This window comes from Eretmochelys imbricata, chromosome 6, assembly GCF_965152235.1.
Source record: "Eretmochelys imbricata isolate rEreImb1 chromosome 6, rEreImb1.hap1, whole genome shotgun sequence".
Classification (NCBI taxonomy): domain Eukaryota; kingdom Metazoa; phylum Chordata; order Testudines; family Cheloniidae; genus Eretmochelys; species Eretmochelys imbricata.
The window spans coordinates 27,736,553-28,007,059 of NC_135577.1; the positions used below are offsets into that span (position 1 = coordinate 27,736,553).

The following is a 270,507-nucleotide window of genomic DNA, read 5'->3' on the forward strand; positions in this document are numbered from 1 at the left end:
TACGCCAGCGCAAATGATTGACTTCAGATTTATTCAAGATTTCCAGTGTATGGAGATGAGGATTTGGTCTCCAGTCTCTCGACTCCAAGTTGTGCTCTAATCAGTTGACTTGATTTTGATCCCATTACACCACTGTAATAAGACTTCAATGGAAATACTCCTGATTTATCAGAGAGATCCGAATTAGGCCTTTCAGACCAGATAGACTCCTTTAAATCTACTTACACCCATTTTCCAATGTGAGTGCAACATCCGCTAGTGTAACTTGAGTTCTGCTGAGCCAGAAAGTGTTGGTTGCCTGCTCGAACTTACACATTTTTCCACCATCATTTTAGTTACCTTCCTTTTCTCTGGGCCCTTGGACAGTGCGGCACACCAACTGAAAGAGCTGCTGAATCACACACAAAGCAGCTAAAAGATCAGACCTATGGAAAGTAGCTCATGTTGCAGAATCAGACTTGCAGAGGAGAATCACACCCAAGACAGGCTGTTCGAATGCTGTAGAATTGTACCAGCAGAATCAGAGCTGCAAAGCAGCAGCTCCAGCCCAAATGCTATATCATTTGAAATATGATCATTTGATCATTTGAAAGCTGCCCTAATACTTCACAATCTCACCCTCAATGTATCCTCTCTCACGCCTTAGTTTTGCTTTAACACACAGTAAATGTACAATTAGAAAGTCTTTCTCATTATAATCTTGCACAACTGAGAGGACTTTTTCAAATCCAAAAAGTCTAGATAAAAAGAAATAATCCTCCCCCCTCCCCTCTCACACAGCTGAACTAAGAGCAATTATTTATTATGGAACCAATATGTAGACATAGGGGGTCAGATCCTCAGCTGATGTAAGTAGCTCTGGCTTTTCAGCAGCAGATATATCTTATTTAAGAAACAACATAAGGTATCATGTAGCATTTTGTAGCATAATTTTTATTAAAAATTGAACCATTCTTTAATAGTTTTCCCAATGAATTCAGCCAAAGCCGGACTTCCGACAGCATCAGGCATGCATTTTCTTGGACAAATGTCGTGAAAACCCAACTTTTAGTGATGTCTGAGTTCTTTAGCTGCACCTTTCTTGCAGGAACATGTTCCATGGTTCAGGACTCCAGTGTCATAGAGCTGCCATAATGCTCAGTAACCTTTTGCAGTGTACTTTGCATCCTCACTTGATGAGGGACATCATTCTCTATTGCCAGGGAGCAGCATGTTTGTTAGCATACCTCACTGCCGGGACTATACGATGGCCTCAACAGAGAGGACGGATGGTCTTGTGTTTAAGAATTCGACTGAGATTCAGGAGATTTAGGTTCAATTCCTGCATTTGCCAGAGTCTCACTGTGTGACCAGGGGCAAGTTACTCAACTTTCATGCCTCAGTTCCCCATCTCTAAAATAGAGATAATGATACTTCCTTTTTCCCCGCTCTTTGCTTGCCTTGTCTATTTAGAGCAGGGATTGTCTCTTACTATGTGTAGCTAACCTCAGTTGGGCTCTCTAGTTGCTACTGACACTGTAATGCAAATAATGAGCGATTTTAAATCGAGATAGAGATAATATGCCCTGAAACATGTTTCCTGATGTGGGTTAAAATGATTGCAACACAGCTAAGCTGGCCAGACTAGGAGAATGACTCATGTTTGGCAACAGGTGTCAAATGCAGGTCCTATTGCACCCTCTCTGCCAGCTGTCAGGGTTGAAAAGTCTGGCCACTAATGTTTAACAGGTGCTGCAAGCGGTTTTGGTCCTGTCACAAAAAGGCTAGATCCCTTGTGGAATGTGGGATCAAGCAGGGTTATGCAGTGGGTGTTGAAAACAGTTTGGCTCAGAGTTTGTGGATAATAGTAATTCTGTTTCAAGGAAGATTTCAGTATTTTGACATTTGGTTGAGTTCTGATTAGGAAGGAAGACCAAAATTTTTGAAATTCTCAGTGAAAGGGACACCTCTGAGGTCCCCGATTTAGGGGCAATCCTCCTGGAAGCCCTGGGGAGGTGGGCCCTAGAACACCGGACTCTCCAGAAGCCCCTCCAGTGGATTGCCAAGAAACTAGGCAGGTTTCATAGGAAATTCATCAAAATCTAACGGTCTTTGTGGAACATTTGGATTTTGACAAATCAGTAAATTCCAACCAAAAAAAAACACCAAACAAACAACTTTCATCAGAATTTTACTGACCAGCTCTAATTTGGCTTTGTCTATGTTAATGGCCAAACCATTTTCAGCCATACTTGAGAGGTCTACAGTCGAAATCTGGATCAACTTCCTTGTGCAGCAAGGACTCCAGTATAGATGGGGAGGCGGGGAAAATATTCAAACATTTTTCAATTATTTGACATTTATAACATGCTTAAACTGTATTTGAGACTAGGTTTGTGCACCAGTAGTAGTCTCAGACAGTTTGTCCCACTCCACAATGGCTGGCCAAAATGTTAAAACCGTTTAAAGGGGGTTCTAACTACTAGAAATCTAGTCAATTTAGAAAATAGAGCCCTGGGACTACTTGTGTGAGAGAAGGTTTTCAGAATCAGGATGCGTGTTCTATAACTCTGATGGGGGTAGGGACAATCTATAGCACCATTTTGGCTACCAGAGTTACTGGGGGGGAGGGGGGAGGAGAAATCCCTGTCCATGATGTCTGGCTAAGCAATACTAAAAATACGCTAGCCATAGTCCTATTTGAATACTAGCTTGTTTCTGTTTAGTGCTCCAAGTAGAACAGTGCCTATACTGCCTTGTGCTGCATTAAACCAACTAGTTCCTGTGCATTGTGTTCTGGAAAAGGTGGCTGCTTTGTTGAAGAAAAAGCATGTAAAGCATCCAGGTCATGCTAATATGTATAAAGATCCCGGCATGATCCGAAAGGCATTATTCCCACACCCAGTCAGTCAAACCAGGCACTGGCATGTGGTTCTAAATTTTAGGGGGGTGTTTATGTAATATATAATGAAATGAATGGCTTGTAGATGCATCGTCCAGTCACCCATGCAGAGAATGGAGCTACCTGCACACATGCCAAACATGTGAGCAATACTCTATATATAGTTTCTTTAATGTCCCAAATCTGCTTAGCTTCTTCATGCTTGGCCCTGGGCCCAACCCCTTTCCTCTGTCTCTCCTCATAACCCCCACATGTTGGGGGTTGTTTATTATTTGTACTATGGTAGCACTTAGAGGCCCAAACAAAATCAGGGCCCCAATGTGCTAGATCCTGTCCTTACATGTGTTTGGGAGACAGTTCCCTCTCCCAAAGAGCTTACAGTTGAAGTAGAAAAGAGAGTGGGAGAAGAAACAGAGGCATAAAGAGATTAAATGACCTGTCTATGACCCAGTCTCCTCCCTGGCTCCTTATCCAATCTGTTTTTCCTCAACCTATAGGCTCCCACTCCCCCTACCTCATTTCCCTCCCTCTTCTGTAGTCCTGGCCCAGTCTCCTCATCCAGCCAGTTGCAGTCTCCTCCCAGATCCCAATTCCCAGTCCCAGTTTCTGCCTAAATCCCCCGCTCTCTAGTCCTGGTTTCCAGCCTCCCCCACCGGGCTCCTTGTCCCGATCTTTTACTCCTGCCTCTCCACAGTTTCAGCTTTTGTCCCCTATGCATTTGAGTCAGGCAGCTTCTTCCTCTAATGTGGCCTGGGCCTAATTGAAAGCACAGGAGAGGCAATCTCCCTGCTCTCAGTTCTGGTGCCCAGACATGGCACAGTTTATAGCGGCTCAGAGCTGCAATTGCAGGGAAAGTCAGTTCATTCCAGGGCTGGAGCATGCTTGGTGTAGATGAAATCTTTAGGGAATTTAGCTACTAAAATCTAAGTCTGTTGAACATATGAAAAATGTGATCTTTCAAAGGCTTATAACTTGGCCAAATTTGGGTGGATTTTCACCAGCAAAAGGCACATTCCTGACACAAAGGCCATCCACCTACCAAATTTCAAGACCCTTCCTCAAAGCATGAGGCTGGTAGAACTTTTCAAAGAACAGTTAAACAGAATTTAAGATGAGCAAAACAATTTTTTTCCCCCAAGTCTCATTCTTGGAAATGGCTAATCTGTTTTGGTTTAACTTTCCCCAAAATATTCAGACTCGGACAAGGCACACAGCATGGAAAATTTCAGCTCAAACAGTTAGTTTGATGAAGTCAAAAGCAACAGAAAACAGGGTCTTATTATGGGAAGTGTCAGGCAACCTTAAAAATAGGTGATGCTTTTTGCCATGCCCACACTAAACGCCATTGCTTTGTATTAACTCCTTTTCTTTTAGGGCCTGAGCCAATGTCCATTGAAGTAATTAGTACTATTTATTTGTATTATAGTAGTGCCTATGCCCCCTCAAACTGAGATTGGGGCTCCATTTTGCTAGGAACTGCAAGAGAGGGACCCTGCCCCAAAGATAGCTTACAATCTAAATGGACAATAGGAGGGAAAATAGGTAGGGTGACTTGCCTGAGGTGTGTGACAGCGTGTCACTGTCAGGGTGTGGAATAGAACAGAGCTCTCCTAAGTCTAAACAGCAGTTACCTACCTATCCGTTGTTTTCTGTATGGGAGACTCTTCATTGGGAATCTCTCCAATTATCTCAATAGGGGGTGGATCAGGCCTTTACATATTACTATTTGTGTCTGTGAGTGGAGGAGCCACCTTGATATGTGCTCACACAGTGGAAGAGTAGAAAGTAACATAGATATTACCCTATCCTTAGGGATCATCTTTATTGTCATTTTGAATTTATATTTAAATTTTGGGAAAGAAACACAACCTCAGTTTTGTAAGAATGGGGCCAGTGAAGAAACATCTGGTGTTTACCCTATATTCTGTGGAAGTGCAGCAAAAGCTGGCTACTTCATTCAAGCAAATCCAGCTGCGCTCATCTAATTACTTCTTTACATGTAGGCAGCAGAACGGTTTTCTATACCTATTTCTTTTTCTTTACCTGATCATTAAATTTCCCTCTTGCCTCAGTTTTTTTAAATGCAATCGGCATGCCAAGAAATCTGTCACCAAGCAGATGATACATTTGGTGTGAACTGGATGCTTAGGAAGAAATTTTCTATCTTGATTCTTGAATGTAGGAAGTTTATTCTTTAAAAAATTGAAATTTTTTGTGTTATTTATACTGAATGTTTCTTGCTCATTGAAGAGAGATGATTCTTTGCTTAAAGGTGGGGAAATGGCTTTTTTTTTAAAGTGATATAAATACAACAAGGTTTGGGGAAAACAATTAAACCTCTTCAATAATTTTGATGTAAAAGGAAGCTTTCTAGAGCCAACCATTTCCTCTAACTGAAATATTTTAATTACTAATAGATGTTGCAATCACTGCTAAAGATAACGCTAATCCTTTAACCTAGATAGTTGGCTTTATGGGTGAAAGAGCGGTGTCCAGGGCTGGAGAGCCTGCCAATAATTGCATTTCATAAAGAATTTTCTCTAACGAGTTTGTCTTTAATTTCCCTGCAGTGCCGTTTCCCTTTCGCATTGCACTGCAGGATTCTCACTTAAGGGTACTCTCAATGATCGAATCGCTGAGGTCTGAAAATAATAAACCCCTTCTCCCAGTTCGCATAGTAGTAAAAGTGCACCACCGTTTTAGGAAGCACGCAGCCCTCTGCACTGGAAACCTGAGCGATTTCTTTGGGTTGCTTTGCTCTTCGTTCTAGGTTCAATACAGCTCAAATAAGCATCTGACTTCGGCCAGGATTTGCACTGCATAAACAATTTTATGAAGAGCCTGATGTTTGTTTCAAAAAAAAATCTCTCTCCTAGAATCCAAGCTGGAATGGTTTTTAGGGTAATTGTTTGGCAATGGGGATTAGAAATCTCCCCTGAATTTCCCCTACGTATCCTGGTGATAAAGGGCACTTTAAAGTCCCTCTCACAGTGAATGAGCTCCAGTTAAATATTTCAAGAACTTCTTTACATGGTTTCCTCTGATGCATGTACTGTTGGGACATCTGTCTTCTATACCTAATAAAGTAGTCTAGATTTAAAATGAACTTCATTGGATTGCTTTGAAACTATAGGCACATATGGCTCATAATTAGCTGGATATCTCTTATAGTTAAATGATTTTTTTCTCTCTCTCTGCCCATTCGCATCAATAATAGAAGCAAACAAAGTTCCAATTGTTCCCTGTTGCGGGACATTATGTGCCTGAATAAATGGATGTTGGCTGTGTCTACATGGATTTGCCATATGGCTACAAAGGCCAGAAGAATAGGGGCAGTGTGCTTTGTGATGGGAATAAGAAGAAGGCAGTGCCAAGCTGGGTGGAGCAGGAGATTCTAAAGGAGAAGCAGGGCTGCACACCTTCCAAAAGATAAGGACTGGGGGGGGAGCAAAAATAAATACAAAAAATATTTTCTCTTTTACCACAAACGCAAGACCAAGTCATTCAAACAGAGGGCCACTCTCACTGGTTGGGTACAGGCCCTGCCGGGAAATTAAAATTGCATGGTGGGGGGGGGGGGGGGAGGAGAGAGAAAGTCGGGACTGGAAGATTCATAAAAACAAAGACTGACTAGACTCAATTCTGTGTGCGCGGAGAAACGCTGTGTGGTGGATTCTGTACAAGTGAGCGGAGACGCTCATTGTGCCTCTCCCATTCTAGCGCTCCAAGCTTTTCCCAGCGCTTCCTGCTAGCAGTCCTTCGAAACGATTGCGTTGGGGTAAAGAAAATGAGCGTTTAACACAAATAAATAAACTCCCTTGAAACCTCCAACGCTTTCTGCCTTGGGGTGGGTTTTTGCACCTTTGTGCAAACTGTGGCTCCGCCATACGAGGTCTTTGAAGGCTACACAGAGTATGGATCTTTCATTTCAGAAGGTCCTATTATTAGTAAGACGCGGAGACAATGGAAGTCCCAAAGGCACCTGCTTCCATGAAAGCAAGAGAAAAGCCCATAAATCCTGGAGGATCCAGCTGCCTCCCTCCGTGTATTGCTGGCTTTTCATAAGAAAGGGAAAAGCTTTTTTTTTTTTTCTTCTTCTTTTCAAAGGAGAAGATCGTTTTGAATCAGGACCCATTGATGCAGGCACCATAAAATCTAGTTCTGATTAAGTGATCATCTCGTTTTGAGGTAATCAATGTTACGCACGGGGCTCGCGTGATTGACTTTGAAATAAAGGTGATTGCCTTTCGGGCAAAACGTGCTGGCCGCTGGAAGCTTTATTCCTCCTCCCTGGCATCGTGAAATAGTGGCTTTGATCGCTAATAGGAGTCGGGGACTTGTCCGCACAACCGCTGCAGGAGTGCATGGCAGGAGGCTGCAAAGCATGTGAAACCGCAGTCCTCAGCCAGACGGACCGCGGCGCTTGTGCTATTTGGGGATTTTGTAGGGGGAAAGGAGGAGTGTTTGAACGGAAGCCGGGCCTAAACGGGGACTGGGGGAAGGAATGAATCGGGAACGTCTCCTTCTCCTGACTGGGCAACCCGGATCCTTCTGCCCCGGTCCCGGATTCTCTCCGTCCTCGGCCCCTGGATCTCTTGCTCCTTTCCCGGGTCTTTTCTCCAAATCCTCCTGTGCTTCCCCAGCTCCCCACACAGTGGATCAGCTCAGCTAAAGCTTCCTTCACCGCCAGCCACTTTTCTCCCTGCCTAAGGTTAGCCCAGGATTTAAAACTGCGCCCCTCTCAGCTAGCGCTGAGACATTAATTGGGGAACCGCAAGTTTCAGCTCAGCAGTATAAATCAGCAGCTGGATTTAACTTGGGGAGAGGGGCAGGACACAGATTTCAATTCGCCAGATTAAATACAGCGATGTTTAGAGGGGAGGAGTCAAAAGGGTCACTAAACCACTTATGAGTATTTTATAGGTACATAAAGGCTAATATAATCCAACCTCAGAAATTACCGTAAAAACCAAAGGAAATTCAGCTGCTAAAACTCCATGTAAGCGTTACCTTAAGAGCCTGCATTAAACCACATGGGCAAGAGATTTCAGATGGGAAATGTGGGTTGATTCCTCATTCCTACGTGTGAGTGAAACTGTTGGAAACCTGGCTGGCATTTGGCCGTCAACTCTGTCAGGTCCTTGGTAGTCTACAACGTTAAATCCCTGCCTTTGCAGCCTCTTCTATGCTATTGTGTTTGCTTGCACCGATATTGACAGTTTTTAAAAAAAATTATTAAACGTTTACTAGGAAAACGTACTGACCGCACACACCCACTTTCAAACTAATTTTTTGTATAGTTTACCTAATTACACTGAGCTACAACTTGTGTGTGTATATGTTTTCAAGTTACGTAAGTGCAGAAAATCCTGAAAATAATATCCAGCCATTCAAAACTGGTAAATCTAAACAATTTAAAGAAAAATTAGTGACAATTTTATATATATATATATATATAATATAATTTAAGTCACAGAATACTATGCCCGGAAGGCTTTTTAGACCTGCTTTACAACCTTCCTTCCCACCCCATATAGAGAGAGAGAGAGAGAGAGAGAGAATGCTAATGCTGCCTGGATTGTGAGTAATTTCCATGTATAGATTTTAAAGTGGGGTTATTTTGGTAATAGTCCCCCATGTTTTCAACCTCATCAGGGCTGCAGAGGTAGTGTACTTAATTGACAATAGGTTGTGATATTTGTCCATTTTTGTGACAAAATAGGCCTAAAATGTTAATACTAAAATGTTGATTTATGGCTTTTTAATAACTAGACCCTATGTTATAGTTAACAAGCACGATTGTATGTTACCATTTCTATTAGACTATATTTTTCAGGATTTATAGCTGACTCATAAGCACATAGTCTCGATTTAAATTGCTATACCAGGAAGCACTTTCTTGCAATTAAGATGTTGTTGTGTTCCAATACAACAGTGAATCAAATACAAGTTAAGGGTTTTTTGTTTTTGTAGTTTACAAAGCTATTGCTGGGCATGTGGTCTTTTGATGCATACAATACTGTGATGCCAGATAATGCTGTGTAAAATTTTTTAAATATATAAACTTTTCCAAACAAGAGCAGAAAGGCTCCATCTATTGTGTCAAGGATTAAGAACTCCCTAAATGCATTGACACAGCAGAGGAGCCACTATGGTTTATCATGCTACTGATCTGTAAATAATGGGTCACTGGAAGATTTTTGAATCAGACCATTCAAATCCTTGCAAATGGTGTGTGGGTGTGTCAAAGCTTGGCACACGGTAGTGGTACTTGAAGCGCCTGACAGTGTCATCCTACAGTTGCACTTTGGGCAGATTTAACTGCAGCATAAGTGGGTTTAAAAAATAGCCATTAGAGCTAATTTTATATGGATGGCAAGATGCTTTACAAAATAAATATCCCTCCCCACAAAGAGGGAGCATGAAACAACGCTAAAAGGCATTGTATTGAACATAAATTCAGTCTTCTCCTGAACTAAATGGGCCAGAACTTTGTCTAGACCTGTATGTAAATGTTATCTATATGAATTATAAAAGCAAGGCTTGAGGGATTGTAACTTTTTGTTAATGTAGTGTATTTTAGATTCTGGGAATCAGATAATTGGTTCATGCTAACTCCAGCAGTGGCTACAACCCTACTGGTTTAGAGAAAGTTAAACTCCTCTATACCATGGACAGCTAATCAACTGTGTACTTACAGTATATGGGGGAATAGAATTGTGCCTCTAACAATCTTCACCACTAGAAAAAATCTGTTATGCTATGCAATACGTACGGATGAGGCACTGAGACGCAAAGTGTTTTTTAAATATTTATAGTGGCTGGTGGGGTGGTGCACATTTTTATCCTGAGATTCTTTGTACCACAATCCTTGTGTTCTTTGAGCACCTTACAAAGGTATGGAAATTGGCCTTGTTTTGTAGTGTCCCCCTGCGCCAGCAGCTGTGGAGTGTGAGAATGAATGAGTTAATGGAATGGAAAGACAGTTGAGTTCTAAGGAGTAACTTTAAGCTTACACACGTGTTTTCTGATGTTTGCAAACTAGGGCATTTTCTGTCACTTGTGTTCCACTAGATGTTTCCTTAATACGAATTAACAGCAATAGATTTTGGACTCTTTTTTTTTTATTTGAACTTTGTGGCATTATTTGCAATGGCAGTGGTACAGACCGGCTCAGGAACCATTGAAACAGATGTCTTCAAGTAAAAACTAAATTTTTTGATTTATAGCTACATTTTGTGAATGCAAAAAAAAAAAACCCACTATAAAAATAAATTTACATTTTGTAAATAAAAGCAAATATAGTGCCCTTTGGCTTAACCAAAAGAAAAAAAACAAACAGCCTATTGGGTATCAACCAACGTTATCCACATTTGACATAAATAGAAAATATAAGTTAGTATAACTCTTAAAAAAATTTGTACAAATATACATTTTTTTTTTTTGCACTGAGAGATCAGCAAAGGTTAAACATTTCATATAAATGACTTTAAAGCTTTACACTTCTGGCCAGTGTACTCACATTAGGCATAATACATTTATATATAAAACGCAATACATTGCACAGTTGTAAATTAACACTGCTCCGTCCGTGGCTGTAGTCAGAGCTACTCTCACTACATGCAGTTCCTTGTGTGGGAGAGGGTGTAGGGAGCCCAGATCTTAATCCTCCTTGCTCCAGCTCCCTTGAGAGTTGCCCCTTGCCGAAGCGTGGGCAGAACAGCCGCTGGGCTCCGCGCCTCCAGAGACGAAGCAAAATCTCCCTTAGGGTGTCATAGTGCAAAATCTGAGGAGAAAAGGGGAAGGGAAGCGAAGCAGCCCTATGAATTTCAGGAACATCCACTGAAAGTAACCGCGACTGCTGCTTCCAGCAGCCACAGACAGAGCCCCCGGCGGCCACAAAGTAACTCGGCCGACCCCGCCCCATCTGCCCCTCCATCTCGGCGAATGAGTCAGCGAAACCAGCTCCTTCCCAGCTCACCCATCAGCGGGGGAGGGGCTTGCACAAGGGCGGGGCGGCCCCGGCTCCCCCCGGGGAAGTGGCTTCCCGTGTGCGTTGGCAGAGCGGGGCGGCAGCCTGGCCCGCCTTCCAAGGGGACCCGCCCCGCAGCTTTTGGTGAGATTCAGGCCCCGCTCCTGGGTTGGCGGCGCGCACGCCCCGCGGAGAGGCGTTCCGTGGGGCCCCGCTGCGCAGCGCCAGGCCGGACACGGCCCTCGCCCCAGGCCCGGCCCAGCAGCACCCTCCCGAGGCCCGCCCCGCCGCTGGGCAGCAGCCCTCCTCCTCCTCCTCCCGCCGCGGCTGGGTTTTGTGGCTCGGGGGGCCGCCCGCCCGCCGGGGGCTCGCTCTGGTCTCCGGGGAGGGCGCTCACCTGGTTCACCGCAGCCGCTTCCGGGGCGTCTGCTCGGCGGGCACGGCGGGCGCTGAGGCGGGACACCCGCCGGGATGGTCGCAGGCCGCTTTGGAGTCCCCCGGCCTTTTCCGCTTGACAAAGAAATCTAGGGACCCAAGGCAGGAGCGAGGCGTTACACACACCCACGCACCCCGGCCGCCGCCGCCGCCGCCTCCCCCAGGGGCGGCCCCCGCGGCGGGGAGGGACGGACGGACACACGAACGTGCTCCCGCAGCAGCCGGGCCCCGCCCTGCCCGGGCCCCCGCATAACTGTGCGCACGGGAGGCCTGGCGGCTCTTGACTCCCCCTCTCTGCCTCGGGGGAGGGTTGCAGCTGGGTCGGGTTTGTTTACTTCGCCGGCCCGCAGCGCGCAATGTGCTGTGTAAGCGTTTCCCCGGCCGGGCGCCGAGCCCGGCCCCAGCGAGCTGCGCCGCGAGCCTTTTCGCGGAGCGAGCGAAGCCCGGGGCCCTTTAAACCCCAGGGGCAGGCAGGGGGATTGAAGCGCAGAGAGCCCGACACGGGGGAGGGTTGCGCCCGTGCCGTGCGCGGGGCATGCCCCAGCCTTACCTGTGATGTGGGCTGCGCTGGAGGACGAGACCCTTTTGAGCGCCGCTGGCGCGCAGGGTGCGGGTTTGATTGTAATCCCTGAGTAGTTGTTGAGCTGATCGGATCGGTTCTCCTGGTTGAGCCGCTCTTTACCCCCCGCGATAGTGCTTTCCAGGGCTGCCGTCTTACCCTGGGGGCTGGGGGAGGAGGACGCGGACACCACCAGCTCCTGGTGAGGGTCCCTGGGGTTAACCCCCGCGGGAGTGTCCATGCCCCCCAGAGGTGGCTTGGACCTGACCAGCAGCACCGGGAAGCGGCACCTCCCGACCTGCAGTGTCTCCCGGTAGAAAGCGGGCACCGAGCCTCCCTCCACCTCTTCCCACTGCAGCCTGCCCGGGCCGTCCAGCGGGGTGTCGGTCTGGAAGTTGTAGTCCCACCGCCTCTGGTCATCCTCGCTGATCTCCCGTAGTTTGCTCTTCAGCTCCCGGCTCAGCTCTTCGTGATCCACGGGGCCAAAGAGGTTCCGGCAGACCCCCGTGCGGGCGTGCAAGGGGAAAGTCCTGCGGGCGGCCAAGCGCTCCAGAGCCGAGGCGCTGGAGAGGTGCACGTTGGACATGATGGTCCTGCTGCTGCTGCTTCGCCCAGGGAAGGCAGGGACCCAAACGTGGTGCTCCTGGGGAGAAAGGGGCTGTGATTTCCACCCGTCCCCGCTCGATGGGCAGCCAGCACAACCAGCCTGGAACCTCGGCAGTCTGCTGGTGAGCCTGGGGCTGCCTCGCTTTTAAAGCCCTCACCAAGTTAGAGCAAAACATCTATTAGCATAATAGTATTTCTCTTTAATAACACTGCTGCCATTGGTGGAGGCTCCACTGTCCCCTTGGGTGTAATACCTCGATCTCCGCTCCCCATTGGCTGAAGGAGAAACGGTGGCCGGGCGCCAAAAGTGGCAAGATCCTTGCCATTGGTCAGTAGGACCTGTCAGTCTGAGTTATATAGTGGCGATTGTGGGGGGCGGGGGTTGAGATTTAAAGAGAAGGAAGGTTGAGTAACGTGATACCCAGCCTGCAAACAGGTCCCTGCCCCCTTTGTTTGCAGGCAGCGGTGGCTGGTGCTGCTGCTGTGTGATTGCTTTTTTTTTTTTTTTTTTTTACATTTAGGAGCCAGTCACAGAATGGAGTCGCTGGGTTTCCGGAGGGAGACGCTTAGATTTGTTTAATTTGGGCTTTTTAAAAAGGCAAGTGGGTTTAAAAGAAAAGGGTTTGAAGAAATCTATATGGCAGTATGATGGACAAAAAGTTGTCAGGAAAAACTAGTACAAAACAAAGCTTGATGTATGTAGATTTCAAAACAAGGGAAAGGATGTTTTTTAAAAGGCTTTTTTTATAGTCACTTGGAAGTAATAAGTTACTAGATATGTTTTTGCTTTACAGAGTAGAAGCATTGCATATGAAAACCACAGCTTTTTTGCCTGTCTTAACTTTAAAACCCATATAATACACACACGTTTGTGTGCTGTAGATGAGCTAATCTTACTATTGTGTTGCCAGGAATCAGCTGACTTGTCCTTTACATTTTCTGCCGATCGATCGTTGCAATCATTGCTTTTTGTTGTGATGGGGGAGGGGAAGAGAATCTTACAAGGTGCTCCGACCAGAATGGGCTTTCTTTAATGCTCCTCTGCACAGAAGCAAACAAGGGAAAAGATCAACTTTACAGTGGTTTGCAGGTTAGGGAGCACTCTTCTCACTCCTACACATTGCTACTGCCTCTGTGAAGCCTGTGCTTTTGACTGGCTCAGGGGTGGCCAACCTGAGCCTGAGAAGGAGCCAGAATGTACCAGTGTACATTGCCAGAGCCACAGTAATATATCAGCAGCCCCCACCCCTGCTCCCAGCACCTCCCCCTCCCTCCCTGCATGTCCTGATCAGCTGCAGGAGGCTCAGGGGAGGGGGTGGGAAGGGGTGGAGTGGGGGAAGGGCCTGTGGCAGAGCCAGGGGTTGAGCAGTGAGCACCCTCCGGCACATTGGAAAGTTGGTGCCTGTAGCTCCAGCCCGGGAGTCGATGCCTGTGCAGGGAGCTGCATATTAACTTCTGAGGAGCCGCATGTGGCTCCAGAGCCACAGGTTGGCCACCCCTGGACTGGCTCATCTTTTTTTGCTGCTTTCATAAGAAGAGTGAGGAGGATGAATGTTTAATTGCATGTGAATGTGGTGTTTGTGAAAAGTGTCCATTTGAGTGAGCAATGGAGACTTGAAGTCCTGTCTCTATCCAGCAAACAGGTACAGAGTAGGAAGCAGTTAACTGTTGCCTCTGCACCCTGATAAGGGGGAGCATTCTTCTTAATGTGGCAGAAGATGATTCAGTTTCCATGTGCCCTAGACCATTGGAGAGCTGATGATCAGTACTGAGTTGGGCCAGACTGGAAATGGAAAACTAGAGGTGAAAGGCTCTGCATCTCATTATCAGTTCCAAGAGCCAGGCAGTGCCCTTGAGCAGAAGGAAAACCTTTTCTTTTAAACATTTTTCTACCCTTTAATCCCCACTGCTGTGAAGCAGCGGGCCTCAGATCAGCCATTGAGGCCACTGGGTTCCAAAGCCTTAGCAGTGAGGACGTTGGCCACATGGAGGGTGAGCAGACAGTGAGGTCATTGGTGGGTAATGCCTCCAGTGTCACTTTGAATGTGGAGACAGTTCTCAGATTGTCAGATGTCAAGGCAAGGCATAGAGGCCACTCATTGCCATATCTCTAGTGTTACATGATATCTGCATCCATAAGGAGAGGCTGGAAATGTCTGTTGGCCTCACTCAAGTCCCTAGACTCCTATGTAAAGAGAAATATTCAACATCCAAGTCCAGTAAAGTCACAGATGTGATTTGAGCAGCACAGAGCCTGCCAAGGACATATGCAATGCTCCTCCTCAGGCTGAGGAGTAAAAGGAGGCTAAAGGCAATTTTGACCCCTTGAATTCAACATTTTCTGATAACCAAGGGACTGGCAACCCTGCTTAGTGATAAAGGTCAGCAGTTGTTTAACGTAAAGAAGCTAAAACAATTAAAGTCTTCAGACTGAAGACCCCTAATATCCATGTAGCAACTTTCTTTACTATTTGGTTGTGCTAGTAGGTAATGTTGTCAGATGAAGACACAGATGATCTTTCCAGGACAATATAGGAATCGTACAGGAACATGACCAACTCATAGTACATATGGATCAGTCCTGTTAGGATCACAGGAAGGGTAGGATAGTTCCCATAAGGGATACAAAGGTAATTTTTAAAAGATGTCTGAAAAGTTATGGCCTTGTCAGATATGCTTGGATGCTTAAGTAAACGAGTGAAACTAGCCAGCAGTAGTATTGGAGGAAATGTTACTTCATGGGTTTTTCCTCATTGAAGTAGACTCCAAGAAGACCGTATTCCATTTGGAAGATGGTCTGCAGGCCAAAGAGAAGCTGTTCAGTGAACAGTTCATACAAAGGCTATCTTGGTTCATTGGCACGAACAGTTCACCTCATTAGACAACATCGAAGCGTCAGAAAGGTTTTTGATAGGGAAGAAAGAAGCAGAGGTTGCTCACCAGCAAGGCCTTCAATGGCAACAGATGAACCCAATATTATTTCCCTTTCCTTAGCAACCTTTCAGGGGAGCTTCATGAATGGGTTGATTGAAGCCAGTTCAGCCTCAGCCTACAGATGAGCATTATATGGGTATCCTTTTCATCATTAGTCCACTGGCAAAAAGGGGCAGGATTCATTCTCCCCCTCCTTCTCCTGCACCCCCAAGACTTGAAAAAAAACTTATCAGTGATTTATGAGCCCTGCAGACAGTAACCAATCTGCAGATCTTGTTCTCAGAAACCCTGCACCAGAATTTTTCCTTGCACTTAGTTTCACTAAGGCAGAAGCTAGTTTGCTCTACAGCGAGAGAGGTACATTCAGCAGGTGCTGCCTCCATTATAAACCTTTCTCAGCAACCTGTTTCTGCTTGGAAAGAAAACAGGATCATCTGACAGAATTACATATTCTGGTGGCACTTTAGAGACTAACCAATTTATTTGAGCATAAGCTTTCGTGAGCTACAGCTCACTTCATCGGATGTTTTTGCAGATACAGCCTAACACGGCTGCTACTCTGAAACCTGTCATGTGCTGGTGGTGACCTATGTCAAGGGTAAGGATTCTTTCCCAAGGAAATTAGATGGTGTGCTTCATTCTAAAAGACCTATGCCTGGTATTTCTGAGTGAAGTACGCTCTGAAGTTATTACAATCCAGCAGAGACAACAAAGGCAAGTAGTTCACTTGCTATAATTCTTTCTAATATTAGCCTTTTGGTGCTTCACCAAAAAAAAAAAAGAAAGAAAAATCATAAAAGTGATGATGGTGGCCTGGGGTTGCACAGTATATTTGCACAGATAAGGAACATTTTAAGTGGTGTTGTAAGTTACCTAAGTACTAGAGGCTTAGTTATAATTTACAAGCAGTCTCTCCTTATGCATTTCCAGAATGTAGTGTTTCGGAATGGGATAGTATCCCTTTAAATAGTTTGTGAGACCTCTAGAGGTTTCTGTGTTCTATATTTTAAAAACCAGCCACAGCAGCACGATGTATAAGTAACTAGACCTTCTGTATATTTAGTAAACATGATATTTGGAACCCCACTGTGTCTGTATGATTTCTACATATTACTTTGTTGTGCGAAGAGCAAAAGACAACACTGGAGTTAACATTTCTGGGCTTGTTGATTCCTCCCAAGGACTGCTAAGACTTCTTATTTTTCACACCTTGGAAGACAGGAAACAATGAGAAGCGTGTTGCATATGGATTTGGTGTCAGAGAGAGAGATTACCAGATTCCTAGGCCTTCTCTCTGCTTCTGTCCAATCTTCCCAGGCTGCCTGTACCATCTTGAAGTTGGAAAGGGGTGTTTGGGTCAATTGGATAAAGTACAGGGAGAAAAATCCCTCTATTTCAGTGGTTCTCAAACTAGGGCCGCCCCTTGTTCGGGGAAAGCCCCTGGCAGGATGGGCCGGTTTGTTTACCTGCTGCGTCCACGGGTTTGGCCGATCGTGACTCCCACTGGCCGTGGTTCGCCGCTCCAGACCAGTGGGGGCTGCGGGAAGTGGTGCAGACCAAGGGATGTGCTGGCCACCCTTCCTGCAGCCCCCATTGGCCTGGAGCAGCAAACCGTGGCCAGTGGGAGCCGCGATCGGCTGAACCTGTGGACGCGGCAGGTAAACAAACCGGCCCGGCCTGCCAGGGGCTTTCCGTGAACAAGCAGCAGCCCTAGTTTGAGAACCACTGCTCTATTTCTTCAGACCAGAGAAGAACTCGAGCAGTGCTGACAACTACATATTCAGACTTGGAATAAGGAGGTGATATTCCAGTCAGTCCAAGACAGGGGTCTTGGAGGGAACCCAGAGGACCGTGCTAGAACTCTTAGCAGATTCATTCAACAGTGTGATGGGAGAGGGCTGTAACTCCATTGTTGTTTTCTGTGCCCAAGGTTTCATACAGCTGAAGGAATCACCACACACTGTGCAGACAACCATTCATGGCATTTAGAAGATCTGGGAATTTTCTCTCAAAACCCAAATTTCAGCCAACATAGAAAACGTTCCAGGGTTATCTAACACAGTAGTGATTTACATGTTACTTCGGGGATGCTGATATTTACACCCATGAAGGGAAAGTGTATTCATCGATTGCCCAATGTTTGGGCCTGTGGGAGCAGTCTCTTCACCTTCCATTTCACCTGTCGGCTGAAACAATTGTATGGCTGGAGTCCGGATCCAGTGGCTCTGGGGGTGGATGCACACCTGCAATAAGACAGTTACCTTCCCTAACCCCGCTCCTCACATCCCTTTGTCATGTTGTCTTGCATTATGACACTCTCATTACCCACATGTATCCACATTATCCACATTAATGGAGAACATCCTGGCATGGCCTGACACGCCCATGCTTTTCTCATGAAAGTAAATTTAGTTTGCTGAATTCATAGACTGTAAGGCCAGAAAGCATGATGATGAGCATCTAGCCCAGTGATTCTCAAAGAGGGATACACATATCCCTGGGGGTATGCAGAGGTCTTCCTGGGGTACATCACTCATTTAGATAGTTGCCTAGTTTTACAAAAGGCTACATAAAAGGCACTAGCAAAGTCAGTACAAACTAAAATTTCATACAGACAATGACTTGTTTGTACTGCTCTTTCTGTGATACACTGAAATGTCAGTACAGTACAATATTTATATTCCAATTGATTTATAATTATATGGTAAAAATGAGAAAGTCAACAATTTTTCAGTAATCGTGGGCTCTGACACTTTTGTATTTTTATGTCTGATTTTGTAAGCAAGTAGTTTTTAAGTGAGGTGAAACTTGGGGGTACGCAAGACAAATCAGACTCCTGAAAGGTAGTCTGGAAAGGTTGATCTAGTCTAATTGTTTGTATAACATAGGCCATAGAATTTTACCCAGAAATTTCCTGCTATTAAGCCCTTCAATTTTGGTTGAACCACAGCATCTCATTTAGAAATTTCTAGTCTCTCTGTTTCAGGAGAAGAAAGTATTCATAATACTTAGAATAATTAAAGTGCAGTGATGGTCTGAACAACATCTAGGTAGGAATGGCACATTTTTACCACAAAGACCTGCACCCTGCGTGTATTCAGAGTCATAAACTGTGTATTTATGGGGACAAAAATACTTTTTTAAACTGGCTTTTACTTCTGTTAGCTGTGTTGGCTCTGGAGGGCTATGGGAGAGAGCTAGACTCTTTTCTGCCTCATGCATCAAAACAGTTGTGAATACATAACTTTTGTTACTTATGACTATTTCTGAGTGAGAGAGAACCCAGTTTGTCAGAACCCATGTTGAGTTTTCTGGGCTGGCAGTTAGGGGAAAAAACTCTTTACATTGTAAATCAAGGAAAATTGATGAGAAGTCATTAAGACAACAAATATAGAACACAGACCCTGTTATTTTAACAGTCGCTTTTTGTTACTAAACTGCACTTTAACCTCCTCAGTGGCCATTTTGACAGTATATTTGTATAAGTAAGATGAACAGATCCCTATGATATATTGTCACAAAACAACCAACCAGTCTTCCTCCTTGTGAAGATTCCAAAAGTAGTCATCTTAGGCATGAATGGTTTAGTTCTGGAGGCACAGTCAAATAAACAAGCAAGTCTTTAGACTGTCAAGTTTAACAGTATGTCTACGCAGCAAAGAAAAATCCAGGGCTGGCACGTGCCAGCTGAGCTGGGCTTGTGGGGTACAGGCTGCAGGGCTATTTCATTGCTATGTAGACTTCTTGACTCAGGATGCAGCCTGTAAGGTGGGAGGGTCCCAGAGCTTGGGCTCCAGTCCAAGCCCAGAAGCCTACACAGCAATGAAACACTCAGCATGAGCCTGAGTTGGCTGTTTTTCTTTGCCATGTAGACATACCCTAAAATGCTTATGCTTCAAGCTACTTGTGAAGGGTCCCTATTATGTGTAAAGTTACTGTATTTATCCAAAATGCATTGTATACGAAAACTCCAAATATGAAATAACCTGACACACAATACTTTAATTTAAAATAATTATATCAGCTAATGGAATAATAAATATTAGTTGTTTGTCTATCATATACTTTTTTAGCACTATGCATACATGCAGGAATAATTTGCAGTTATACATTTACATCAATAACATTTCATTGTACCCCTCCGTCTTTCTTGTCCTGCTTAAAGAAACCAGGCAAAACCAAAGTTCAAATACAAGTAAACTATTTAGTAGACGTGGTCAAAAACTTTTCATCAAAGGTTTTTTGAACAAAAAGATGCATTTGGAATTATACAAAACCTTTCATACTCAAAACTTTCTGATTTTGTGATGAAACAATTAAAAATTGAATTATTTTGATTTGAGTTATATGGAATCAAAACAAAAACATTTTAGTTTGGTTTTAAAGTGGGGGAGGAGGAAAACCCACCTTTCCTTTTTGATGCCGTTAGATTTGAATTGACCCATTTTGTTTGTTTCAGATTGCTTTGTTGAAAAATTGGAAAATTTCATGGAAAAAATTCAAGCCTGATGAAGTTTTTCATTTTATTAAAAAAAAAAAAAAAAAAGTATGGCAAATGATTTCCTTTTAAGGTCAGCCCTGATATTTAATCCTATTGGAATCCACTGAGAAACCTCTTTGCTCTTTATTGTTAACTGGTTAGTTAAGCTGGTTTACGTCATTAGTGGAGAGCAAAGCAGCTAGTGAATCTAGCCTAGTCTGTTGCACAGTCCACTAATGCAGCTTTGGCCTTAGTAGGCTCCCCCTTCTTAGTAATACCTTTTCTTTTAGATTCATGACATTTAATAGATAGGAGTGATTGTTAAGTCCAGTAATGCTCTTGCAACCTGGCCTGCAGCCATTACCTTAGAATCTTTAATAAGTTCCAGGATTCTCTGTGTAGCTTGTTTTTTTCTGTGTATTCAGCAAACCTTACTGGTATATGTTGTGAATTAGAAAGCATGATAGAAAGTAATAATTTATAAGCAATGCCTCAGACTTGTGGTATGTTTACTATGGAAGATGGCACTTTTTGTTGACTTCCTATGTAGTCATCTTTGACTGGAAATGAAATACTCCATTAATTATTAATTTGGTTCAGTCCTCCATTTGTGTCCTTCCTCGCCAAGATGTCACTTTAAAATATACATATATAATTTTTTGAATTCTGTTCAAAGTGGATTCGTTGCTTTTTTCCTACTATCTTCTGGGGTGAAAATAATTGACTCTAACCATTACTGATCTTTGTCATTCCTCACACTAATCTATTTTCAATTCAAAATCTAAATTCTGATTTTTAATGTTCACTTTGGCCCTCTACTTTTCTTGTACCAAGAAGGTGTTCTTTTTTGGCAGAATTGTAGGATGATCATTTCTTGTTTGGAAGCATATTCTAAAGTTTAAGTAAAACACCATGTTTATGCCAGATGTGCTAGTAACTCAAAGTCTTGTGCCAGTTCTGCTGGAGACTTTTCATGTAATCTATTGTGTCAATTAAGCTTCTTCTTATTTATGATATTTCAGGTGTATTTAGAAGCTCTAACTGAGATCAGGGCCCCATTTTGCTACTCATTATAAATTCTTATAGTGAGAGACAGTGCCTGCTTACAGAGCAAATAGACAACACAAGCAAAGGGTAGGAGTGGAAACATAGGTGAAGTGACATGCCAAAGCACTCACAGCAAGTCAGTGGCAGGGCTAGGAATAGACTCCAGGGCTCCTGGCTGCTAATGCAATGCCCTTCCCATTGGACTATGCTGCCTGCCTTTAAATTATACTCCTGCCAATTCAGCTTAGTGTCCATACAGTTGATTAACATAGACTAATATCTGATAGCTTTTCCTGCCTACCTTTTCAGACATCATGGCTCCCAGTGCCAGTATTTACTAGGAGGTGGGGGATCTTGTTCTGGGAGGTTAGATTCAGCAAATGGCTGCTGCTTCTGGTTTTACATTATTTTTTGACCAGAAGTGTGAGCTCAGAGCAGGGCTTGTAAACTGAGCACGCATGATGTGCTCTGGCTCTGTTCCATCCCAGGCTTATAGTGGGTTCTGACATACTGTCAACTTTTAAAGATATCCTGCACTTGACCTTGTTTAAAAGGGATTTGCTGCTGACAAAAATACTGTCAAATGCAGGAGTAAAATCTCAGCCTGGATTCCAGCACTCTAACTGCCACACTCAAGGAAAACAAAATTTTGGCCTACCTTCCCCACTCCCCGCAACCCCCCTGCCCAAAAAGAAAAAAAAAAGGAGAGAGAGATATGAACCTTTCTGAGAGGAATGTGTGTGAAGAGGAATCCTGATAAATATTCTGGAGGGCAGAGATGTGCAAGAACTTAAATCAGATATCACAAAAGATCCATTTTATTTTAGTGCCTGGAGTCTGAAGTCCTTTGTTTAGTCACAAAACTAATAAAAAAGTGTAAGCTGTGTGCCGTTTACATGCAAGGATAGAATTATAGCCACAAGCTGTTTATTTCCCTTGTCAAACAGCATCTATCGGTGTCACCTTCTATCCCGGTCAGGTGGTTTAGATGGGTTATATTATACAGGTGATGACAAAATTTGGTGCCAGGATAGGAGGGGGAACATTCTGTGTGAAGGATTATGGTTAACTGGGCTGTGATGGTAAGTGTCAGGATGTGCTTCATAGCCTTTGTCTTTAGGTAGTTCTAACACAAATTATGTAGCTTTCCTTTGTTACGATATTAATATTATTTATTCATTATTATTGTTTTGTTTATCATTCCTATCAAAGAATTTGTGCTATGAATTGGTACAAGGAGCCTCCAAGGATTATGTCCCTGTTGTGATTGCTACCAGTGCAGCCAGCAGGAAAGATAGGGAGCAAGTTTCAGAGTAACAGCCGTGTTAGTCTGTATTCGCAAAAAGAAAAGGAGTACTTGTGGCACCTTAGAGACTAACCAATTTATTTGAGCATGAGCTTTCGTGAGCTACAGCAGCAAGTGATCACCTTCCACCCTGCTCTGTTTGTTCTAGCTCAGCGGTTCTCAAACTGTCAGTCGGGACCCCAAAGTGGGTCACAACCCTGTTTTAATGGGGTCACCATGGCTAGTATTAGACTTGCTGGGGCCTGGGGTCACAGCCCAAGCCCCACCACCTAGGGTCAAAGACAAAGCCCAAGGGTTTCAGCCCTGGGTGGCAAGGCTCAGATTACAGCCCCACTCCACCCCCTGCCTGGGGCAGAAGCCCTTGGCCTTCAGTTTTGGCCCCACCAGGCTTTGGAATTGACACCCCCCCACCCCCTGCCCAGGGCAGCAGGTCTCAGGTGGGCTCAGGCGTCAGTCCCTCGTTCTGGTGTCCTGTAGTAATTTTTGTTGTCAGAAGGGGGTTGCCGTGCAATGAAGTTTGAAAACCCCTGTTCTAGCACCTAGGGTTTACAGAAGCTGCATGTCGACTGGGGGATCGGAGAGCTTCTCCTGCTTGAATCGCCCACACTGAGGCTGAGACGTCTCTGATCACAAAGCTACTTTGAGCGCCTGGACTGGTTCCAGTCGGTTTCTGAAGCAGAAAAGAGAAGGGACTGCTCCTCCAGGGCACAGATTTTTTAGAGCCGGTGGATGATGTCATGTATCTGTGGGGCGATGGCGCCCTCTGATGTCCAAAGAACCTTTAAAGGGTATTCTCCTCATATACTGCTCTGAGTAGCTGTGCAGAGTAGAGAGAGGACACTGTAATAACTCACCTCCGAGTCTCTGTTACAATCCTGACTTTCTCTTCAGACCCCACCTGGCCACAATCAGTTTCACTTTCCTCTCTGTGTCGCATGGCACCAGATTTGTCTTTGAACACATTTAAATGCAGCCATTTTTATTTGACCAGCACATCTAGAAAGCAAGAGGTGACTTAGAGGTGGAGTTCTGGATGCAAGTTATATTAGCTGTGCTGCAATAAGTTACCCTTTCCCAATGCAACCGTGGCACCGTATCAGCTGGTTGTCAAGAACAGCAAAGGGATACATTTGCTTCACAGTATTTCTAACGCATGCCAAAAGTTCATCTCCGAGACTTGGCAGGCTTCCCTCCAGTGTATTTCCCATCCCTATTCATTCACAGTCAGTGTTCCTCCTGCATATTAGAATTCTGGAGCATCTCCTTGGCTTATACTCCTCTTCCAATCTCTTGTACAATTCCCACCGGAGTCAGCATGTAACTGCTAGAGAATGTCCTTAGATCTCATCAGAGGAGTACATGGATACACTGTAGGTATTGAAAAGGTAAAATTGTATTTCCATGGTCCTGTTGGAGTTGGAAGGGTCACCTCTTAAGCACGTAACAAGGAGCCCTTTCTAAGCTAGGGGGAGACAAAGAAGCAAGATAATATTTTAATGACTTATGCTTCAAAAGCAGTTTGAATTTTCTTCGGACTCTGCAAGCACATTCCCTTTTGCCTACAAAGCAAGTCTGGCAATTTTCAGGCCAAGCCATTTACCAAACTAAAGTTTGGGCTGTGGGGTGGTAAAATAGGGTTTTATAATGAAATCTGGTTTAAACCCTTAACTAGGTTAAGTTATCGCCTCTTCACAATATATTCTGTAATATATACTGTACATGCATTGGTCTGTTACACACTACAAACTCCGAGTATCTGTCTATTCTGGGAACAGAAACCATGCTCTGTATGTGAGACGTCATGTAAGTTGACCAATTATACCTGCCATCTAAAACAACAACAATTTTTTTAATAAGCCAGCTCAAGTGGTTTCCAACTGGTTCTAAGAAAAGTGAAATTGCCATATTCCTAGTTAAAACAGAGAGGAGAGAGAGGATACTATGAAGCCACAAATAATACTATATTAAACTAATGCGATGAGTCACTGTTTTAAACCCACAAATATTATTTCTGTCTGTCTGTCACACATCTTGGATTAGGCTAAGATGTAAAGGGCTCAGTTTTGAGGTCCTTGGGCCCTATTCAGAAGTGCTGGTGAGTGTAACCCTGATGAGGCATGTATATGTAATGCCTCTCAAGTAGGCAGTGGAATCCAGGAGAAACCTAAGGCTTTGTCTGCACTAGGAGAATGTTAGACAAATATATGTTTTCTTCCACAGTGGCCCATATTACACATTTCCCCAGCTGTTGTGCGATTTTCTGCACAACCTATTGCCAGTGTAAATTTCACGGAAGGCTAACTCCAGGCTTTTAGCCGCTGGACTTCAAATGGGGTTTTTGCCAGAGTAAGAACTACAGGATAAGGCACAAAGATGTAATCATCCCTTCATGCAGACATGAGATGAAAGGCACACGTTCTTGCCACTCTCTTATACAGGACTGCAGGTGCCCTTCTGTTCCACAGAGAGCAGTTTTCCCCACACAAACATACAGAAAGAACCTTTATTCATTGTACCTCTTCTGCAAGTAGTCCCACTGATTCACTTGAGGCAGTTTGAAGAGAAAGGCATGACTCTGTGTGAATAAGGGTGTCAGAATCTGGCCTAGAGTGGACTATAACACCCACAGTAGTCTTTTATAAAGAGAAACACACCTCCCACTGATACACTTTCACTCACACACACACACACACACGCAATAGCAGATTAAGACGTTTTAAGACGATGTAGTAGAAAGACCTTTAACACAAACTGGATCCTTTATTTCATCATTCAGCATTACTGCACTGAATGTTTTTTAAATAAAAATAAAAGCAAAGATGACCCTATTGAGGTCAATGGCAAAAGTCCCGTAACTTCAATGGGGCCAGGACTCCACTCTAGGATCTTTAGAAAATGGTGGATCTGAATCCAGATCTTTCAGATTGGGCTCTTCTTTAAATAAAAGTGAGACAACTGGTCATTCTTGGTATGCTGGAGCCATAATATAAAACAGCTGAGGTAATTTAAACTGATAGTTGCCTACTCAAAGTGAGTTCTAGTTTGAAAATGATTGTGTAAAAAATAACATCCTGAGGTTCTGTGTTTATTGTGATTTCCGGATCAAATGTGCTCAGTTTGAAAATATAACTAAATATTTTTCTAACTGCCAGCCCTACAAACGTAAGCTGGATTCTTTCCTTTTATTGCATCATCAACAGTAAGCAAAGGTTCTGCTGGCCAAATTAAGAGCCTCAGAGATATCTATGCAGTTCTGCTGTCTTCATACTATGTCCCCAATGTCACCTGAGCTGTCAGTGGGTTGGCATGTGTGTTAGTGATTGGAATTTAGCAAGCAATTCTATAGATAATGCACATTTGGGAAAAGAATCCAGCTCATTTTCATGGTTGTGCTGGTTCTCCTGGGCTAACAGGAGTGAGAATGACTAAAACTTTATTTTTGTCTTTAAACTCAGCAGCTGAGAATCTGAACAGATGCAAGGAGCTGATCTGTTGAGTAAGGTGGTGTCATTTTTGCAGTGTAGCTGTTCAGACCAGAGTCGTACTTTAAAAGGTTGGTAGTGTTTGCATTTGAGCTCCCTCTTTGAGGCAGCTTAATGAAGCCAATTCTAAGGCTATCTTGAAGGCTGTCAGGAAAGTGAGCTACGTTAATACGTCTTGCACAGCGCTCTTTGCATGCAGCACTCTTTTTGTAGCTAAGGTATTTGCAAAAGATGTAGGTCCAGACCTGGTGTTTATGGGTTATTTGTAAAAAGCTAGCACAATTTGGACTGGACTTTGCCAGACTTGTTTAATTTCTGGGAAGTATATAGTACACTACGTTTTGATTTTTATGTCTTTGATATAAAGATTTGTGTTACTGCCAGAAGACGAAAGACGGAATTGCAGATTTAAATGACAACTTTGCTGTATTTGTGTTATTTCCACCCGGTCCATGGTGTAAGAAAGTAAATGAATGCCAAGATGTACTGAAACTGGCAAGTTCAGCCCTAGCATGTGTATGCACCACTCCATTATACCAGCCTAGGATGTGGCCCTGAGAGTTTCCTTGAATTAGGCATTAGTAACAGTAAAAACCTTCCGTAAACAAATATCATAGCAAAAAGCAATTGGCACATCTGTAATTCTGAATTACAAGCCCTTCCAGTTGCTGTAGCCAACTTTGTTTGGGGCTAACAAATTCTTTTGCTCAGATCTATTTGAAAGTCCTATTTTGTGTGTGTTTTTGCTACAACACAAATGTTTGAATACTTTTATAACCCACAGTAAGTGAGTGTGGATCTTTTTCACCCTCTAGAGCAGGGGTGAGCAAACTACAGCCTGCGGGCCACATCCATCCCCCCAGCCTATTTAATCCGGCCCTCGAGCTCCTGCTAAGGAGCGGGGTCTAGAGCTTGCCCCACTCCTGCACTCCAGCCGGGGAGTGGGGTGGGAGGGCCGCTCCGTGTGCACATGCTGCTGCTCTGCATGGCTCCAGGAAGCAGTGGCATGTCCCCTCTCTGGCTCCTACACGTAGGGGCAGCCAGGGAGCTCCGCACACTGCCTCCGCCCTAAGCGCTGCCCCCGCAGCTCCCATTGTCCGGGAACTGTGGCCAATGGAAGCTGCAGGGTCAGTGCATGTGGATGGGGCAGCACACAGAGCCACCTGGCCACACCTCCACGTAGGAGCTGGAGGGGGGACATGCTGCTGCTTCCGGGAGCTGCTTAAGCGCCACCCGGAGCCTGCACCCCTGACCCCTCACACGCCCCAACCCGCTGCCCCAGCCCTGATCCCCCTCCTACTCTCTGAACCCCTCGATCCCAGCCTGGAGACCCTCCTGCACCCTAAACTCCCCAACCCCACCCCAGAGCCTGCACCCCCAGCTAAAACCTCGTACCTTCCGGTACCCCAATCCCCTGCCCCAGCCCGGAGCTGCCTCTTGCACCTTGAACTCCTCATTTCTGGCCCCACCCCAGAACCCATATCCTGAACCAGAGCCCTTACCCCCTCCTGTACCCCAACCCCAATTTCGTGAGCATTCATGGCCTGCCATACAATTTCCAAACCCAGATGTGGCCCTCAGACCAAAGGGTTTGCCCACCCCTGCTTTAGAGGCTGGTCCACATAAGCAGTTAATGAGTCTACTAAAGCTTCTAGCTAAGGGAATTCATCCTTTAGCTCAAAAGAGTGGAGAAAGAGGCAAAATTCACCCATCATAAAAGGGTTCATGGAGGGCTCCAGTGGCTGTTCTGCAGATCAGATGGGTTATGTGCTGTGGATCTGACATGCGGGGGAACTCTACAGTGGAACTTGCATAAGTCAGGCCACAAGCATCCCTGTTTCAGGGCATGTAGACTGTGCTGGACTAAGGGTGGTGACCACAGCAGGATTGCATAGCTGACCCCTGGCTGTGGGTTGAAGGACTGGGTTCCATTGTCCCCAGACCCTAACTAGCTCCCGTACACAGGGCCCATTTATTCAGGGTTTATGCTGGAGAGTTAATTTCACCCAAAAGTGACCTTGAATGCACAAGGATTTACAGCAACACATTTTGCAGTTCTTAATGACTTTTTGCAGAAACATATGATCAGAAACATTGAGGATACTTCCATAGTTTGTGCTCTGCATAGAGTATTGGGACCACTCACTAACAGAGAAATTCTTGTTTATATTGTTGGTGGTTTTTTGAATGTTTATATGTTATGAAATCAAGCAATTGTTTGATTCTGACACAGGAAAATTATTTTGCTAAACACGGGAGCCTCAAAACTGGCAGAAAATGTCTCAAACTCCCATTGTTTGCAAAATGAAGTGTGTGCAGAGAAAATCTACAGCATTCCTGCAGCAAACCACAACAAGGGTCTTCATACAGCCCAGATCATTTACAGTTCTCTTATAAATGATCATAATGGCTTAAATGTTATTTAAATGATAAACAGCTTTTGCATTCCAGACATTGCTGCAGTTCCAGAGAGGGGCTCTATAATACTAGTCTGATGAAATATTCGTACGTTGAAGGAAAGTTTTTAGGTTTTATTTTTATTATAGATCAGCTTTAGTCACAGTATACATACATCTTACACTTCTCTAGACTTCAATCATCAAAACTGGGCTTTCAGTATGTTGTGTGTATATTCTGGACCCCATGGCTTCAACCAGTGTCTAGTTGAGATTGGGGTATGGATGAGAGTGAACTGACTGAAGCTCAACCCAGCAAGACTGAGGGGCTGGGGAAAGCAGCCAGAGGAGATAGCCGAGGAAATATCAGTCCCATTGATTGAAAGAGTACATCTGCCATTAGTTACTAGTGTTTGCAGTTTATTGGGGATTTTAGACCCCTCTGCCCAGCTGCTGTCTGACCATATTCAGCCGTAACTCAGTCAGCTTTTTGCCATCAATGACTAGCTAGGAGGCTGCAACCTTCCCTTTCAAATGAGGACTTTGCCACTGTTATCCATGCTTTTGTTAACTCTTGATTAGACTATGACAATGTGGTCTACAAGGGGCTATGTCTTGAAACCATTCAGACACCGAAAGTGGTGCAGACCACAGTGGGTCGTTTATTGAGTGAGGCATTTCATTGAGAGCATGTAAGACCAGTGCTCCAGGAGTTGCACTGACTTCCCATCAGATTTGTGGTGGAGTTTATGATCTATAAAGTCATAAATGGCCTAGGATCAACCTACCTGAGACCGTACATGCAAATGCTTCTGTATGATGCCACACACATGAGTAGACCCATGTAAATTTACACACATACATAAGCATGTACAGGATCGGGACTATAAATAGAAGAGAGAAAAGGGACCAACTCATTTAAATATGGCGTAAGAAAACGAAGTAACCCCATTTCATACCAGAGCAAATTAGAGCAATATCTGGCACAGTATGCAAAACAGAAACACTGAGCTAATTATTTTGTTGGCATCTAATTAAAGCTACTTATTCCTCCTATTAAAAGATACATACATCTTAGATTCAGACCCCTTTCAAAGCTATTTAAGTAGTTTCATCTTATACTACTTGTTTGTGATTTATTTTGTTTGTTTGTTTCTCTTTGCAAAACAATGTTACATGGAATATGTAAGGCTTGGCAGGACACAAACACATCAATGGCTATCCACTGCAGCTAATGAAGTTCCCAGGTGTCACGACCCTTCATGCCACTCCCTCTTTGACTTCAGCAGCTGAGAGAGTGAGATTGCCTCCATGCAATGGTCTTCTCACTTAAAAATCTTGTACACAGGCATTCATGCATCATAGAAAGGAAGTCCAGTGGCAATGGGGAGCATGTGTGGTGAAATGTCTGGTGTAGATGAATACTCACTCAAAGTCACAAACCTACATGCAGATGACCTGGGACTCTGGTCATTCATCTTGACTCCTGGGTAGCAAGGATATTCAGCAACACCCCAAGTGACTGACCAGCCCTTTTTCAGAACAGCACCATTCACCTAGTAAAAGAAATGGGCTAGAAAAGGTGCCCAAAATATTGCCATCCCAACTATAATCTGGCCAGTTTACCTTGGTGTTAAATCATTCACACAAGTTGTCTTTCTAAGAAAATGAGTCTCACTGTGGTGACATGGAACATATGGACTCTAGGGGACACAGATAACAACACATCAAGACCTGAAAGATGCACAGCATTAATTGCAAGGGAATGTGCGAGGTACAGCATCAATATAGCTCCCTCCAGCAAAACCAGACTTGCACATGAAGGCTCCATAAAGGAGCTAGGAGGTGGCTATACCTGCCTTTTGGAAAGGGAAACCAGCATAGGAAGAGAAGATTTATGGCAGTGGTTTTGCAATTGGAAACAGCTTCCTGAAATCACTGAAAGACTTATCTGTGAGCAAAATGAATACCTAATGCCTCTACAACTTCCCATTGGAAAATTACAATTTGTGACTCTATCAGTTCTTATGCTTCAACCACGAACAGTATGGAAGACACAAAGAATGGTTCTGTTCTGATTGGATGAAATAATGAAACCTATACCCAGTGAAGACAAGTTCATACTTCTGGGAGACTTTAACAGCAGAATTGGAAAAGACCATGAGGCATAAATGGTGTAATAATGACCAGTGGAGTCAGAAGAATGACCAACAATGGTCTCCTCCTACTCAGCAAGTGTGCTGAGCCCAAGCTTCGGGCAAGCCAACAAACATCAAATCTCTTGGATGTATCCAAGATCCAGCATAGTCGCAGCAAAGGGTCATGAAGATCACAAAAGCAATGTGAGGAGCAAACTGTTGGACTGATCACAGGATGATCAGAGCCATTTTTAATTTACATGCTGTTGCCCCTTAGTGAAACAGTGCTGAACAGATTAAAATTGAATATAGTAAAGCTGAGTCATCCATTTCTTCAATAAAACTGAAGGGAAAACTTAGAGGAAAAATTGGACAGCATTTATATCATCACTCAGTAACATACTCAAAAAGTGGAATATATTCAGATCAGCCATCCTTCAAGCCTCAGTAGAAATGCTAGGCAAAAATCAAAGATAGCACCAGGACAGGTTTGATGAAAATGACGATGAAATAAAAAAAATCCTTAAGGAAGAGAATGATATATTTGTCTTAGCAAAATGACAAAGAATCAACATCAAAGATAAATCCAACTACCTGCAAGCACAGTCTCAGAGATGGCTTTGTGTCCTACAAGATGATTGGTGGGAAACGAAAGCAGAAGAAATACAGCATCACACTGCTAACAATACAAAGATGTTTTATGATTCCCTGTAGGCCGTTTATGGTCAATCAAAATTGGGACCAGCTCCACTGAAGAGTTCGGGTGCATCTATCTTAATCAACGACAAGAGAGGCACCTCTGAAAGCACTTTACTGAGCTACTCAACCACTCCTCTATTGTCAACCCACAGGTGCTAGAGGAACGGACCCAGCACCCCATATATGAAGAAATCACTCAGCCAACTATCACTGAGGAAGTGCAAAAAGCTGTCAAACAAATTGTCAGGCAAATTACCTGGCAAAGACAGCACACCAGCTGAAATCTTTAAACTCACAAGTCCCAAAACTCTCTGCTATCTACATGAAATCATTAAGGATATCTGAGAAGCTAAGGAAATTCCACAGGATTTCAAAGATGCAATTATAGTTACACTATAGAAAAATAAAGGCAACAGATCTGACCGGGGTATCTCCCTGCTATTTGTAGGTGGTAAAATCCTTGCCCATATTTTGCTCAGTTGGCTTGTCAAAATGGTATTGGAGCAATTTCTACCAGAAATCCAGTGTGGATTTAGATCAGGTCAGAGCCACACAAATATGATTTTTATTGTGAGACAGATTCAGGAAAAATGTATTGAACAAAACATGGAACTGTAACCTGTTTTTGTTAGTCTTAAAAAAAAAAAAAAAGTTTAGCATTGTGCTAAAGAAATGGCCTCTGGAAAATTCTTGAAAAGTTAGGCTGCCTCACCAAATTTGTTAACATCATATGTTAATTCCACAAAGATATGACTGGTAAAGTACTCTCAGAGGGTGCCCTTGTTAAACCATTTCTCATACCTAATGGGGTGAAACAAGGCTGTGGACTGGCACCTGCCCTTTTTGGTTTCTTCTTTGCAGCTATTCTGAATTATGCAGTGGACAATCTTCTAAAGGGCATCTACATAAAGTACAGAACTAATGGAAAGCTCTTCAGTCTCCAAAGGCTTATTGCAAAGACAAAAAATTTTTAAGAACTCGTATGAAAAACCCTTTTTGCAGATGATTGTGTTCATGGTGAAAGTGACCTACAGCTTGTCTTTGACAGATTCTCAGAGACAACTAAACAGTTTGGGTTCTCACCACCTGCCTGGAAAAAACCTGAAGCCTTTTTTCAACCAGGTCCATCAACCTTTACTACTGAGCCAAACATCACCATTGATGGTATAGAACTAAAGAGCATCAATCACTTAACATATCTTGGCAGTACCATCTAAAGTGATAGTTTCCTGACCCTGGCTCAAGAAATATCAAATTGAATACGAGAGGTAAGCCAGCTTTTGCAAGTCTTCACCATTGGCTACTCAACCAGCACACCACCAACAGTTAACAAAACGATCATGTACTAGGCAGCAGTGATAGCATCCCTTATATATGGTGTGAAACATGGGTGGTTTACCATAGACACATTAAGCAACTTGAAATTTTTCCCATGCATTGTCACTGCTCTGTTCTAAAGGTCCACTGGCAAGACAAAAATCTCACATATTAACAAAACCACCCAGCATCGAGGCAATAATCTTCAATGATCAACTTAGATGGACAGGTCATGTTATCAGAATGGGTGGTGATAGATTCCTGAAAAAAGTTGTCTATGACGAGTTGAAAATCAGAAAGCACTAGGGGATGGTCAACGGAAACAAATCAGACACCACAAGCCGAATCGCATCTATTACAGTACAAATATTGATAACTTTGAAGATACAGCCAAGGACAGGCCTGAATGGAGAGCAACTATATCAGTAAAGGCTGTAAACACTTTGAGGAAGACAGACGCAAAGAACTGATTGAAAAAAAGACCAAGCGCCATCCCAAGTCTTCAGTGGGAGCCTGCACATTCTTATGTGACAATTGTTCACAATCTTTCTCCTCACAGATTGGACTATACAGCCACATGAGAACACACATGGTGCCATGATATCATTGTTGAATATGACAACAGCCATGCTTGGTGATTTTTGTTTCTCGCTGCAGTTGAGATTGTACCAAATGTCATTACTGAAAATGGGTTCCAAAATATCTTCTTGTTGCAAAGATACATCAGGCCCAGCACAGTTCTTATATATGCCAATGCAACACTAGGGTCAGAGGCCCTGCCACATTTCCTCCTGCTGAGTTGTTCCTTACCTAGCGAGTTGTCCCACTGATTACAATTGAACTATGCACAGAGTAAATTATAAGTTTGTTTACCTGCTGCATCCGCAGGTTCAGCCAATCGTTGCTCCCACTGGGAAGCAGTGTGGGCCGAGGGATGTGCTTGCCGCCTTTCCCACAGCCCCCATTGGCCTGGAGCGGTGAACCGCGGCCAGTGGGAGATGTGATCGGCCGAACCTGCAGACGCGGCAGGTAAACAGACAGACCTGGCCCGCCAGGGGGCTTACCCTAGTGGGCCGCGTGCCAAAGGTTGCCAATCCCTGGGTTAGGCTTTGGACTGGGACTTGGAAGAAGATCTGAGTTCACTTCCCAGCTCAGCTACAGACTTCCTGTGTGAGCTTGGGCAAGCCACAAAATCCTTTGTTTCCCATCTGTAAAATGAGGACGACAATCCTTCCTTTCTCCCACCCTTTGCTCTTGTCTAGATTATAAACTCTTTGGGCCGGGGACTCTCTCTCTTACGATGTGTTTTGTTCAGACCCCAATGGAGCCCCAGTCTCAGATTGGGCTTTTGGGCTCTCCCATTAAAACGTTAATAATAATCAATCATAGCTGAGACACAATGTGATTTGTAGTTTAATATGCAACGTAACAAAGGACTTACCGAAAGAATGAACAATAGTCGTTTCCATTCTACAAAAAATGTACAAGGCAGAATAAGCACACCAGTATTGTGTAAGAACAAATTATAAATAATTGCTCTTTGCAATTGAATACCCACATAGAAAGAGCCAAAAGAAATCTGCAGCCACTGGGAGTCTGATTTAATTGCCGATTTGGACTGTCTCTGTAGTTTTTATGAAAATCCCTGAAGCCTGTGTTTTTTGTAAACTAAACATGGCTTTTCTGCTGGCCATGTGAGTTCTTTTTCCATTCATTAGTGAGCTGCCTTTTTTCTTTTTTAAACACAATTAGACAAAGGAATAAATCACTCAACAAACATGGGACATAACTCTGGCAATATCAGACCATATACCCTCTTGTTTGCTTAACTATATAAATCTTTCACCATATTACAAATGAGACCATTTCAGTCAAAGATGGGGGGACTAATTTAAAGTGAGTAACAAGAGCTCGCTCTCACAGCATTCTTGGATGCTTATTAGGAGAATGTTTCTTGATGAGGAAGCTGCCTGTACTCTGTCCCCAGAGAGAATTGCAGAGGACCATTTCCTTTCTGCTGCTATTCTTAGGATGTGTATCAGACCAGACGAGAGCCCATGACTTTGAAGGACCGCAGAGTCAAAAACCTCCTTTTAGTAGTTAACATCATTAAAGCAGTTTAGCATATACTTTGAGTTTGTTTTGGGATATTTCTCCCTCTCGTCCCTTCCTGGGTGCTATCACATGGGATTTAAGGAGGTAGAACTTTGAGGATAAGTAACAATATAATTGTCTTCACTGAATCTTTTTACATCTAAACTGTATATTTGACAGTGTTTAAGCAACATACTAATATAATAGTTCCTTGACTATTGGTCCTTGCTCTATTTTGAGGTCTTAAATGGTGTAGGGGCGGGACAGCCAGAAGGGAAAGCAGCTTTAAGCTATTTTCACATTCCATGTATGCCCTGTATTTAGTGGTCCATCAGCATTTTTTCTGGCCCTCTGCATAGCGGGTGGATTGCACCCAACCTCCTCAGCGATGCTAGAGATAAGGCTGAATAGTTCCCGTACATGTTAAATTGACAAAGGAAACTTAACCTGCTTAATAAAAATTGCTATCTACTGCTGAACAGAGGAGACTGTTTACAGATTCCTCACAATTAATTTATTTAAGAATCTAAAGAACCTTCCCCCCCCCCCAACCCTTTTTAAGCTAACATTTGATTTCCAAGCAGTAGCTTTGCTGTGGACAGATTCCCATATCTCCAATACACTCTTTTAGAAAGCCTTGATTCTCACAAGAGACTTCAGTGGGAATTCTGCCTGAATAATAAAAAGAGTCATTAAGCTGTGAAAACCCTTGTTTTGAAGATGTGCTTTGCTTTCCCATTCTTTGTGTTCTTCCAGCAATTGCCAGGTAAACAAACATCAGGAAGGCGGCATTAGATAGACAAGTCATTCATCAACACTGTAAAACACATCTCAGATAGCTTTCATCAGTGAATACAATGAGGGATAGCAGTCAGCACAATCCGCATAGTATTCACAACAGATTTGTCTTCTGTCTTTTCCTTCCCTCCACCTTCACCTTCTCAACCCATCCCACCCCTCTGAGTGTATCTGTTCGGTACTAGTAAGTCCTTTTCCGTTTGCTCTAGCAGTCCATTTATTCGTGGATTAATGGCACTGTTAAACAATAATAGAATACCATTTATTTAAATAATTTTTGATGTTTTCTACATTTTCAAATATATTAATTTCATTTATAACACAGAATGCAAAGTGTACGGTGCTCACTTTATATTATTTTTATTACAAATATTTGCACTGTAAAAATGACAAACAAAAGAAATAGTATTTTTCAATTCATCTCATACAAGTACTGTAGTGCAATCTCTATCATGAATGTGTCACTTATAAATGTAGATTTTTTTTGTTACATAACTGCACTCAAAAACAAAACAGTGTAAAACTTTAGAGCCTACAAGTCCACTCAGTCCTATTTCTTGTTCAGCCAATCGCTAAGACAAATAAGTTTGTTTACATTTACGGGAGATACTGCTGCCTGCTTCTTATTTTCAGTGTCACCTGAAAGTGAGAGCAGGTGTTTGCATGACACTTTTGTAGCCAGCATTGCAAGGTATTTAGCCAGATATGCTAAACATTCGAATGCCCCTTCAGCCACCATTCTGGAGGACATGGTTCCATGCTGCTGCTGATCGTTAAAAAAAATAGTGTGTTAATTAAATTTGTGACTGAACTCCTCTGGGGAGAATTGTATGTCACCTGCTCTGTTTTACCTGCATTCTGCCATATATTTCATGTTATAGCAGTCTCAGATGATGACCCAGCACATGTTGTTTGATTTATAAACACTGTCACTGCAGATTTGACAAAATGCAAAGAAGGTACCAATGTGAGATTTCTAAAGATAGCTACAGAACTTGACCCAAGGTTTAAGAATCTAAAGTTCTGTCCAAAATCTGAAAGGGACAATGTGTGGAGCATGCTTTCAGAAGTCTTAGAAGAGCAACACTCAGATGCAGAAACTACAGAACCTGAACCACCAAAAAAGAAAATCAACCTTCTGCTGGTGGCATCTGACTCAGATGATGAAAATGAACATGCATCGGTCCACTCTGCTTTGGATCGTTACTGAGCAGAATCCTTCATCAGCATGGATGCGTGTCCTCTGGAATGGTGGTTGAAGCATGAAGGGACACATGAATATTTACCACATCTGGCACGTAAATATCTTGCTACACTGGTTACAACAGTGCCTGTGAACATCTGCTCTCATTTTCAGGTGACATTGAAAACAAGAAGTGGGCAGCATTATCTCCTACAAATGTAACCAAACTTGTTTGAGTGATTGGCTGAAGTAAGACTGAGTGGACTTGTAGGCTCTAAAGTTTTATATTGTGCAGGTTTTTTGTACATAATTTGACATTTGTAAATGGTATTCTATTATTGTTTAACAGTGTGATTAATCATGTGATGAATTTTTTTAATCGCTTGAAAGCCCTAATCTTTTTTAAAGTGTGACAAATTAGTTATCACATGCTATCAACAATTATCTAGTCTACTAACTCTAGTAAGGTGCTTTCAGATAAAACTGCTATGCTTCTCCAATGCCAATTCTTCACTAACATTACTACTACAAAGGATCAAAGAATTAATTAACAAGATTTCCATTTTATAGTGTCATTGGCTTCAGTGGAAGTTTACAACTCGGTAACCAAGAGTAGAATTTGGCCCAGTAGTACATCTAATTCTGTAAGTTTTAGCCAAACATATTTTTCTCAAACTGCTGTTGACTCTCAGCTAAATTGTGGAACCAAATTCACCACTGGCATAAGTGTGTGCCAGGCTACTTGGACTTCAGTGGAGTGGGGCTTTCTAATGCCAATGGTGAAGTTTGCTTTTTGCCCATAAATTCCACCGAAAGGTAACAGTTCCAGGGTCAGGATTACAGCCATATGGAGAATGGGAAAAGAGATGCTGAGACTTTTTTGTCTCTGACTGTTTAACTGATTTAATCTCCCTCCCTCACTTCATCTTTTTAAATTAATACAATTAATTCTTTGATGTTTGAATATTGTCCTGTGTAAGGAAGTCTGGGTTAACTATAACAGAGATTCTGCTGACTTGAGCTATATACTGGATCTAGTTAGCATGCACAATAGATGGCCACTGGTTTTGGATGATGCATACCCATCATTCCAAGCTTGGTAAGAAGAATTTTTCCCTGGAAACAAGTTAGTAATCATGCAGTGTGGCCCATTAGCAGGGCATCTGATTTCAAAGGGGTAGCATTTTAAAAATTCATGTATAGGATGTAGCATGTAGGAAGTTGGAAATGTTAAGGTGGATAGGTTAATGAAATGTAAGGCAATCTTGCAAACACTTACTGACTCCAATAGGGCTAGTCACAGGAAAGCATATGTGTGTTTGCATCATCAGGGCAAAAAGCTTCACCACCAAAACTTCAGGTGGAAAAACAGTTTTTCTTGTACTTAGTTAACTGTAATCCATGAAACCTCCTTTTGCAATTTGTATTAACTAGAATGATTAAACTTGTTGGAACAAACTACCAAGGGAAGCGGTGGATTCTCCATCCTTTTTTTTTTTTTTTTTTTTGTGGTATGGCCTGTGTTATAACAAGGGGTCGGTCAGACTAGATAATCATAATGGTCCCTTCTGGCCTTAAGATCAATGAGAATGGGTCAACTCTGACCATGCTGAAGAAAGAGGAACCTTTCCTCCACAGTCAGCACCTACTATGGCTTCTTTAGTTCTGCAGGCTCTTCTTATAACAATGTTAATAATAAAGCAGCCTTTCCCCAAGCCACTTTTCTGCTACCAGGTGCTAGGAGCACTGTCTGATAATTCAGGGTAACTAGACTATGGAAGTACTGTCTGTCAGGGAATATAACAAAACCCACCCGCATGAGACAAAAGTGGGGTGAGGTTATACTGAAGAAAAAAGGGATGGAAGGAAAATGGCTTGCAATACCGTGTGTGTGTGCGCGTGCTCATAATAAAACCCAGAGCTGGTTGAAAATTTTTGAATTAGTTGTAGGGGGAGGGGATTTTGTGGGGTTTTTTGTTTTATTTTAGTTGTTTTTTGCTGCTGAAAAATGACCTAGTCTTAAAAAAATAAGAATTGCTATGAAAAAATTAGGCCCAAATAGGGGGTTGGTTGTTCGTTTGTTTTTTAATGTTTATGCAAATGGTTATTGAAAGTTTTAGTTTTCAGAAACAAAAAAATCAGGTTTCTGGTATACAAAAAAAATTCAATTGTGGTTTTCGTTTAAAAATAATATTGGGGGAGGGAGGGAGGGAACCCATAAAACTACAAAGGGGTTAATTTGAACCACTTTAAATTGAAAACAACTGTGACATTTTAAACAAAATTAGCTTTTCACTTTTTTTAACAGCTCTAATAAAAAATAAGTTTTTTGAAGGATAAGTTTTATATACTTTAAGTGGTCTGAGATAGGTGCCAAGGTAGACTGAGTCCCACATTATAAGGGCCAACATACTCAATGTACCATCGTGACATCCCTACAGAGGCAAGGCCCAAGGATAAGATCTGAGACAGAGCAAAAGACTTTAGGCCGTGATCCAAAGCCCATGGAACTTTTTCCATTGATTTCAGTGGGTTTTAGATCAGACCTTTAAAGATCAACAGAGCTGGTTTGAAATCAGAAAATTAATCTGCCACTCTGTGTGTAGCCACTGTGAAAAAGTGCAGAGTGGGAATAAGTAAAAGCAGGAAGGTTCAGCCTCAAATTGATTCAGCAAAGGCTTAACTTCATGCACCAGACTCTCCGGCAGTTCTTTAAGCCTCTCTGTCTCTCAACCCCACATCTCTACCCCAAGATCTGCTCCTTCCTTTCCCCACGCCTCTTTCCTCCTTCTCTGTTTTCAGCAAAAACTGATTTTGCTAGACTGTCTAGGGCTAAATAAGACTGTCTAGGGCTAGGCTGTGAATGAGAGGATAGGAGAGAGCAAACATGAGGAAAGCTACATAGAACTCTGAATGTAAAGATCCTGGGACTTGTGTCATCCTATCAGTTGTGTGGGTGCAGCCCCTGTTGCACTTCAATAAGAGCTGGGTGTGCTTGTTTAACTGGCATGGTGCTCAGGGCCTTCTCCATTAAGGAAGTGTAGGATTATTATCTCTGCCATCTCCCTATTTGTCATTTACTCCCTGGGTGAAGTGCTCCATCTACTGTCAGTGTTCTAGGAAAAAAGAAAAGGAGGACTTGTGGCACTTCAGAGACTAACAAATTTATTTGAGCATAAGCTTTCGTGAGCTACGGCTCACTTCATCGGATGCATTCAGTGGAAAATACAGTGGGGAGATTTATATACACAGAGAACATGAAACCATGGGTGTTGCCATACACACTGTAACAAGAGTGATCAGGTAAGGTGAGCTATTACCAGCAGGAGAGCGGGACGGGGAGGGAGGTGGGGGGAGAAAACCTTTTGTAGTGATAATCAAGGTGGGCCATTTCCAGCAGTTGACAAGAACATCTGAGGAACAGTCGGAGGTGGAGGGGGGAATAAACATGGGGAAATAGTTTTACTTTGTGTAATAACCCATCCACTCCCAGTCTTTATTCAAGCCTAAGTTAATTGTATCCAGTTTGCAAATTAATACCAATTCAGCAATCTCTCGTTGGAGTCTGTTTTTGAAGTTTTTTTGTTGAAGAATTGCAACTTTTAGGTCTGTAATCGAGTGACCAAAGAGATTGAAGTGTTCTCCGACTGGTTTTTGAATGTTATAATTCTTGACGTCTGATTTGTGTCCATTTATTCTTTTACGTAGAGACTGTCCAGTTTGGCCAATGTACATGGCAGAGGGGCATTGCTGGCACATGATGGCATATATCACATTGGTGGATGTGCAGGTGAACGAGCCTCTGATAGTGTGGCTGATGTGATTAGGCCATATGATGGTGTCCCCTGAATAGATATGTGGACACAGTTGGCAACAGGCTTTGTTGCAAGGATGGGTTCCTGGGTTAGTGGTTCTGTTGTGTGGTGTGTGGTTGCTGGTGAGTATTTGCTTCAGGTTGGGGGGCTGTCTGTAAGCAAGGACTGGTCTGTCTCCCAAGATCTGTGAGAGTGATGGATCGTCCTTCAGGATAGGTTGTAGATCCTTGATGATGCGTTGGAGAGGTTTTAGTTGGGGGCTGAAGGTGATAGCTAGTGGCGTTCTGTTATTTTCTTTGTTGGGCCTGTCCTGTAGTAGGTGACTTCTGGGTACTCTTCGGGCTCTGTCAGTCTGTTTCTTCACTTCAGCAGGTGGGTATTGTAGTTGTAAGAACGCTTGATAGAGATCTTGTAGGTGTTTGTCTCTGTCTGAGGGGTTGGAGCAAATGCGGTTGTATCATAGAGCTTGGCTATAGAGAATGGATCGTGTGGTGTGGTCTGGATGAAAGCTGGAGGCAGGTAGGTAGGCATAGCGGTCAGTAGGTTTCTGGTATAGGGTGGTGTTTATGTGACCATCGCTTATTAGCACCGTAGTATCCAGGAAGTGGATCTGTTGTGTGGACTGGTCCACGCTGAGGTTGATGGTGGGATGGAAATTGTTGAAATCATGGTGGAATTCCTCAAGGGCTTCTACAGGGCAGGATGCTCCCTTTCCTTGTAAAGCTGGGTGGAAAGAGAACATGGACCATCTAGTCATGCCTCCTTGTGGGGCTGGAGGCTTCACATTGGTAAAGTGGGAATGATCGTAATGAGCTGCATTATCTGGAGATCTGTGGGAGATATCCGTGAAGATCCCATGGAACTGAGGCCATTCTGATACCTCTCAAAAAGCTGAACCCACAGGGCCTCCTAGCGGAGGTGTGAAATCATACTGATAAGCAGTAGCTTTTGATGCATTTTGCATTGTAACTTACTCTGACTTCAAAGAGGAACAAGCCAGACAGAGCGGCTTGCTCCTCAATTCATTGACTCATCCAAAATTAGCAGTTTTGAATACTGAAAATCTTGGCCTCAGAGCTTAACTTTAGGTGTAACCTTTTCAGAGAGAGCTTAACTTTAGGTGTAACCTTTTCAGAGTCTTGTCCCTTCGGTACCTTGATCCACAGGCTAGACGCGAAAACTGGCCTCTCATCTCAGTTCCTTTCTTAGTGCCAGTAAACATCAGGTCAATCCAAAGTGCACATAGGGAGACTGCATACAGACTCCTTTTGGCAGTGCAGTATGGAGCACAGCTGTGGGAGGAGTAGTGGGGTGTGTGACCAAATTTCTTTGGTAGCCTTTACATAGACTGTTTTCAGCTCCAATTTAGACATGCTGATCAATCAACTCACTGAAGATTTTTAAGTGCAGATCGGCAGCTTTTCCTGTCAGCAGTAAGTAATTACATGTTCTTTGTCTGGACTGGATTTCTGATGGTCTCAAAATCTCTAAGACAGACTTTTGTTGTTAATTTTACTCTTATATTGAGTATTATAATTGTTCACAGTCCCCTGTCCCATCATACTCTCAACCAGGAAGTTTGTTTTACGCTGTTTGCGGCTCTCTTCCAGGAAATTCAGCTGCTGAAGAACCCATTCTTTCATGCTCAGATGAGTTGAATGTTAGCACCAATCTTCCACAAAACTGTCAGCCTGTAAGTAATTTCCTCTTCTTCTGTGACAAATGTGACCCTGGTTGTATAGGGGTTTGACTCTACTTGACCACGGCGTTTACAATATCAGAGTCAATAACCATGTCTCTTCTCTGTGTTGCTTTCAGCTCTTCATGCTGCAGCTTATTTGGCAAAATATGGTGTTGCTCTGAACTCTCTGACTATGGTAACACCTCCCCCTGTAACATGAAACCTCCCTATTTATTTGTATTATGGTAGTGTTGGCTAAGACCCCTGTCATGGGCCAGGGCCCCATTGTGCGAGGCTCTGTACAAATACAGAACAAAAGGATGGTCCCTGCTCCAAAGTGTTTACAGTCTGCCTCCCCAACAGTTACAAGAACCACGACGCCCTCTATGGAGCCAACCCTGCAAACACACACAGGTCATTTTACAGATGTGCCATTGTCACCGTTTATCATGGTCTTGCAAAATTTGGTATTTTTCTTAGAGCCTCAGCTCCTGGAGTCAGGTAAATGAGGTCAATTTCCAGCCTTTATTGCAGGAAAAAAGCTACAAAGTGTGACCCTACAGGTTCAGAAATCAACAGGTAAATAAAAAGAGGCCAAAATCTTATTGTTTTTAAAATTATACGATTTTTTTAAAGCCAATCTTCTGGGCTTTTGGGGACCTGACGGGTGAATTTTGAACACTTGGGGTTGGCAATCCTGGACTAGTTTCACTGACTTCGGTGTCAGTGAAGTCACATGTGAGTGTTTGCAGGCTGTGTGTTTGTGCAGCTCCTACCACAGCGGGGTCCTGGCTTGCTGCAGGATCACCAGCTGAAGTTCTATGGCCTCTGTTCTGTAGAAGGTCAGACTAGACCAGTGTTTCTTAAACTTTGGAAAACTTGAACCACCATTCAGGAAAATGAAACCATTACCTGCCTTGCAATCTCCTCATGTGTTGTTAGTCCTCATCTCAATCTACGTGACATCCACCTGGCTCCTTCAGCCAGTCCTTTATGCCCCACCGGAGGGCTGCACCCCACATTAAGGCTGGACTAGTAGATCACAGTGATCCCTTCTGGCCTTAACATTTATGAATACGTCACTGATCCCAAATCTGGGCCTCTGGACCACATGGTAATATAAATATTAAATAATAACAAGCACACATGGCATATGTCAATCTACTAACTACCATAAATGGGCACAGCCATGACTAAGTTAGTAAGAGAGTACCTGATCAGCCATTTGAAACTTTAAAAGCATGGAGTAAATGCACTTTCTCATTGGAGTCAAAGCTCTGAGTTGTTGGCTCTCTGTCTTCCCTCAAGATCACAGGTTGCCCTTTACGTTCCCTTTTAGAGCCCTAGGGTCCAGTTCCGCTTTAGGTATAGCTGCAGATTACCTTCCATGTCTATGAGTGAGAGAGCAGGGGTTGGTCCAGTGTCTGCACAGATCCATTAAAAGTAGCACAAAGACTCAGGGCTTGAATGTGATTCCACATCATGTTTCATTTTCCACTTTTTAAAATCAATACTAATCATGTTTATTTTGGCTTGCCATTTTTTGTTTTTTAAAAAGGCAGCACTTAGAGAAGCCAAAACAGTCAGCTAAAAAAAAGTGGTGACTCAACATACCAGGGGTGGGCAAGCTTTTTGGCCCGAGGGCCACATCTGGTTGGGGAAATTGCATGCAGGGCCATGAATGTAGGGCTGGGGCAGGGGGTTGGGGTGCGGGGTGCAGGAAGGGGCTCAGGGCAAGGGGTTGGGGCAGAGGAGGGGTGCGGGATGTACGAGGGGGCTCAGGGAAGGGGGTTGGGTGCAGGAAGGAGTTCGGAGTGCGGGAGGGGGCTCAGGGCAGGGGTGCAGGGAGGAGTGCACAGGGGGGCTCAGGGCAGGGGGTTGAGGTGCAGGAGGGGTGCGGCAGGGGGTTGGGGTGCAGGAAGGGTTCAGGGTGCGGGCTCTGGCCTGACGCCGCTTACCTGGAGCGGCTCCAGGGTGGCAGTGGCGCGCACCGGGGCCAGGGCAGGCTCCTTGCCTGCCTGCCTGCCTGCCTGCCTGCCCTGGCCCCACGCCACTCCCGGAAGCGGCCAGCACCATGTCCCTGCGGCCCCTGGAGGAGGGAGGGCGGAGGGCTCTGTGTGCTGCCCTCGCCTGTGAGTACCTCCCCCAAAGCTCCCATTGGCCACAGTTCCCTGTTCCCAGCCAATAGGAGCTACAGGGGGAGGTACCCACAGGCAAGGGCAGCGCACGGAACCCTCTGCCCTCTCCCCCTTCCAGGGGCTGCAGGGATGTGGTGTCGGCTGCTTCCGGGAGTGACGCGGGGCCCATGGCACCACGGAGGCGGCAATCCCATGGGCCAGATCCAAAGCCCTGACGGGCCAGATCTGGCCCACGGGCTGTAGTTTGCCACCCCTGCAACATACCCTTAAGGTGTTGACGCAGTAACAATTACAAAGTGAGGGACTGTTGTGCTCTATAATTTTAGCCCTTTGGTACTGAGTTCAACTGCAGCTCTGCTGGGATTCTAAAAATGGCCTTCTTCTTTAACACTACAACAGTTCTGTTTAATCCAATGGTTAAGTCGAGAACAAGAAACACGAATGAGATTCCTTGTCATTAAAGTGGTCCACTCTAATGTCGGGATCAAAGATAACACAGAAGGTCTCCATTTGTAAAAACGAAATAAAAGAAAAAGACTCAGCAAAACACAGTGACTCAGCAGCTTTCACGCCCTTAAGCCTCAAATTGCAAATGTGACTTTTGCACCTTGCATGTAAATAAGCTTATGTGCCTAGCTAAAAGTTCCCTTTCAGGTTACATTTCAGCCTGGGCAGTGTGCATGAATGAAGGGGCCAGCTCTGGAGGAGAGAAACAGGAACTGATATTCAAGAGAGCGATCTTGCAGGACCAGAACAAGCCAGAAAATATGATCCAAAAGCAGCAAGTGATCCGGCTCACTTATCTGATCACAGCCATGGACCTAACCTGCTTGTTCATGCAGATTGGGATCATTCCAGTGAGTACCATTTGAGCCTGCTTTAATAGACCAGACCACTTTCTTTCAACACAGACTATTCAGTTTTTCAACAACATTAGGGGAGACTTTCTACCAGGAAATAGGGGAGAAAGTTTAGATCTGACTAGAAAGTCAGATGTAAGTGAATATATTGGCCTTTCACATGGCACTCCATGTACATTCGGTGAATAGATGCACATAACTAATGACAGGCAGACAGTACTTAATTTGTACCAGGGCTTATCAGGCTGAGCCCCAGCACCTCGAGGCTTGGCAGTTCATATCCCCGGGACCTTTGGGCTTGCCGTGTCAATTATGAAATTGCTTGAGCCCTGGCACTTCTTTCATTACCAATTAAGCACGGCAGGCAGATGATTATTTTTTATATTGCAGTAGTGGCTAGAGGCCTCTGCCAGACGCGTGCTGCATTATGCTGGGCCCTGTGCAGTCCCTGCTCCAAAGAGTTTATAATCTAAAACACAAGCTGTAGTAGGTAGGTGAACTAACAAGCAGGCATGGGTAGGGAGCATAGGGTAACAATAATAGAATATATTAGCATAGACCGCTTTGTGCACAGTATGTATGTGTAATAAGCCAATCAGGAGCCTGTAATCACAACGCGCCACTTGTCCAGTGGTTCTCGGGTGGCAGCTTTCTGTAGACACCATGCAAGAGGTGAATTTTAAGGAGGGATTTGAAGGTTGATAAAATAGTGGCTTTACAGATTTTGACAGGGCACTTTCCCCACATGTAAGAGGCTTCGTGGTAGAGAGAGCAAAAGTGTTTGTGGAAGATTGCAACTGGCCCTGTTGTCCAAGTAGAGGTGGGGATGGAGGTTGCATTAAGACAATAGAACGGATTAGTTATGGCAGGGCTGAATTGTGAAGGTGTCTGCATGGAAGGCCAAGAAATCTGTGTTTGATGCAGTCCAGGAGGCGGAGTCAAGGGTGGGTCTCAAAAGTGGTGTTGGTGTGATCAGAACAATGAGTCAAGAAGATGATCTCTGTAGCAGCAATTTCAATGGCCTAGAGGGTACAGAGTTGCAGATGCCAAAGCCAGACTGGAGGATGCTGCAGTAATCAAGTTGCAGGTCATTTTAAAAGGATATTATCAAGTAAAAATGTAGTTCCCACTCCACTCACAGCTCTGAGCTCTTCCTCTTATTTTTCTTTTCCTCATTTTTCTTCTCTCGCCTGCTATGAGAGCTCTCTCCCATCTCTGTGTCTCCAGAGACAGTCCACTCTGTGCCCCCCTTTCATAAACCAATCCAACAGTGGCTGTTCTGTTGCATGGTCTCTTAGTGCTTGTCTGTGGGTGACTGATGTAATCACGCTGGGCTATGGGACTAAGTAAAACTAACTTTCCACACAGAAGGAATTCTGACTATTCACCAAGCTCTCTCCAATACAAAGATTAAACCCACAGAAATACCTGTGCTAGATATATTATTTGCTTTACTCTTTCAGCGGCAGTATTCTCAAATACTGGTTGTAATAAATAGTGTGTAAAACTGTCCAGACAGTAAAATGTCTTGCATTTATAATGTCCCTCTAAATGCCCAAGGATGGTGAACTCACACTGGAGTATTAAGTGTTGGCTGGCTACAAGTGTATAGGCTGGGCTACAAGAAAGAAGCTGTTTGCTGTAGTTTGAGTGATTTTCTACATATGTACATTTTTAGGCAAATTAATTTTATGCAGTGCACAGTATCACAGCATGAACAGTCCCAGGATATGCCATATGGCAGTGCAAGGTGGCTCTCTCATTTACAAAATGTGTTTAGTGTATTTAGTGGTAGTGAAAGTGTCAGATTTATAGGGCTGGTGACTCTGTGCGCAGGTGGTATTAAGTGCTTTGGAAGCTTCAAAATATTACTTTTGCATTAAACATTACAAAGCAAAAGCCTGAGTCTGAGGCATCTGTCCCTTGGGCACAAGGTTTTTTAGGGTGCTTCCAGCTTTGGGATGTGGAGGGGACTGGTAGTACAGATGCCATTTTGTTTATGTGATATTTGCTGTTAATGCAGCTTGCTTGATTAAATAGGGTGTCATGATGACGTGATCCACAAGATCCTCCTGTGTGGTGCTCAGAGTGATGTGCACTTCATATCCAAAGGCAAACGAGGGGTAAAGTTAAATCATCCCCTTCAGCATTAGCTGAGTTGTTAAGAACTTCCTTGTCTGCCTCAAAATGCCAATGTGAAAACAGAGAGACAAGGTGGGTGAGGTAATATTTTTTTTATTGGACCAACATCTGTTGGTGAGAGAGACAAGCTTTCCAGCTACACAGAGCTCTTCTGCAGGTCTGGGAAAGGTACTCAACAGTGTCACAGCTAAATACAAGCTGAACAAAAAGAAAAGGAGTATTTGTGGCACCTTAGAGACTAACAAATTTATTTGAGCATGAGCTTTTGTGAGCTACAGCTCACTTCATTGGATGTAGCTCATGAAAGCTTATGCTCAAATAAATTTGTTAGTCTCTAAGGTGCCACAAGTACTCCTTTTCTTTTTGCGGATACAAACTAACACAGCTGCTACTCTGAAACAAGCCGAACAGATTGTTTAGCATAAGTCGTTAACACATATTTCAAGGGACAATTCAAGGTGAAGTGACCCGTTAACGCCCCTGTAGTCAAGGGAGTTTGTGGGTTACAGATCGTTATTATTGGGGCATTTAGTGCACTGGGTGCACTTCATTTATGGCTTTTTACAGCAATGTGCGTGGATCTAATTTGGATATGGATAGAGCCCTTTTTAATGTTTTTAATAAAGTAAATACTAATGGAAACTCTGTGATCATGGGAGACTTTAACTTCCCAGATATAGACTGGAGGACGAGTGCTAGTAATAATAATAGGGCTCAGATTTTCCTAGATGCGATAGCTGATGGATTCCTTCAGCAAGTAGTTGCTGAACCGACTAGAGGGGATGCTATTTTAGATTTGGTCTTGGTGAGTAATGAGGACCTCATAGAGGAAATGGTTGTAGGGGATAATCTTGGCTCAAGTGATCATGAGCTAATTCAGTTCAAACTGAATGGAAGGATTAACAAAAATAAATCTGCAACTAAGGTTTTTGATTTCAAAAGGGCTGACTTTCAAAAATTAAGGAAATTAGTTAGGGAAGTGGATTGGACTGAAGAATTTATGGGTTTAAAGGTAGAGGAGGCCTGGGATTATTTTAAATTAAAGCTGCAGAAGCTATCGGAAGCCTGCATCCCAAGAAAGGGGAAAAAATTCATAGGCAGGAGTTGTAGACCAAGCTGGATGAGCAAGCATCTTAGAGAGGTAATTAAGAAAAAGCAGAAAGCATATAGGGAGTGGAAGAAGGGAGGGATCAGTAAGGCAAGCTACCTTATTGAGGTCAGAATATGTAGGGATAAAGTGAGACAGGCTAAAAGTCAAGTAGAGTTGGACCTTGCAAAGGGAATTAAAACCAATAGTAAAAGGTTCTATAGTCATATAAATAGGAAGAAAACAAAGAAAGAAGTGGGACCGCTAAAAACTGAGGATGGAGTGGAGGTCAAGGATAATCTAGGCATGGCCCAATATCTAAACAAATACTTTGCCTCAGTCTTTAATAAGACTAAAGAGGATCTTAGGGATAATGGTAGCATGATAAATGGGAATGAGGATATGGAGGTAGACATCACCATATCTGAGGTAGAAGCGAAACTCAAACAGCTTAATGGGACTAAATCGGGGGGCCCAGATAATCTTCATCCAAGAATATTAAAAGAATTGGCACAAGAAATTGCAAGCCCATTAGCAAGAATTTTTAATGAATCTGTAAACTCAGGGGTTGTACCGTATGATTGGAGGATTGCTAACATAGTTCCTATTTTTAAGAAAGGGAAAAAAAGTGATCCAAGTAATTATAGGCCTGTTAGTTTGACATCTGTAGTATGCAAGGTCTTGGAAAAAATTTTGAAGGAGAAGGTAGTTAAGGACATTGAAGTCAATGGTAATTGGGACAAAATACAACATGGTTTTACAAAAGGTAGATCGTGCCAAACCAACCTGATCTCCTTCTTTGAGAAAGTAACAGATTTTTTAGATAAAGGAAACGCAGTGGATCTAATTTACTTAGATTTTAGTAAGGCGTTTGATACGGTGCCACATGGGGAATTATTAGTTAAATTGGATAAGATGGGCATCAATAGGAATATTGAAAGGTGGATAGGGAATTGGTTAAAGGGGAGACTACAACGGGTCCTACTGAAAGGTGAACTGTCAAGTTGGAGGGAGGTTACCAGTGGAGTTCCTCAGGGATCGGTTTTGGGACCAATCTTATTTAATCTTTTTATTACTGACCTGGGCACAAAAAGTGGGAGTGTGCTAATAAAGTTTGCAGATGATACAAAGCTGGGAGGTATTGCTAATTTAGAGAAGGACAGCGATACCCTACAGGAGGATCTGGATGACCTTGTAAACTGGAGTAATAGGAATAGGATGAAATTTAATAGTGAGAAGTGTAAGGTCATGCATTTAGGGATTAATAACAAGAATTTTAGTTATAAGCTAGGGACGCATCAACTAGAAGTAACGGAGGAGGAAAAGGACCTTGGAGTATTGGTTGATCATAGGATGACTATGAGCTGCCAATGTGATATGGCTGTGAAAAAAGCTAATGTCGTCTTGGGATGCATCAGGAGAGGTATTTCCAGTAGGGATAAGGAGGTTTTAGTACCGTTATATAAGGCACTGGTGAGACCTCACCTGGAGTACTGTGTGCAGTTCTGGTCTCCCATGTTTAAGAAGGATGAATTCAAACTGGAACAGGTACAGAGAAGGGCTACTAGGATGATCCGAGGAATGGAAAACTTGTCTTATGAAAGGAGACTCAGGGAGCTTGGCTTGTTTAGCCTAACTAAAAGAAGGCTGAGGGGAGATATGATTGCTCTCTATAAATATATCAGAGGGATAAATACCAGAGAGGGAGAGGAATTATTTAAACTCAGTACCAATGTGGACACAAGAACAAATGGATATAAACTGGCCACTAGGAAATTTAGATTAGAAATTAGACGAAGGTTTCTAACCATCAGAGGAGTGAAGTTTTGGAATAGCCTTCCGAGGGAAGTAGTGGGGGCAAAAGATCTATCTTGCTTTAAGATTAAACTCGATAAGTTTATGGAGGAGATGGTATGATGGGATAACATGGTTTTGGTAATTAAATATTCATGGTAAATAGGCCCAATGGCCTGTGATGGGTTTTAGATGGGGTAAGGTCCAAGTTACCTGGGAAAGAATTTTCTGTAGTATCTGGCTGATGAATCTTGCCCATATGCTCAGGGTTTAGCTGATCGCCATATTTGGGGTCGGGAAGGAATTTTCCTCCAGGGCAGATTGGAAGAGGCCCTGGAGGTTTTTCGCCTTCCTCTGTAGCATGGGGCACGGGTCACTTGCTGGAGGATTCTCTGCTCCTTGAGGTCTTTAAACTACAATTTGAGGACTTCAATAGCACAGATATAGGTGTGAGGTTTTTTTTGTAAGAGTGGTGGGTGAAATTCTGTGGCCTGCGTTGTGCAGGAGGTCAGACTAGATGATCATAATGGTCCCTTCTGACCTAAATATCTATGAAAAAAAACCAGGCAATCACTACACACTGAAAAATGATAAAAGACAAAAACACCCATATCGGCCATGGGGGAACATCCTCATCCTCAAAGGAAACCTTGCACAACACTGGGAGCTTAAATGTATAACTCTGTGCTAGACACTAAAAATCATGATCTTAATACAGGCACTGGATTTATGGCTTATTACAACAACTGATCCCCTCTCCCTTTTTGTCCTGTGACTATAGGGATGTTAACCGGCCACTTCACCTTGAATGGTCCATTAAAATATGTGCTAGCTACTTACGCTAAACCAGTGGTTCTCAAACTTTTGTACTGGTGACCCCTTTCACATAGCAAGCCTCTGAGTGTGCCCCCCCCTTATAAATTAAAAACACTTTTTATAGATTTAACACCATTATAAATGCTGGAGGCAAAGCAGGGTTTGGGGTGGAGGCTGACAGCTCACAACCCCCTACCCGTAATAACCTCATGACCCCCAGTTTGAGAACCCCTGCGCTAAACTATCTGTTGGATCATGTATTTAGCTGTCACACTCTGAGTAGCTTTCCCAGACCTGAAGAAGAGCTCTGTGTAGCTCAAAAGCTTCTCTCTCTCCCCAACAGAAGTTGGTCCAATAAAGATATCACCTCACTCACCTTATCTCTCTAATATCCTGGGTCCGACGCAGCTACAGCAACACTGCATGCAATAGTGTAAAAATAGAGAGCCAGGTCCACAGCTGATGTAAATTGGTGACTTCAGCGGAGCCCTGTTGATGTACGCTGGCTGATGATCTGGGCCAGAGACTTTTGATTTTTATCAAATAACCTTTATATTCCTCATGCTATATTGTATCTGTGGGCAAGCAATGTGATTTTTATTTTGAACGGATGCACATGCTCACTTATTACTATAGTAGTCCTGTACTTACTAAGCTCTTTAACATTCAGAAATGTAACATACTTCACTTTTTCTCCGCTTTATTTAGTACTTGGCAAAGAGCCTGGGATTGGATTCAGTTGGATTTGGCTACCTCCAGACAACCTTTGGCGTTCTGCAACTTCTGGGAGGTCCTATTTTTGGAAGGTAAATAGGAACCAATCTTGTGAACCTTCCATTCCTGGGGAAGATCAGAGTTATTTATTTTTTTTAAATAAATCTACTTCATTCCTCGTTCTGAATCTTGGGAAATATTTTAAGAAGCTATTTGGATTTACTAAACAGGCTACAGAGAAATAAATATTAATTAAAACTATTGTAACATATAAATGGCTTTTGTATTAGTTATTTCTCTAAATTTGATTATTTGGATCCAGACAGTGTGCTTAGCCAAAACATTTAGTTTTGCAGAGCTTGCAATCTAATGCCTTAATCCTGCAATCATTTACGCATATAAGCAACTTTACGAACATTGGCAGGACTGGGAAACCCAGAAGATGAGTGTAACTTGGCCTTTTTTTTTTTTTTTCGTTATTAACCAATGTTATTAATAAATAGTTCTAGTGGAAATCATAGAATTTCTGTGCCTGATTCGGATCTTATTTATACCGGCATTGCACTATGTCACAGCAAATGACTTCAGTGCAGTTGCTCCTGATTTATACTGGTATCAGTGAGCTTAGAATCAGGAGGACTCTATATTTACAGTTCGAACAGCCCTAGCAAAAGGAAGGCGGGGGAAAGACTTGAGGATCTCCTGTGTTTCTGCCTCTGAGCAGTTGCAGGAAATTGCTGATATGGGATACGTACTCCTGCTCCAAATAGAAGAGGAGATGGCCTTGAAAAACCTAATAGATATGGAGAATATACAGCAGATAATAGATTATCCCTGTTCAGAGATGCACAAAAGGAGAGGCAGAGTAGTCCAGTGGGTAGGGCATTGGACGGGGATGCAGGCGACTTGGGTTACACTCCTGTCTCTGCCACTGGTCTGTTCAGTGACCTTGGGAAGGTTGCTTTTCTGTGCCTCTGTTTCCTTTACCAGCTCTCCAGGGCAGGGACTATTTCTTGCTTAGCACAGTAGGGCTAACAGGTGCTAATAGAAAAGGAGTACTTGTGGCACCTTAGAGACTAACCAATTTATTTGAGCATGAGCTTTCGTGAGCTACAGCTCACGAAAGCTCATGCTCAAATAAATTGGTTAGTCTCTAAGGTGCCACAAGTACTCCTTTTCTTTTTGCGAATACAGACTAACACGGCTGTTACTCTGAAAGGTGCTAATAGGAGAGCAATAATTATTATGAATAATAATAGTCAGTTTCCCTACCAGTACTGCCCAGAAATGAATTCCTTCTTGTCCACAAATCTGAGGTGGTGTTAGTGGCATAATTCAAGTGATTTTTTTTCTATAAATGTACAAATTTATAGAAAATAATTCTGATCTGGATCTGTGAAAAGCTGGTCTTACTCCTGAAGCTCTGTTCTTTCTCTGTGGGTGGAATACCTACTCATAGCAATGAGAGATGCATGCAGGAATGAGGGGAACAAAATACAGGGGTCTAATTAGAATCAGATCCTTAACTGTTGTAAATCAAAGTAGCTGTGCTGAAAGCAAAATTTGCTGTGCAAATCTGAGATTGAAACTTCACCCAGGGTGGTACTGTGAGAACTGTTTGTCCCAATGGGGAAGCAGATATATAAAGGGGAATGCCATATCTTAGCTAAAATGCAAAAATGAGGAAATAGAGATTCACAACAAATCCACTAACTGCATTTTTTTCAAACCTCAGAGTATGAGAATGAGTCAGTTTTCCTTGTATCTGGATGACTTTGCTTAAAACTAATGTGAAGTTGCAAGCACTGAAGCTGCTAGATTTTTTTTTTCTTTAAAAAAAAATCCAGATCATCTCATGAACTGGTCTCCTGGGATTACAAACAGCAAAAACCCAAATTTACTGAGGGCTTGTCTACACACACAAGTTGCACTGGTTTAATGTAAATCAGTTTAAAATCATCTCTTAGTGAAATCAATGTGTCTTTTTTTTTAGGCCACGCCTTACTTGATTCTCTGCTTCCTTAGTTTAACATAACTCATTTTTGTGCCAGATCACAATTTTTTGATAACCTTAGTAGAAAACCCAAACAAAATGAAGATTAATTGAATCTTTTAAACAGACAGCCTAGTAGGACCAAGCTTGTGGTGACTTATGTCTAGTCACCAATAACTGTTTCTCCTGCACTCTCAGGCTTTGTCTAGACCAGGATTTAAAGGTGTGTGTGGTTAGATTTAAAACATTTTAACGTACATGTCTGAAAACGCTAGCACCAAATTTTAGACTGCATTAGGCACTATGTTATCTGAAAGGGCGTAACACCACACTGCTAAATCCTAGTCCAGACAAAGCTTCATACTTCTCACAGGGCCACATTTTCAAGTGCTCAGCACCCACGATTGGGGCCAGGTTTTCAAAAGTGAAAAATCTGATCAATGTGGGTGGGTGGGATGACAGTATAGCATTGCCAGCCTGGATGTACTGTATTTACAATTGCTAAAAAGTTCCATTTCTAAAATGCTGCATAATTTATATGCTAGGTTTGCTGACCAGTATGGCACCCGAGCTGCATTAACTCTTTCGTATCTCTCTGGATCTGCCTTCTTTCTGCTACTGTCCATCTCCACCAGCGTCCCACTTCTCTTCCTGTCCAGAATTCCATCCGTGTTCATGCATGGGCTACCAGGTAATGACATGATAAGATGACCCGAATATTGGGCTCTGTATTTTCCAATCCATTTGTAGAGCCTGACCCTGCAATTCTTTCTCACACGAGTAGGTTAAAGTCAGTAGGACTAATAAGGGTTGCAGAATCAGTCTCTGAGTAGTTGGGTTTTAACAACATGAGGCACCATGTTTAACGGTTAGAGGAGGTTGTTGGGATGCCTGACAACAAAATTCTATTCCCAGCTCTGCCACTGATTTGCTGTGTGAGCTAGAACAAGTCACTTATGTGATCGGGTGCCTGGGATAGACCACACTGAGAATGCCACACTCAGGGCAGACTGCAAGAAATAGGGCAGACAATCCTCAAAACTGGTGGTTTATTCTATAATTAGGTTCTCCAAGCCAGTAACAAAAGAGCTTCTGCAGTACAACACTGGTTAACCAGAAGCCAAACACAGTTCCCTTTAGGCATTCCAGTCCTTGGCTCCCGTCCAGACAACCTAGTCTAATATAATGAAAGGTTATCGAAAACTAATTTCACCATGTGTGAGGTTCTTACTCATTCCAAAGGATGAGAGACATATCCCCAGGTCAATCTGAATCTCAGATCTTATCCAAATATCACATTGTCAGTAAACTAATTAAAGATTTATTCATAGAAGAAGAGAGTTATAAATGGTTAATAGATCACATACATACAAATGATTGCAAAGTCCTTATATCAGGTTTGTAGCCGTGATGGAATAGGCTGCTGGTTTGTAAAGTCTCTCTGGTAATGTCCAAAAGATTGGAAGGTCCTCAGACGGCAGTTCAAGATGCTCTTTTTAGTTGTAAATCCACAGTCCAGAGAATTAGAGCAGGAAAGAGGCAACATGGAGGTCTCTCAGAGGTCTTTTATATCCTTTGCCATGTGCATGGAAATTTACTGTCCCAAACAAAGCCTACAGCCAAGTTCACAGAAAGTTACTGGCCCAAGATGGAGTCCAGGGTCATATGTCCTTACATGCTTTGCTGACTCACAGGGGCAGCCATTGCCCATATTCTTTCTGAGGCATCCACTGGAAAGGCTTACTGGGCAGGATAAATTTCTTCAATGGCCCGTTGTGAGCTGTGTGTCTTTAATGGCCCATCAACACATAGCTGTCTAGTCCTGATGCAAATCTATTTGGAGAGTGTCACCCAGGAACAACACACATGTTGGAGATACACATATATAGCCAATAGTCATAGCTTTAGATACAAAGATGATACATGCATATAAACAGGATAATCGTACTTAATAAATCATAACTTTTTCCTTAACCCCATACTTTGTGCAAGATTTGTTGCAATTGTCTAACAGTAAAAAGAAAAGGAGTACTTGTAGCACCTTAGAGACTAACCAATTTATTTGAGCATAAGCTTTTGTGAGCTGTAGCTCACGAAAGCTCATGCTCAAATAAATTGGTTAGTCTCTAAGGTGCTACAAGTACTCCTTTTCTTTTTGCAAGTACAGACTAACACGGCTGTTACTCTGAAACCTGTCTAACAGTAGTAACAACAATGATACAAATGGTCATCTTTCGTACACACAGCATCACAACTTAGTCTCTCTGTGCTTCAGCTTTCCCATTTGTAAAATGGAAGATGACAATGCTAACCTCCTGGCCTGGCCTGGCCACACCACACCACAGTGTTATGAAGCTTAACTTGTTCATGTCTGTGAAGTGTTCTGAGGCCCTCATATGAAAGGTGCTCTAGAAGTGCAAAGCATAGTTTATTATTTTTACTTGGGCTTGAAAAGTTTCACTGATATCTACTTGCTTGAGCATTAAGCTACTTTACTATGCCCCCCCCACCAGCCATGGATCTTCGTTCCCCCCAATAAACCAATTCACCCCCAGCACCTCTCCTTGTGCAGTTGCCATTTCCACTGCTTTCCTGAATGGACGTAAAGCTCTCTGCTTCCCAGCATTTTCATCCATCTGGGCCCTATACTTTTAGATTTCCTCCCCCACCCCATGCTTTTTAAGGAGCCACAGCTCACAGGCTATTTTGCTCCATGCCCACCACTAATTCTGTTAAAAGCATCGCTCCTCCAGCTCACACTCTCTTAGAAAAAGAACTAGATGCCTGAGCTGCTCTGCTCCCTCCCAGCCTTCCTGTTAAAGGAACAGCCGCATTTGAGCAGCTCCTCCCCCTCTACCCCAGATGGGAGGTCAAAAGCTCCCTGGCCCCACTCATTGCAACTTGCAGTGCGTGAGTGGGTTTTTCCATTCCCTGGTTTTATGACAGAGGTAAGAGCTGTGTCTCTTTAGCAGACCAGAATTCATTCCAATGGAATAAACCGTATCAATAAAATAAACGGCATGTGTCCTTCACTGCAGTGCAGCCATTTCAAATGTCTCAGCTTCATTCACCGAAGCAAGAATTGTCCCAGAATAATTTTTTAGCAACATGCGGTCACACACGGCCTAGCAAATTGCACGTCAGCATTAGTGAGTACCTCAGACATGGCAAGCTGCGTTACAGTGGCTTTCATTTGCACCATTCCATTCTGTTTTGCTCCAGCCATTTGCGTCCAGTAAAAACCATCAGACCAGATGCTCAGCTGGTGTAAATCTGCGTTGCTGATGGAGTATCGCCACTGGGGGTAACGAAGACCCTCATCGTGTTCATGTGGATTACACACAGCTGGTTTAAACCAACGGAGGTCTTCACCCCCATTAGCAGTTGGTCCACATAAGAGGTTCTGAGTCTCTTCCTTCTCCTGACTACTGGACTCTGGGCTGAACCCACAAAGGGTTTTAAGTGCTTAAGGGTATGCCTACACTACAATTAAAAACCCAAGGCTGGCCCATGCCAGCTGACTCGGGCTGCGGGGCTATTTAATTGCAGGGTAGATGTCCGGGCTTGGGCTGGAGTCTGGGCTCTAGGACCCTGCGATGTGGGAGCGTCCCAAAGCTCAGGCTCTGAGCCAGAATTTTTACACTGCAATTAAACAGCCTGTGATCCCAAGTCAGCCAGCATGGGCCAGCCACAGCTGTTTAACTGCAGTGTAGACATATCCTAAGTCTCTTTGTTGATCTGGCCCTCAGGCCTTAAGCACAAATAGTAGAAGTTTGTGCTTTTAGATGAAGAGGTCCTGGGGTCAGTTCCCATTCAGTGGGGCATTGCATGAGGATCTGGCTCAGTGTTACAAGGCCTGACCTCTGGGAAAGCTCTGTCATTTGCATTTGTGCATGGTCACCTCAAGGAATACATTTATCATTCAGACACCAGAATACGTTTCTTTTAGTTCAGTGTTTCTTATTAAGTTTCTTCAAATATCTGTGTAGGTGCTCAGATGGTCATTACAGATCTGACTACTCATGCTGAGCGTGCAGATGCATTAGGGAAGCTTGGACTTTGCTTTGGAATAGGAGTAATCATTGGATCATCTCTGGGTGGGACACTCAGCACAAAATTTGGGTAAGTGGTTGAGTTGTGTTTTACTTCTGTCATGCAGTTATAACAATTCATTCAGCTGCTGAGGGGTATTTTGTTCTCCCCTCATTTGATAATGTACAAACATATAACTCTTTCCTTATTCTTTGGGTGCAATTTTCAGCTGCCGCTGCCTGATCTTGGGGCCAAATCAGCCCCTGGCACCAGTTAGAGCAGCCACAGGGTTTCTCTAACTTGCACTGGCTAGAATGGTCCTGTATTTCACTGGTCAGGAATCAGCAGAAGGCAGTACACTCCAAATCTGCTCCCTATCCTAGAATGCTTTCCATGCCCAATGGCCCCTGTACCAAGGGTCAGGAAGGGTTGGCAGCTCTACACCACTCCAGGATAACCCTGTGCTGGGGAAATACTCAGCCCCTTTGTGCAGCCCTGGTGGCACAAAATATCTTAAGGGCCAAGGATCAATCACTTTTGTCATCTGTTCCACTGTGTGTCACTATTTCTTGTTTTAAATAAGCCTAGTTGTAAATCCCATTTCTGCAAGCTGGGCTAATATCCATGTCTCAGTTGCTTTGGAAACAGCAATTATTAAAAAGTTAGTTAAAAGCTACAAGCAATCCTAGTCCAGGCTCTTGGCTTGACCCCGTAACTCCCTAAGCACTGAGGGCTGTGTGCATTGTGGAGCAACTTTACCAGTGTATTAAGTGCTATTTAAAAATGGTGTTGGTATAGCTTTAAATCTCAAGCAGGGTGAGGCTCACAAAATCACAACATTCTTAGAGGGATGCTTAATGTAATGTGGGACCTTAGGGAGGAGAGCAGAGCTTAAGAGGGCCTGGAGAGGGGGAGTGCGACAAATGAGGCAGTCTGCCCCCTCCAAAACAAGGATGAGTGAGTGTAACCCAAACTTGTCAAGTCTGATCATTCCCAGGGCTCCTTCTAGACCTTCGGGTAAACCCACTAGGCATCTTTAAAAGCGTGTCTGCACTTGCTGCTATAGAAAACCTTGATTTTTTTTTAACAAGTTTGATAGTCTCCATTCAGTCAGGACCATCATGATCATCTAGTCTGACCTCCAGCACATCGCAGGCAACAGAACCTTGCCCACCCACTTCTGTAATAAATCCCTGTATGTCCTTCGGAATTAAGCACCTAAATATGTTTGAAGATCTGGGCCTTAGTCTCTCTGGGCCTCAGTTTCTGCATCTGTAAAATGGGGTTCATAGTCCCTCCCTGTTTCATAGGGGTGTTGTGAGGCTAAATACACCAGTAATTGTGAGGTACTCAAATGATATGATAATGGGAGCCAGATAAGTACCAAAGATAGCTAGATAGTCTTCCAAGTGGGAAAATCCTTCTGGACCTATACTTGCATTCTCCTCCCGGTATAGCAGCCAGCACCGTTTTTCCTCAGCATTGTCCTCCTCCACAGTCACAAAAAAGAAAAAGGCCTGTATTTGATAAGGCCTCAGACTCTTACCCTTCGCAGCATGCTTTGTTAAAAGAGGTTGACAGGCAGGCCTCCCTTCTCCCACTGTTTCACTGGAGCAAATTATCTGTGCACCTGTGGTGTGAGTTCAGTTCCCAGATAAGAACCAACTTCTTGATCTTTTCCACAGAACAGACTGCTCTAGTCTGATAACACTAGGGAGGTGAGAGGTGACTCATCTTTCTCTCAGGAGGTAGAATGACCCAAGTTCCCATGATTCTTCCACATATATTCTTAAATATTTTATGTGGCGAAAGAGTTAACAGTAGTTGAGAATTCTTGTTACTAGAAGAAATCAAAATTGCTAATAAGTCTTTCGCAAAAAGAAAAGGAGGACTTGTGGCACCTTAGAGACTAACAAATTTATTTGAGCATAAGCTTTCGTGAGCTACAGCTCACTGCATCGGATGCATTCAGTGGAAAATTCAGTGGGGAGATTTATATACACAGAGAACATGAAACAATGGGTGTTACCATACACACTGTAAGGAGATCACTTGAGGTGAGCTATTACCAGCAGGAGAGCGGGGGGGGGGGGGGGACGACTTTTTGTCGTGATAATCAAGGTGGGCCATTTCCAGCAGTTGACAAGAACGTCTAAGGAACAGTGGGGGGTGGGCGGGGGAATAAACATGGGGAAATAGTTTTACTTTGTGTAATGACACATCCACGCCCAATTTCTATTCAAGCCTAAGTTACTTGTATCCAGTTTGCAAATTAATTCCAATTCAGCAGTCTCTCATTGGAGTCTGTTTTTGAAGTTTTTTTGTTGAAGAATTGCAACTTTTAGGTCTGTAATCGAGTGACCAAAGAGATTGAAGTGTTCTCCAACTGGTTTTTGAATGTTATAATTCTTGACGTCTGATTTGTGTCCATTTATTCTTTTACGTAGAGACTGTCCAGTTTGGCCAATGTACATGGCAGGGGGGCATTGCTGGCACATGATGGCATATATCACATTGGTAGATGTGCAGGTGAACGAGCTTCTGATAGTGTGGCTGATGTGATTAGGCCCTATAATGGTGTTCCCTGAATTGATATGTGGACACAGTTGGCAACGGGCTTTGTTGCAAGGATAGGTTCCTGGGTTAGTGGTTCTGTTGTGTGGTGTGTGGTTGCTGGTGAGTATTTGCTTCAGGGTGGGGGGGCTGTCTGTAGGCAAGGACTGGCCAGTCTCCCAAGATCTGTGAGAGTGATGGATCATCCTTCAGGATAGGCTGTAGATCCTTGATGATGCACTGGAGAGGTTTTAGTTGGGGGCTGAAGGTGATGGCTAGTGGCGTTCTGTTATTTTCTTTGTTGGGCCTGTCCTGTAGTAGGTGACTTCTGGATACTCTTCTGGCTCTGTCAATCTGTTTCTTCACTTCAGCAGGTGTGTATTGTAGTTGTAAGAACACTTGATAGAGATCTTGTAGGTGTTTGTCTCTGTCTGAGGGGTTGGAGCAAATGCAGTTGTATCATAGAGCTTGGCTGTAGAGAATGGATCGTGTGGTGCGGTCTGGATGAAAGCTGGAGGCACGTAGGTAGGAATAGCGGTCAGTAGGTTTCTGGTATAGGGTGGTGTTTATGTGACCATCGCTTATTAGCACCGTAGTGTCCAGGAAGTGGATCTGTTGTGTGGACTGGTCCACGCTGAGGTTGATGGTGGGATGGAAATTGTTGAAATCATGGTGGAATTCCTCAACGGCTTCTTTTCCATGGGTCCAGATGATGAAGATGTCATCAATGTAGCGCGAGTAGGGGTGTTAGGGGACGAGAGCTGAGGAAGCGTTGTTCTAAGTCAGCCATAAAAATGTTGGCATACTGTGGGGCCATGTGGGTACCCATAGCAGTGCCGCTGATTTGAAGGTATACATTGTCTCCAAATGTGAAATAGTTATGGGTGAGGACAAAGTCACAAAGTTCAGCCACCAGGTTTGCCGTGACATTATCGGGGATACTGTTCCTGATGGCTTGTAGTCCATCTTTGTGTGGAATGTTGGTGTAGAGGGCTTCTACATCCATAGTGGCCAGGATGGTGTTTTCAGGAAGATCACCGATGGATTGTAGTTTCCTCAGGAAGTCAGTGGTGTCTCAAAGATAGCTAGGAGTGCTGGTAGCGTAGGGCCTGAGGAGGGAGTCTACATAGCCAGACAATCCTGCTGTCAGGGTGCCAATGCCTGAGATGATGGGGCGTCCAGGATTTCCAGGTTTATGGATCTTGGGTAGCAGATAGAATACCCCTAGTCAGGGTTCCAGGGGTGTGTCTGTGTGGATTTGTTCTTGTGCTTTTTCAGGGAGTTTCTTGAGCAAATGCTGTAGTTTCTTTTGGTAACCCTCAGTGGGATCAGAGGGTAATGGCTTGTAGAAAGTGGTGTTGGAGAGCTGCCTAGCAGCCTCTTGTTCATATTCCGACCTATTCATGATGACGACAGCACCTCCTTTGTCAGCCTTTTTGATTATGATGTCAGAGTTGTTTCTGAGGCTGTGGATGGCATTGTGTTCTGCATGGCTGAGGTTAAGGGGCAAGTGATGCTGCTTTTCTACAGTTTCAGCCCGTGCACGTCAGCGGAAGCACTCTGTGTAGAAGTCCAGTCTGTAGTTTCAACCTTCAGGAGGAGTCCATCCAGAATCCTTCTTTTTTGTAGTCTTGGTAGGAAGGTCTCTGTGGGTCAGTATGTTATTCAGAGGTGTGTTGGAAATATTCCTTGAGTCGGAGATGTCGAAAATAGGATTCTAGGTCACCACAGAATTCTGTCATGTTTGTGGGGGTGGAGGGGCAGAAGGAGAGGCCCCGAGATAGGACAGATTCTTCTGCTGGGCTAAGAGTATAGTTGGATAGGTTAACAATATTGCTGGGTGGGTTGAGGGAACCATTGTTGTGGCCCCTTGTGGCATATAGTAGTTTAGATACTTTAGTGTCCTTTTTCTTTTGTGGAGAAGCAAAGTTTGTGTTGTAAATGGCTTGTCTAGTTTTTGTAAAGTCCAGCCACGAGGAAGTTTGTGTGGAAGGTTGTTTTTTTATGAGAGTATCCAGTTTTGAGAGCTCATGCTTAATCTTTCCCTGTTTGCTGTAGAGGATGTTGATCAGGTGGTTCCGCAGTTTCTTTGAGAGCGTGTGGCACAAGCTGTCAGCATAGTCTGTGTGGTATGTAGATTGTAAGTCTTTGTCCACTTGATGCCACTGTTGACCTGCAGTCATTCTTCTCATGCTGTAGTAGTTGGGTTCCATACATGACAGTTATAATCTCTGTTCATATTGTTTGGTTTTATTTTGATGAATCTGGGCACCATTTACTTAATTAAACATTTAAGCAATTTAATTAAAAATTCCATTTTCATGAACTTTGTGATTCTTCAGGATATTACTGAGGCAAATACCTTAGAAAGATGCACGAAAGGTTTGACATTGATTTGAGTAAGAGCCATATCTACAGTTACACTAAATCCACTACGAGGGCTAGAAATCTCTTTTCTTCAGAGCACTGAGGGGCTGATTAAATTCTCACTGAAGCCAGTGGAAGGATGGCCACTGATTTCAATTGGCATTGGATCAGGCCCTTAATAATCAACATCCGAAGTCAGGAAAATCTTTTCCCAGTAGTATAGCACTGCAAAACAATGTGCACTCTAATATGCTTCCCAGTGTCAAAGACTGGATTCTCTACATGGGCCATGACCAGTTCTGGTATTGAAAATCCTATTTTTTGTCTACCTTCCTTTGGTTTGTGTTATGCTTCCATTTGTCTGCAGTTGGCACAGTACTATGAATTACTTTTGACCTTGATAATATATGTAGGATGACAAAGCAGTAGAAAACATCATGTTTGATATTCTATGGTACGGTGAAAGTGCTGCTAAAATCTCTGTTCTGTATCTACATATTGGTAGCATTCATTTCATTTAAATGGCACAGTCAATCAGTGGAACTCGTTGCTAGGGGACGTTGTGAAGGCCAAAATTATAATTGCGCCCAAAAAAGAATTGGATAAGTTCATGAAGGATAGGTCCATCAATGGGAATTAGCCAAGATGGTCAGGGATACAACCCCATGCTCTGAATGTCCCTAAGCCTCTGACTGCCAGATACTTGGACTGGACAACAGGGGATGGATCACTCAGTAATTGCCCTATTCTGTTTGTTCACTCTGAAGCATCTGACAGCCACTGTCAGAAGACAGGATACTGGGCTAGATGGAGGGTCTGACCCAGTATGGCCGTTCTTATGTTAAATGGCTTTGAAAAGAACCTCAGTTGTGGCTTTTGCATCCTTACAACTTCAACCCTTCAACTTCTTAATTCTTTGTGGTCTTTGCCTATAATTCAGTTCTACGTATTTGAAGCTAAGATTTAGTATGATCCATTGTTCAGCAGTTATACAGTTCAATTAAATGAAAATTGGGAAAACCTCTAATTCAGGGGTTGTCTGGATCTGAAAGGGCAAATAGTTGTCACTGGATATGGATGTGTGTTACTCTTGCATGCTCATAAGTGGACTTTCTCATGCAGTGTAGTCAGTTTGTCTTTTCACAAGCATTAATTGCCAAAAAGCAAAAATTGTCATAGATTGTCTGCTTTAATCATGATTGTAGGTCATGTGCACTTATATAAACAGAATGCCAAATTTGGATGGAACCTTCCTTTGGGGAAATTGGCAGGATTGTGGGTTTTTCCTTTTCCTTTGGGTATCTCTCAGCCCATTGTTTTCATGTCATTGCAAGTGTGTATCTGGGGACATTGCTGGACTTATTTAACTAGATACTTGTGTGGCTCCCAGCACTTACTATACAAACACCTTTCCATCTTGTGCTTCAATGCCACTTTTTGTCTGTTTGTCAAAAGAAGTTTTCATATCTACGATGCTTTTCATTCAGCACTGTCAGCCCTGGTTTGAAAATGTCCCCTAACAATATACCAGCTATTAGTCCACATATTACAGTATAGAAGAGGTGTACTTTAAAAGGGAAGGGATTGGAACACACTTTTGCCATACAATGTTTTGCCGGTAATGCACACTAGAGGGCACCAATGTTTTGAAAAGATTGCTGGAATGCTCTGCTCTCTTGCCAATATGGGATGTCCTGAAAGGGCTGACTTCCAGGGTTTTCTGCTCTGACTTCAGACTCCTCATCCCTTTTGGATTCTGAGAGGAAAATTCTGTGATGCCTGTCCCTACTATTTGCTGTCATGTGTTGCCTGAGTTAGACTGTTTTCTCTGCTCATTTTGCTCACAATTCGAAGATTTGAATCTTCAAGGGCAAGACTTTAAAAAGCAACATTTTTCAGGTCTTGGGTGCCCAACTTGAGACACTTTAAAGGGGCCTGATGTGCAGAGGACAGGTGCTCAGCACTGTCTGAATAGCAGGCCTCTGAAATGTGTCTCATGTTGGTCACCCAGAATCACTAGTCACTTTGGAAAATCCTTGACCCTTATTTTTTGAAAACTTTGGACTTATCTACACATGGTTATATCTGATTAACTTCCCCTGGTTAACTCCATGGGTGGACACTCTTATTCAGGAATACAAGTGCTCCCAGAGCAACACAGTGGCCAAAAGGGCTAAAGTAATCCTTGGATGTATAAACAAGGGACTCTTGTCTCTTGAGTAGGAGTGGAGGGGTTATTTTACTTCTATATTTGGCACGGGTGTGACCACTGCTGAATACTGTATCCAGTTCTGGTGTCCACAGTTTAAGAAGTATGTTGAAAAATTGGAGAAGGCTCCGAGAAGAGCCACAAGAAAGATAAAAGGATTGGAAAACATGCTTTATAGTGATAGACGCAAAGTGCTCAATCTCTATGTATCATAACAAAGAGAATGTTAAGGGTTGACTTGATTACAGTACCTACGTGGGGAACAAATATTCAATAATGGGCCCGTCAGCCTAGGAGTTCGAGATTTAACAAGATCCAGTGTCTGGAAGTTGAAGTGAAACAAATTCAGATTGGAAATAAGGTATACATTTGTAACCATGAGGGTAATTTAACCATTGGAACAATTTAATAAGGGTTGTAGTGGATTCTCCTTCACTGGCAATTTTTAAATCAAGACTGGGTGTTTTTCTAAAAGAGATGCTGTAGTTCAAACAGGAATTATTTTGGGGGAAGTCCTAAATCCTGTGTTATACAGGAGGTCAGACTGGATGATCACAATGGTCCCTTCTGGCCTTAGAATCTATTAATCTAGAGGGAGTTAATAAGGAATAATTCCATGTGTAGACAAGCCCTTACACTAGCAAAGGTGAACTGGAGCCAGTTCTGGTAAAATCACTCCTCTTTGATTTCAGCTCTTATGGAAATCTCTTGAAGTTGTTGTTTCACCTCTATCCTATGGAGGGCAGCTTTGGCTAATAAGTCTGTCTTGGTAGCTGGCTGCTCCTTGGCATCTATGTGGGAAACATACTAGCAAGAACCTTATCCAAGGCCATAGGGTCTGTGACACTAGGAATAATAGTCTGATTTTTAAACAACAGGTTTAGTGCCAGAGAAATGTGCTGAGAGACTGCCTTCTTATTTATTCACAGGCTAGCTACATCACAGGCTATAAGCATGAAGTATAAACTTTCCCACCCTGTGCCTCAATCCTGACCCAGATTTGTGCACTAAAGATGAGAGAGTAGTCCTGCCTCTATGCTAATTCAATCATTGTCCCTGCAGCTGAGGTAGACGACAATTGCTAACTGTGGTGGTAAATTTTGCAATGTGAACACTTGTCCAGTAGCAACTGAATGAAGACCACCAAACAGCCTTCTAAAAATCACTACAGACCTCGGCTGTATTTCAGCCATCATCTTTGAGGTACAAGGCTCCATGTCCCATTACAAATAACACAGCCATCCATTACCATGGAAATACATCAGTACAGTTAAATCCCACCAACTGGTTCCTAACCATACCCCAAACCTCTTCACGCCTTGCTCTGGCAGTGAGGCTGTGACATATGCTAAGCAGTTCTAGTACACTGTGTCCTCCTAACATTCCGCGTTGGTAAGAGAAGGCTCCAGTTGTATTTTTATTGGCATAATCACTTAAGCTTTCACAAGCTTCATTTTTTAGAGAAAAATGAGCACAATCCCCTTGCCATTAAGGAAAGTGCTTTGTTGTGATATCATAGAAGAAGAATGTAACTGGAGTTTTCTGCATTTCCCTCCCCAAAGCTCGCCAATGTTCTCTTTTTGCTGTTTACAATATTATTCATATTTTTGGTGGTTAAATATTTGTGTGCTAGGGAGGGAGATGGAAATAATTGTCCCTATTCCACAACTCGTATAATCTGGGGTAGGTCCAGTGTAATCAATGCTGAGGATCTAGTCCATTATGCTTTATACTCCTATAGCAACTTCAGTTTGTGCTTCTCAAAGCACTTTACAAACATTAATCAATTTATCCTTGCAACACCCCTCTGAGATAGGGAAATAGTTTATCCCCATTTTGCAGACAGGGAAGTGGTAGCACAGAGAAGCAGAGTGACTTGTTCAAAGTCTCACAGGGAGCTTGAGGCAGGGTCCCGCTTCCTGACCCCCACCCCCACCCCAAGTCCTAAACTGGAGTCAGAAGCCCTGTGTCTGCTCCTCTGCAAAATGCTAAATTTGTTTACTTATCACCTAAACTGCATGAAGCTGTAGCCAAGGAGCTGTGATGGTTAGAACTGGTGGTGGCTTTCCAGTGTCATCTGGATGAATCTCTTGTCACTTAAGGGATCTGCTACTGTATCACTTTGCTGGGGATTCTCACCCCAAGCACAGCCCTTCCCACCCACCTGCATACAAACAATATACAAACAGGTGAAGCATGGCTGCCGTTTAGCAGCAGCCAACAATGCTGTACAACAGTTTGCAACAGGAACTGAAGAACGTTCTACCACTGGAAACATGGGACAGGACAGGGTTTGCTTTTAGAAGGTAATCACCCAAATGAAACGTTAGCTAAAAGACAGTGGTCTTTAAAACAGTGACTTGGGAAGGCCAGACCCTCAGCTGGTATAAATCAGCATAGCTTCTTTGGAGCTAGGAAGATTTACACCAGCTGAGGGTTTGGGCCAGGTTCTTTAATTACGATGAGCAGTCGAGCTTTATGTTCCTCAGAATTGTTTCATTTTTGTGTATTGTTTTTTGCTAAAGTCTTTTTCTGTTCATCTACCAACTAGATTAGAACTGAGTAAAACCAGGATATAAATGCCTAGATGGAACAGGGCAGGTTGGTTGCATAATATTTTGTTTCAGGGCTATTGAGTTAGTATGAAAGAATGAGGTGGGAATGGTTTCCAAAGGTGGAATGATGAGCCTGGGTAGTGCAATTACATGGACTTCATCCCTTCTTCTGAGACTGTAATTCATGATGACCAGTCTCTCTTTTAACAAGATCATAATGAATGATCTTTGTTTCATGACCCTGGATTTGTCTGCTTTTTACGGAGAGGGAGAGGTTTCTTAATCTTAGTGACTTGTTTTTAGACATAAATGTCTTGGAACAATTATTCTGTTGAATTCAGGATGTTCCTAGCCAAACCCCCTTGGTCTCTTATTAAATGTTATTGCAGTGGGATTTTGGCTTTTTTTTTTTTTTTTTGCCAAGCTATTCTTCTTCTTCCTCAAGGGGGAAAGAAGGAGGTTGTTTGCCTGCAGTAGAGAATCATATTTCTTTCCCGTAACGCAGCTGAACAATGTTCCTATGGGGAATTTTGTGGAATTTCTCATTGCTTCTCGCTTGTGCTGGAGGAATGGAAAGTCTGTGGGTGGTTTAAACAGTTGAAGATGGGAACCAAGAATTGAACATGGCAAAGGGTCATGGGCCTGCACTCTATTTCTAGACAATAGTGACCATTCTGGCAGCTGGAATCTCTCTTGCTCACTTCCAATAGGAACCCTGGTATTTCTCAGCCTGGGATGATGAGGTTGATTAGCCGAGCAGCTTGCGTTGGTGACAACTGGCACAAACATTCCTTTGTTCTTTGTCAAGCAACTTTGGAGGGTAAGTTCCTTGTGGCTGATGTCCAGTCTGCCAATAAATTGTATTGTACTGGCATCTCAGCGCAGGCTTGTCATAGTAGTTCCTGCTCCTTGCCACTGCACAGGAAAGGGGGAGTGAATAATGGGCTGTTTTGTCAAGTGGAACTATGATTGGAGTTGAAATAGAGATGCCTTTGGAGCTGAGTTAACTCTTCAGAGACTGCAAACACATGCAGTCTCTCCTCCACAGCATTTATTTGGCTGGCAATCAGGGCAAACCAGGATCCTAAGGGTTAAAGTAATTTGCACCAAAGTGCAAATCTCTCTCCCCTCTCTGTTCATTTTGCATGGTGATGATTTGAATTTTAGAGGCTGTGGTCTCAATATGATTTTGGGGGCCGCATTAGTCCTAGCCTTTTGGGGAAGAAAACATGAGTAGCGTCAGCTCTGGCCTCTTGGGCTAGGAAAAGGAGAAGTGAGGGCCGACTTCTTTCAGGGGCAGTAAATGTCCTTGCTTTTGAAGCCTTTGCTAATTAACATGGGAATAATAGTACACCGTAATGGTTTAAAGTATCAACATCTGTAACCATGAGGCAAGACTTGTGTCTGATTAAAGCAGCTTAGAATGTAGTCATGGGCAGAGAGGGCCCTCCTGTCAACCTACTGCTGTCTACACTGAGGATTAGCTCAGTATAACGGTTACTGTCGAGTGTGGATGTTTCACCCCCTGAGCTACATAGTTGTACCAACCTAATTTCCTAGTGTAGAGCAGGCCACACATTAGAGTTGCCAGCCTGGCTGTGCTGAGTCTGAGGGGATTGCCTGCCTTCTCCTCTGTAGTCCACACACCTGCTGACAGGCACCCCTCCCTGTTTCATAACTGGCATTTCAGATAAATGTTTCCTCTTTTCAGGGAGCTACCCAGCATGAATGAGGCTAAGTGCAAGATAAGAGACTGCATCATTCATTCATTAAAAACCTAGCTCCTTTGTGTGGCTGTTTCAGTTCATGCAATGAAAAACCCACATGCAGTGGCTGCAGAAACACAGCACCTCTCCTAGCAAGAGAGCTCACAATCACGGCAATATTATGCCTATTTCTTAAATAAGTCCCACCCTGGTGATTTTTACAGTCCCATCTATGTCTTTGATACTGTACAATACAATTCAGCTTTATTTCATACTGTGTCTTTCAGACTGCACCCCGAAAAGGCATCAAATGCTATCCGGTAATCCAGTTTGAGACAACAGCCGGTGAGGGGAGGAAAAATTAAGAGGGTGTAGGCAAGGGAGACAGAGCAGAGATGGAGTTGCAACATTTGGATGTTGTTCTGAATTTCAAACCCCCACATTCTGTCCAAAGTTCAGTTGCAGGGTTTGTTGTAGGCTCATCTCGGCTGGGAGGAAAGAGGTCGTCAACTGAGATTTTTAATAGCCCAGGGCCACAGAGGGAACCAGTGTCAGCACAGTGATTAGAGCTCAGGAGTCCTAGGTACCCAGTCTTGTGGTCACACTACCCCTCTTGGTCTGGGTAACAGGTTTGACTGGAAATACCAACCTGGCTGAACCAGGTCTGCCAAGCTGAACCCAGATATTGCATGGGTTCTTTTGGGCACAACATGGTGATGTGATGTTCGCTAAGAAGAGTCTGCTGTCTGGTGGGAGCGGGCAAGGAGAAGAGAGCAGGCCAACTGTTTCCTTATATGGCTGGCTCTCTTCTGCCACCCAGGCTTCAGAAATGGGATACACCAGGGTGTGGGTATGTTTGGACTGGTGTCATCATATAGATCAGTTTGAGTTTTTCCATCCCTAGTATGCTTGAAAACTAGCACAGATTGTATGCCATGCTTTCCACATCTGTGAATATGTTACCTACCTAAGTGTATCTGAAATCATTCAAATGGTGCAATACCAGTCAACAACATGGGAGATCCCAGCCTGGCTCTCAACCCCTGGAAAGTAAAAGGCTGAGTTGTCAGTGAGTGCAGTCCTTTTCACTTCATCGCACGCTGGGTGTAGTTAAAGGATCTGTGTACCCTCGACCTATCCTCTGTCTGGGGTAAAGGTGCTGCATTGTAATTATATCAGGGGAAGGAAGATTAGGAAATGGAGAGAAATGTGCCAGGGAGTGAAGGGAAAGGAGACCCCTCAATCTTTTCCAGCCTAGGCCATGGGACAGGAAAGTCCTGCTTTGCAAAATGGGGGTGTCATGCTTGTATTCAGAAAGTGAGTGGATGGAGGGTGAGTGTAGCAACCTTATTTTAGTGCAGAGGTGGGCAAACTACAGCCCGCGGGCCACATCCAGCCTGTGGGACCGTCCTGCCCGGCCCTTGAGCTCCCAGCCGGGGAGGCTAGCCCCTGCTGTCCCCCCTCTCCCGCAGCCTCAGCTCGCTGCGCCACCAGCGTTCTGGCCCGCTGCTCCTGTGGGGGAGCACGGTGGCTGCGAACTCCTGCTGCTCTGAGTGGCATGGTAAGGGGGCGGGGAGTGGGGGGGTTGGATAAGGGGCAAAGGGTTCCGGGGGGGGCAGTCAGGGGACAGGGAGTAGAGGGCAATTGGATGGGATGGGGAGCAGGGGAGGTTGGAAAGGGCGTGGGGTCCTGGGGAGGGTTGGGGGCAGTGATGAGCTGCCAAAATCTTAACTTCCCTCCTCACCCCATGAGGGGGTCGTTGCCCCCCCCGCCCCCCGGGACTCCTGCCCCATCCACCCCCTCCCCTGTCCCCTGACTGCCCCCAGAACCGGGCAGGAGGGTCTCGTAGGCCATCATAGTGGGTGCCCACCCCACCCCTAAGAACCAGAGGTACCTGCTGGGGAGCAAGGTGGGGAGTCCCGGAGGTGCTTACCTGGGGCGGCTCCCAGGAAGCATCCAGCAGGTCCCTCTGACTCCTTGGGGCGGGGGAGCGTAGCTAGGGGAGGAGCGGCCGCTCCCCCACTGATCACATCAAAAGTGGCGCCTTAGGCGCCGACTCCCTGGGTGCTCTGGGGCTGGAGCACCCACGGGGAAAATTGGTGGGTGCAGAGGACCCACTGGCAGCTCCCCACTCTGCGCCTGGCCCCAGATCACCTCCGCTCCACCTCCGCCTCCTCCCCTGTAAGCACCGCCCTGCTCTGCTTCTCTGTGCCCCCCTGGCTTCCCACGAATCAGCTGTTCAGCGGGAAGCCGGGGGAGGCTGAGAAGTAGGCAGTGGCTTCCCGCTCAGGCCCAGGGAGGCGGAGGTGAGCTGGGGCGGGGAGTGGTTCCCCTGTGTGCCACTCCCCCATTACCTGCTGCGGTGTAGGCGGCCCTCCTCGCTCCCCCGCCCCATCTCACCTGCGCATCCCTGGTCCTGAGCGGGAAGCCGCAGCCTGCTTCTCAGCCTGCCCCGGCTTCCCGCGTGAATCAGCCGTTCGGCGGGAAGTGGGGTGGGGGGACAGATAAGCGGAGGGGAGGGCAGAGAAGCAGGCGGCAGCTTCATACTCAGGCCGAGGGTGGCGGAGGTGAGCTGGGGCGGGGAGCAGTTCTCCTGCACGCCCCCCCTCCCCCGGGGTTACCTGCTGCAGCACGGGCGGCCCTCCTCGCACCCCCCCCCCCGCCCCAGCTCACCTGCGCATCCCTGGGCCTGAGCAGGAAGCCGGCGGCCTGCTTCTCAGTCTGCCCCGGCCTCCCGCGCGAACAGGTGATTCGCGGGAAGCCTGGCGGGGCGGAGAAGCAGAGTGGGGGCGGTGCATTCAAGGGAGGAGAAGGAGGAGCCAGAGCGGAGGTGAGCTGGGGCTGGGGGTGGGGCAGGGAGCTGCCGGTGGGTGCTCTGCACCCACCAAATTTTCCCCTTGGGTGCACCAGGGCTGGAGCACCCGTGGAGGTGGCGCCTAAGGCACCACTTTTGGCCGGTTAAATTTAGAAGCCCTTTTAGAACCGGCTGTCCCTCGCGGAACAACCAGTTCTAAAAGGGTTTCTAAATTTAACAACCGGTTCTAGCGAACTGGTGCGAACTAGCTCCAGCTCACCACTGGTTGGGGGGGTGTGTGGATGGGGTTGGGGCAGTTAGGGGACAGGGAACGGGGGGGTTGGATAGGGGGTGGAGTCCCAGGGGGGCCTATCAGAGGGCGGGGGTGTGGATAGGGGTCAGGGCAATCAGGGGACAGGCAGCAGGAAGGGTTGGATGGGGGGGGTCCCGGGCGTGGGGGTCCCGGGAGGGGGCAGTCAGGGGACAAGAGCAGGAGGGGTTGGATGGGTTGGGGGTTCTGAGGGGGGCAGTCAGCGGGTGGGAAGTGGGAGGGGGCCAGGCTGTTTGTGGGAGGGGGCCAGGCCAAGCCTAGGTGTGAGGCACAGCCTTCCCTACCCGGCCCTCCATACAGTTTCGCACCCCGATGTGGCCCTCGGGCCAGAAAGTTTGCCCACCCCTGTTTTAGTCCCTAGACTCCAGCCAACAGTGAGTGTGTTTCGTAGGTTTCCTTTGCTGAGTAATTATGATATTTAAGCAGCCTCACACCTAGGCTTTGAAAATGTAGCGTCTCTTGGAGGTTATGGATCACACTCGGGTATTTATCTGGATATAGCTTTCAAGAAAACTATGTCGATAGGGCAGCAGTTGTGAAGCCTTGTTGTGATGGAAAGAGCTAGAAACCTGGAAATAATAAAAATGTAATTAGCGAGGATTATATGGAAAGACCAAAATACTCCTGGCTGGATTCTGGTCTGAGGTTGATGGGAATAGCATGCAAATATCAGAGAGTACTATTTAACCCTCGATATGCAGGCTGTGCAGTATTCCCCAGTGTCTACTCGTTACTCACTAGAGCTACATTTGGCCTTCTCACGAATGGAAAATGTCATGACTGGACTGCCACTCTGGCAGTGTCGCTAGGGCTCAAATGGAGGGGGAAATACTGTTTCTTTGTTAAGGCAAAACAGCGAGGAAGGATGGCCTTGTGACTCAGGCACTGAACTAGGACTTGGGAGATCTTGGATCGATGCCCATCTCTGCCACAGACTTCCTGTGTAACCTTGGGAAAGTCACTTAATCTCTGCTTCCGTTCCCCACCTGTAAATGGGGATAATAATACTTCCTTTGTGTATTTAACTGTAAACATTATGGTGCAGGGCCGGCCTTTTACTATGCATGTATGCAATGCCTAGAAAAATGGGACCTTTTTCTCAGTTGGAGCTTCTACATACTATGTAATACAATAATTACTACCTGAGAGGGAAGGAGAGAAGTTGAACTGGGAGTCCTCATTGTTGAACATTTAACGTTGGAGGCTCGGTTGTTAAATGGCAAAGCCTCCTTGCTGCTATCCAATTCTTCTTTCCCTTTTAGTCCACTTCTGTTCCCAGGTTAAAGGCACAGTAGTATTTGTATAAGAAAATGAGAACTGTGTGACCCTTAGTATGAACTGCATTCAGCTTGAAGGGCTCACCAGAGGGTTTTGTTTCATCACGATTCCCTTGTGAAAAATTCCTGTTGACCAATACACCAATACAGCCTTTAAGAACTGTGTATACCAAAGGTATGTGAAACATCCAGACCGTGAATACTTTCTTTGCCGTTGGGGGCCAAAGAGGTTTCTGAATGGCTTGTCTCCATGATCACCAGAGCGTGTACTTCCTGTTGAAGCTTGTCTTTCACCTGAATAATGACATGTCAGACCAACAGGAGGGGGAAAAAAAGTGCTTGGAGGTGTCAGGAGAGACTCACTCAGTGCAGCGTTTGTATTGCAAAACCTCTCACTCCTGCTGTGGCCAAATCCTGCCCTAAGCTGAGCTGGTGCACTGTGGGGAAGAAGATGTAGGAAGTCTCCTCTCTTCCCCCAGTCACCGTGCATTCACATAGCAACAAAGACAGGATTCTCACCTAACTCAGCTACAAGGGGCGGTGAGTGGTATGGGCCCGTGGTGCCCGTGCTCCAGGAATATTCAGAGCATGGGGGCCTGGCTCCACCAATGTTCGGGGCCCGGTCTCTCCCCCAGCCCCACCTGCCACCCCCGCATGCCTCCCCCAGAGTGTCTCCTGGCCCTGCCTGCCTGCCTCCCCCAGAAGTGGCTGGCACGTCCCTGAGGCCCCGGGGGGTGGGAGGAGTCTCCGTGCGCTGCCCCCACCCCGAGTGCCAACTCTGCCATTGGAACTGCAGCCAAGGGGAGCTGTGGAGGAGGTGCCTACCGGCAGCGGCGTGTGGAGACCTCCACCCCTCCCCCCCGCCTAGGAGCTGCTGCCACAGGGGTGTGCGGGTTGCTTTCGGGAGCTGCCCGAGGTAAATGTCGCACCACTCACCCTCTCGTGCACCCCTGCCCCAGCCCAGAGCCTGCACCCTGCACCCAAACTTCCTCCCAGAGCCCACCTCCTGCACCCCAAATTACTGCCCCAGCCCAGAGCTTGCACCCAAACTCCCTCCCAGAGCCTGAACCCCAACCCTCTGCCCCAGCCCAGAGCCAGCACCCAGCACCCAAACTCCGTCCCAGAGCCTTAGGCAGGTGGGGCGGGGGAATGGGACTTGGTCCCATTCTGGGCCCACCAAAAATTATACAAATCTGCCGCCCCGTCAGCTACTGTGGTCTCAGGGACATCATGGCCCCAAGGAAGTGGGATCCAGGTAGGCTGTGTGACCATACTCTCAGCTGGCTAGCAGACCTGCTACTGTGCCATGCTCCCTTGCAGGAGCATACTGTTCTGTTTCCAGTGCTCCCTGACTTGTCCTGAGCTATCCTGTCCTGCCTTAGGAAGGAGGCTCTTGAACTATTCATTAAACCTCACCACTCCTCCCTGTGCTGCTGAAAGTAAGGGCCGGATATCACTCCTTACCCTCTGTCCTCTAGCGTATCGGGAATGGCTGGTGTTTTAGCACTGAGCATTACCCCACTGTGCAAGGGGTCTTCAAACTACAAGTGACTTGATATCTCGTGAATGTGGGAAAAGGCACAATGGAGTAGGGTGCAGTTTCAGGTTAAATTTTGTTTCCTGGCTTATGTAGATTTGGGTTTAGCATAGTCTAAGGCGAGGGTTCTCAAACTAGGGGTCATGACCCGCCCTCAGAGGGGTGGCAAGATTATTACATGGGGGTTGTGAGCTGTCAGCCCCACACCTGGTGGGCTGTCAGCTGGAGCCCCACCACGTACGGGGCTGTCAGCTCGGGATCCCCTCCCCAGCTCCATTCCCAATCCCCCTTTGCCTCCAGCATTTAAAATAGCGTTAAATATTTTTAAATGTAATTTATAAGGGGGGTTGCACTCAGAGGCTTGTTGTATGAAAGGGTTTGCCAATACAAAAAGTTTGAGAACCACTGGTCTAAGGGGGTGGCTGCCTAAGAAGCCACATATTCAAGCAAAGCCCTTGGATAGCAGTGAGGTTATTCTCATTCTCTCCCTCCTTTGAGCCAGTATACAGGCTTCTGGAGACAACTGGGAATTTAAATGCACCTGCCTGAGATGGAAGGGACAGGGACACTGGGGAAGGAACTGGCACAAAGCAGGGATTGCCTGAGTTGCTGGCAGTGGCTTGGTGGAAGGATGGGTATGGAGTGATTATGAAGGCAGCAAATCCCAACTTTGCATAAGGTAGCATTACCCCCATGGCCATCATTCTCCCACATTTGGAATTGCTGTCCACTTCAGTGCTGCAAGCATCCCGTCCCTCCTCCACATCTCTCTGCAAAACCCACTTCTCTCTGAAACCTTCCTTCACCAGTCTTTCCATTTTGGATAAATACAGTAGCTTTATGCTCGTGATCTCTCCTCTCTGTCAATGTGTGCATCAGTGATGGTTCTCGGGTCACTGGACTGAGTCACCTTCTCATCCCCCCTTCCTCCCACACGAGGAAGACTTGTTTGTGCATAACTGGGTATCCGCTTCCTGACACCGCCCGCCTGTGAGCCTCACAAGCACTCTCCTCTGGGCTTTGCCAGCCCTGACTTTAGCTTGCAGACTAACAATAGGTGTACCCCAGTCGAGTTCCTTTGAGGCAGTGGTTTTCAGACTGGGGTACGCGAGCTCTCATCGGGGGTATGCAAGAAAAATCCTGTAATGGCGCACAACGCACTTTATTTAGTAAGACTTGGCAACCTAATCATAGGTGTATTATGACCCTATCTCAGATGGGGGTACACGGTAGAGTACATTATTTGGAATGGGGCATACATCTTAAAAAGTTTGAAAACCACTGCTTTGAGGCATTCCTTGTAGCGTCCAACCTCTTATACACTGAACACTCACCCAAATACCAGGTTTGCTGCAGGGCCACCCAGAGGATTCAGGGGGCCTGGGGTCTTCGGCGGTGGGGGTCCTTCTGGTCCGGGTCTTCGGGGCACTTCGCCAAAGACATGGAGCAGAAGGACCCCTCGCCGCTCAATTGCGGCCGAAGACCCGGAGTGGCGGCGGGTCTTCAGGGCAGGTCCTTCACTCTGGGTGTGTTTGGCGGCACTGAAGGACCCACTGAATTGCCGCCGTGGCGGATTCTGCTCTGGGTCTGAAAATTCTCGTGGGGGCTCCTGCGTGGCCCAGGGCCTGGGGCAAATTGCCCCACCTCCCCCCCCACCGTCCGGGTGGCCCTGGTTTGCTGTCCCAAGGAAATACTGTACACACTAACTAATATGAGTCAACCCAAGATCAGCACTTTGCATGACACCATCGCACGGAGATATATTGATGGTGAAAACAAAAATAAGTTTATTATGAAAGATTCAAGTGATAGTGAGTTAGAATATTAGAAACAACAGGTTACATACAAAACAAAATCATAACACACTTTCTAGAGAGTAAACATAATTATCAAGATAACTTCCTGTCTAAAGAAGTTTATCTCACCCAACATCTTTTGTAGAAATAGCCACCAAGGTTAGCTGAGATCCCATTTCCATGAATGTAAATCATAGAATCAAAGAGTATCAGGGTTGGAAGGGACCTTAGGAGGTCATCTAGTCCAACCCCCTGCTCAAAGCAGGGCCAATCCCCGATTTTTGCCCCAGATCCCTAAATGGCCCCCTCAAGGATTGAACTCACAGCCCTGGGTTTAGCAGGCCAATGCTCAAACCACTAAGGTATCCCTCTCCATAGTAAATGCATCACCCATTTACTTCCTAGGAGCAGGATAAAAGTGGTGTGTCTTCTTTACCTTCTACTTCTATCCCCAAAGTTCATTGTTTGTACTCAGGGGCAGGCTTAACCACCTGTGGCTTAAATTTCCTGTGTACTGCTTCCTTGCTGATTTCACATCTCTCCATTGACTTCATATGTAAATAGTATCCATTGTGTTAGTTTACAATGCTTAATTTACCTCTCGACAGAGATAGAATAAACATCTTTTGTCCGACAGGAAACCAATTCGTCAACTCTGCCTTAACACAGACTTTAAAACATATTTGTCCAGGAGAGCTGGCTGTATTTTAAAGAATCCTTATTGTGGTTACAGGGACAATCCATCCCGATGTGTAGAAACAATAGTAAATATGGCAGGCGACCAGCTTGGCTTAACAGTGAAATCCTTGCTGATCATAAACACAAAAAAGAGGCATACAAGAAGTGGAAGATTGGACAAATGACCAGGGATGAGTATATAAATATTGTTCGGGCATATAGGAATGAAATCAGGAAGGCTAAATCACACCTGGAGTTGCAGCTAGTGAGGGATGTTAAAAGTAACAAGAAGGGTTTCTTCAGGTATGTTGGCAACAAGCAGAAAGCCAAGGAAAGTGTGGGCCCCTTACTGAATGAGGGAGGCAACCTAGTGACAGAGGATGTGGAAAAAGCTGATGTACTCAATGCTTTTTTTGCCTCTGTCTTCATGAACAAGGTCAGCTCCCAGACTATTGCACTGGTCAGCACAGCATGGGGAGGAGGTGGCCAGCCCTCTGTGAAGAAAGAAGTGGTTCGGGACTATTTAGAAAAACTGGACGTGCACAAGTCCATGGGGCCAGATGCGTTGCATCCGAGAGTGCTAAAGGAATTGGCGCCTGTGATTGGAGAGCCATTGGCCATTATCTTTGAAAACTCATGGCCATCGGGGGAAGTCCCGGAAGACTGAAAAAAGGCTAATGTAGTGCCAATCTTTAAAAAAGGGAAGAAGGAGGATCCTGGGAACTACAGGCCAGTCAGTCTCACCTCAGTCCCTGGAAAAATCATGGAGCATGTCCTCAAGGAATCAATTCTGAAGCACTTAGACGAGAGGAAAGTGATCAGGAACAGCCAGCATGGATTCACCAAGGGCAAGTCATGCCTGACTAATCTAATTGCCTTCTATGATGAGATAACTGGTTCTGTGGATGAAGGGAAAGCAGTGGACGTGTTATTCCTTGACTTTAGCAAAGCTTTTGACACGATCTCCCACAGTATTCTTGTCAGCAAGTTAAAGAAGTATGGGCTGGATGAATGCACTACAGGGTGGATAGAAAGTTGGCTAGATTGTCGGGCTCAACGGATAGTGATCAATGGCTCCATGTCTAGTTGGCAGCCGGTATCTAGCGGAGTGCCCCAAGGGTCAGTCCTGGGGCCGATTTTGTTCAATATCTTCATTAATGATCTGGAGGATAGTGTGGATTGCACCCTCAGCAAGTTTGCAGATGACACTAAACTGGGAGGAGTGGTAGATACACTGGAGGGTAGGGATAGGATACAGAGGGCCCTAGACAAATTGGAGGATTGGGCCAAAAGAAATCTGATGAGGTTCAACAAGGACAAGTGCAGAGTCCTGCCCTTAGGATGGAAGAATCCAATGCACCGCTACAGACTAGGGACCGAATGGCTAGGCAGCAGTTCTGCAGAGAAGGACCTAGGGGTGACAGTGGACAAGAAGCTGGATATGAGTCAACAGTGTGCCCTTGTTGCCAAGAAGACCAATGGCATTTGGGGGTGTATAAGTAGGGGCATTGACAGCAGATGGAGGGACGTGATCGTTCCCCTCTATTCGACATTGGTGAGGCCTCATCTGGAGTACTGTGTCCAGTTTTGGGCCCCACACTAGAAGAAGGCTGTGAAGAAATTGGAGAGAGTCCAGCAAAGGGCAACAAAAATGATCAGGGGTTTGGAACACGACTTATGAGGAGAGGCTGAGGGAACTGGGATTGTTTAGTCTACGGAAGAGAAGAATGAAGGGGGATTTGATAGCTGCTTTTAACTACCTGAAAGGTGGATCCAAAGAGGATGGATCTAGACTATTCTCAGTGATAGCCGATGACAGGACAAGGAGTAATGGTCTCAAGTTGCAGTGGGGGAGATTTAGGTTGGATATTAGGAAAAACTTTTTCACTAGGAGGGTGGTGAAACACTGGAATGCGTTACCTAGGGAGGTGGTGGAATCATCTTCCTTAGAAGTTTTTAAGGTCAGGCTTGACAAAGCCCTGGCTGGGATGATTTAGTTGGGGATTGGTCCTGCTTTGAGCAGGGGGTTGGACTAGATGACCTCCTGAGGTCCCTTCCAACCCTGATATTCTATGATTCTATTCTATGATTCTATATTTTCAGTATATATACATAAGTCCTTACATAGTATCTGCACATACATTCCACAATGCTATTACTGACCAGTATGATCCTGGCTTTCATTTAAGACCTCACATAACATTCTTGGTGAACCAGAATGCACGTACCAGAATCAGGACATTCCTGTAACACACTTTCAGCTGGCATGAAGGAGTTATTGGATCATAGCACCTCATCCCACCACATTGGAGCTGGGATGAGGTGGGCATGTGTTAGACTGTAACTTCATTAGAACAAGGACCTTTCATTTTACAGACTTGTAACGCACAGTGCATCTCTATGCCCCACATAAGTAAAAGCAGTGCCCCGGGTTTTCAAAAGTGACTAGTGATTATAGCGGCAAAGAATCCTGTGGCACCTTATAGACTAACAGACGTATTGGAGCATAAGGTTTCGTGGGTGAATACCCACTTTGCTGGATGCATGTATTGGAAATTTCCAGAGGCAGGTATAAATATGCAAGCAAGAATCAGGCTAGGGATAATGAGGTTAGTTCAATCAGGGAGGATGAGGCCCTATTCTAGCAGCTAAGGTGTGAATACCAAGGGAAGAGAAACTAAGCAGTTTCTCCTCCCTTGGTGTTCCCTAGCCTGATTCTTGCTTGCATATTTATACCTGCCTCTGGAAATTTCCATGATATGCACCCTACGAAGTGGATATTCAACCACGAAAGCTTAAGCACCAATACATCTGTTAGTCTATAAGGTGCCACAGGACTCTTTGCCGCTTTTACAGATCCAGACTAACACGGCTACCCCTCTGATATAGTGATTATATGTGCCTCGATTTCTGGATGCCCAAATTAAGACACCTTAGAGGGGCTTGATTTTCAAATGGTGAGTGCCAGAAAGTGCTGAGCGCAATCAGACCCCTTTAAGATGTCTCAAGTTAAGCACCCAAAATCTGAAAACTACTTTGGAAAATGTTGGCCAACATACAGTTTTTGTCTCTCTTACATATAGTATTACTTAATGTCTGATTTGAATAGTTTTTTTCATATATAAATAATCCTTTGTGATCTGTATACGGTATTAGCTTCCACATTCCCAGAACATATTCCTTTGTTTTCTGATGTCCTAGACCAGTGGTTCAAACTTTTTTTCCTGCAGACCAGGAATTGAAAATTGCTGAGGGTCTCGGCGGACCACTTAATGATCTTTCCAAATGTTGTTTGTACCATTACGTAACTATTGTAAAGTGCTTTGGTAAAAGTGCTATATAAAAAACCCCTTAATAATAATTAACGTTCTTTTGTTCTACAAATAAAAGCACACAGCTCATATTTCATATCAGTAGTTTTACCTTTCTAATGCGATGGATGTGCCCACTCTCCCCTGCCACAGCAGCCCGCGAGCTGGGGCTGGGGAGGAGGATCATCTCTCCCTGGCAGCCACAGCCCTGGAGCTGAGGAAAGTCACCTCTTTCTCTGGCCGCCGCAGCCCTGTACGTCACAAATTCCCCCCACCCCCTCTTCTCACCCCACTGCCCCCTCCCATCTACCCCCTATTCCCCCCCAAGGCCACCACCTCACCTTACATGTGAGTCTTCTCCAGGGTCCAGGCACCTAATTAGTGGACCCAGGCCTGTGCGGCTCCACTAATTAGGTGCGTGGCCCTTCATTGTCTTGTGTCGGCCGCCCAGGCACGAACCTGAAAGGGAACTATCCGCGGACCACCTGAATGGAGCTTGCGGACCACTGGTGGTCCGTGGACCACAGTTTGAGAACCTCTGTCCTAGACGACAACATTTGGATTGAGATTGTGTCACTACAGAATGTGGCTTTCAGGCCTTTTGAGTGTGCTCCGTTTCATTTTTACTAGATTTGACTATTTTTTCTTGTTACCTACGGGCCTGATCCAAAGCTCATTGAAGTCAATGGGCGTGTTTCCTTTGACTTCACTGCACTTCATATCAAGCCCTAGGTAAACAAATTTGTGGCATCAGGGATGAAACAATCCATAAGCTTTAGAAAAACTTGCAGTGTATTTTTAAAGAAACTATAGCAACAACAAAAATATTGTGGCATTCCATGCTATGGGAGATGAGAGTCAAATACTGTCTCTGGATTTAAAAAGGAGTTGTGCCACTAAAAACATTTGTGTCTTTAAAAGCTGAGCCAGTAAGAGAAAAAGAGTCTCATGCTTCAGAGCTGAACCTTATTTTCTGCAGGGGTCAGGAAGGAATCTTCCCAACATGCAGAATTGTGCAACAGATTAAGTGTGTCATGAGTTGTTTGGGGGGGGGGGGAAGGGTTCTTCCTTTTTTGTGCTAACCTCTGAAATATCATGTGCTGACCACCATCACATGATGCAAGATAATGGATGGGCTGATCCTTTATGGCAAATCCTTCCTAATAAGATGCTAGAAATATCACCAATCTACCAGGACTTACTTTTCATGGTAGAAGGATACCTACTTCTAAAAGCGGTTGTTGGTTGAAAAGAAAAATTGAAACCATTTGGCGAAAACCTTCAATACATTTGAAGGAGTTTGTACTATTAATATGTCCACACCTTGTTGGTTGATGACATGTAGAGTACATCCATACACAGCAAAATAAGATGCTCAGCAACGAGTCTCAGCCTGGGTCAACTGACATAGGCTTGCACTGTGGAGCTAAAAATAGCAGGGTAGATGTTTCTGCTCAGGCTTGAGCCCAAGCTCTGAAACCCACCGAGGTGGAAGTTCCCAGAGCCTGGGCTCATCTGATCCCGAATGTCTACACTGCTCTTTTTAGCCCCTCAGTGCAAGCCCTGCTAACCTGAGTCAGTTGACCTGGACTCTGAGACTCACTGCCATGGGGTTTTTTTGCTGTGTAGATGTACCATGTCTCATGATTGATGACGCTCAGTCTCATGCCTGACACCACTCCCGAGTGTGTTCTTATTGCATAATTCTATGTGAACTTTTGTGTCTAATTGCTCAAGTGTAATTTGTCTATATTTCCAAAAGTTGTATCACTTACATTTTTCACCTCGGTATTGCACAACAAACTTTTCCATTTGCAGTCTACAGGTCTCAAAGACTCGGTGAAGACTTTCCTGTACATCTGCAGAGAGCTTGGATTTTCCTGAACAGGGGTCCATTGCAGATCGTTATCTAATACAATAACTAGAAATAGTCCTTGGTCTCAGAACATTTGGCACATAATGATGAATGGACCAGGTAGCCATGGAGCTAAAATGGCAAAGGGCTTCAGCAAATGCATCTGCAAAATTTGCAGTCACACGGCCTGGTGCATGCAAATACATGCGTTTGCAAACGCCCCATTGAGAGGTTGCATTCAGAAACTTGTGCCAATATGTACTAATGCTAGATCAGAGGGGAGTCTTGATGCCCAGTTGAGTGTGCTGAGAAACATGAAACTAAAAGAACAATAGAAAACTGAATTCAGCAGTCCAGTCATTAGAGAGCCCTAACTTAATTAGTGTAACAGGACCCAAGGTCCAATAACATAAACCAGATTGCCAATAAATCCACCACTAAATGCCTACAAGACTGCTTTTACATAGATACACGACAGCATTTTGCCTGCCAGCCAGGAGCAGTGCTGTGTGAATAGTACACTACTAAGGATTTAAAATGTAATGCTAAATGGGTGGTGAAACAAATAGATGACAAACCTGGACATTTTTTAGTCCTGTATCATTATCTATTTTTAGACTTTGGAAATGAGCCATTCAAGCGTAAATATTTAGTCAGGCACTGCAAGCTCTCTGGAATGCCTGACTATCTCCTGACAGGAGCAGTTTTATGGCAGTTAGGCTAACTTTTATTTGCTAAATGTGACTCTGTTGTTTGAGAAAAATCTAAAATGCAGAAGAAAGGAAAACAAATGAGCTGTGGGCGAAGTTTAACAGCAGGCACAAGATTGTTTGCCTTATTAAACATGCAGAATGGTACAAAAGGAAGAGGTCAGTGTACTGATATCACATCCCTGCTATTAGTTTGTACCCAAATAGTGAGCGTTTCACATCTGGTGGGTATTGTGGCTCTGATACAGAGCTGAATCGTGGAGTCAAGATCCAACAGGCAGACCTGAGAGCAGAGTTTTGCCTTTTGCTTGAGGCAGGGTATTTTTCTTTGATGTGGAATTGAAACTAAAGCTCTCGTTTGCCACGTCAGCACATCTAAGAGCTATATATCCCTAGGTCTCCCATTTAAATCCTAAAAAAACAGTATGCAGAGAAGGCCTTATCCATCAGTTAATGGTTCATCCACATCTTTGAGGTAGCTGCATTTGAGCGTCTTATGGCCCTTTCAGACAAGGACACAGCCAGATTGAATGCCATATGGCAACTTTTATAGGACACATTAGGGCCACCTGTAGCTGTAGCTCAGACTCCTCGGTGTTATGGCACTTTCTATAGGTGCAAGCCCATTGTTTGTTACTGTAGGGCACTATTCCTCCTGTAAGGTTCAGCTGCCTCTTTCTGGGTTGTGCATTATGTGACATGTTTCTTTCATGAAAGTTTACTTAAAATATATATTAAAAAACACCTTACACCATAGGAAAGTGGGTGCACGTAGCAAATAACTCATTTCAAAGGAAGGTATTTCAAAGGTGAAATTCTTAGTCACAGCACCAGATCCTCAGCTGGTGTATCCAGTGACTCATAGGGTTGACACCTTTCCAATGGCCAGTACCAGCCCTCTCCCCCTGCTCCACCTCTTCCCCTAAGGCCCCGCTCCTGCTTTGCCTCTCCTCCCCACCCCCTAGATTAAAGAAAAACAGACATCAGGGCTTGTCAAATGGCACCCGGACACAGCTGAAACCTGGACTGTCCAGTTGAAAACTGGATGGGTGGCAACCCTACTGATCTCAACAGAGCTATGCCATTTGACACTAGCTGAGGATCTGACCCAGATCTAATACTTTGAGGTACAGTGGGACAAAATAAAGGATGTTTGAGATAGTAGGTGGGCTACAAGCTTGAACTAGATCCCTAACTGCATTGATTCAGCAGATTCTCTCATTACCTGATGCATTATCAATAGCTTATTTTCATTCTTGTGACAGAGTTTTGCGATATAGATCATCATTTATTTTCCTGTAAGTTTTCATTAGCTCCTGGCCGCGCAAAGTGGATGTTAGGCAATGGAATCTTCTTACAATGAAATGATCCATTTCGGCCCCCTTTGCCCTCGTGGGGGAACTGTGTTTAAACACTCAGTTTAAAGGATCAGCGTGGTTGGGCCGAAATTCTGTTGAAAGTAGATTAAAGCCCAAAGCTCAAAACTTGGATCCAGATTTTGAACATCCAAGTTTTTGATGTTTGAATCCAGAGTTCTGGTTCAGCTCATTTGAGATAAGCACCAGTTGCCAAATTTGGTTCTGGGTTCAGTTTATGACCTGCTCACCAAAGCATTCCTGGGTGTACAGATACTTGGATCATCTCTAGTCAGACATACTCGTAGAAGCTATTTTTTCCCCTAGGCTCCTATGCCTTTGCCCTGCCCAGAGTAGGCCTCTATGCTGCACTAGAACATAGTTTGCTAGGCACCTTATTTGAACTGTGTCCAAACAACTGGTTTCCTGCAAGAATAGATGGGCTGATGTGAAAAGCACAACCGGCAGTAGTGAAACTCAGTGGGATTTGGGCACTGAACTCCCATTTGTGCTTTGGAAAATATACCTTGTACGCAGAGTTGCGCTGTATCTGGAGCAGCTACCTGTCTTCACTCTGCTAGGCTGAGGGAGCATCAGCAGCAGCTACCAAGTTAGGTCAGCTGAGCAACAGCAACCACCACCTCCTTTTCATTCCCCCCACGTTAGCACCCTGTGAAGCTGGGAAAGGTGAAAACCAGTCCAGCTGCTGTCTGCAGCTGCATAGATCCAAGAAGAGCCATAGAGCCATTAGAAGGGCAAGAATTGCATCTCTTCTCCTAAAACTGGCGCTTACGCACCTTTCACGCTGTCCATTTTGCCTCGCTTATAAAATATGCATGCTGTGGGAGCCAGACTGCAGCTCTGACAGTCTGTGGGACGTCTCTTCTCCCCCCCAAAGCTATGGAAGGGAGCTCGGAGCCGGGAGAGAGGGGGCTTCTTTTTATCCCCTGCATCTCTTCGCTGTCCCAGAGCCACAGCAGGGGGACTCCTTTCATCCTCTCTTCTGGCTGAAGGAGGAAGGTGCAGTAACCCGGTTGGAAACACATTCTCCACATCTGCCAAGTAGATGATGCCGTTGCATTATAAGCCTATTAACTTTGGAGCCCATTTGGAGTGGAATGAAACTTCGCTCTGAGCAGAATGAATGTCCTTTGATGTGGATTGTAGCAATTTGGGACTTACCATTTCACTTCCCTGTTGGCAGCATTCCACTCTGTCTGAGTTCCCTACAGGACATGGTGGATTCTCCATCACTTAACGTCTTTAAATCAAGATGGGATGTCTTTCTAAAAGAGATGGTGTAGCTCAAACAGAACTTATAGGCTTGGTTCAGAAATTACTGAGTGAGGTTCTTTGACCTACTGTATGAAGGAGGTTAGACTAGATAGTCATAATGGTCCCTTCTGGCCTTAAAAATCTATGAATTTAAGATCTGTCCATCTTTAATTTTAAAGGGTAGTCTTGGGTTTGGCAAGAAAAGAGGGACAGACAGAAGAGTAGCAACATTTTTCTTGCCTGGTGCTAGGTTGGATCTCTGCTTCTGAGCCAGCTGATGCAGGGAGCAGCGCAGAAGTGACCGTCTCTGTTTCTGGTGTATACCTGAGCAGCAAGTCTCCTCGGGGGAGTACACCCTCTTCTGGACCAATCTGTAGGTCACTGGAATGTCTTCAGGCAATGTTGTGTAGTGCCGGGGTCTCAACCTTTCTTTCTGAGACCCCCGCAACATGCTATTAAAAACTCCATGGCCCAGCTGTGCCACAACTGTTTTTCTGTATATAAAAGCCAGGGCTGGTGTTAGAGGGTAGCAAGCAGGGCAATTGCTTGGGGCCCCATGCCACAGGGGGCCCTGCAAAGCTATGTTGCTCAGGCTTCAGCTGCAGCTCCGGGGGTTTCATCCCCATGCGGTAGGGCTTTGGCTTTCAGCCCTGGGCCCCAGCAAGTCTAACACTGGCCCTGCTTGGTGGCCCCCCTGAAACCTGCTCACGGCTCCCCAGGGGGCCCTGGTTGAGAACCAATGGTGTAGCGCAAAGGGCGCTATCCTCAAAGTCAGAGGCCTGGTTCTCTGCCAGTGTCTCACAGTGAGACTTGCAGAAAGTCAGTTCTCTGCACTTCCATTTCATCTGGAAAATGTTCACCCACCTCTGCAAACTGCTCTGAGATCCACAGATGAGGAGTGTTAAGTCCTATGATTACTTTTGTTTCATGAAGGAGATTGGTGTCTTCTTTTCTTGCTCAAAAGGATATTGATGTGCCAGACTATGGAGTGGGCAGAAGTTAAATCCCCATTGTACTTCAGGTGAGGTTTCCAGAGTGAACTCCAGTAAATCTTCAGTTTGCAAGTGACCCTCGTACAGGCAGTACAGTAAAATCTCTCTGAGATAGAGTCTGGGCTGTGCCTCCTGGAAGGGGCCTGGGCAGAGCCCAGGGGGCGGTGGGGCTAAAGTGTTTGTAACCAGGCTTGTGCTACACTGATTCTGAGCCAGCTGGGGACTGAAAGCACCCCCTGGTATAAATCAAAAGAGGCCCAGGAGTGGGCAAATTTACAGCAGCCTTACTTGGGCTGCCTGGACCCTATGCACTATGGAGGCTCGCCCTCCCACCCCAGCATGGCCTTTATGCCGGGGGATGTGAGCGTGACAGTAAAAAGCCACTTATGACAGCCCTTCACTGCTTGTGCAGGAGGGGCGTTCTCCTCCCAGCTCCTTTAAAGCCCCCTGAATGCTGGCAGAGTGAAGAGCTGATTTGATCTCAGACTTTATATGCTGGCTTTGCATCCTATTTAGTCTTGCTTATATGCCATAGGCAACAATACAAGTGTGTGGGTTAGTGGAAGCCATTCAATGAAAGGAGGGACCCCAAAGGACGAAGACTACAGGCAATAGGTGCTCTCTGCCATGCTTATTACCGAGATTTTCTCTGAGGGGGCAGGAGAGGACTTACAGCATCATTCTAGTTCCCTTTTCCTCCCAGGCAGTCGTGCCTACCTGCCAAAAAGAAATGACTAACTTTTTTCCCTTGAAAGCTGATGACTAGCTGGATGCAGCATGAAGTGGTGCAATTGTTCCTGCTATGCTCTTGATTCCCGCTAATACTATCAAATCAAACAGGAAATTATTTCTGGATCAGCAACGCATGTTGAAACCCAGCAGATGCAGATGCTTACGTAACCATGGTTTCGGGAGACTTCAGTCTCTATCGCTGCCAAGCTCTAAACTTCCTACACCAGTGAGACATGGCTTCCCCATTCCCACAGAAATGAGCAAATACCCATCGGCTTAGGTGGCCAGTTTTGACACAGAGGCCATCGCCTTTATGACGTCTGCTTCAGAGCTGCACAACTCCCTGGCCACTTTCTTTTGTAAAATTGGAGGCCAAACTACCTGCTTGTGCCCCTTTAAGTCTGTGTTAAACTCTCTCTTTTGTTGTTTTAAATAACGGCCAGCAATACACATACGCTATACCCGATTTCAAATACTATTTTGAGAAGGTCCACCTGAAAGGAGGCTTTATTCTGTAAGCTGTCTCTCCTGGCTGTGAGATACATGCATATTAAAAGCTAAAGGGGTATGCTGTATTTTTATATGGTTGAAATGTCTCCGTGTAATGGTGAATCATCGTAATTTTACACCAACAGCTTTAATCGCTATAATGAGTGTCCAAGTAGCAGCCAATGTGTTGGTTGCATCTGGTTGCCTGGCCCTCTAGCGGTAGCACAGCTTGTTTCGTGTGGATGTGGTTGCATCCCAGTTTGGCGTCTGCTTTGCTTCCAGGCCAGTAGAAGCTGAGTGAATCATGCAGCAATATTTAAAATTCCCTGGGGAAAGTTTAGGTTTCCCACATCAGTTTGTTGCTGCCACGGGATGTGGGGAGAAGAAAACGTGCTCCAGAGGAAACTTGACCTCCTTTTGCTGTGCAGTTTGTGTTTGGGTGCTGTCTGCAGTGCCTCTCGGCATTTACGTTTCCCCTTTGGCTGTGCCCCAGCCATGCACAGGCAGCGTCTTAGCATCTGCTGTGACACATGAGTACCTCTGTCTTTGCACAGACTTGTCTGAATCCTTAGTCTGGTTTTCCTTTTTTAGCAAGATGGAACTGGGGCTGCAAGCCAGAGCGAACAGCCAATGAAATCCACAGTGGCCTAAATAAAGCAAAGTTAGAAAACAGAAACATTAAAGGAAATAACAGCCAAGTGATTTAGTTGGGGATTGGTCCTGCTTTGAGCAGGGGGTTGGACTAGATGACCTCCTGAAGTCCCTTCGATCCCTGATAGTCTATGCTTCTGTGATTAACTGGAATAAAATACGACAGGGCTTAGCTTGTGCAGAATAAGGGCCTGATCCAAAATCCACTTAGCCCCTGGGAGTCTTTCCATTGACTTCAGTGGGCAGCAGATCAAGCCTTAAGAGCCTCAGAAAACCCTAGCTCAGCATAATATAATGTTGGGGATCTGTGTACTACTACATAGTTCCCGGTTTCAGAGTAGCCACCGTGTTAGTCTGTATCCGTAAAAAGAAAAGGAGGACTTGTGGCACCTTAGAGACTAACTAATTTATTAGAGCATAAGCTTTTGTGAGCTCTAATAAATTTGTTAGTCTCTAAGGTGTCACAAGTCCTCCTCTTCTTTTTACATAGTTCCCATTATTGTCTACGTCCTTTGATCCTTGGTCTACACTGTTGTGTTCTATTAGTTCTTAAACTGCTACTTTCTACCCTACACAATTCATTGTGGTACCTAGGCATGTGCCTAACTTTAAGTACATGAGTAGTCCCAATGGGTTAGATGTGTTTAAACACTGGGTTGTATCAGGGCCTGTAGTGGGGTGACTGCATTTCAGTGACTGGTGAAGTGATTCTGTTGGTCTGTAAAGTGTTTAGGGATACTTCGGAACAGAAGGCACTGTAAAATAGCATTATTAATATTGATGTAGGCTGTCTTTTTATTTGGATTGGATGTTTAAAAACAACAACAACACACAATGAGAAGTCAATCAGCCTGATGCAAATAGGTTTTAAACTCCTTTCACCAAACTACAAGTGAGGAACTGAGTCAGCTCTGAGAGATTTCAAAAGCAGCATAAGGATATAAAGCTTTTTTGTTTGCTGTCTTATTATGTCATCACTTAGGGATGCAAATGTCACCCCATAAGAAGAAAGACCTTTCACATTTCTGCCTTGTTCTAGAAAATTCTCCCTCTCGTTATTCATGAGCAGGGACAACTTCATCTGTATGTCCGCTTCCTAACTGCCGTATAATGGAGAGAGAGTGAGAAATTCACTGACACTGTGAAGAGGAAAAAAAATAACACATGAATCGTGTAAAGTATTTACTGTCTTCTAGTTGGATAATTCAAACCTCATGCAACCAGACTATAATTAGAAACATTGTCAGTTTTACATTACTAGAGTGAGAATTGGTTTCTCTCTCTAGTTGTTTAAGTTTGTGCCATTTTGCAATCTGAGACAATAATTAAAACAACCCATTAGATCATCAAAAATCACTCCAAATATTGAGGTGGGCCTGCTATATCAAATAATAGTTTAATTAAGGATAAGAAAAGAAACTGTTGATTCACCTCTCACTTCTAGACACCCACTTCAAATCCGGCCTGCCAGGTGAATGGCTGTGAGAAGATTTGTCCATAGGCTGTTCAGTGACCTGTATCACGAAGGTCCCAGTCCACTTCCTACTGGCCAAGTATCCACAGCACAAAGCCGTTACCACAGTTGGCAGCAACTGGCATCCTTGTTGGCAGTATCAGCAGAAAGAGGCTCAGTATTAATGAGGCAGTGTGGAGAAACGTATGTGGTCGCTAACCATTCTCTATACTACTTGTGTGGAGAAACCAGGGGCCTTGCTCTGCAAGGCTGCAAAGCGAGTGCTTTTCAATGGGTTCTCTGCTTGGTGTCTCCCTCTAGATCACTCGTTTTGATCCTGTGACTTGCACCCTAGCCCGGTAGGTTCTGTCATTTGGTTGCCTGTAATCGGTTAACTCCAGGGTTCTCTGGCCTCTCCCCCATTTGAGAGGGTAAGCTTCTGTTGTGCAGGTGAGCTCCACCCACCATTCTGGGATTGAAAAAGGAAAATAACTTTCAAGGGACTCTGCTTAGTGTCTCCCCTGGATCCCTGTTTGGAACACGTGTCCTCGCTCCTATTCCTGGTTGTTTTTTTAAATTATTATTTGTCACCTGCCATTTAGTTGCTCCTTGGGTGGGGAGGGGTTGTTTTGTTTTGTTTCCCCTTCCCTTTTGGTGGGCCTCCATCCACCCTTACAAAGGTGCCTAGTATCTTTCAAGGGGTTCTCTGCTTGGTGTCCCCCACTGGCAGGGTTTTATTACATGTCTGACCTCGTCCCAGTCTATGTTTTATTTCTTCATTAGTGGATCTGTGTCTTTGTGTCCCTTCCCCTCTCCCTCTGCGGAGGAGGTCATTGTTGTTTAGGTGCTGGGCCTGCCCCCCTCCACAGAAGTCAAATAAGCCAGCACCTTTGAATGGGACTGAACTGACTAAAAGACAAAAAATCTTAACCCACTTTTTGGTATAAGTTTTATTAATAATTCACATTTTATTTATGGGTATTTCTATGGTGCTCGTCTCCATAGTATCTCAGACCAAGATTATTGATACCGAAACTTCATTGTTAAATTAGATATCAAAACTGAATTGGATCTTGCAACCCTACCGCCTAGCCGTAGGGTAATATTCTGTAGCCTTAGGGGACAATATTACTGTGGGTACTACAGTGGGAGAAAGTAACTACAAACTTTGGTGGGGAGCCATAAATTAAATATGCCTTCCAGTTGAGAGGGATAACACCTTTCCTTGAACGCAGTATGAAATGCCTGAAGCAGAGCTTTTATTCCTGTGGTGATATATGACTAAAGAATAGCTGCCGTGGAGCGTTTACTTTCTTCCCTCGCCTTATCTCTTGGAATTGTTTCATTTCCGTTTCAAGGACGTTGCTGTGCGGCAACAGATTAAAACGGGTTTTCTTGTCTCTTTGAACTTTATCTTGGTCTGAGGAATGAGGATATAATTGTAATGTTGCTGGGGAGTCTGGACCAATCAGAGAAAGGGAGCTAGACATGTTGAGGCATATCCTGACCAGTCGCTCCCGCTTGGTTCTTTTCCTTGCAACCAGCAGCTTTGACTGTGCTGTCTAGTGGATGCAGCCCCTGAGTTGGGGGGGTGAAGTTTCTCAATGATGGGAAGAGCGATTCATGTGCCATGCAGGGACAGAGCAGGAGGCAGCTTGCACCCCTCCTATTCAGGGGTTGTGGAGGCCAGTGAAGCCCCTGGCACAAGCTAGGGTAGATTAAGTTGTGACCCTGCTTCAGTAGCCCCTATGGGGCCTTGCTGAGGTACAGAATTGCCAGGGTACAGGTCTGCTCCGGCTATGCCACCTCCTGCCCCTGACATGCTGCCTGTTCCTCCAAGCTCCCTGAGCTGCATCTTGCGCCCGGGACTGCCCTGGAGGCACTGCAAAGCTGGCTGGGTGCCAAGTGTTAGGAGTCACCTGTGCTGTGGAAATCCCCTGAGGTGGGCCTTTCATCTGCCTTACAGCCCCTTTGTGCCAACATAGCTGGCCAGAGCAATGAAGAATGGGGATTAGCTATCCCCATATTCCCACCCCCACCCCACCCAGTACACCACAGCCACATTACGCCTTTGAATTGTGCAAGTCTCTTAGTCACATTAGCTCTGACCTTCAAGAGGTGCTTTTTTTCTTTTGGTCTCATTACAAGATCAGTTCTGCTGTGCACCTGACAGGGTTCCATCTTAGCTTGCTTGTCCCACTGACATACCTTTGTAACTTTGCTCTGTTTCCGTGTGTGGCATTCGGCCTGCTGCAGATTGAACCTCTTGGCAACTGTTTTTCATATTCCTCTGGATTAAGTTTTGTTGCCAGGTGGTGATCTTTCTGTAAAGCTCATTTTTATAGTGTTTCCACTTAACAACCTATAGATCTATGAAATGAGTTAAATACAAACATCCCACTAACTTAAAGCAACGGAAAAATAGCCTATTATATAACTTGTTGCTCCAAATGCTATGGCATTTTGCTTTAAGGCAATCTAATATATAGAGCTTGTTCCCCGTATCTGGAAATGCTGTTTGTTTTCATTTAATTGATGTTTGGTTTGTACAAAACTGCCTTTGTCTGAAGCCAGTTTAAATACTAGCTATGATTAAATGTAGAGATAAACTCATTGATATTAAACTTACACCACTGTACCTTTCTCCTGGACACCTTGTCTCCTGCTGCTAACTGATGATTTATTAAAGACAAACTGCTTTGATAAAATCTAGTACCTTCCTGACACTGATTAATATCACACCTACTGTATACGACTCCGGTGTCTGCCATTGGGAGCTGCCATTTTGTGGCTCCTTCCCAATAGGACGTCTAGTCTGCTGACACTGTGCCAGATCTTGTTAAGTACTTGAGCACCCTCAACTCCATTTGACTTCAGCCCCAGTCCTTCAGGGTGCTGAGCTTCTCGCACACAGAGTGTCTTCTGATCATGGTGACTCCTTGTCTCCCAGAAATGCGTGAGAGGAGCAGTGTTCATCAGGACTGGAGAGGGTCCTAAGGCATTTTTAGCGCATCCTCTTAATATTTGTAGGACTGGCTCAGACAGGAAGCAGAGAATTGTGAGATGCAGGGGCACACAGCCTCCAACTGATTCCAGGGGTCCCTAAGGTTTCCTTGGGATCATTTTAGATTTGTGAGCAGGCCTCAAAGCTCATTCTTCAACCCCACCCCTAAGAGGATGAATGAGGAACTCTGCAAGGGGAGCCTTATTAAGGACTCCCCTTAACTGCCTCCTGCAGACTTTACATTACAAATGTGTTACAAGGCTTTAACCATTAAATGCATGCACTGCCTGTATATCTCATTAGCTTTGTGGCTGGGTCAAAATCTAAAATGGATTTTAATGAAGGGAAGGAAAGAATAGAGAGGAAGGCAGGGTAGGGCACTAACCTAGGACTTAGTAGATATAGAGGCTTCCTGTGTGACCTTGGGCAAATCACTTAGCCTCTTTGTGCTTCAATTCCCTATCTGTAAAATGGGGAATAATAGCACTTTCTACTTCACAGGACTGGTGTGAGGATAAAGACATGAAAGGTTGAGATGTGCTCAGGTACTTCAAATATGTTACAAGCTATTATAAAGAGGATGATCATCAGTTATTTTCTCTGTCTGCCCAAGGTAAGACAAGAAGTTTCAGCCTTAATTTTCAGCAAAGGAGATTTAGGTTAGATATTAGGAGAAACTTTCTAACTAGAAGGTAGTTAAGCTCCGGAATAGGCTTCCAAGAGAGGTTGTGGAATCCCATTGTTGGAGGTTTTAAGAACAGGTTGGACGAACCCCTGAGGCTGTTAAGGATAGGATCGTCTAAGGTTTACTTGGTCCTGCCTCAATGCAGGGGCTGGACTAAATGACCCCTCAAGTTCCCTTCCAGCCCTACATTTCTATGATTCTACTACAGTAATGGGGGCTGTATAAGTACCTAATAGAGCTAAGAAAGGAAAACATTGTACAAGGATTTTTGTGTTTATTGCTTGGAGGAACAGTTTTTCCCTGAAAATATTAATATAGGATTGGATAGTGTGGGCTCCATCACATGCTTTTCCTAGATCTTATCGCATTAAGTTGGTGTGGGGAAACAGTCCTGGAGAGCCCTGACCTAAGTTCACTCTAAGATGCGTGGCCTTGCAGCAGGCTATCAAGGGCTGCGCCGGTGGGGAGAGGCGCCTCTACCCTGGCCCCGGAGCTGCCCTGGCGGGGGACAGAGAAGGCTGAGGGGAGTCCTCTCTCCCCACTGCATCCCCAGGGCAGCCTGCACCCCCAAACCATCATCTCCAGCCACACCCCAGAGCCTGCACCTCAAGCCAGAGCCCTCACCCCCACACACACTCCAACTCTCTGCCCCAGTCCTGAGCTCCCTTCCACACCCCAAACCCGTCATCCCTGACCCCACCCCAGAGCCCTCACCCCCCTACACCCCAACCCCCTGCCCAAGCCCTGAGCCCCCTCCCACACTCTGAACCCCTCGGCCCCGTCCCCACCACACAGCACCTCCATATTGGTGCACATAACAAAATTAATTCCGCACACGGACATAAAAATTTAGAGAGAACATTGGCCTTGACATCCTTGTATTACGTAGCTACCCCTTCTCTTCCATTCTGTACAGCTGTACTTATTCCAAGCTCTTGGAAGCACTCTAGAGTCCAAATTTTCAAATAAATGCATGCTGACAAAAGGAGCAATTTCACTCACTGTGCCCAGAAAAAGGCTTGTGTGTAAAACTGTAGTGAATGTGTGGGTAAACAGGTGTGTAAGTGCCTGATCAGCCCATTTGCATTTTTCAGGCACAGTTGGTGCACCAGCCTTTAAAAAAAAAAAAAAATCCCTAAAAATGGCTGAAATTGGAGAGTTCACAAGATATCACCATTCACAAGCATCAATCTGTTATCATCATTCTGGCCCTAGGTTCAAAAAGAATGGCCAGTCACTGGCTTATATGGTTAGTTCTAGATTCTACCCTTGTAAAGTAAAACCATGTGATAGATGTGTGGTAAAGAAATATAATTCCAAAGTGGACATGTTGGGTCTCTGGCTCTTGAAACAACAGATTGATTGAAATGCAAATCTGATAAATACAGTGAAAGCCCGTTGTACCTGAGGCTGATTTCTTTGATCGTGGACCCTATAGATATGTCCATTAGAGGCTTCCAAACTGTGCTGGGTGGAGCATAGTGCTCACCCCTCCTTTTTTCCAGCTGCTAAATTACAGTTAAAAACAACAAAAAATACTTCGCAAACATTTTTCCATATCAGCAATTGTTGCCACAGGAAGGTCATTTGAACATGAACAGGATAGGAGGTAGCTCCTCAGAACGGGAGGGGAGGTTGTCCATGAGGCGGTCTCGCTGTTAAGATGAAAGAGGCTGACAAGTCCTCGTGTACAGAGTACTACAGCATAATGCAAATTACACTAAGTGGTGTCCTTGATGGGGTTGTCTCAGTAGAAGGGTCAAGGACTGAACAGGCTACAGAGAATGAGTGAGCCTCTTTCCCCCAAGAAATTGTACCTCCCGCTGAGAGTTAAGTGCATTGGTGTTATGGTTGAAGGAAAGATTGTAATGCCATTGCCTACTCTGTGTCACTCTGTGTCTGTTCTGTGCCTAGAGGATTTTAGTTTCCATGGCAGCACTGAAATCCACTTAAAAATACAGCAACAACATGCAGCAACTCTGCAATCACACCTTTGATTGCTGTGGACTTTGCTAAATCTCTTCTCAGCTGACCTCTACAAGGTGTACAAGGTAACTTCAATGTGTGTGTGTGTGTGTGTCTCAGGGCTGTCAAACAATTTAAAAAATCGCAATTAATCACAAGATTAAAAAAAAAGTCTCAATAATCGCAGTTTTAATTGCACTGTTAAATCATAATAGAATAACAATTTTAATTTATTGTAAATATTTTTGGATGTTTTTCTACATTTTCAAATATATTGATTTCAATTACAACACATAATACAAAGTGTACAGTGCTCACTTTATATGATTATTTTTATTACAAATATTTGCACTATAAAAAAGATAAACAAAAGAGAGAGTATTTTTCAGACAATTCACCTCATACAAGTACTGTAATGCAATCTCTTTATTGGGAAAGTGCAACTTACAAATTGTCACTCCGGGCGATGCTCTGGAACTACTCCATATGAAGCCAGTCAGGACTCTGGGGGAGCATGCCTTCTCTCTGTGAGCATACTGTCTCCAGGGCAAGAAGCTTATACAGCTTTGACCTTCCTGAGTCTGACCTCGGAGCATTCAGCATCCCCTTCCACACCATGCGTTTCCCACAGCGAGTCCGCACAGGCAGGGCTCCTGGGGAAGCCAGTGGGTCCTGCACCCCAATTCCACAGTCAAACGTGACTCTCAGCCAGCCAGTAAAACAGAAGGTTTATTAGACGACAGGAACACAATCCAAAACACAGCTTGTAGGTACAGGAAACAGGAGCCCTAAGTCAGGTCCATCTTGGGGCCAGGGAGGCCAAAGCCCCGTCTGGGCCCCCCTCCATTTCCCCAGCCAGCTCCACACTGAACTCTTCAGCCCTCCTCTGGCCTTTTTCTTTCCCAGGCCTGGAGGCCACGTGATCTCTTTGTTCTCCACGACCGTCAGTTGGCACCTTTGCAGAAGAGGGGCCCAGGCCATCAGTTGCCAGGAGACAGGGTGTTGGCCATTCTCTGTGCAGACAGCATCACACTGGCCCTCTAAGGCTCTGCAACAATCACACAGCTTATTCCACTGCCTAGATACTTAAGAACTGCATAGGGGAAACTGAGGCACACATACAGTATTCAGAGAAAACATTAAGAACATTCCTACTTTGTCACACAAATGGAGAATTATTATTTTTTTACATAGCTGCACTCAAAAACAAAACAGTGTAAAACTGTGGAGACTATAGGTCAAAGCATGAAGAAGCCTATGAATGTTTAGCATATCTGGCACATAAATACTTTGCAACACCGGCTACAACAGCATCTCGCATTTTCAGGTGATATTGTAAATAAGAAGCAGGCAGCATTATCTCCCGTAAATGTAAATAAATTTGTTCAGTCCATCACTAAGACAAAGAAGAAGTAGGACTGAGTGGACTTGTACTAGATGATTAAAACTGTGATTAATCATGATGATTTTTTAAATCTAGTTACCGAATATACTCGTTCATTAGCCCGTTCGTTTATAAGCCGACCCCCAAGATGGATAGGTAAAAATAGTAAAAACCATATGACCATTTCATAAGCCGACCCTATATTTCAGGGGTTGGCAAACTTTGGCTCCCGGCAGGGTAAGTTGCTGGCAGGTCGGGATGTTTTGTTTACCTGGAGCATTCATAGGCTCAGAGCCCCTCAGTTCCCAGTGGCCGCAGTTCGCCGTTCCCAGCCAATGGGAGCTGCGGGAAGCAGCGCGCCACTTCCCACAGCTCCCATTGGCTAGGAACGGCAAACTGCGGCCACTGGAAACTGAGGAGCTCCATGCCTGCAGGCGTTCCAGGTAAACAAAACAACAATATATTAGATATTCAATTCAATGATTTTATAGAGTTTAAAATAATCAAATTTTGGTGTAGACCCATTTATAAGCCAACCCCCACTCTTTGATGGTCATTTTTTTTACCAAAAATATTCGGCTTATGAACGAGTATATACGGTAATTTGTTTTGTGTTAATTGCATGCATTAACTGTGCTTCATTGGCAGCCTATCTATCTATCTATCTATCTATCTATCTATCTATCTATCTATCTATCTATCTTATTTCATTGTTTTACTAGATATTATTATTTACTATAATAAGATGGCCAAAAGGAAAAGATTCCGTTTGAGGTTCTTAGTCTTTCATTAAATAGAGAGTATTTATGCTACCAATTGGGGGAAAAGTAATGCTGAATTGCCAGTTGGCTAAACTCACAAATATCAAATGCAGAGCAATCTGCTTTTTGAATGTATTTCACACGCAGTAGCCATCATCACTATGGAATCAGACAAACAAAATACCCAATTGGAAAAGCTCTGTAAATATAGTAACTGAAGGAACCCTTATGGCTAGAACATAAAGAACCTGTCCAAGCAGGCAAATCTTACACCTTAATTAATGGTTGCACTCTTCTGCTTGTTTAAATTAAATGACTCACTCTTTTTATGCAATGCCTGCTTCTGAGGTAAAACTGAAATGGCATCACCTGCTGAAAACACTTCTAAGGCTATGTTTTTGCCGCAGAAAAGGTTTTTTTTATAACAGGTTAACACTCTCACTGCCAAATCCTAATGGAGACAAGGCACAGGTAGTTTTACCTTGATGTAGCTAATTGAGATCATCCCTAAGTGAGGGGGGTATAAGAATGACCTCAACTAACTATTCAAGGTAAAACTACCTGTGCCTTGTCTCCACTAACATTTTATATTCAGATTGCTATCTTAGTGTAAAGTACACTGGTTTTGTTTGTTTGTTTGTTTTGTTTTTAAAAAGAGAAAACATAGTTTGGAAATTTTATTCATTTGATTGGAGTCTGGTTGAGAGAGAAAAATTCAGATTTCAAAGAGGGACATTCAGAGGCTTCACAATGTACCTTTTAACCGTGGGGATCTATGGTAGGGAAGAGCCATTGGCCATTATCTTTGAAAACTCATGGCGACTGGGGAAGGTCCCGGACGACTGGAAACAGGTTAATGTAGTGCCCATCTTTAAAAAAGGGAAGAAGGAGGATCCTGGGAACTACAGGCCAGTCAGCCTCACCTCAGTCTCTGGAAAAATCATGGAGCAGGTCCTCAAGGAATCAATTCTGAAGCACTTAGAGAAGAGGAAAGTGATCAGGAACAATCAGCATGGATTCACCAAGGGCAAGTCATGCCTGACTAATCTAATTGCCTTCTATGACAAGATAACTGGCTCTGTGGATGAGGGGAAAGCAGTGGACATGTTGTTCCTTGACTTTAGCAAAGCTTTTGACACAGTCTCCCACAGTATTCTTGCCAGAAAGTTAAAGTATGGGCTGGATGAATGGACGATAAGGTGGATAGAAAGCTGGCTAGATTGTCGGGCTCAACGGGTAGTGATCAATGGCTCCATGTCTAGTTGGCAGCCGGTATCAAGTGGAGTGCCCCAAGGGTCAGTCCTGGTGCCGGTTTTGTTCAATATCTTCATAAATGGTCTGGAGGATGGTGTGGATTGCACCCTCAGCAAGTTTGCAGATGACACTAAACTGGGAGGAGTGGTAGATACACTGGAGGGTAGGGATAGGATACAGAGGGCCCTAGACAAATTGGAGGATTGGGCCAAAAGAAATCTGATGAGGTTCAACAAGGACAAGTGCAGAGTCCTGCACTTAGGATGGACAAATCCCATGCACCGCTACAGACTAGGGACCGAATGGCTAGGCAGCAGTTCTGCAGAGAAAGACCTAGGGGTTACAGTGGACAAGAAGCTGGATATGAGTCAAGAGTGTGCCCTTGTTGCCAAGAAGGCCAATGACATTTTGGGGTGTATAAGTAGGGGCATTGCCAGCAGATCAAGGGACGTGATCATTCCCCTCTATTGGACATTGGTGAGGCCTCATCTGGAGTAGTGTGTCCTTTTTTTATGCCCCATACTACAAGAAGGATGTGGAAAAATTGGAAAAAGTCCAGCGGAGGGCAACAAAAATGATTAGGGGACTGGAACACATGACTTATGAGGAGAGGCTGAGGGAACTGAGCATGTTTAGTCTGTGGAAGAGAAGAATGAGGGGGGATTTGATAGCTGCTTTCAGCTACCTGAAAGGGGGTTCCAAAGATGTTCTCAGTGGTAGCAGATGACAGAACGAGGAGTAATGGTCTCAAGTTGCAGTGGGGGAGGTTTAGGTTGGATATTAGGAAAAACTTTTTTACTAAGAGGGTGGTGAAACACTGGAATGTGTTACCTAGGGAGGTGGTGGAATCTCCTTCCTTAGAAGTTTTTAAGGTCAGGCTTGACAAAGCCCTGGCTGGGATGATTTAGTTGGGGATTGGTCCTGCTTTGAGCAGGGGGTTGGACTAGATGACGACCTAAGGTCCCTTCCAACCCTGAGATTCTATGATTCTAAGAGCACCTAATTTTACATAAAAACTGCCACACTGAGTCAGATTTGGGGTCCATCTAGTCTGGTATCTTGTTAACAAAAGGGACCAATATCAGATACTGCAGAGTAAAGGTCAAGAAATCCTGCAGTAGGTAGATGTAGGATAATCTGTGTCTCAGATTGATTTAGCTGGTATAAAATTTGCATCCCATCCATACCATTGTAGCAAAAACTCAACCACATTCCTGCCCTGCTGATATTACGTAGTCTGTAAGAACCCTTTCTCTGAAGCACATTACTTTTACGAGGTCTGTGATGGTTAACAAAAGTTTGACCTCATTAGTCGGTCTTTTACCATTTACAGCATTTTATGAAGTCAGACATGTTGTAACATAATTAATCATTATGTGTTCGGTTATGAGTCACTGGATAAGCCATAGCTTACCTTCTAACCAGGCAGTACGTGGGAGTGCTTACACAATGGCACACCCAGACTATCTGAATAATGTGCCATATGGCTAACTTGTGAGAGTAGTTTGTGAGATTGTTAACAATAATAATAAAAAAACTCCATATTTGCAAGTTGTACCATCCACTATGAAACTGACAACACACAGGTAATATGACAAACCATTCCAGTCAGAAATGTTCTTGCATATAAAATATGTATAGCTAAATAGTAATAATGATTTGCATTTCTATAGCATCTAACGATCTCAAAGACTGTTACAAATACTGACCAGTTAAGCCTTGCAATCTCCCTATGAATTGAGCCAAAAGAGTCACCTGCGGTGACACAACAACTGTATTGGAGTTTCTGGTTGCACACAGGTACACTTTATTAATACAAATAAAATGTCTGCAGGGAAAGATGCACCAGGAATTTGAATTTTAATAATTGTAATAGTTGGAGAGTAAAAATAATCAGAATTCCAGATCAATATATTTTACCTTGGAATGCGTCAGGTCTTATTTAGACATCAACATTATTATTGTTAATTGTAGCACTTACAGAACCACCAAGCAGTGGGACCCATTGTGCTAGGCACTGTATAAACACTTAAGAGACACTCCATCCCCCAGAAGCCTACAGTGCGAATAGGCAAGAACAGACAAAAGGTGGGAGTATAGAAACTCTATTATCTCCATTTTACTGGTGGGGAACTGGAACAAAGAAGCTACATCTACACAGTGATGCTAAACCCACGGTTCGCCCAGGTCAGCTGACTCAGACTCATGGATCTGAAAAATCACTGTGTAGACCAGGGGTGGCCAACCTGTCGCTCAGGAGCCACATGTGGCTCTTCAGAAGTTAATACGCGGCTTCTTGTATAGGCACCAACTCCGGGGATGGAGCTACAGGCTCCAACTTTCCAATGTGCCGGGGGGTGCTCACTGCTCAACCCCTGGCTCTGCCACAGGCCCTGCCCCCACTCCACCCCTTCCCACTGTCTCCACTGAGCCTGCCAGGCCCTCGCTACTCCCCCTCCCGAGCCTCCTGCACGCCATGAAACAGCTGATCGGGAGGTGCGGGGAGGGAGGGGGAAAGCGCTGATCGGTGGGACTGCTGGTGGGTGGGAGGTGCTGGGAGTGGGGTGGGGGAGCTGATGCGGGGCTGCTGATATATTACTGTGGCTCTTTGGCAATGTACATTAGTAAATTCTGGCTCCTTCTCGGGCTCAGGTTGGCCACCCCGGTACAGACATTCGGGCTTCTGCTGGAGCCTGAGTTCTGGGACCCTTGGATGTTTACACAGATTTTTTTTTAGTCCCACAGCCCAAGCACCCGCAAGTCTGAGTCAACTGTGGCTGGTCTTTTATCCCCATGGAGACATATCCAGAGAGACTGAGTGACTTGCCTAAAGTCACACAGGAAGCCTGTGGCAGACTTAGGAATTGAACCCAGATGTTGAGTCCCCCTTTCAGTGTCTTAACCACAAGACCAGCCTGTCTTGATCCTTGCTTGGTCTCTCTCTCTTCCGTACATGGAGGATGAAGCAAGCAGATATAACTGAGAGCAGAGGGAGGTCTTTGGTTAGCCAGCTGGGTAAAATTTCTTAGGGAGGGAAGTTTATTCTTCCGTTTGTTGTAAATGAATTTAAATGTGCAGGTGTTCTTCTGTGCACAGATAAAGAAACCAGCAGAACTGTCTAAGACACACCAGCGGGAAAAGCAGTAATAACACAGGCAAGTGCCAGCTTTGAATTAGCAAAGTATCATTTTCTGAAATGTGGTCTTTTACCAGCGCTGCGTGCATGAAAATAATTGACACTCAAGATTAATGACACTGGATTATGGGCAAAATGTGCAATCCACCCACATCTTATTCAAGTGTAACTGATATGCCTCTTCCTGCAATTAGCAGAGTTCCTCTGAAGAGCCCTGCTTTGGATTCAAGCAGTAAATGGGTTGGCAAAGACACGCTGCTCTCAGCTGCCTTGGGGAATAGCATTCTCCCAAGCATGCCACAAATATTTCATTCATTTGGCAGAAAAGCAGAGGATGTGTTATACTCAGGCTTTTTGCTACAGAAGAAACCAATTATCTCAACCTCTTTTTATTGTTTTGATTTCCTTTCTAGCAAATGCTTGTGGAAGGCATGCAGCCTCGCTACCACACCACCCCTAAGATACTCAGCCATTTATATCAATTCATACAGACTATCCTCCATGTAGAGAGAGCCTCTGATGAAAGGCCCTATGCGAGTGCCAGTGTATTAATTTAATATCCTGTACTGAAATATAATGTTCCGTATAGACACTCAGACACAATGGACCCAATCTTGGCCCAGGCTAGGACCTTTTTGTGCTGACAGCACAAAGGACACTTAAAGCTGCCCTTTAAGGATACAGCCCTGTTTAATACAGCCCTGTTAGTTGTGATCTAGTACCCTGTGTTGTTCCATTCCTGCCCCAGTTCTGCCATTCCACTTCAGTTCTAACTTTCAGCATCTAGTGTTTGAATCCTGTCTCTTCCCCTACACACACCACACTAGTGCACTACAGTGCTGATCTGTAACACCCATCCTGTTCCAGGTCTAGGGTTCTTATGAACAGAGGCCGCCAATCTTAGATTTTTAAGACTTTTGGGCAAGGCTCATGTCTACCTCTGTGTTTGTTCAGTGCCTAGCATAATGGGGCCTTGATCCTGATCTGGGCCTTTGGACGCTACTGTAAAATCAATATTGAATTATAATAGTGTCAGATTGCCTAAGATTATGAACAAATGGCTACTGCAAAATGAGCCGGGCCATCTTTCGGTCAAATAAATATCCTGAGTAAGCTAGAATACGGCTGCCACCAGAAATAAAGAATTGTGTAGATATTCGCCTGAGGACTGTGAGTAGCTCGTGGTATATGGGTGGGTGCTAGATTTCATAAGAGCCAGTCTTGGATGTGATCTAGTTCTCTTCATGTGCGATGAAAAGGCTTTTACTCCATTCACTCAAGGTGACAGCCCAAGCCAACAGCTGTTTTCTGGTTTTTTTGTTTTTGTTTTGTTCTTCACATCAGGTGAGGAGGAATTAACAAATCCCATCACTCCCTCCTGCTTCTGGTGACTGGGACAAGCTATGCATTGTAACTCTGAATTGGAGTTCAAATATAGCGCATGTGGCTGAGAGAGCTAACGGGGACATGTCTGTGGAGGAGTTGTGATGAAAAATCAAAGGGACCCTACCCTTGGGCAGCATCTGAAAAGTGGGCTGCAATGATGTAATGTGGGTAAGGCCATTGGAAGGGGGCAGTTAAATGCCCCCTACCCTTGTGACAGGTCCACCACCACAATTTTCTGATGTGAGTTAGAAAGGAGATCCCTTTCTGTAGCAAGCCCCCACCCTCCCCGCAAGGCTCTGCATGGCACTTAATGCTGCTTTAACTAGCATTAATCCCCACTCTGTCTGCATGCCATTCTAACAGGAGCATTTGCTTAGGCGGGGAGGTCAGGAGGAGAACACATGCCATTTTCTAGTCTTGCTTTTGTGTGAAATTCTCCCTCTGGGGACAGCCAAGTCAGAGTGTCAGAATTTCCACTGCATAATCCCACCTAAGGGGGAAATTTGGCCATTAGAGAAGCATGAATAAAAGTGGTGTGAGTGCAACTGGCTGACCTGTACTGACACATTAGCATGAATATGGCAGCCAGACTGGTTTTCCTCCTGCCCCCACCATCCTTCTGTGGAGAAGATACGTTGTAACAATATATGTACATGATAGTCCCAGACATTGGGTCACATTTTCAAAAACAAAAAGAGGCCATCTGCATTTTTTTTTCTACCCTTAACAAAAAATTGGGGCTTTAGGTTCAGGCTTTGGGTGACGCTTTGTGTCGGTTCATTTGTCTGTCACAGGAATCTTAGCTATGGTGGGCTGATCTTTGAGGTTAAAGTTGAGCTACATGGACCAAAGATTGGCAGAGTAACTAAAATAACATCAGGTTTCAGAGTAACAGCCGTGTTAGTCTGTATTCGCAAAAAGAAAAGGAGTACTTATGGCACCTTAGAGACTAACCAATTTATTTGAGCATGAGCTTTCGTGAGCTACAGCTCACTTCATCGGATGCATACTGTGGAAACTGCAGAAGACATTGTATACACAGAGACCATGAAACAATATCTCCTCCCACCCCACTCTCCTGCTGGTAATAGCTTATCTAAAGTGATCATCAAGTTGGGCCATTTCCAGCACAAATTCAGGTTTTCTCGCCCTCCGCCCCCCCATACACAAACTCACTCTCCTGCTGGTAATAGCCCATCCAAAGTGACCACTCTCTTTAAAATGTGTATGATAATCAAGGTGGGCCATTTCCAGCACAAATCCAGGTTACACATTTTAAAGAGAGTGGTCACTTTGGATGGGCTATTACCAGCAGGAGAGTGAGTTTGTGTGGGGGGAAGGGGGCGGAGGGTGAGAAAACCTGGATTTGTGCTGGAAATGGCCCAACTTGATGATCACTTTAGATAAGCTATTACCAGCAGGAGAGTGGGGTGGGAGGAGGTATTGTTTCATGGTCTCTGTGTATATAATGTCTTCTGCAGTTTCCACAGTATGCATCCATGAGCTTTCGTGAGCTACAGCTCACTTCATCGCTCAAATAAATTGGTTAGTCTCTAAAATAACATCCTCTTGAATTAAACCTTAGTTTCTCATCCTCCACACATGCTAGTTACTGTAGTTTTCACTGATCATGGAGTCATTAGGCATATGCTTGGTCTTCCATTAATGAAGGGCTGGTCCGTCCCCTCTGTTTTGTAAAGAACACGGACATATTACTTGGAGAATGATGAAATTGTGACATTGTTACAGTGCTTTTTTTTTTCCTCTTTGCTTTTAGCAGAGTGGATTTGTGTTCAGTGAACCTCTTTCACCTACAGCTGTCCCCTCATTCAAGCCTTAAGTGTTTGAGCAGATAGTGCTGGAACACAATCAAAGGAGTAGTTAAGTCTTCTTAGAGCACTTCAACGAATTTGTAGCTGTCATGAATGAGAGCTTTATGCAGCATTGTTTTGAAGTAGGAGTGAGTCACTAAAAAACAATTTGAATTTTTTTCACACTCAGCTTTAACTTTATTAAGAAAAAAGGAAAGGGGGAAAAAATCCATTTTCTGGAGAGACATGCCTTGATCACTGAATCCTGAAATGATAAATGGGAACGGCAACCTTCTACAAAGAAATGAACTATGGCTCTAAAATTTAATTTTGCAGTAATACACAGATTATACACAGCACTTTGCATTCAGAGCCAGGAGCAGCTGTTGGAATGCTAAGCAGAAAGTGACTGAACTTACCTTACTTTACATGGACCCAGACTTCAGTGAGCCACATGCATGCTTTCGTTATCGACATATTTTTGATGTTGAAGCTATTGAAAGGGAAAGACTAAACTTTAGCCTACAATCCATTTGATTCCTTGAGGGATAGCGTACAGTACATCTCCTTCACTGCGTCATCCCGGAAACTCGGTGTATTTTAGGATTTACTGTTATCTTAAAATGTTTACAGATGCTGCTGAGGCGTTACATGGAAAGGAATTCAACCATTTTCATACAGCATTGATTGATAATATTTTCTTTTGGGTTTAATTCTTTTACCATGACATTACTCCTTGATCGTAAATACAGTCGTCAGTTCTGTTTTCGAGCTTGTATAAGGACGGGGCTTCCAGATGGAAAACCATTTCCTCCCACCAATGGCGCATTATGAACTGCCCCAGGCTGCAAAACTAGTCATGTAATATAAATGTTTACAGCAGGCTGACTTAGTTTCAGCAGTTTACACAAAATATAAACAGTGTGTCGTACGTGCCTTGTAAAGGCGCTTTCCCCCCGGTTAGTTACTGCATGGCCGCTCAGCATATGCCTTGTACCTCACGCACACCTCTTACCACATGTTGAAATTATTATGAATCAGGCACTGGAGTTTATTAAAAGACGTCATCCCAGGTTGTGATGTAGGATTTCCACCCAGAATCCACATAGGACACTGCAAAGACAGGATAGGACTTGATGGATCTGGTTTCTAAACACAGAGCGCTGCTTCAGATGGAGGAGGAACTGGTGGGGATGTATTCAGACATTTTGGGGGGTCTCCTTCCAGAAGGTTCTCCTTTCCGTCCTCCTCCTCCTCTCGCAGTCGCAGATACAGCAGAGGAGGGAAAATAGTGCATTCAAGATCAAAATGCCTACCTGTCTCAGGCAAGAAACACCAGTTTTGTTGCACTATAACCATTGTTTTATGGACTGTTGGCCTTCAAGTCCCCTCACTAAGCATTGTTCCAGTTGAGACCAGCTCAGCGCTGCTCCTATTGGCTCAACCAGGGTGAGGCATCTTTTGAGCTGATCTGGTAGAACTCATCATGCAAATCCCAAGAATCCTCCTGGCTCAAATGTAGACAGTGGTAACATAAGGGGTAAATGTTCAATGAGTCCAGTCACTGGACAGAGATTCCACTGATGGCTGCAGGCCTCCCACCTTCTCCTGAGGAGGTTCATGAAGGAGAGAATAATGTGTCCTCGCTTCCTCACAGGCCCAGCTCCAGTCTTCAAGTCCAGAACACTTCAAATTGGTAGGACAATAGGGCTTGTAATATCCCTGTGAGTTTTTCACAACATGATGTAGCTAAAGTGGAGGGAAAAGGCTTCCCTGACTCAATCACCATTCCTCAAGGAGCTTGCTAAAACAGCCTGTCCCCAAAGCTTCCGATAGGTGACCCACAAAAAGATCAAGGGTGCAGAGACAGGTGCTGAGACTTTCACAGGGTTGTTTGCAAATGGCCAGGAGGAATTAAGGCTCCAAAGGCAGCTAGAAACTTCATAAAATTACAGAAAACAGAGGTGGAAAAGACTTACCAGAACATCTAGTCCATCCTCTACTAATATAGGGGTCTTTTCTAGAACATTTTTATCCTCACAGGGTGAGGGTCTGGTCATAGCCCAACAGAAAAATTATAAAGCATATTCTTAGTCTACAAATAATAGTAATTGCATCTTAGTTACTTACCTAACATGTGTTGTTTAATTCCAGGGGCCAAATTCTCTGCTGGTGTAACTGGGCACAGCTCAGTGGAATTTTGCCCATTTCTGCCAACAGACAATTTGACCCCAGGACTTCAGTCCTGGTATGTTTGCAAAGACTATTTGTCAGTTCAGTCCCATGGGTTTTATGTACAATGCTTCCAGGAATAAGTGCACACACCCAATATGCCTGGGCTGTTGCACACTCTACCTTGTCACCTAGCAGTTTAAATAGTCGGGTATGTCTTGGTAGCCTGGTATTTCCATAATCTGCTCGGCTGCCTCCAGTCTTCACCTACATAACCCACAGAGCAATCATCACAAACTGTTCAAGCACAACGAAATAGCAGTCATTACCCTTGCACTGCTAAAAGAGAATGGAACCTTTCATGGGGATGAAAACTGTGCCAGGTGACTGGGGAAGCTGAGAAGGGTGTCAATATTTACTTCCCTGAGTACACAGCAAAATGCCACCCTGTGACTATTTCTCTTCCAAGTCAAAGGCTTGATTGAAACAAAGAACACCCACCAAGTGCCGAATTTACCAGCAAGCTGAAAAATTAATTCTGGAAAAATCTAAGGCTACAGCCAGAACTTTCCCTTCTGTTTTGTTTCTTATTTTCATAGTTCTGAGCAGACCCTGCATTCTGTGCACAAAGAGAGCTGTCACTCATGTTTATCTTTTTGATCCAGAGGTACCCAAAATGGACTCTGGATGGTCCATGGAGCGCCGGCATGTCCCATGGTGCTGTTCTCAAATTTATCTCCAGTTGCTAAATTGCAATAAAACACAGCTATAAATACATTATGTTCCTTGTCTCACTTTTTGATTAAACCAGTTGTGGAAGTTGACACAGGGATGTGGTTAGATTGTGAATGGGAAGGGGAGACAGACTGTCAGATCATGGAATGGAAGGGGAGGTGGCCTGGCCGACAATTGCTCTGTTAAAATGAGGTCCAGTTCTGAAAAAGCTTGCTGATCTTTGGTCTAAACTATCTACTGTATCAGCCCACATATTTACAGGGTGCTCACTGGAATGTTCTCATATAGAAATAACCCGATCCAGCTACACTGAAGTAATTGGCAAAACGTCAATTGACTTCTGTGAGGCAGGATCAGAACTCTAGAGAATAAGCTCTTTGGAGCTGAAATGTCAACTCTCATTCTGAGGGTACAAAACACTGGTGAAAGGAACTATGCCCATCTTTTTCAAATGTGTAGATTTCGGCACCCAAATCCCTATCGAGGCACCTAAATAAGGGGCCTAATTTTTCAGAAGTATGGAGCAGCTGCAGTTCCTAATGAGATCAATAGATTCATAGTACATCAAAAAATTAGCCCACTTATTTAAATGCTTAAATTTAGGCACTTAGGAATTAGGTAACAAGATATTTAAGTCTTTCATCTCTGGGTCACCAGTTTAAAGACCACCCAGATTGGTAAAAACTGTAGGTAGTTATCATCTGATGGCTGTTTTGTGACTTATGTGAAATGAGTTTGTGGATCTCAGCCTGGCTTCTAATGCCCAATCACTACAACTGGCATCACTGTTGTTGGTTTCATTGGAGAAGGCAAGGGTTGAATGGGCTCTGAGACTGCTCTGCTCCTTTCTCCTCTAGAAGTCATCACCAGGTTCCTCTGTGTCAGGGTTATGTTAATGGTGTGGGTAGGGGAAGCTTTCAAAGCTAATGTCTTTCGGTATATCTTATGTTGGAGGTGCCAGTCATGGCTCCGTAGTCAAAGTTGAGTTCATGTTATGTTATGTGTGAAAAATGCAGCCATTCCTCCCCAAAATTACAGTGCTTATCAAATGAATTTTCTGAAAATTTAGAAATCTGTTGATTTATTAATTAAAATCAATATAACTACATAAAGAGTTCAATCTCTTGATCTGTCGATCCGCCAGTCTTCATGGGCACTGAACTCACTTCCTCTTTTGAAAAAAAAATCTTACTTTATATAAGAAAAATAATGTGAGATGCATTATAATGCGCTCAAGAAATATGTTAGCTACAGTTATGGAATCCATCCCCTCCACATGAGAAAAAATAATGTAGCTATCAACAAGAATGGTGTATCTTCACCATTTTTTTCAAAAAGGGGCAAAGATACTTGGAAAATTAAAAAATAAAGTGCCAGAAAGAAGTTATGGTTTGAGGGTGATATTTTCAGAGGCTTCTAAGTGACTTAGGTATTTTTGGATAATCTTACTCCTGAGCTTTATATTTTCCTGAATGAGTTTTCAGTTTTTGCTACAGAACTCTGAAATCATTGAGTTTAGCCTTGTACAATTCCACTTACTCGTTTGCTTAAGGCAAGTCACTTTTTGAGGGGTGGGGGGATGCTGGTGTGTAAAATCTCTAGGGGTTTGCTTTTGTTTGGGGGGGGGTACCCCATCATCATGGCAAAGAACTGGTGGGTAGATTTGGTGCTTGAGTTGGTTTAGTACTTCGTTTACTTGATTTTCAGAGGGAAATCCTCCATTTTTACTGACTGGTACCTGTCTTGAATCTTGTTTGGAACTTGAAAATGGAACACTGGCAAACAAGATCTTATAAAATCTCTTGCTAAAATCTTAACACAGCAAATGTTTGATTTTGTGGTCCGGGAGAACTGGTTGACATAATAAAGTCAGTGTAACTCTCTGCGGTATGTCTGTTTACATGAAGATATTATTTGAGGTTGATATAACTAATAAATACAGAACTAAAAGATTTGTTTTATTTGTGCAGTTGCTACCTACAGTAGTGCCTATGTAGAATTTGTTCTTTGATGTTTCAAGGATTCAGATGAATACACTGAGCTGTCCCATTTTTTAATTTTAATAATAACAATGGAAGTTCTCAGAATTATTCAGGCCACACTTTTGTCTGTCTAGGAAAAGACCTGAGACTTATACAATTAGTACAGCTCGTTATTCTGTGAGGGAGCTCATGGTTATTGCTGATATCTCATGACATCAGCAATAACTGGGCATTAATGTGGCTATCTACACCATCATAAAAAGGCATGCTTTGCAAATTACAGCTACTTCATATTGTTTTGGCTCTTGTGTATTCTTTGGCAGAATATTCCAGTTACTATGGATGAGTCTTGCTTCGTACAGTTCATGTGTAAGTCTATGTAGACTATTACAGAACCTGAAAAGTGATCTAGGGTAACAGTCACTCCTGTTCAGAGGGCCAGCGCAATGCCATTGCATCAGTTAAGCTCTGTTTTCCTACTTTCCAAGGCCAGAAGGGATCATGGTGATCATCTAGTGACACTGACCACCTGTATGACACAGGCCATGGAATTACTGGGTGAAAGTCTTGCATCAAGCCTACATCTTGTGGTTGGGTTAGAGCATATGTTTTAGACATCCAGTTTTGACTTAGACTTCAAATCATGGAGAATCCACCATATCCCTTGGTAAATTGTTGCAGGGGTTAATTACTCTTACTGTTAAAAATTTAGCAACTTCTTTCTAACCTGAATTTATCTAGATTAAACTTCCAGTCACTTATTATGCCTTTGTCTGATAGATTAAGGAGCTCTCTAGTATCAGAAATCTTCTCCCTATGAAGTTACTGTGACATTATACTCCATATGATTCTATGAAAATATGCTAATGTGTGTGAATATAATGACAGGTTTCAGAGTAGCAGCCGTGTTAGTCTGTATTCGCAAAAAGAAAAGGAGTACTTGTGGCACCTTAGAGACTAACAAATTTATTTGAGCATAAGCTTTCATGAATTTATTTGAGCATAAGCTACAGCTCAGTGAAAGCTTATGCTCAAATAAATTTGTTAGTCTCTAAGGTGCCACAAGTACTCCTTTTCTTTTTCTGAATATAATGTAACTGGAATATGCTTCGTGCAAAAGGCTTCTTGTAAGGAATCATTACAAAGCTTATAATCTACTTAGTGTGTTCATCCTATTTGTATGAATGTATCATTCTTGTATCTGAAACTAGGAATATAAAATATAACTCTGAGGTCCCATTGTAGTTATGCAAAGTATGGGCTATTAATAGTGGTTTAGAATCTTGATGGCTCCCATCAACTAGGACAATTGACTGTAGATGGCTCTGTTTACTTGCAAGCCTTCCTGTGAGTCAGACCATGAATAATGAAGTCTTGCGGTCTCACAGGACATATGACCATGTCACCTGGTACTGGAATCCCTCTTAAACCTGGTGCTTTTCCATTTAGGAGGGGTAGGGACACAAAGAGACAAAAGATTCCCGCCTTGTGCCAAAGGTATATAAGGGGTGAAACAAAACAAAGGAGGCTGCAGTCATGAGAAATCCCCTAGCTACCACCTGAGCTGAAACAAGGACTGTACCAGGGGAAAGGATTGGGCCCAGACTAGGAAGGAGTCTAGTCTGTGAAAGAAGCTTATTGGAATCTCTCTGAGGGTGAGATTTACCTGCATTTAGTTTCCTACTGTATTTGGCTTATACTTGCATGTTTTATTTTATTTTGCTTGGTAATTTACTTTGTTCTGTCTGTTATTATTTGGAACCACTTAAATCCTACTTTTTATACTTAATAAAATCACTTTTTGCTTATTAAGTAATTAAGAGCAAGTAATTAATACCTGGGAGAACAAACAGCTGTGCATATCTCTCTGTCAGTGTTATAGAGGGTAGACAATTTATGCATTTACCCTGTATAAGCTTTATACAGAGTAAAACAGATTTATTTAGGGTTTGGACCCCATTGGGAACTGGGTATCTGGGTGCTAGAGACAGGAGCACTTTCTAAGCCGTTTTCTGTTAAGTCTACAGCTTTTGGGGGACGTGATTCAGACCTGGGTCTATGTTTGCAGCAGGCTAGCGTGTCTGGCTCAACAAGGCAGGGTACTGAAGTCCCAAGCTGCCAGGGAAAACAGGCTCAGAGGTAATCTCAGCACATCAGGTGGCAATCCCAAGGGGGTTTCTGTGACCCAAGCCGTCACAGTTACTTAAAGATCAATCTCAAGTCACCTCTTCACCTTCTCTTCTGAGAGCTTAAGTGGTGCTTAAGCAAGTATTGTTGACTTCAAAATGATAATAATCAACACTGTCCTTCCCCAGCCACAGAAAGCTGTCTAAAGCGTTTCTCAAATGCAGCCATGGCAGCTGGGTGTGGCCACTAGGGCCTTTTCTTGTGGCCACAGTCTCCTGGCCGATGATTGGGGGTGGGAGGCAAAGCAACGGCCCCTCCCCTGGAGCCGCCAGTAGTGGTTGTCCCCCCATGGAGATACAAAAGCTGGAGGAGCATGTAGCCACTGGCAAGCTCCAGCCACGGGGCTTCAGGCTCCGTTCCCCAGCTGAGTGGTGGTGGGCTCTGGCCCTGAGCTCACCACCTCCCACCATCACCCTTGGCCCCCACTGCCTGCCCCAGTGCCTCATCGCCCCTGTCCCCCACTGCCTGCATACTGACCTCTCCATTTAGGACTTAATTTGTCCCCAGGCTTGCCAGGAGTGAATAAATCTGCTGTGAAAAGTGATATTAATGTACAAACTTAGTAGCTAAAAAAGAAAAGCATCAAAAAAGCAAAAGAAACAAGAAAAAAGTCAAGAACATGCAAAGCACCTGATTTGTGTTTCTATTCTGTTTATGTCCAGTAAAGAATAGAGACAACTGTACATTATTTTTGAGTCTGCAAAAATCCGTACATGCAATTCCAATGATACATATGTACATGTGTATATTTATTTGTTTTGCCAAAAGTTAATTAAGTATTTTAGGGGAAAATGTCAGAGTGGCCTCCAGCAAGAGTTGGTAGCCACATTCTGAGGCCACCAAAAAATATGTTGTGAGAACCGCTGGGGAGCAGTCCCTGATCTGTTAACAACATCCCACATCCCAGCAATATACGGGCAGATCCAAAATAACAATAACTTGGGCCATTGGTGGTTGAGTGGAAAATAGTTTTGCTTTATTTCACTCACTGGGAGCCTTTTAGTTGTGGGCATCTTAAGAGATGACATAGGGTACCAATCAAAGGTGGTAGTCTATACCTGTTTCTGGACAGTGAGTGACAAAGTAGTTACCCTAAGATAAATAGACGGTTGGTTTCTTTAAAATGATGTTTGTCATCTTACATGGATCCTATCTTGTGGTTTTGCATATCTAGTGTCCTAGCTTCGGTGTACTCGTTGGACTAGATTCTGCCACCATTACTCTTGTTCAGTAGGATCTTCCTCCTGGAGGATTCCCACTGAAATCAGGTGGGCTTCTTGCAGAATAAGGCGCTACTCGATGTTAATAAAGGTGACAGAATTTGGCCCACTGTGGGATTGGATTGATCATAATTAACAATTCCGTTGTTTCATTTGAGGATCTCTAAGCAGCTTTGCCAAGAAAGCAATTTTTTCTGAGCTTTACAAATTAAAAAAGCACTGTGTTAATGCCAGTTATTAATACTCTACTGTAACATGGTTTACACTAAAATCCATCTTTGAAGGAATTACATGGTCAGATCATGAGCATTCAAATAAGGCCTCAATCCCGAAAACACTTAAGCACATGCATAGCCTTACTCACCATGACTTCATTAGGACTATTACTATTATTCGTATGAGTAAAGTTAGGCACATGCCTAAGTGCTTGTAGGATCACAGCGTTAGTCCTGTGTAATTCAGTCCATAGTATGTATATCTTAATTACTCTTTCTGTTCACAGCACGTACTTTCCGTCATATCTTGCGGTAGTGGCAAGTCTCATAAGTGCAGTGATAGTAATGATCTGTATCCCTGCTCACACCAAACCAAAGTTGAAGGAACAAGCTACACAGCAGCGTGAGTGTTTACCTTTTCTGGCAACTTTTCAGCGCTATAGGAATGTAGCTCGGCAGTTTTAAATGCTAAGTGCTGATCCCTCACCCTCATCTGAGAAGACGTGGCCATGGTGCCAAGCATGTATCAAATGAGAAGGGTTTTCTTGACGATGATGATGAAACCATCGAACTGGTGTTCACTTGGAACCCATTCACTGCTTGAACGCAGATTTCCAGAGGCCTAAGCTTGTGCCATTATCATCTGCTGTGCAACTTGGCTGCTCAAACAGTTCAATGGCATGTCCCCCTCCGCGTAGGAGCTGGAGGGGGGACGTGCCACTGCTTCCAGGAGCTGCTTGAGGTAAGCGCCTCCCAGAGCCTGCACCCCTGAGCCCCTCCCACGCCCCAAACTCTGCCCCAGCCTTGATCCCCGTCCCACCCTCCAAGCCCCTTGGTCCCAGCCCGGAGCACCCTCCTGCACCCCAGAGCCTGCACCCCCAGCCGGAGCCCTCACACCGCCCCCCACACCCATGCCCCAATCTCCTGTCCCAGCCCGGAGCCCTCTCCCAGACTCCAAACCCCTCAGTCCTAGCCTGGAGCACCCTCCTACACCCCAAACACCTCATCCCCAGTCTCACCCCAGAGCCCTCACCACCAGCTGGACCCCTCAGCCCCCCTCCCACACTCCAGCCCCCTCCCCCACCCTGAACGCCTCATTTCTGGCCCAACCCCAGAGCCCACATCCACAACCAGAGCCCTCACCCCCTCCTGCACCCCAACCCTAATTTCATGAACATTCATGGCCTGCCATACAATTTTCATACCCAGATGTGGCCCTCAGGCCAAAAATTTTGCCTACCCCTGCTTTAAAGAGTCCTTTGAAGCTCATAACACTTCTTAGGGTTTACAGTATTCATGTTTCCCCCCTAGAGATATGGCATACAATCCCACAATTATACATAAACATTTGCACTCGTGACTGCAATGAACTTCTAAGATACTTAAACGTAATTCAATAAGGTTTCACTTAATCCAGTAAGGTTTGTCCAGGATATTGCAGGAAATTGCCATAACTGTAACAGTTGCAACCCAGTTTGTTTACAGAAGTGCTCAATTCTCCACTGACATACACCCAGCCTCTACTACCCCGTTAAACTTAGTTTTCTCTACTTCATGCCCAGTCCTATGCATTCACTAGTCCGCTGTGCCAAATCACAGACACTCTCTTCAGAGGATTTTTTTTAAAACCCACTAATGCAAAAACAATAATTTCAACCATATGGATTACATTCCAGTAAACTCTTCAGATAACACGAAGGCCACAAAACCAAGAATATTTACAGCGCAGCCTGAAGCCCCATCCTGAGCACCGATTCCCCACTGTACATAGGTGACTCTAGCAAGGGGATTATTGTGCATAAAAGGCCCAATGTGCAAGACCTCCACACTCGCAACTCCCCTTGGCTGGAATGGGAGTTCTGTGCATGGTGGATTATAGAGTGGACAGCATCTTGGCCAGTAGTGTCAAGGGTGGAGTTTCAGTTGCTATAAATCAGTGACTTTGATGGCTTAAGGCTGATTTTATACGAGCTGAAGATCTGGCTTGGGTTATCTTTTCTTTAAAGGTGTCAGACCTTGTCATTTATTTCTGTGTGGTATTTTATGGTGCACCGTCTTTCAGACTTTGGTTCTATGTGCAGTCTTCACACACATTTTCCAAGTTGTACCAGTTGTGATACAATTTGGAAAATCTGTGTGAAGCTAAAATAAAAAAAGATTTGGGACAGGTGAGAAGGTGGAAATGTCATGAGAATGTCCCACCATGTGACCAATTATAAGGGCTGGAGGGAATGCTAAAAGGGAAAGGGCTATAAGTTTTTGAATCATATGCAGCATTGTCCTCTCCAGTCAGCTCTGCCTGTCACTGACCCACACTGCAGATGTCTATTGGATATTCTGCTTTTGCTCTACACACCAACGTCGCCCTGATGCTAGTGGGGTTCCATGCACATAGAACCAAACCCAAACAGGCAATGGAGAACCATGATGCAGAGAAGAAGGAAGAAATTTTCCCTGTAGAGAGTTGGATGTGAGTGTAATAAGATAATGTATCGTTTCTTGTTTCCTGCTTCTTGTCCTTGTAAATAGACTATTATTCTGTCTGTCATTTTCATAGGCACATCGCATTCCAGCAGTGTGTTTAGTCTCAAGGAAATCCTACGCCTGCTGAAGCTTCCGGGAGTAAAGGAAGTGTTCTTAATCAAGGTCCTTTCCGGACTCCCTACAGGTAATTCTCTGTGATCATCGCAGTATTTAAAATGACAAGTATAAAGCCAGTAGATTTGCTTTTCATGTGTATCTGAAAGCCCTTTATATTTGGTCATTGATGAAGGAGAAAGGAAGCAGGACTATTTTTTTTCTGCTGGAGCTATTCCATATTCAGCATTGCATATTCCAACACAGGCCACTCACAGTTATATAGGGTCCAAATCTGAAGTTGAATTTATAACAAATTTCCTGCCACGGGTTTTCTGTGTGACCTTGGGCAAATCATGTATTATCTCTACCTCACTTCCCCATCTGTAAAATGAGGATAAGGAAACTTTCTCTCTCCCATCCTTTGTTTGTCTTGTCTATTTAGTCTGTAAGTTCTTCAGCTCAGAGACTGGGCTAGACTGTTTGTGCAGCACCTAGCACAATGGGACTCTGATCTCAGCTGTGGCCTCTAGACATTGCTGCAATACAAATAAAATAATAAGAAAATAAAGATACATTTTCAACAATGAGAAGAGAGATTGCTGGACCAGCAGAATTCATTCATGACTGGCTGCATTCATTTATACATACGTATAGGGGAACTGACAGCTCTTATGACTTCCCCTACTATTGACTGTGCTGTTTATTAATGTATATTCCCCCTCCTCACTGAATGGTATAACCCTTTCTCCTCCCATATGTTGTGTCAGGAAGCTGCTGTGCAAGTACAAAGAATCTGCTCACCCTACTACTTGAGATGTAAGGAGAGGGTCAGAATCTAAAGCAGTGGTCACAATCTTTTGAAGGGGACAGACCCGGAACTCAGGAAGTGATGAATTGAATAATCTGGTGTGCCTTTTTCACTTGGAGACTCTTGAGGGTTCTTTTTGCTAAGTGTGCAAATGATCAGTACCACGCAATTTCAAGGCTTCACTTTTGTGTGCCGAAAGACTTTGGGAAAGTGCCAGTTTATGAACACAGGAACTGTGTTAGGTGGATGTGTGCACAACTTTTGCAAACTCTCAAAAAAGGAGGCGGCCCTTTTAAAAATGATTCTTGATGTCTAAGTAACATTAAACTTAACTCGCATATCAAAGCAGAATTACTAGGAGTGGCTGAAAGACAGAGATGGCATTTCAGCCTGTCTGGGCTTGATAAAATGTTTTTACTGTTCCCTGGAAAGTGTCCTGGTAATGTAAGAAACAAGACTCACTGTCTTCTACAGGAATCTGTGAAGGATTTCAAAGTAAGGGGTTTCTGCATTTCTCTTTTTGCACGCACTTGGCATTGACTGGAGATGCTGAGTTCTGTGCAACTTAACACCCCTGTCCAAAGAAAACCCACTGGAGAAAAGAACGGTATGCAAGTAAGGCCAAAGGAAAAATGCAATTCCCTTAACTCTTCCAAAAATATTACTTGCCTTTAACTACACTCGCCTAATGGAAAATTCATAGAATTAATCTGTTTTACAAAACAGGCAGGATTGTAAAGTGATATTTTTAAGGGGATTCCTAATTTCAAGGTGTTGGCTCATGGTATTATTTTTAACTTTTAAAATGTCACTGTGTGACCCTGAGGCTATAATTCTGCAACATAATGGCTCATATGTACCACATTTAGCAGCTTTCTTCCAAAAGAATCCCCAGATGCACTTTATATCTCGGTATTAGTCACCCACTGCCAAAATGCATCATCCCATAGGGTGGAACAAGCAGCAATGTACCATATTTACAGGGGAAAACAAAGAATAACAATGCTATTCAAAAACTAAAGGGGAAATGTTAAGTAGGCAAAATATAATGAATTAAGATGGGATTTGGACAGGACACAGTGGCTAATATTCTAACACTTAAAAAAAAATCATGGAAACTTTTAACAATCCTGAGTGGCCAGGGTCCCATCTTATGTTTCATCGGAAAAACTGTCCCTCCATAAGCACAGTGCCACACTGGGAAAGTAGCTGGTTGACACAGAAGATCTCTACCTATTAAATCTCTAGCAACACGTGACTTCACTTTTCAGGTCTCGCATCAAGTTACTGACCAGGTGATTACAGCCTGAGGCGATTTGGCTGTTGTCCACTTATTCACACCTCACTGCTTGAGGCTAAACTCTCATTTACCTTCATCTCACTTCTGCAACCATATAATTATATTAGTTAATTCATCTAAATTACAGACCTGCTTCTATTTACATTGTAAACAAGTTTCTAATGTATATAGAGGCAAGTTGGCAGTGGTTACTCACTAAAATTAACTTGTGTGGGATCATAAGTACCTTCCTAAGTAAGGTAAATTTAAGGCAGGGTGGTGATGGACAGATAGGCTGATATAGTTTGGGTACCTCTAATAGTGGGACTATCTGCCAGTCTAAGAACAAGATGGGGTATTTTACTACATGACAGTGCTTCATTCTCAGTTTAAGCGGAGGGGGGGAAGGGGGGGAGGGAATGCCCCATTAAAATGGAGTATGTAAAAGAGAGAGAAAGCAAAACAGATCAAGAGTAAAATGTTCAAAAGTGTCTTAGGGTCCAGATTTTCAGAGATATTTTGGTGCCTAAGCATGCAGATAGGCTCCAGTAGGATTTTGCAAAGCACCTGGGCACCTAACTCCCATTGAAATCAAAGGGACTACAGCACTTATTGAAAATCCCACTGTTTGCCTATCTGCATGTTTAGGCACCTAAATACCTTTGAAAATTTAGCTCTAGGTCATTACATCCAGATTTTCAAAGCAGTTCAGCTCCCATGTAGGCACCTAAATAAAGGTCAGTTTTTTAAGTTTTAAAAAATGTCTTCTGGAAGTCTGGCCCTGACTGTAGTGCTCAGCTCCACTGAAAATTCTGGCCATAGTGAACACACCTCTCTCCCCACCCATAATGCTAGCCAATAGCTGTTAAATATACTGTCTAGCTTTACATCGCAAGCAGTGCAAGGTAGACAGTGGATGGAACTTCAGCAGCCATCTTAGTTCTGTTGGTCAGCCAAGACAGAGCACTGGAAAAGTTATGAACTGGTGTGGTCAATAGGCCAGATGTTTATTTGTAGTGAATTGGTGTAGTTCCACTGATTTACACCCACTGAGGTCTAATATGTGTGACAGTATGCTCTTTAAATAGCCTTTAGTTAACATCTCCTTTTTGTGGACTTCCATTGAAAAATATATTTCCCTGTCTAAATGCCTCTAAAGCTACAAGTGAAAATAATCTAGTTGTATGCTTGTAACAGGTGGACAAAATGAACCCCTGTGAGTATACAGCATTATAGACAGATAATTATAATCCTTCTCAGCGTCACAGGAAATGTGGGCAAAATCCTTCTGCTGTAGCTGGGTTAGTGAGTTGTTGGTCAGCGGTCTGTGTGTGTGTGTGTGTAAAATACAGTAAATGAAAAGCAGGCCCACTGTGGCCTGAGGCCATCCATGCTTCTTTGACTGCCTCTCTGTGCTGACAACATTAGAGATGCATGAGAGACAAACTCCCCTGCCAATTAAGTCATTCGCCCTGTGCACAGTGAAACCACTGTATTTAATCTCCTGTCCCTAGACTGTTTCTGGGACGCCAAATCCAATGGTGAAAATCTGAAGTTCAGCAAAAGGAATAAGGAATTATCCCCTGGTTACAATCTTGCCTGAACAAAAAATGTTTTTCTTGTGCTATCCTAAAGGTTAGCATGTCTGGCCTAATAAAACCATGCGAACTGCTTCCACTAATCAGCATGGTTGTATCTAACTTCCTCAGTGTTATATTTTTAAAGGTAATAGTTGAACTGGTTAAAGATTTTTTTTAAAAACCCCAAGTATATTTGTCTGCTTGTCTGCATTCAGCGTTAATGCAGAGCAACTCCACTGTCTTTACATCAATGGTAACTAAGCAGGGTCTGGCCCTTTACTTGCCCTATAAATATATTCCGAAACCCCTTAAAGATATTTTCTTTTTAATACACTCTGTAGGTTTGTTCCTGATTATGTTTTCCATCATCTCTATGAATTTCTTTGGGCTAGAGGCAGCACAGACTGGATATCTGATGTCATATTTTGGTGTCCTTCAAATGGTAAGTGGACGTGACAATATATTCAGACCTGCTGTATCTGTCATGTAGCAGCCAAGTGCTCTCAGGAGAACCTCCAGTTTTTAGCTAGATTCAGTTAGTGCATACGGGCAGGTCTACGCTATCACTTATGTTGATATAACGTATGTTACTCAGGGGTATGGAAAAAGACACCCCCTCTGAGCAACGCCAGTTACAGCGACCTAAGCGCTGTCCACACTGATGCTATGTTGGCAGGAGATGCTTTCTTGCCAACATAGCATCCACCTCTAGTGGACGTGGAGTAACGATGCTGACGGGAGAGCGCTCTCCCATCGGCATAGAGCGTCACTGGTGCAGCTGTGCTGATATAGCGCTTCTAGTGTAGGCTAGCCCTAAGACACACAGCCAATAGCAGGCAAGACTTTGCCAAGACCTGCAAAAGCTCCAGGAAACTGATCCACCAAGTGAGCGGAAGAAAGTCCCACCTGCTTCCTAGCTAGTATCTAATCATGCACTTCATCACCTTTTCTGGTGCAGTACATTCAGAGTGCTTCAGGCAGAGGATTACCATTAAAACCATTTTGGGTAATACTTGTGAAATGTAATTCTTGGCTGTGGAGCGCACTGACTAGATCATTTGTCTGGAACCTAGAAAATAATTATAAATAAGCATTTCTTCCACACTTTCCGATAGTTGTCGAGAATGGAGTGTCTCTAGAAAATATTCTTCCACTTGACGACTTTTGTCATTGAGTTTTAGGCCATAGTGTTGAACTGACATATTGTCCTACAGCAAAAGTGTAGCTCTTGCTCTAAACTCGATGGGCCACACCCTTAGCTTGTATAAATTGGCGGAACTCCATTTACTTCAGCAGAGCTCTGCCAGCTTACGCCAGTGGATGATCTGACCCAGTATTTTTATAGGGGCCTTGAATACTGAGAGAGGAACCCTATCTACTCTGTGGAAATGAGCATGACTGACTAGTGCATTACAAACCCTGTAATGAGGGAGAACTTGTCAAGGGAATACAGCCAGTAGGAGAGGGGAGTGAAGAAGTGGGAAAATTCAGCTATGCTAGTTGGTAAAGGGGACAAAATCAAATGGTACTGTACTGTCCCAAAGTTTTCTCAGAAAAGAGGAAGAGACTTAAGCAACTGCAGAAATGTCAACAGTTAGTTTATAGGTAAAAATGAGAGTTAAGTTCTACCCTAAATTATCATCTTGGGGTTAAAGCATTGAACTGGGGCTTAGGAAATCAGAGTTCAATTCCTGCCTGTGCCACACCGTTCGTGTGGGACTTTGGAGAAGTAACTTAATTGCTCTGTGCCTCAGTTTCCCTATCTGTAAAATGGTGGTAGTGTAAAATTGCCATGATAGTTCTTTTGTCTATTTAGATTGCAAGTCCTTTGGCAGCGAGGACTGTCTATCACTGTGTGTCTACATGGTCCTTATGATAATTGGGCTTCAGTCTTGGTTGGGGTCTTTAGGTGGCACTGTATTTCTAATCCTGATAATAATTGGATTTTTATGCTAACCAAGGATCTGGTCCTGCAAATAATTACTGCTGGCTATAGTGCTTAATAATCAGGCATAGTCCCACCAAAGCCAATAAGACCATGTCAATTAGTAAACTCTATACCCAATAAGTATTTGCAGACGTTAATTTTTTTAACTGAAATTATGTTTAATCAGCCTTTTTGGTAATTATTTTCCCATCCATGAAATGGAACTATGCTGCTTCATTGAATGTATCCTTGAATGCATCATTCTGTACATCACAAATACCATGGGGTTTATGGGCTGCAGTGAGACTTCATTTTTTTGTGATGTCCCATTGTGGGTTATTGGCATTGAGCCAAAAGCACCAGGAAAATTCTCTAGGGAAGCAAGAAAATAATGTTAAAACTAATTCCTGTGCTTTCCCAACCCTACCCCTCCACCATCCTGATTAGTAAAAGAATCCTGTTCATAAATCTAGGAACAGCTCACGTTTTATTTTTTTACTTTGTAGCTCACTTTTACAAGTTTTAGATAAGTGGGACCAAATCTTAAGATGATGTAAACCTGTGTAGCTCTACCACCTGAGAATCTGGCCTAAAATATGCTGATATTTAGCAAGAATTGTGTTTTCTCTTCAGATCAGGTCTTTAAATAAACCAGTCCAAAGGTATCTGATGTAGACAATGGCCATAATGGAGTTAATTTTTTAATTACTTTCTACTGAGTTTATTGCAGGTGTGCTGTCTGTCCAGCAGAGCCCTTTTGTTTGTGTACCTGCACCTTTCTTTAGATTGGCATTTCAGATATATTTGTTTCTGTGGTATAATGTTGGTTGATACTGTAAGCATATGTGTGTGATTAAGGTGCAAGTGAATTCCACCTCTCTAAATGAATGAATGCTGATGAATAACTGCTGAATGGACTCCCTACTTCACTGAGTAAATTAAAGCTTTATTCATAACAAATGTAATGTATTTTTCAGTAAACCACATCGGTTTGATCCTCAGCTACAGATTAGATTTCTCATTTCCTTATTTTGCTCTCTATAAAATGTCTGTCTAACTTGCTTTGAGGAGCTCTGAAGATTAAAGATGATGCAGGAGACTCCCTTTTATCCATATGTAGGATCTATGGACCTGTGCTTTGTTCATTTTCAAGGGATAGAGTAGAAAGGTAGATGCTGATATCACAGAAATGAATGGCGGGGGGGACGGAAATCAAGCAGTGTTTACTTTAAATCTCTCTGTGTATATTCAAAACAAAATGGTTTAGTTATAAGGAAAGCCAAACACACACCCCCATTGTGTCTCAGAAACAATAAAGCAGCTGGTTTACTGGGAAGAGAACAGCATTTGTGGTTTGCTGTGTTCTTAGCACACATTCCACACATGCAGGGGCAAGAGAAGGGTGCAGATTTGCGGGAGGGAAGCAAGTGATGGTATGGCCCTTATCCACCCACCCAGCCCCCAAAATGCAATCAGATACAGCATTACCAGTTCTTGCAATTTTATTGTGAGCCTTGTGATATCTGAGGCCTTTCTTAAAGCCTCGGCTCTTGGAGTCTTGTGATTGCAGGAGAATCTCAGGGTTACAAGGTTTTTTTAAAGTAGTTCCTAGCTTTCATAGAATATGAGGGTTGGAAGGGACCTCAGGAGGTCATCTAGTCCAACCCCCTGCTCAAAGCAGGACCAATCCCCAACTAAATAATCCCAGCCAGGGCTTTGTCCTTAAAAACTCCTAAGGAAGGAGATTCCACTACCTTCCTAGGTAACCCCAACCTAAACCTCCCCCACTGCAACTTGAGACCATTACTCCTTCTTCTGTCATCTGGTACCATTGAGAACAGTCTAGATACATCCTCTTTGGAACCCCCCTTTCAGGTAGTTGAAAGCAGCTATCAAATCCCCCCCTCATTCTTCTGTAACCCTTCTGACTGTCAGAGTTGGCAGCAACAAGGGCTGGGTTCAGTATCTAGGGGTTCCATTCCAATAACACAATGCAAAACCGGCTTGAGCCCCCACCCAGTGACCTGGGACAAATATATACCACTCCCGCTGGGCGCCTCCAAGAGGCAATACTTCCCCTCTCGCAAGCACATAGTCTGAGTGTAGCAAAAAGCCTTTTAATAACAGAGAGAAACAAGGTGGCATTATGTTGGGGAAACACCACCAACAGGATTCATAACACAACCCATGAGCAATTGGGGCATGTCCTTTCCCTTTGGTTCTAGAGTCCAGCAACCCAAAGTCCCAAAAGTCTCATGACCTAAAGGTCTCTGTCCCTGGTCAGGGCAGCCCCAGAGTTCGAAAGTTTATCTGCAGGGTTTTACCTCCCAACCTGGGTGGAGGTGGGGTGGCGGGGAGGCAGGGGTTAAGGGGCACCTTACATGGTCCAAAGCTGATGGTCCCACCTCTCCATGGGGCGCTGCTCTGCCAGCTGCCCCATGAGCTGCTCTAGGCATCCAACAAACTGCTCTGCTCCACCAGCCACTCTGCTTGCCATCCTGCAAACTGCAATACTCAGCTCTGCCAGCCGCTCCGCAAACTGCTCCACCATATATCTTCAGGCTCCCCCACTACTTAATACAACACTCAGTGATTTCAGCTCTTAATAAGTTTAGCTCTTTTGTGATTTCAGCTTGTAGTAGGGGAGCCTCAGTGCTGATGCACCATTAGCCCAAAGTGAATTCAGCTCAGCAGCCTGTAACTAGACTCCTAATGGAATCAAAATTAGCTCTGATATTCCACAGTGGAGAGAGGAGGAAGTGCAATTAGTATGTAAGGCCCTCACCATGCCTCCAAGTATTAATGCCTATCCCCAGCCGCTCTCAATTCACAGAGTTTTGGAACCCATGTCCCTTGCCTAGCGAGTGCTACTTAGTTGATGGCGAGTCCCTCCGTCATAACAAAAGGCCAAGTACAGTTCCACTGTCCTTGATTCCCATAATCAGGGTAATAACAATTTATTCTTCCTGCCCCAATAACAGAGACACTGGGGATCCCACAGCAGCCAAAGTGACCATTTGGGCAGCTATGGCCTCATTCTAGGCGGGGTGTGTGTGCCTATGCAAATGAGATCAGCCCCTGAAGTTCTTTTCCACAACTTGCCACACTTCACCACCAGATGTCAGGGTGGAGCTCATCCTGACTCTGCTTACACTTCTCTTTTGCAAACTAAATAATCCCAGTTCCCTCAGCCTCTCCTCATAAGTCATGTGCTCCAACCCCCTAATCATTTTTGTTGCGCACCACTGGACTCTTTCCAATTTTTCCACATCCTTCTTGTAGTGTGGAGCCCAAAACTGGACACAGTACTCCAGATGAGGCCTCACCAATGCCGAATAGAGGGGAAAGATCACGTCCCTTGATCTGCTGGCAATGTTCCTACTGATACAGCCCAAAATGCTGTTAGCCTTCTTGGCAACAAGGGCACACTGTTGACTCATATCCAGCTTCTCATCCACTGTAACCCCTAGGTCCTTTTCTGCAGAACTGCTGCCTAGCCACTCGGTCCCTAAAATATAGTCCTGTAAGGACCTGGGTCTGCAGAGCCTGCGGTGGCCAATATTTCCACAATGCCACCAGAATACCCTGGCTGCAGTGAAAAGTTTCAAAATATGATCCCCCATGGCTCAAAATCTGGAGGGAAATAAAAAGAATTAATGTTAAACTCAAGGTTTTTAAGCAAATCTCATGACTTTAGAGGTGTGACCCCTGGTTTTTGAATCCTGGTGGTTGGCAATACTGATATTTTTCCTCCATACAAAAATGATGGTTCTGCCCCCCCCATCACCTCCCACAGGGAGTGATGGTTATTGCCCCCAATCCTTTCAAAAACTGATAGGGTCCTCTTCCTTCCCCTCCCCCTACCTCAAGATATTATACTCCAACTGTTTATGCTGTCTTTTTTTTTTTTCTTCGAACATTTCTCCCTTTTTTAGCCTGCAGCAAGTGAGAAGTGGAGGCATAAATAAATACCCCCCCCCCCCCCGTTTCTTGGCATCACTCATCCAGTTCAAGCACTGGCCTAAAGCATTAGGAAAGGAGATTTAAAAATAGCCTTGTGTCAATCTAGGGGGAGGATATTTGGCAGAAAATATTTCTCTTCTTGCCTATCTCTAAAAGAGCAATGAAGAGCGACTCAGGGTACATCTGCATTTGAACTGGACGGTGTGATTCCCAGTTCTCCTAGACAAGCACAAAGCTGACCAGCTGGTAAGTAATATGTATAGCACCTCTGTGTAGGTAGCTTGTTCAAACAGTGAAAATGAATCATAGAATCATAGAATATCAGGGTTGGAAGGGACCTCAGGAGGTCATCTAGTCCAACCCCCTGCTCAAAGCAGGACCGATCCCCAATTAAATCATCCCAGCCAGGGCTTTGTCAAGCCTGACCTTAAAAACTTCTAAGGAAGGAGATTCCACCACCTCCCTAGGTAACGCATTCCGGTGTTTCACCACCCTCCTAGTGAAAAAGTTTTTCCTAATATCCAGCCTAAACCTCCCGCACTGCAACTTGAGACCATTACTCCTTGTTCCGTCATCTGCTACCACTGAGAACAGTCTAGAGCCATCCTCTTTGGAACCCCCTTTCAGGTAGTTGAAAGCAGCTATCAAATCCCCCCTCATTCTTCTCTTCCACAGACTAAACATGCCCAGTTCCCTCAGCCTCTCCTCATAAGTCATGTGTTCCAGTCCCCTAATCATTTTTGTTGCCCTCCGCTGGACTTTTTCCAGTTTTTCCACATCCTTCTTGTAGTGTGGGGCCCAAAACTGGACACAGTACTCCAGATGAGGCCTCACCAGTGTCGAATAGAGGGGAATGATCAAGTCCCTCGATCTGCTGGCAATGCCCCTACTTATATATCCCAAAATGCCATTGGCCTTCTTGGCATCAAGGGCACACTGTTGACTCCTATCCAGCTTCTCGTCCACTGTAACCCCTAGGTCCTTTTCTGCAGAACTGCTGCCAAGCCATTTGGTCCCTATTCTGTAGCGGTGCATGGGCATCTTCCGTCCTAAGTGCAGGACTCTGCACTTCTCCTTGTTGAACCTCATCAGATTTCTTTTGGCCCAATCCTCCAATTTGTCTAGGGTCCTCTGTATCCTATCCCTACCCTCCAGCGTATCTACCTCTCCTTCCAGTTTAGTGTCATCTGCAAACTTGCTGAGGGTGCAATCCACACCATCCTCCAGATCATTAATGAAGATATTGAACAAAACCAGCCCCAGGACTGACCCTTGGGGCACTCCACTTGATACCAGCTGCCAACTAGACATGGAGCCATTGATCACTACCTGTTGAGCCCGACAATCTAGCCAGCTTTCTATCCACCTTATCGTCCATTCATCCAGCCCATACTTCTTTAACTTACTGGCAAGAATACTGCGGGAGACCATGTCAAAAGCTTTGCTAAAGTCAAAGAACAACACGTCCACTGCTTTCCCCTCGTCCACAGAGCCAGTTATTTCGTCATAGGAGGCAATTAGATTAGTCAGGCATGACTTGCCCTTGGTGAATCCATGCTGACTGTTCCTGATCACTTTCCTCTCCTCTAAGTGCTTCAGAATTGATTCCTTGAGGACCTGCTCCATGATTTTTCCAGGGACTGAGGTGAGACTGACTGGCCTGAAGTTCCCAGGATCCTCCTCTTTCCCTTTTTTAAAGATGGGCACTACATTAGCCTTTTTCCAGTCATCCAGGACTTCAGAGCAGTTAGTGAACAGCTAACTAGTCAGTATGAATGAGAGCCTCCCTGAATACTGTAATGCTGCTTCAAAGAACAGATCCAAAGATCCAAACTGGATTTAGTGCCACTGAATCACAGCATTGGCCACTTAGGGTATGAATGCATCCGATGAAGTGAGCTGTAGCTCACGAAAAGCTTATGCTCAAATAAATTGGTTAGTCTCTGAGGTGCCACAAGTCCTCCTTTTCTTTTTGCGGATATAGACTAACACGGCTGCTACTCTGAACCTACTTAAGGTATGCTGACACTGTATTTCAAAACCTGTCGCAGCAAGTCTCAGAGCCCAGGTCTACAGAGGTGGGCTAGTGGGGTTTGGTCTAATGCTCTAAAAATAGCTGTGTAGCCAGCACTCTGAAGTCACGGGTCAGGCTGGAGCTTGGTTTCTGAAAGCCATCCTCCACCCCGGTCTTCAGACTCTGAGCCCGTATCTTTGCACAGCGCTTTGTAGAGCCGTAGCACAAGCCCAAGTCTGTGGACCCAGGCTCTCAGACTCACTGCCACAGGTCTGAAAACAGTGTGTAGACATACCCATAGGGCCACATCCAGGGACCCAGTGCTTAGCCCAGAGGAGAACAGAATCCTCCTTCCAAGGTTGTAGAGCAGATGCAGAGCTATTCCTTGGAGCCTGATGGAGCCTCGCAGCACTCCTGTGGCAGAGGGAGGACTGTACTAGCCCCGTTCCATCCCTACCGCTTAGTAAGTAGATTCAAAGCCTTGATCAGAATCTTGTCATATCTTCAGCTGCTCCTTGGGTCACAGGGAGCCTCTGCAGTGCCGGATTTTCTCTGCTATGCAAGAGGGGTGCATCCCTTCAACAGCCCTGTGAGTCCAGGCTCCCCAAACACACAACTTGTGCAGTATAACTGCAGCCAGGGAGCCTCCCTCGCCTGTGGTGGTCTGACTCACTTTGCCCCTTAGCGTCACTCATATTTGTTTTACCAATGAACAAAACTTCAGCAGAGGCCTTACACTGTAAGTTTTAATGCAGCTTGTATCCAGTTGGTGGCATGATTGGCTCTGACCACAGATTGTGTCCTCACAGTCCCATGTGGTTCATACCTGGTTAGTGACCATTGTCTGGTATGCTGCTGTCATCTTGCAATTGCTTTGGCACACCTTTTCTTTTGCCATAGAGAAGGGAATTCCCTCCCAACATCATGTGAGCCTGTGCAACCAGTTTGGCTTAGACTTCCTTCCTTCCCCCTCTCTCTGTGCTGTAGAATATCAAAGAGTGCATGGGCCCAGGTTGTGCTGGTGAATGTCCTCTGGGCACTCTCTCCCATGCGGAGACACTATAGGATAGCTGTCATGATTTTCCCACAATGCACTGATATAAACTACTTAGGCAAGTGCAATTCAGCCCCGGTTGCAAAGCAGAAAGGTAGCAGTCTGAACTCAAACTGTGTTTGTTGTAAATGGGTCAGATGAGTGTTACACAAACACAGCTGCTCACATGCCAAATGGCTAGGGTCAACAAGTCTCATTCCAGCATTGTCTTCAGTGGTACACTATTGTGAGGACTACTGATTCTCTTGCCTTATTAAGAAGCCACACTTCCATGCCACGTTTTTAAATCCAACTGTCTCGCTATACAATAGTACCTTAAATTATCTCTAATGTATTGGGCCTCTTTTCTTAATCCATAGCCCAGGGCTCTGGTGCATCTTCATTCCAAGTTTTTCTTTAAAATGTTAACAAAATAGATTTATTTTAAAAAGGCGTCTTCTAAAACTTAATGAGGGAATCTGCCCCAATCCAGTACTTGCAATCTGATCAAAATGAAACGTTCCATGTCTCATAGTGCAACACCCATCAGAGAGACCTCTTTGGCATGAAGCTTGTATATCATTAATTGGCTCAACAAATAAGGTATCAAATTATCTCATCCACTTTTCCTTGGTGTCCAGCTACAAGAGCCAGAACCTCAGCTGGTGTAACTTGATGCTCCACCAGTTGAGGATCTGGCCCAGGAATGTCCTCTCCAGAAAACCTCAGTAATGTGGAGTAGTGGATAGGGCACTGGACGGGAGGAAACCTTCGTCCTGTTCCAAGATCTGCCACTGACCCACATTTTGACCTTGGGCAAGCTGCTTAAATGTTCTGTGTTTCAGTCGCCCCACCTGTGAAATGAAGGTAATGATATTTACCCCCTTTTGTGAAGAACTTTGACATCTACAAATAAAGAGCATTATGTAGGCCTGCTCAATCTCCCATTGAAGAAGTCTTTCCACTGGCTTCACTGGGTTTTGGATCATGGTTTCTAACAGCTAGGGTAAGTTGGGTTGTTTTAACTTTTTTTTTTAATGGCAGCTTAGAATTTATTTTCAGCTACATCTGTTCCCAGTTAAGCAAAGATCACAGGTTAATAGCACAGGATATTGGAAAGTGCTGTGCAGCTGTAAAATAAAGCTAAGTGATGGGGGAAAGGGGGAGAAAGTTGAGGCCTGGGAAAAGGAGGAGTGAAATCAGATCAGAAAATGAGAAGAGGGTTCTGGAATGCAGTGTCTTAAAGGCAATGAAAACAAAGAATTATTTGACTAGGAGATGAAGCAGCCCCTCAGGAGCTAGATATGACCAAAACTGGAATTGCTGAGGTCTGGCAATTAGGTGAAAGTAGCGCGGGTAGCTTAATGGAAGAAATCCAGGAGTCTAGAGTAATAGGGAAGTTGTGATATCCTGATGATGTGTAATTAATTGTGGTTATGCCAATATAAATCCAAACGGGAACTTCTGATCAAAGATAATGAAATGAGGTCAAGAGTTTTGCAAGCAGCCACCTCCACGCTACTCAGCTAGTGTCAGGGAGACTCCCTAAAACCTACAATATATTACAGCAGGCATAGAGAGCTGATCACTGTAGGCTATTTAGTCAAGGGCTTGGAGTGCCTTCAGTAACACACAACCATTCTCAGTCAGGACTGTGGAAAATGATTCTGATTTCAGAGTGGTCTCATCACAGAAAAGATGTGAACAAAACCTCCTTCAAAGTACATTTACTGAGCCCATGTCTACACTAGGAGTGCTTTATACTATACCGGCAAAGTGGTTCTAGTGGGGATGCAGTTTATACCAGCATATGCTGGCATAGCATATTGCACCCCTCTCCCCACCCCACCAAGCAAATTAAGCTTTACAACTAAAAGTACACTTTTTTGCTGGTATAACTACATCTACAGCAGGGGCTTTTGCTGGCACAGCTGTGTCTATCATGAGTCATGTGCCTGACCGACACAGCTATGCCAGCACAAGTTTGTAATGTAGACCTGGCTCCTATGAGAATTTTTGCTTGAAGGTGTAAATTTTATCTCCTTTCTCTCCAAGAGTCATTTTACACTGCACCATTGATTGCAGCTGGCCTGATAGGAAAGATGTTAGGCTCCAGTTTTCTATAGCGTTGTAAACATCAGTATATGGAGAAAGTCTAGGCAGTGGTTCTCAACCAGGGGTCTGAGTTAGGCACCCTTTCCTTTCTGAGCCCCCCCCCCGGGGGGCCGTGAGTAGGTTTCAGGGCGGCTGCCAAGCAGGGCCAACATTAGACTTGCTGGGGCCCAGGGCAGAAACCAAAGTCCTGCCGCACGGGGTTGAAGCCTGGGCTTGGAGCCCCGCCACCTGGGGCTGAAGTCGAAGCCTGAGCAGTGTAGCTTTATGGTGACCCCGGTGGCATGAGGCCCCGGGCAATTGACCTGCTTGCTACCCCTAATGTTGGCCCTGGCTTTTATATGCAGAAAACCAGTTGTTGTAGCACAGGTGGGCTGTGGAGTTTTTAGAGCATGTTGGCGGTGCGGGGGGGCTCAGAAAGGAAAAGGCTGAGAATCCCTGGTCTAGGGCATGATGCTGTATCTGCTCTGAACATGCTGCATGAGGATTAGACAAATGAAGCACCTGGAGTTGCTGGCAAGTAACTGATATCTAAGCACCAGATGTGATTTTAAAATTAAAGGGTGGGGCGGGGGGGGGAGTTTACACATACAGACAAACTGGTCCTTTGACTAAATTTATCTCTTCTTGTCAAACAAATTGTATCTCCAACTACACCGCTTCGGGAAGCAAGAAGTTGTTACGGGATTATTCGAGAGACCGTCTCTGGGAGGAAAGATTTACATTATGTATACTTTCAGTCTGTCCCTCTAGCTTTCTCTTCTGGGCAACAAACAAATGAGTAAAGGATTGGGTTTTTAATTATAGACAGGTACGCCTGCAGAAAATCTACCTGATGAAAGAGGGTTTTAAGAAAACAAACATGAAGTTCTTCAGTTTCCCTGATCTGAAGAATTTAAGCCAATAGAAAAGATGAATGACACCCTGGAGCTTGCAAAATATAAAATATTCTGTATTCTTTCAGGCAAGATGCTATGGTCAGCAGTTTGGGACTCAATATGCGGACCTTCCCACCACCACCCAGCATCTTGATATGCTTCCCTCAATCTCACAAACATTAAGTAGCGGGTTCAAAGCAAAAGGTGTTTGTGACAGGAAGTTGCGACCATCTGATAAAGTAAAAAAGCAGGCTTTACTTACCGACATTCCCAGGGCTTTGTACAGGCCCTGAAATTCAAGGGGCGGAGGGCCTGTACTAAGCCACACTTTCCTCTTTTTGTTTGTTTGTTGTTGCCCTGTGGCTGCTGATCTGGTTTGTGAATGAGTCGCACGTACACCCAGTGGATGTTCAGTGTTTTATAGATGACATGGTACCTGCTGCTCTTCTGTAGAGTGCAGGTGGATGAATCCGTGATTGTACAGTTCTCCCCTCGATCCGCTGACAGAATTGGAGCTGTTCTGGAATAACTTCTGTATACTGTATGTTGACCTGATTATTGGGATGTCTACTGTATGAGCACAGTGGTTTAGTTAATAATGAGAATTTGTTCAGAGGAACCAGACTAAGATGTAGGCAACCACCAAACTGTATGAAGAAGTTAGGCCTGCCCAGGTTACTATGGGGATAGTGAGTCTTTAGGAAAGGTAGACATATACTTAGACTGTGTTGTTTTTTTCTAAATGCTCTGGATGGCATCCACAAAGAGGCTTAGGTGTTGCAACAGTGAGCATCATAGTTAGGGTTGCCAACCCTCCCAGTTTCGCCGGGAGTCTTCCGGAATCGGGCTTGATCTCCTGGAGACTACTGACACCAATCCGGGAGATTTTAGGCTGCTAAAAAGTCCGGCAATGCAGCGGGGCTAAGGCAGGCTCCCTACCTGCCTTGGCTCCGCGCCGCTCTCGGTAGCAGCTGGCATGTCCAGCAGCGGCAGCGGCTCCTCGATGCAGGTGTGGCCAGGGAGTCTCGCCTGCTCCCCTGCCCTGAGCTCCGATTCTGCAGCTCCCATTGGCCAGGAACGGGGAACCACAGCCAATGGGAGCTCCAGGGGAGGTGCCTGCAGGCAGGGGCAGCACGCAGTGCCACCTGGCCACCTCGAGCCTAGGAACCGCTGCTGGACATACCTCAGGTGGCTCCTGGAAATGGCGGCAAGTGCCACAGAGCCGGAGCCCACACCCCGAACCTCCTCCTGCGCCTCAACCCCCTGCACTCCTGCCCCAGCCCTGAGCCCCCTCCCCCCCACACTCCCTCCCAGAGTCCGCACCCCCTCCTGCACCCCAACCCTCTGCCTCAGGCTCAGCCTGGAGCCCCCTCCCACACTCCAAACCCCTCTGCCCCAACCCAGAGCCCACACCCCTGCCCCAGCCCGGTGAAAGTGAGGGTGCGGGAAAGCGAGGAACGGAGGGAGCAGGGCTGGAATGAGCAGGGGGCAGGGCCTCAGAGAAGGGGTGGGGAAAAGATGTTTGGGTTTGTGCAAACCCCCTCTCTAATGCCCCTGCTTCCTATCCCCTGAGTGCCCCCCCACCTCCTGACAGGCCCCCCAGGACTCCCATGGCTTATCCAACCCCCACTGTTCCCTGTCCCCTGGCTGCCCCAGAACCTCCACCCCAACCAACCACTCCCTGTCCCCTGACTGCCCCCCGACTGCCCCCCAGGACCTCCTACCCATTTTTTCACCGGCACACGTGTGCTGCTGCCACCCCCTTAGCAGGGCGCTCAGCCCTGCTGCCCGCACGGCGGCGTGGCTGTGGAGGAGGGGAGACAGCGGGGGAGGGGCCAGGGGCAAGCCTCCCAGGCCAGGAGCTCAAGGGCCGGGCAGGATGGTCCCGCGGGCCGTAGTTTGCCCACCTCTGCACTGGACTCTGGGGGTGCATCTACACAGTGAGCAGCACTGAGTCCCGGAGCTACATCCTCGGGCTTGTGAGGCTTGTGCTATGGAAGAAAATAAAAGCTAGGTAGACATTCAGGCTCAGGCTCTGAAGTTTAGGGAGCGGGGTGGGCTAAAGAGGCAGAGTCTGAATATCTACACAGCTATTTTTAGCACTGGCCTGTAGCACTGCAAGCCCAAGTCTGTAATCCTGTGCTGAGACATGCTACTTTGGGCAGCTGCTCACTGTGTCCACCTACCTTGGGTCTCCCACCTTCCAGCTGGGTGCCCTAACCACTGGACTAAAGAGTCATTCCCTCTCTCACCCAATGACTGTTGTACTGTGGATAAATACTTAAATTGCAAATGGAGCATGGAAGTTAGAAAGAGATTTCACTGCTTAAAAGTATTTGCTGGGAGTTTCCAGATCAATATTTCCACTGGCGGTTCAGCGGCTTATCTGTCTTTCAAGAAGAAAAGATAAAGCTGTTTCACCTATGGCATGTGTACACAGCCATGGGCGGCTCTTGTAATTTCACTTGCAAACTATTTCCTTCCTCTTTTGTTCACTGATGACAGACCAGATTTCTGCAAGGTCTCTTTTCACAGTACTTCAAAGGACAAAGGTTAGCACCATATGGGTGAGAATAAGCCCAAGAGAAACAGCCCACGGCATGCTCTTTAAAACAGAGGCTACATGCAAGGAAGGAGCTCAGAACACAAAGATTGAAATAATACTGACGTTCAGCTGCTGCTTTTTCAGTGCCATAAAGTCAGGTTTCAGAGTAACAGCCGTGTTAGTCTGTATTCGCAAAAAGAAAAGGAGTACTTGTGGCACCTTAGAGACTAACCAATTTATTTGAGCATAAGCTTTCGTGAGCTACAGCTCACTTCATCGGATGCATACTGTGGAAAATACAGAAGATGTTTGTTTTTATACACACAAATCATGAAAAAATGGGTGTTTATCACTACAAAAGGTTTTCTCTCCCCCCACCCCACTCTCCTGCTGGTAATGGCTTATGTAAAGTGATCACTCTCCTTACAATGTGTATGATAATCAAGGTGGGCCATTTCCAGCACAAATCCAGGATTTCTCCCCACCCCCAACACACACACAAATCCACTCTCCTGTTGGTAATAGCTTATCTAAAGTGATCACTCTCCTTACAATGTGTATGATAATCAAGGTGGGCCATTTCCAGCACAAATCCAGGGTTTAACAAGAACGTCTGGGGGTGGGGGGGGTGCTAGGAAAACAAGGGGAAATAGGTTACCTTGCATAATGACTTAGCCACTCCCAGTCTCTATTTAAGCCTAAGTTAATTGTATCCAGTTTGCAAATGAATTCCAATTCAGCAGTCTCTCGCTGGAGTCTGGATTTGAAGTTTTTCTGTTGTATTTTCATGTCTGTAATCATTTTTGTATCAATTCAATCAATTCATGTCTGTAATCATTCACAATTTTCATGTCTGTAATCGCGTGACCAGAACACTTCAATCTCTCTGGTCACGCAGACTCCAACGAGAGACTGCTGAATTGGAATTAATTTGCAAACTGGATACAATTAACTTAGGCTTGAATAAAGACTGGGAGTGGATGGGTCATTACACAAAGTAAAACTATTTCCCCATGTTTATTTCCCCCACCTCCACCCCCCACTGTTCCTCAGACATTCTTGTCAACTGCTGGAAATGGCCCACCTTGATTATCACTACAAAAGGTCGTCCCTCCTGTTCCCCCCCCTCCTGCTGGTAATAGCTCACCTTAAGTGATCACTCCCCTTACAGTGTGTATGGTAACACCCATTGTTTCATGTTCTCTGTGTATATAAATCTCCCCACTGTATTTTCCACTGAATGCATTCAATGAAGTGAGCTGTAGCTCAGGAAAGCTTATGCTCAAATACATTTGTTAGTCTCTGAGGTGCCACAAGTCCTCCTTTTCTTTTTGCCTTTTTAAGTAGATCAGCAAGTTGAGACAGCCCCTGCTGCCAGCACGCTCCCTCCGTCCTGAGTCCTGCTCCTGACCCCTGCTTACCCCATCTCCATAGAGCAGGGGGCTGGGGGACACCCTGACATTAGCCTCTCTCTTCCTGCCCTCCCCCCCCCCCCCAGCAAGCAGGAGGCTCCTGGGAGCAGCTCCAAGGCAGAGGGCAGGAGCAGCACATGGCAGTGGGGGGCGGGACAGCTGAACTGCCGGCAATTGGTAGTCTGCTGGGTGGCTGCTGCACAGGGAACTTAGGGGAGCTGATGGGGGGCTGCCGGTCCACCCTGGTTCCAAGCCCCCACCAGCTAGCTCCTATGGGCTGCTCTTCCTGCAAGCAGTGGACAAAGCAGGCGGCTGCCAAACAGCATTATAAGGGAGCATTGTGCAACTTTAAATGAGCCCCATGTGCCCTAATTGATCAGCGACGTAACAGCGTTAACTGGGACAACTTTAAGTGAGGAGTTCCTGTAGCATATTTTCATGGTGAGGGATGTCCCAGGTTCCATATACTAGTGGAAGACTTTGGGACAGGACAGCCTTTTAATTCTTGCTGTGCATTTAGCTCCAGTCACCACAGCAGGAGAGAGATAAGGAAGAGACAAACTGAGGCAGGGAATGGGCTGAATTTGTATGGTGTAACCCAATTAAATAAAGGCGCACTCTTGGTTCCAGTCTGAGAAAATTAAGACTTGCATTGATCAATGTGAAAAAGTGAGCAGCTCAAATTTCTAATACTGTATTAGAAACTCACTGTGGCTGAGTCAGTCACCTGGAGATCAAACTCCAGATCTCATTACAATACCTGTTGGGTAAGCAGCTGTGACTCAGCAAAGCTGCAGGTCCAATCCAGCAGTGACAGGCCTTCGTGGCATGCATCTCCTTGAGATTTGATTAGTTAGACTGGAATGTTGCAAAAGGCTAATGACTGCACACTTTTAAAAAGGTACGCCTAGAGAAGCATTACTCAGCCACTTCTCCTCCCTCCATTGAATGGTGCCACAAATTGGTTGTAGCACTATGATCACCCCACTAACCACCTCCTGCCATTGCACAGCATGCTTTGTAATTGGTCTCCCTCAGCCTCTTTCTAGTGAGTCATCCCTATGCCTGAGCTGGTGAGCACTGAGGTCATTCCCTGAAAGTCCTGTGATAGGCCCATGCCAATCAACTGGCGTCCCCAAGCAAGGGCCTAACCAGATGACCCCAAAGAAGGTTCCTAATCAAAGCTGCAACTTTAGTCTGCTTGGTGGTGCTGCCTTGTTGGGGGAATTCCCAGCTGCCTGGTAGCTCTGACAGACTGCGCCCACCTCAGCTGGCCCACCCAGCTATTCTGACAATCACCCCATATATTGACACAGCATTGCAGGCCAATGTTAGGGTGCCGCACAGTATTTATTCTGTGGCTCACTGCAGCTCCAATACAATATTCTCATCAGCCTCTCCCCCTCCTTCCTCCTACTGATAACTAGAATGGATGTGGCTACTTCACCACTTTTCCCATCCTCCCATTGCTGAGAGGGCCAGGGTATGATAAGTATTTCTGCTCACTCCCTCCAGCTTAACCCTGTTCTTGGCTGCTCCAAAGGACAGAGACCGCAGTAGCCCCAGACAACTTTTAGTGAGAAAATTTTATACTTTATATTAGAGTGAGATAGAGAAAGAGTGAGCACCCTAGGTTATTAGCTGGTGTAAACTGAAGTAGGTGTGCAGGCATTGATTTACCTGAACTGAGGGTCTGATCACAGATGTGCTTTTTTATTCCCTCCCCCCCCATTGTTGTCTTCTCTGCTTTTCAGTTTTTTTGATGGTCTGCTTTGGGCTTGAGGGTGCCAGTTAATGCTGTGACGCTCCCCAGGGGTAGCCCAGGTTGTGAAGCACTTCACCATCACCTGCCCGTAGCATGAGGAAGTCTTGTCTGTGCCTGCTGTGGATCAGCTCCCTGAAACCCCCAGCCTCAGGCAATACAAGCCCTGCCTTCCAGGCCTCCCTCTGTCTGTACACATTAGCAATAGGCACACACCAACCCCTGAGTCCTCGGGAGCATTCCCTGTAGTGCCCAGCCCCTTACGCACCAAACGTTCTCAGAATTACCAGGCCTGCTGCTCCCAGAGGAACAGCACATGCCAGCTTGTAAAATTCCACTCGGGATCACCACTTTACTTAACACCACAGCACTTAGATATGTTTCTAGTGAAAGCAAGAATAAGGTCATTATCAATAAACATATATTCAAGAGAGTAAGAAGATTGGAAACACATGGTTACATACATGTTCCCTAGAGACTAACATTTACTAACAAGTTCCCCTCCTGTCCAAAGAAGCTTATCTCATCCAAAGTTCTCTCCAGTGTTTTCAACCAGGCCTGCCTGAGACCCCTCTTCCGTGAAGTGGATGCAATTTACTTCTTCAGGGAAGGATGCCAGGGTGTCGTCTTTGTCCTCCAAATACACTAGAGCAAATCTTTGATGTGCACCTCAAGATGGGGGGGGTGTCTCCCTCCTCCCCCCCACTATGGACAGCGGGTATCATAGTCTGGGGGAGGCTGTGCCTCCCCAAATAGCCAGGTGTGGCCCAGTCCATGCTCTGTGCCCAGGCCCACTCCTGCTTCCAGCTCTGCTGCTCTTCCTGTGCGGTGGCCCCGGCTTGGGCTGGGGCTGCACCACTCGCCCTCCTGGCGCTCCGGGGCTGGGGAGGCTAGGGTCGCACTGCCCACCCCCCCCCAGTGCTCCGGGGCTGGGGGCACTAGCCTGGGGTGGGGGCCAGCAGTTGCAGTGGGGGCGGGGGCGCCTCTGGGCTCTGGGGGGGAGGGGCACGAAAGGGGCGGGGCCTCAGGTGGAAGGGGTGGGGCTGGAGGCTAGCCTCCTCAAGCCGGTGGTTTACGTGCCACCCATACCCCCACACAGTTTGGTTCTTCCTGTTACTATTCTCTCTCTGAAGATTTTACAGTATGTATTATCATCCAGTTTAGCCTTGCGAGAGGAGACCCATTGTGAACTATACAATACTTAATATACATGTAAACAGCCGGATAGATTAACATTTCTTGTCTGACAGAAAACCTGTTTTTTTTCTGGTGACCGGTCCATAGACAATGACTTTAAGAATGTAATTTTCTGTTTCTATACATAAATCCTTACACAACATCCGTACATGCATTTTGCAATAATCCTGATGACTAGTGTGATACTGGCTTTTATTTGAGACCTCACATGACACACTTTAGTTGACCTAGTAGCGTCCAAAATATGCCAGGTCATTAATTACATGATCACATATTATTTGTCCACGGGATCTCTGCCTCATTCAGTGAAGCCCAGTTATTCAATATTTTTTTCTATCTTTCACATTCAGTGGGTGATCCAGTTTTCATTTACTGCACATCAACAAGCCCGGCACTGAATACACAATAATTAATCTTCTCATGGTCATACCTGTGGTGCGCTCACCATAGTATCTGAGTGCTTCACAAGCATCAATGAATTTATCTTCTCAACGCCCTTGTGAAAATAGATGCTGTTATTATCACCACTTTACAGGTGGGGAACTGAAGTATAGAGAGATTAAGACCAAAAATGTCCACTAGTTTTGGTGCACCACAGCTCTGAGCCAGAAAGGTATTTAGGCTCCTAACTTCCATAAATACCTTTGCGGGGCAGGGCCCAAGAGCCTGAATTTTCAGAGTATTTAGCATTTGTATAGGATTTTATGTTCCGAGCTCAGCTTCGGTTGTAGCTGTGAGTGCTCAGCAATTTTGCAAATCCAGCCCCAGGTGTCTTATGTTGGGCACCCAGAAATTGAGGAACATACAGTTAGTGGCTACTTTTGAAAATTTTGGTTTAAGTGACTTGCCCAGCATCACAGAGGTAGAAGCAGAGAGAATCAAATTCTTCAAGGAGGTATTCAGCTGTCTTCACCATGATATCATCCTTTCCCTTCCTGTTAGCCCTGGCCTTCTTCACTTCTGAACAAATGAATCAGGGATCAGACAGTCTCCAACCCTGATTAATCCCCAGCAAAGGGTCATCGTGTGAACTCAGTGAAACAGGTGCCCTATGGAAAAAATAGCATATGATCATGTAATTAAAGCTTGTATCATAATGCATACATACGAGGGGGCTGAATTAAGGTTACATGGGCAACCTTAGTTTTAGTATTTCCTCACTTTAGAGTGCTTGACTTGGCAACCTCAACATTCTTTTAATGTAGTTACTGAATGTTGCTGTCTTTACCTTCCAGTAGTGCTTTGTGGTCGCAGCCAAGATCAAGGTCTCATAGTCCTAGGCGTTTTAGTATGGGTGTGTCTACACTTAAAAAGCTACAGCAGCAAAGCTGCACCACTGCAGTGGTGCTGCTGTTGCGCTTCAGTATAGACACTACCTGTGCCCCAAAGAGCTTACTATCGTTATAGACAAGACAAAGGCTGGGAATAACTGTTGCTAGTGTCCCTTCAGTTTTTTGTTAAAAATTCATTACTTTTTCCAGTATTCCACAGATGTTTCTATCATGCCTATCCTGAAATGAAAATCTTTATTACACTGTCTGAGGAGTGTACTGAGCACTCAGAAGCACTATATCAGGAAGATGATCTATTTGGTATTTCTAATTTATATTTATAGTATTTACTCACTCTTGAGGGAGGGGAGAATGCAAAACAAAATCATAGTTACTAGAGCTGGATGGAAAAAGGTGAGTATATCATGAAAAGTGTCAAAAGACATGGTTTTTCATTGAGTTTGAAATTTTTCATGAGAGTTTTAATTTTTTTTATGAAAAAAATTGTTTAAATTTTTTCCCTCCCACTCGGGGTGGAGAGTAACCAACTCTCTCACTTTTTTCCAGTTTTAAAACCCATAGCAACACATTTTTTATGCTTATAAAAGACACAGGAAGAGAAGGAAAGGCAAGTGTGTTCCTCCTCCTCCCCCCCATCAAAGTGAAAATTTCAGGAAAAAAATTGCAACATTTATCAAAATGAAAAATTTCAACCAAAATGAATTATATGTCGTAAAAATGTTCATGTTGGTATAAAAGGCATTTTACATCCCCCCCCCCAAAAAAACCACTTCATTTGAAAGTTTTGACCAGTTCTAGTAATAACACAGTTTAATGGGAAAATCCACACCCTAGAGGATATCATGTATCTTTCTGGCAGATTTGTGTAGCTTTATCATTGGAATACAAAACTTTTAAACCCATTTAAACCCTACATAGAGGTCTTAAGTGACACACAGGCTTTATGCTGGTCCTCTGCGCAGGGTAAATTTAATCTAGAATGCATTTCATAATACAGCACTTTGAATCCCAAATGCCTTCCAGGTCCAAGTGCTTTACATACACTAATGAACTGTGTCTTGCAACCACCCACTGAGATAGTGATCTACACTTATTCCCATTTTACAGATGGGAAAACTAAGGCATAGGCAGTCAGTAGCTCACCTGCGGTCACAATACAGAAGTCCTGACTCCCAGGTCCTTGCTTGAAACATATATGTGTGTTTGCTCTTTTTCTAGGTTGTCCAGGGTCTGGTAATTGGAAGACTAACAAGTCGCTTTACAGAGAGGAACCTGATCATGTTGAGTGTTTTAGTCTTCAGTGGAGTGGGCCTTGCTATGGTAAGAGAAGAGGTGGGATTTTTAAGAGATCCTTAGGCCTGGCCTACATTTAAAAGTTACGCGGGCGTAAATATATTGATGAGGGGTGTGGGTTTGGGGAGTTTTTTAACCAATATAGCTATACCAGTAACAGCTCTCGTGTGGATGCAGTTATATTAGCGTGATTAGTATGACTTATCAGCATAATTATCCCCCTTCCCCCTACATGTGTGGCTGTTCTGACGTGAAGCACCTTTTTAACCAATATAGCCATGCCCACGTTAGAGAGGTTGTACTGCTTTAATGAAGTAAAGCAATATGGCTTTGTAGCCTAGACAGGCCCTTAGTGACTTCGGGTCAAAAGGCTCATTGACTTTCAGTGAAACTTGTATTCCTAAAGGGCTTGTCTACACATAAGTTATACTCTCAGCCTATACTGGTGCTGTTAACTCAGTACAACCCTTAGTGGATGCAGTTATAGTGGTATAAAGGTACTTCCTATATGGGAAAAGGAATAAGCTGTATTACTATAAGAAAACTTTATCCTGCTGGAAGGCCTCATCTACCCAACAGAGTACACTAGGAGACTATGCCGGCATAGGGATACCAACCAAGGCATTGCAATGTAGATAAGCCCTAACTGTGACCACTCTAGGGGTTGTACTGGTATAACTCTTTGGTAAACAAAAACAACAGTAACAAAACCCCACAACACATTCCCCACACACCTAACCCAAAGAGTCATACCAGTACAAACCATGTTGAGAACAGGCCTGTGTAACTTGATGCTTTTGAAAATCTTACCCTCAGTTTTTGCTTGGTTATGTTTCCTGAATGTCTCTGAAAGTAAGCGAAAGTTACAGGCAAAAAACCCACACTTCGACAAAAGTTTGCTGGTGATATTAGGGGTTGGTCGTTTTGGTTTGTTGTTTTTAACAATCAAGATTAGTGCCTTTTTGGAATGAAACATAGAACAATTTTTGCGTACCTCAGTCTTGAACTGCCAAGACTCCAGGGTGCATGAAGTCTTGGATGAGGATAACAGAGAAAAATGACAATAGATTCAGCTGTCGGCCTTTAGAAATTCACTGAATGGTTTGGCCTTGAACCCTCTAACTAGCATTTGATTATTGTGTCATGTTGCAATGAAATGGCTGTGTTACAGTGGCAAAAATGACAAGTCTCTTTCACATACCTGTTACACTGTAACCTTGTATGTAGGCACAGAGGTTAAGTGACTTTTCCAAGAGGACATATCAAATCCATGCCAGAGTAAGGAATAGAATCCAGGTCTCCTGACATCCAGACCTATACTCGAGCTATTAGGCAACACTGTGTCCCCTATACAAGTTAGAACACAGAGCTAGGAGCCAGGAAGTTCTGGAGTTTTAGTCTGAGAAAGTAAACCATCGTTTCACTGGGTGACCTTGTGCCAAGTCACCTGATTGCTTTGTGCTGACCTGTCCTTCCACCCAGAGGCTGCATAAGAACCAAATTGGGTCACACAAAAGGGGTGCAAATCACCCTTTCCTTGCTCAACCCAGATAAAATGGCCTGTCTTAGCAAGGCTTCCTAAGCCCTACCAGCCAGAGAACTGAGGAATCAAAATCATGAGCACAAAATCCTACATGGGGTTGCATACTGTGCTCCCATAAGTCCAGCATACCATTCATCATCATCATCACACACAGCTGGCCTGAAACAAGCCTAATGGATGAACTTCAATGGCACCGCCAGAGATGCAGAACCTGAGTGGAGCCCAATTACTCGCCTTAGTCTTGCTATCTCAGGAGTGATGGAGCAGGTTGACGGAAACATTTTAACATTCCTGTCCATGCACCAGACTTTAATTACCTCAGAAGCTTGAGAAATGAGTAAAGGCAGTAATGAGAACATCATGAGCCAAGCAAGACGGCATCTCTCATTCAGACTCTTTGTTTAGTGAATTTGTTAGATGAGGTGTCATTTAAAAGACTTGAAACCCATCCAAAGCAGTAGGAGTGGGATGCATGCATTTATTGGGCATGTTTTGAGTAATAATAATGAGGAAGACTAAAAAGGGAGTAATTTAAAGAGCATAATTTAAATTTCCTCTGGACAGATCACAGTGTTGTTGCAGGGCAGTGCACATAACTGCCCCACTTACTGTGGATTAATAAGCCATGGTTAGAAGAAGTCCAGCCCAAAGAAGTTCTTACTAACTTTGTGGGGGAACTGTGCTGTGAATTCACTTCAGAGCTGGCAGTTAGGACATGCCTAGGGGGCTTGGGACATCCTGATGGACCTGAGAGACAAGGGTCAGGAATGACTTCCTATGACAACTATTCATAGGAAAATACAGCTGCAGTCCTTTCCACCCAGGAGAGCTTATTAAAAAGTGCTCTGTTCAAGGGGCTGCCAAGACAACATCTGCATGCGGGGTGGCTTTTCATAATGGAGGTCCCGACAGGGATGAGCCTTGTTGAGGCAGCTTGTCACAGTGTCAGGAGGGCCCTGGCTGACCCCAGCACTCAGATTACAGATCTGGGCTCATAAAATGTTTATGACTTTAATTCCCCCTTCCTCCCTTCCAAGAATGAGCATTAAAGATAGTTCAACTTAATTTTTTCCTCCTACTATGTACTTGCTATTGTTGGCCTGCCAATGGATGCCACGTGTGCAAAACAAAGCCTTTTCCTCAAGAGTGGAAGCAAGTAGAGAGAGCAGATGTTTGAAAAAGAAACCTAAACACCTCCCTGGAAGGGTTTTGGCATGTAGCACAGGAGGTGCTCTGTGGGGCTTTTCATGACCTAAGAGGATAATTTTGCAGCTTGAAAGGAGTCTAGATGATGGGTGCCTATTACCCGGGGGTTGAAGATGGGGCGGGGTGGGCCAGCTGGGAGACGTGGGGAGTTTGAACAGCTGGGATGAGCATTCAGTGGTCAGAGAAGATGATGCTTCTCATTTGCAGGTGTGGGAAGGCTTACGCGTTAACAGGGGGTCTGGGTGGTGGTGCAGAAAGGTTTGTCAGTCAAATGAGGGATGTTTTCCTCTAGGGGGTGCCTGGTTTTGACTTGTCCTGCCCCTTCTCTCCTGTTTCCCATTCATTTGCCTTTGAGCCCCCATCCTGGGACCCCAGGCACAACCCTCCCTATCTGAAAAATAAATCCCAGGTTTGGCAGTCATGTTCATACTGGGGCCTTCCAACCCTGATTCCTATAGGGCCTCAGTGGGGGAAAGCACTCTCCCCAGCACTCCCTCTGCTTTTAACGGTCATTCCCCACTTTTGTTGTTTGTTATTGAAGGGCCCGTCCAGCATTTATCATCTAATGCAGGAAGCCATGGTTCTGCTCCATCCACTCCCTGCTGCCTCCACACTGCCCAAGTGGCAGACAATTCCTGTGGGATAGGGGAGTGTTAAAGCTGCATTCTCTCCTGAGATCCCTGCATGAGCTCTGGAAGCATTTGCTCTAGCAAAGTAGCTCTTATTATCCATCCACTGGTCTGAATATTTTGTGCACCAAGGCTATATTCTGTAGCCCTGACTCAAAACTCAGGCAAAGGTCCCATGGAAATTAAGGCACCTATCTACCTTTGCCTCCAGACAGGGGTTGAATATATACATACTTTTTAATCCAGTCAGGACAATGTTTTAAACCTCAGCATGAGTAGGTCATGAGTTAGGTATGTTTCTGGGCTTGTTTTCCCTCTGTAACCAAGAGACGCTGACTGGATTTTATGAAAGGAAAACCCATGCAGGATGATCCAATGAGTAAAACTTCCAGCTTAACAAAGGATATAAATGATCTCCAGATGACAGTAAAAGAAACACACCTCGAAATTAAACATAGGATAAGAGAGTTCCAGTACAGAGTGAGGGAGGAGGGGCATTAATTTCCTTTCCGTGCTCCAGAGAAATCCATTCATTTGACCAGTAGGGATTGTCAATGAATTCAGAGCTGGTTTAGCCCCACTGCATAAGAAGTTTATTCTTGTACTTTTGTTTAAGTAATAAACTTCTGAAATGACGTCTCTGAACAGAACATGTGCAATAAGAAAATTGTTACACTCACTAATTATGCTCATTAATGTGTCCTTATTAATGTGGGAGACCCGTTCCAGATTACTGAATTCAGTGAATTCATTAGCAAGTATACTGACAAACAGGATTAGCGATCCCAAGGGTACAGTATTACATAATGTACTGTGTTCATTTATTTTGACAAGCAAAGTTTAGTTTTAATTATTTATGATGATGCATTATAATGGGTGCTGTAGAAGCCTGTTTTGTATAAGTAATGAGAACTTAATGAGACTGCACTACAGGCCCCTGCTATTAAATTTTTCCTGAGAGGTGGAGCACACAGCCTGGGGGAAGAAGGGGGGATTGTGGGAATTATCACGCTTTGTGAATTAGCAAAGCAAAACTAGATGAGGTTCTACCTTAATGTATCGGTTACAGTTTCTTACATATACTGAATGTTTATAATACTGTATTCAACACAAATTTAACACAAGTGATTTGAATGGGCTGGATCTTCTATTGGTGCAAATCTGTTTTGCTGCATCAGAGCTTCACCACTGTACACCAACCAGGAGTCTAGTGCACTATGTATTTATGAAAATCCAGGTAGGATTGTATCTCCTCACTGTGACGTTATCCTTCGTGCTGCGCAGGAGCTGGCTTTCTAATAGACAGGGTATATTTTGTTCTGTCACTCAGGTGCTGATGACCAACGTGTTCCATTATTGCGTCATTGCTCTCCCCATGGTTTTGGCACTCTGCACTATGGGCATTATTACAGACAGCATTCTCACCAAGTCCGTCCCTCCTTCTGACACTGGTAAGACTTGTTAAAAGACGAGATTTTTTTTTTTTTTTTTTAATTAGACAATCTTCATGCTCAGACTCTGGGCCTTGTGACTTTTAAAGCCCGAGGTTTCAAGCTGTGAGCTGGCATGTGCATAAATGCAGCTATGCTGGTGCTGTGCTGTGCTGCCAACCACGACTTAGAGCGTTGTGGGAAGAATGCCGAGTTCCCAGCACATCCCGTCAGGCATAATTTGACTAAGAACAAAGCGTAACCTGTATTAGTCCCGATCTCTGCCAGCCAATGAACGCTGGTCAGAAGGAGCAGGACTAGAGTTACAAGTGAGCCAGCGACCAGCATCAATTGACGACAGCATAACAAGAGGCAGAATCCTGCAGCCTTTACTTAGACTGAAATCCACCTTGCTGCAGAGGATCTGTGCAAAGCTTTACTTATGCTTAAGGCTTAGGTGAATCACAAGGCCGTGTGTCAGCCCTCTGCACTTAGGACAGTGATCCCAAAACTTTTTACCTCATTTCCACCCTTCCCCGTGTCCGTGCCCCCCTCCCCCAGAGTGGGGTCACGGCTCTGGGGCGGGGACATGGACAGGAGTAAGAGGGCTGAGGCTGGGGTCACAGCTGGGGGCAGGGCCAGGAGCCCCCTGAACTCTCCTGTGCGCCGCCCCTAGGTGGGCGCGCCCCACAGTTTGGTCCACTGATTTAGGATTAAGATTAATAGATTTGGCCCTTGAAGGGGCTAGGATAAAAGGAAGAGCTACAATATTGGACAGCTAGTTAGCTTGAGTCGTATCTTAAGGTTGTCACACTTCATAGCACCCTTGCCACACTGCTGTAGTGTGGTTGTGCAGCTTTTGTTTTACACTAAGGCACATTTCTGAGAAACATGCCATTCCCTGAGAAATCCTGTTCAAACAACTGCATGTAATTTATGTCAGAAACGAGGATGAGCAGGTACAGGATGAACAAAGGACTAGCTTGTACAATATTGATCAAACACTCCATTTTTGACTGTACGTTCCTCATAGTCATTCAGGCTCTTGTTGCCTGCACTTCCACTTGCAAATACCCAGCCATATGTCTGGATCCAACAAGGAAAGGTCCACACAGCTTTCCTGTCACTCAGGTGCTTCTTTTCATGCAAAACCAGGCTATGGGACACCATGATAAACAATAAATGCTCAGAATGGAAACATGGTAGCATATTCTTGTAAATGAGGGGCCCTGTTCAGCCAGAGAGTCACCATAGATAGGAATCTTAAAAGGAGTCATGATTTCTGTGTATTCTAATAAAGGAAGTGACTGGCCACCACCCTATTGGAGAGGAAGGGTCATGGTCCTGAAAAAGTCTTCATCATCTGAATGTCCGTGCCTTCCCTCAGTGAAAGAGTTCTCCCAGGATGCAGGGCCATACATATTGTACCAACATCAGCATGACACTCTGAACCTTCCTTTCCACAATGGTAGCGGGCAACTGAGAGGCTGCTAAGCCCAGCAGACTCCTGGGTTTTGCCAAGCAACCTTATTGTCCTATCTACACTGGACAAAACAAAGACTCCTGCCTAACAGCCTCGCTGTTCTATGTGAAGACACAGTGAAACTGCTGATGGTCACCCACAGAGGCAGCCACCCTAATCCATACACCCCTCAGAGGAGCAGCTACAGCTTTGGTTGCAGCTGGTTATAATACTTTTACTTAAGCTATTTTGTGATGTTTCCTTGCGCTGTTAAAAGAGTTGTTGCATTTTGCCATAGAAGAGGCTGTGGTTCAGTGGTGGACATGTATATTTATTTCCTTCAGATGTGGCCAGAAAATGTATGCACGCATCTGTGCTGCCACAGCAATGTTCTGGTGAGCCTTCCCTGGCCCCCACCATCTCTGTCCAAATTATTCTTGCTCGAAGTAGAGGGTCCTTTTGTGTGGAATGGGGCATATTAAGATGAGTTAGTGCCTATCTGCAGGTGATGCTTCTGCTCTCTTAAGCCCTGCCTCCATGGCTCCACTCCACAAATATCTGTGGAGTCGTCCTCTCTTGGGAGCTCCATAACTGGTCCAGTCAGATTCTATCCTGCACTCCCTACTCCGGCTGCAGCTTTATGGGCAGGTGTCTATACAGAGCCCAGTTGAAATTTAACTCATAGTTTGTGCAGTCTGTCAAAGGTTGTAAAGCACTTTGGGATTTTTCTGGATGAGAATGTCCCATTGTTAGCCTGATTTAAGGCTGAAATCTACCCAGCATACATTGTGAGCACTTTGAGCCATTGAATCTCTGTTAGAATTTAATTTGTTTGCTAAAACGTATTTAGTTCATATTGAGCTAAGGACAGAACTTTCCAGGACTCGATTCTGTGCAAATGAAAATCAGGAGTTTCAAGTCTTCAAGAAATGTTTGAGGGAGAGCAGTGGAGGAGGGGCAGTAAATGGCATTTAAACATAGAGCAAATCTGGAAAGCATCCAGACTGCTCTCAAAAGGCTTTTGTGAGGAAAAATGGAGCATGCGTCTCTTTCAAAGCCCAGAGGCTAACTTCAGTCACAAGTGAGCATGAGTTTAGTGGTCTCTTCCTAGTCTTCATTTGTTTGCGTACATTATTAGGTCACACCCCACCCCCAATTCAGCAAAATTGGCAGTCTCTGCTGAAGGACAGTGGAAGGGGTGGTACTGCAACTTAGGACAAAGGTGCACTTGCAGAGGTTGTATGGAGCCCAGAACTAGCCCATTGGGAAGTGTTGCAAGAAAAGATTGTGTGCATTTGGAGAGCTGTGCATGGGCCCAGAACTGCAATGGCAGGGGATCTAGTAGGTTAGGATTGAGGTGCATTGGCAGAGTTGTGTTTGGGCTCAAAACTAGATTGGCAGGAGGTGCTGCTGCAGGTCAGGATTGTAGTTCTTTAGCAAAAGCATGAGGAGGTCGCAGTAAAAGAGGGGTCCTGAGAGTCATTCACTTTCTCAAGTAGGATTTTGTTTTTAAAACTTTGTCTCAAGGCAGAGGCAACAGTGAAATGAAGAGTATCTGACCTAGCAGAGCAATTTCAATGTGTAAGATGTTTCTTTGGAGTACCTGTCTAATGTAGTATGGGTGTCTCCCAGAGAAACAATGCTACTAAAATGCCTGCCACCCATTTCTGATCAGGGGTGACACCATACTGTAGCCGTTCCACCCACATTCCAGATAAAACTATTGTCCCAACTGTACAAATGTTAAATTTACCCTACAAATTAGTCATTTCTACTTGCATTTGTTAATAAATCTCTGCCTTTTAATAGCTCTTAAGCTTGATGTGATATTGTGACATTAAAGCTTTTCACATCAAAAACACAGAAAGTGGAGTTAGCCTTGAAGATTTTCAGTTAATTTAAAGAACTCGTATTTGCAAGATCGTTCTATTCGCCGGTTCACCTTGAGGAACTCCCTTTGGAATTGTGTCTGTCTTGAGTCTCGCTGAAGGAATCTTCTGAAGATCTTTTCATTGAGGCCTATTCTATATTGTCTAAAACCAGTTGTTGTCTTTCCATTGATCTTAATAAGCCCTGGGTCAGGCCTTTATGATAAAGAGGGGACTCGCCCCAGATTAGAGTGCTCCTCTTATCAAAGAGCTGGAAGACTGGATAGAAGTTAGTAGAAGCCGATTGTCCAGTGAGGATTTTCTTCTCCACTGTCACCAAACATTAAAGCGTCCCTGTCCTTTCCAAATAGGCATGGGTACGGATTACCACTTGCTGAGATCATTCAGATCTCTGCATCAAATCTTGCTTTCCCAAAGTCATTTCCTAATGGGGGCTGATGTGTTTCCCACTCATTTTTTACCAGTCACTGGGGCTTTCTGTTGAAAGAGTGGACTGGAAATGATTTCTTTCATTTTCCTGTGCGGTTTGTTTTGTTATTTTTTTCTTCAAAGTAGAAAGGGATTTTGCAGCATGCTGGAGTAACATCATCGGCATGGGAGAGCTGGGTGGGAGTACAGGCTAGCCCCGATTGTGACCTGTCAGCATTAAAATCCCTGGTGGAACTCAATCTCGCTTCCTAGAATGGAGATGTTGTTTCTGTGCACAGGTCCGGTTTAGGAGGCTCACTGGTTTATGGATTGACTTGTATATTCAGAAGTAAAGCTCACCATGGAGATTAAACAAATTGATCCTTAAATCCAGGGCCAGTCTCCAGCACTGTGGCATCCCCAAACTTTTGGTAGCCAACTTCTACTGCTGCATTGTGTGCTGTGCTGGGGTAACCCTGCTCTTGTGCTAAGTAGGGGAGCCCTGCTTAATCTTTCCTAGCCTTGTCTGGCTCCCCTCCTGCTACAGAGCCTACCTCCTCTCTTTTCATAACCAACCTTCTTCCTCCATTGCTCAGACTCAGCTATCAGTTGACTGGTCCAAAATGTGCCACCTCCCTGATTGTTCCCTGATCATTGAATTAGGCCGCATTGTGATCTGAGGCCAGCTGTAGGACAACCCCATTAACCATAGCACTGTAACATGACATAAATCAAAAAGAAGGGAGTTAGGGCAGTCCAATGCAGCACAAAGGTGCATTAGCTAAACTAAAAGAGGGATTGAGATACCACCTGCCCCAACACCTTTCACTTACAGAGGCCTCTGGGCCCAAGCCCTGAAGTTTACAGAAGAAGAGAGGTTGGGAAGACTGAGGTAGGAAGATGGCTGAATCAGCAATCGTAGGCAAGGCAGGTAACTGCGTAGGACAAGGAATGATGGGTGGCTGGGAGGGGAATAAAGGAAGGGAGAAGGAGAGTGGGCCACTTGTAGTGAAGGGAGAATAACGAAAGGTGCAAAGATGCAAGAGCTTTGGGGGAAGGGTAGTGTGTGGAGAAGCCAGAATAAAAGGATGAGAAAAAGTTTGTGGATTTGAATTTATGCAGCACTTGGCTGCTTCTACATTGGACTGAGCTGTACAGAGCATTGCAGATGTTTTTGCTAATGTACTGATCCTCAGACACTTGTTAGGCAGTTAACATTCTGAGAGCAGTAAATTCAGATTTCAAACTGCCTAAAGATCAGAGGTGGTTCGTACTGGAGGATCTAATTTGGAGCCATCTGGTTCTTTGGGAAACAGAAATGATCTTTCAGCAAAATAAACCTTTCAGAGGTGCAGACCTGGAGCCTGAGCCTGTTTAGATGATGGATATCTGATTAAACATACACACGCAACCCACCCACACACCACGAAGTGCCAGCTCAACTGTTGGGAGCCAGTTTGGCTGCTGTATATAGTAATTAGTTTAGTTCAAATGCCTGGAGGGGAAAAAAAATGTAGAAGTTGCCCAGGAAGCTTGGTGGCTGTGTGATTGCTCCCACTGGGAGAGGTCAATTTTGGGGATCCACCCAGCTCATTGATGGGGAGCAGTACTCAGTGTCTGACAGAAAAAATTTTCGAAGACACACACGCATACTACTCCCCCTCCTATTGACTCCCTTCTCAACTAGCATTATGAATAGAAGTACAGCAGGCTTGGATCTGCATTAGACTGAGGACTGGTCAGATTTCCTCTAATTCACACTCCCCTAAAGACTTTTGGACTCAGTTCTGTTCCAGTTACATGGTCCTCCATCGCTTTATAACGAGTAGAATCAAGTAGTGCATTTGTGCTCACATTTAGCTAGGCAAGGCCTCCTTTTACGGTGCCACAGCTGGCAGCAGGATCTTTATGTAAAGTCAAAATGCCTACATCCAGAGTTCTCTCTCACCTGTGCAAACAGCAAAACAAACATACCAATATTTAAAATGGTCAAAATGTGACCAAAGTCTAAGCTTAGCTCACAAGCTGCCTCCCTTCTCCTTCCCTGATGTCCTGTTCTAAGGCTTTTCATTTTGGTGCTATACTGGTTTTCCTATATGAATAGCAGGATAACGTGCCTGCACCCTACCCCATGTGCTCTAATATTCCATGTCCATTCATCTGCATGTGCACATGCAAGTGGCCCTACTTTGCCAAGTAGTAAGTGCTTTCTTTTTGCCTGTGGCTCCTGCTCCCTTTAAGCTCCCAGCATGGCACAAGAATCTGGTGGAGCTGGATACAATGCATGTGTTCATTCATATTGAAGCAATCTTGGTTTGTGATGAGGCTTTTTTAGGGCATCATCTTTTGAATAGACTAGTTAGAACCCAGCCTCCCAGAGCCAAGTTGCTATACTGCAAATCCTTAACATCCCATATCCTGAGCAAGAGGACAAATTGTGATAGGTTGTTTTAGTAAGGTGGAGATGCACTAGTAGCTGCCTCATCTAATTATTGTATTAGAAAAGTCTGATCTTCCAAGCTTTGCAAGTGACAGAGTACTAAAGTGTAAATTACCACACCCTTAATTAAATAAATGTTCCCAGTTGCAAGCCTAACTAAGAGGACTACTTCCAGAATCAGAACCTAGCTCCCAGTATTGGACACTGAATTCTTTCTTGAAGAGTGCAGAATCTGATTGCCCTTTACTACAGTATTCCTGTTGTGTGAACACTGCAGTGGAGAGTTGAGATGGCTCACAGTGGAAGTTACACACTTCTGGAGACACAGAGTCCATGTAAATTATGTCTGTTCAACAAACTGTCATTAAAGCTTTGTAATTAGAATTAATCTGTAGTTTCTGTATGCCCTTTTTCTCTCCCCTCTTCTGTAGGTGCCATGCTTGGGCTATGTGCATCTGTTCCTCCCCTGACACGGACCGTGGGCCCAACACTAGGTGGAATTTTGTACAAGATGTTTGGAGTCTCAGCCTTTGGTTATTTGCAACTGACTGTCAATATAGCTCTGTTTTTGTATATTTTTAATAATAAAGTACCCCAGAAAGAGGAGAGAGTTCAGTAATCCAGGCTACATGTAAGTCTACTTTATCTACAAAAACTAAAATGTGCAATGTTTATATATCAGGACTTTTGCCTCCATTAACCCAGATTGAAAATAAAAGCAGCCTTAAACCAGCACTATGCATTTCAGCAGCGTATACAGTAACTTTTGCTATTGAAGCAGTTTACAAAGCCTTAGTAAATGATATTCCACACCGTTGATAGTTTGCAGACTCTTCTGGGCTCCACACATAAGTGTGTACTACACAATTACAAGAGGTAGGACCCTATCCTTGGTTGATGTAAATCAGCCTAGTTCCATTGAAGTCAATGAACCCAATGAGGATACAGCCCTCTCTCTTTAGGAGTAATGTGGAGGTCAGGTTGTTTTTACAGTGCTTAGCACAATGAGGCTCAGATCCTCATTTAGGCCTCTGATCAATACAACAATATCAAGTGCGAATAGTTACAGAAGTTCCAGCGACTGCATTTCAGCCATCCCCACTTACAGGTGTGGGTCTATCCTCTCTTACACTGTAGAATGGAAGTAAAGGCAGGTCATCCAGATTTTTTCAGACATGGTGTCCTAAAGACCAATTGAATCCATATTTAAGTCATGCTTTAACCCCACCTGGAGAAAAAAGAAACCCACCCCTCTTTAGGAGGGTATTCCAGGCTGCAGTACAGGTAACTGAAAAACCTGTAGGTTCAGGAAACTTAAGTACTGTATCCTGCTTTAAGGCACAAACCCCTCAATGCAGAGCATTTCTTCCCACCAGCCTATACATAGGCGATCAGAACCAAGACTTTCTTCAAGCTGGTCCAACCAACAGATAGCTGAAACCTGTTTCATCCAGTGGGAAAAAAGCAGCTAGTCCATAACTTTTAACGCCTCCTAAGTAGTTTATAGCCCTAGCATTTCCCAGTTTTTGGATGAGCAAGCACTTCCCTTTTGAGCCACACCCTCCACTAGCTCCTTATTAGAACTATGCTTTAATTGGCCCCTAATTAACCCTCCTACATGCTGTTCACAGGATCATCTTTGTAGTTTCCACCAATACTCTCTGGTCTCCTTCAAGCAAGACTCTGTGGAAGTCAGTGGGAACTTTACCTAATTAAGGATTTCAGTTTCAGACCATTAGTAAGAAACACTACACAGGAAAAGTCTTACAAGGAAAAATGCATTTGGCACTGAAACTGAGTTGCACGTCCCCTTTCTAGCTGTAGAGAAGGGATAGCTGTCTGTTAACAGAATTTCTCTCAAGGAAATGTAGATGAATTAGTGACAAGTCTCATAAGACCTGATTTTCATAAGCACGGTACCAAGAAGTTCAGCTATTTCTCCAACCCTTGGGCTCTGCAAAGTGTCCTAAGAAGAAGCTGATAAAACAGTACTTCCTGCCTCTGGTTAGGCTGGAAATCCCTTGAGAACAGCCTCTTCCGTTCAGCATGGCTGATCCTGGCTGGATCTAGAAACTGAAAAGTTGCATATAGAGATGTGAAATAACAGGGAACTTATTATATAAACCTTTCCAAACCCCTGAGATTATATAGATTGGTCTTTATTTTACCCTGAACCAGTTCAGTTATCCCTCTTCTTCTGGGCTAAGAAAGCAGGGGGTATTAGAGGAAGCATTCTGGAAGGCACTTTTGTTCTGTAACTGATGACTGCAGGTGTTCTTGCACCTTCTTCAGATGCAACTAATCCTGACCATTGAATTCTGGATTAGACGGGCTAGTGGTCTGATACACTATAGCAATTCCTAGTTTAGATGCAACCGATTTTCTGCTTGGAGACCAGTTGAAGCAGGCCCTTTCCTAGAGACATGTCCGTTTTCTGTTATTAAAGCACATGAGTATTTTTATTGACAGAAGTGTCTGGATACATTAGTATAGCCCTATTTCCAGATGGTGTCTATGAACTATTATTCTGCAACCTGCACCAATAAACATACTGCACCGCAGTGTATAGTAATAAAATGTGAACATTTCAAGTAATTTATTTGGAATGGACACATTAATGCAAAAGCAATATTAAGACATCTGCTTAAAGACATTCATCAAAATAAATACATATAGATACCACAAATAATTTAAATTGGGTTTGTTTCGCACCAATGGGTGCTGAATATTCTTTGCATCTCATAAATAGATGAAAGGAGTTTGCAAAGCTGTGCCACTTAAAAACTTGCTGAAGCTTCACCAGAAGTCCTTTTGAAAGAGTCTTTGGTTTTTAAAATGCATCTTGGAGCGAAGCTCAGGGCTCTTTGCTCAGCAGCCTCAAACTTGGAGGAAACTCAACTGTTCCCAGCCACCTTCTTTGCTTTCCTTCATTGGTACCCTGTCCCATTTCAGTCCAAGACATTCGATCTGGTTTATCATCCAGCGGTATATTCTAAAAGAGAGAAACAGAAAATAAGTCAGAAGTGCAACAATACAGCAATATTCTTGTGGGGTAAGAGCCTACGGGAGTTTGGCACTCATATTTAAAAATCCCAGCCTATATACAGAGTTCCTTAAAGAAGCCCCTGTTAAGTGTCTCTCCACATTTCCTCAACTAAATGGCATAATTATTAAATTGCTCTTGCTAGTTAGTATCCATGCACAGTATCACCCAGAGATCCCTGGTAGGCAACACTCACAAAAAGCTCAGTCTCCAAAATGGAGTGCCAAGTCTACAACACTTCAGCGTTCTCTGCTGGCCAAAGTGGCTTAAGGAGCAGCTTTGGTGCTCGTCTAAAGGCTAGTATTACGTTCCAGTCAAAAGCTGCAGCATGAAAAGTCTATGTCCACTGCTTGAATTATGTGGGGAGGAAGGATAAGGGGGTGATTAATGAAAGCCTGAAACAGGCAAACCTATTTAATACAACACAGCCCACCCAGTGTTTTGAATAAGACAGAAGTGAGGTAGCCCCTCAAAGTAGTAAGAGGGCCTGGCCTCCCCAGTTCAAGCATTAAAACCCAAGTCAGCTGCTGCTGAGTGCCTCAACCACAGGATGTGAGTGTCTTCCCAGGGAGACCCAGCCAGTGTCAGACCCACAGAAGGAGATCCCCAGCCCAAGAGAGAGAGTAGAGGCAGGCAGGATCCCAACAGCGATTCTCCCATCCCCATTATTGCGTCCTTTCTCCTCTTGAAAAATGGAGATATTTGCCACACTAGCTACGAGACAGTCACTTCTTATCCCAGGCTGCCGGATGCTGAAGTGGCTGTAAAACGATCCCTAGTGATTTTCGTAAGAAGCCACAGGCATATTGATGCTTTCTGGGAATCATTAAATTGCACTGCCCAGCAGGGGCCGCTGTGGGGCCAAGTCCATTCAACCCCTCCAGGGCCGACCGGCTCGGCTAATTCCACCCGCGCCTCCGCCTGCAGGCGCCAGGGCTGCGTTTCTAGCCGATACAAGAGTCTTGGGGGGGGTCTTTAAGCCTAAGGCCGGGTGGTGCCGGTTCCGTCCGAGCGCTACGGGCGGAGCCGGCCGAGCCCAGGCAGGTGCGGCGGGAGTCCCCGTGAAAAGGCGGGAGGCGCCCACGTGCTTTCAGGGGCTGGCAGCCGCTGTTTAAAGGCCGGGAGCAGCGCTAGCCTGGAACTGGGGGGTGAGGGGGAGAAATGCCTCCCGCGCTAAGCACGTGGCCAGCTCGCCCCGCCGCCGGCCCCGCACCCCGCGCAGCTCTATGGAGACGGACTGAGGCGCAGCGCAGCAGCCCGAGCTCTGGAAACGGAGCCCGCCCGAGCCTTTTGCCAAGCCCCGCGCGGGCAGGCTCAGGGGCGCTGATCGGTCGCCCCCCCCCACCCCACCCCCGGGGCTCACCTTCCGCCGTACCCCCTGCCGCCCCGCGGGCTGCTCAGGGCGCCCGGGCCAGGCGCCGCTCCTGGCTGCCCGCCGCCGGCTCCAGCTCTTGGCGGCTCTTGAAGTCCTGGATGGCCCGCTTGTTCTGGAAGTCGATGAGCGCCATGGTGATGGAGGCGTTCCAGCAGCTCTGGTCCGGGCAGCGGAAGTCGATCTCCTTGCGGTCCGTGGTGACGATGGTGAAGTAGATGTACTTGCCCGTGCGCTCCACGCAGTCCACCTTGAGGATGGAGTGGAAGCCCAGCTCCTTGCCCCGGGCGCGCTTGTGCCCGTCCGGGAAGAGGCTCAGGCTGTCCTTGGTCAGCACCACTAGCTTCTTCTTCCAGAACTGGAAGAGGCTGTCGCTGCGCTTCTCCAGCTCGCCCTCCCGGATCACCTCGCCCGGCATCTTCATCCTCCGCTCCGGCCGCGCCCGGGCTCCCTCTGCGGCGCCTTCTTCCCTGGGCAACGCGCTGCGAGCCGGCGAACTCGGCAGCGGCTCCGGCTCCAGCTGCAGTGAGCGAAGGGTGCTGGATGAGGAGCAATTTATTCTGGTGAGTCAGCGCCGGGCTCTTCCGGTGCCACTCCCTCCCCAGCCCTGCTGTCACCCACCCCCGGCCTCCCGAGCCCGGCCCTGTCCCTCCCCTCCCCGCGCCCCGCCTGTATCCGGCACCTCCTCCCCCGCTGGCCCCAGGCCACCGCCGGCACACTGCCTTCCAGCTCCAGGCCGGTTCATCTCCCACCGCCTCCTGCATCCCCGCCCCCTCCCTCTTCAGCCTCTTCCATGACCCCCTCTCCTCTCCACCCCTGTTCCCTGCCTGGCCTCCATCAACCCCCAGCCTGCCTCTCTACAGCTCCCCTTCTGCGCCACTCCCTCGCCTCTTCCCCCTTTCTTCTACTCGTTCCCTTCCCCCAGCCTCCCACCTGTGTCAAGTCTCCCCCATTCCCTCTGCCCCCCCCTCCGAGTTGCCAGCCCTCCAGGATAGTCCTGGAGTCTCCTGGAATTAAAGATTAATCTTTACTTCAAGACTGTCATGTGATGAAACCTCCAAGAATACATCCAACCAAAATTGGCATCCCTCCCCAAGCCTCTTCTCTCTTCTTGTTTGTCTCTCCTTCCCTCTACCGCTCCCCCCCCCCGTCTGCCCTCCCCCGTCCCCTCTATCTGGCTAGCCCCTCACCTGGCTCCTTTCTCTCCCACTCTTCCCCTTGCCTGCCCCCAAGCAGTGACTCTGCTCAGGAATGCAGTTGCTGCCCAGCCCATAGGGTGACTCAGCCCTGCAGCGGCCTTTGGAACTTTCTCAAGGCTTCAAGCCTCTTCCAGGCTGGGCTGAGCGCTCAGGCCGGATGTTGGGGGATGGGGAGGCACCTTAACCTTAAAAAGTCACCAGACCGGCTCTCTGTCCTGGAAACCTGTGGGCTGAGGTTCCTGATTTTTGTCCTCCTGACAGCCAGGTATCTGGGATCCTCCCCAGCTCACATGCCAGGAGGGACAAATGGAGAAGGGCTCTAGGCTACTTCTGCCTTTCCTGGCCATGAAATGTTCCACCCGCCACCCCCCAGTATGTCCAGGGCAGCCCTCCACTCACCTACCTAACCTATTTCATCTCTCTGCATTTCTGAAGTGCCCATCACCACGCTATCTAGGCTTTCTCTATTAAGCTACATTAAAGAATGCACGACACTTTCTCACATTGGAAGCTCTTATCTTCTATCACAGCACTTTGATCATCCAAGGCCTAGATCTTATAATTCATCAGACTGGAAAAGTCTGCTGAACTCTGTATGAAACCCACCCACTCCACGCACAATGAATGGCAGGATGAAGGCTATCGATCCGCTTTTGTGCAAAAAGCTCCATTTTCACCTGGTAGTTTGGAGAGAAGGGTTTTTTTTCTGTTTCATGTGAAATTTGCTTTTGGCAGGCATTTCTGAGGGCAGATTCAGCAGCTTGCAGAACAAATTGCATTTTAAACTATAAAAACTAAAGAAATTGAAACAATTAGGAAGGTTAGTTAAGATTTAGTACCTAAATGATAGAGTGATGGGTGCATCACAAATGCAAGTAGAGGGGGTCCAAAAAAGGAAATGTTTTGTGTTTTGTTTATTTTGACGACACCCCCCCCCCCATGAAATTGTCCATTTTCCATCCTTTGAAAATTTTCCGTCCTCTAGCAGGCAGAAGTTGGTAAAACACCTTGAACGTGAACAGTTGTGTAAATGCCAGGTATTAATTATTATCATTACTTATTAAGGTATTCTGAGAGGCCTGATTAAAAGGGTTATTGTCAAGGCTAAAATCTAGGGGTTGGATGGAGACAGGCGGGAAGGGAGCAGTACTTTCCCACACACCACTTACAAAATATGCTACACCCCTGTGAATGAGATTCTGCTACAGTAGAATATGCACAGGGGTGGCAGGTTTGTATAATTTTTTGGTGGTGCCCACACTGGGTCCAATCTTGCCCCCACACACACACACACACTTGCCTAAGGCTCTGGGAGGGGGGCTGGGTGCGAGAGGGGTGCGGTCTCTGGGATGGAGTTTGGATGCGGGCTCTGGGCTGGGGCAGGGGTGCGGGAGAGGGTGAGGGGTGCAGCGCTACCTTGGGCGGCTCCCGAAAGTGACCCACACACCCCTCTGGCAGCAGCTCCTAGGCAATGGGACCAGAGGGTCTCCGCATGCTGCTGCCTGCAGGCACCGCCCCTGCAGCTCCCATGGGCCCGCAGTTCCTGGCCAATGGGAGCTGCAGAGTTGGCGCTCGGGGCGAGGGCAGCACATGGAGACACCCGCCTCCTGGGGCCATAGGGCCATTCCAGCCGCTTCCGAGAATGGCATGAAGCGAGGCTGGGCAGGAAGCTGCCTTAGCCCCACTGTGCTGGTGGCGGCGGCCGGGAGCCCCGGGGCCCTTTTAAATTGCCCGGGGGCAGCAGGCGGGGCCTGGAGATGCCTTGAGGGAGGCGCACAGGGGCGTCAGGCAGGGCTGGAGGAGAGACCTGGCCATGAACGTAGGTGGAGCTGGGACCCTGGGACCCTGAATATTCCTGGAGCACGGGCACCACAGGCCCATATAACTCACACTGCTCCTGAATATGCAGATGTTCAAAATATGATTGTGCTGCTACTTGGTTCCACTGTGCTCTTTGAGCTGGGCTTTCCCTCAGTGGGATTGGAATGTACCCCGCCCCAGATCTCTGCTAGGCCCTTTGAGCTTGGATCCTTCTCAGCTGGGGAAACAAAATAACTGGTGGTATAGCACCAAAATGAGAAGTCACTAACAGTAAATTGTGAAGGTCTGTGATCTTCCTTCTTCTTTCTTAGGCCTGGTCTAGGTACAGATTTTACACCAGTACAACTATGTTGGTTGGGGTGTGATTTTTTTTCATTTTCATTTTATTTTATTTTTATTTTTTAAATCAACAGAGTTCTATCATTACTACCCCTCGTGTGGACATAGTTATATTGGGATAAAGGTGCCTTACACAGTACAGCTTATTCTCCTGCCTGTGTGGCTATACAGCAGTGGGTCTCAAACTTTTGTACTGGTGACCCCTTTCACATACCAAGCCTCTGAGTGCAAACCCCCACCCCCTATAAATTAAAAAAACTTTTTATATTTAACACCATTATAAACACTGAAGGCAAAGTGGGGTTTGGGATGGAGGCTGACAGCTCATGACCCCCCCCATGTAATAACCTTGTGACCCCCTGAGGGGTCCCAACCCCCAGTTTGAGAACCCCTGCTCTACATGTCTAGCGATAGCAGTATAAAGCACCTTTATACTGATATAATTATGTCTGTGCTGCGAGGAGGGTGGGTTGTACCATTTTAATATAGTTAAACCAGTATATCTTTTGTATGCGGATAAACCCTTAAATAAGGAATGAAATTTGTTAACAATGTGGAGAGTGAATTACCATCACTGGGGATGTGATTTAACACCACCTCACTGAGATTCCTAGATTATAAAGTCAGAAAGGACTTTGTGATTATCTAGTCTGACCTGCTATATAACACAGGGCAGGGCCTGCCTGAATTAATTCCTGGTTGATGAATGGGGCAGTTCATACCTCTGAGAGCTAGTATTTCAGACTCTCTGCCAACATACCAGCTCTTTTGAGGCTTCTTTGCAATCCTAAAATCTAGAGCAGCGGTTCTCAACTCTGGTCCACCGCTTGTTCAGGGAAAGCCCCTGGCGTGCCGGGCTGGTTTGTTTACTTGCCACGTCCGCAGGTTTGTCTGATCGGGGCTCCCACTGGCCGCGCATGGTTCGCCTCTCCAGGCCAATGGGGGCTGCAGAAAGTGGCGCGGGCTGAGGGATGTGCTGGCCACCCTTCCCGCAGCCCCCATTAGCCTGGAGCGGCAAACTGCTGCCAGTGGGAGCCACTATCGGCCGAACCTGCGGATGCGGCAGGTAAACAAACCAGCCCGGCATGCCAGGGGCTTTCCCTGAACAAGCGGTGGACCAGAGTTGAGAACCACTGCTCTAGACATTTAGGTTTTTGTTGTTGTTTGTTTGTTTAAATGAAAGCTAAAGAAAAAGATCATAGATCCATTGATGTAACAACATGGCTTATGGGCCTGTCGTGGCTGTTTTCAAGCCCTGGCTAAAATTTGACATAGCTAATGTTAAATGGCAGTAAAATATGTAACAATTTTTCTTTCATATTATATAAGCCATGGTGAGAAGGGTTTTACACAGCAAACTCCCCCCCCCCCCCCCGCCCCCGCATCAAAAACTAAAACATAGCTCTTGGTTCAGTCATTGCAGTAGGGAATATACATAATTTTCCTCTGTCTTCGTGAACAGACCTGTATTTTTCTTTCCCACTTATGCTGACCACCTTCATCACTTTATGTGGTACTATGATTCTTGTCAACATTTCTTTTATTTCCAATACAAAAAAGTAGAGCAGGCAAGCACAGCAATGAGTAAGTGTGCATGTGCTACAAATGGAAAATAGAGGAAGTTTTAAACTGACCCATAATCCTTATCCTCCTCTCACCCATTGGGACCAGTTATTCTAACAGATGGAACAAACATTTACATAAAAACCTAAGGCACAAATGGCAGTGTATGAGTGATAACAGGTGATGTGTTATCAATTGCTGTCCTGACTTTCCTCCGTTTGTTTGGCTGGTAAGTTTTTTGTTTGACACCTAGCATTACTTTAGTGTTTGCCTATTTGTTTTCCTTAATGTAATATTTATTTAAATTCCTTAATTGTTAGTATTATTTATCCTACCTAACAGCTCCCTTTTCTTAACATTAATAGGACATTAAACGGCATGCCAGTAGTCCCCCATTACACAACAGGCTTCCATGGCCTTTGATCCATAGGTCATGGTACAGTCTGTCACTTGATCAGTGTCTGTTTTAAATTAAATATAAAAGATTTTGCATATTAAAATAAAAGCATATAATGCACTGTATTAATGCTGTAGCTATCATAACATTTGAATGGGCCAATATCAGACAATGTCTGGACCTGTTGCATTCCCCAAATCCTGCTGAAATCAAAACAATTCTACACATAACTGGGTTCTACTGCACACAATCTGTTACTGGCTGCATGTGACTGCTTACCAAAAGGCTTTTCACAAAATAGAAACATGCTTTGGTTTTGTTGCCTGCTTCACCTTTACATTTTAAACAACGCCATAAACAGTATATCAAAGTTAAGTGCAGGATTTTCCTTAGGGAGGGAATTCCCATTTGGGATGCTCAGCAGCTGGAAAATTCAGCCTTAATTCAGGAAAGCACTTAAGCACATGCTTAACTGAAATACATTTGCTTAAGTTCCACTGAAGACAATGGGGTATACCAAGTATCACTGCTTCTCTGAAGTGGGGCCAGGATCAAGGTGAAAATTTGTAACAAGCACTTTGTAGTTGCTTCAGATATGCCATTTCAAAAATCACGTTTAATCAATTATGCAGCCTGCACAGCTTTTCTTTCCACACATATCCCCTAGCTTTTTGAATGAGCTATATTTCTTTACATTTTTAAAGTAAATACTTTCAGGGTTAATTAAAGTGAATGTGTTCTGTGTGACTCTTTGTTCCACTGAATACGGCAAAACTCTAGTGGGGCCAGGATTTCACCTTAAGCATCCACTTGTTGCAGCTACCAAACCCTTTCGTATGCAAGTGAACTCCCCAAAGTGAATACCAGTTTCTTTTTGATGTCTTTAGTAAAGTGCACCTCTGCTGTTGTGCTGGTCCCTGACACAATGTGACTTCTAAGGCCTCACAATGGCCTAGCGGGAATTAAGTGGTGCTTGTGCTGTCCCTCTGCACAGGGGTGAATTTCACCCCAGCGGTGCTGATTCTTCTACCTTTATTCATAGTGAGTAGTCCCTTACTATGCAAATAGTTCCACTGATTTTAAACATGAGTAAGGGCAGCACAATCAGACCCACAATAGGGAATACATGTCTGCTGCACATCAATACACGTTTTAGCAGATATTCATTCTGTCCCTGAAATCAAATGTTACAGTGCTTCTGGCTTCAAAGGTGATACTACTTTTATGGATGAAAGATCCAGAATACTCTTCTACTATCGATGATTCAGGAGGAAACAAAGTATGCGAGTTTATTGTTTTTCCTTTATTTCAGTGCTGAGAATAATGCTCTAATACTAACTAACCTCTGTGCCACGATAGAAAACTATGTCCTATGTGAACATAACTTAACTCATGGAGCAACACTAATTGTACAAGGCATTATCAAAATCCATAAAATGGCCAGGCTTCTGCCCAACAGGAGTTCATAGTCTACTTTGTAAAGCTACAACACAGACTAATAAGGAGGATGGAGCGGGGGCTGACTGCAAGTGGGAGGAGATCAAAGCTGGGCAGCTAAGCACAAGGCAGTTTTAAGAATGGCTGTGAAGTAGGAGAGGGAATTAACCTTGCACACAGGAAATGCGACATTGCTCCAGGAAGAGAAGAGCGGCCTGAAAAAGACATCGAGTCAGCAGTGGGAAAAGGAGCACCTGGGAGGAAGGTTCAAATAACATCAGGCCTACAGGAAGGTACATGTTTGCACATACCCTGCTTCAGATTTCTAAAAATAGAACATGTACTTGGTTTTCAATGACCGGTTTCAGAGTAGCAGCCGTGTTAGTCTGTATCCACAAAAAGAAAAGGAGGACTTGTGGCACCTTAGAGACTAACAAATTTATTAGAGCATAAGCTTTCATGAGCTACAGCTTACTTCATCAGTGAAACTCACTTCTGCAGATACACACTCAGTACTGCCTTTCTGTTTTCTTAATGGAGTTGTTTCCCACGGGGTTTGTCATTTTAAAAAGGCAGGGCCTCGCCCAACTGGAAATGTGTATATATAACGAAACACATACAAGCAGCATGTTGTCATCTTGTTGGCACTGCTAAAATGAAAAGTGAACAATAAAAGCTGTTAGGACAGACATGACAGACACCTGAGCTAAAAAGAAGCCCTATTCAATTTGTCCAAGGTTATTTGACTCTTGCTTAACCTTCAGAAGTCCAAGCATAGGACTAGAGTCAGTCTATCCCAGCGGTCTCAAACTCAAATGATCGTGAGGGCCACATGAGGACTAGTACATCTGCCCAAGGGCTGCATCACTGACCACCCCCCGCTGCCCCAGCCCCTCCCCCACTCCACCCCTTCTGTGAGGCCCCGCCCCGCCTCTTCCCACCCCTTCCCTGCCCCCATTCCAACCCCTTCCCTGAAATCCCCACCCCAACTCCACCCCCTCCCTGCCCCCAGAGGGGTGCAGGAGGGGTTCAGGGGGCTCAGGGCAGGGGGTCAGGGTGCAGGAGGGGTTCGGGGGGCGGGTCCGGCCAGGCGTGCACTGGGGGCAGGGCAGGCTCCCTGCCTGCCTGCCCTGCCCCTGTGCCGCTCCAGGAAGCGGACGGAACCTGCGGGGGGGGGGGGCCACAGGGCTCTGTGTGTTGCCCTGGCCGCTCCTCCAGGTACCTCCCCATAGCTCTCATTGGCCGGGAACGGGGAACCTGTGCCCCCCCACCTCCCCCCCCGTCCCGGCTGCTTCCCGGAGTGGCGCGGGGGCAGGGCAGGCAGGAAGGGATCCTGCTGGGCCGGAGCCGCTCTAGGTAAATGCTGCGGGTGGGGGGCGGGGGTGCCGCGGGGAGCTCGTGTGCCGCAGAAAATAACCCAGCGGTCTCTGTGTTTGAGATCCCTGGTCTATCCCATCTCTTTATGAATTTGGATAAGTCACTTAACTTCTCTGTGCCTCAGTGTGTGACGTAGACAACAGTAAAGTAATACTTTATTTAACTCACAAGGGAGTTGCGATGTATATAATTAGTTATATGTGAAGTGCTTTGAGATTATTGGATTAGAAGTGATTTCGTAACAGGAACTTTACACATTTTTAAATACATCAGTTTTGTGTCTATGTAAATGCTACTCTATACTTAAAACACTATGGCAGCACAGCTGCTCTGCTGCACCAATGTGGCCCTTCAGCGTAGATCCTACCTTTGCCGATGGGAGAGAGTCTCCTGTTGGCATCGATATTCCACCTCGCCGAGAGGCAGTAGCTAAGACGACAGAAGGATTCTTCCATCAGCCTAGCACTTGCTATACATGGACTTAGGTTGTCTTAACTACACCAATCGGGGTGTGGATTTTTCACACCCCTGAGCGGTGTAGTTATGCCAACTTAATTTTCTAGTGTAGACCAGGCCTCTGTGTGCTTGTTCAGTAGAAAGTGTGGCCTTTTGCAGCACTAACCATAGCAGGTTTCGGCTCAGAATGGACAGATCTGCTCAGTAGAAAATGTGCTAGCCCCTGATCATGAAATGAGACTCCAGTGGGATTACTCACAGTGCATAAAGTTACACACAAGTCTTTGCAGGACTGGGGTCCTAGCTTGCGATCAATGTAAATTACAAGAACTCTTATTTTTATGTAATGTTGTCATGTCAATTAACACAAAGCTTTTAGGTAGAAGTAACAGGCACACATGAGAGGGCATATTGGAAATTATTGTTCCTAAAATATCAGTGTGTTTTTGGCATTGAAAAACGTTTCATAAAATGGGTATAAAAACTTTTATTAATTTTTAAGACTAGCTTTTAAAAAAGAAAAAGCCATTCCTGATGGCATGGACTCTATTAGAACCACAACAGGTTGTATAGTTTAACCCAGTCTGAATAAATCTTAATGATACAAGCCTCAGCAAGAGCAACAGAGAACTCAACAATTTGAAAGGAAATGGGAACCAATAATCAATTATTTCAAAATAAATAACAGCCTTAACCCTGCTATATGGCTTTGCTGTCACCTAACATTAATAGGTGTAATACCTGTTTGGCGTAGATTTAAATTATTGGATAATGAAAAAACCATGTCATTGCTACTTACTATAATCTATTTTAATCAGAGGTTAAAATATCAGGCTGTGTGAGCTTTTTTTTATCAAAAGGCTTTTGTTTATAACAACGTAATGTTAATTTCATTTTCAGTGCTTGGGGTAGCAAATACAATGCAGCTACTTATCATTAACTGGTACAGTACAATCTGGATTTTTCCAAATGTCATGGGGGATTTAAATAGATTTGGCTTATAAAGGGAATTTTCATGTTGGAGGACATGACCCTATTTCAGATAACAGTAAATTTGGGATAACTGCAGTTCAGATCATCACTGCTGGAGTGGATACGGGAAATGTAAGGCTGCTTTTTGGCTGAGAGAGAAGCCCATTGTTTCCCACTTTTCTACTCATCATTCAGGGCCTGTAAATTTGATATGGGAATTTGTTTCTTTACAAGACTGAGCTGGGTTTATTAGTCTTATATCTTCAACCATCCATCATCTCAAGCCTCTATGTCTACAGTATATAGAGTACTATAATGTAAGTACAGTAGTTGCCTTTAAATAGAGAGCATTAGCCACATTCAGCATTATTCTGTATTCCAAGTATAGTGGAGAACTGCTGTATTTTAGATACAATGTCTGAGAACTCTTGGCAAATGCGATCTGAACTATAGCAGTTTGTCCCTATACTTAGATTAGGAAATAACGGTGGTAACAGGTAAGAAGCATTGTAACTGTTGGCAAAAGTTTACTTTTCAGCAGAAGACATTGTGAAACATACAGACATTCATTCAATAATATATAATTTTGTTTCCATGTGTGCTTCCCCTAGTTTAACACACACTTTTTTTTAAAAAAAAAAACTTCTCCGTTATCTCATAAATTAAATAGCAAGTCACCATTGTCTTTGACCCTCACACATTTTAAGAATTCCCTGAAACAATCTTCTAAAGCAATTTTTGTTCTGCAGAACAGCACGATTTTAAAAAGTTGGTTATATACTGGGACCCAAACCATCTTCTATTGAAGTCAATGGGGAAAATCCCATTGAAATGCATGGGAGTGTAGTTTGCTTTTACTGTTGTGAATTTGGTGTGGATGCATTATTCATGAACGATGAAAGCAAAAGTGTGTTATGTAGGTCATCCCACACAACTGCCCATAAAATCTTTTACTCCCCACTTTATCACATATTTTATTTAATGGATATTAGAAGAAAGGTATTTTTGTAATAGTTTTAGAGTTTTAAACACTTATGGTGATACTCCTTTTTGCATCCTTCTGCCTGCACAACCTGGTTGCCTTAGCCCTGGTCTACACTGGGGGGGATCTATCTAAGTTACGCAACTTCAGCTACGTAAATAACATAGCTGAAGTTGACATACTTAAATCGACTTACCGTGGTGTCTTCACCACAGTGAGTTGACTGCTGCCGCTTCCCCATCAACTCCGCTTGCGCCTCTCGTGGAGCTGGAGTACAGGAGTCGACGGGAGAGCGCTCGGGGGTCGATTTATCATGTCTAGACTAGACGCGATAAATCAATCCCTGCTGGATCGATCGCTGCCCGCTGATCAGGCGGGTAGTGTAGACCTGCCCTTAGTTACCAGGAGTCATAGTAAGTAAAGCAAACCAGCTATACAGGTGGTGTTGTGAGAGGGGTGGGGAAATAGCACAAAAAATAGATTTTTCTGCTGACTGTAATGTGAGTTCAAGGCTGCTATTTTGTAACCTGATAGTTTTTAGCCCTAAGAGGCAGATCCTCAGCTGGTATACCTTGTCTGTGGAGCTATAACAATTTGCAACAGCTCAGGATCTTCCCACAGGCTACATACCATTCAGCTACGATACCCAACTCTCCAATGGGATACAGCATTGCATTGATTTGTAGGGATTTCTGGTCCACACCTCACTAAAAATACTTCGGCCAAGAACATCAAATTCAGTATTTAGCCACTGATTTTAATGGCAATTAGGCACCTAAATGCCTTCAATGGCCCTGTCTCTCCTTCCTATCCCAGGGGATACACATAACCCCCACTGACTGCTCTAGAAATTACTCACATTCCTCAGGGCCCTGTAGTTTCTACCAGGGTAATTTTTAATCCTTGCTTTCAGCTCATCTTCTGCCTATTTAAGACAAAGGACCTGAACTTCCTCTCACATTAGTTTTGTACCTGGTGAAACACCATTCATTGCACTGGAGTTACTCCTGATTGTCATCGGTGTAAGTAAATGGAGAATTTGGCCCAGCTTATCCCTCATCCCCATTTTTTTTCTTTTTTTTAAAGGGCAGTTGTGGAGGTGGGGGCAGGAGGAAACTGCTCACGGGATTGGAATTACGGAAGTCTCATCTGAGTTATGTTAGTGGGCCCAGTGCAAGCGAGAAAGTTTAAGGTGAAAAGTGAATGCAGTTTATTCCCTGGTTTTCAGTTTATTCCATTCTTGGAGAAACAAAGGTATTTATTCCTTGGTTCACACGGCCAGTGTAGCATAAATAAATTAGTGTGTGTACACACCTCATCCAGTGCACTAGATGCCCCAATAACAAGCCACTCAGTACACTCTTGAGTGAACTCTCACAGAAAAATGATAAAAGACACCATATCACCCATGGATGACCATTTTTCCCAAATGATCACTCCATATCTGACCCCTCAGATGGGTCAGGCCTGGGAGCTTAAATGCATAACTTTGCTAGACACCAAAAGTCATGGTCTTAATACAGACACTGGATTTATGGCTTATTACAACCATCTGTAAACCCCTAACTGCCCTTTTTGTCCTATGACTGCCAAGCTATTAAGTAGCAAGACAAGGCGGGTGAGGTAATATCTATTATTGGACCAACTTCTTCTGAAGAGCTCTGTGCAAGGTCAAAAGATTTTCTCTCTCACAAACAGAAGTTGGTCCAATGAAAGATGTTACCTCACCCATCTTGTCTCTCTAAAATCCTGGAACTAACCAGCAACATCACAACTGCATGTGAGCTATTAACTGGCCTCTTCACCTTGAATGGTCTCTTACAATATGTTTTAACGACTTACGCTAAACAATCTGTTCCACCTTGTATGTCACTGTGACACTGAGTGCCTTTCCCAGGCCTGAAGAAGAGCCCTGTGTAGCTAGAAAGGCTGTCTTTTTTCCTCAACAGAAGCTGGTCCTATAAAAGATTCTTACCCACCTTGTCTCGCTGTATATGCACACAAAGAGATAGAAATGCAGATCAGACCATGATGGCTGACCTCCTAGGGCTTTTGTGTTCAAAATAATATAAGTAGATGTAATATAGACATGATGATTTCTGTGAGAGTTGTGAATGTTTGTTAGTAAATGTCTTTTTTTTTTTTTTAATTTCAAATTAATTAAGGAAAAACCCATTCCAGAATATATCTAAATAGTGTTCAATTATATTTTTCTTATAGATCTTCCCGTTCACAACTGATCTGAAAGACTGCTAGCGGGTGAGGTAGGAGATACTTAATATTTATTTAATGAATACAGTGATTTAAATACCTGTAGACTGAATCTTTTTGGATTTATACACTGCAAAAATCTGATTTTTGGCATCATGAAAACAAGGGAAATGACAGCAGTTTATTTGCCCAGCCTATGAGAAGTTCTCACTCTATACACATCAATGCATTAATCAGCAATATAAAGTAGATCTTATTGTTTAATTTATTAATATTTACCTGATGTAGATTCTTTGTTCCTAAACAGTTTTTTAAATGTCTCATCGACGCTAATCAGAGGTGTCACTATTATATACTGTAAACTGCTACGCTGTAATTCAACAGTGAGGTAGGGCTGGGAAGAAATGTGCCATTTCCAGTAAGCTATTTCTTTCTTAGGCTTATAGCTAGATCTTCTTCGTGATGTTGCTTAATAATTTTGATATCCGGCTACAGCTTTTGATTCAATTTTTCAACCTGACCACAACCACAGACTTCAGAGATGACAGAGCTGGATTATAATGCTTCCCCATAGGATGGGCCACTGACTCCCTACTTATCCTAATAAAAACAAAAAACCTGACTTTCCTTCTGCTTGGAACATGCCATACAAACCCCATAGCCTTACTAATGCTTTCCTGAGATGAACAAGGTATTGGTTGTTTTGCAACCCCACAGAATACATTGAAAACGTACTCTTGTTTAATGAGATCAGGAAATGATTTAACTGTAGCTCACCATTTTAAAGTGATATCCCAATATGTTTAGTCTCCAAGGCCATGTTTATTCAGTATAAATATTTGGGTACATATTTTACAGGAACAGTAATAAACATCTTTGACTTCAGTGCTGGCTCTGCCCTTGAATGCATAATTAGTTCACGTTGGTTAAAAATCATGCCAATTGTTTTTCTCCAGACTGATAACTGTTTATGACTGTGGTCTGCTGTTCAGGGTTACAGCTACAGCATTTGCTGGAAATTACTGTAAAAGCTGGGCAATATAGTAATAAATCGACCGCACATGCTGAATTAAAGACCCCAAACAGTCTGCCCACAGTATTCTTGCCAGCAAATTAAAGAAGTATGGATTGGATGAATGGACTATACGGTGGATAAAAAGCTGGCTAGATTGTTGGGCTCAACATTAGTGATTGATGGCTCGATGTCTAGTTGGCAGCCGGTATCAAGCGGAGTGCCCCAGGGGTCGGTCCCGGGGCCGGTTTTGTACAACATCTTCATTAATGATCTGGATGGTGGGATGGATTGCACCCTCAGCAAGTTTGTGGGTGACACTAAGCTGGGAGGAGAGGTAGACACACTGGAGGATCGGGATAGGGTCCAGAGTGACCTAGACAAATTGGAGGATTGGGCCAAAAGAAATTTGATGAGGTCCCACAAGGACAAGTGAAGAGTCCTGCACTTAGGACAGAAGAATCCCATGCACTGCTACGGGGTGAGGACTGACTAAGTAGCAGTTCTGCAGAAAAGGACCTGGGGATTACAGTGGATGAAAAGCTGGATATGAGTCAACAGTTTGCCCTTGTTGCCAAGATGGCTAACGGCATATTGGACTGCATTAGTAGGAGCATTGCCAGCAGATCGAGGGAAGTGATTATTCCCCTCTATTCGACACTGGTGAGGCCACACCTGGAATATTGCATCCAGTTTTGGGCCCCCTACTACGGAAAGGATGTGGAAAAATTGGAAAGAGTCCAGCGGAGGGCAACAAAAATGATCAGGGGGCTGGGGCACATGACTTACGAGGAGAGGCTGAGGGAACTGGGCTTATTTGGCCTGCAGAAGAGAAGAGTGAGGGGGGATTTGATAGCAGCCTTCAACTGCCTGAAGGGGGGTTCCAAAGAGGATGGAGCTTGGCTGTTCTCAGTGGTGGCAGCAGCAGATGACAGAACAAGAAGCAGTGGTCTCTAGTTGCAGTGGGGGAAGTCTAGGTTGAATATTAGGAAAAACTGTTTCACTGGGAGGGTGGTGAAGCACTGGAATGGGTTACCTAGAGAGGTGGTGGAATCTCCATACTTAGAGGTTTTTAAGGCTTGGCTTGACAAAGCCCTGGCTAGGATGATTTAGTTGGTGTTGGTCCTGCTTTGAGCAGGGGATTGGACTAGATGACCTCCTGAAGTCTTTTCCAACCCTAATCTTCTATGATTCTGTGAAAGTTATAAAGTTAGCTATCAGTTTTTATTAGCCATGGGTGAACTTCAAGATAAGCTCAAATAAGTGCCTCAAAGACTGGGCACTTATCCAACCCCTTGAAAAATGATTCCACCTTCTTGGATTCTGCAGAACTGGGGTGGACATCTCACAGAATCTGGTGATCCTGTGCGATTTCCAGGATTTTCTGCTTCTGGCTAGAGATAGCAAAAGAAAAATTTCTCAAAATGTACACTTCCAGTTGTGGCCAGAACCAGGAAGTGCAGAGGTATATTCTTTCTCTGTTTCCTTTGTTTGTAGATGTTGTAAGATGACAGGCCATGGGGCTGGTACCATATTTAATTTTCATTATGCTGCTGCCAGTGTAGTTCTCTCTTATGTACAGGATATGGTGGTATGCCATGTTTAAAGACAAGATTTCAAATTCCTCTATCCCCTCTCTTCTCCAAAGGTTTATGCTTTCCCCTTACTTTAATGTACAATCTTCATGCCCAGTAGCTGGCTACAGTTTCCAAGCTCCTTTAAGTAACATTTTAAGCATAATAGTTATAATCCCCAAACCAGTCATTTTAGCTAAAAAATAAAGCAACTGAAGTCTCCATTAGTAGAAGGGACAGCTATAGATGCCAATCAAACTAACTGGCAACACAAAGGGAATGATGGAGTGAAGCTGTTAGTTTCTCAAGTCATGCTGGGGTAATAAACATATTTGCTGCTATGCAGAACAGCAGTTGCATCCAGTGGATCAACTGCAGCAGCTGTCCAGCCAGTGGCAGAAAGTAAACATTTCAAACCAGTTTCTAAGATGATGGAGAAGCTCAGGAGTGGAACGGATTGAGGTGGGACGAGAGGTAAATCTAACATTTTTCTGCTTGTTTCCCCCATCTCTCCCAAATTTGAATCCCCTCCCCCCCAGGTGAACTTTCCCCCCACAGGTGAACTTAATACGTTTGAGCAGTAGCTCTGGCATCTGGCATTTACAAGGCCCAGGTGCCATATGATTGCTCTTATCCATTGTCTTTTGTTTCAGACTCTAGGTGGGTAATGCAGGTTTGGCTGCTTTGCATTACTATGTTAATATTTACTGACAGTGCAACTCGAACAGGTTAGCCCCTTCTTTTTCCTCTGTCAGTTATTTGGATTCTTTCTGAACAGCTGGCCCCACCTTGGTAAATAATACCAAAAGCATCTCTAAGCATGTCACTGGCTTAAGTTCTGCTGGGTGATCCTAATTGTTCTGATGTAATCTTTCGTAACTTAAGGGCTAAAAAATGTAGTTATCGTCAGTGCTGAGGTTATTCACTTTCTCACAGTCCATGGGATATGTCTCAGCAGGACTTTACTATATATGGACTGAATCATCTAATGGCTGAATCATCTAAGGTGAGGAAGGGACAGTGGGAACAAGTCATAAAAGGCAGATGTCACTTTTTTTTTGTAAGAAAGGGGAAATAACTGTTAGAAGGCCACAGCAACTTGATGATTTAATGGGAATAGTTCGAGATCCAAAAAGGCATGGCTGAATCTTGTATGAAATGATGTATGTAAAAAAATCAAGACCGACTTCCTGCTTGTGTAATTCTTATGTAGCACCATCATGCTGCATTTAGAGACAGACCCGTTTCCAAACCCCAGAACAGATACCTCCCTATTTCCCATTCTCAAAACAAATATTGGGGAATGTCAAGGTTCCTCCCCCACTCTGAACTCTAGGGTACAGATGTGGGGACCTGCATGAAAAACCTCCTAAGCTTATCTTTACCAGCTTAGGTCAAAACTTCCCCAAGGTACAAAGTATTCCACCCGTGGTCCTTGGAATGGCCGCTACCACCACCAAACTAATACTGGTTACTGGGGAAGAGCTGTTTGGACGCGTCTTTCCCCCCAAAATACTTCCCAAAACCCTGCACCCCACTTCCTGGACAAGGTTTGGTAAAAAGCCTCACCAATTTGCCTAGGTGACTACAGACCCAGACCCTTGGATCTTAAGAACAATGAACAATCCTCCCAACACTTGCACCCCCCCTTTCCTGGGAAATGTTGGATAAAAAGCCTCACCAATTTGCATAGGTGACCACAGACCCAAACCCTTGGATCTGAGAACAATGAAAAAGCATTCAGTTTTTTACAAGAAAACTTTTAATAGAAAATAGAAGTAAATAGAAATGAAGAAATCCCCCCTGTAAAATCAGGATGGTAGATATCTTACAGGGTAATTAGATTCAAAAACATAGAGAACCCCTCTAGGCAAAACCTTAAGTTACAAAAAAGATACACAGACAGAAATAGTTATTCTATTCAGCACAATTCTTTTCTCAGCCATTTAAAGAAATCATAATCTAACACATACCTAGCTAGATTACTTACTAAAAGTTCTAAGACTCCATTCCTGGTCTATCCCTGGCCAAGCACAGCATACAGACAGACACAGACCCTTTGTTTCTCTCCCTCCTCCCAGCTTTTGAAAGTATCTTGTCCCCTCATTGGTCATTTTGGTCAGGTGCCAGCGAGGTTACCTTTAGCTTCTTAACCCTTTACAGGTGAGAGGAGCTTTCCCCTGGCCAGGAGGGATTTCAAAGGGGTTTACCCTTCCCTTTATATTTATGACAGGGAACTTCTCATCTGGATTCAAATTTGGTGGCTGGCAGGCTGGCTTACCCCATACCAAAACCCTAGTACCAAACACCTCTAAGCTTTCAAAAAGTTCTGGCCCAGATCTGAACTTTGTGGCTCAAGGTCCTTTCCTGGCCACTTTGGGACCTGAGACTGCCTGGGAAACAATATGGAGCATAACCACCCAGTCCCAACAAAATAACAATTTCTCACTCTAGGAAAGTCTCATAGACTTTAAGATCAGCAGGGACCATCATGATCATCTTGTCCCTTGCTTCTCAAACTGACGGGTGGGCCTCTCAATGGAGGCATGGGAATGTGTGGGAGGCGTGAGCTGTGTGCTTTTTTTTCTTTTTGGTTGAGAACTGCTCTGGCTGTCAGCCCCAGGTGGCTGGATAAAGGAGACAGCGGAAACCCCACCGCCCTGGGGCTGACAGCCAGAGAGCCCCACCCCTCAGGTTCTCCTCCCCCCACCCCCCAATCCCTCCCCAGGAGGTGGCTGGGCTCCAGTTGTCAGCCCCGGGCTGGCAGCAGCAGCACAGAAGTAAGGGTGGCCATGGTGCGCTAAGTCTGCTGTGAATAGCGACACTGACAGATATCCGTTTTCACATCACCACCCAACCTTACTTCTGCGCTGCTGCTGGTGTCGTGCTGCCTTCAGAGCTGGGAGCCCCGCCAGCAGCCGCTGCTCTCAACTCTGCCTTCAGAGCTCGGTGGCGGTACATGTACTTGGGGTTTGGGGGAGGAGTAAATGACTACGGACAGGAGGCCCGATCGAATACGTTTGAGACTCACTGATCTAGTCTGACCTCCTGCACATCGCAGGCCGCAAAACCTCACCCCGTCTCTCCTGTAATAGACCCCGAACCTCTCGCTAAATTACTGAAGTCCTCAAATCATGATTTAAAGACTTCAAGTTACAGAGAATCCACCATTTACACTAGTTTAAACCTGGAAGGGACCCGTGCCCCAGGCTGCAGAGGAAGGCAAAAACACTCCAGGGTCTCTGCCAATCTGATGAGAGAAAATTCCTTCCTGACCCCAAATATGGCGATTAGTTAGACCCTGAGCATGTGGGCAAGACCCACCAGTCAGACAGTTGAGAAAGTATTCTCTGAGACAGTGAGAAATGTCCCAGGAAAAATCACCTTCTAGTTAGGATGTCTAGGAAATCTATTCTGAGGTGTATAAAGCCTGCAAGGCATTTTTTGTGAATGGAAAAAGATTGTGTCCTTTAATCAGTGATAAAGCAGGAAGGCAATAAACATAGAGGAAATGGGCATGTCAGAAAAATAACCTTAGGTCAGGTTCTGCTCAGATACCCTGGTGTAAATCAAGAATAATCGCACTGAAGCCAGTGCAATTAGTCCAGGTTTACACTGCTGTGACTGGCAGCAGCATCTGGTCCCTTATATTCATGAGGATCTAAGCTAAAGTCATTTTTCAATGTCCATCATTTAAGGCTGTGAGTGGGTGATGAAAACATCAGCTGCATGCACTAAAGTACTGAGTCTCAACATTACCCTTTTCTGGTTTCGAAGGTCACACTTACCTGAGCTGCAGTTTTATGTGTGGGTGATTTTCTCACTAATTCTCTCACTCCATAGTAAAAACCTCCCATCTCTGGCGGTGTCATTGGGGCTGATGTGTTAACAGTTTTCTCCTACAGAAAAAAGTTTTTAGTTTTAACCTTGACCTCTTTCAAACACTACTTATTTAAACCTGACTCACCCTATTTCTAGTCAGGAAATGTGCATATGGCCTAAAACCATACAGTTCTACTGATCAGACCATATGAAAAAATTATTCCTCAGTGGTGACTAACTGTTTGCGAGAAAGAGGGGAAAAGGTGATCTTGCGGCACTGAAGTAATACAAATCAAGAACCCAATCCTTTGCTTTCAGATCTACTAATGTTATTTATTTATTATTGTGCACTCCATTGACTTCAGTGGGAGTTTGGAAGTCAGAAATGCAGGATTGGGCCTCAAATCAGTAAACACATAAAATGTACATACAATGAACCTTTTCTTCTAACTGATCTTCTTGAAAGTATAATACAAAAATGTAGAAAGACATCCCCTTGCTCTTTAATCTGTGAATACTCCAACATTTTCCCTTCATGTCACAAAAGTGCAGATTAATAACCCAAAAGCAATGGATTTTTTTAAAAAGAGGTATAATGTACTTAGTCTATAAACTCTTTGGGGCAGGGCTGTCTTTTTGTTCTGTATTTGTACAGCGCCTAGCACAACTGAGCCCTGGTCCAGGACTAAGGACCCTAGATGCTATGGTAATATCAATAATAATAATTTCTGTCACTGGTGGAAATCTAATATAAAACTAAGCAGTGTGTACCTGAGTGACTCTGATAGGATTATCCAGGGAAGGAATCAGGTTTATGTTGGAAAGACAGTAACCAGAGAGGTTAATTTGGAGGGAAATGTGATACTGTATCAAAGTCCTTACGAGAATAAAGCCTTGAAACTCCCAACTACTTGTTTACTTGGGGTGCTTGACCCATTGTAGTTCCCTGAGGATCAGAAAGCATTAATAAATGGTCCTCTGCTTAGCTGCTCAGTTGTCATTACTGGATGGTGGAACAAAGAACCTCCAAAAAGAGCGGAATGAGTTAAGCACCTGTGGTATGTGGCTAGAATGACTAAGTAGCTTTCTCATTCGGTAATCCTTATTGTAAAAATGATCAGTCATAAAATGGAAGGAACTGGCCACATTGGGAAATACCTATGGGAAGCTAATAATCTGTACCTAAGCCTTCTGTTCCAGCAGGAATTAAGGAAGCTGTGTGCTGTGGGTGGGGTGGGTATGAAGGCTGGGTGGAAGAGGTACTGAGCCAGCTAAGAAGGCTGGGTCCATGTGATTGAAGTGTTACAGTGCTCAGGAAATGCCGAATCCTTTTGATCCTTGAGCAGTTTATGTATCACTGAAGAGACTCATTTTATTGAGAGGGTTACAGGTAGCTGTAATAGTAGGGGAACATGCACTGGGGTACATGTATATACACACATTACTGTATCACTTAATTGCATCTCAAAAGAACTTCGGAGAGTCAAGATAAGTTGCTCTGTACAGTCCAACCTACCCTTTCTGGAGGCGATTTCTCTACAGTTATATCAGTAATGCAGAATATGTGGCAACACACAAATGCTTTTCATGTGGCCGCACAGCTGTTTTATCACCTGCAGTTTATTTAACTATGCTAACTTTCTGAACTGACTTGGAACGTAACTGGAAGTTCTCAGTGGGCGTTGGCTTGGTCAGATACTGGCAAAAAAGTGTCACTGAATGGGTAAGAGAAGGCTAAACATTTACTATAGCAGTTCAAGATGTGACTCCCAAGGCCTGATCCAAAGCCCACTGAAGTTAATGGAAGTCTTTTCATTGATTTCAGTGGGGTGTGGCTCAGTTCCCCACTGATCACATGCCCCTGGAATTTTAAAGGCACATCACATTGTGGACCTCACCTTTTTACATATCTTAGCACTATGCAAGCTGATAAGAGAAGGATGCTGACCTCTTATCTCTGGTGACTCATTAATTCCTCTGCTTTTCCTATGCTTTAAACTCAAGTTCTCCCTGGTTGTTCTTTGCTGAATCCACTTAAATGCTCTAACTAGTAAACACAAGAAGGAAGGTTTCAGTAGTGGGGGCTCAAAACCCCACCACCTTCCATAGATCCCTCTCCACGCAAAAATAAAGCAGGTCTCTCTTCAGCAGACAAAAATCACTCATTCAATGAGTTGCTTATTTATTCTGGACAGCTTCATCTGTCCCTATTAGAATGGAAGGCCTTGTCTGGAACATTTTACCAGTAATGCTGATATAGTTATATTGAGACCTGTATATCAGTATAACACCCTGTGTGGACACTCATATTTAGGTATTAGAATGGATTTGTGTGCTTTAGCTTAAAGTTAAACCCCTCCCCAGATGATATAAGATAACTGGAAAATGGCCCCCTTATACCAGAATAAGAATACCCACATGGGGAGTGAGGGCTATACGAGTATAACTGTTGGTTTAAATTTGCCTCTTAAGTTGTACAGAAATAAATGCGTTCATGTATCCAAGGCCTAAGGCAGCAATTCCAATGATGAAAACTTAGAAGCCGGTCCTCTTGCCTGAGGAGCAGCCTGACGCATCACAATTAGGTGTCCAAATATCAGGGTACTTCATCAGGTCTTGTCCATCCCCACTCTGCTTCTAGCACTAGGAAATACAGCCGGGTGCTGTGATTAGCAGGCAGGTTTCCCCAGGCATTTATGGTTGTTCTCAACAGGGGGTTAGGAGAGAGGGGAAGGTGACTGAAAGAATGGACCCAGATTGCATTTCCTATCACTCAGGCTAGGAAGGAAGAAATGCCAAACCCCTGACTCCAGGAACCCCTGCAGTACAAATAGAGCCTTACTAACCTGTTTCCATGGCATCTACTCTAGTTTCTAGCAGCCAGATTTCGATGTCCTTATAATGAGTACCACCTAATGCCACAAGTAGTCCCATTAGCAACAAAGGAAGGAACCATAGGTAACAGATTCATGTTGTTTAGAATACTATTGGAAGATCCTCTGATACTATGGTAATGGGCACAGTGTAAGAACCTGAATAGCACAGACCAGAAGTCAATGGAACTAGCTGCAGAGCAAGGTGCCATTGGGTGTGAGTAAGGGTGGCAGAATCTGGTCCGAAGTGCCTTAGTCAGCATTGTTATTCCTAGTCACTTCGAATTGGCTTTCAGGAAATCTCTCTCTGACTCTTCTGTGGTCCCTCCGCTTGAATAAGATGCTGCTCAGTTGGCACTCTACTCACAGGGAGTCCTTGTGTTAAACCATTCCTTTGTGCATTTTTTGGCATTATTTAAATGCTATTTTTAGTGCTGATGGAAGATGCCAGATGGACACCCTTAGACAATGAAGTGTACATGGCAAGTGCAAGCTTCTCCCGCTGTCCCACATACCCTGTGTGCTGGAGGGGCCCCACCTCCTCTGGGGAAGGGTCATTCAGTCTGCAGGCTAATTCTGCCTTTGCCTTCTCTGCCAAGGCAGCGATGGGGTGGGGGTAGGGGGTGTAGGGACCTGTCCAGTACAAAATGGACTTAGCCTACTGAAAGCTGATACATGAAACAGTTTGGTCTGATGGTGTTTAAACTGGCCTAGGTTATATGAGAGCTCATGGATATTCATGGCAATGGCTGGAGCTAGGCTTGCTATAGGCAGACAGCATTCAGATTTTCCCCACACAGCTCTTCCAATGCATTTCAGTCCTGCCCTGCAACATCCCTGTTATTCCAATCTGTCAGCTCCAGTGTAGTCTTTTGTACAAGGTAAGCTGGGTCACGCAGGAACAATGAGGTGTGTTAAGGATGGGTATAGTATCTTCATAGACAAAAATGAATGAATTGCTAGCTGTAGGGGCATGGCTGTCTCTTTGTGGATGTATAGTGCCTAGTACAATAGGAGTCTGATCTTGGTTCGGGTCTTTACCATAGCCATTACCATAATACCAACAATAATAAATAAAAATCAACAACATTGGAAAGGTCAGCAGCAGGACACTTTCAGGTGTAATGAAATATTTCTAGGTCGATCAGGAAAAAATTTATCTTGTGCTGGGCTCTACTGTAGCTGAAATCTGGGAAGAAAGATCATTGCAAATTTGAGACTGATTAATATGTTGCTTTCCTGGAAGCTCTGTACACCATCCATAACAATGGCATGTCCATCCAGAATTTACACACAGACAATGTGACACCATTCACTTATTACAAGCACTAGTGTATCTTTGAATTGCAAGGCTCACTTTAATGCATCAGGTGCTTGAGCCTTAGGCCTTGCCTTCACTGCCACTTCACAGCGCTGCAACTTCCTCGCTCAGGGGTATGAAAAAACACCCCCCTGAGCACTGTAAGTTTCAGCGCTGTAACATGCCAGTGTAGACAGTGCAGTTCCCAGCACTGGGAGCTACTTCCTTCATGGAGGTGGGTTTTTTAGAGCTGCCGCGGTAACGCTTTAATGTTGCAAGAGAAGACCTACCCTTAGATATGCAACAGTGCCAAAGCATCCCTTACATGAGAACCCATAACCTAAAATGGTTTCTCTTCATCAGCAAGCGGTACTCTTCCTTAAAAGGAAAAGAGTTTACCTGTAGCAATCGTTAGACTCAATGGATCAAACATCCTCAACTGGTGTAAATCAGTGTTGCTCCATTGCTGAATGGAGCTTCAGGCATTGGGTGAACTTTTCCTGGGGTGAGTTAGGTGAGTTCTCTACAGCCATTTTCCTCATGCATCTCACACTGCATTGCTGACTCTCTGCTCCTCTCAGCCTCAGATCTCCTTTCTCTCTCTCACACATACACATCCCATTGTAAAACTAGGCAGAATGAAAACCCATCAAAGGTCAAGTCTCGAGCCCTGGGTGGAGAACACATGCACTGTTGGGTTGCCAAGGAGAAGTAATACACACCCACACCAGAGAATGCTTGATGATTCATACCATTTGCACAACTGTTCAGTGCAGTTCTTGCCCTTGGGCGAGGGGTTAGTCATAGAAGCCACCAGAACTCCAGGAGATGGTCTCAGGATTTTACCATGTACTGGCACAGGGCAGTTTTGCCAGGTGGTGACAGTCCCTTTGGTTTCCTGTGCACAGACCATCATGTAATTCCAGGAGCCAAGCCAACTTTCCTTCCTGGCTCACCACCAGGTATCTCACCCAAAGGAAGCAGATGCTCTCCACAGCTGGAGAGCAGCCACAGCGAGTGGAGCCATTAGGTGGTGGCCACCTCTGCAAAATTACCACAGTTGAGTTAATGCCAAGAATGTTTCCTCCTCTTTTCTAAGACATCTATTTATTTTATTGATTTTTCACACACACACACACCCCAGTTTACACCAGCTAAGGACTTCCCGCCCCCCACCCTCCCAGCTCCATCAATGCTGTGTGCATGGCTTTGCAGAGAGACCACACAATCTTGTTACTGTGTCCACTGTCTCTTCTCCCCCAAACTGGTGTGTTGTTGTCCATGTTTCATTTGGATTGTAACCTTTTCAGGTCAGGGACTCTATGCTATTTATTTGTAATGGGAGATGCCCTGCTCGCTTCTGGACTTTGTAAAATAAAATGATCATCCATCTATTCAAAATTCAGCATCTCACCCACACAGCAGAATCTGAAAGATAAACCATGATGCTGTGGTCTCAAGATGCTAGCGCAGCAATTAAAACAGCAACAAACGTGCCACAAACCAAAAGCAACAACAAGCTAGATGGCTTCAGATCCCTGCACAGAATTATCCCCTGCCCCAGCAGACCACCTCACCACAATACAATGTGCAGAACTAAGACAGATGCTCACCAAATATGAAATCAGTGGCCATAAATAAAAGGTGGAAACTGGGCAGAACAAGCACAGTCCAGACCCAGAGAAAGGCAGTAGAGTAACTGTGATTAGGAAGAACTTCATACTGATAGGCAAAGGATTATGAGAAAGCTACTTCCTCAAATTATCTTGAATCATAAAAGATATTTCATCAAAGAGCAATGAGAAAATAAATGAGCCTAACCCTGGGAGAAAGGAGAGAGCTATATGACAGCATGCTATGTAGCAATGAATCTGCAACTGGTTCAGGACTGGATGGTGCTGCTCAAACCCCAAACAGCAGGTAGCCCCGTACTGAGCAGATAGTACCTACTGCTCACAGACAGCTGAGGGGTGCATTTTTAAGGGAACATGTAAATGGCATGCAATGCTGATAAAGTCTCCTTGAACTGAGTTCTTTGTTCCACCAATGTCTTCCCCCTCCTTCAACCTCTCCCTGGCAGGCAACCAGGGCCATCCTTAGCCATACGCAAAGTACGCAGCTGCATAGGGCAGCTCCTGGTGCCCTGTGCAGCTGCGTGCTGCTCCAGCCCCTGCTCCGGCTCTTCCCCAGCCCCTGCCCCTGCTCTGCTCCTGCCCCGCCCCCCCACTCCTCTGAGGACTCCAGGAGCGGTCGGGCTCCCTTCACTCAGCAGTAAGTGGAGTGACCTGGCCCCAGCCTGCTCCGCTTCCCTGGCTCCCAGCCCCGCTGCCCGCGAGTGCTGGGGAGTGGTTCCCCCCCAAGCCTGGGAGCCAGGGGAGCGGAGCAGGCTGGGGCCAGGTCACTCCACTTCCTGCAGGAAGTGGCTAGCCCCCCTTCCTCCCCATCCCCCACGGAGGCTTGGGGCGGGGCCCCCACACACACCCCGGTGGAGGCCTGGGGCAAAGCCCCACACAGCCCCCCCCATGGATGCCTGGGGCCAGTTCCCCGCCCCCCACACTCCTCCCTGTGAAGGCCTGGGGCCCCACACAGCTCCCCCCTCGGAGGGGCTCTGTAGGGCGCCAAAATAGCTCGGGACCGCCCTGCAGGCAACCACGTGGAATTTGTTCAACACATGGGAAAATCCGTTCCAGTAAAATAATCCCACCCACTGAAACTTTCATTGCAGCCTCCGCCCCTCTCTCTTCTCTGGCACCCCTTCCATTAGTCCTGTTTAAAAAATTAATATAGGAACCCTTCTTGTGTCCGGCATTTTACAATTAAAGATGGGCCTCAGCTATAAAGATTCAGATCTGAACTCTGTCAAAGTTTATCGGGGCTCGGATTTGTAGGCATCGTTATTTGCACAGCCGTGACAGTTGCTTTAATTTGACCCATTCTAGTTAGGCTTGAAGTCCTGGCCCCAGTGAGGTCAGTGGGCGTTTTGCATTGACTTTGATGGGATCAGGATTTCAGTCAGGGACGGTTGTAAAGCTTGAAACAGCATCAAACCCCAGAACTGAACTTCAAGGTTGGGAGGCTTTGGGATTTCAGCTGTTGCATCTGGCTCAGCTCTGAATTTGCTTCCAATCAGATATGAAAAGCAGGTTTGATTTTATGATGATGATTTTAAAAGAAACCCTGCTCCTCCATCTGGCACAAAACTCAAAGTCCAAGTGGCAGGATCTGTATGACTCAGCCCACCCACAGAACAGCTTCTGAGACTGTTGAAGTGTGTTTGTATAGCATGTGAATCAGTTATTTCAAGCAAAGTACCTTGTACCTGATTTTTCTGGCTCTGCTCTCATGCTAATCTATGGCTCATATTGGCAATGTAATACTTGTTTTATGTGCAACCTGTTTCAAGGATGATTTACTGAGACCCAGTGATATGCATCTGGATGAAGTGGGAATCAAATTACCAAGGCTCCGGACTTTCATCAGAGCTCCACTGCGCTAGGCCCTGTACAAACACATTGAAAGAGCCAGGTTTTAGCTCAAAGAACTCTTACAGCCTAGCTAGACCTGGCACACTAAGGACAGATGGGGAAACAGAAGTACGCCAGGCCAAGTGACTCCCCCAAGGTCACAGAACAGCTGAGTGGCAGACCTGGGGAACAGAACCTAGATCCCCTGATTCTGTCCAGTGTCCTATTCACTGGATAAGGACATCTCTGGGATGGGGACTGTGCTGTCAGAATAGCTTCAGGGTCATATACGTTTTAAGCCAATGGGTACGTGTGATCCAAGGAAAATCTTTGTTATGAAGGGCCAGATTCTGCCCTGGGATAAATGCACAGTAAGGGAACTACTCAGCGTGAACAAAGGTAGCAGAAGCAGGCTCTTTAGGAGGCGGTATTTTGGTATGTTACAGGAAGACCTATTTCTGCAGCATATTTTCTATTCACAACTGCTGCCAGTGCTGGGCAGCTTCATGGTCTAATAAATCCTGGACTGTCTAAAGTGGCTGTGCCTTGTGCCCAACCCCACTGAAGTTTAGGGCAAATCCACCCCCGGCTTCAGAGGGAGGAGACTCAGGCCCAGTGTAATAGCTTCTGTGAAGGAACTGCCCATTGACACATTGAGGGCGAGGCATTCCAACAAAGACTCCTTTTATTTCCAACAGTAGGACGTCATAAAGTGACGACATATTTAATAGCAATACGTGGCTTGGGAATCCCAGTGCAGGAGAACAGTCACTGGTTGAAATAAATTTGTTAGTCTCTAAGGTGCCAAAAGTCCTCCTTTTCTTTTTGCGAATACAGACTAACACGGCTGCTACTCTGGAACCAGTCACTGGCTGAAGTTCCGAGATGATAAATGTCATGGATTTTAATAAATATACAACTAGGAGTGGCCTCAATCAATGACTGATGAGATCGTTTTTCTGCCAGCTGATTATATATACTTTACCAGATAAAATAGTAACAGTGTCAGTTAGTCTCCCCAAGGCAAGATACTGGCAAGACTGCAGGAATATTTTAAGGGTAAGAAGCAGATTGTCAGCTGGTGTAAATCAGTGTAGCTCTATAAATGTCCATGGTGCAGCCCTACCTCGCTCTCATTGTGATGCGCTGGGTTCTAGAACGCTTCGGTTGGTTTGGGAACACGGATGCAAGCAGGGTACCTCAACGGCAGCCCAGGAGCATACAACACAAACTGAGAGGTGGGTGCAGGGATGCAAAAGGAGCTTTAAGCCCCCTTTGTGCTTTCTTGACTCTGGCACAGCTGCATGGTTTGAAGGGGGAGCTGCTTCCCCTTCTCAGCTAAAGCAGAGAGCCCACCCCCCCCCTCCTCTCCCTGACTTTGGCTAGCAGCACTCCCCATCCTCCTGCATTAGTGAAGTGAGACCTCCCTGTCCTGTTTCAATCTTCTTCAAAAGCTGAGAGCTGTGTGCTAGTCTGAAGCTCCGCTGGGTAAATTGTGCCAGTCAGGGATTATGGAAGTACAGGGAAGCTCAACCATGCCCCCTACACACCCACCAGGACTGCAGTGAGGGCGGGTCCTAGACTTCACATAGACTTTAATGTCAGCAGAGACTCCACACACATTAGGAGACCCTTCAGGGCTGCGCTGAGCGAGTGGTGCAGCACAGACAACTGTAATGCAAGAGAGACTCTGGGCAGTAACGCCTAACAGAGACCAGCTGCTGTGCTTCCTCTGTGCTACCTCTAACCCTCTCAATAAAATGAACAAGCAAGGAACAAAATGACAGTCTGGATTACGTTTCCCCCTAGGGTGACCAGATGTCCCGATTTTATAGGGACAGTCCCGATTTTTGGGTCTTTTTCCTATATAGGCTCCTATTACCCCCACCCTCTGTCCCGATTTCTCACACTTGCTGTATGGTCACCCTATTTCCCGTTCATGTTTGGTCTTAACAAAGTAACATACTGTACCTGTACTAGGGTCAGAAACAACCAGGCGCAAGTCACATAAGGAAGAATTCTTATCTTTTCTGCTGGTTTGAAGTTACAGGACAGAATATTGGTTTTTAACGCTGTAGTTTTAAAAAAGTGTGCTAAAATGCTTTGAAAGAAAAACTTCAGCCACCCAAAGAAGGCTTTGAATTAAAATTATGGAGCCAAATCCTGCTGTCTATCACTAGTCAGCCCTTGCTAGGGGACACAGCCTGAGTACTCAGGTGGCGATGAGTGTAATCCACATGGATTAGCTAGGCAAGCGCTACCTCTGGAATGGTAGCTGTGATTACTTGACATTCGTTTTTCAGCCACTAGCACTGTCAGTTGTAGAGCATTCCAGCCGGGGTGTGGCAAACGCAACCAGGGAGACAAAGCTGGGCTGAATACTGTGTGGAAACCTGTTTGTGCTCGTTACTGAACACTGCCTTTTTAAGAAAGCTTATGATAAAATATCAGGACAGGGCTTGACTTTCCCTGCCCAAGTCAGGCATGAGTAGAAAGCCATGATTTTTTTCAAGGCTAATTATTGCTGAGTGAATAGGTGCACAATGCGCCATATTTTTAATGAATGTGCTCTCTTTTTCACTCATGGAGTGTCTGTCAGGCAAAAACAATTGCCCAAAATATATTTGTTATGCAAGTGCCTTTTTACTTTTTATTTGTTAAATCATGGGTTGATCACAAATACTCACTATCCTGTGTCTTCACAACTATTTGAGCTGGGGTGGAGTTGGTGGGGGGGGGGGGGAGAGGCAAAGGAAAGGTGGAGCCTCGGGGGAAGGGCCAGAATGGGGGGGGGTGAGGCCTTGGGGCAGAGCGGGGGGTGGAGCACCCCAGGGAAAACTAGAAGGCTGCACCTATTGTCCCATTTTGGTACTACTGTCACCCATCTGCTTAACTACATTCCTCAGGGGAGTGACATTTTCACATCTGAGCGAGGTAGCTCGGCTGACCTAACCGTTAGCGTAGAACAGCTCTAAGAAAAAAGAACATGGCAGATTATGTGTAACAGCACCGCCTGGTGACACCTGCCATAAAGGTGCCAGTTTGTATCAGAGTAACTGGCACCATCATTATGAACAGTGAGATTGGCTGATACTGAAGCCAAGATATTCAAGCGTGACTAGGTATGTCCAATTTGAACCATCAAAGGGGTGGGCCTGATTTTCAGAAAGTGCTGAGCATCCACGCTCTGAAATTTGGCCCTTCTAAGGAGACTCAGGGTGGACACCCAAAATCACTAGTCACTTTTCACCAGCTGGGTCAATAGCGATGACATCAGCTCAGCCAAGTATAAGTGGTGAGGACTCAGGGGCTCTGTGCTGGGGGGAGGCTGGAGATCCTGTAAAGCTTGCTTCTTCTTGAAAGTGAACAATTCCCAGCCCCAGAAGGCCTGACCACAGCCTGGACACACAAAGCTCCCTGTTGGGCTAGGAACACAGTTTAAAGGTGGGGCTTCCCTCTCCCCTACCTCACTCAGACATTGGAATTATTTCATTGTCTTGCTTCATTCAAGCAAAGTGGAGTCAAGCTGACATGGGAAGAGGCTCCACCTTGTGCAGCTTCCAGGGAAGATGAGAAAGCTCATCGCAATTAAGGTGTCGGTTTGCTTTGCCTTAGTCCAACCTTTTAATCATTGTTGGCTTTGAAATTCGACTCCCGGTTAAATGTAGTTTTCAGGCTTCTTGCTCTCAAGCAACACAACCTACTGATCGAGCAGGGTCAGCCATTCTCCACCCTGACAGGCAGGGTGGCACCTCCACCACTATGGGAAAAGGGGGATGGAGCTGCCTGCTCCCGCCCACCAGTGTCCGCTTTGGGCTAAGTTGCTCATTTCCACTCATTAACCTTTCCACTGCCAAGGCTAAGGGGCCGTCACGTCTACTGGCAATGCTGCTGATGCTGGTGCACAGAACAGTGATGAAAGACCCCAGGCAACGTCAAGAAAAGCTGGGCTTCCAAAGGGCTTTGATGGCGTAGAGCCCAGACCAGCATGTGCCCAGCTCTGCCAGCTAGAGAGCACTAGGTTAGTTTTTGTGTTCTGGTAGTTTTAATTCTACAGTACAGGGCTTGTCTGAGAAGGCCAGGTTCTGCATGGCTGAAAGTTTTAATGGTTGAAGTGGTACACACTGGAGCCAGTTGGCAGTTATGCTATGGCCTTTTTACACAGCTCTAACATGCAAAGGGGGCCTTAAAGTGAGTCCCCCTGAGAATACCCTGGGCCAGATCCTCAGCTGATGTACAATGTAGCTCCACTGAAGTCAACTTCCTCCAGCTAAGAACGTAAGCTCCTGTGTACAGAGGACCTCCCCAGCCAGTGTAGAGCACAAGTCAGGTCTATACAAAAGCCCTGTTCCTAATCTGTCCCCTTGGTGTAGCGGGATGGTCAGGGACAGGGTTGGATTATATTGTGCTATAGCAATTCTGTGCTTCCCAGAACACAGTGGGAGTCATGGGAAGCAAAGTAGGTTAGAATAGTTCTGAGGCTGCTTGAATTTACACAGGGAGCCAGGCAGGACATCCGCAGACCAGAAGAGTGATTTAAAGGCACCTTCCGCCAGTCCTGCACTTTCCTTGTCCCCAAGTGTAGGAATGAAGTAAGTGAGAATCAGGCTCACGTATTCTGTAATCCCCTCTAACCAGGTCTCCTTGTGTAATGTGTTTGAGTGACCCAGACGCTCGGTACAACCTCAACGGTATAGCTCAAAATACTGAGCAGGCCTTTTCCTCCCTAATATAGGGGCATCTAACATACATTTATTGAGAGAGGAATATTTAATGACAACTGCTTTCTTTTAAGAAGTTAACATTATTTCAAATGCAATGGACCGGCAGCTAGGTTAACACGAGCCGAAATGACACACATCCTTCCTAAAGAAATCCCCTGGCATTTTCTACCAGATGCGGCAGGGAATCCAGCTCCATCACTGACTCAACATGTGGCCTTGGGCACAACCTGTAATCTCCCTGCCTCAGTTTCCCAATCAGTAAAATGCAGATACTGTAATACTTAGCTGCTTCTGGTGAAGCTTTTAATTAATGCTTGCAACGTGATTTGTGCTCCTCAGATGAAAGGCACAGCAGAAGTGAAAAGTATTACCCATTTTTATTGGAGTCCACCTGACACAATTATCCACCCTAAATCAACTCCATGTCAGCCTCCTAAAATAAGGAGTGTAACATTCTTGCAATTCCAGTTTCTGGGCTAACTTGTCCACCCCAGGACCCTAGGATTTGCATAGAAATCATCAATGAGCATATGGTGAGCTCTTGCTGCTGGCTCTGGGCCTGTGGTCCAGCATCCACCAGGGAAGGGGAAAGGTAAAATTACCACAACCCATTCTAACATCCCAATAGTTGAGCAAGCTAAGATGCCATCCTTTTCAGTAGATGCTTTGCAAGCATGAAGGACTGGAGAACCTTTGTGTGAGCATGGCCATGAGTCCAACAAACCTTGCACGCTAGGGTTTTTTTGTTTTTGTTTTGCTGGTGTGGACATGGCCTAGATGCAATGGAAAACCACAAGGCAGAGGATTTCCTCAATTTAATTGTGTGCTCCAGCCTCATTCTTACCCTTTCTGCTTGTAAAAATTCCCTTCACAACTTAAATGGAATCACTGTTATCTTGACAAAGTCTTTGAAACCAGCATGAAGCAAAGTACAGCATGAGATAATTCATACTCATTCCCCACTTCTGCTCACTGGGGCAGGAAGCCAATGCCTCAGCCTTTAAATGCCAATCTTATGAAAACATGAACGGTTTTTGCATAACTTCAGCATCTCAGAAACATCCAACAGTTTACCTGTTGAACAGGGGTGGCATGAGGCTTTGTTGATGTGCTTGTAGAGCACAAAAAGCACCCCGGTGAAATACTAGCTAGTGGCTAAAAGGAGTACTTGTGGCACCTTAGAGACTAACCAATTTATTTGAGCATGAGCTTTCGTGAGCTACAGCTCACTTCATCGGATGCATACCGTGGAAACTGCAGCAGACATTATATACACACAGAGATCATGAAACAATACCTCCTCCCACCCCACTGTCCTGCTGGTAATAGCTTTTCTAAAGTGATCATCAAGTTGGGCCATTTCCAGCACAAGTCCAGGTTTTTCTCACCCTCCACTCCCCCACACACAAACTCACTCTCCTGCTAGTAATGGCCCATCCAAAGTGACAACTCTCTTCACAATGTGCATGATAATCAAGGTGGGCCATTTCCTGGACAAATCCAGGTTCTCTCACCCCCTCACCCCCCTCCAAAAACCACACACACAAACTCACTCTCCTGCTGGTAATAGCTCATCCAAAGTGACCACTCTCCCTACAATGTGCATGATAATCAAGGTGGGCCATTTCCAGCACAAATCCAGGTTTTCTCACCCCCTCCCCCATACATACACAAACTCACTCTCCTGCTGGTAATAGCTCATCCAAAGTGACCACTCTCCCTACAATGTGAATGGTAATCAAGGTGGGCCATGTCCAGCACAAATCCAGGCTTTTTCAAACCCCCCCCCCCTTTTTTTTTTTTCCGGGGACACACACAAACTCACTCTCCTGCTGGCAATAGCTCATCCAAACTGACCACTATCCAAGTTTAACCAGAACGTCCTGGGTGGGGGGGCGGGGGGGGTAGAAAAAAACAGGGGGCAATAGGCTACCTTGCATAATGACTTAGCCACTCCCAGTCTCTATTTAAGCCTAAATTAATAGTATCCAATTTGCAAATGAATTCCAATTCAGCAGTTTCTTGCTGGAGTCTGGATTTGAAGTTTTTTTGTTTTAAGATAGCGACCTTCATGTCTGTGATTGCGTGACCAGAAAAATTGAAGTGTTCTCCGACTGGTTTATGAATGTTATAATTCTTGACATCTGATTTGTGTCCATTTATTCTTTTACGTAGAGACGGTCCAGTTTGACCAATGTAAATGGCAGAGGGGCATTGCTGGCACATGATGGCATATATCACATTGGTGGATGTGCAGGTGAACGAGCCTCTGATAGTGTGGCTGATTTAAACTTGGATTTAAACTTGGAGAGTGGTCAGTTTGGATGAGCTATTGCCAGCAGGAGAGTGAGTTTGTGTGTGTGTGTCCCCGGGGGAAAAAAAAAAGGGGGGGGGTGAGAAAGCCTGGATTTGTGCTGGACATGGCCCACCTTGATTACCATGCACATTGTAGGGAGAGTGGTCACTTTGGATGAGCTGTTACCAGCAGGAGAGTGAGTTTGTGTGTGTATGGGGGTGGGGGGGGTGAGAAATCCTGGATTTGTGCTGGAAATGGCCCACCTTGATTATCATGCACATTGTAGGGAGAGTGGTCACTTTGGATGAGCTATTACCAGCAGGAGAGTGAGTTTGTGTGTGTGGTTTTTGGAGGGGGGGGTGAGGGGGTGAGAGAACCTGGATTTGTGCAGGAAATGGCCCACCTTGATTATCATGCACATTGTGAAGAGAGTTGTCACTTTGGATGGGCTATTACCAGCAGGAGAGTGAGTTTGTGTGTGGGGGGTGGAGGGTGAGAAAACCTGGATTTGTGCTGGAAATGGCCCAACTTGATGATCACTTTAGAAAAGCTATTACCAGCAGGACAGTGGGGTGGGAGGAGGTATTGTTTCATGGTCTCTGTGTGTATATAATGTCTGCTGCAGTTTTCACGGTATGCATTCGATGAAGTGAGCTGTAGCTCACGAAAGCTCATGCTCAAATAAATTGGTTACTCTCTAAAGTGCCACAAGTACTCCTTTTCTTTTTGCGAATACAGACTAACATGGCTGTTACTTTGAAACCTAGCTAGTGGCTGAGCTGGTGCAATGCAATCGCACTCACAGCCTGCTGCACCATGGCTGGGAAAAGGTGGTTGAATGGGAGTAAGGCCACAAATATCAATCGCGTGCTGAGCTAGGTACTCCAGCACAGCGGTTCGCAAGCTGTGGGTTGGGTCCCCAAAGTTGGTCGTGACCCTCCGGTTCCAGTTAGGTGCCCTGAAGCGTCATCTCACCAATCGCAACAAAAATCCTAAAGACATCCTGGTATGAGCACAACGGGAGGAGGTGAGGTTCACTGGTGCACGACTCCTCATGTTTCACCCAAAAATGCTGTGGCTGCCTCTGATGGTCAGTGAATCAAATAAGCTCAAAAGAGATTTTTTTTTTTTTCCAAAGTGAAAAAAATTGCAATAGGTTTTGAGTACAAAGATCACTGGATTCCTGCATCACAACCCACCGTACTTCTTTTCAAAGTGAGATTCGCTGGGAAGGGTTACTTGCTTCATGAACCAGAAGGAATTTCAAGGAAGTAAAGACGACAAGTGACAGCAGAATTATACATGGCACCTAACCCAAAACACCAGAAGCCTCACTTCCTGGGAGCATAGACCTGGCTGTCCTCACTGGCATTTAAGGGCCCATGCACCCTGGGGTTAAATTGCGTAATTCCTAAACACAAAGGCCCAGCTTGTGAGCTGTCACACAAAGTACTCCACCTGAAGTCATTGGACCACCCAGGTAACTGCTCAGCATTAGGAGAGTGGGACTCACAGTCAGGCCTTTAGGAAGAAGCCACACAGAGCTTCTCTAGCACAGCTCCTTTAGTGCTGGATCCAGGCAACAGCTGACTGGAGCTGAGGGACACCTTTCACCTAGCTATTGCTACAGCCGATTACGCCTGGCCAGCGCTCAGCTCTGTGCAGTCATCCTTGGACTAGCCTTAAGTACCAGGAGGAAAGTGTGACACTGCACCCCCCCCATATTCTTCACGGTGCTATTATTGTGCTAGGATTATGGCCTAATTATGATTCGTTTTGTGCAAGATGAGTCATGTGAGGTGTCTTTGGAAACGTTATGAAGGGCTGAATAGGCTTAGCCTATTTGTATGCATGCATCATTTTTGTATCAGAAGTTATAAATACTGACTATGGATCTGTACTTCAGATGTAGTTACACCTGGGTAATGTCCACAAGACAAGATGCATTCAGGCTAGATAGCTGATTGGGAAGGGTCTATTCAAAGAAATGAGCCATTAGGTTAAAAACAATAGGCCTTAGGTGAAGCTGATCGCCCACCTGCTGAGCCTTCCTGAGAATGCTACAGACAGCCTGTGAGTGATGGCTGCTATGACTCCACAAGAACATGTGACCAGGCCACATGAAGCTGGACTCCATCTTGGGATGTCAGTATTTTGCCACAGACTGGGCTGTGAACCAAGCTTTGCAAAAGTTATATAAGGCAGGGCGTGACATCATCTGTGGTTCTTCACTCCCAATGCAAGACGACACCTGGAAATACCTGAGGAACAAAGACTGAACTGGGGGAAGTGCTGGACCCAGGCTAAAGGGCTTTCTAGCCTGTGTATGAAACACCAGGGGTGTCCAATGCTGTAACGCAAGAACAACTTGCCCTTTAATGCTCTGCAGCCTGCTTGTATCATTTCTCAGGGTGAGAATCTGCTAATTCATATCCAATCTATTTAGTATATTAAGCTTAGTTTGTATTTTTTTGTTTATTTGCTCGGTGATCTGTTTGCTATCCCTTATAATCAATTAAAATCTATTTTTTCCTAGTTAATAAACTTGTTTTTGTTTTAGTTTAAACCAGTGAGCTTTGACTGGAGTGCTTGGGGGAAATCTCTGTTTGGTTAGCACAAGTGTGCATTGTTCTCTTCACATTGAGGGAGCAGCGGACTGGGTATTAAACCCATATACTGGCCAGATTTGACCAAGGCAGGACTGTACTGCTCTGGGGGATCGTCGGCTGGGAAGCTGGTGGTTAGCTTGACTGTGTGTAATTGCAGCTGGGTGTGTCCCTATCTGTGTGAATGCTGGTGAAAGTGTAGGCTGGAGGGCTTTGCAGCTTGTCACAGTAGCACAGTGTGAAAGGGACCCCAGGCTTGGGGGGGGGTTCAGTGGTACCCCCAGTTCCAGGTAGCACCCGTCACAAAAAGGTTTGTCCATCTTGTTTTTGGTGAGTACTATAAAGTTGATAATCGCGGAGCGCCATGCAAAACAACATGGCGTGTAACCAGAAACTTAAAACTAACGGTCGTGAATACGCAGCAGACAATGCTTTTAGCGATTGTCCTACTGCATGGCCCAGATGTTAGCTCCCTGACACCAGCCTTTCTAAACCCTGAGCCCAGCAGGTTTTAAACAGTTACCTTACTGCGTGTTATCTTACTACTGTGTACTGCAGACACAGTTAGGCCTTGTCAACACTTACAGGTGAACTGCACTTAGAACCAGCTCAGGTGCCACTGTTATTAACCGCTACTCATCCTAATAATGATTCCATTTTCTCATGTAGAGAAAGCCCATCTTTTTCTCAAGGTGCTGCTATTTGTCCTATTTTATTCTAAACAGTAGTGCATTTGAGGCTGAGATTGAAAGCAATGCATTTGGGGAGTTTTTCACCTTTTTGAAGAAATGTCAGAGGCAGGTATAACTTAATTGGCGCTGCTTTGCATTAAAACGTCTAGAACAAGTCAGTCTGCCCCTTTTTTAGCTAGACACCTCCCCGTATAAACTCACGCTCCTAATTCAGAGGGGTACATTCCATCATTAAGTTTTGTCAAGAATTTGGATTAGCACCTCCACTTCTAGTTTTCGGCACAAACTGATGCACTAGATAGACAAATATGGAACTCTTCGCAATCGGATGACTTCCAAGCATGCCCAAAGTAGATGCTAGAGTACTTCTATCATGCTTCCATTTTATATTATTGCCCCTCCTCAAGCTCCATCCCCTTTGCTTCGCTCCATTTATATGGAATGGTTGGTTATGTTTGTAGGTTGTGTTGCTCTTATAACTAACATGGTTTTATAAACTGAGAGTGTTCATGATATTGAACTTTATTAGCATATGGATTTAATCAAGAAGAGCCTTTCTCTAGGCAACCAAAGACACTATGAACCAAACTTTTCGTCCCCTCACCGAAACAGAGGATGCAACATATAACGATACAGACCATAGAGGTGGAGTTATATGTGCAAATCAAGTAACCACATGCAACTGCCAAATTATGTGCAATTTTTTGTTCAACATCTATGAGTATTTGTATCTACATCCATTTTTAGAGGCTGCTCAACATTTGTTTCATAAATGAATGTTTGGGTCTAACCTCTTCGAAAGAAAGCTCAAAGCAGAACTGCATTCACTGTCCTAGTTGCTTCCTCCTCCCGAAACTTTGATATGGCACACATTCTGTAACACAAGGCCATCTGCTACAAAGCAAATAAGCCAAATGGCAAGATCAGTACCCAAATAACCCTTGGTACGTAATGAAATTGAGCACCTGCAGCCCTTTGAGACATCTGACTGTTGCACCAATATTAAAGTGTACATAGTGAGCCGAAGGAGAGCACCCAGTTAATGGTAGCATCCCTATTGCCATTCGCTGGAGGAGATTGAGCTCCATGTCCTAGTATCAGGCTACATTCTCCTTTTGCCAAAGTCGTTCTTGTGGCTGCATGATGCACCCTACCTACAGTGGTACCTTTTGAAAGGTGGGCCAGTTGTTTTGACTTGTGTTGAATAATCACATCCTCCCTCCCCAAATTGCACTTTTCCTACACTACAAAGGCAGGATCTTCCAGTATTCCTTTTGTGCTTAACTTTCATATAGTGTTGGGGGCCTGGGCAGGGAGAGAAGAGGATACAACTGAGGATGGGGTATTTTAATAAAGCATTATAGTCTTTTGCAGAGAAAAAAATGTTGAGTTAGTGTGTTACATACAGTCAAGCGAAGACCATGCTTGGTGTGCTTTTATTAGGCTGGGTTTGGCATCACAAGCTGTACAGATTCCCACGGTAAAAACCCTAGAGTAATGTGAGTTGTGTAGGAGGTGAACATGCTGTTGGGTGGAGAGTAATTTTCTTGTGTAGGCGAGAGGTGAACCAGCAGAGCAGAAAATTGGGCTACAAACAAATCTGGCAGTCAATGAACAGCTCGCTCTGTGCAACAAGCTTCATCAGCACCAACTTGTGGGGGGTTGATGGTTTGGACACTTGTCCCATGTGAGTGACTGACTGTTTATTATTGGAGAGCAGGAGGCTGCCACTTCCCCCAAACAGCACTGCCTTCTGGGAATAACTTTGGGCTTCCGTCCACAGGCTGTAAGAGGCTAGAACTGTTTGGGATCACAGCATGCGCATGTGAGGATACCAAGTACAAAGACCTCTCTTAGTTCACTATTAGTGTTACAAAGATAGAGAGTCTAGGAATGCTAAGAGGCTCCCATTTATTTTCAAGGTACGTCTATGGCACTAGTTAAACTTTATGTGAGCAACGTGGCTGTGGAGTCTGCAGCTCTCAACGTCCCCAGTGGCTTTGTAATTTTACATGGAATGTTTGCATTTAAATGGTTGATCTGAATACATGGTTCCATGGTTGTGGATTCACCTAAACAGAAAAAATGTTTAAGTTTTTATCTGCTCAGACCAATGGTGCATCTAGGCAGATATCCTGTCTGCAATAAGAAAAGGGAGACGGTGCTTCAGACAAAGATGTAGCGTGCTTTAACAGCCAATTACATAACATACTTATGAGAAAATTCATCATAGCCTCAGGCAGTCAATGCTCTGGTAAAGTCTTGAAGTATAAACTTGTTTACTCAGCAACAAAGCCTGCCACCAGGCATCTGTGACCCCAGCCATCCACTCTGCCCTGGCTCCCTACCCAGTACAGGGTCATAGTCAGGGTTACAGTCCTCCGTGTTCAATTCCCTGCATGGAACTGGCCTGAATTAGAATGGTCCTCTCTCACAGGAGGGAACACCTATCGCAGCACTGTTTAATTGAAACACGGGACTTGAGAGATCATTTATTCTTAAAAATTACACTAGAAGTGCTCTTCCTACCATGATAGATAGTATAGCTACAAATGTCAATTTAGTCTAGCTGCCGTACCTGGGATTTTTTAAAAATTCCCTACTGAATCTTTTTCTTTAATCTTACATTTTTTTGCTTCACTATTTTCTGGTTAAAGTTAATGGAACATGCCTCTGACTCCTGGTCCTAGCCCCACTGAAACTAGTTTAATACATCTCTTTAAACAAAGTTACATGTACTGTGAAAATGAGATTTTTACTGCCATTGTTGGCTGTGGACAGAGAGCTATTTGGCCCTTGTAGGTAAGCTACTTTAAAATGACTTTGGGATAAGGCAGAACCGTGGTCCCTGCAGTGGCAATCTACAGGTACTTACACAGAAGATTACTTATTTTTGTTGAATAGAAGTTTAGAATTCACTAATCAAATGTACCAAGATGCTGCAACAGGAGATTTTTCTTCACCCACCTTGTCTTTATTGAAAATGTTCAGAGGGTTTGTGTTAGAAGTGGTAGATCTCCCTTCTGACTGGACTCGGACCGTAGCTCTGATTTGGTCTAGCAATTCCTCTATCAGATAGCAAAAACCTCGTAAGTCAATCACAATAATTCATGGCCCTGTCTCCACCACTGCAGGATTATTCCCTGTAGTATATTTTTTAGTGTTTTGCCCATTTGAGATTTTTGTCTTGGATTTCAGTTCCAAAGTTGCCCCAGCTGCCTAAAGGAATCTCCACGTCCTTGCCCAGACTCCTGCTGATGAACATGACAGTAAATGGAAGCCAAAGGATATTATTGCCCACTGAATACACTCAGCCAGTTGCATGCTATAGCATTTCAGGCATTTGGTTCAATATTAGATGGGAGAATTGGTCCTCAGAGGACTAGCATACAAGCTTACAGCTTTGTTATTCCTCTCACCCCAAATAACTCAGGAAAAGCTGTACAATATCAAGTACAAGTTTTCCAGAAGGTCCAATATTTGGGCTGAGAACAAGCACAATTAGTTTTGGCCCTAAAATTAGGCTTTTCAAGGATTAAAGGCTGCGAACATTTTACAATGGAACTCTGTATACTTAACATACTACAAACAATGGCAAAATTCGATTTCTCTTTTGTTCTCAAACTCTTAGTGTACCCTATGTTAAAAAAAATTTTCCCAAAGAAAGTTCAAGGCCAGAATGGATCTCTATGTTTAGTCTGACCTCCTGTACATCAGACACCACTACATTTCAGTTACCGTTATATTGAACCAAACAACAGGTGTTTGACTAAAGTATATCTTCAAGAAAGACATCTGTCTTGATCTGAACACAGCAAAAGCTGGAGAATCCACGATTTCCCTTGGTAGTGTGTTCCATTGATTAAGCACCCTCACTTAAAAGACTTCAACTTCCAGCCACTGGCTCTTTTGGACCCTTTTCTGGTAGATCTTAATTCCTTTAGTACCCTACTATTTTCTCCCTATAAAAGGTGGTACTTAAATCTGCAGACCTGAAAAACTTGCACACAAGAGTCCAAAAAGAGTCATCTCAGACTTGATAACAGTAAATAAATCTTAGCACACCAGGGAAATTCCTGAAGACAAGAGTGCCAGTATTCAAAAAGGGCAAGTGAGATGACCTGGGTAACCATAGGCTGGCTATATTGACCTCAATCCCAGGCAAAATAATGGAAGGGCTGATAAAGGATTCAGTTAATAAAGACCTAAAGGAAAAGAAGATAGGTAATGCAAGTCAACATGGCTTTAGGTTTTGTCAAACCTCATTTCATTTATTGAGATTACAAGTTTTGCTAAAGGTAACTGTGTAGATGTAATATACTTAGACATTAGGTGTTTGAGTACTGCACAACATTCTGATTACTGATATTGTATAGTGCACACTGATGGCTTGGAGCAGGCTAATGATATCTCAAAGTAGTTGTCAGTGGGGAATCACTGAATGGGGGTGTTTCTAGTGGGGTTCTGCTGCTATTCAAAATTTTGATCAGTGATCTTCAGGTTAACATAAAATCACTGCTGATAAATTGTGAATGACAAAGATTGTCAGAGAGGTAAATGATGGACAGGGGAGTTGTATGGAGGGATCTGGATCTTTTTTTTAAAATGTTTTTAATTCAGCAAAATGCACAGTTCTACATCTAGGAACTAGGAGTGCAAGCCATACCTACAGAATGGAGCCCTGTATCCTGGAAAGCAGTGACTCTGACCCCTAAAATCCTTGTGGACAAGTACCTCAGTATGAACTCTCTATGTAGCTGTGGCAAAACACCTATGCAATTCTTTAGCTGTATAAACAGGAGTAGGAAGGTGATTTTTACCTCTATAGAGGGCATAGGTGAGACAGATACTGGAATACTGTGTACAGTTCTACATTTGTCTATATTTTTAAAAAGATATTGAAAATGGGAGACTGCAGAAGAGAACCACAAATGATTTGAAGACTGGAGAAAATGCTTTCTACTGAGACTTAGAGCTCAGTTTTTTTTTTTTTTTATATAAAAACAGTGAGGTGACTGGATTACAGTGTGTAATGTTTGTTCCTAGCAGATGTTTAACATCCTGTTACCCATGGATAGAAATTACTTCTTTACCCAGTATGAGTACATCATCCTGCTTCTTGCCACCCAAAAATTTTTTTTAAAAAAAACCACCATACTTGTGTTTAGCATGAACAATTTTACCATCTCCATCTAGTAATGGCCTAAACCATTTCTAGGATTTCTTTTGTTTCTAGCATACTTAAAGACATCAGAAGAAAATCCATGGCTGGCAGAGATAAGGACAAAGTGTTTTCAATATTGCATAGTTTCTAATTTTATATTGCTATTTCCCATTTGGTATATATTGCTTTAATTTCTAATTGCAACCTTCACTTTGCCATTCTATCAGGATAGGCTTTTATCCAAAGTTGTCCTACCTGGATAGTGGAATCATGGGGGTTTTTGGGGCCATTTAATAAACCCTTCTTAAAAGAACTCCCTAGTCTCTCTTAGTCACTCATTTTTAACATACACATTTCATCCATGATGCATAAGCAAGAAACAGTGGTACTGCATGGTTCCTTATGTGCATCAAGCTTGCTCCATTTTCAAGTAAACACTTCTCTGCTAGCCCCGTAGAACTTATCCTGGGCTGTGGTGGACTATCAAGCTGGGTTTCCATCTCGTGCATCACTGGTAACAAAGTGTGTCCTCTGGCACCCATGCAACCTCAGTCTATAGTGGGCGTGGACAGGTGATGCTGAGGGAATAATCTGCCCTCCAGAGTCTTTTCTGCTGGTGACTGGAGGAAAATATTCAGCTGGCATGTCAGAGCCCAAGGTGAGACTTCTGGCAGTTAAGAAAAAAATCTGCCAACTGAGTAAGTTTGATTATGCAAATGAGCAAGACAAAATAAAGAACCCTTACAATCGCATTTTTACAAGGTCACTTTTTATGAGAAAACTTCAGTTCAATGCAGGAAAGTCTGACACTGCACACCATAGTCTTCACAGTGATATATTGATAGGATTGTGGCATAATTATGATGCATTTTGTACAAGGCAAGTCCTGTGAGGTGTCATTGGGAAAGTTATGAGTTGCTGAACAGGATTATCCTATTTGTGTGCATGCATCATTTTTGTATCTGAAGTTATAAATATGATTATGTATCTGTACTTCAAATGTAGTTACACCTGGATAACGCCCGCTAGACAATCGCCTCAAACCTTCTCTAAATATTTGGATTTAGAGTAAGAAGCTGAACACCATTAGGTGGTCATAAATTTGTGCCCATTTGGCACACCTCTTTTCATACTGCATACAGAGGCATGTAAAATAGGAAATCAAATGGGTGTGTTCAGTTAATATAGGAAAAACGAACAAGACAGGCATCGCTTTCCATGTTTCACAACTTTAATAGAATATTTAACTATTCTGTACAAATTGAAAACACCGTATTAAGTTACAAATGTGTAAGGTAAGGCTGGAGCACTCTCTACATGCCTGGTCACAGTGTTGATACAGCTGCTATTCAGCTGCTGCCAGAGGTTGGCATTGGATGCTTAAACTAGAAATGTGCACCTGAAATTCTGCACAACAACATAAGGTAGCTTTGAAGACTTCAGAGTTTTAAACAAAACAAGAAACTGTGGAACAGAGTAATTTGAGTGTTGCAAGTAAAACAGAACTTCAGATTTACTGAGTTAAATTTTGTTAATTTATATGTTCAGAATGAAAGCCTCTCCCAGGCTGGATATTAAGCAGTAAGACTACTGGAAAACTTCTGGTTCTTTGGCTGCAACTCATTTCCATCAACAGCAATAATTTGGCCTGTATGCTTATGCTTTTCCCCAAAAGAGCTGTCATTTTGAAACATGTTCATTTCTTTTGTCTACTACCTTCAGAGAGACCAAATCAAAATTTTCCTTGTACAAGTACCCATATTTTATGCAAACAGGAAAATATTTTCAAGTATATTAAAAACTATTAAAAAAGCACTAATTCAGTCAAAGTACTTACAAACATGAATAAATAAATAGAAAGTGAACTACATAAATCTCAAATGACATCCCCTTTAATGAAGAATTACTTTTATTTAATTGGCTTTACTGAGAATAAATATGACATTTGAAGCTGCTCAAGCACTAGTCTGATTTGTAGGTTGCAGGAAAATTTTATATTAAAAAAGGAGAACTACTAGCAAAAGTCAAGTCATGTTGTTGTATTTGTTTTAGCTATCATAAATTTAATTAGTTTAGCTTCTCAGCACATATGCTATTCCACAATTTCAACGTTTACCCAGAAAATGGATAGTCTTTACATTGTAGTTTGGACTAAGTTTGGTCTAGTTCCCTATGAAGAGGGCAAAAGGCTCATCAGAAAGCCTACAGATAATTATTTAGCTACAGTGTACCAAAGGCTGTAGAGTGTGCTTTATTTAAACCTCATACTTCCCAAATGCAGTGAAGATACCACTGTACAAGTTAAGCAAAAAATAAGAAAACGAAAGAGTTAGTGAAAATCATGCACCTGAAAACAAATTAATTTTAAGCATTGTTAATAAGATTGTGCTGCAGCAATGGAATATCCTGAACTGCAGGCCAGGTATCCAAACATATTTGTTACAAGTTGTTCAAATATCACTCTGAAGTGGTATTTCCTTATTATTGTTGTTTGCACTCAGCAGGTTGGCTGGAATCTTTCTGTTTGGAGAAGAAAAAAAAAAGTTAAAAAAAGGAAGAAGCCTACAATGGTAGTTCACTCAGGGCAATTTGGTCATGCATCCTTCATAGGCAACTACATAGGTTACCACCAAAAAAGTCTACTGGGGAGGAAAGCTACAGGTAAACACGGGCTAAATCATGAAGTGCTTAACTACAATTCCCATTGACCTACAGTTGCTCAGCACTTCACAGATTATTCTATTATACTTGTATTCTCTCTACCATTTAAGAACATAACTGCCATAGTGGGTCAGAACAAAGGTCCATCTAGCCCAGTACCCTATCTTCTGACAGTGGCCAATGCCAGGTGCCCCAGAGGTACAGATGAACAGAAGAGGTAATTCTCAAGTGATCCATGCCCTGTTGCCCATTCCCAGCTTCTGGCAACATAGACTTTCAAAAACAAATTCTCGAGTCCACATGTAGGCTCTTAAATAAGTGGCCCAGATTTCAAAAGTGCTGGAGTCAATGGGAGATGCAGGGTCCTCAGCACTTTTGAAAAAAATCAATGCACTTGTTTTTTCAAGTCTTGGGCTCTATGTTGGAGATGATGGAAAGTATTTATTTAACAGGCTGTGTTCCCCTCAGATGCCTTCTGCATCACTAGCCAATAACTACTCAACCATTTAACACTCATTCAGACACTTCTTGCCAAATGTTAATCTGATCTATCAGAGCATTCAGAAAGTAAAAGCACCTATAGCCCTACAACAGCATAGGGTTCGAAAAAGCCTTGGGGAAAAAACTAACAAGAAAGGTGCGTTGATTAAATGCTCCAACTGCTTAGCTTTACTTTTTTACAAAACATAGCAGGATATTTTAATCTGAGCATATACTTCCCTTTGTTTCTCTCATTACCCATGTCTACTCTAGATATAGGATTTGTGTTTTTATTGGTTTTCTGGTTTTTCTTTTTTTTTTTTAAACACAAACACAAACATGGCTTTGTTGAACTCTACAGTAGTAAGGAAAATAGCTCTGAGGAAGACATCTTTCAAGACAATGTACCACTTTGACTGTAAAAATGATTTATACTTGTTAACTATTCCAAATCTGAACATTTCATATTGTAAAAAAGGAAGCATAAAGAATAAATGTTATATTAATTAATTATTCATCATCAGGTGCCCAAGTGCCTCTTCCTAACTGTCTGGGTTTCCAAAGGACACAGAAGTTAATCAATCTGCACGGATATAGCCTCAAACATCAGCTGCCTGCCCTGTCAAGAAGGAATCCTCATACACTCAACGCAGCAACAGCAAAGAAATGTTTTGTTTTTTAAAAAGCCTATTTGACAGATACTACTTGTAATCACATGGTACTACTGTTTGATTAGCTGTGGATAAGAGGGAGAACATGAACAACTTCCTAGCCATCAAAAAAGCCTATTTTGGAAGTAAAGAACATTTCATTAAACAACTGCTTTATAGTGGAGATAAATATCAAGTCAACAGACAGCAGTTTGTCATTTCAAATAGACAGCAGAAACGTCAGTTAAGAGAAAGATTGTATTAATGACAATCTATCAGAATTGCAAAATATGGCTAAATTTAACCCAAACACTTAACTGATGAACTAAAGATTGTTTACAACATTATAATGGTTTAGAAACTATATTTTAATCCTACTTTAGATCTTTTTAATATAACAGCCTTTAAGCAGGTAGGAAAGGGAAGTAGTGATGTTACTGCTTCAAAGAGAAAAACTATTTTATTTCAGTTTTATTCATGAAGACAAAACCCTTGTGTATTATATTTTCTAATAAACTATTATCTATGTTTTGTACCACCTTACAGCAATAAAAACATTTAAAAAATAAAATGCTGTTGCATAATTTCAACAAGATACATGAAATTGCATATATATTGTCAAGTTCCCTCTGTAGTAAGTGTCACATGTTAAAACCTAGATATTGTTCTAAATGCTATTCCATCACACTGAAAATCTGTTTGTATATCTCTAGGATAGTTTTATTTTTCAAGAGACAGGAATACAGTGCTTTGGGCAAGGATGTAAAAATCACCTAAATCTCACAGTCTTTCAATGAACTATCTTAGGCACTTAGACGCTTAAGTCCCATTTTAAAAAGTAGATTAGGTGCTTTTGAAAAATTTACCTGTTAAATGCAATTGAAATATAAATGATCTAAACCCCAGTATTTCACACAGTAAATAGCTTTATTTGCCTGCCTCACTAAATCCAGTCTCCAAGCACAGAGGGAAAAAAAAAATATGGTGATAGATTACATATAGAGCATATTCAGAAGGTTAGCAGATCTGGTTCTGCCAGACTAGGAAGGTCCAAGACAATGCACCTTTTCATAGAGAATACCCTGCCAGTAGGGACCCACATCCAAATGTGGGGGAATGGAGGGTTGGTTTATCTTGAGCATCTTCACCATCTACATCTTTTGAAGTATCATAGGGAGCAAAGTGATCTCTTAAAGAACCAGGACCCAAAGTATTTAGCGCTTTCCTTTACTCCTTGAACTCCACCAGTGCAGATCACATAGCACCAGTTTGCTCTTGAGTTAAGGCTCTCTTCAGCAAGCTGACAGAGATGTTCTCTAAGTTTCACTTTCCAAAATGGTCTCAATATGTAGCCCCACACAGAGAACATTACACTAGTCTAGCCTTGAAATGATAGAGGCATGGATAGCTGTACTAAGGTACATAAAACCATCCAAGTTGCACTTGCCTTGTCAGGTGCAGACGGAAAGTGATCTTTACAGATACAGTTGCCTAGGAATCCACTAGTAGCCTAGGAATCTAACAATACCCCCAAATTGGGAAGTTGTTACAAATTGCAGCTCTTCTTCCTGCTACTGGTCTGCCCTGAGCCCCCCTTCCCAGTCTGCAGCCTCTTACCTCCTATGTGGTCACTACATGCAGGCAGGTTTGCTGGACAGTAGCATGTGCTGAGCACTACTCACAGGCAGGTTTGCGAGGCAGCAATCAGAGAAGACAAAACCCAGCACCTTCCTTCCCTGGCTGCAGCCTTGAAAACCTCCCTGCAGGTGGCACCTTTCTTCCAGGATAGGTTGCTAATAAGTGGCACGCTGTTGCTAACATCAGGGGGTAGCCGTGTTAGTCTGTATCCACAAAAACAACAAGGAGTCTGGTGGCACCTTAAAGGCTAACAGATTTATTTGGGCACAAGCTTTTGTGGGTAAAAACCACTTCAGATGCACCTGAAGTGGTTTTTTACCCACAAAAGCTTATGCCCAAATAAATCTGTTAATATCTTTAAGGTGCCACCAGACTCCTTGTTGTTCTTGTTGCTAACATCCAAATCCTATTAATACAGATGCTAATGGGATGAGATTGATTTCCAGTAAAACACTGCAATTAACCAGAAGTAGCTAATATCAGGATTACTATTAAGCAGAATCTAGTGTAGTTTAAAGAAAAGGTTAAAGGGCATTTGACTATACCCTGTAAGGGAACATGTATTTAATAAGTGGCTCTTCAAGCCAATAGAGAAAGGTAAAAACGTAAGTCGACCTATATTAGGCCAGATTACAGCCACCACAGTAATTACTGCAGTGGTTAATGTCCATACTACCCTTCCTCATCAGGAGCACTTCCACTGACCTAAGAAGATCAGTGTGGGGAGCTTAGAGCTCAGGATCTTGCCTCCCTGCTCCCTGAAGAGAACCTCAGGGTCCCGGGGCAGCAACCTGTCTCCCTGCACAGGAGGACTTTTTTGTCAATTTCACAGCTCCAACATGGAGCCGTGAAATTGACAAGAATTACAGGCAACAACCAATGTAAATAATGCACTGTCTACATAGACACTGCGTCGCCCTAACTACACAAACATCACCTCCATGAGAGACGTAGGGCTTGAGTTACGTTGGTGTAGGGCACTCGCTTCGGCAGGAGCAAGGCTGTAGCGTATACACTGACACAGGTTGATATAAGCTGCCTTACGTTGGCCTAGCTGTGTACTATAGATCAGAGCTGAGTTATTCACTGAGCTCTACATTCAAGGAGTGGTCCTCTGCTTTACTTGTAGCTCCAAATTTGCAGTGTGTTGGGGAGGAGGGGAAGAACAAGACAGATCCAAGACACTGCAAACTTCCCTGGTCAAACTGCTTTCCCAACTTCTGTACATCCCCAAAGCATTGCAGATTAAATGCTTTTAAAACTATACCCTTTCAGAGCACTGAACTGATATACATTTAAAGTCCAGCAAATATTTCAAGTAATGTCTCTGCTCATTAATAATAAAGTAATAAAGTTCTGCAAGTTAGTGTCAATGCCTTGATTCCCAATCCTTTGATTCATATTAGCAATACGTTTATTCAAAAGATATGACTGACTGTAGATGCAGTCATTCACCTTTTCACCACTGTTTAATGTTATCTTGTCTCAAACAATAGATGTTGCTGGTTGATTCAAAGAATATTCCACTCCTCCTCTCTAAATTTTTACCAGTCTTTTTCAAGAAAGCGCCCAGTGTTATACAATGGAGTAATCCATTTTGTTCCATATTCTGGACTGACATGCATCTCTGATAGCTGGTCATCCACTTATTTCTGTACCCTTAACAGCAACCTGGTCACACAGCTATTGTGGGATCAACAAAAGGTAGTGAGCACTAAATACTTGTTCTCAGAGTCAGGCACAGCAAGGAGAAAACCAGGCATTTAATCAATCACTGGAAGCTAGACTACACATTAGGAGAGTTAACTAGCTCCCCACCACGCCCAAGGCTCAGACATCACGTCAAGATGTCAAATCTTGATGATCCTATTATCCCTCAATAAGTCACCCAAGGTATGATCCTAAGGAATGGAGGAAAAGCAAGCATCAAAGAAGCTGTAAGTAACTTCACAGTAAATGTATGTGAGGAACTGTGCTAGAGTATGGGAGTTCTTGAAAGATTCCAGTCATCCTATATACAGAAGACATCTTTCACAGGTCATCAAAAACAGATTTGCTGCTTAGTATTGGAGGCTTCTGCCAAGGTTGCTTTGAAGATGGAGAAAGTATTTCAAAGCATCAACTGTCATCCTCTCAGGAGGGGAGATTTCAGCCCTGGAGTACTGACAGAACTATGCTGGTTATCTGAATTTAGCTAGTTAGCTATCCTTCTCCCCTCAACGACATCATACTCACGCCTTCAACCAGTAAGCAGACAAGTGTCCAAGGCACCCAGTGTACCAGTTACAAGACAATTAATTGGCTACTTATACAGCCTTTCTAAACCGAACACCTTTATACAACACCAACCCTTTGCACACTGCTTTACACAAGTTAAAGTGACATGGCTCTGCCTGAACACTTTACAACCTAAATTAGACAAACTTAGGACATGTGGGTAGGGAACAAAAAAAAAAAACAAAAAAAAAACAAAAAAAGCAAATCAAAGCAAGAAAATAAAGTATATCCTGATATTTATACAGCAAATGAGCTAAGGTAAGAAGGGAGGAGTAGACAGCACAGGAATGGAAGTCAGTGGACAATTAGGCAAAAAGTGGATTTAGGAGGAGAGATCTGAAGGAGAGCAAGGATTCTTGGTGAACAGAAATGGAATGCCTTTCCAGGCATAGGGAACAGAGAGTGAATAAAAAGGAAGGCGGCAAGAAGAGTCGGCCAAGTGAAGTGGATAAGATGGGAGAAATGGAAGATAAACTTTTTGTACTGATAAGATTGGAGCCTTGCCAATTTAAGTTTTATTCTGAAAGATGGGGAGCCCCTGATAGGGAGATGAGAGTTGGGGAGTCCAGGTGAGCGTGAGAGAATATGACATGAATGAATTTTGGCAGTGGGGGTCGGGACTGGTTTTCAAAGCAATTAGATTTTTAGAGAACAAATCACAAGATAAGCTCAGTGCTGAGGTTGAGTGATAGGAAGTACAGTGGAGTGATCAATCACAGTCAAATCCAGGGGTGTGGGGAGAAGGTTAGGCAGAACAAGTCCAGTTTGTCATGTGTTTTGGAAAGCAGCAGGACAGCTATGAGGAAATAGAAAAACAGAAAGACACAAGCCTCAGGAAAGAGAAGTAACAGGTAGATTTGAGAAAATCCCATGTGAGCAGACAAGATCACTCAGGGCGAGGGGGAAGAAGGGAGCACTGGAGAACAGGAGAAAGAGGATCCAATGAAAGCAACACCAAAGGAAGGATAAGTGAACCAGGAAAGTAAAGAATCACAGAAGCCCAAGAAAGAAGATGATCTCCGGAGAACCGGGTAGCCGTCAGAGACAGCAGAGATTGATTATAGATAAGACACCTAGATTCAGAATAAGTCAGTGACTCATGAGGAGAGTTTCAACCAGAGTGAAGAAGGAGCAAACTAGAGGAGAGAGTTTGGAAGTGTGTTGTAAATACAGATCTATCAATGAAAACCAACTAAAAGTCACACTAAAAAGACACAGTATAAACCCAGGTACAAGAGAAAACATCTTTGTGACAAGTCTCAGAGGTATAAACTTGTGTCCTGAGAATGTTGTATATTCAATGTGTAATGTTACCTTGGAGTGCTACAATGTAAGCATAAATTTGCAATAGGGAGGCAAGGAGATAATCTAGATACAAATCCATTCTAAGGAGGAGATGATTCACAGGTATCCAGCCACAGATTTCTCTCTACACTTTTCTGAACTGCAAATGAGGCCTAGAACTTCAGTTTTGCCCAATTTGTTTTTTAAACCAGAAAGGTAGCTATAAACAAACCACATTGCATGGGCTACACATTGGAAGTTAGGTATGAATGGAATTCCACCTTACCTAGAAATGTATGAATGATAAACAGACTTAAATTACACCTAAATGGAAAAAAAATTGAAAGGAACTGTCAGCATGAAAGAAAGTGAAATGTACAAAATTATACAGGAGGCAACAACTGCAACGTTCCGAGATAGCTTAAGACATGGTTCTGCAGAATACCACACTCCACAGGGCATGCTATTGAAGACAGATCTGCATCTCCGCAAACATGTATGGCCACTGTAATTAAGAATACAGTAACTGGTATGATTCTCCCCTGAAGTATCTTTGACACCATTACTCCAGTACTAATAGTTTTTAATTCTCAGCTAACCCATCATTGCCCTCCAGCTCTCTGTTCAGGAGAGCCATGAAAATGGAGTGTGAAATATTGTTTCTGCAAGTGCTACTCTTTCCCTGTTCAAACAAATATTTCATCAAGAATACAGACTTCTTTTAATACTGTACTTACTATTGCCTTTTACAAGAGACAGGACTGATTCCCGGCATGGAGGCTAAAAGCATTTAATAGTAGACTGCATATTGTGATAAATTCTGGAAGGCTTCGTGTATCAGTACCATGATCTCAAATTGCAAGTTTTATATACTTATTGCTATTAAAGAAATGGAAAGATGCTACTTTAATAGCAAAATGAATAAAACAGTCTCCTCCCCTTTTCATTAACTTTAGTTGCTAACTGTCCTGGTGACTAAATTATGGCTGAAAACTGAGTAAAAAGGGGGAGCAGTGCCCATATCTCACGAGTTTTAAACTAAACCTTATATTTTGTACTAGCTTTCAGCTTTTCTTCAGGTTAAACACAATGACATGATGGCAGTGTGTGGGATTCAGCAAGGCAACCACAATGAAAGGAGCAGAGTTACTATAGGAGGAAAAATAGATAGAGCTAGCAAACTTGTCAAAGAAACTAATTCATTCTAAAACTAGACTTCAACTGGTATAAGATTTTTACCTACACATCCTGTAAATTGATTTCTTTGGAAATATTTAAATATTGACCTTTAATTTTACACAGGAAGGTGGTAAACATATCAATCACATCTGTTCCCCAGTGTAGGTAAGTGAGAAAGTTAACGTGTCAAATAAAAACGATTACTTATGCAATTTATAACTTAAGGAAAATATTTAAGAAAGTTTGCAGTTCAGAAGTTAACTCCCTTCACAATACAAAAAGTATAAAAGAACAGGAATGAAGAGAATGATCACGACATAGTATCCCGATATGTTGTTCATGGTTACAGTTTGTACAATTCGAAGTATATGCGCCCAAACAAAAAAACTAACCTTAGGATCACTCTCTGTATCCTCCTCTTCCTCTCCCTCCTCTTCACCTTCCAATTCCTATGATAAGAGGAAGAGAGATTAACAAGAATTAAAATTAGATTAAAGTAACTGCTTACATTGCACAAAGCCAACTATACAGTGCCTTCTATTGCATTCCTGTGTGTGTGTCAGCTGTGAAAAATAAATCTACTTGGGTTGGACGAGACAACCAGTCATCTGGTCCAGAAAGTCTCATACGTCAGTGTGGATCTGAATGTAACATTCCTGTGGAAGTTACTGCAATTGCACAGGAAAAAGAAAAAAAAAATTAAAAAGTTGTGCCTGTAACACAATTCTGAGTTTTGTACTTCTGGAAAAACAGCTAGCAGATCAGTCTGATTTTGTTCCTCCATTTCAACCCTTATCTTATCTGTTTCTTTGAACAGTCATGTGCCCCACACACATGCTTCTTTACTACACCTGGATCCTTTCCGTTCCTCCTCTTGCACATGCCTAACCTCAAGTTGTAGTATCTTGATGGAGGCAGATAGGCTAGCTCTGTCACATCTGCTTTTACAAGAGTTAAAGCTTTTCACTGCAAAAAAACTAGGACTCCTGTGGAAGCAGGGGAAAAGGAGGCAGCATGATGTGACCTGCCAGGTCAAAGGAGGCCACCAGTCTAAGCATTCCAGTACTTGATTGGGTCATATTACCATGGCATTGTTATGAAAAAGAGAGTCTCAAGCACGTCATGGTGAAAGGGGCAAAATTCAAATAAATAGTTAATATCTGTCAAAGGCACTGATTTGTCCCCAATGTTGCTTTTATATTCATTTTAGTGCAGAGATTTTGTACAGAGCCTATCACTATGTTTTTGCTCCAGAAACACTGGAAAAAATTGAGCACAGTGGTTGCCATAATACAAAACTGCCTGTGAACCTAATTAAACCCTTTATAACAATTCTTAATTAAAAGGATGTATTTAATTTTTGAGGACCAAGCCTCATCCCTAGAACAGTTAAAACAGACAGTTCACAAGTCTTGTCCAGCATGTGTCCCCACAGCATGTTAACTCGGATTGCATTTCCCATTAGCCTTCCTTACAGCCCAAGGTTTAACTTGATAAACAGGTACACAAAACATTTTTCAGTGCAATGCAATCTTCGCATCTGCCCACAAAACAATTTCAACATTAAGTCATGGTTTAAAATAAATGGAAGTGACAATCAATTACTCCTTTGTCAAATATTAAAGAGTTACAACTGTATTTTGACAGTGCAGCTCAGATACTGAACATAATTGGAATGTGTGCTTTTATGGAATATACCTATGGAAAAAATTAAAATCTGTATAGATTTTACAGTTGCTTAACATTAAGCTACAATGACTATTTTGTAGAGGAGTACGAACATGGCACCATGAAATACACACTTCCTTGTTTGTCCTATTTGGGGCTAGTTATTACTATTTCAGAAAGGAGAATATGGATTAGTAATCTAAAATCGACACAATAAGCATCTCACCTCCTCTTCTCCTTCCTCTCCTTCTTCAAACTACAACAAAAATAAAACAGGTTTTCAGAATGTTTTATGCAATTAGCTAAAATAGGCATAGCACATGCAAGCACTTAGAGTACCCTTCAGATAATCTCAAAATGCTTAATTCACCTTCTAAAGCACTAACCCCATTTTACAGGTCTGGATGGGGATACACAGAACTAAGTAATTTGCTTAAAGTCCTACACAGAGTTGGTAACAACAGAATTCTATAATCAATGTCTCCCAACTCCCAGTTTATCCCGTTCTCCCACTCATTGTAGCCTCTAAACAATGCTGCCTCCATGACAATTGTCATTTAATCTTATATCAAGAAGAAGGGTGACACCAAATCCTGAATATAGCTTTTCAGACATGTGTAGTATAGTAAGATATGCAGTTTCACTCAGCTCAGCAAGACAATGATTGGGGTATAATCATTAGAAATTATATAGACAGAGAATATACGTTTAAGTAAAGGAAGAGCCACAAGCCCTACTTTTACTTTACAAATTGAACTCATGGAATAAATACAAATAATGAATATGCTTCTTGGATAATGTACATTTTTTAAACAAACTGAACATTCAAGCAGCATTAGGGAGAAACTTAAGAGCAAGAAATTTACAAATAAAGGATGCTATTACCATCTTGTGACTAGTATATTTATACTAATGCAAGTTTAAGCAGTATACTGGTGTTCTTTTCGGCTGCGTTTTTTTGAGTATTCAGCATAAGTGATTTTACGTTATTTTTTAATTCGGTTCTGTTTGAAGACAAGATACTACAAAAAATTCTCATTTCAAAGCAGTATTTAAAATTATTTGCCTAAACCAAACTGGTAAAGGCAATACAGTTTAGAAATACACACATCTTTAAAGAAAAAAGGCCAATCCTTCCTTAGTCCAGAAGCTTTCTCTTCTGCCTTGAGCTAGTGTTTTAAATGCTATATTTCCTACTTCCTCCAAAAAAGTATGAAGTTGCCCACTCAAGGAAACCAAATTCTAGATGCTGTATTGCTTCAGAGGTCCAATCAAATGTGCAGCTACAGCTCAGCAAGCACACAGTCATGGCCTGGATCAGTTCTGTGGGCTACGCCAATAATAGGGATACTGTGGTTGTTGCCTTGTCCAAAAGAACCCCCTCTACCTGATTTCAGAAGTCCTAGGCAGTCAATGGAAGGTTTAAAAAAAAAAAGGGGGGGGGGCAATGTGACCCTATTCAGTGCATTCTCTGAGTGTATCTGATTCTGATGAGTAACTTATTCCACGCAAAGTAAAACCAATTCTACTTTTTTATTTCATTTGAGAAAGTAATGGTATTACTATTTCAGCCACAAGTATAAAGACATACAAGATAGGTGAGCAATATACATACGTTATCATCATCCTCTATTGCTTCCCCAGTGAAATAAAGTACAGCACGAGGGACTATCCTTTCACGGAAGAAGTGCCCAATTTCAAAGTCTGTAGCTAAAGTAAACTCTGAATCTTCATCCTGTAAAGCAAGTCAATCGGATTTTAGAGAATTACTACTGGAAATGCAACACTATGCAGACATAATGCTGTTCATCATGATTCAGTGATATCCTGTGGCCAACGTGACCTCTTACCAGGAAGGGCTGTTGTAATACAGAGATATTGGGGATGACGTGGAAGAAATGGGCTACTGGGGAAAGTGCAGGGGCCAGTGAAGAAAGTATGTTATTTTAAATGAAGCTGTAGCTCAGATTTCTTAGTAGGCAAAAGTCAGACTAATGGAGAAATTTGTGTGTGATCACTGATGTATGCATCTGAGTAAAGCCTAGGAAGGGGAGCTTTAGGACAAAAATATAGTAAAGAGATTTCAAATCTTGTTAAAGTGAGACTTACCAATGACTCTCCATCCCCAGACACTACAAATAGAAAGAGGAAAAAAATTTCATGTTACGCTGAAAAACCCAGCCCATCTGGTTGTTCAAGCTTGCAGAATGCGCTATGAGAAGGTTTCTGTTCTTACCAGTGTTGTGTGGATTAGTGTTTGTTACGTTAGAATTGTAAAGCCTGCGGGTACTGTTAGCATTACTGAAAGGAAAACAATTCAGTTTCAGTCCAAGACCTCGTCTATACTACAGTTTTGTCGACAAAAGTCAGTTTTTGTCAACAAAACAGTGAAGGTATACACAGTACAATGTTCCATCCACCAACAAAACTCTCCTGCTTTGCCAACAGATAAGGAAGCAACAAAGGAGGAGCAAGGAGGACAGGTTTTGGGAGGTGCTCCAATCCTTAGAAACCAAAAAACAAGAATGCAGGGCATAGAGAAAGGCTTTAGAAGAAAATTATAAAATAGCCAGGCAGGACAGAAAGGAGAGCCAGAAGCAAATTTTAATGGGCCAGGAGCAGATGATAAAAGTTATGGAGGAGAAAACGGAGATGTTGACGTCCTTAATCACACTGCAAGCAGAATTCGTGTTTGCTCAGCCCCCCACACTGCAACGAACAAAGAACTACTTTCCATGCCTTCCCCAACTCCTCCCACACATTCCTTGCAACTTCCCGACCTGCCTCAGTACGCCATTCACTCCCCCTCTTTGGACAGCTTCCAAAATTATTGGAACTACACACAGCCATAAGAGCCTACAGTGCCCTTCATTTGTTTCTTCCTTCCCACCAAGCCTTTTGTGTGTATTGTTAATCGGTATTTAATAAAAACACACTCTGAAAGATAATCAATCTTTATAATTCTCCCATACATGCGAATACAGACTAACACGGCTGTTACTCTGAAACCATACATGGTGGTTGCTGATTAAATTAATATACAGTGGCAATCTGATCATTTGCTGAGTATAAATTGTGGTTAGGAATTACCAAAATATTCATGCAAGGCAGCAAGTTAAAGCATGGCAGAGTACTGTAGAGAAAGACATTATTGGAGCTCATTGTCAAAATGGTGCCTCAAAGCCTTCCTGATTCGAATAGCCTCCAATTGTGCCCTTGTAACAGCCTTGTTTAATGGCTGCTCAAAATCAGCTGCCGGGCGATCCACGTCCACACCAGGGGAACTTTTCACCCATAGCCTCACCAACATTATGGAGTACACAGCAGGCTGTACTCCTGGGGGAATTTTACACCAAAAAATTAAAAGTTCTGTGCACAATATTTTACAATTCTGCATATTTTGTCAAAACACCACACTATAATCATACCAGTTTCAATTATTTTGGTAATTTTTTTCAAAATACCTGTCAGCAAGTATGTCTGTAACAATACAGACCACCAAAAAGATTCAGGAAATGTTTTTTGACAAATAGATTCCTTACTAGGCATATTAATATAGAACTGAGTAATAATTCATTTAAACTACAGTATAGAACCATATTTCCTGTACCCCTCAGAAGCACTGCAAAGGCTTAGGGGAAATCAGGGGTAACGGAGGAGCTGATGTACTACTGATGTACTCCAGCACAAGATGGTCCAGGGCCAAGATTGGGATGTGTGTGCCATCTATCACTCCGCCGCAGTTAGGGAATCCCATTACCAAAAACACATCTACTATTTCATGCACATTGCCAAGAGTCACAGTCCTTTGTAGCAGGATGCAATTAATGACCCTGCACATTCACGATAATGCAGCCCCAGCGGAGGACTTCCTGATTCTAAACTGATTTGTGACTGATCAGTAGCAGTCTGGAGTTGCCAGCTTCCACACAGCAATTGCCACACGCTTCTCCACTGAGTGGGCAGCTCTCATTTTGATGTCCTTGAGTTGCCATGCTGGGGAGAGCTCTACACACAGTTCCAGGAAGGTGGCTTTCTGCATCCGGAAGTTCTACAGCTACTGCTCGTCATGCTAGACCTGCATAACAATGTGATCTCACCACCCAGTGCTTGTTTCCCAAGCCCGAAAGTTACTGTCCACCATGTGCAGCTGCTCTGTGAATGCCAAAAGTAATGTGTTCTTTCCATGGCACACAGCAGGTCAGGCACCTCCGATTCTTGTCCAGATTGGATGCTCATGAGATACTGCATGACCAGCTGCAATGTGTTCATAACAGTGATCACAAAAGTAGAGAGCAGTGCAGAATCCATCCTTTCAGACACAGATGGTGAGCACACAGTAAACGGGCTGTTAAAAAATGCCGTGAAACGCAGTGAGAAGCCCATAGAATGATGGGACAGAAAAAAACTACATCATGGGACACTGAGCCATCATCCATGATGCACTGCAAACCATTCTGCCTTCCCACAACTCCTAGCTGCAGAAGGTGGCAAGTAGCACAGTGGAATAGCTACAACAGAACTGCTCTCTTTGTCTATGTTAGAGCACCAAGGGTGGATGCGCTCTCCCAACAGAAGGAACATTGTGTGAACATGCACAAGCGATGTAATACTGGTTTTTGATCATCTGCGTAACTTGCATTGACAAAACTCAGTAGTGTCGACAAGGCCTAAATCTAACCCATGTTAAATTCAATTTAAATGTCACTGCAAATCACATTATAATGAAGATATAAAAAGTTATAAAATTTAAATTCCTGCACTGCCATTCCTATGTGGTCACATCCAGATGTTTGCACAGGGAAATGTCACCTCTGTAGAAAGAACATTGGGTACTTATGGCATATGAAGACTCAAGATATACACTTTTCAACCAATGCCATCTATATTTTATCTCTGCATTAACACTTGACAAATTAAATACCTTGATTTTGTTACCGCCGTACCGGAAAATTAAGATCTTTTCCAAGAAGTATTTATATACTGATATTAGCTACAAATTAAGGCCTCAATCCTGTGATTAATACTGAACAGGCAGAATCCTGCATCTACTAGAGCCTCATTGACGTGCAGCAAGAGTTCTCTTTGCATGAGCAGGGCTTAAGGTGCCTGCGTTTCAAAAGTGGAGAGACTGGTTATCATTTAATGAGACCAAACGCAAGCAACAGATTGTGCACTAGCTCCCACTCCAGAAGTGACAATTTGGTATAAATCAATTCTCACTTGCACATGGGGAGCATATGAGATGCCAATGTACTGCTCTTCAGAGTCTAAACTTTTGCCACTACTGTCTTTGTTCATAATGACTTCAGCAAGCCAAGATGAAACCCTGCTTGATGCAAGTAATTAGTGTATTACCGCTATATCTAAATTTATATCTGCCTATAAATTAGGGCCGTCAAGAGATTAAAAAAATTAACCATGATTAATTGCACAGTTGAACAACAAAATACCATTTATTCAAATATTTTTGGATTTTTTTCTACATTTTCAAATATATTGATTTAAATTACAACACAGAATACAAAGTGTACAGTGCTCACTTTATTACAAATTGTGCTGTAAAAAGAGAAATAGTATTTTTCAATTCACCTCACCTCTTACAAGTACTGTAATGCAATCTCTATCATGAAAGTTGAATTTACAAATGTAGAATTATGTACAAAAAATAACTGCATTCAAAAACAAAACAAAGTCCACTCAGACTTACTTCTTATTCAGCCAATTGCTCAGACAAACAAGTTTGTTTACATTTGCAGGAGATAATGCTGCCCGCTTATTGTTTATGTCACTTGAAAGTGGGAACAGGCATTCACATGGCACTGTTGTAGCCGGCGTGGCAAGGTATTTATGTAACAGATGCTCTAAAGATTCATATGTCCCTTCATGCTTTAACCACCATTCCAGGGGACATGCATCCATGCTGATGATGGGTTCTGCTCGATAACAATCCAAAGCAGTGCAGACCAACACATGTTCTCTTTCATCATCTGAGTCAGATGCCACCAGCAGAAGGTTGATTTTATTTTTGGTGGTTCAGGTTCTGTAGTTTCCACATTGGAGTGTTGCTCTAGGACTTCTGAAAGCATGCTCCAGATCATCTCCCTCTCAGATTCTCGAAGGCACCTCAGATTCTTAAACCTTGGGTCAAATTTTGTAGTCATCTTTAGAAAGCTCACCTTGGTACCTTCTTTGCATTTTGTTAAATCTGCAGTGAAAGTGTTGTTAAAACGAACAACATGTGCTGGGTCATCATCAGAGACTGCTATAACATGAAATATACGGCACAATGCGGGTAAAACAGAGTAGGAGACATACTATTCTCCCCCAAGGAGTTCAGTTAAAATTTAATTAGTGCATAGTTTTTTTTAAATGAGCATCATCAGCATGGAAGCATTTCCTCTGGAATGGTGGCCAAAACATGAAGGGGCATACGAGTGGTTAGCATATCTGGCATGTAAAAATAGTTTGCAGTGCCAGTTACAAAAGTGCCATGCAAATGCCTGTTCTCACTTTCAGGTGACATTGTAAATAAGAAACCGGCAGCAGTATCTCCCATAAATGTAAACAAACTTGTTTGTCTTAGAGATTTGCTGAACGAGAAGTAGGACTGAGTGGACCTGTAGGCTCTAAAGTTTTAGATGGTTTTGTTTTTGAGTGCAGTTATGTAACCAAAAAAAAAATCTACATTGCACTTTCACAATAAAGAGATTGCACTACACTACTTGTATGAAGTGAACTGAAAAATTACTATTTTATCATTTTTACAGTGCAAATATATGTATTAAAAATAGTGAGCACTGTACACTTTGTATTGTGTTGTAATTGAAATCAATATATTTGAAAATGTAGAAAAAATTCAAAAATATTTGAATAAATTGCAATTTGTATTCTATTGTTTAACAGTGCGATTAAAACTGATTAATCGATAAAAAATTAATCGTGATTAAAAAAATTAATCGTGTGAGTCAACTGCGATTGACAGCCATACTATATTTACACACATTCCACGTGCAAGTATTTTCTATTCCAGACATGAACTATGTATTATGAATAGGCATGGCAGAATTCACGTTTAATTTTCTTTGTATAATTGAAGATGTTTGAGTTAGATTTTCAGTGGCACAAAAATTATAGGGATCACCATCACATATGAAAATATGTATTAAATCTCCTTAAAATCAAGTGCTAAGAAGTTCAAGCAGCTTTTTTTTTTTTTTTTAAACTTTGCCTATTTGTAAATTTCAATCGGTGAAAATAAATGTTTTCATTAGTTTGTGTTTACATCTGAAATCCACATTTACTAACAAAAATCCAATCCTTCCAAGCCTAATTATGAAAGACTTGGGGAGACTACACAACATGTGCTGGTGCTACCAAGGGATTAACCAGGCAGTTTACAAAAGGAGACATGTCTACCAAAAAAAACCTATGACCATTTTTGATCAGTGCATCATCTATGAAGTTCACATGATGAAACACTTCTCAAAAACTCACATATTTAAAGAGAAGGTTGGAGGTTGCCATCAGAGACCAATCTCAGATGGTTGGACTCTTATTTACAATCTAGTTAAGTATAGTTTAAAATATTAAACAAGTCTACTTTTTTTTTTTTAATACCTTCCAACTTTAGCAGTCTGCAGCATTAGGAAAACATATGTGAGAATTATGCATACACTGTATTAAGCGAAATGTGTGCCATTTTCTTTGACCTTACAGCTCACCAGTATCAGTTTGCCAGCACCAAGATTTGTAAGGCATTTGAAGGAGCCACATATTTACTCCAGACAGACAGAATACACACTGGTATAACTTGCAGAAGAAATTTCTCTATGTTAATACAGTTCAAACCATCTTGAATGACATACAACAGTATGTAGTGGCCAAACCTGCAGCCCAGGCTAAATTCTCTTTGCATCATAACAGCACAAGTGAAACTTAAGTTATTGAGCCACTGGGAATACTCCTATCATAGGGAAATCCTCTAAAGCCAGCTAGCTCTACACCAGCTGGTCCTGCTCCAGAGGCAAGTTTGGGACAAGTGGTGATGTAGCTGGAGTGTGTTCCAGCAACCCTGGGGTCAGCAAAATGGTCTCCAAAGCACCATTCCAGCCAGCATAAGTTTGACTCCTGTTGCAATCTAGAGAAGCCACAGGGGTGCTAATGTGGTCTTTGGATACCCCCAGGGTCAAAGTAGAAAAGTAGCATAATGCCAAATCTGCACTGCTTTTCAGATTATGGAGCTCTGGCATGCCAAAGAATCTAGCCCACTACATTTATATCCTCCCCAACATCCCAAATCCAGGTACAACTCATGCAATTTGTGATTGTCTTGTTTGAAGAAAGTGAATGTTTATATAAAAATAAAATAATGTTTGGTGGCATTACTATTTATATCTTACATAATGTGATAGGTACTTATGAAAAGCCCCATATAAAGAGCAAGGTATTATTATTACTCTTATTACTATGGAGGTTTCAAGGTATACAAATAGGTGTTCCAAAATATCAAATAGAGACCAAAAAAGAATGCACATAACATATATAAGGATATGGCAGTCACAGGTATGTATTTTATCTCTCTGTATGGCAGATAAACATAACTGCAGAAACTCCCCTGGTGCAAACAGGGCTTACTACCCAGAAAAGGGAAAAGAGCACAAGGCCTCTTGAAGTGCACTAGCAATTTTGCTTAATTTGGTCAGATTAGCACTTGGATACAATGATAGGGTTTGCTGTAGTGCCTAACATAATTACAGGGTGAACAGGACGTAACTACTGAAGACTTAAGTGAGATTGGTCTATTGAACCAAGATTGGATGTGAAATCTTCACACATTACATCTAGAATAGAAGTATGGAGCCACCCTGTGGTAAAAAGTAAAATATCCTTAAAACTAGTAATATTAAGAACATGGGCCAGGCACAATATGCTAACAAAAGGAGTCCTGTCTACACTGTTCTTCAGCTAATAATTCCCTGTAGAATTAGCTTATTGCTAAATGAGTTACTCTAGCTATAGTTATAGTCAAGGCAAAATCTGAGTTTAGTTATTAGCAAATAACAGCTTTTTCAGGCTAATAAATAGCACTTGTTTCAGGCTCCAGATATTTACAGCGTCAAAACTAGAGTGACAACACCCAGTCTGTTTTAGTACTCTAAAACTCCCCCAATATAAATCCCACTGCTTAGGACTGATATAAATATCTTCAAATGAGTGGCTAAATGTTACCACAGTCACATCATAAAGGCAGAACAACATATAGCCTAAATATAGCCACTATGAAGAAACTACTTTTGTAAAAACAGAGTTTGGGTAACTGCAAAAATCCAGGTATTTTTTGCTGCTCAAACAAGCTTACCTTTTATGGGGCTGAAGAAGTTAAAAAAAGAGTCATTGGGTACTTGTTTGGTAATTGTTCGAACTGTGCCTCGACCCTTGTGTTTCTGCTTCTTCTTGATTGTTTTAACTGTAACATTTTTTCCTTTCTTCCATTCAATAGTACACCTAAAAACAGCACAAGGAATAAAGGCTTTAATGCAAAAAGACATTTGGGGGAAGACGGGAAATAAGGCATTTAGTGCAATAAAAATCGAGGCATAGATAATTGAGACTGCTTTACAAAATGCTAAACCTATTTTGAACATATTGAATTTATTAATGTTGTAGTTACAAGGACTAATGTTCAGTGTACAAACCAACATTTTCTTAAATGCAGGAGCCAAATATCTGTTCACACCTTTTTGCACAATTCTGTCAATGAAAAGAAGCTATAAACTTTCTGCATCTGGCCAGGTATTTTGTTTTTGTAAGGGAATCCCTAGGTGCTGTCAGGGAATCCCTAGGTGGGGAAGTGGGGGCATGGCCAGAGTGTCACTATGCTCCTGGCACATTCCCTTTGAGCTGCAGGCAGCCAAGCATAAATTAAGAGACAGTTCAATATCTGCTCATACCAGGGATCAGAGTAGTCCCATTGCACCAAGAATCAGGGAACTGTGAAGGAGAGACAGCCATATTTACAGTCCCCTGCCCTAGTCGTGTGCAAAGCACAGCTTGGACTAAACAACCAAAGAACTGAGCCCAGCGTATACTAAACGAGAAACTGCTTGCTGTTCCGGTCCTTGCTGCCAGAACGTCACCTGACTTGGTTCTCCCTGCACCTCAAGTGAGAGGCTATATCTAGATGAAGTTTAGTCATGACTACTGGTACCACTGAATGAGCTGCAGCATAAACAGTTCTGTCCTAACTAAAACAAACCCTTAATTAAAGAAGGCTGCTTGGCACACTTAGCCAACAGTTCAGTGGCCAAAAACATCTTGTTCCACAGTTGGTCTCACAGAACAATTTGATAATTAGCTGTTACATGGATAGGGTCAATGAACAATTGCTTTCTTGCTCTACTGATCCCAGTAATTAAGCGTGGGATCCATGAATGTACTTAGGCACCTAAACCCCTGACTCAGGCTATGTCTACAGTACTGCGCTAAGTCAACCTAAGTTACACTACTCCAGCTACGTGAGTAACGTAGCTGAGGTGGATGTAGCTTAGGTCGACTTACTGTGGTGTCTACACAGCACTGGGTCGATGGGAGACGCTCTCCCGTTGATTTACCTTACGGTCCCTTCATTCCTGGAGGAGTACTGGAGTTGACTGGAGCGCGCTCTGCCATCGATTTAGCGGGTCTTCACTAGACCCACTAAATCAGCCCCCAGTGCATTGACTGCAGCAGCGTTTCAGCGCTACCCTACGTAGTGTAGACATAGCCTTAGACACCTAGTCTCCCATTTCAGCACCCAAGTTCCAGTTCTGGCTCCACTGCGATCCACAAAACTGCCATCAAATCCTGTAGGCACCTAAGCCGATTCGGTGCCTATGTTTTTCAGAGTCAAAAGTTTCCTACTGCATATATTCTTGCCTGTGAGCATGCACACTGATGTCTTCCTTTAGGTGTCCAGACACCCATCTCCCACCTAAGTCCCAGAACGATTCACAAACATGGGAAGACAGGTGTTCAGCTGCTTAAATCATGTGTAGGGCCTGATCCAGTAGGCAAGCTCAGATGTCACCTACCAGACTGGACTCCATTCAAAATCCAGCTGCACGACGACGAGAAAGGGGTGGTGCCCCCTTAGAACTTTTAGTCCAGCAGATAAGAGCACTCAGCTGGGATGTGAGAGACCCACTTCAATTCCCCACTTTCTACCAGAGAGTGGGAGAAAGGATCTGAACAGAGAGGTCTCCCACCTCTCACGAGAGTGCTCTAGCCATTGACCTATGGGATATTCTGAAATGAAACACCTTCCTGTTGAAGCTGTTGCACTCTGAATAAATAAGGAAAGGGTTATTGGAGCAGGGGGCCTGGACCCAGGATCTCCCACCTCCCATGTAGATGTCCTAACCACTAGCATAAAGTGTCCCTCCTACTTTCTCTTTTTTCCACCAGGGGACCCCTGCATCAACTGTTTCCAAATATAAATGTTTGCTTGCAATATTCTGAACACTTGAGGCACGTTGGCAGGGTGCCTTAGTTTCAGCACACTTGTCAACATACCTCAATCTTCCATGGACCGTGTCAAAAAAGACTTAGAGGATAGCTCATACCTGACTAGGTTTGGAAGGATTACATTTTTATTAGTAAATATTGATTTTGCTGCACACACAAATGGAGAAAAAAATTGCCATTGAAAACAAATTACAGATAGCCAAAGTAAGAAAATGCTATTTGAGAACTCCGAGTTGGATTTAAGGATATTTAATTTGTGTATTCTGACACTGATGTTGACAATTTTTGCATTAATAGTTATAAAGCTTTAACTTTTTGAATCTCAGCATCCACTGTTAACTTATTGTCTGATCCCCCCCTAATTTCCAACCACCGAAAATTTAAATTCATAAGAATCAGGAAAAGATGCTTAAAAATAAATATCCAATTTCTTTTAATTATATAAAAATCAAGTTCTGCCAGGCCTACACGTGACTATTGAAAAGTTTTTTGTTGAACTTCAAGAATGCTAATTTAATGCCAATTGTGATTGTAGTGTTTGTGAGGCAGGCAAATGCCCAATAAGGACTAGACCGAGACCAGCCATTAACTTTGAACCAAAACAACTTTTAGCCACTACCTTCCTGGACTGAATTTGAAAGACTTGTATCCTCACTACTAATCCCTTGAACAGGAGAGGCACAGTTTTAAATGCATATTATATTCCATCTGCACAGAATAAAACTTTTAGAGTTCACTATCTATACTACCAGCTTCATGCTTTCATCCACAAGATTTTTTCCTAGTATCAACCATTACTAAGATAAAAAAATAGAGTCCGGGAGAATACAGACTAGAAGCTCCAAAAATATTTTTAAAACAAAGATTTTCCTTACCCCTCACAATCAACTATTTCAGGGCCTTCAAATGAAAAGGGATCAGTCTTGTCTGGCTCTGACTTCATCTTGTAGGTTTTTGTCAGGACTGAATTAGTAAAGTAGTCATTGGGCTCGAAGTAGAACTCTAATGAGAAAGACTAAAAGAAAGGTCCATTATTGTTTTAAACTATACCCGACTTTAAAAAAAAACAAAAACAAAAAACAACCACCACCAAAAACAGTAAGATGACCAAATTCTGAACAAATACAGGTAAGAGGAAATTGAAAGAGCATGTGTTAAATACATATCTACTGACTATAGTAATGATTTTTTAAAGTACAATAATTAACAGAAATAGACTTGGATAATACTTTGATCTTCTTTTTAAGAGGAACAGGCGTTGCATCTTACTAAGTTTGTAAAGCTAAAAAGGTGAGGGGGAGACTTGTAAACTCTGCGGAGTTTATACAAACTCAGCCTTGGCTCTAAAAGTCAAGCTGAGTATCTGTCACTAGTGAGAACCGGGGGGGGAAGAGAGAATGTTGGCAAGTAGTAAACTTGCCAGAAAATGCCTTGTGGAGGGATACAAACAATCCACAAATTCAGGTTTAATTAATTTAATAGTTGTGGCTGAAAAAAAAAATGGGCATGAAGGAATGGAATCTTAAAAAAATCAAAACTGTTCATTAAGAAACAAAACATTTTTGTATTTTATTTAAATTTTTTTTAAAAAATTGCAACAAACACTTATACAACCCCACTGAATACTCATGTTACATGGGATAACTGATGGCCATTTTGCCAGCAAAAATCTTACTATTGTTGATTTGTGAGAACATTTGCAGGGCTGGCAGTGTTGTGCAACTAGAAGCAGATCTGAAATGGAATTAGACAACAATGGAATGCCAACACCCTTCCCTCCTCCAGAAAAAAAAAAGTTAGTTTTCAGAAAAATACTACAGAATTAAGAAATCCAGATATATAAAAAAATAAGAATGAAGTTATAGCAATACTATTTTGTAAATCTCTCTTCAAGATAACAAATCAGAGCAATATATTAAATGTTCTTTGACATGCGTATAGTTTGAAACCTTCTCCAATTTATTTAGAAAACCACTTACTGAAGTGATATTCTGAAAGTGAATCACTGTAGTTTGAGAGCATAGTACCTAGCTACAGGATCCTGATAGTTAAGACTGGAAGACAATCTCCCCTACAAAATGTGACCAATTTTGCTAAATATTGAAGACTAAGATTTATTGAGGTCATTTGTGAGCAAGATGTATCTGACATTTAAAATAAACTGAACAGAACAAGTTATAGTATGAACATGACTCCTCAGTATCAAGGTTTGATTATATTCCTTTAAAAACTGCCTTTCTTGAACTGCAGCAACTATGCTAAGGTCACATTTGGTCCAAAACAAAAATTACGGATAATTCCATTAGTTAGTTTGCAGCTTATGCCTCTGAAGCAGAGAAACTGTTTTATTAGAATCTGGTAATTCATAACATACTTAGGCAGTGAGTACTTTCTGCAATGAAAAAAATCCCAAGTATTGAAGTTACACACAATGCTGTTACTATTACAATTAGTGACTCATTTTTCAGAAAGTCACTATTATAAAAGACCAGAGAGCAGTTTTCCTGTAAAGTGGGTAAGAGTTTCAGTGTCTTTTTATGAAGTTTGTCCCAAAGCTAGAAAAGACATTGAGTTTGTCAGTCTTCTATTATTGGATTTAATGTAGCACTGGAATGGAACCCATTACCAGAAAGATACTGTCAACAGGTTACGAACAGTGCAAATGGCAAGAAAAGAAATTGATTGGTAAAATCTGACCAGCCCTAAAAATCAAGTGTAACTGCAATTTTGTTTAAGCTATTTTAAACCACAGAAAATTAAGCTGAGTGACAGTATGACATTATCTGCAGAACAGAAGAGTTTTTATTAACATTCTCTGAACTACACTTTAAGAAGTTTTATTTGGATAAAAAAATCAAAACCCTTTAAAGGGTTTGTTTCTGTGCTCAAACACAACCCACCAAGTTTGGGATCTCCTGGTTGTATCTTAGGTTGGCAGGCAACAGACCATTGTGCATATGGTATTGTATGCCCCTCTGTGACAAACTCACTTGGCATACATCTTGGACCATTCTCCCTGCTTTGAGAGCACTTTAAGTCTCTCGCTAAAGTTATTAGCGTCGTCTGCCTCAATGGCTACTCCTTCCCTTATATTTTACTCCCTCAATTAGTTTGAGCTATTGTTTTATTTTACAGAGCCGGGGCACCTCACAGAATGAAGTCAAATTATTCTCCAACTCTTGTAATCATTAAAGCTTTTGGGAAAGTCCATCTTTTTTGCTACTTGTCCTGCAATGAAACAAATCTGGTGTGTGTACACACCTTTTATCATGGACAACTGCACTGTCACAACACTCAACAATATAAACAGTCACACAATGAAGTGTGAAGAGAGGCTGTGAATAGAAGTTAAAATATTTTTGAGGAAAAAAATTACAGACTAGAGTCAGTTTGCAAGGATTAAAAAACCCAACTGAGTAATTTATTTGACAAACATCCCAGTGTAGCGTTTTCAAGCCACAGAAATGTATTAATGCACAAGAACCAGAAAGAAGTTTACTCTGTGGTAGCTGAGAGAAAACAAGATTACTTGTAAATTTGATTTTTCTAAAAATATTCTGACGGGACCCCTGGTCTCAGCTACCTAACAAAACAATGTCAGCTCTAAGCTCTTAGGGATTTTCATTTAAGAGCAGTGATAGTAGGTGGAGCATTTGCAAGGCCCTCTACTGGCCAGCCTGAGCCAGCATGAGTTTGACCATTACCCTTAGAACACTGTAGTCAGTTTCAACTTTGCAGGAAGAAAGCTTCCTCCCTGCCATCCATCCCCTTACAAAAAATGTAAAAACAGGGTCAACGTGCAAAAACCAACAACATCGTCAAGAAGTCTGAAGGGACATGAGCAAGAATCTTGTCAGAATGATACTTTCAAAAAAGCAGTTACAGGCAAGTACTTTTGCCTTCTCTAAAGAAGATACTCCAGGAATGAAATTCAGAGGGATGGAAAGAAACTTCAGGGAGGTTGTGGTCTCCTTCACCCCATCCCACAAAAGATTTTTTTTTACAAACAGACAACAAATAGGCCAGGGGTTCTCAAACTGTGGGTTGGGACCTCAAAGGGGGTCGTGAGCCCATTTTAATGAGGTCGCCATGGCTGGCTTAGATTTGCTGGGGCCAAAGCTGAAGACCAAGCACCACCACCCAGGGCCAAAGCCAAAAGAGCATGAGCCCTGGATTTCGGGGCTCAGGTTACAGACCCCCCGCCTAGAGCAGAAGACTTCTGGCTTCAGCTTTGGCGCCGGGGTACTGGGGCTTGGACTTTGGCCCTTCCTATTCAGGATGGTGGGGCTTGGATGGTCTCGGGCTTCGGTCCCTTCTGGAGTCGCGTAGTAATTTTTCTTGTCAGAAGGGTCACAGTGCAATGAAATTTGAGAACCCCTGAACTAGGCCAGCCAGTGATGCCTGAATAGGTATTTTAAAAACACACACAGAACAAAGACCTCCCCAAAATATTCAGGATAACACAGGTAGCCTGAAGGATGTACCAGTTAAATAACAAACAACAAAAACCATGCACTCATGAGATGTTTAGCCACTTTAAGTAAGGGACACCCTGAAAGAATAGGAATTCCACAGTACAGAAATCCAAACAAGTACAAAAACAAGTTATGCGGTGTTAAGGCACCAAAATGGGATTTCCTTATGGAAACTGAATGCAAGCAATTATGTTTTGCAAATGTTGCTGCCTTGCAGATGTCCATGACAAATATCTTTGAGACAAGCCGTGCTTGATTCAAAAGAGGATTGGCATGACCTACTGTCAAGGCAATGACTTCTATTATAATAAAAAGAAAAGGAGTACTTGTGGCACCTTACTCTCGTTACAGCGTGTATGGTAACACCCATTGTTTCATGTTCTCTGTGTATATAAATCTCCCTACTGTATTTTCCACCGAATGCATCCGATGAAGTGAGCTGTAGCTCGCAAAAGCTTGTGCTCAAATAAATTTGTTAGTCTCCAAGGTGCCACAAGTCCTCCTTTTCTTTTTGTGAATACAGACCAGCATGGCTGTTACTCTGAAACCTATTATAATAAACGGTCTCAAAAATTGTAGATTTACAGTTGAAGTCCATGAATACTCTCTGGTGTAGTTGCCAAGACGTTGGCTTCCTGATATCATGATTGAACTTTAAAACATCTAGGTTGAGCCAGACATACTGATTTAAGTTAATTTCTGAAGGTAAGCGCCAAATGATTCCCTGCGTGTGCTCATTTATAAACTCCACTAGTAGTTTAGCTTTTTCCTTCCACAGATAAGATTGCACTAGAAGCTTGACAAACTGTAAAAAAAAAAGTGAAGTCAGTACACATCTATGCAGCAGCTAGGAGGTATAATTCCCAGCTCAGGTAGACTTAAGCATGCTAGCTCGGCTTAAGCTAGAAACAACAAATAGCAATGTGACCATGGAGCCATGGGTTGCAGCTCAGGCTAACCACACAAGTATGACTGCAGCAGGTTGAGTGGGACTACTTAAATGGGTAACAAACTGCTGTGGCCACCCAGCTATTTTAGGCATTAGCATGAGCTTAGCTAGTGTGTATGTATATCTATTTGAGCTGGGAATCACTTCTCCCAGCTGCTGTGTTGATATTAACTTTAAGTGTATATTTATCTGGAAAAAAATGTTTCTAAGTGCAGTTTAAAAAGTTTATATAAAAAAATCTTTCATTCAAAATTTTGTATTTTTCCATCTCTACCATATTTTTCATTACTGCTTTAAATTAACAACTTAAGTCACACTGATTTCCATTTTTTATTTTGGGGAAGGTATAGTTTTTCTAATGTGATGAACAGTACACGATTCTTTTTGAATAACATTCACTAAATATGGCATAAGTAGCAGTTTCAATTTTTAAATACAAAAATTAGTTCACTCTTTTTAAACCTAAGTAAAGGGGCAACAAGAGGAGGTAGAATAGAGTTGAAGGTGATGATAAAGACTGACTAGACTACAAGACAAAGGGCAAGAAAAACGACTACAAATCTGTGCTAAGAACCTGAAGCTTGGAATCTTTAGTCAGAGCAGTATACCCCATGTCTTCACACTGATGGCTGTACGCAGGGAGAGATCAAAAACATACTGAACCATCGCCCGTTGCTACTGTGTGCTATTTTAAAAAAAAAAAAAACACAAAGACAAAACACCACACAAAAAAAACAAACAAACCAAAAAACAAACAATACGTACCATAGGCTGTCCAGGTTCAGAAAATTTCACTTTAATATCCTGCAGGTGTTTTAAAATTGGTTCATCATATTCCTAAACAGAAAGGGAAAAAAGTTTGAATAGGCAGTATTTCGAAAAGCAAATTTTAATCTAAATTAGCTCACTTCAGAGCAGTGAGCTATGTAGAACCTAGTAATTTGATCACAAGTTTGTGATAAATTTGAAATTCAGATCCAAGTTCTCTGAAGCTAGTTTAGAACTGTCATTTGCCAAATTCTCATTTGTTGAAATCTGTCATCCTATCTTTGAAGTTAAAGTTGCCATCTCCTGGGGTAGCATGTGACTGTAGCCAGACAGCCAGGCCCCCCCCCCCCCCCCTCAGACCAGCATTGCTGGAAACACAGGAGGAAGCTGGAACAGGGCACTTAACATATATTCCAGCACAGCCTTTGAAGCTGTGAGAAGCACAGGTGTACTGCTACAATGTGCCTCTGGGGGCAGATACAACGATTAAGCTCACAGCAGGCAGAGGCCCTGTGACAGACATGGCTCTTAGCCCCTACTAACTAGCGTGATGCACACACACCAACATCCTAGTTGGGAAAATATTTACCCTGATAAAAGAAATGTCCAGTAGTCAACACTTATTGTTTCTCTCCCTTGCAAGTGTAAACTACTCTTGCGAAAGCTGGCGTCACCCAGACAGACCAGCCTCAATTTGGCATAAGAAAGGAGAAAGAGAATAAAGGAGTACAGAGGTATAAGTAGGGGACCTACAGCACCATGATTTTTGAGTGCTTTTCACTATCTATCTGCTGGTCAGATAAGTGACAGCCTCCCAAGGCTTCTGCAGCTAAGAGGGTCCCTACGCCTTGTCCCTTATTCGTCTTTCCGCGGAATTGAGTGACCGATCCTGGCTTGGCACCGCTGGAATCGAGAGATGCAAGGAGGGTAAGAAGCACCCACACCTGATCTCCTATCTTTAGTGTACACATATTTTGAAATAGAGCTCTATACTTTGTTTTCTTTCTTTGGGATTGTGGCTTCAGTTTTGTAACTTGTTTGTGTGTGTAACATCTCTACATTTAAATAAGTAGGCACTAGCAATTTTGTAACCACATGATTAGAATCTAGCTTAATAAATTTTGGTAACCATTTATGCATAAGCCTGACTTGTTTTCTCTGGTTTACTGTAAAGCAGCCGACACAATTAAAGAACCTCAGCCGTTTTGGCTCTAAAGCCTGGCCATTAGGTGAGAGTACTAAGAGCCTAGCGTTGAGTTGTGCCGCCTCCACGGGGCAAACTCTTGGGGCACCTGTCAGTCAATCCTGGCTGCCCGCTGCGAAGGAGCTCTGAGCTCTAGCAGTTAAAGTCACGGGTGTGGAGAGGCTCTTAGTGCTGCCATTGGGGCACCTGTCAGTCAGTATTGACTGCCCGCTGCGAAGGGGCTCTGAGCTCTAGCAGTTAAAGTCACGGGTGGTTAGGACCTTGGGGCATCCGTCAGCCTAGCCCGGGCTGCCCGCCGCGAAGGGACAGTGCGTCCTAGCGGTTAAAGTCACGGATGGTATAAACGGGCATAGCTGGCACCTCACCAAACATCCTTGGCCGTCGGCTAACAGTGACTGAAAATTAAACTTCTTGGAAGATGAAAAATCCAATTACTACTTCCACTGCAAAGCAGAGGCATGACATGACAGATGTATAAAAATGACTGGTTTTAGGGGATTATTCCAAAATATTAACAGAAAGTTAATAGGATAAATTGTATAAGGGCAGAATGCAACAAAATGTATCAAATATACAAATACAGTCCAATACAGGGAGGCACAGCCTCCCCTAACCGGCCCTCCATACAATTTCCGAAACCCAATGTGGCCCTCAGGCCAAAAAAAAAAAAAAGTTTGCCCGCCCCGACCTAAACTTTTATGAAATAAAGTGGCAAAAATGTATGGGAATAATTGTTTTGTGAGTAGAATGTGAATATATGCTCTAATGGATGCAGAACTAATTGCAATACCAGTTTCCAAACAGCTTAGATCTTATTTATCAAAAACTTTCACTTAGTAACAAACAAAGAACCAGGTAAAGGATTCGCAAGAACTGCAAGCTCTTGGTTACTCACATCTTCCTCAAGTATCATCTAGTAATTGGGGAAAAAAAGCAGGTGAAGTTAGCTTTTTCAAATGGAATTAGATTACCTGTACTAATTCACTTAGCATATCTACATTTCTAAAGATTGTAAACCAGAAGTCTGGAATTCCTTTGGGATTTGACTCTTCTGCTGCGGCTGCTGCTTCTTTCTCTTCTATTACTACTTTGTTTTTGAGGTCTCCCTATGAAGTAAACATAGAAGTGTTTAAGAAAAGCACAAACTCTCCATAATTAAGAGCCTTCCACACTTAGTATAAAACACTACAGTAAAACCTCAGAGTTACAAACTGACCAGTCAATCACACACCTCATTTGGAACCGACAGTAAGCAATCAGGCAGCAGCGTGCGTACACATGCATGCACCAGCAAATACAGTACAGTACTGTTTAAACAAACTACTAAAAAAGGAAAGGGAAAGCAGCATTTTTCTTCTGCAAAGTAAAGTTTCAAAGGTATATTAAGTCAATGTTTAGCTGTAAACTTTTCAAACAATAATAATGTTTTGTTCAGAGTTACAAACAACCTCCATTCCTGGAGGTGTTTGTAACTCTTAAGTTCTCCTGTAGATGCTTAAAATGCTGTCAGATTCCTGAAAATTGTGACTTGAAAGTTCATTCTTAGAGATGGTTTTAAACCAAGACAGTCAATTCCACTTACAAATCACATCAAACAGATCCCATGTTGATTTACAACTGTCTTTCCATATTTGTAAATTTTAAAGTACTTACAACTGCTGCTGGTTTGGCACTAGTTTAAAGTGCTTTCAATTTGCATGGAATTCTTGACAACAAGAAACAAACAGATAAGTTTCCAATTTCACTCGCTATACTCAGGTTTTGTTTTTTTTTAAAATACACTAAAATAATAAAACCTAAAGACAGGTACATGCCTAAACTAAGTGGATGTACTGTTCTACAGGGCAAGACATAGACCAATTCTCTGTTTGTCATTTTCACTGTGCTTTGCCTAAAATTTAAATTGGTAGCTTGTGGGGCAGCGACTGTCTTTCCAAGTCTTCTAGGAAAGACCTGGCAAACTTATGGCTGCTATAAAAGTCATGACAATGTAATAATGAAAAGTGCCTACAGAATATGCTGTCCGGGTTCTTCTCTTTGGGGTACAACTCCACAGTCTTCAAATATATTAAAAGATATATGAAAGCTGCTTGTTGTATGTTGAGATTTTTTTTTTTTTTTTTAATACAGAACTAAAATTCAGCATGGGATTGTGCTAATACACGCCCCTGCTACTGTGCCCTCATCCAATACCACAGCAAATCCAGTTCTTGATCATGAAGAAATCTGCTGCTTTGCACTCCCACCACTAGGAAGCATCACCAGAAGCTCTTAAAATTGCCTCCAACAAGATCTGCTATTTGAGTGATGAGTCAAGAGCAGGGAACAGCAATTTATTACTACTACAAGAGGATCAAATTCGGGCAATATTTACAGCAATTCATAAGATTAATTGAACTTGTGTATATACATAAGAATAGTAAAAAGGAAGTCTCAAAGCACTACAAACTTCAGTTGCTTGAGGACTGCTGGAAGTTACCAAAAGGTGGTCCTCAACACATGCCAGTAATTTCATAAACTGTTGCCACTCACCCCATAGATTTAGACACCTTGTCGTTTGTGCTTGTGGTAGTATTGTGGATTACCATCAAATACAATGACTAGTAAATATAGAATGAGGGTAGTATTAATTTTGCAAAGAGATAAGAATGACTAAAGAAAATGGAGAACAAGTCAGGAAGGAAAAAGTGCATACGTGCGAAGAGTGAAAAGCAACACACACTTTTTTAAATTTAAAGACATTTCTTCCCCTCAGAAAGGTTTAAAAAAAAAAAAAAGACTTTGAGAGTTCCTAAAACTCATTAAATATAAATGTAATGTGCTGAAGCTATAGAAGAGCCTTCTTAAAACTAAATATTTTCTACAACATAGAGAATATATAAAGATCCAGCAGCCAGCATGCTTTTTATTGGAATAAAACTTGCTTTTACAATACACTTTACCAAAGTATGAGCTATCTATTTGTCAAATCCATACTCATAGTACTAAAAGCTAGTTATGTCCCCCAAAATAAAGAACAGCCAGCTAGCTAGCCAGCCTTCTCTTACTTTGGTGATTTATGTAGCACTGGAATGGAACCCATCAGCAGAAAGATACTGTCAACAGGTTACGAACAGTGCAAACGATAAGGAATAACAGCCATTAAACAGTATTGGTTGATGGCAATATACTGGTGTAAAAATTCAGTAAATTTCTGAAATTTAAATTTTAAATGGAGACTTTGAGGCCAGAAGTGACCACCATGATCATCCAGCCTGACTTCCTGCATACTGCAGGCTACAGAACCTCACCCATCCACTCCTGTAGTAGGGTCATAACCCTGGATGAGTTACTGAAGTCCTCAAATCTTCATTTAAAGACTTCAAAGTTACAGAGAATCCACTATTTACTCTAGTTCAAACCTGCAAGTGACCAGTGCCCCAAGCTACAGAGGGAGGCAAAAAACAGAACAAAAATAGGCTCTCTTCTAACATGACCTGGGGAAAAATTCCTTCCCAAACCCAGATATGACAATCAGTTAAACGCTGAGTATGTGGTCAAAATCCATCACTGACACAGATCTGGTAAAGTTACCTGTAGTAACTCAGAGCCCTCCCCATCTGTTGTCTTGTCTCCAACTGTTGGAGACATTGTCTACAATGGCATACGGGCAAGCCACGACTGCTTTTAGTAATCTCATCATACCATCCCCTCCACAGACTTACCACGTTCAGCCTTAAAACAGATTAAGTTTTCCCCCCTCCCCAACTCCCTTTAGAAGGCTATTTCAGAACTTCACAGGTTTCTATCCATCCAAGTAGTGTCTAATTTCAAGCCTGATCTTACTGATGGCCAGTTTATATCCATTTGTTCTTGTGCCAACACTGGCCCTTAACTCCTCTCCCTTCCTGTTATTTAAATTAAGTCTTAAGTATTTTTGCTTACATGAAAAATTAAAAGCAAACTGGATTATGATTTTAGAACACTGAATAAAGTTTGGATTTGTCTATGTAAACATTTAGTTCATAGCAAGCTAGAGTGAGAAGCTACGCCACACTAGCCTTCCGTGGACTAACTATCTGTGTGGACCCTGCTGACACACATTAACAGTTTGATAATACGCTTTAATCTTGTCCTCTTTGAAAAAGGGTGGATATCAAAGAGCATTAACAAACTGTTAATACATGTCAGCAGGGTCCACAGACAGTCTATGGTGGGCTCGAACGGAATAGATTAAATTCACAGCCCAACTTGCCATGAACTAATTGTTCATGTAGACAAGTCCTATATGTCATTGTGTTCACTCCAGGCATGTGCTTATTACAAGAGTTCTATACGAAATCTAGATTTCAGAGAGATTAGATTTAAGATAGTATCTTTCAGGCTATATAAACAAAATTAGTACTTTATCAAATTTTCAAACTAATCATTAGTTTCTACTCACAGCTAGTTTTTCTTCCTCCTCATTTTCACTGTGCCACTCTGACTCTGCATCTGTAGGTTCAGCCTCACCAATGACAAAGTCCCTTCTCTGCACAAAAGAATTATACATTTAAGGGAGAAAATATTAAAGCAGTAATTAGCAGTTACTCTGAACAATTCCCTGGGATGCTATAAAAGCCTGGGCAAAATTACTGCCTCTGGCAAAATACAAAATTAATTCTCTCATAACGACTTCCAGCTTGCAAAACAATCCTCAAAAAAAACCAAGGAAAACAATTGACTCACTACTAGGATAGATAAGTATCCCTGATTATTAGGGTAAGAGCATGAAGGTAACAGACAACTTATTAGGGTGGTTACCACATATATTAACAGTAAGTTACAACATAAATGAACAAAACAGAACTAGATTTACTTATCTTTAAAGTGAAAACAATAGAAGTGAAAGTCACAATTGTCTGTTTTGTACTTACTACAATTTCATTAGGTATCACCGAATGTCAGCAAAAATAACTTTTAGCTCACGTACTTTGGCTATAAAAAAAAAGTTCCATCAAATACAGTCTCATTGTTCCTACTCTTGCATAGCAGTTGGGGTATGTCTGCAAATAAACCACAATAGCAGTGCAGCTGTGCTGCTATAGCATTTCAGGGAAGATACTACCTACGCTGACGGCAAGGCTTCTCCCATCGACTTAGCACGGTCTACAGTGGGGGTTAGGTTGGTTTAACTGCATAGCTCAGAGGTGTTGAGTTTTCATACCCCTAGGTCAGTATAACTGTCGCTTAATTTCCTAGTATAAACCAGGCATTAGTTTCACTTTTGCTAGAGATCCTTACACACAACAGGGGAGCAGAAAAAGTTTCATACAAAAGAGCCAAATCCTCAGCCACAGCAGAGGATCACAGCACTGGAGAGGAAAGATGGAGACTGCAAAGATGGTATGAAGTTCACTTTTTCACTGGCTCTGTACCAGACAAGTCCTCAACTTAACTTTGGAGCAGCCTAATGGCTGAAGTTACACAGGCTGCCAACACCACCAAGAGGCTGAAAATGCAGCCAGAGACCAGCAGGGTTTAGTAAAAGCACCAGCCACATTCACTTGGCCAAAAGCAAGTAGAGCTAGTGCAAAACCAGTATACTAGCTCTACGTCACCAGAAGATTCCCCAACACTAGTATGAGCCTCCTTGAGCCAGATTCTGCCAATGCTCCAGAGTAGAGAAGCTGTGCTCCATCTGAGAATCTGTCCCACTATCAAAAACTGAAGTGTTTTTTATATGGTCAATGTCAGGAAATTCACGGCCACAAATACACTTCACATTTAAGAGAAGTTCAATTATAATCCTATCGATTATACAGAAAAATGCATTAGCTATGCAAAGAAAAAGACGACACGAACAGATAGAGGATGAAATTGTCTCCAAAAAGAGTTCATTATTATTTATATCTAACATGGTAAATGTTTTTACCCAAAGCTAAAACTGAGGTAAGAACCAAAAGTTGACATTAACATGCAGTCTGTTGTACTAAAGAATGTTCTCCATCAATTAAAGGAATTCTTCTGTCAAAGAGAAGAATCTTTGTCTACTTTGTGTAGAGGTCTACATTTAAGAAAAAATGAACACCCCCCTCCACCTCCTGAAAGGTTTTTGCTATTTTCTCATTATTGAATGTAAACCAAAGAAAGCGTGACTTATGAATATGGTCATAGCATCAGTTTGGTTTGTATGTTGTTTTGGTTTTTGAAACAATTTTTAAAGCGAGGAGGCTGGGATCTAGAAAAGTTGCTAAAATGTACTATCTAGTACAGTTCTAATAAACCCAAGAGCCGAAGTATAGGATATGCTATATACACTATATACCTTCTTTTATACCCAGTAACAAGTTCAGGAATCTGACAGGGATTTTCCAGGTATTGCCTTGTTTTGTTAATCCGTTTCATTCCTTTAGGAGGTTTTGTTTGTTTTTTAACATATAGTCAACTTGTCTGCATGCCAGACCTTGCAGAAGAAGATCTAACTGGCTGACTGATGCTGGAGTAGTGATATCAAAAACATGCTTTAGATATGCGATTGCATCTGCTATAGAATCCTGAAAAAGGACAAATTGTCTACAAGTCTTCGAGTTTTTAATACAATCAGAGGAGTAGAAAAGAGTGCTTTACACAGCTCTCCAGCAGTTCTCCTCTTCAGAGGTACTAAAGGAGTAATTAACTCCAGCCTTTATCACTGGAAGTATAGTTTTTACAATATGGAACATCTGATAGGATGAGAAAAGAACAAGGGCTAGAGTTCTAGATTGGTAATCCAAGCTTTGCTTTAAGGCAGCTGGAGGGAAAAAAAATACAGGGAAAGGAGAGATAATTTGTTTCTATTTTACTCTTCTCTATGTACCGCCAAACAAAGGAAATTAGAGAAACAGCAATTTTGAGAAGATCATTATAGTCTTCCTACCTTATCGAAGAGGGGTTGATAGAGGGCTGCATATTTTCTCTCTAAATCATGAACTTCTTCATAAAATTTAGCTTCTATATGGGCACACTTCACCTGGAGTTGTTTCAAGGCATCAATTCTTCTTTTTACTGCTTTTGGTAACCTAGAAATAAACAGCTCTGTAAGTCTAGAAGGTTAGCTTCTTCACATCTAATATTCATTGTACATTATCCTGATATTATAGCTATACTCTTTAGTCATAGGAAGGTTTAGTTTATTCATAAAACCCCCCACACATACACGTTCCTTTTTTAAAAGGCATTTAAAAGCTTTATAAGAATCTTTTCTTATCCATGTTGTCCTTGATACTATTATCTTCCATCCCCTAGACCATCAACCTCCCCAATATTTCAGATGGCAGAAAATAACTTTTTTTTACATCCAAGTTTGTGCAATTACAACGACCCTTCTATGGAAAATTGTGTATTTTGTAGAGAAAAGCATGTATTCATGGGCTGTACCCTGAAATACACCTCTACCCCGATAATAACGCGGTCCAATATAATGTGAATTCAGATACAACACAGTAAAGCAATGCTCTGGGGGGCGGGGCTGCGCGCTCCAGTGGATCAGCGCATCAGTGTGTTAAGAGTGTCGGGCCAGGGCCGAAGGATGGATAATGGGGCCATGGGGGAGAACGGGAACAGGGGTCGATTCAGACATGCAGGGGCAGCGTGGCGGGGCTGCAGCAGGGCTCGGCCAGGCTGCAGCGACCTGGGGGTGGCTCATGGTTGGAAGTTCATGCCCCAGCCCGGGTGCCTGCAGTCAGAGGGAGCAGGTCTGTGCTGCAGCCCAGACCCCAACTCCGCGCCCTAGCCAGGGGGTGCTGCACGTTCCGCCTGGCTGGGCGGTTTTGCTACTGCTTCGCTCAGCTCCTGCCTCCCTCATGCTCCCCTGCCTGAGACCCTCTGCCCCTACTAACAAAAATGATTTAGTTTGCAAGTTTACAAACATTTTTATCCTAAAGGAATAAAAATATATCTTTCCTTGTAAAATTTCAAAAGCACATTATTCCTTGTACACTCTAATCCCTCTACTCTGACATAACGTGGTTTCACCTAGAACGTGGTAAGATTTTTTGGCTCCCGAGGACCGTGTTACATCGGGATAGAAGTGTATATAAATATATACATTGACAAAACAAAGGCCAAATTCCCAGATACGAACCAAACCTCCAAAAGCTTCCCTGAACAGATTAGCCTGTTCTCACACAGAAAGAAAAGTTCCAGAAGTGTTGAACCTTCACTTTATATCCTAGTACTGACCCTAGAGAACTCAGTTCTAAAAACCAAGCATAACCCAGTGAGAAGACAGATGATGATAGAAGCAATCTGGGCCCTAGTCTACACTACGAGTTTAGGTTGAATTTAGCAGCATTATTTCAATTTAACCCTGCACCCGTCCACACGATGAAGCCATTTACTTAGACTTAAAGGGCTCTTAAAATTGATTTCTGTACTCCTCCCCCGACGATGGGATCAACACTGAAATTGACCTTGCCGTTTCGAATCTGGGGTAGTGTGGTCGCAATTCGACGGTATTGGCCTCCGGGAGCTATCCCAGAGTGCTTCATTGTGACCGCTCTGGACAGTGCTCTCAACTCAGATGCACTGGCCAGATAGACATGAAAAGGCCTGCGAACTTTTGAATCTCATTTCCTGTTTGGCCAGCATGGCAACCTGCAGGTGAGTGCAGATCTCACCAGCAGAGGTGACCATGATGGAGTCCCAGAATCGCAAAAGGGCTCCACCATGGACCGAGCGGGAGGTACGGGATCTGATGGCTGTATGGGGAGACTAATCTGTGCTATCAGAACTCTGTTCCAAAAGACAAAATGCCCAAACATTTCAAAAAAAACTCCAAGGGCATGAAGGACAGAGGCCTTAACAGGGACCCGCAGCAGTGCCGCATGAGACTTAAGGAGCTCGGGCAAGCCTACAAAAAACCAGAGAGGCTAACGGCCGCTTGGGGTCAGAGCCCCAGACATGCTGCTTCTACGATGAGCTCCATGCCATTCTAGGGGGTGAAGCCACCAGTACCCCACCCCTGTGCTTTGACTCTGTCAATGGATTATCACGCAACAGGGATGCGTATTTTGGGGATGAGGAAGGTGATGAGGAGGTTGAAGATAGCGCACAGCAAGCAAGCAGAGAAACTGTTTTCCCTGAGAGCCAAGAATTGTTTCTTGCCCTGGACCTTGAGCCAGTAACCCCAGACCTACCCAAGGCAGGCTCCCGGACCTGCCACGCAGAGAAGGGACCTCTGGTGAGTGTACCTTTGTAAATATAATACATGGTTTAAAAGCAAGCGTGTTTAATGATTAATTTGCAGCCAGTACAGCTACTGGAAAAGTCTGTTAACATGTCCCTGGAGGATTTCCACTCCATCCCCAGACATCTCCATAAAGCTCTCCTGGAGGTACTCCAAAAGCCTTTGCAAAAGGTTTCTTGGGAGGGCAGCCTTATTCCATCCTCCATGGTAGGACACTTTACCAAGCCAGGCCAGTAGCATGTAGTCTGGAGTCATTGCATAACAGAATGGCAGTGTATGGTCCCGGTGTTTGCTGGCATTCAAGCAACATCCGTTCTTTATCTCCGTGTTATCCGCAGGAGAGGGCTATCATTCATGGTCACCTGGTTGAAACACGGGAATTTTATTAAGGGGACATTCAGAGGTGGGGGGAGGGGTGAAGTGATCATCCCAGAGAATTGGATGTGTGTGTGTGTGGGGGGGGGGGGGTTAAGTTGGTTTGTGCTGCACTTTAACCTGAAAACTGCAGCCCCTCCTTTTAAACCACCAACCCAACAGCTGTTTGGTATGGGAAATGAGGGCACTGCTGTTTGAAACCATTTCCAAGTTATGAAGGTTAAAGAAGCCGAAAGACTGTGATTTACCATGGCTGCCTGCAAGCCGAATTCTGTTGCTCGCTGGCCCTGCGTGTGCGATCTCCCACACCAAACCGGCAGACCCTCAATATAAGAGGCAAAATGCGACCTTGTACCAAAGGCACATGTGCTATGTAATGTTAACAGCAAGGTTTAGCCTGAAAGAGTCTACCCATTGTTCTCTAAAATGTGTCTTTAACTACTACTCTCCCTCCCCCCCACACACACAGAGCTGCAAATGTTTCAACGCTAACACTATCATCTCCTTCCCAGAGGCTAGCGAAGATCAGAAGGCAGAAAAAAAAAAAAAAAAAAACACACACTGGTAAGGAAATATTCTCTGAGCTCATGCAGTCCTCCCACACTGAAAGAGCCCAGCAGAATGCATGTAGGCAGACAATGTTAGAGTCCAGGAAAGCACAATGTGAACGTGAGGACAGGTGGCGGACTGAAGATGATAGGTGGCATCAGCTTGTTGACAGAAAGCAGGAGTCAATGCTGAGGCTACTGGAGGATCAAACGGATATGCTCCGGCGTACGGTTGAGGTGCAGGAAAGGCAGCATGAGCACAGACCCCCGCTACGGCCTGTGTAACCAACTGCCCTCCTCCCCAAGTTCCATGGCCTCCTCACCCAGAAGCCCAAGAACGTGCCCTCCTGTACTCTAACCGCTCTGGTGTCTGGCTGTGTGTAATCAGCGGCCAGGCGATTTGCCTCAACCTCCCACCCTGCCATAAACATCTCCCCCTTACTCTCACAGATATTGTGGAGCACACAGCAAGCAGTAATAACAATGGGAATATTGGCTTCGCTGAGGTCTGAGTCAGTAAACTTCACCATCGCACTTTTAAACGTCCAAATGCACATTCTACCACCATTCTGCACTTGCTCAGCCTATAGCTGAATAACTCCTGACTACTGTCCAGGCTGCCTGTGTATGGCATTAAGGGGTAGGCTGGGTCCCCAAGAATAACGATAGGCATTTCAACAACCCCAATGGTTATTTTCTGGTCTGGGAAGAAAGTCCCTTGCTGCAGCTGTTGAAACAGACCAGAGTTCCTGAAGATGCGAGCTTCATGCAGCTTTCCCGGCTATCCCGTGTTGATGTTGCTGAAACATCCCTTGTGATCCACCAGTGCTTGCAGTACCACTGAAAAGTACCCCTTTCAGTTTATGTACTTGCTGCCTTGGTGCTCTGGTGCCAAGATAGGGATATGGGTTCCATCTATTGCCCCACCACAGTTAGGGAATCCCACTGTAGCAAAGCCATCCACTATGACCTTCACAATTCCCAGAGTCACTACCCTTGGCGGCAGCAGCTCAGTGATTGCGCTGGCTACTTGAATCACAGCAGCCCCCACTCCAAATTGATTCCTGACTGACCGGTAGCTGTCTGGCATTGCAAGCTTCCACAGGGCTATCACCACTCACTTGTGACCTCTGAGGGCTGCTCTCATCTTGGTATTCTGGCGCTTCAGGGCAGGGGAAAGCCAGTCAAAGTTCCATGAAAGTGCCCTTATGCATGCAAAAGTTTCGCAGCCATTGGGAATAGTCCCAGACCTGCAACACTGCGGTCCCACCAGTCTGTGCTTGTTTCCTGGGCCCAGAATCAGCGTTCCACGGCATGAACCTGCCCCATTATCACCATGATGTCCACACTGCCGGGGCCCATACTTTGAAAGAAGTCTGTGTCCATGTCCTCATCACTCTCCTCACTGCGCTGCCATTGCCTATTCGCCTGCTTTTGCAGATTCTGGTTCTGCGTACACTGCTGGATAATGCGCATGGTGTTTAGAACAGTCATAACTGCTGTGGTGATCTGAGCGGGCTCCATGTTTGCCGTGGTACGGCGTCTGCAGGAGCGCAGAGTCGCAGCGGAAGCAGCGAGTGGATGACAATGCTGACAGCAATATGGCGCCCACACGGAAAAAGGCACGAAACAATTGTTGGCTGTTGCTTTCACGGAGGGAGGGAGGGGGGCGCAAGGGGTAGGCTGGCAGTAAATGGTGCAGTACGACTGCTGGCTGTCGTTGTCTCCTGGGTGCTCGTGGTGCTGCTGGCTGGGACAGCAGCCTGAGGCAGAATGGCCCCCTCAAGGATTGAACTCACAACCCTGGGTTTAGCAGGCCAGTGCTCAAACCACTGAGCTATCCCTCTGCAAATATTCCAGGCAGGATTGAATCTCCATTAGATAAAACTTAAAGAGAATGACCTGAGTCACTCCCATGTCTGCCCTGGCGTCCCGACAGACCTCACCAAGGCCAGCCAAGAGCACCCAGGAGACGACGAGGACGGCTACCAGTCGTAATGCACCATCTGCTGCCACAAGGCAATGAGCTGCTGCTGTGTAGCAATGCAGTCCCGCATCTGCCAGCGCCCAGGAGACATATGGTGACAGTGAGCTGAGCTGACTCCATGCTTGCCGTGGTATGGTGTCTGCACGGGTAACCCAGGAAAAGAGGCGCAAAACGATTGTCTGCCGTTGCTTTCATGGAGGGGGGCGAGGGGGCCTGACGACATGTACCCAGAACCACCCGCGACAATGTTTTTTGCCCCATCAGGCATTGGGATCTCAACCCAGAATTCCAATGGGCGGTGGAGACTGCGGGAACTGTGGGATAGCTACCCACAGTGCAACGCTCCGGAAGTCAACGCTAGCCTCAGTACTGTGTATGCACTCCGCCGACTTAATGGTCTTCAGTGGGGACACACACAATAGACTGTATAAAATATATTTCTAAAAAAACGACTTCTATAAATTAGACCTAATTTCGTAGTGTAGACATAGCCTCAGAGAAGTGATCTAAAACCCAGTTAAGGGGAATTGAAGTTTGACATAAAAGCCAAGTCAAGTTAAGAAACTAAACACTGAAGTGAACTACTCTCCTATCAGGATGCAATCTTAAGTTAGTAGTTTGTGGAACTGATCTAGGACAATTTGTGTCATCCTCTCTAAGATGTTGGCCATTGCACCATCTATTAAAGCAGCAACACTCCTTACTCTGCCATTTCTATTTTTCTGACTAAATAGTAAATCTGGTCTGTTATTTTTTCAGTCTTGCTGAAAGTCTGATATGCATTGTACTCACGTTTCAATATAGCTTGAAGGAGTGTGAGAGGAATTGTCAAGTCGCTCCTGCAGTGCTGCTAAGACTTGTGGATTTTGCATGACTTGATCTGCTAGCTTTTCTATGAAAATAAAAACATTCTTAATACATTTGGATTGATTTGGTGCTATATTAAATATTTTGGTAGCACCATTAAGCAATATTATTGAACCCCTGGATCATAACTATAATCGCTACTGTGCTGAACTGTCAACAGCAGTAAAATTGGTTCAGACTCAAACCAGAAAGAGAAGCAATATTGATGGGCAGGAGAATGCATATGGAGAATCCCAGAATCAGAAATGTAGCACAGAAGGGACCTTGAGAAGTCATCAAGTCTAGTCCCCTGTGCTATGGCAGGACCAAGTAAACCTACACCATCCCTGACAGGTGTTTGTATAACCTGTTTTTAGAAACGTCCAATTATGGGAATTGCACAACCTCCCTTTGGAGCCTATTGCAGAGCTTATCTATCCTTACACATACAACATTTTTCCTAATTTAAATCTCGCTTCCTGCAGATTAAGCCAATTACTTTTTATTCTACCTTTGGTAAACATGGAGGAAAATTGATCATTGTCCTCTTTATAACAGCCCTTAATATATTTGAAGACTTATCAGTCTTTTCTAAAGCCTAAAAAATGCCCAGGGTTCTACCCCCCGCCAAATCGGTCTCTCATACAACAGGTTTCCTAAGCCTTTTAGATTTTCTGTGGCTCTCCTCCACGCTCTGTACACTTTGTCCATATCTTTCCTAAGATCTGGCATCCAGAACTGGGCACAGTACTCCAGATAAGGCCTCACCAGTGCTGAGTAGAGTGGGATAATTACCTCCAATGTCTTATATACCACACTCCTGTTAGCACACCCTAGAATGATATTAGTCTTTTTCATAGCTGCATCACATACTTGATTTTCATTCAATTTGTGATCCACTATAACTCCCAGATTCTTTTCAACACCACTTTATTCCCCATTTTGTATTTGTGCATTTGAATTTTTTTTCTTCCTTAGTGAAGTACTTTGTACTTCTACTTATTGAATTTCATCTTGGGGAATTCAGACCTTTTCTCCCATTTGTCAAGGTCATTTTGAATTCTAATCATGTGCTCCAAAGTGTTTGCAACCCCTCCTCGCTTGATGTAATCTGCAAATTTTATAAGCACGCTCTCCACTCCATTATCTAAGTCATTAATGAAAATATTGAACAGCTCCAGATCCAGGACTGACCCCTTTGGGACCCCAATAGATATGCCATCCCAATTTGACAGCGAACCATTGATAACTAATCTTTGAGTACGTTCTATCCACCAGTTGTGCACCCACTTTATAGTTATTTCATGTAGGCCACATTTCCTTAGTTTGCATATGAGAATGACTTGAGGATGCCAACTGCATCTTTTCCAGTTGAGAAGCATGGCCAACCTTTGCAATCAAGGTTCAGGGCGTGGTGGATTCATAAAGTTTTCTACCCTCCATTTAAGCCTGGCTAAAGAGCTTGAGCCAGTCTTAAAAAGGAGGTGGGAGTGGGAAGAGAACAGAAAACTGCTGTGTTATATTTTTGGCCAGGCTGCAAACTAACTGGGCTGTCCTTGAAAACTGTCAAAAGCTTTGAGTAATGCAGAATGTAGCAGCCCAGCTTTGAGCATGGCAAGGTCCTATGAGCACTGTACTGGCCATTGTTCATTTCCATATACGATTCAAGATTCTGGTTACAATTTACCAAACTCCTCAGATGGTGTGGAGCCAATTACCTGAAAGATCATGTTTTCCCATGTCCCACTATGGGAGTTCAGATCTATTGCATTGCTCCCAAAGTTAAACTCTCCATGGGAAGCAGCAAGGTACTCTTACCAGAAAAATCTATGCTTTTTTAACTCTCTCCCTTTAGTGGCCTGCTCAAATTTAATAAGCTTCACACGCAATTTAAGACTTCCAAAGCCTTGGAAAGATTTTTGATTCAATTTAATAGTAGGGATTGGAAGCCTGATATGAAGCATGTGGTTTCCACTGCTGGCCTTTAAGCATAAAAGCCGCTTTTTTAAAATATAGTTTTGAAAGCATTTAGGTGCTTGGTGCTGGCCCAAATGTATTTCTAAATTTACCAAAAACACCTATGAAAGAAATTTAAGGTCGCAAAGCACCCAGATTATGCAATGCCAGTATTAAGGTTGCCTGTGCAACAATTTCTCCCTCCTTGTAACCATCTTTTACGTACTTGAAAAGGTATGTCCCCTCTCGGTCTTCTCTATCTCCCTCCCCCCCAAAATCTTCCATCATAGGTCATGTTTTCTAGACCTTTCATCATTTTTGTTGCTCTTCTCTGGACTTTCTCCAATTTGTCCCCATCTTTCCTGAAGTGTGGTGCCCAGAACTGGACACAATACTCTAGGTGAGGCCTAATCAGTGCGGAATAGAGCGGAAGATTACTTCTCATGTCTTGCTTACAACACTCCTGCTAATAAATCCCAGAATCATGGTGGGTTTTTTTTTTTTTGGCAACAGTGTTACACTATTGACTCATATTTAGCTTATGGTCCACTATAACCCCCAGGTCCCTTTCTGCAGTACTCTTTCGTAGGCAGTCATTTTCCCATTTTGTGTGTGCATAACTGATTGTTCCTTCCTAAATGGAGTACTTCACATTTGTCCTTATCGAATTTCATCCTATTTTCTTCAAACCATTTCTCCAGTTTGTCCAGATCATTTTGAATTTTAATCCTATCCTCCAAAGCACTTGAAACCCCTTCTAGCTTGGTATCATCTGCAAACTTTATCGGTGTCCTCTCTATACCAATCACTGATGAAGATATGAGCAAAGCCAGAGCCAGAACAGATCCCTGTAGGACCCAACTCGTAATGCCCTTCCAGCATGACTGTGAACCACTGATAACTACTCTCTGGGAATGGTTTTCCAACCAGTTTTGCACCCACCTTATCGTAGATCCATCTAGGTTGCATTTCCCTAGATTGTTTATGAGAAGGTCATGTGAGACAGTATAAAAAGCTTTACTAAAGTCAAGAAACACCCTGCCAAAGAAAGCTATCAGGCTGGTTTGACACAATTTGTTCTTGACATTTCCATGCCGACATTTACTTGTCACCTTATCTTCTGGATGTTTGCAAATTGATTGCTTAATTATTTGCTCCATTAGCTTTCTGGGTACAGAAGTTAAGGTGACTGGTCTTTAATTCCCTGGGTTGTCCTTATTTCCATTTTTATAGATGGGCACTATATTTGCCCTTTTCCAGTCTTCTGGAATCTCCCCCGCCTTGTTCCATGACTTTTCAAAGATAATCGCTAATGGCTCAGATATCGCCTCAGTCAGCTCCTTGAGTATTCTAGGATGCATTTCATCAGGCCCTGGTGACTTGAAGATATCTAACTTGTTGAAGTGATTTTTAACTTGTTCTTTCCCTATTTTAGCCTCTGATCCTAACTCATTTTCACTGGCATTCACGATGTTATACGTCCAACCACCACCAACCTTCTTGGTGAAAACCGAAACAAAGAAGTCATTAAGCACCTCTGCCATTTCCACATTTTCTGTTATTGTTTCCCCCCTCCCCCCATTGAGTAACAGGCCTACACGGTCCTTGGTCTTCCTCTTGCTTCTAATGTATTTGTAGATGTGATGTACACAAAAGACTGTCCATTTTAAAATGTTCATAACTTTAAAGATATGCAACTAATCATCTTCAAACTTTGAAGAAACTTGCCAGAGCTTTACAAGCCCAGTCTGAAGTTTCTATTTTGTCGTCATTTTATTTAGTTGCAAAGTGTTCTCATCAAAGATAAAGGTTTTCACATTTGAACAAAATTGGATCAACTGATTTGGTCAAAACTTAGAAATGGCCTCTCAGCCTTAACTACGGGTCACTACCAGAGCCTTAAATATACACATGCATACACAATTTTGGATGTAAACACTTTGTTGTATAGAAAATGATTTCAGTGTACAAGAGAAACAGGAGGCTTACCACTACTAGCGTAACCTTATACAGTTACTTACTATTCACACTTACCTTTTTTATCACTTGCATGTTTAGCAGCTTCCACAGAATCTGAGGCAGCATCTTCTGCTTTACTAAAGAAGCCAAAGTTAGATTTACACACCAAAAGGTAACACCAGCTCAATATTTGTTACTACATCTAATTATGAAATTACTAAAAGTATTTTATATTACATATAAAGGAATGCTGTTTTTAAAGTATGATGCACAGCAAAAGTTTAAAATATGCAGATCCCATTAAAAGACATCTGTTGTCATCAGTACCTTGTGCTCAGATGGCTGAGACCTGGATATCAGAGTTTGGATATCAAGCTAATTGTTTTCTCTCATAAAAGAAAGAAGCTGACAGAGCTGTAGAGTCAGCACCTAACTCCTTGTGTGGAAGGTTCTCACATGAACTGAGTGACCCTGGAGCTGCATGCATCCTCCCTTGGCCAGGAGGATGTTGCAACACAAGGCACTTGAGAGTGCAAGGCTTATTTGATTTTCATCTAAGAGTGGGGAGCAATCCAAACTCTTTAAATGGTGAGGGAAGGAGAAAGAGGTAAAACTGATCATTCAAAGCCTCTCTGTACAGGAGAATCTAAAACAGAACACCCAGAAAGTCCTGCGAGAAGAAGAATTTCAGAAAAGCATATTTGGGGATTTATTAAAATTTGGATAACCTAAATTCAGGGACAATCAAGGTTTACGTTTACAAAGAAAAAAATAATATGAACCCCTTAAAACCAAATTCTGGGAGATGTGCTGGCTATAAAAGCTTCCCCAGCAACATAATTTAGACTTGAAGGCGCAGAGAGGTCAAACGTAAGCAGGTATGTCTCTTAATACCCGCAGTGCAGACTGGCCTGTGTCAGTGGTTCCTTATCACACAGTGTGAACCATATCTTATTAAAAGGTAATCTTGTGAACCATCTCCACTGCCGTTTGCGCTTGTGTAGACTACTTCCTCACTCATTCACAACCACATAACAACCCTGTTGCAGCTACAGCAATTACTTACACAGAAAAGTGACACAGGGAAATGGAAGTATTTTAGCCATCTTTTACTCAATTTAGCTGCTGTAGACAAGAAGGGACCAGCACCATGTAGCTGGTCAGCAAGTGCTCCCCATGCCACTGGTGGTTCACAGACCACAGTCTGGGAATCCACTGAAAAAATCATCTCTAAATTCAAATGCAAGGAATGTATTTTTTACCATTTTCATAAGCTCTTGTTTATTAACTAGACTGTAAATTCTTCAGGGCAGTGTGTTCATATGCTTGTAATGCACAATATGTAAGGCCCTACTTGAATTGCAGGATGATTATCAAAAAAATTGTGGCCAAGTTGCAAACAACCCATGGGAAATTTCAGAAAAGTAATAATGGTCCATATTATTTGTGGTCCATTACTTTTCCGCTGTTGGCCGCCTGGTGCTCCTCCCACTGTCAAAACTGCTTTGGAAGCCTAATATCACGGAAATTGCAGATTCCGCAATATCGCACGTTAAGTAGGGCCGTGATACACTAGCAGCTATGAAACTTAGAAAGTAAAAAAATACATGCCAGATGCAGTGTTTTATATTATTTCCCTACTCATATGTACTGAATATATTTCTAATTAAATAATCAAAGAAGACACTCTGATTACCACAGTTAGAGAAATCTGAGAATCAGATTTGCCCTAAAGATGGTAAAAAAAGAGAGCTGTTAGGGCAAGTGAGTTAAAGCTGAACCTTTGCTATCAATATGTAAACTTTGTTTCAGAGACAAGTGTATTTTTACTAAAAACTCTAGTTCACAAACTTAGTTTTAGAACATTACATTTTGGTGGAAGCAAAGTCCTTCATGTGTAGGAATAATGTTATGTGCATCACATCCAGCTATCTACAAGATCAAGATTATATGTTCTTTCCCCTCAGAAATTTAAAATATAAGCAACATCTTATTAGTACAAAACAGAGTAATTACACAGGGGACTCGCTCCCAACTGAGGCAAGAGCAATATTGGGACTCTACAAAAGCATGCAATCAGAAGAATTAAATACAGCACAGGACCTCAAAGCTCAGATTATTTCCCTATACCTGTAAAACCTCGGATCAAGAGGGATTTTTTCTGAATCGCAGTAAAAGCAGTTACTTTTAACAAATTAGAAAAGAGTTGCAATTTCAGGTTGTCTTCTAAAAAAAACAAAAAAAAACCTATCTTAACGGCAAACTGAAAAAAGTACTTGTACCACTTAAACTACTATGTTGATAAAATCACTTCCTTGTTTCTAAATGTCCATCTAAAATTTAAGATAATTGTAATATACTTTATTCAGAGTCTAGACAATTACTCCTGGGGGAATTCTGCACCACGGCACATGCGCAGAATTGATGTCCCCTGCAGATTTCTTTGCTTCCCTGCAGAAAAATGACTTTCTGATGGGGGAAACAAACGGAAGCCACAAGAGCGGTCATGCAGCCCTCCCCAGCAGTATGTTTCGGGTGCCCAGAGCAGCTGGCAGAGAGGTAAATCCCCAGTCCCGCCCCCTGCTCCACAGTGAAGACCTGGCAGGTGGCTCCTTCCCTGTGCTGGGCTCTGCTGCTATTCCCGGCTGGGCTGGGGAGAAGGGGACTTCCTCTTCCCCTGCACAGCATCTGGGGTTGGGTCAGACCCACCCGCAGATTTCTCCCCTGGCTGTAGGAAGCTCTGCAAACTCCCCTGCTTCCTGCACCCATCGTTCCTCAGCTGCAGGGAGTGAGATCCCTGTACAGGGAGCTGCTTCCCCTATCCGCCCAACCCCCGTGCAGCCAGGCCCCTTCATACCCAGACTCTCCTGCTGAGCCTCACCCCACCTCCCGGCAGTCAGAACCCTCCGATCAGCCCCACTTCCCCTGCACTGCCCCGAGCCCCCCACACCCAGATTCCCACTCAACCGAGCCCCAACTAGCTGCACCTGGATCCCCTACTGGAGCCCCACTCCCTCCCAGCATCTGGACCCTCCACTGAGCCCCAGACCCCCCTGCCAAGCTCTATCCCCCCTGCAACCCAGACCCACCCCCGTTGAATTCAAACCACCTTCACTTGGACCCCCCACTACAGAGTCCCATTACTGTCGTACCCAGAACCCTCCAACAAGCTCCTGTGCACCCAGATCCTCCACCGGGTCACCCGCATCCAGATTGCTCCCCACAGAACCCTCTCAACCCACACCTGGATTCCCCCACACTAGGATCCTGCCTTGCTGAGCCTGCCTGCCCACAACTGGCATGGAGGGCCAGGACCCTGGGCTGTTTCTATAGGGCTGGCCCTGTCCTTGCACTGCGTCATGGTTGGGTTCAGCCTCACCGCTGAGCCCGTGTGCCAAGGGAGGATGTGCCAAGGGAGGATGGGGGGGGGGGGTGGAGGCTGCACAGTGATCTCCCACCTCTGTGCAGCCAGTGCCTGTGCTCCCCAATGCCATGCTGGAGCCTCCACATTTATTTGACAAATAAAATTGGCAGATTTTTGCAGAATTTTAAAATATTGTGCGCAGAATTTTTAGGTGCAGAATGCCCTCAGAAGTAGACAATACTAAGAACAGAGTGATTTTACACATGACCATTTGTGCAACATTCTTCGCTTCCCATGCACCAATTCATTTTCCTTTTTTGTGTGGGAGAAAGCATTAAATGTTCTGGCTAACCTTCTCTATTTTTGATTTGCCAAGTTTCATGAAAGAATCACATACTAAGATACTGGTGAGCTCTGAAGACAGGTAAGTAGCAAATCATTTCTGTTTAGAACAGATATTGAGAGCATTCTGACTTACCTGTTATCTGCCATCTGTATGCTTGTATCCACCTACAAAATAAAATATAAAATGTTTAGGAGACAAAATACTGTTATATAAAAGTATCAAAATCCGATTAAAACCTGAAGATGCTTGCAATAATAGCTGCAGGATCTGCTAAGGAACAGTCAATATACCAACAGCCATCAGCAGGATCTTATGTACTGTACATCTTTCACTGGACTACTCACACCAAGCATCACATCTGAATGTAAGTTTATGAGCAGCTGTTCTATGATGTGAACTCATGGAATATTTGTTTTTAAATGGTTAAATAGCTCTTTACATCCCTTAGAAGTATTGCAGCCTGTAATCTGTTCCTCTGGCATCATAAAACCTGAGTTATATACTAAAAACAAAAGTGTTAAAACCTAGGTTAAGTATCAGTAAGATAGTTCTATTTGGTAAACCTCCTATATAGGTTCCCCGCTCCTTTTCTAAAAGAACGTATTTTTTCCTCTTCTGTTACCCAGTACTTAGTCATCTCATTCACCTCCTGTCCCAAACAGGAGTACACATACATATTCTTAAACACAAACCTGACAAAGGGCAGTACAACTAAAGAGCTGAAATACTCCTGACTCAGAAGTTTTAATGATCAAGGTTTCCCTTTTCCCCCCACTTCCTAGTCTTTTCCCTCCCATACTCTTTCCTAACTTGAGGAGAGAAAGCATGCAGTATTCCAGCATTTCCTTCTATCTCTTGTCCCACACTAAACCTCATACCTGGCCCTAAACACCAGTTTATAATCTTATTCTGTCTCTAACCCAATGACTATTTGCATATTCATCCCAAGTGGAATAGCTTCAAAAGGAGCTATTTAGGGAGCCCTACATAAGAATATCCCACAGCTCAGCGATTAGAACACTCTCCTAAGAGGTAGGAGTCCCTTGTTCATATCCTCTCCCTTCATGAGGCCAGGAGGTGGTGGGGGGGACTGAACCCAGGTCTCCGACATTCCAGGTATGTGTTCTAACCAATGGGCTAGAAGTTAAGGTGAGCACCACCCCCCTCTTCCTCCTTCAGCAGACCGATTTTGAATGAAACCTGATGTGGTATGCAGCCTCTGAGGACACCTACCTTATCAAGCTCCGCATGGGAGCTAGGCGGGAGAATGCCTATCTTCCCCTGGTTCGTGCACTGATCTGAGGTTTAGGTTCAGGAAACCTAAAGTGAGGCAGCAATGCGTGTGTCCAGAAGCAGAAACTTCTGCACCTAGAGAATGTTTACCCTGAAAACTCAAGACACCAAGTCTAGGCCCCTACAGAAGTCAGTTGGAGTTGTGTGTATCACAGTAGAGCCTACAATTGTTACTTAGGAGCCAAAGGCTGGGATATAGGTGCCTAAGTACCTTTGTGGATTGGGGCCTAAGGCCCAGTTTGACTGTTGCCATGTGTCAAGCAAGCTCTGAGGAAGGCTAATCTCCTACATGGTAGGTATAAATTAAAATCAAGACAACAACCCCTGCTGCAATATTCTAGTATCAAGCACTTACATATCTCCTAGAAATTCAAGGTGTCAGAATTTAGAAATTTAGGGCATTCACAGAGTCCAAGGCCAGAAGCAAACATTGTTACCAGCTACTCTGATCTCCGATATAACAGGCCACAGAACTTCCAAAAAAATTTCTGCAGCATATTTTTTAGAAAAAAACTTTCAATCATGATTTAATAATTATTTGTGATGGAGAACCCACCACTTCCCTTGGTAAACTGTTCTAATGATTAGTTATTCTCCCTGCTAAAAATGTATGCCTTATTTCCAGTCTGACTTGGTCTAGTTTCAAATTCCAGCCATTGCATTGCATTATACCTTTCTCTGCTCCCAGGGGTTCTCAAACTTAATTGCACTGCAACCCTCTTCTGACAACAAAAATTACTAATGACCCCAGGAAGAGGGACCAAAGCCTGAGCTAGCCTGAGCCGCACCACCCAGAGCGGGGGAAGGAGGTGTCCAAAGCCAAAGGGCTTCAGCTCCAGGTGGGGGGGGGCCTGTAACCTGAACCCTCTGCCCATGGCTGAAGCCCTCGGGCTTCAGTCCCAGGCCCCAGCAAGTCTAACGCCAGCCCTGCCAACCCCATTAAAATGGGGTTGTGACCCACTATGGGGTCCCAACCCACAGTTTGAGAACCGCTATGGTAGACTGAAGAGTCCATCATTAAATACTTATTTTCTGTTTAGATACTCAGACTACAAACAAGTCACCCCTTAACCTTGTCTTTGTTAAGCTAAATAGACAGACTCAAGAGCTCAGTCACTATAAGGTGTGATTTCTAATCCTTTAACCATTCTCATGGCTCTTCTCTGAACTCTCTCCAGTTTATCAACCTCCTTCTTGAATTTCAAGCACCAGAGCAGGACACACTATTCCAGCATCAGTTGTACCAGTGCCAAATAGATGTAAAATAACCTCTTTATTCTTATTCGAGATTCCCATGTCTATGCCTCCAAACATTGCAGGAGGTCATGTTAAGCTAATTATCTACCAAAACCCTCAAATCTTTTTCAGAGTCACTGCTTCCCAGGATAGAGCATTCCATCCTGTCAATATATATGTCTAGGAACAAAGAATATAGGCTATACTGACTTTTAGCCATATTAGACATCGTTTGCTTGAGCACAGCTTCTGAAACAATCCAGATGGCTCCGTATCAGTGACCTTTCCTCTTCATTATTTACCACTCCCGCAGTGTGTGTCTTATCTGCACACTTCATCAGTGATTTTATGTTTTCTTCCAGGTCATTAATAAAAGAGTTAAATAGTGTAGGGCCAAGTACAGATTCCTGCAGGACCCAATAGAAACATATAATTATAAATGGGAAATATCATGAAATGGATATTTTGAGACCTATTAGTTAGCCATCTCCAAATTCATTTAACATGTGTATGTTAATTTTATATCATTCTAATTTTTAAATCAAAGTGTCATGGGGTCCTAAGTCTAAGTATATTAGATCAATACTATTATCTTTATCAACCAAACTTGCAATCTCATTAGAAAAAGATATCAAGTGAGTTTGATAGAATCTATTTTCCATAAATCCATGTTGATTTGCATTAATTATATTACCCTCATCTAATTCTTCATTAACTGAATTTTATATCAGCTGCTCCATTATCTTCCCAGGGATCAATGTCAGGCTGACTGGCCTGTAATTAAGGCTATGTTTTAGTCATGGTATTTTTAGTAAAAGTCATGGACAAGTCACGGGCAGTAAACAAAAATTCACGGCCCATGACCTGTCCATGACTTTTACTATATACCCCTAACTAAAACTTGCATGGGGGGCTGCGGGTGCTCGGGGGGGGGGGGGGGGCGGGAAGACAGTCCGGGGGCGCTGGCCCAGGACCCCACTGGTGCTGGAGGTGGTTAGCGGGGGCTTCCTACCCAGCTCCAGGTGCTGCAGCTCCTAGGCGGCAGATGGGCCATGGGGCTCCACACACTGCTCCTGCCACAAGCACTAGCTGCGCAGCTCCCATTGGCCGGGAACCGCACCTCCCCAACCCTCTGCCCCTCCCACACACCCAAACTGCTGTGCTTCTGAGCCAGCACCGGCTGCTACAGAAGTCATGGAGGTCATGAAAAGTCACGGAATCCGTGACCTATGTGACAGACTCGTGCCCTGCCTATAGTTACCCAGGTCACCCTGTTTATCCTATTTAAAATCTGGCACAACATTAGCTTTATTCTAGTCTTCTGGAACTTACCCAGTGTTTCAAAACTTATTGAAAAGGGACTTTCAAACAGAGCTCTTCCAGTTAGAGAAAACTTAAGAGACGCACAGGAATAAAAAAAAATAGTACAACTTTTAAAAAAAGCTCTTCCTACAAAGATCACAGAATTGCCTGTGATTGTCTTAGGTGTTGAAGGGACAAATATTAAAAGAATGTTCTTGAAGAGTTAAGTATGATAGAATCAGGTGTTTTCAAATGCAAGTCAGACAACCAATCAGAGTGCATTTCAATGAGAAATTAAGTGATATCACAGAGTCTCCATGTTTACTGCCATAATTATTTCCATGATAAGCAAGCTCAGTTTACAGTTTTGTAACAGTTGCTACTCAGATATTGGAACTTAGAATCAAGAGAGTTATTTCTTGGGCATCACCACCAATAAACTTTGCAGGACAAGTTACGGTCATTAGTGACAGAATATTAAAACAAAGAAGAACAAAACAAAAAAACCCCACCTCACTAGTCCTAGGAAACATGGCTGCAATTAAAGTCTGCCTAGTGCAAACCAGACACAATACAGGTTAGTTGAAGCAGCATAGGAATGGAAATGATTGGGGGGTAGGGGAGGGTCTCATCCCATGTAGGGCCCCAAAACAAAAGTCAGCCACAGAAGGGAGGGCTTGTTCACCCCTAATGGGCACAGCTTTGAAAAAGGTCCTGCAAGCTTAACGTCAGGAGGCACCACCCCACAAGAGGGAATGCATTTTGAAAAAGAAAGCTTTCATTTTGTTTAAATTAAGGTTTTCTAGTCCTTACAGTTACATGTAAACCAATGCACAGAGGAAGAAGCTGAGCCTTCTGCACTGGGAAGAGTGGTAAAATGAGGCCCAGTCAGGACCAGACCACCCCTCCACTCAGTTAGCCCCTGGATCCAGAATTGTGCAGGGGAGAATCCTCCCATTCTGGGTGCACTAGGACTCAGGTGGTGCCTCCCGTCTCCCACCTCATCATGGGGGTTCTGTAAGAGTCAGCCCCGAGACTCCAGCCAGTAGGGGAAGAAGCAGCCAAAAAGCCAAAGCATACCTTTGGACCTTTGCACATGCTCTAATAAATTTGTTTGTCTCTAAGGTGCACAAGTACTCCTTTTCTTTTTACAGATACAGACTAACACAGCTGCTCAGAGAACTTTCTGTAGTTCTGTCTGGACTTGCTCCACCCCTGAGTTCATTGGCTGTTTATTCTAACCCTCCCCTACCTCCTAATCCCCCCCCCCCCCATTCTAAACCTCAATCCACACCTATCTAATTTCTTACCCCTTTACTCCCCTGCCCCCCTCCTCCCTTCCCTCTTATCTCCATTTAGATTATCCCTTCCTAAGCAAACACACACCCTCAAAAAGGAAACAAACAGCATAACCACCATGTCTAATGCCATAGAATCATAGAATATCAGGGTTAGAAGGGACCTCAGGAGGTCATCTAGTCCAACCCCCTGCTCAAAGCAGGACCAATCCCCAATTTTCGCCCCAGATCCCAAATGGCCCCCTCAAGGATTGAACTCAGAACCCTGGGTTTAGCAGGCCAATGCTCAAACCACTGAGCTATCCCTCCCCCCTTGATCACTCTACTTGTTTTATACCCACATGTGCATGCAGGTCTTGTTGAATTAGACTGTAAGCATTTTTGTAAGCAGGTACCATCTATTGTTTCTACAGCACCTAGCTCAATAAGCCCCCAGTCTTGGTTGGCCCTTAGGCATCAGAGCTACCCCTAGGGGACAGCAAATTGGGGCAACCGCTCCAGGTCCCACGCTTTGGGGGGTCCCACAGGCTGGCACCACCTCCCCCAAAAACAAAACACACATCACAGACCATGAAATCTGGTCTTGTGTGCTTTTAGCCTATACTATACCAATCTCATGGGGGAGACTAGAGTGTCTCAAACTGAGAGAGGGTCCTGACCCAAAAACGAGTTGCAGGGGGGGGGGTCACAAGGTTATTTTAAAGGGGATCATGGTATAGCTGCCCTTACTTCTGTGCTGCCTTCAGAGCTGAGCAGCTGGAGAGTGGTGGCTGTGGGCTAGCAGTGCCCCGCCAGCAGCAATGCAGAAGTAAGGATGGCAATGCCATACCCATGCCACCCTTACGTCTGTGCTACTACCTTCAGAGCTGAGCGGCTGGAGAGTGGCGGCTGCTGACTGAGGGCCCAGCTCTGCAGACAACAGCGCAGAAGTAAGGGTGGCAATACCATACCATGCCCTCCTTACTTCTACTCTGCTGCTGGTGGCAGCTCTGCCTTCAGAGTTGGGCTCCCAGCCAGCAGTCGCCCAGCTCTGAAGGCAGTGCCACCACCTGAAGCAGTGCAGAAATAAGGGTAGCAGTACCACAACCCCTGCTACAATAACCTTGTCACAGCCTCCCCCTGCAACTTTTTGGGTCAGGACCCCTACAATTACAATACCATGAAATTTCAGGTTTAAATAACTGAAATCATAAAATATAGAATTTTTAAAATAGTAAGACCATGAAATTGACCAAAATGGATTGTGAATTTGGTAGGGCCCAACTCATGGATAAACCAAACCACAGAGAAAAGTTACAACTTCTGTGTTAAACGTTTTATACATAACTCTGTAGGCAGCAACCAAGTATCAACTTTATATTCCTACTGGGGAAACTTAAGAGGACTAAAAATAGGGACTGGACAGAAATTCCTTAAGCTGGTTCACATGACCTCTTCTTTGCCCTTATTTAAACTCCTTTTAAAGGTCTACTCTTGCCACACAGCAGGCAATAAGTCAAGGTGACTTATATAATTTATCTGTTTTCTCCTTCCCCTAGTGTCTCTATACTTGTTCCTCTGCCCTTCTGCTGTGAACGTCTCAAAGAGCAACGCCCAGCCCCCTTGAGGCTATTCAATGCGGCTAGCAACTGAGTAGGGTAATCAGACTCTTCCGCACTCGCTCAGCATGCCTGGGGAGAGGCAGCAGCGCGCACGGGGGAAGGGGCGTAGAAGAAGCGAACCCCCTGTCCAGGGCACGCGGAGAAGAGACAGGGTGGCAGGGAAGGGAACAGAGCGGTGGGGAAGGAGCGCCCCCGGGCCCCGGCCTCCCCGCAAGGGAGCAGAGCGGAAGCACGCGGGGCCGGGGAGCCTCACCCCAGGCCTACCGATCACTCAGGCGCCCCCCACATCCGCCCCGCGAAGCCGAACTTTCCCGGCACAGCGAAAGAAGCTCCGCGCAGCGATGCCCGCTCTGAGTTAGGCCCACCCCGCTCCAGTAGGGAGCCCCGGGCCTCCCACGCCACTCCCGGAGCCCCACCCCAGGCTAGGGAGGCCGCTTCCGCCCGCCCCAACCGCGAACAGGGAGGACGGGCGGGCCTCGCTCCCAGACAGGGGGCCTCCCGCGGATAACGCTCCCCTCAGCCTCCCTCCCAGCTACGGCTGGGAAAGGACAAGGCGCCCGGCCCAGCCCCAGCGACCCTCACCTGCCCGGGCCTCTCGTCTCCTCACGGCCCCACCAGCGGCGCTCAAGCTCCTCTCAGGCAGACTCTCTCTTTTGGGCTGCGCTGCCGTCAAGAAGGCCGCTTCCCATTGGGCGACGCTCAGGCAACCCGCACAGTAAAGCCCACCTCGATTGGCCAGCAAGGAGCTACAGCCACGGCTCTGCACGCGGGCCATGTTGACTATCCGGCGCAGGAGCGCTTAGCCAATCAAGGCGCGAGGGCAGCTCGGTGTGGGCGGGAGAAAGCGGCAGGGAGGGGCGCGCGCTCGCGGCTCCGCGCGCGTCCGGGTCATAAGGGGCGGGAGCATGGGTTTATAGCTGCTCCTGTATCTTTTACTTCATACATCTGGTGAAGTCGGTTTTAGCTCACGAAAGCTTATGCCCAAATAAATTGGTTAATCTCTAAGGTGCCACAACAACTCCATGTTTGGTTTTTTAACTAGGAAAAATACAATAGTATAAAGAAAAGGAGTACTTGTGGCACCTTAGAGACTAACCAATTTATCTGAGCATGAGCTTTCGTGAGCTACAGCTCACTTCATGGGTATGCATCTGATGAAGTGAGCTGTAGCTCAGGAAAGCTCATGCTCAAATAAATTGGTTAGTCTCTAAGGTGCCACAAGTACTCCTTTTCTTTTTGCGAATACAGACTAACACGGCTGTTACTCTGAAACCTACAATAGTATAGTGAATCAGTAGGATTTAGTTACCACAGCTTCTGAGGTTGATGCTGTAAACCCTTACTCCTGCTAGTGGCCCTACCCTGTAGTGAGTGGCACATGTGCAGTGCCCCAGTGAGAGCATAGATTCCTGTGGGATTAAAATTATCTGACTTAGAGCCTGCAGGATCAGGTATCTAAAATTTGGACCTTACTTGTTTTTAGTGCAATTTCAATGCATTTTAGTGATCCATTTCTGTTAAGCCAAGTGTTAAGATAACCTTATATAAATAAAAAGAAAAGGAGTACTTGTGGCACCTTAGAGACTAACCAATTTATTTGAGCATAAGCTTTTGTGAGCTACAGCTCACTTCATCGGATGCATACTGTGGGAAGTGTAAAAGATCTTTTTATACACACAAAGCATGAAAAAATACCTTCCCCCACCCCACTCTCCTGCTGGTAATAGCTTATCTAAAGTGACCACTCTCCTTACAATGTGTATGATAATCAAGGTGGGCCATTTCCAGCACAAATCCAGGGTTTAAAAGACCGTCGGGGGGGGGGGGGGAGTAGGAAAAAATAAGTTACCTTGCATAATGACTTAGCCACTCCCAGTCTCTATTCAAGCCTAAGTTAATTGTATCCAATTTGCAAATGAATTCCAATTCAACAATCTCTCGCTGGAGTCTGGATTTGAAGTTTTTTTGTTGTAATATCGCAACTTTCATGTCTGTAATCGCATGACCAGAGAGATTGAAGTGTTCTCCAACCGGTTTATGAATGTTATAATTCTTGACATCTGATTTGTGTCCATTTATTCTTTTACGTAGAGACTGTCCAGTTTGATCAATGTACATGGCAGAGGGGCATTGCTGGCACATGATGGCATATATCACATTGGTGGATGTGCAGGTGAATGAGCCTCTGATAGTGTGGCTGATGTTATTAGGCCCTGTGATGGTGTCCCCTGAATAGATATGTGGGCACAGTTGGCAACGGGCTTTGTTGCAAGGATAGGTTCCTGGGTTAGTGGTTCTGTTGTGCGGCATGTGGTTGCTGGTGAGTATTTGCTTCAGGTTGGGGGCTGTCTGTAGGCAAGGACTGGCCTGTCTCCCAAGACTTGTGAGAGTGTTGAGTCATCCTTCAGGATAGGTTGTAGATCCTTAATAATGCGTTGGAGGGGTTTTAGTTGGGGGCTGAAGGTGACGGCTAGTGGCGTTCTGTTATTTTCTTTGTTAGGCCTGTCCTGTAGTAGGTGACTTCTGGGAACTCTTCTGGCTCTATCCATTTGTTTCTTCACTTCCGCAGGTGGGTATTGTAGTTGTAAGAATGCTTGATAGAGATCTTGTAGGTGTTTGTCTCTGTCTGAGGGGTTGGAGCAAATGCGGTTATATCATAGAGCTTGGCTGTAGACGATGGATCGTGTGGTGTGGTCAGGGTGAAAGCTGGAGGCATGTAGGTAGGAATAGCGGTCAGTAGGTTTCCGGTATAGGGTGGTGTTTATGTGACCATCGTTTATTAGCACTGTAGTGACCAGGAAGTGGATCTGTTGTGTGGACTGGTCCACGCTGAGGTTGATGGTGGGATGGAAATTGTTGAAATCATGGTGGAATTCCTCAAGGGCTTCTTTTCCATGGGTCCAGATGATGAAGATGTCATCAATGTAGTGCGAGTAGGGGTGTTAGGGGACGAGAGCTGAGGAAGTGTTGTTCTAAGTCAGCCATAAACATGTTGGCATACTGTGGGGCCATGTGGGTACCCATAGCAGTGCCGCTGATTCGAAGGTATACTTTGTCCCCAAATGTAAAATAGTTATGGGTAAGGACAAAGTCACAAAGTTCAGCCACCAAGTTAGCCGTGACATTATCGGGGATAGTGTTCTTGACGACTTGTAGTCCATCTTTGTGTGGAATGTTGGTGTAGAGGGCTTCTGCATCCATAGTGGCCAGGATGGTGTTATCAGGAAGATCACTGATGGACTGTAGTTTCCTCAGGAAGTCAGTGGTGTCTCGAAGGTACCTGGGAGTGCTGGTAGTGTAGGGCCAGAGGAGGGAATCTACATAGCCAGACAATCCTGCTGTCAGGGTGCCAATGCCTGAGATGATGGGGCGCCCAGGATTTCCAGGTTTATGGATCTTGGGTAGTAGATAGAATATACCAGGTCGGGGTTCCAGGGGGTGTGTCTGTGTGGATTTGATCTTGTGCTTTTTCAGAGAGTTTCTTGAGCAAATGCAGTAGTTCCTTTTGGTAACCCGCAGTGGGATCAGAGGGTAATGGCTTGTAGAAAGTGGTGTTGGAGAGCTGCCGAGCAGCCTCTTGTTCATATTCCGACCTATTCATGATGACGACAGCACCTCCTTTGTCAGCCTTTTTGATTATGATGTCAGAGTTGTTTCTGAGGCTGTGGATGGCATTGTGTTCCGCACAGCTGAGGTTATGGGGCAAGTGATGCTGCTTTTCCACAATTTCAGCCCGTGCACGTCGGCGGAAGCACTCTATGTAGAAGTCCAGTCTGCTGTTTCAACCTTCAGGAGGAGTCCACCTAGAATCCTTCTTTTTGTAGTGTTGGTAGGGAGGTCTCTGTGGATTAGTATGTTGTTCAGAGGTATGTTGGAAATATTCCTTGAGTCGGAGACGTCGAAAATAGGATTCTAGGTCACCACAGAACTGTATCATGTTCGTGGGGGTGGAGGGGCAGAAGGAGAGGCCCCGAATAGGACAGTTGCTTCTGCTGGGCTAAGAGTATAGTTGGATAGGTTAACAATATTGCTGGGTGGGTTGAGGGAACCATTGCTATGGCCCCTTGTGGCATGTAATAGTTTAGAAAGTTTAGTGTCCTTTTTCTTTTGTAGAGAAGCAAAGTGTGTGTTGTAAATGGCTTGTCTAGTTTTAGTAAAGTCCAGCCACGAGGAAGTTTGTATGGAAGGTTGGTTTTTTATGAGAGTATCCATTTTTGAGAGCTCATTCTTAATCTTTCCCTGTTTGCTGTAGAGGATGTTGATCAGGTGGTTCCGCAGTTTCTTTGAGAGCGTGTGGCACAAGCTGTCAGCATAGTCTGTGTGGTATGTAGATTGTAATGGATTTTTTACCTTCAGTCCTTTTGGTACGATGTCCATCTGTTTGCATTTGGAAAGGAAGATGATGTCTGTCTGTATCTGTGCAAGTTTTTTCATGCAGTTGATAGATTTCTACTCCATACGGCTAAATGCAGTGCCTTGCATAATGACAGGTTTCAGAGTAACAGCCGTGTTAGTCTGTATTCGCAAAAAGAAAAGGAGGACTTGTGGCACCTTAGAGACTAACCAATTTATCTGAGCACAAGCTTTCGTGAGCTACAGCTCACTTCATCAGATGCATACTGTGGAAAGTGCAGAAGATCTTTTTATACCCACAAAGCATGAAAAAATACCTCCCCCCACCCCACTCTCCTGCTGGTAATAGCTTATCTAAAGTGATCACTCTCCTTACAATGTGTATGATAATCAAGTTGGGCCATTTCCAGCACAAATCCAGGTCCCCCCCCCACAAACCCACTCTCCTGCTGGTAATAGCTTATCTAAAGTGACCACTCTCCTTACAATGTGTATGATAATCAAGGTGTGCCATTTCCAGCACAAATCCAGGGTTTAACAAGAATGTCTGGGGGGGAGGGGAGTAGGAAAAAACAAGGGGAAATAGGTTACCTTGCATAATGACTTAGCCACTCCCAGTCTCTATTCAAGCCTAAGTTAATTGTATCCAATTTGCAAATGAATTCCTTATATAAATAGACACCTGCCTTTTGCTGCACCACCTGAATGTGTATGATCATAAAGATAGATGGGAAGGATAATGGTTAAGGCAAGCTCTGTTGCAGGCTTCCTGTATGAGCATGGTGAGCCCACTAAGGGTGTGCCTGTCAGAAGTGCTGATGATCCACAACTTTAGTTTAAGGGAGGGGGAGCCATGTTGGAAATCAGTCCAGAAGGCCTGAATGTGACACACTGAAGGCATGGCTACATTTGCAGATGTAGAGCGCTGGGGGTTAAACCAGCCTTCGGAGACCGCAGCAGGGAAAACGCTGCTGAGTGTTTACACTCTCAGCTGGAAGCATACTGGTATGGCTACATCAGCAGCTCTTGCAATGCCACAAAGAGCAGTGGATTGTGGTAGGTATCCCAGCATTCAAGTGGCAGCAACGTGCTTTTCAAATGTGGGGGGTGAGGTGGAGTGTGTTGTGTGTATGTGTGTTTTTGGGGTGCTGAGAGTGTGTCAGCATGCTGTCTTGTAAGTTCAGACCCCTCTCCCCCCCACCTCTCTCTCTCTCTCTCTCTCTCACTCACAGCAAGCAACATTCCACACTAATGGCTTGCTTTGTCCCGGGTAAGAGCTATCAGAAACAGAGCTTTGAAAGGGCATATTCCCATCCCTACAGCCGCTTCCAAAACCATGATAAGAGTGGCCATTTGATTTAAGGGGATTATGGGACGTTTCGGGAGGCTGATCAAAGCGCAGTAATGCAACACCTCCTTCATACTGACGCTGGGGCATTTCAGCCGAGTTGCAACAAGTGTTATGCTTCTCGTGGAGGTGGATTACCAGGAACACTCCAGCTGCAGAGTCCAGGCGCTCTGTGTGCCTTGCCCGTGTGGATTGGTCGTGAGTTAGGGCACCTGGGCCTACTGTAATGCACTCTAACTAGCAGGTGTAGCCAAGCCCTGAGTGTCAAGTGTTGAACAGTTTGCACCTGCTTTTTAGAGGTGCCGTATACCTGTACCTTCATTGATTTCATTAGGTGCGGTCAGTGATCAGCAGCTCTGAAGATCAGGCCCTAAGAGTCTAAAAATTGAACATTCAAAATTAAAGGCATCTAAAGCAACTTAAAACATCCTACATGTGTCCAATTTTCAGAAAGTGCTGAGCTCCCAATCTCTGAAAAGGAATCTTCTTTAAGGTGTTTCAAGTTGGGCACCTAAAATCAATAGTCACTTGAAAATTTAGGCTTCAAGCTTTGTGTCTTTGTTTCTCAATCTGTAAAAACAGGTATGATTCTTTCCCATTGTGAAAATTAATTGACTCGTGTTTGTACAGTGCTTTGCAAGCTTAAAGTGCTAAAAGTAAAAGTAAGGGTATGTCTTCCCTAGCAACGTTAAAGCGCTGCCGTGGCAGCACTTTAACGTGGCTGAGTAGCCATGGCACCAGAGCTGGGAAGAGAGCTCTCCCGGCGCTATAAAAAACCCATCCCCATGAGGGGAGTACAGCTCCCAGAGCAGGTGCACTGTCTACACTGCCACTTTACAGCGCTGAAACTTGCCGTGCTCGGGGGGGGGGGGGTGTTTTCATTGTGTGGCAAAAATATTTAAACCTTAAACATCTGTGGGCACTTCTTTTACAAAAAGAACTGGTTCAATCACTCAATCCTCCTGATTAAGCCTGAGGTTTTAGTAATTAATCTCCAGAGTCAGTTACCACATAATATAATTACTGATTAGATAGGTATCTTGGATGAATTCAGTTGCTCCAGGGATTTAAAGATACAGCAATAAGTGATGAAACAACAGTTACATTAAGTATTAATACTTTAGTTAGAGAAATGAGGCTAATGAGGAAATAAAATTCAAAGAGCTGAACTACTGCATCAATCCTGTAAGTTTGGTAAAGAGAATTCAATTTAACATGGACACAGTCAGTCAGTAGTGTGCGTGTGTGTATGTGTATATAGATATAGCATTTGCTTACATCCTCTTCACCCAAACTGACCCTTTCCAGTCACTAACAAGTATATGGGCCTAATTCTCTTCTCAATTTCACTGGCTTTACTCCAGGGTAATTCCATTCATGTCAGTTGATCTTCTCTCAGTTCTCACTGGTATAAGTAAAAACAGAACGAGGCCACATGTTTCTCTGACTCCCTGCAAATCTCAAATAATACAGTACTGTAGAGAAAGGAGGATCTGCAGAGGTCCCAGAAGGTGTTCAGGCATTCCCATTTAAAATTTCTGTTCAGTTGTTTTATGACTCAGGGCTGTTTTGGATTCTTCTAGATCTTTATGGCTGTTATTCATAAAAGCTCTGTAGAAGTATCCCCAATACTCTGCTAAAAGCATTTTTCAAATAAATTATTTTGTGCCAGAGCTTGTTCCCATTGAAGTCAATAGGAGTCTTACCACATAGGCTTTAGTGAGTGCAGAACCAGGCTGTTTATTTTTATTTCAAAAACATGTCTATTGCTGTTAATCAGATTTTGTTCTAACATGGCATTCCTTGGGGAAAGAATTAATTTGATGGATGTGCAAGGGTGTATTTAACAATAAAGCAGTTACTACTGTAAACGCTACTACCCCTACTTTAAATAGGCTGTGGACAGACTGTGTAACAGCCAAAGTATTGAGGAGGACACAATCTTGTAATACTTATTCTCTCTTCTACAAATGTTAAGTAAACTAGTACATTTCTAGTACTCTGTCTCCTTGGGTGGTTGTTCAGTCCTCTCCCTCAGGTTGAGACCCCATGATATATGAATTATTGTACTGACAGCTGCCTAACCTTTTGTAACATGCTGGCACATTCTAGGACTCTGCATGGGGAAGCAGGGTCCTTCCTTCAAGTGATCCTGCATAAACATTGGAGATATCTTGCAGAGTCACCTTGGGGCTGGAACAGATGCGTCCGGTTTAGATATATATGAGGAGTAGGAGCATTTCTTTGATGAAGAAGGGACAGTGGTCTTGCAGGGGAACACTAGCAACAGCCAAGCGGAGAGGGAAAGCTCGGGCTGAGTCTTTTTGTATTTCAGTTATCAGTAAAGCCAAAAACTGTAGGAAACTATTACGTTTGGATTTTGGGTACAGTGTCTGTATACTCTGGAGAAATGGGAAAGCAACGTGTGTTACTACCTATCAGCTATACTAGCCCCAGACATTGGGAACTCAGGCTTTTTTTGGATAGCAATCAGGGCCAGCCCACAACATTTTGGCACCTGAGTGGGGAGCTCAAATGATGCCCCCATGCCCCCTCGCTTGGGCCAAAAACTTTGAAAAGTCTCAATTCTGCCTTCTTACTGTTCTACTCCTCTCATGGTACTGCTCTGCTACCTACCTCAATAAAGGAGACCTAACAACTTAAAATGCCTTGTTCAAAAATTTTAAGTAACACTTAACTTTCAAATGCCTGAACAGCAAATGTAACTTTTGTCTGATTATTCAAACAGATAAAAATGCCAGTGTTTACTATGCAGAGTGGTGCTTTCCGTGCCTTTGTGGTTGCGAAGATTTGAACTGCTTCCTGTTGAAGGTCCACAGTCTGGGCCAGCTCATGCTCTGTTGAGATTGTTGTAAGGCCGACCAGCCTCTCCTGTGTCATTGTGGAGCGTAGATGTGTTTTTATTAACTTCAGCTTGAAGAAGCTGCTTTCTCCACTGGCAACTGTTACAGGAAGTGTTAGGGCATTTGGAAAGAGGGTGGTCATCTTATTTGTGCACATATATTCCAGAACAGCCTTTGGAGTTGATCCTGCTGAATGTATATTGAAAGGGCTTTCAGTTCATCACCTAAAACACTCGCATCAATATCACGCATGTCATCATGTGTCAACACAGTCTCTAGTGCCCTGCATTGCTGGTGTAGGTCTTCCTCAGGTATAGTGAGGCGTTTTGGAATATCATACATCATCCCAAATATACTGCTGTGTTCCTTGAGCTGCATGAAACGTTTAACTGACTGTATTGCACAGTCTAGCATCTGGTTAAAGAATTCAACTTTGAATTATTGTTTGGGGTCTCTTATGGGATTATCCCGTGTCTTGTAATCAATATGTCTTCTTCGGTGATTCTTGTGTTCTTGAATGGGTGGGAAAATAGCTTCAGTGTGAAGTTCCTCTGCCAACTTCTGTGCACTCTTCAAAATGTTTTGAAATCCACTATCTGACTGGTAAGACTGTAGGTATGACTTTACTTTGTCCAGTTGTTCCATTACTCCACATATCAAGGTCAACACCTTGGAGTCTCTTGCTTACAACATTTATTTCAAACAGTATGTCATGCCACAACACTAAGCCACACAGAAATTTGAAGTTATGTATGTTTCTGGTGATTCCATTTCCTTCTGCCACTGTTCTCCCACGAACAGTTCCTGTCATAGCATTATCCTCCATAAGGGCAACTATGGCATCATCTATCTTCCCAATTTGGTGTTTGGTAGGCTTTATCGCCTCCACGCGACTTTCCCATTATGTGGCACTCAGAAAGGATGTTCTCAGATGTTGCTTCAAAATTTGCCATCGATGAGTTGGTGCAGAGAAAAATACATAGATGCTTTGAATTACATTAAAAAATTCAGCAGCCTCACTAGAAGCTGATGCTGCATCACTGATCACCAAGTTCAATGAATGAGAACTGTATGGGACAAAAAAAGCTCAAGGGTTTAACTCTCCGATCCATGTCTGCACTCCTCTGTTCTTTCCTCTCATGGTGGCACCATTATCGTAGCCCTGACCTCTCATGTCAGCTATCGCAATTCCCGTATCTTCCAGCTTTTCAAGAAGCACATTTGTCATACCACCTCCTGTAGTATCGTGTCAATAAATTCTAGAAAATGCTCTGACAGTCACCATTGCAGGGACATTTTCACTAGATTCTGTTGTTACAAAATGCACCATGAAATGATATGCACTACTCCGTATGGCTGTTGTCAGTTGCGCAGTCTAGAATAACAAGGTAATATCTTGCTGATTTCAGATCTGCCACCATCTTCTGTTTGACTTTTGTTGCCAGTAACTGTATGATCTCATTTTGAGTTGTTTTTCCAAGGTAGTGGTGTGTGTACATTTCTTGGGTGGTGACTCTTCTTAGATGCTCCTGGAATACAGCATCAAACTCAGCCATCAGCTCCACAATTTTAAGGAAGTTTCCATTGTTTGGCACATAGAGCTTATCTGAAGTGCCACGCAGTGCTAGGTTTTGGGTAGCAAGCACTCTCACAATGGCAATGAGCCTTTTCAGAACATTTTGCTCTGCAACACTCTGATGCAATCGTCTCTTGATGCTGATCATCTATGGTGGCCTTTAACCTTAGTCTCATCTCAAACTCTTTCCACCTATGGAATGCTCTCTGGTGATTTGCTGCCTTCTCATAGCATGACAGATTTCTAGCCAGATTTTTCCAGTCCTTTGTTCCTGTAGAATCCAATGTGGCTGGAACATTAGACTGGAAGAGTTTGCAACAAAAACAGTATGCAGTATTCTGGGTTTTTGAGTACATAAGCCATGGCCTCTCCACTTTGTCACCACTGGGGATTTCACACCAGTAAAGTGTTGAATGGAAACTTCTATTTTCATTGTCTTTGGGGAACATGAAGTTTTCCACTTGCTGTGGCCCATGCAGTACAAGGAAGTCCCTCAGGCTACAGTCTTGGATCATCTAGACTTAAGGAACTAAACTCAGCAGCAGCTGTTTCTTGCGCCTCCACCACACTCTTCTCTGATCTACACTTTTCTTCAGGAATGTGCATGGTTACATCCATTTGAGATGGAGATATGGATGCTGAAGTAGCTGCCAGGTCACCTGCACTCTAACTGGAAGATCAGGCATCTCCTCACCACTCACATCCGCACTGGGGCCAGAAGGCTCACCGTGAACATTTGCGTCTGTGTATCTCAGGAGAGCTCCTTCCTGCTCAGACATCATCTTGGTAAACCTCCTATGTTAAATTACATAGATTACAGGATAGCTTGAGGGATGCTGAATTTCCAGTATCTTGAGGCACATGTCCACTATTATTGATTGATTCTATCTTCTAGGAATGCCTTGTACTATTGAAAGGCAGTGCCAGACATTTCAGCAACATCCCTTAGTCACTGCTACAATATCTTATGCATGGTTCATTGTGTCAAATTTTGCTGAGAAGCTCTATGTGACTGGCTGCTATTTACAACCATCATATCATTCATGCTGCCAGAAATTTAATCTCTACCATACAAGGTAATGGTCCTAGGCCATCATCATGGGGTCATCGCTTGTGAAGGGTGCTGGGTTTTACAGGTTTCCAGTAGCAATGGCAGAAGCCCAGCAAGAGAACTGGTTTTAGGGGTTCCCAGCAAAGAAAGGTGAATCTAAACAGGTGTGGCCTAGTTTATGCACAGGAAACAAATGTCAACGAGAGTATGGGGTTACCTTAAATTTATTCTATCATATGTAGATAAGCATGATGAGAGACACCGCGTCATGCATTGCTAAACATATCTTGCTGAGAAACCTATTGTCCTTATAACAGTGTACACTGTTAGAAACGTCTGTACTCTAACATTACCCCTTTAACATTATTTATGAAAGCATTTTATGTTTGTTTCTCATTGCCCACCAAATGGTAGTAAGGAAGGCCTTAATGTTCATTGAGATGACAATGCTTTAGACAAACAATATTTAATGCCCCCCCCCCCTTTTTTTTTTCCTTGTTAAATGTTTAGACATTAGGCATTCTGGTAAGTTAGATAATGTCCCACAGGAAAACCACTATTTAAATTTTCTATTTAGGCCATCCATTCTGCAGTTTCTTTTTTATTAAGAAAAGGAGTACTTGTGGCACCTTAGAGACTAACAAATTTATTTGAGCATAAGCTTTCGTGAGCTATAGCTCTCTTCATCGGATGCATTCAGCGGAAAATACAGTGGGGATATTTATATACATAGAGAACATGAAACAATGGGTGTTACCATACACACTGTAAGGAGAGTGATCACTTAAGGTGAGCTATTACCAGCAGGAGAGCGGGGGGAACAGGAGGGACAACCTTTTGTAGTGATAATCAAGGTGAGCCATTTCCAGCAGTTGACAAGAATGTCTGAGGAATGGCGGGGGTGGGGGAATAAACCTCCTGATTACAGGACAGGCCCAACAAAGAAAATAACAGAACGCCACTAGCCATCACCTTCAACCCCCAACTAAAACCTCTCCAACACATCATCATGGATCTACAACCTATCCTGAAGATGACCCATCACTCTCACAGATCTTGGGAGACAGGCCAGTCCTTACTTACAGACAGCCTCCCAACCTGAAGCAAATACTCACCAGCAACCACACACCACACAACAGAACCACTAACCCAGGAACCTATCCTTGCAACAAAGCCCGTTGCCAGCTGTGTCCACATATCTATTCAGGGGACACCATCATAGGGTCTAATCACATCAGCCACACTATCAGAGGCTCGTTCACCTGCACATCTACCAATGTGATATATGCCATCATGTGCCAGCAATGCCCCTCTGCCATGTACATTGGTCAAACTGGACAGTCTCTACGTAAAAGAACAAATGGACACAAATCAGAACACTGCAAATTCTAATGTTAGATGTCTTTAGTTCAGTAGAGTGCAAAACTGCACTGTCCCAGGAGCAGACCAGATTTCAGAGTAGCAGTTGTGTTGGTCTGTGTCCGCAAAAAGGAAAGGAGTACTCCTTTTCTCGGAGCAGTCCGGACAGTGAATTTTAACATTCACAATTTTTCCCTTGCTTCCATCTTGCTCAGAGGAGGTTAAGTTATTTCACTCTTATGTGGAGCAACTTTGTTCCTCTGGACAGTGAGGGGTGGGCGAGGAAGAGCAGGCCTCTTCCCACTGTCTAGCCCTGACCATCCTCTTCCCACCCACAGTTCAGAGCAGATGATTCGCCCTTGCACTCATCTCCATGACTGAAGTCAAAAGCTGAGCTGGGCCAAGCAGGGAGGAACCTTCTTGCTCTGTTTGGCCAAGTGAGGGTTGTGACAGTCCAGCTTATGGAAATGACTGTTGCTTATACCATAGATTTATTTGTCTATATTTGGGGTTTTGAAAAACTGCAACAGATGCATCCTACTTGAACTATTTATGGTACTTTCTGCCTGTGTAATGTCATTGAAATAATTTGAGAAATATTTATGGTTCTTACTGTGGGA

The 270,507-nt window shown here is 43.9% G+C and overlaps 4 protein-coding genes and 2 non-coding genes across 16 annotated transcripts; 1 reads left to right on the forward strand and 5 right to left on the reverse strand.

Moving 5' to 3' along the window:
- Positions 1 to 9,987: 9,987 nt before the first annotated feature.
- Positions 9,988 to 12,433, reverse strand: CDKN1C (cyclin dependent kinase inhibitor 1C). Its single transcript, XM_077818287.1, has 3 exons — positions 11,839 to 12,433; positions 11,251 to 11,377; positions 9,988 to 10,667 (listed from the first exon to the last, which is right to left on the reverse strand). Exons 1-2 carry the CDS (start codon positions 12,431 to 12,433, stop codon positions 11,256 to 11,258), a joined length of 717 nt encoding a protein of 238 aa, XP_077674413.1. The 3' UTR covers positions 9,988 to 10,667; positions 11,251 to 11,255.
- SLC67A1 (solute carrier family 67 member 1) lies at positions 10,849 to 153,332 on the forward strand. Of its 7 annotated transcripts, XM_077818279.1 has the most exons (14): positions 12,438 to 12,575; positions 12,975 to 13,051; positions 41,753 to 41,835; positions 41,961 to 42,019; positions 44,616 to 44,818; positions 51,369 to 51,466; positions 53,913 to 54,058; positions 57,357 to 57,489; positions 114,210 to 114,325; positions 116,480 to 116,590; positions 120,511 to 120,611; positions 141,523 to 141,624; positions 146,306 to 146,426; positions 153,036 to 153,332. In XM_077818279.1, exons 3-14 carry the CDS (start codon positions 41,801 to 41,803, stop codon positions 153,221 to 153,223), a joined length of 1,413 nt encoding a protein of 470 aa, XP_077674405.1. In that variant the 5' UTR covers positions 12,438 to 12,575; positions 12,975 to 13,051; positions 41,753 to 41,800; the 3' UTR covers positions 153,224 to 153,332. The 7 variants fall into 7 exon arrangements, with proteins under 7 accessions (XP_077674407.1, XP_077674405.1, XP_077674409.1 ...); XM_077818281.1 differs by lacking the exons at positions 12,438 to 12,575; positions 12,975 to 13,051 and adding an exon at positions 10,849 to 10,997; XM_077818283.1 differs by lacking the exon at positions 41,961 to 42,019 and having other exon boundaries at positions 44,605 to 44,818.
- Positions 153,333 to 155,223: 1,891 nt separating this feature from the next.
- Positions 155,224 to 157,568, reverse strand: PHLDA2 (pleckstrin homology like domain family A member 2). The gene is made up of 2 exons (XM_077820038.1): positions 157,011 to 157,568; positions 155,224 to 155,596 (listed from the first exon to the last, which is right to left on the reverse strand). The coding sequence occupies exon 1, from the start codon at positions 157,441 to 157,443 to the stop codon at positions 157,045 to 157,047; it is 399 nt and encodes a 132-aa protein (XP_077676164.1). The 5' UTR covers positions 157,444 to 157,568; the 3' UTR covers positions 155,224 to 155,596; positions 157,011 to 157,044.
- A 42,941-nt stretch (positions 157,569 to 200,509) lies between these two features.
- NAP1L4 (nucleosome assembly protein 1 like 4) lies at positions 200,510 to 258,126 on the reverse strand. 5 transcript variants are annotated; one of them, XM_077818291.1, is made up of 16 exons: positions 257,919 to 258,028; positions 250,739 to 250,770; positions 246,972 to 247,033; positions 242,928 to 243,027; positions 236,916 to 237,057; positions 234,462 to 234,548; positions 231,010 to 231,144; positions 228,832 to 228,903; positions 223,518 to 223,657; positions 220,499 to 220,644; positions 213,247 to 213,269; positions 212,753 to 212,872; positions 211,364 to 211,393; positions 209,862 to 209,918; positions 208,577 to 208,614; positions 200,510 to 201,820 (listed from the first exon to the last, which is right to left on the reverse strand). In XM_077818291.1, the coding sequence occupies exons 2-15, from the start codon at positions 250,750 to 250,752 to the stop codon at positions 208,609 to 208,611; spliced, it is 1,134 nt and encodes a 377-aa protein (XP_077674417.1). In that variant the 5' UTR covers positions 250,753 to 250,770; positions 257,919 to 258,028; the 3' UTR covers positions 200,510 to 201,820; positions 208,577 to 208,608. The 5 variants fall into 5 exon arrangements, with proteins under 5 accessions (XP_077674417.1, XP_077674418.1, XP_077674416.1 ...); XM_077818292.1 differs by lacking the exon at positions 208,577 to 208,614 and having other exon boundaries at positions 257,923 to 258,126; XM_077818290.1 differs by lacking the exon at positions 208,577 to 208,614.
- On the reverse strand, positions 225,185 to 225,304 carry LOC144267191 (small nucleolar RNA SNORA54). Its single transcript, XR_013346561.1, has one exon. It is a non-coding gene; the product is annotated as a small nucleolar RNA SNORA54 (small nucleolar RNA).
- LOC144267192 (small nucleolar RNA SNORA54) lies at positions 233,034 to 233,159 on the reverse strand. The gene has a single exon (XR_013346562.1). It is a non-coding gene; the product is annotated as a small nucleolar RNA SNORA54 (small nucleolar RNA).
- Positions 258,127 to 270,507: the final 12,381 nt, after the last annotated feature.

Coding starts and splice junctions, on each gene's coding strand:
- CDKN1C (XM_077818287.1), bottom strand. CDS start 12,433: ATGTCCAACGTGCACCTCTCCAGCGCCTCGGCTCTGGAGCGCTTGGCC. Junction 11,378..11,838: donor CAGCGCAGCCCACATCACAG/GTAAGGCTGGGG, acceptor TTGGGTCCCTAG/ATTTCTTTGTCAAGCGGAAA.
- SLC67A1 (XM_077818281.1), top strand. CDS start 41,801: ATGTTAGCACCAATCTTCCACAAAACTGTCAGCCT. Junction 44,819..51,368: donor TGCAGATTGGGATCATTCCA/GTGAGTACCATT, acceptor CGCTTTATTTAG/TACTTGGCAAAGAGCCTGGG. Junction 51,467..53,912: donor GGAGGTCCTATTTTTGGAAG/GTAAATAGGAAC, acceptor TTTATATGCTAG/GTTTGCTGACCAGTATGGCA.
- PHLDA2 (XM_077820038.1), bottom strand. CDS start 157,443: ATGAAGATGCCGGGCGAGGTGATCCGGGAGGGCGAGCTGGAGAAGCGC.
- NAP1L4 (XM_077818292.1), bottom strand. CDS start 258,111: ATGGCCCGCGTGCAGAGCCGTGGCTGTAGCTCCTTGCTGGCCAATCGA. Junction 250,771..257,922: donor TGAGGAGACGAGAGGCCCGG/GCAGGTGAGGGT, acceptor TTTATTTTGTAG/GTGGATACAAGCATACAGAT. Junction 223,658..228,831: donor CTGAACCTGGACAGCCTATG/GTACGTATTGTT, acceptor CCTTTCTTTTAG/TCTTTCTCATTAGAGTTCTA.